Source organism: Nicotiana sylvestris, chromosome 4 (assembly GCF_000393655.2).
Source record: "Nicotiana sylvestris chromosome 4, ASM39365v2, whole genome shotgun sequence".
NCBI lineage: Eukaryota > Viridiplantae > Streptophyta > Magnoliopsida > Solanales > Solanaceae > Nicotiana > Nicotiana sylvestris.
Genome location: NC_091060.1, coordinates 132,708,750 through 132,997,107, shown reverse-complemented (window position 1 = coordinate 132,997,107; position 288,358 = coordinate 132,708,750). Strand labels below are relative to the sequence as shown.

Genomic DNA, 288,358 nt, shown 5'->3' with positions numbered 1-288,358 from the left:
ATGCAGTCAGCATTAGGGTTTTAAACCCTAAACTGAATTTTTCCTTTAGTCAGCATTAGGGTTTTAAACCCTAAACTGAACTTTTTTCCATTCAGCCAGCATTAGGGTTTTAAACCCTAAACTGAGCTTTTTCATGCAATCAGCATTAGGGTTTTAAACCCTAAACTGAACTTTTTTCCATTCAGCCAACATTAGGGTTTTAAACCCTAAACTGAGCTTTTCCATTCAGCCAGCATTAGGGTTTTAAACCCTAAACTGAGCTTTTCCATGCAGTCAGCATTAGGGTTTTAAACCCTAAACTGAATTTTTCCTTTAATCAGCATTAGGGTTTTAAACCCTAAACTGAACTTTTTCCATTCAGCCAGCATTAGGGTTTTAAACCCTAAACTGAGCTTTTCCATGCAGTCAGCATTAGGGTTTTAAACCCTAAACTGAATTTTTCCTTTAGTCAGCATTAGGGTTTTAAACCCTAAACTGAACTTTTTCCATTCAGCCAGCATTAGGGTTTTAAACCCTTAACTGAGCTTTTCCATGCAGTCAGCATTAGGGTTTTAAACCCTAAACTGAATTTTTCCTTTAATCAATATTAGGGTTTTAAACCCTATACTGAACTCTTTTCATTCAGCCAGCATTAGGGTTTTAAACCCTAAACTGAATTTTTCCATTTAGTTAGCATTAGGGTTTTAAACCCTAAACTGAATTTTTTCCATTCAGCCAGCATTAGGGTTTCAAACCCTAAACTGAGTTTTTCCATGCAATCAGTATTAGGGTTTTAAACCCTAAACTGAATTTTTTCTTTGGTTAGCATTGGGGTTTTAAACCCTAAACTGAACTTTTCCCCAGTTGGTCAGTATTAGAGTTTCAAACTCTAAAACTGAACTTCTCCCCAGCTAGTCGGTATTAGGGCTCCAATCCTGAACTGAGCATTTTTATCTTCCTTCATCAATTTTATGAACTTCCTGGCGAATAATTAACGAAATTTTCCTAGTGAAACTGGGGCAGAAAATTTCGTTCGTTTGTTTGTTTTCTCCCGCAGGTCTAACCTCGAGCCACACGGATCGAAATGACCCACGAGATGAGTCTCAACTCAGAATCAAAGAAGAAAAAAAAAAAGATGTCCCGAGATATCGGAGTAAATGGAAGGCAGATTGACTCCAACATTTGATTAAGGTCCTGAACCCTGCCAATCGCGTCTCACTCAGTATCCCAGAGATTAAACAAGTCGCCGCAACTCGCAAGCATCAAGATTCGGATCGAAGTCTCCAAGCACAATCAGCTAAGACCCAAGATCAAGTCACAAAAGAATCATAGATAGGGATCTTGTAACTAGCAGGTGACATGCATATAAGTATTTAGTTCAGTTTCAATTTTTTCTCTGGTTGTAATAAGGCGGTCAGTAAAGCAACGGTGACAACAGCAACAGCAGTAACAACAAGCATTGCAATCCTATGGTAGCCCCAGCTGCCGAAACTTCCCCAACTACATTGACCTGATTCCTGTTTAGCCCAGGATATGTAGGAAATCTTCGAAGCAAAGATTCGGTCAAATCTTTCAAAAACATGCTTCACACGGAGTAGTTCATAGGCAAAAATCGCTCATATCTGCTCACTTTATCTTTGCACGAAAACTCTTCGTATTTCCGAACAAAGAGGGGCAGCTGTGAGCACGTGATTTTTGTTTTACGCAACAATCGCTCCAAAAGAATTAAAACAAAATAACAAATGGTCCTGCTGTACAAATTTTGGATTTTACATGGCACTTTGTTAATTATTTTATGATTTTTGCCCATTTTTATTAAAACAAAATACGAAAATGTATGTGTCATGCGTAATGTGAACCGTAATCCGATTGTTAAATGAAAAATCACAAAATACGCATTTTTTGTCCCGATTTGTTGCCTTGTTTAATTTTACCTACTTTTAACATTTTATATGCGTGAAATAAATATGTTAATTAATGATGTTTGGTTTTATTTAATTAGGTTGTGTATTTAGGAAATTAGAAATAAAAAAAAAGGGGTAAAAATTTGTTTTAAATAAATTTGGGCCGTTCCCATTTCAAAACCTGAAGCCCAAATGAACGACCCAAGCCACCGGTCCGAACAACCCACCCCTAAGCCACAAAACGACGTAGCTTAACACCAAGACTACGTCGTTTCAATACTAATCCATCACGACCGTTCAAACCAAGCTGATCCAACGGTCTGGATCTCTCACCCATAACTCCATTACCCGACCCGTTACCCGAACCAATTCTGACCCTTACTAAGCCAAACGACAACGTTTCTTTTAAGCCTGTAGATCCAAGCCATCCATCTCGCCTCATCCAACGGTTGAAATCAATCCACCCATCCCATATAAAAGGTCTCTATCATACCGTGCCCCCCCTATCCAAGACCCCAGCCTTTCGTCCTCATCCCCTTCCCCTCCAAACCCTAGCCGCCCCTGTATTCTTCACCATGAAAGCCGGCGGCATGGACGCCGGTGACCCCACCCTTAACACCATAGAACCCCCTTGCCATCCTGAACATGGATCTGTTAACCACTTAGCTCAAATCCCCTCCCACCGTCTCGAATCTTCATTTGAAGATTCGAGTCGGAACCTGACTTACACCAATCGACCTCAACTTCACACCATATAATCCCCAGACACCCCTCGTGACCAAACCATGCTTGGTTTGGTCCGAATATAACCAGGGAAACACGAATCCCAGATCTAATTTTTTGAACCCTAGGTTTCTCCGTGCCTGTTCCGTATCTGTTCAAGCCGAAGAGATTAAGGTCTAATGGACCTTAATCGAAGTGTTTCTCATCTGAGAAACACTTCGATTAAAGTACGTTCAGCCTTAAGAAAGGTCTGTTCGAATCCAAGCTAAGGCTTTTGATTTTTCGGATTTAAGGTGAGTTTTTGTTTTCCTTTTTCTTTATTTTTAGTCCATGTGTTGTTTAAGGGGCTGTTCATGTTTTGTGAAATTTGTGTTTTGAATTTTATCAACTGTGTCCTGTCCACTTTGCCTGAACCTACGTGTTTGATTAAGTCCCTCTTCTGTTCACTGATAATGTGTATGTGTAAGCTGTACAATCAAATGAATTTGAATTGGTTCGTTCATTTAGTTCCTAGGGCCATTCTGTATTAACATTGCAATCTGAACCCCTTGTGTGATACTGTTAAATGTCTGATTTTGGCTACGATTGTGCATGTTATGATTAATATAGTCGAGTCGACATGTGTCGTCAATTAGTTTTAACTGCCTGAACAATAACAAATCGATTTGCTTCTGTTAAGCATTGCCTGAATCAATTAGGAACTGAGTTTAGTGCTTATAATTGTTAATTTGAATCAGAAATGTAAAATCAATGTTTTGTTTAGTTACAGTTCTGAAATTAGAGGGCATGTGCACTTGTGCACAACATGTGCATTTGTGCACCACATGTGCATTTGTGCACAGCCTGTTGTTCCTGCATAAGGGCTTTTGAATTAAATAGTTTGACAGCATATGCTGTCAGACTACATTCTGCTGCCCATACTCTACTTTAGTTTCAGAAATAATAAACATTACTCAAAGTAAGTTTGCCAGGGAATATCATGGGGTTTGTTTATACTTAATTAGTTAAGTGGAATCTGAAAGTAGGAGAGCACATGGGAGGGGTGTTAGAGGATCTAAACAGGTTGTAAAAGGTTTGATTTTAGGTGGATAAAAGGAGGAACTTCCATCAGTTTTAAGGAGGGAGATTTTTGATATACACACAGAGGGACAGACATTGAGAAGAGAGAGTAAATTGAGAGGATAACAACAGGGAGGAGATCAGGAGATCAGATATAAGGGGGGGGGGGGGCTGAAGATATACACACATAGACATAGAGACACACACATATTAACACACACAGACAGAAATAGATAGAGAGAGGCATAACACAGAAAAGATGGACTGCATCTTCATCTTTGTCTTGATTCTCATTGGTCTGGATTTCCTTGTTCCATATTGATTTCTTCTGAGTCCTGTTTGAGATTACTAGTTGTGTGTAGCATCAGTTCATTTCTGGATCTATTCTGCCCAAATTCTGATTCACTCTGCTGGGAATTTGCTACATTCTGCCATTTTTCATTGGTTCTAAACTGCACCTTGCACTGGGAATTTGTCCTGCTGTTTGTTCATCTGTTACTGCTGTTTCGCTTGCACTGTTGCTCAATTGACTCTCTCGCTTTCTTCATTGTAAGCATCTCCTCAGGTACACACTTCGAATCTGTCTGATGTAACTGATGTCGCAATGAAAGTTGGATCGAAAGATCCGAAGAATTTTTAATCATCTGTTGCCTTACTTATAGCTTTGCGAATATTGTTAAAGATGTATAAATCCTTTAACTTTTAGCCTGAGAGAGAATACATTAGTAAGCTTGTACTTAATTAATGTTTATGTTGATTTGAAACTGTGGTGTTTGATTCGTTTAGTAGCATACAGGATTTAAATGTAACACATGGAATGTGAAACTATTTAGTGCGATTGTTAAAGTTAAATTCACTCTTTCAGCATGTTTTGAGTAAGTAGGGGCAAATGGCTATTAAACCTAAACAAATATAATACAGTTTTTGAATCGTCCAGTTTTCGATTTCTTTAGGCAGTTTATAGGACTAGTTTTGAATATCATCAGTAGTATTCTTTAATAAGGAATTCTATTAACCCTGTTTAAGCAAGTTAATCTAAATTCGACCTAAAGATGTTTGTTCGGATTAAGTGTTGTATTTCGTTAGAATAAACGGATTTCTTTTGTCAAATTAAAGCATTTTTTCCATTGAAGTATAATGTTTTCTCAACTTTGTAAATAATTAACCATAAGAATCCGGATTAGGCCAAAGCATATAATTAAATTAGCATGTACCTTTCTCTTCTAGTTTTAGAGACAAAAGCATTATAAATGTAGCCACTTTAGGATATCCTTTCTAAAAATAGAGCCTCGCCTCGCCAAATAAAACGCAAAATTGCGGGGTCCTCAATAAATAACCATAATAATTTTTTTAGAATTCGGGATAGACCGTTTATTGAATTTCATGGCCTTCTACAAAAATAATAACGCGCTAGACTCTTTAGGCGCGGCTTAATAATTTGACCTTCTTAAACACGGGTGCACATTGATGTGACCCAAATCCGAATCTCAACGGAGTCAAAATGTGTCGACGACCACGGGTGCATTGATTGTGACGTGGTTCGAGATGCATTTTCACGACGTTGCAATTCTATAAAAATAAATGATAATAATAAAAGCGGTTTAAACTTAATAAAAGCACATAAGTCACAACATGTATTTAAATCAGATATTTAGCCATTATAACAATTTAAGCGACCGTGCTAGAACCACGGGATTCGAGGGTGCCTAACACCTTCCCTCGGGTCAACAGAATTCCTTACTTAGAATTTCTGGTTCGCAGACTTCATTTGGAAAAGTCGAATATTTTTCCTCGATTTGGGATTCAAGATAAACCGGTGACTTGGGACACCAAAAGCCAAACCTTTCCCAAGTGGAGACTCTGAATTAAATAAATAATCCTATTTCGAATATTGTCACTTAAATTGGAAAAACTCCCTCGCGCATTTAACCCTTCGGGGCGGGCGCGCAAAAAGGAGGTGTGACAATATATACACGGGTTTTATCGAGGCTAACGGGTTCCGGTGAGCCGTCTGTTTGACCAAAAGATATTGAGATTAAATCAATTAAAAAAAATTGAAGAGGTAAATATTAGTCAAACATAGTAAATTCCAGATCTATAAGCAAACCAGAAAATGATATATAAAATAAAGTAGAAGCGGCAAATTATCGGACCCTTTCATTTCTTCTTTCACCAATCGGTGAAGATGACCGTTGTAGATATTCATTGGAAGATTGTTTTTCTTCCTTTTCACTAAGGAGATTACAGAGGAGAAGGAGAGAAAAAAGCCCCCCTTTCCAGGAAGGTCTCATCCCTATATATAGTCGTGGAATCCTTATCATGTATTTGGGCCATAGCCCCCTCACACCGCGTCCATTTTTGTCGTTCGGTGAATATGTGGTTTGGAGTAAATGATGCCGTCTTTCCTTATCCCATTGTTTGGACGTGGTCCTAATTGGGTCGACCACAATGGTAAGATTTTGACCAATACAGTTAGTCCCTCCGTATGTCGTGGTCGTCCCTTGTCGGGCCCGACAGTCGGATGATGATTTTCGCTTATCTAGGAGAAATCTGAATGTCTACCCCTTGGGTATGATTTTCAGAATCAAGTAGCGTATTGGCACCCCATTCGATATCTTTGAACCATTGCGTCCGTTTCGGAACCGAAACATCGTTTAGTCTTGAAACGTTGTTTGTGGTTGCCGCCATTATGACATACGTTCCCAGGGGATTGAACTGTTTCGTGCCCCATCAAATTCGATTGGCGACTCTTGGGTTTCGAGCTTGGAGAATTGATGTTTCCTATAAATAGGAGGAATGCATCATTCGAGCGACACCCTTCTTTACCTTTACTTGAAAGAACTTTGTGAATTCTCCTTTCTCTTGACACTTCAGATTTTTGATTTTCTTCAGTTAACCAAGAACTTTCACCTTTTTCTTCTCTTTGTCTTTTTCCTTCAACAAACTAATAAAAATGGTTAGTGATTCTTCTCGTGTTGATCTTCCCGCCACAATTCCGGTGCCAGAAGATAATGTTCCGACCACTGGAGGGGTAGAAACTGCAGACGATAAGGAAGTTTCTGTCGGTGGCTGAGTTCTTACCTCGCCCTGGGAAGGCATGGACTGATTTCCAAAGTCCCACTAGAGAAGAACCGAAACCTTCTCCCTCCGTCATAAATGAGGATGGGATTGCAGATTTGAGGGCTAAGTGTGGAATTCCTCCCTATGTCAAAATACTGTCGACGGTGGGGGACGATATAGTCCATTTTGACCGCCCAGGGTATTGTGCATTCTACGCCTACCCCTTTATTGTTGGGTACACACTCCCTCTCCCTCTCTTGGTAGTGGATTTCTGCCGCTTTTATGAGGTATGCCCGGCTCAACTTACGTCGTACCTGTATAAATTGTTCCTTATGCTGCTCAAATTTGCGGAGCTTGCCAGTCGTGAGATCATTTTGAGATACATGCTTAATATCTTTCCCCCTCAACTCATTCGTGGCACGATGATTCATATGCGCCATCGAGGGTCGAAGAGCTTGGTGGTAAAGATGGATGACAGAGCCAATCGTCGCTTCTACGAGAACTACTTTTATGTGCAGACCAAGCATCTCATGGAGGATCCTACGGGATTCCCTAAAAAATGAAATTTTGCACGTAAGTTCCTATACTTTGGGTCGTAAAGACACCCAACTGCTTTTCCTTCGAGTAGTACTAAAACTGTTTATGTTTTTTACCGCTGCGAAACTGCCTCCTACACTTGCTGATGGTATCCGTGAGTGGGTGAATGCCATACTTCCTCATAAGGCGGGGGTCCGCACATGGTCGTCCTTCTATGAGAGATATGGGTGCAAGCCCCTTATTGGTGAGTAATATCATTTTCGTTCATTGCTCATCTTCCTTCCTCCTTTCCTCTTTTTTTTTTTAATTTCTTATATGTTGTTCGTTGATGCCAGGGAGAGTACAGAGAGCAAGGGCTCCCCCATTAGCCTTTCGTCAGCCTTCATTGTCTGCGTGCCCTATTTCAGCGTCTACTGTCCGACCTTCGTCGAGGGCTGCCTCAGTTGAATCTACGACTGCGGTTGTTCGCACAGCGACTGCCCCTCGAGCTAGGACTCCGACTCCGGTCATTCACTCAGCGGAGGGACCTTCCCATGTTGCAGAAGGGGAGGGGCCGTCAAAGAGGCGGCGAGTGGAGACTGAAGTGGCTCATGTGGCTGTGATAAATCTGGAGGAAGATCTTCCTTTGACAGGTTATGAGGTGAGGGTTGGTACCATTCCACCTGTGAAGATAGAGCCAACCGTTGCATCTCCCCCACCGGTGGAGATTTCAGCTGCTATGATTGACCAGCAACTTGTCGCGATGGGGGGTCAGACTCCTGAGACCATTGTTGCCGCTTTGGACGGGCCTTCATCTTTGGTGTCCGGTCGTCCTTCCTCATCGGTAGCAGAAAGGGAGAAGGGTGTCGTGGTTGACGACTATGAATCTGAGTCTGATCTTGATCCTAACGATGTTAGGATGGTTGAAGAGGGTCTTATTCGGTAGTTCATGCGGGAGGTCCGTCTCGTATTCTTGAAATCTCATCGGATATCAATCTCCTGGGGGATACGGAGGACTGGTGCCGCAATTTGACATCTTGTGTTCTGCTGCTGAGAATGCGGCTCTTTGGGACATTCCCGATATTGATTTGATGCATGAAGTGGCCGCTATGGGCTTGAGAGTATGTTATATTTTTCTCTCGTGTTTCTCTCGTTTTCCTTGGTGATATGGTTTTAACCCATCTTTTCATTTTTCAGACGTACATGGTGGAAATAGAGAGTGCTCGTAGGGATGACATTCGGGCCAAGATTTTCTTGAAGATATTGAAGAAGTACTGGCGTTATCGCAACAAGTGCCGCGAGATGCACGAGCAGCTGAAGGCGAACCCTAGCGATCGGTCTCTCGGTGAGGAATTGGAGAGGAGGGATAAGGAGTTGATGCAAGCTATTCGCAGTAAGAGTGTACTCGAGGAGCAACTTCGTGCAAAGGACGAAGAGCTTGAGTTGGGCAAATGGGTTGCTGCAGAATGCGATTATCTTCAAGGGAAGCTGAGGTCGATGCAATCTGAGATGGATCAGAATCTTTTCAGGGTCGAGGTGATGAGCGTAGAGTGGATGGGAAAATTGGCCGAGTTGGAGAGAAAGGTCGCTGGGTTGGAGAACATCAAGAGCACCTGGTCGACGGCTTTGGCGAGGGCGGCGGCTCTAGAGAATACTATCTGCATTCTCCGGTCCGAGCAAGAGTCGGAGAGGGCGACAACCACGCTAATGGAAGCAAGGCTTGAGGAGCGTATTGGCGAACTCGACCGTGAGGCGTCGTCCTTAGGAGACCCGGTCGCTGCCCTTGAGGCCGAAAAGGAGCAACTGTTGGCTCAAATTGAATCTCCTTCTTTGTTCCCCCTTATTTGCACGTGTTTTGGGTTCATGCTGAAGCCCAGCGGGACATATATAAGAAATTGTGAGAGGCGGGCAACATTACCAAAGCCGCATATGAAGGAGCTCGGGCAAAGGCACGAGAGGCTCGTGTCAACTGTGGATATGACTCTACGACGCCGGAGGCTGATGATGGCGCGGATGATGAGGGAGGACTTCCTGGAGATGGTGGTGATGATGGCGGCGGTGATGACGCCGAGTGAAAGAATGTTGTCTTTTTCTATTTTCTGTCTTTTTTTATTCGTTGTTGGTTGTCGTTGTTTCCTCCCCCTTCTTTTTTTAGACTGTTGGTTCAGGCCGTATGTAATCTGCGACTGTTTGCGTAGTGACTTTGTATAAAGAGGAATTTTACATTGTTATATGCCCTATGCATTTTGTTTTCCTGTTTTGCTCTTCATAATTTTGGTGCGAAGTAGATTCCCGCATGACGAGTTCCCTACTCTTTGGGAATTTAGTGTCACGCGGGTTGAATAGGACCATGATGGTGGCTTTAGCTAGTGAGACAGTGTTTTTGAATTTGTTTCGAGATGCTGTCTTTATCATAGTCCGAACGGTATCGAACTATTTTTCTAATAGCGACCTTAGCCGTAAGGATATTACTTTCGGGCTTATATCGAAGCATTATCGCGTCGTGAGTCCCAGTCTTTCTTTCCTTTTCCTTTTTCCGATAAAGTATTGCCTTGTTGTCATTCGATCAAGGTCAAACTTTTCTTTTTGGCGAAGGCCCTTGGCCTTAAGGGCGTTATTTTGAATTTTCGTCGAAGTATTAACCCGTTGTTGTTCGATCGAGGTCGAACCCTTTTCTTTGGCAAAGGCCCTTGGCCTTAAGGGTATTATTTCGAACTTTCGTTGAAATATTAACTCGCCGTTGTTCGATCGAGGTCGAACTCATCTCTTTAGCGGAGGCCCTTGGCCTTAAGGGTGTTATTTCGAACTTTCGTCGAAATAATAACCCGTTGTTGTTCGATCGAAGTCGAACTCTTTTCTTTGGCGAAGGACCTTGGACTTAAGGGTGTTATTTCGAACTTTCGTCGAAATATTAACCCGTCATTGTTCGAACGAAGTCTAACTCTTTTGTTTGGCGAAGGCCCTTGGCCTTAAGGGTGTTATTTCGAACTTTTATCGAAATATTTACCCGTCGTTGTTCGATCGAGGTCGAACTCATCTCTTTAGCGAAGGCCCTTGGCCTTAAGGGTGTTATTTCAAACTTTCGTCAAAATATTAACCCTTTGTTTTTCGATCGAAGTCGAACTCTTTTCTTTGGCGAAGGCCCTTGGCCTTAAGGGTGCTATTTTGAATTTTAGTTGAAATATTAACCCGTCGTTGTTCGATCGAGGTCGAACTCATCTCTTTAGCGGTGGCCCTTGGCTTTAAAGGTGTTATTTTGAACTTTTGTCGAAATATTAACCCGTCGTTGTTCGATCGAAGTCGAACTCTTTTCTTTGGCAAAGGCCATTGGCCTTAAGGGTGTTATTTCGAACTTTTGTCGAAATATTAACCCGTCGTTGTTCGATCGAAGTCGAACTCTTTTGTTTGGCGAAGAGCCTTGACCTTAATGGTGTTATTTCGAACTTTCGTCGAAATATTAACACGTCGTTGTTCGATCGAGGTCGAACTCATCTCTTTAGCGGAGGTCCTTTGGCTCAAGGGTGTTATTTTGAACTTTCGTTGAAATATTAACCCGTCGTTGTTTGATCGAAGTCGAACTCTATTCTTTGGCGAAGGCCCTTGGCCTTAAGGGTGTTATTTCGGACTTTCATCGAAATATTAACCCGTCATTGTTCGATCGAGGTCGAACTCATCACTTTAGCAGAGGCCCTTAGCCTCAAGGGTGTTATTTCGAACTTTCGTCGAAGTATTAACCCGCCGTTGTTTGATCGAAGTCAAACTCTTTTCTTTGGCGAAGGCCCTTGCCCTTAAGGGTGTTATTTCGAACTTTTGTCGAAATATTAACCCGTCGTTGGTCGATCGAGGTCGAATTCATCTCTTTAGCGGAGGCCCTTGGCCTTAAGGGTGTTATTTTGAACTTTCGTCGAAATATTAACCCATCGTGAGTCCCGATTTTTCGGAGAGTTGGGTATCTTCTGGGGGAGTCCCAATTCGCTTGATTTTATTTGCATCGGGAGTGTGATGTCGGGGAGCAGGGAACGCTGTTGCTTTGCTCGCACTCATTTCATGCGCAAATTAGAGTTTCCCTGTCTAACTTTTTTTTTACTTTCCGGTCTGGAAATGTTATTGTTGGGCGGGACGATGAATTATACTTTGACTTAGGGGATCTCCCCCTCTTCGACCCAACTTTTAGGTCCCCAGGAGGGCTCTTTTGGGACGCCTTCTTGGCGAGGGCGAGGGAGTACCACTCAGGGGGTATCATTTCCTAGGAGTTGGGTTTGTTTTGTGGATGATGTTTCAGTTGTTTTGTAGTAATTTCCCGTTCTTCAGTTAAGTTGTTTCCTTGCTCGCTCGCCTGCGTGGCGCCCGCGTTATTGTTCGAGCAATCGGCAGAAGGTGGGCAAGGATGACCTTCTCCTTATTTCGATTCAATGAGTTAGAGAATGAAGGTGGATCTGTAGCGTTGCTCATTTTTGCTTGACGCTTTAATGGTTGATGGGGGTGATGTTTTCTGAATTCGGTAACCGGATTCAGCTCTCTTTCCCCCATTTGGTCACGGGGTGCTTAATTCTCATTTCCGTCTCCTCTATTTTCTTTGAAACAGTTGCAAGTGTATCCTTACCGTTCTCCTTGGTGAGCGACCATGTTTCCGATTTTTGATATGGAGAAGATTAGGAAGTTTTCACTAAGAAATCCTCATAGACGGCGCCAAATTATTTGACCAAAAGATATTGAGGCCTTTTTGATTAAATCAATTAAAAAAGTTGAAGAGGTAAATCTTAGTCAAACATAGTAAATTCCAGATCTATAAGCAAACTAGAAAATGATTATAAAATGAAGTAGAAGCGGTAAATTATCGGAGCCTTTCATTTATTCTTTCACCAATCGGTGAAGATGGCCGTTTTAGACATTCATTGGAAGATTGTTTTTCTTCCTTTTCACTAAGGAGATTACAGAGGAGAAGGAGAGAAAAAAGCCTTCCTTTCCAGGAAGGTCTCATCCCTATATATAGTCGTGGAATCCTTGTCATGTATTTGGGCCATAGCCCCCTCACACCGCGTCCGTTTTCGTCGTTCGGTGAATACGTGATTTGGAGTAAATGATGTCGTCTTTCCTTATCTCATTATTTGGACGTGGTCCTAATTGGATCGACCACAACGATCAGATTTTGACCAATACACTCTCTACTCTCGCCTCTGTTTGTGGTCCAGACCTGCCCAATTGTTCAAACTCCAATATATGATAATTTACTCTGCATAACAGGTGAGCTGATTTGTGACTTCACGCTTCACGAAAATAAGAAATTTTTTAAAAGTAATGAGCAAAATATAATGTAAAAGTAGTAACCAAATATTTTATTTATTTATTTAGTAGTCATTCCCAAGTTCTGAAAAGTACAGCGCTTCATATATCGTAGCAAAAATTATAACACAAGAGTGAAGGAGCTAAGTTCAGCTTTTACAATGCGGGAATGGAGAAAAGAGTAAGAGCTTTAAGTGAGCAGAGTTGTTGAGTTAGTCTGATTTCTTAATGTTGGATATTTGTTGATGGTGATCTTGATCTTTATTTATAAAATGTTGCATGTGGTTTGGAAGTGGGCAAAACTACGCCCCTAGATTTTAGGAGTCCGTTGCAGTCGTGACACGTAATAACCATTGTCATTTTACTTGGCTAATATACGACGTTGTTAATGGATTGGTGAGTCAATGATAAAGTGTTCGTGCCTGCTCTACAATATTTCAAGAAATCTAGTCTCTAATTTAGGCCATTTGTTTGTCAATAATGCTAGCGTTTCCCAAAAATAGACGTATACCTATGTCTACCATAGGTTTGTGCATTCGAATCGGTTTATCGATAAATCAAATCGATTATTTGTTATCGGTTTATCGATATCGATTTCGATTTCGAAATTTTCCTTATCGAGATAGATTTCGATTTCGATTTTGTCCTCTTCGATTATCGGTTTATCGATAAACCGATAAGATATACTAAATTTTTCCCCCCCTTATTCTATAATACCCTTTCCTTTACCCTAAGTTTCTAACCCTATTATTTCATTTACCACATTTAAGGAATGATCATATTTAAAGCTCAAGGAAATGAAGTTCAAATTAATGGAAAATAGAATTAGTCGTGATGATGTATTTACCGTTGGAGTGTTGACATACATTTGATCCCTTACTTTAGTTTCGTTGCATGTGCCTGTTGACACAATTTTTATGTTATAAACGGTGTTCGTCTTATTTTAGCTTCTTTTTGTCCATATTAGTTAGGCGTGTTTATAGCGATATACTTTCCGTGGAATCCTGCAAATTTTCTTATTGGTGTAATCGATAACCGAATCGATAAGCCCCAAAAATCGATAAATCGAAATCGAAACCTTATTGAAACGATAACGATAAGCATATATACAAATTGATAAGTAATTATCGATAAGGGTCAAAATCGAATCGATAAATCGAATGCACACCCCTAGTCTACCATTTTTGGGGAAGTGGCCATAACATTGCAACGCGTTGTACAATTCAATTCCTGCCAAGTAGTGGGGTTGTCCTCATTGCACGCCGTTAGTAATATGACATTATATGATGTTGTAGCAAAATGCCATTGCAGATGTGGACAAAATCAAAAGTAAGGCCATTATGTCATAGTGCTAAAATTAAGATTTAATGTAAATTAGGACGGACTATAAAGATGTTGCCTCTTTTTATATCGTCTATAAATATATGCATCCTCATCCTCTAGCCAAAGTCATACCAATCTTTGGTATTTCTGTTTGAAAGAAACACAACCCAATAAGGAAACGAAAGAATGTGTTCCAGTAGTGCTAAAGATTTAGACAAGCTTCATGCAGTTTGCATACCATATCCTGCTCAAGGCCATATTAGCCCAATATTAAAATTAGCCAAAATTCTGCATTACAAAGGCTTTCATATTACCTTTGTGAACACCGAACACAATCATAGGCGTCTTCTTAAGTCCAGAGGCCCTGATACGCTCAAGGGATTGCCATCCTTTCATTTCGAGACCATTCCTGATGGCCTCCCGCCATGTGATCCTGATTCTACACAAGATATTTCTTCTCTTAGTAAATCCACTACCACCACTTGTTTGGGTCCTTTCAGGGAGTTGCTTGCCAAGCTTAACGATACTTCCACCTCAAACGTGCCACCCGTCTCGTGTGTCGTTTCTGATGGTGCTATGAGCTTCACTCGGGATGCTTCTCATGATTTGGGAATCCCTGAAGTTCTCTTTTGGACACCAAGTGCTTGTGGTTTATTAGGTTACATGCATTACCGGGATCTTGTTGAGAAAGGATACACTCCATTTAAAGGTATACATTTTCTCCCTTTTAAAATGGCCTTGCCTATTAGTATCTTTGGGCCTTAACTTTTGTTATTATTATCTTTAATTTGGTTCTTATCTTTGGTTCGTTAATCTTCTTGTGGACTGCAGATGAAAGTTACTTAACAAATGGGTATTTGGAGACAACTTTGGATTGGATACCAGGCATGAAAGACATACGATTTGAAGGATCTTCCAAGTTTCGTTAGGACAACAAATCCAGACGAATACATGATTAAATTCCTTATCCAAGAAACTGAGAGAAGCAAAACGGCTTCGGCTATTGTAGTCAATACATTTGAGAGATTAGAGAGAAAAGCTCTTGAATCACTTCAGAGCCTTCTTCCTCCGGTCTATGCCATTGGGTCGTTGCACCTTCTTATGAAACATGTCGATGACAAGAACTTGGAGGACTTAGGATCAAATCTTTGGAAAGAAGAAAACATGCCTCTAGAGTGGCTTGATTCCCAGAAACTGAATTCTGTTGTTTATGTCAATTTTGGAAGCATCACTCCTATGACTCTGGACCAACTTATTGAATTCGCTTGGGGACTTGCCAATAGCCAGTTGGATTTTTTGTGGATAATTAGGCCTGATATTATATCAGGCGAAAGAGCAGTTCATCCACCTGAATTCCTGGAAGAAATTAAAGAAAGAGGGATGTTAGCAAGTTGGTGCCCACAAGAGCAAGTCCTTAGCCACCCTGCAATCGGAGGTTTCTTGACTCAAAGTGGATGGAATTCGACACTCGAAAGTATTGCTAGTGGGATGTCAATGATTTGCTGGCCGTTCTTCGCGGAGCAGCAAACAAATTGTTGGTTTTGTTGGAGTAGATGGGGAATAGGAATGGAGATTGATAATAATGTGAAGAGGGATGAAGTTGAAAGCCTTGTGAGAGAGTTGATGACAGGGGAGAAAGGCAAAGAGATGAAGAAAAGGGCATTGGAATGGCAGAAATTGGCTGAAGAAGCTGCTCAAAAACCAGCAGGATCATCTTATGCGAACATAGACAAAATGGTCAACGAAATTCTCCTCTCCTCCAAACACTAGGCTGTAATAATCAATAATGATTTTCATCTTCTTTTCCTTTGTTGAGATCCTATCAGATTTTCTAATACTTGTTTTCCCTTCTTCAAGGCATGATTGATAAATATTCTCTGGCATCCACAAAGTGTTTTGATCTCCGCAGGCCATTGTGCCTTGCAAATTTTCTAACCGTATCCTGAATGTGCTAACTGCATTTGTTTGTAAAATATATATAGAAGTATCCCCCATACTTCTCATAAGAAGGAGAGTGGAGAAGAGTATTTGTAAACTTGATATATGAGACAGTATACACTGAACAACCTCTCTGCCTTCTTAAAGGTAGCTGTAAGGTTTGCGTACACACTACAAAAAAAAGGCTTATCTGCGACCAACATTTAGGGACGAGTTAATAATTCCGTCTCTAAAAGTATATGTATTGCGACGAAATTATATTGTGGTTCTTAATTCTGCATTTTATTGCGAAGGTACTAAATCTGATCCCTAAAGAAATTAGTAACTGGTCCCAAACTATAATTGAGGGGCTATGAGCGAGAGAGAATGGAGCCAAATATAATACTAAAATATTTAAAAATGTTAAAAAATAGGCGCCACAACTAATTTACGAAAATTAAAAATTCCAAAAACTAAAGAAACTTCTCTCTTTTTTTCCCAAAACAAACTCATCGATCTGCCCTAGTCTCAAAACGCAATAGCGCACGCAGCTGCTCTGCCTCCCTCTATCAATCTCTCAAATTTTTTGTTTTTTTCAAAGCAAAGGTTATGAATTTGTTGATTTGTGAATCGAAGGTCTACCCTAGTTTTCAACCTCCGTTTGTGAATCCAGGTATGCCTCATCTTTTGAGTTGCTCCTTTTCTTCCTTTTTCAACCTTGCTCTTCTGAGTTACTCGTTTGGAATTTCCTTTACTGCTTTGCTATATTCTACTTCTTCTTCTTCTCTAATATTAAATTGGTAAAAGGTTTCACAATTTTGTTCTGAGTTTTTACTGCATATGTTGAAGTATTCAAGAATGAGATCCATAAATTTGCAAACTTTTGAGCAAATACACTCACTAAGTAGTGGTGTGTATTCGATGATAGTGAAAGAGCGATATTGAAATATATATGAGTGCCTGCTTATTGTTGAATTATATGTCAAATTTTCATCTCACATCGGTGGGTTAAGGAGTTGGTGGGAAACTTTTTCCTATAAAAGGAGGCTTAATGTTTAGGATTTAGACACACCTCTCATTTGCCTTCTCATCTGTTTAAGGCATTTGTATCTTCTCTCTTTAGTATTATTTCACTTGTATTTTTGGAGTGGAATAAAATATTGGTTGTGTCCGAGGAGTAGGCAAAATTAGCCGAACCTCGTAAATTCTGGTGTTCCCTTTATTGTTGCTTTATTGTCTTATTTATTATTTGGTGGCTGTCATAATTTTTGGTATAGTAGTTGTGACTTATTCACACTATATACATTTGGCTTCCGCAACAATTGGTATCAGAGCCAAGGTACTGTCTAAGTATGCTCTGTGGTTGCAGCATAGTCTGATCTTCCACATCAGAAAAGATTTATCTTGGTAACTGAGTCAAGGTTCTGTCTGAGTATGCTCTGTAGTTGCAGCTTAGTCTGATCTTCTACATCAGAAAGGAAATAATCTTGATTTGTGTCGTCAGCTATTAAATAATATTTGTGTCAAATATGGGAGACAATAAACAAGAAGAATCTACATCAAGTGTCAACAATACGTCATCATTGGCATCTTCGCTTATGACAAGAATTGTGTCAAATGCGAAATTTGCGGTAGAAATTTTTGACGGGTCCGGACATTTTGGGATGTGGCAAGGCGAGGTTCTAGATGTCCTTTTTCAACAAGGGCTAGATCTGGCCATTGAAGAAAAGAAACCAGATGTTATTGGAGAAGAAGATTGGAGAATTATCAACCGTGTTGCTTGCGGTACCATTCGATCCTACCTTGCTAGAGAGCAGAAATATCCATACACAAAGGAAACTTCTGCAAGTAAATTATGGAAAGCACTGGAGGATAAATTTTTGAAGAAAAACAGTCAAAATAAATTGTACATGAAGAAGAGACTGTTTCACTTCACCTATGTTCCTGGTACCACGATGAATGAACATATCACCAGTTTCAATAAGTTGGTCACAGATTTGCAAAATATGGATACAACTTATGATGATGGTGACTTGGCCTTGATGTTGTTGGCGTCACTTCCTGATGAGTACGAGCACCTTGAAACTACTCTACTCCATGGAAATGACGAAGTTTCTCTCAGAGAAGTTTGCTCGGCTTTGTACAGTTATGAACAAAGAAAGCGAGAAAAACAGAAGGGCGGAGAAGGAGAAACACTGTTTGTGAGGGGTCGTCCTCAAAATCAAACGAGGACAAAGAAGGGAAGATCCAAGTCAAGATCCAGACCCAGCAAAGATGAATGTGCCTTTTGTCGAGAAAAAGGGCACTGGAAGAAAGACTGTCCGAAGTTGAAGAATAAGGCCAAATATAATAATGGAAAGGCCATTATGGATTCAAATGTAGCTGATTGTGATGATTCAGACTTCTCATTAGTTACAACAGAGTCATCAACATCATCAGACATATGGTTGATGGACTCGGCTTGTAGCTATCATATGTGTCCCAACAGGGACTGGTTCGTGGAATTTCAAGAAGGAGAATATGGAGTCGTCCACACAGCGGATAACAGCCCTCTTACCTCATATGGCATTGGTTCAATACGATTAAGGAACCATGATGGAATGATCAGAACATTAACAGATGTTCGATATGTACCGGATTTGAAGAAGAATCTCATCTCTGTGGGAGCCCTAGAATCAAAAGGGTTCAAAATCATTGCAGAAAATGGAGTGATGAGAGTATGCTCCGGTGCACTAGTGGTAATGAAGGCTAATCGGAAGAATAATAATATGTACCGCTATCGTGGCAGTACAGTTATTGGGACAGCGACAGTGACATCCAGTGACGACAAAGAGGCAGAAGCAACCAAGCTATGGCACATGCGCTTGGGACATGCTGGAGGAAAATCCTTGAAAACTCTATCAGATCAAGGATTGTTAAAAGGAGTAAAGGCTTGCAACTTGGAGTTTTGTGAGCATTGTGTTAAAGGGAAACAGACAAGGGTTAAATTTGGTACAGCGATCCATAATACTAAAGGCATTTTGGATTATGTACACTCTGATGTTTGGGGTCCTTCCAAAACACCTTCATTGGGTGGGAAGCACTATTTTGTAACCTTTGTTGATGATTTTTCCCGAAGAGTATGGGTGTATACAATGAAGAGCAAAGATGAAGTGTTGGGAATTTTTCTCAAATGGAAGACGATGGTGGAGAATCAAACAGGCAAGAGGATCAAGTGTATTCGCACAGACAATGGAGGTGAATACAAAAATGATCATTTTAATAAGGTCTGTCAAAATGATGGCATCGTCCGACACTTCACTGTCAGACATACACCACAACAGAATGGAGTGGCAGAACGTATGAACCGGACCTTGCTGGAGAAGGTACGGTGTATGTTGTCCAATGCTGGCTTGGGCAAAGAATTTTGGGCTGAGGCAGTTACATATGCATGCCACCTCATTAATCGCTTACCATCTGCTGCTATTGATGGCAAGACACCATTTGAAAAATGGTATAGAAAGCCTGCTGTAGATTATGACTCTTTGCACGTGTTTGGCTCAACTGCATATTATCATGTGACAGAGTCAAAATTGGATCCAAGGGCAAAGAAGGCTATTTTTATGGGAATTACTTCTGGAGTCAAAGGATATCGCTTATGGTGTCCTATGACAAAGAAAGTAATATTCAGCAGGGATGTTACCTTTGATGAATCTGCTATGGTAAATAAGGTAACAGAAGATACCAAACAAAATAAAGGTGCTTCTAAGCAGGTGGAGTTTGAGGGAAAATTTATTTTTCCTACACAAGAAGCAGAGGAGGAAACAAATGAAGATTACCCTCTGGAAGGAGAGCCAGTAGAGGAGATTCCAACTCAGGAACCTCAACAACAACTTGAATCAATAGCAACCAGCAGGCCAAAAAGAACAATAACGAAACCTGTTCGTCTCATAGAGACGGTTGCTTGTGCAACCTCAATTGTAGCTGATGATGTTCCTACTACTTATAAAGACGCTGTCCAAAGTTCAGAAGAAGATAAGTGGAGGATTGCCATGAATGATGAAATACAGTCCCTTCATCAGAATCATACATGGAGATTGGCCAATCTCCCGAAGGGAAAGAAAGCAATTGGGTGCAAATGGGTATTTGCAAAGAAAGAAGGATTTCCTAACCAAGTAGATGTTCGCTACAAAGCAAGATTGGTGGCCAAAGGATATGCTCAAAAGGAGGGAATTGATTACAATGAAGTGTTTTCTCCAGTTGTAAAACATTCCTCCATTAGAATTATGTTGGCTTTGGTAGCACAATTGGATTTGGAACTAGTTCAGATGGATGTAAAAACTGCATTTTTACATGGAAACTTGGAGGAGGAAATCTACATGACTCAGCCAGAAGGATTCAAAGTTGCTGGAAAAGAAAATATGGTGTGCAAACTTGAAAAATCGTTGTACGGATTGAAACAATATTCTAGACAATGGTACAAGCGATTTGACGAGTTTATGTTGCGGCAAGGGTACAAGAGAAGCAAATACGATCATTGTGTGTATTTGCACAAGCTTAAAGATGGTTCCTTTGTATATCTTCTCCTATATGTTGATGATATGTTGATAGCTTCCAAGAATTCGGAAGAAATTGATAAGTTGAAGATTCAACTGAAGAAGGAGTTCGAGATGAAGGATTTGGGTGAGGCAAAGAAAATTCTTGGCATGGAGATAATTAGAGATAGACGTTCAAAGAAACTCTGTTTATCTCAAAAGGAATATTTGAAGAGAGTACTTCAACGTTTTGGCATAGATGACAAGACTAAGCCAGTTAGTACTCCACTTGCTTCCCATTTTAAGCTAAGTACTACTATGTCGCCAATGGATGAAGCTGAACGAGAGTATATGTCAAAGGTACCATACGCAAATGCTGTTGGTAGCTTGATGTATGCAATGGTTTGCACAAGGCCTGACATTTCACAAGCTGTTGGAGTTATTAGCAGATATATGCACAATCCAGGGAAGGAGCATTGGCAAGCTGTGAAGTGGATTCTACGGTATATTCATAATACTGTAGATGTCGGGTTAGTTTTTGAGCAGGAAGACAATCAGTCTGTAGTTGGATATTGTGACTCAGATTTTGCGGGTGATCTGGACAAACGAAGATCAACTACTGGTTATGTGTTTACTTTTGCAAAGGCACCAGTTAGTTGGAAGTCTACTTTGCCGTCAACAGTTGCTTTGTCTACAACAGAGGCAAAGTACATGGCTATTACAAAGGCTGTGAAAAAGAGGCAATTTGGCTTCAAGGATTGCTAAAAGAGCTTGGTGTTGAACAAAAAGGTATCACAATTTTTTGTGATAGTCAAAGTGCTATTCAGTTAGCGAAGAACCAAGTTTATCATGCAAGGACGAAGCACATTGATTTTCGATATCATTTTGTACGAGAAATCATAGAAGAAGGTGGAGTCACGGTGAAAAAAATTCATACTACAGAGAATCCTGCTGATATGCTGACAAAGATGGTGACTACGATCAAGTTTCAACATTGTTTGGATTTGATCAACATTGTTGAACACTGAAGATTGAAGATGAAGACACAACCAAAATTTGTTACCGAGAGAAAATTGAAGATGTGGAATTTTGCCAAGGTGGAGATTTGTTGAATTATGTCAAATTTCCATCCCACATCGGTGGGTTAAGGAGTTGGTGGGGAACTTTTTCCTATAAAAGGAGGCTTAATGTTTAGGATTTAGACACACCTCTCATTTGCCTTCTCATCTGTTTAAGGCATTTGTATCTTCTCTCTTTAGTATTATTTCACTTGTATTTTTGGAGTGGAATAAAATATTGGTTGTGTCCGAGGAGTAGGCAAAATTAGCCGAACCTCGTAAATTTTGGTGTTTCCTTTAATGTTGCTTTATTGTCTTATTTGGTGGCTGTCATAATTTTTGGTATAGTAGTTGTGACTTATTCACACTATATACATTTGGCTTCCGCAACACTTATTAGCTCTCTGCTTTCGTAGTTCCAATTCTTACCTTCCAGCTATTTCTTGATATGTGCTTGTGATAATGAAATCTGCTGAATTCATTGCAACCGAATCAGCTGTGAATTGGAAAGAGAAGTGGTATTTTGGATCGAGTTCTTTCAATTTGATGTCAGAGTCTTCATATTTTGTCTTTTCCATAACATGAGCAATAGTTCAGAGAAATTCACGATCTCACACCAATTACTAACAAACAGTATTTTTAGTTGCTATCGATATTTTTGATGATCTTGTGTCGCAAATTATATTGTTTGCATTTTTTTGGGTTTAAGTACTTACTTCGATCTTGGGGCAGGCCAGAAGGAACCATGTATACATGTTTCAGGAGCTAGCATCTTAATGACAAGTTGATTTATAATATTTTATTTATCTTAGTTCCATTTGATTGTACAATACAAAGCATTAACTGAAAAAAAAGAGCCTAATCACCTATTGCGACCTTAGAGTTCAACACAACTGTGCATCTAATCGTTATAAGTTGTGTTCATCTTAGTATTTTCCTTGTCATTTATCTTTTTTTAATCTAATTTTTATCTACTCTCCAACGTTATGGCACCTAGTAAGCAATGGATGCAACTTGTTGACAATCGGCTTGATGAAGCCTACTTAATCGTGGAATGATATTAAGCAATATATGTCATTTGGGAGTATCATCGTGGAATGATATTAAACAAGAAAAGTTGAATCACATGTAGGTAGCTATTGAGGTAACAAATGTAGTTAAGAGTATGCCTGTGCATTTTAAGCGTGATGAAACTGGAAAGTATATTACTGTGAAATGTGGCTATGTTGTGATAGATGTCAAATTACTAATTTAGTTGATTAGTTATGTTTGTTGCAGGTATTTTGTTATATCAGTCAATTATATGTGTGAGTCTAACTGCTATTTTACATATGAAATTACTACTGCATATGCTATTGTTCTGAACCTGAGTAAAATGAGCCTCAGGATATGATTTGTCTACTGCATATGCCATTTTTCCCTTCTTGTTGCTAGAATTCTTTGGTCAATTTGTAGTTTATCATCTGGCAGAACTTATGCTTACAAATTTCGTGTGTGGCCACTCATTATTTGTGGGGAGCATCTCCAATAGACCTCCAAATTCAGTGGTTAAAACAACTTAAATGTGGTCAAAGACAGTTAACATTTACTTCCTTCTAGTTGCAATGTCATGCATTCTGTCGTATAAGCAAGCAATTTTTAGTAGATGGACAGAAAATTAAATAAATAAAACAATTAATTATTATTCACCCAATAGAAGATATTATATCCTCTGATCTGATGAACATTATATTACTAAATATTATATATTCGAAGTAATATTAAGTTCAAGAGATTTTCCTTTTCCAATACTGTGGAAGCAAATAATTTTTATATCAACCATGAGATGATTGTATTTGGAAATTAAGAAAAACAACTTTGCAGTAGTGACAACCTTAAATTTTAGTGCTAAATTAACCTTATTTGATATCCTGATTTTTTTCTCCAGATTTCCGAGTAGAAAAAGAAATTAGATGCCATAATCTCATTACAAAGTCGATGTTTTATTATTTCTGCGTGGTGATTATGTAAGCATTGCTAGGACAACTTAAGGAAAAATATCAAGTTTTTTTTATTTTCAAATATTTTTAGGAGGCAGAGAAAATTATCAAATTCTCTATAATAATAATAATAATAATAAAAGTTATCAAATTCTTTTGATATCCTATAAATTTACTAAGTAGCTAGTTCCTCAAGTGTAATATGTATATGTTATCTCCAGAAACTGATGAAGTACTAAAACTTTCTCTGATTCTTTTAGATCTTTTTTCTTGTCCTTTATTTGGGGATTTTCTTGAGTTTTATTTTATCTATTAGGGACAGGTTAGGAGATGGTGCAAAAAATGATTGATAAATGGTTGTATCAGGTGGCGAAATTTTAAGGAATTGGAATATAAGAACTACTCAGATTACTCTTACTGTGTCTTCTTTCTTGCTATGGTAATCAATGTCATTGAATAGCTATTGGAAGTGTACAAACTTTCTTTTATTTCTCTGTTTAGGTACATCTATCTTTTACTTCAACTAAGTATCATAAACTTGAAGCAGTAATGTTAAAATTTCCTCTAGAAGTGGGCATGCCTGCATCAATATTTTTATTTTTTGTAGCAGTGGTCTCGGGACCAGCTTGTGCACTTGCACACAATACTACTATTCTACCGAGCATCATTCTCGCCATCTTCTTGTTCAATGACCAAAGCATCAAAAGAATTAGTACACCTAATATTTTGCTGCTGCAAATTCCTGCTTTTTATGATCTGTAGCAGCCCTTTTGCAAGGTGATACAACTGACCAAACCTTATCGACATTCTTTAGTCCACCAGCATTCCCTATAGCTTCACAATTACTCCTGGAAATCGTGTAGTACTTCACGATCATCTCCCTTGTCATGAAATCCAGTATCACCTTTAGTAGCACAATTAGTAGCACCAAACCTAGAAGCAGCACGATCCGTAGGTGCATTCAAACGAGCTGCTTGAATACCAGCAGTAGTCTGATTCTCAACCAAATTTGTAGGCAGCTTAGTATCCTTGGTCCCTGCCTTATCACCTGTAGCAACTGTAACATTCACTCCTGTTCCATTCACAGTACTAGTAGTCTCCAAACTTGCATTCACAACCTGTGAAACACCATTCATAGGCTGCACAATCTTGTTTGAAGTAACAACTAGATCAGTAGCAACATTCAATGAACCAGTAGTAGCTGTATAATAGATCCCTGGCATCTCCTTGTAACCTTTCCACCTTGGTCATCTTAGTAGTAGGTAATAATAGATCATTATCACCATTCCTTCCGACCAAACTTTCATGTTGTTCCTTTCCATAATAGATCATTATCACTATCTCAGCAGTAGTGTTCTGATCTTTCTCCTTATATTTGTAATTGTTCTTAGATTTAATTAGTCAACATGTTATCACTTGATTTATGTGAATGAAGTTCGACTCTCTTAGTTCCTGACAAGTATAAATTTACTCCCAAAGTTTGTGTTTCAAGTATACAATCTAAGGCTTGTTCCTTGAGTGGAGTGGTGACTTTGGCTCTGAATCTGACAGATATGTTTGATAATTTGTGAATGATAAGAGAGAAAAAAAGGACTATGTATAGACAGTGGTCAATCTGACCGAAGTTTGATTTATCGTTCCAAATTTTTTCTAATTAACTTTCTATATTCATGTAGCCTTGTTGATATTGCTGGATAACACCTGATGAATTTTGACTCCTTTTGGGGTAAGCGGCTTAACCATTACTATTGTAAATTAACATATACATTGTTTTACCAATAATTATTCATCGTCTTTTCAAAATTTTGTATTTATAGGTTTTGAAGATTGAAGCTACAAGTCAAGATGCAAGTTTGGAAGATACACAAGCTCATTATTATTTTGCTAAGAATGTTATGTAAAACTTGATATCATAGTCTAGCTCGGGATGTTAGTTAAGTTTTTTTGTTAAGGTGTCGAGCAAATATTGAAACTAACATAACTGGATATTAACCTTGCAATTAATAACTTTATTACCTTTTTATATCTAGATTTTTCAATAGCAATTTTATATTTATTGATAAACATATCTTTTTTGTGATATCTAGCTTTAGGAATACTTGTGGTCAATAAGATCGATATTGGAAATACGGTCATTAAAGTTACTGCAAATATTTTAAATAGGGACCAGTGTTGCTCGTCTCTAAAAGGTAAGTTATGACCAGTTAAAGACTGATCGCTAAAATGAGTTAACGATCGAAAAATATATATTTTTCATAATATATTTATCGTCTAATAGGGAGGAGAAAGGTGGTCACTAAAACTCTTTTACGACGAGAAAATATATAATTTTAATAATATATTAATTGGCTACTGGGATGAGATATGTAGTCTCTAAAGGTATTTAACGACTAGATTTTTTATCCGTCTCTAAAAACATTTAACGACCAGTTTTTTGGACCCGTCGCTATTGGCCTTTAGCGGCGGAAACTATTGTGACCGGTGGCGAGCAGCTTTTTCCCGTCGCAATTTGTTTATTAGGACTAGATTTGGATCTTTAGGGACCATATTTCCCTTCCTTAAAGGCTATTTTTCTTGTAGTAACACTACCTTCCCCAGACTTTATTCGTGAAATTACACTGGGTTTGTTATACCATTTTAACATAAAATATTCTAAAGACCACGATCTACACGCCGACTATGTACCACGTCACCAAAATCTAAATCATGATTCTCACTTTCAGTACTACTAACATGAAATTAACATCTAGTTGCCGTATTTCTTTTGAACTATCCTTCGGTTTTTTTTTTTCATTTTTCATTGACAAGCAACTTACTGCATATAGCTGTCATAAATAGCAACATCGTGCTTATTTTTAGCAGTTTCGCACTATGAGTCAGCTTATGGAAGTTGAGTCAGCAATTTGACTTCATTTGAGTGGTACACTACAATATGCTTTGGTCATTAGCTGCGGAAAAAGTTTCTGACTTTCAAAAACATCCAAATTTTGCTGAAACTATCAAGATAAGCAGGAGATAATGCCCGTGGGATAGATCAGCAGTTTAAATCATCAAAATAACAATTAATTAATTTTGAAAAGAAAAATGTGAGACTGTATGAGGTGTTTCCTCCAATATCTTTTTTTATGTGTGAGCTTTAATTAAACATAGAGATCAACCTTATAGTAGAACAAGATTTTCTCATTAGTGATTAGTGTTTGACCTGATTTCACTTAAATTTTTATTTCTTATACAGGGGTATCTTTCTTTTTATAAGGTTGATCTCTATGTTTATTCTTTTAGGTGACCAAGTTAGACCTTGACGCATGTATATATGTGCATATTGCTCTCTGTAACTCATTTGCTTTATACATTTTTGCTCATTTGTTAGATGTATTTGTAGAAAAAAAAATTAACTCCACCTTCCAACAAATTTGTCTAGTTGCATGAATCGCCTCAGGAAGTGACATATGACTTGTGAGATGAGATAAACTTGTTAGATCTAATTTTACTGATGCAAATAATATATGTGTGTAGGAAATCAATTACAGAAGAACAAGGAATCAAGGAACTACTAGAAGATTGTTGAAGTCAATCTGGATGCTTAAGGAAAGAAATCAATCAGCAAAGATTACGAATCAGTCAGCAAATCTGGATGCTTAAGGAAAGAAATCAATCAGCAAAGATTACGGACAATTGCGATGGAAAGAATCAAGCAAGCCTAAACTTAAGGCATTAATCAAGGCCAGCACATTCAAATCCGGAAGATTGAAGCAGTCAAAAAGTATCAAAGATTCTGTGAGAAGAGTAGCTGAGCGGCTAATTTCGGAAGGACCAACAACCAAGGAGTAAACCCTCTTCATTAACAACTGTAGAAGGAAAGCTGTTAATTTCCTCTCATCAAGGAAGAGCAATGGCAGACAATCTTATTCTTGGAAAGAATCAATCTCTTTCCAAGGATCAAATCTCTTGGGTTGTCAAGTCTCGTCAACAAACGTCTTCACCAAAGTATTTATACTCAGCATCAAGCCTTAGACAATTATACTTTGATCGAACCAAAAATTCTCTCTTTGTTCTACTGCATACAAATATTGTAGTTTTCTAAGATCTGCTGTGTAATAAGTTAGAGAAAAAAGAAGAGTACAATACTGATGAGGCATTGTATCAAAAGAGACGAGTGTTATAGGAACTGAGCTATCACGTCATTTCCATTAAACTCAGAGTAACACATTTACTAAAGAGAACTCTCTTACAACCTAAGGGGACTGGACTAGGATTCACATTGAATCCGAACCAGTATAAAATTCCGGTATCTTTAATTCCTGCACTTACTTTCTATGTTTTACATTCTGCTATTATAACTGTTAGGTTATTGCATCTAATCGACTAATTGACAAACTAGTCAACTAATAGAGATTAAGTTTAAAAATATACAATTCACCCCTTCTTATACTTTCAATTGTTAACAGAGCAAGGCTCACATTCTACTTTTTGCTTAACAGCTTGTGAGAAAAGATCATGGAAAATCAAGTTATCATAGGAGCTCTCGTTCAGGAAGGAACTTCACAAGTTAGACCACCATACTTTAATTGACAACATATTTTCCATTGGAAAGTGCGTATGGAGATCTTTGCCAAGGCTTATAACGTTAAAGTTTGGAGAGTCATCAAAAAAGGAAACTATCCCTTACCAGTTGCTACTCCACCACTTGCTGATCTTGAAGATATAGATTCATATACAAAAGAGCAAATGGAAGTGGTACAAGTTAACAATAAAGCAAGAAATCTGCTTCACAATGCTATAAGTGGTGAAGAATATGAGAAAATCTCTAGCTGTGACACAACCAAAGAAATGTGGGACAAGCTTGAGGTTACATACGAAGGAACCAGCAAAGTAAAGGAAACACATATTAACATGTTGGTTCATGATTAAGAACTCTTCTCAATGAAAGAAGGATAATCTATTGAAGAGATGTTTGGCAGGTTTAGCAAAATAATTAGCAATCTAAAGGCATTTGGCAAGCCATATACTAGTGGTGATCAAGTTAGAAAAATTCTCATAAGCCTGCCAACCACTTGGCAGACCAAAGTAGTCACACTGGAATCTCAGGATCTAAACAAATTATCATATGATGAACTACGAGGAGAACTCATAGCCTTTGAAAAGACGCATCTCAAGAAGACTAGTCAAGAAGAAAAAAATAAAATAGTTGCATTCAAGGCTTCAACTGAAATAGCTGAAAATGAAATTGATGATGATCCTGAAGCTCTACAAGAAGAGATTGCTATGCTATCGAGAAACATGGATGGCTTAATGAGAAGATTCAGAAATACAAAGAAAGAAAGAATTCTACCAAGACGATCCAGGCAATACAACGAACAAGACAAGAATGATAGAAAATGCTATAAGTGTGGAAGATTTAGACACATTCAAGCTGAGTGCCCAGAACTAAAAAGAAAAATTTCTAGAGGCTTTAACAAGAACAAATCTTTTGGAAGCTGGAGTGATGAGGACAGTTCAGACCACGAAGAGATAGCTAATCTTTGCTTCATGACGATTCTGAAAAACGAAATGAACAAATCCTTAGGATGCTGGACAGATGAGGACACTTCAGATGACGAAAATGAAAACTGTTTTATGGCACGAGGTGAAATAAGTGTGGTAAGATCTTATGACTATGAAAGACGCAATGAATTGTAGGATATTCTTGATTTAACTTTGAAAGAATCTCAAAAAATGATGATGAGCTTAAGAGACTAAATAAAGAGGTTAAAGACTGGAAAATCAAACATGAAGTATGTGAAATTAAAAAAGAAGAACTTCAAGAAGAGTTTGAGGAATTGCAAGTGCAACTTAATGGCATGCGCAAATCCACCAGTCACAGTTCTGTCAGGTCAAACCAGATAACTTACAAGTCAACTGGAAAAGGACCAGCCAGAACAAAGTCCACTAGTACTAACACTAATGAAAGACCTAAAGGTGGGTCAGAAGTTACGTGTCACTACTGTAACAAAAGTGGACACAAATATTCTTTTTGTCGCTTTCGTAAGTGTTTCAGGATGGTTTTTGAAACCAAAAAATAATTCTGAATCTAGCAATACTAACCCTCCAGGACCCAAGCAACTTGGGTACCTAAAAGAAAGTAATCACTTTGTTTTGAAGGAACACCACAGAATAAGCCGCAAAGGAAAATGGTATCTAGACAGTGCGTGTTCCAGTCATATGACAGGCGACAAAAACCTGTTCAAATAAGTTACAAAAATTGATGGAGGAAGCGTTAAGTTTGGGGATGACTCAAAAGGTAAAATAATTGGTACTGGAACAATTCCCTTCAATAACAACTGTGACATCACTGAAGTTTATCTCGTTGATGGACTCAACTACAACCTTCTGAGCATTAGTCAACTATGCGACTCAGGATATGAGGTAAATTTTAAGAAAACAGGTTGTGTTATTGAAGACGAATCAGATAAAATAGTCCTTCCTGGAAAAAGATATGGAAATGTTTATATCCTTGATGGTTTTGAAAAAATAGATGGTCATATTTGCTTAACGTCTATGTCTGATGATACATGCTTATGGCATAGGAAACTTGGTCATGCTAGCATGCATTTGATAGAAAAATTGTCCAAACATGAGTTAGTTGTTGGCCTACCCAAACTGAATTTTTCTAGAACTCATATCTGTGATGCATGTCAAATTGGTAAGCAGACCAGAAACTCTTTCAAAAATAAAGATATTGTATCTACTTCTAAACCTTTGCAATTGCTTCATATGGATTTATTTGGGCCTACTAGAACTGCTAGTATAGGAGGAAAGAGGTATGCCTTTGTTATTGTTGATGATTATTCACGTTTCACTTGGGTAATTTTCTTATCTCATAAGGATGAAGCATTAAGAAAATTTGAAGTTTTCTGCAAAAAGGTTGAAGAGAAAAGGGATATCCGATCTCTACAATTCAGAGTGATCATGGAGGAGAATTTGAAAGTAGAGCATTTGAAGATTTCTGATGTGATCAGGGATACACTCATAATTTCTCTGCACCACGATCACCACAACAGAATGGGGTTGTAGAAAGAAAGAACAGAATCCTCCAAGATATGGCAAGAACCATGTTACTAGATCATTCACTGCCAAATCATTTTTGGGCAGAAGGTGTAAGTACAACATGTCACATTCTCAACCGATGTCTCATAAGGCCCATTCTGAAGAAGACTCCCTATGAATTATGGAAAGGTAAATGTTCCAATATCAGTTACTTTCATCCCTTCGGAAGTAAGTGTTTTATTCACAATAACGGTAAGGACAACCTTGGTAAATTCGATCTAAGAAGTGATGAAGGTATTTTTCTAGGCTACTCATTAAATAGTAGATCTTTTAGAGTCTATAATAAATGCACATTATGTGTGAAAGAATTTGTACATGTTATATTCGATGAAAATAATCCCTTGGTAGAGAAAGGAATTACTGTAGGCGATGAAGATCAAGCTCAAGAAATTCAGGAGACAAGCAAATCTCAAGAGTCGACTGATATATCTGCTATGATAGAGTCAACTAATGAAATCAGCAGCAGTGTACCAGATCATCCAATCGAATCGACTACTAATGTAGTGCGTCCAAATGAATGGAGAAGCGAGCCTGAATATCCTCAAAAATTCATCATAGGGGATCCAAATGAAGGAATGAAAACCAGAGGAGCACTCAAAAAGAAAGTAAATGTTACATTAATCTCTCAGGTTGAACCAAAGAAGATACAATAAGCTCTAAAAGATTCAAGTTGGGTTCAAGCAATGCAGGAAGAGTTAGATCAGTTCGGTAAAAATCAGGTGTGGAATCTGATACCCAAACCTGAAAATGTTTCTGTAATCGGAACAAAGTGGGTCTTCAGAAACAAATTGAACGAGGATGGAAAGGTCGTAAGGAATAAAGCCAGACTAGTTGCTCAGGGATACTCACAATAGGAAGGAGTCGACTATGACGAAACCTTCGCTCCAGTAGCTTGCTTGGAATCCATACGAATTCTTCTGGCATACGCATCATTTAAATGATTTAGGTTGTTTCAGATGGATGTCAAAAGTGCCTTTTTGAATGGATTTATTGAGGAAGAAGTATACGTGAAACAACCACCTGGATTTGTAGATTCAAAGTTTCCCTACCATGTATACAAGCTCAGTAAGGCACTATATGGACTAAAGCAAGCTCCACGTGCTTGGTATGATAGACTTAGTTCTTTTCTTATTGATCATGGCTTCACAAGAGGTAAAGTAGACACTACCTTGTTTATTAAAAGATCATCAAAAGGTAATCTCATTATTCAGATTTATGTTGATGATATTATATTTGGTAGTGCTAACCCTCTTTTGTGCAATGAATTTTCAAATCTTATACAAAGCGATTCTTCCCTGGACTCCAAATTCAAAAATCTGAAGAAGGAACCTTTATATGTTAGACCAAATACACAAAGGAACTGATTCAAAAATTTGGCATGAGCAATGCAAAATCTATTGGCACACCAATGAGTCCTTCAACAAATCTAGACAAAGATGAATAGGGAATCCCTGTTGATGAAACTAAATATCGTGGAGTGATTGGATCATTACTATATCTGACGGTAAGTCGACTGGATATTATGTTTAGTATATGTAAATGTGCCAGGTTTCAGTGAGCTCCTAAGGAATCTCATCTGACTACAGTGAACAGAATCATTTGATATCTCATTGGGACTGTATCTAATGGACTATGGTATCCTCGCTCTAACTCTTTTAAAATTAGAAGGTTTTTCAGATGTTGATCTTGCAGGTGATAAGGAAGATAGAAAAAACACAAGTGGTACATGTCAATTACTTGGAAAGGCATTGATATCCTGGAATAGTAAAAAACAAGAATTAGTTGCATTATCTACTACTGAAGCTGAATACATTGCCATTGGACAATGCTGCGCACAATTACTGTGGATATCCCATCAACTAGGTGACTATGAACTTTCTTTTAAACCTATACAATTTTTTTGTGATAATTTAAGTGTTATTTGTCTTTCAAAAAATCTTGTGCATCATTCTAGAGCAAAGCATATAGATATCAAGCATCACTTTATTAGAGATCATGTTCTTAAGGGAGACATAAAAATATCTTTTGTTGGAACTACTGATTAGTTAGCAGATATTTTTACTAAGCCATTATTAGAGGATAGATTTTGTGCTTTAAGAAAATTACTTGGCATTACTTGCTTAACTAATAACCTATAGGACCTATGTGTATTGCAGATACTTTTACAGGTGTAATGATTGTCCTTTACTCATGCATTAATTATGCCTCCATTTTTCCCTCTCTTTTTTTCTTTCATATCAGTTTGTCGTTTAAAGTTGGAAATCCAATCATCGCATCCCTTCAACTGACGCCTTTTCCTTTTCTGTACTCAACCGTTAGAAGTTTCTCTTCTTAAGTCAGAGAACCCCTTTTCAGTCACTTTCATCTCTATCATCTAGAAAACCTTTCTCCAAAGCTCCGATCAAACCATTTTCCTTCAATGGCCAAACAACCCAGAAATCCCTCTGCTTCCACCAGAAAAAGTACCCGCTCCAAAGCAAAACCCCCTTCTATGCCCCCAGAAAAAGTAGACCTAGGGCCCGACCACTCTGAGGGTTTCGTCTCTTCACAGGGAGATTTCTCTAATCACTCTCAAAACTTAGGAGAAAAAGCCCTAGGAAAACGACCCATGGAAGACCCCCCTTGTTCCCTCCACCCCAAAGAAATCCAAGATTGATCTTTCTGGCTCTCTAGAATCTGACCTAAATTTCTGGGATTCTCCAAATAGGGATTTCTTTGTTGCTTTGAAGGACAAACCCGTTGCTCATGGAAGGGTAGTCGACCTTGATGACATGGAAGCCCTAAATTGTAAGGTCAAAACCTCTTTGTTCATCAAGGGTGGGCTAAGTTCCTCTCTATTCCTCTGCATAGGTCTATTAGCCCCTGGTAAAGATGTTTTATGCTAATCTCCATTCTAGTAAACATGACAGGTTGGAATCCTTAGTGTTAGGTAAGCACATTATTCTTGATTGTGCCATGTTTGATTCCCTCTTTCAGTGTCGATGTTCTGGTTTTCCTATGCTTTTCAAGAACACCTGGCCCGATGATTTTGAAATTTCTTTTGACCAAGCCAAACAGTGTATTGCTGAGTGTCCCTCTGATTCCCTTCCCAACCAGTTAGGTCCCAGTGATGTCATTTTCGAAACTCGAATTTTGGCCCACATTGTAGCAACTACTCTACTTCCCCCGCATTGGTTTCGAGTTTTGGCCCACATTGTAGCAACTACTCTACTTCCCCCGCATTGGTTCCTTTTCAACCTTCTCTCAAAGAGACACTTCTTAGTATACTGCCTTGTAACCAAACTCAAAATCAAGTTATCCTCCTGGGTTATTAATTTCATGATTGAAAGTGCTGAAGATCCCACCAGTCTACCCTATGGCATGACCATCACTCACATTCTGGAAGCTCATCAAATTTTCCTGTCCAATTATCCCTTCATTACTATTTCAAAGTCTTGCAACTCTAGAGCCTTTGCAAGTATGGGATATGTGAATGTGAAGGGCTCCTAGGTTATGAAGCACGAAGGTGAAGCAAAACATGCTCCTATAGAGCCCAAATCTAAACCCTCTTCCTCTCATCCTAGCCCTGGTGATCCTGACCTTGGTGAAAATCTTCGTGCCATTGACACTCAATTCTCTGAAATCAAAAATCTTCTCATAGCCACTCAGTCTACTGTTGGTGACATTCATGCCATCTCCAAGGAAACAGGGTCTGATATGTCAAAGATTAGAGTTGTTGTTCTCAGAGTTAGGGAGAATGCTGTCAAAGCTTTTAGGGAGATTCATGACAGGTTGGATGGAGTGAGCATCTCAACCAATGCTAGCTTTGAACAATTGAAGGAGGCCATCTGCAACACTCTTACTTATTTTCTGCATCGTTAATGTGGTTGCTTAAGATAAATTTTTTTTGTTGTGCTGTTTTTGGGCTGTTATCTTAGCCATTGGATAATTTCTGTTTTTCTCTTATTTTTTTGGATTATAACTCTGTTGTTTAATGCTATATATTCTGTTTAGTTTTTGGTTTGTTCCCTCTTTGCTGATGCCAAAAAGGGGAAGAAAAGTATATGTTGTATCTGTACAGGTATAGTTGACTGTGTGGCAAAAGTAGCATCCTCTATGGCAGGAGTCGACTCCAACCATGGACTAGTCAACTGCATGAACTGAGGGGGAGTACCATGAACCTGTCAACTGCATACATTGAGGGGGAGTAAAACACAGGGAAGTCAACTGTTGTTTAAACATATATATTATTTTGACATCATCAAAAAATGGGGGATTGTTAGATCTAATTTTAATGATGCAAATAATATATCTGTGTAGGAAATCAATTACAGAAGAACAAGGAATCAAGGAGATACTACAAGATTGCTGAAGTCAATCTAGATGTTTAAGGAAAGAAATCAATCAGCAAAAATTATGAATCAGTCAGCAAATCTGGATGTTTAAGGAAAAAAATCAATCAGCAAAGATTACGAATCAATCAGCAAAGATTACGGACAGCTGTGATGGAAAGAATCAAGTAAGCCTAAACTGAAGGCATTAATCAAGGCCAACACATTCAAATCCGGAAGATTAAAGCATTCAAAAAGCATCGAAGATTCTGTGAGAAGAGTAGCTAAGAGGCTAATTTCGGAAGGACCAACAATCAAGGAGTAAACCCTCTTCATTAACAACTGTAGAAGGAAAGCTGTTAATTTCCTCTCATCAAGGAAAAGCAACGAGAAGCAATCTTATTCTTGGAAAGAATCAATCTCTTTCCAAGAATCAAATCTCTTGGGTTGTCAAGTATCGTCAGCAAACGGTCTTCACCAAAGTATTTATACTCAGCATAAAGTCTTAGACAATTATACTTTGATCAAACCAAAAATCCTCTCTTTGTTCTACTGCATACAAACATTGTAGTTCTCTAAGATCTACTGTGTAACAAGTCAGAGAAAACAGAAGAGTACAACACTGGTTATGCATTGTATCAAAAGAGACGAGTGTTATAGGAATTAAGCTATCACGTCATTTCCATTGTACTCGGAGAAATGCATTTACTAAAGAGAACTCCCTTGCAACCCAAGGGGACTGGACTAGGATTTATATTGAATCCGAACCAATATAAAATTCTGGTATCTTTAATTCCTGCACTTACTTTCTGTGTTTTACATTCTGCTATTATAACTATTAGGTTATTGCATCTAGTCGACTAATTGACAAACCAATTAACTAATAGAGATTAAGTTTAAAAATATATAATTCACCCCTCCCCTCCTCCCGCCTCTTGGACTTTCAAAACTAATCAGGCCGTGGAAATAAAACAAACTGTCGCATTCCATTTTCAAGCTTTCTTGTCCTTGCTTCTGAATTCTTACGTCCTTGCTTCTCAACTTAAATATATAATGTTCGAACTCATGACGTGTGCCTAACTAACACAATGCCTTTCAATATATCTCATAACAACATGAATCGGTGATGACCAACCCAAGATATGGTAAATGTTATAACTAGTTTCATGTTAGTAGCAATGAGAGATCTAATTTTCTTCATAAGCAAAAAAGCTACCTTTTCTGAAAAAAATTAAAAAAGAAAAGAAAATATGAGATCTTCCTTATGTGTTTTATTGATCTTATGTGGAAAAGCTCATATAACTAAAAGGATATTTATCTTTTATGTACCATCTCATGTGTTATATTTAAAGGATATTGTATTAAAAAGCGCGTATAACTAAAAGTACATATCGTGCTGAACTTGATAAGCATCATGTGGTTTGCGTACCATATCCTTGCCAAGGTCACATTAACTCTATGTTAAAGTTAGCCAAAATCCTCCATCACAGAGGCTTTCATATAACATTTGTCAACACTGAATACAACCATAGATGACTTCTTAAGTCTCGAGGCCCCGATGGCCTCGAGAACTTGCCATCTTTCCGTTTCGAGACCATTCCCGATGGCCTCCCACCATGTGATGTTGATACTACTCAAGATATTGTTGCTCTGTGTGAATCCACAACCACCACTTGCTTGGGTCCTTTGCAGTAGTTACTTGCCAAGCTCAATAATACTTCCTCTGTTTCGCCAGTCTCGTACATCATTTCAGATGGTGTCACAAGCTTCACACTAGCTATAGCTCAAGAATTGAGCATCCCTTAAGTTTTCTTCTGGACTTTCGCTGCTTGTGGTACTTCAGGTTATATGCATTACTGCAACCTTGTTGAAAAAGGATACACTCTATTTAAAGGGGTGTGTATATATATATATATATATATATATATATATATATATATATATATACATGCTTTAATTTCCCCTGTTTTAAAATGTTTTCTTCCCCTCTTTTGAATTATCGTTTTTGTTAAATTATCTTCTTCTTCTTGGAGAATTCTAGATGAAAGTTACTTGACAAATGGATACTTGGAGATGACTTTGGAAAGGATTCCATGCCTGAAAGACATTTGAGGGATCTTCCTAATTTCATAAGAACTACAAATCCAGATGATTACATGATTAAGTGTGTCCTGCAAGAAAGAGAGAGATCAAAAAATGCTTCAGCTATTATTATCAATACATTTGAGCCATCAGAGAAGGAAGTTCTTGAATCACTTCAAACATTTCTTCCTCCTGTGTATGCCATTGGACTATTGCATTTGCTTGTGAAACATGTTGACCACAAGAATTTGGAGGACTTAGGATCAAATCTTTGGAAAGAGGATGAAAAGTGTCTTGAATGGTTAGATTCCAAGAAACCGAATTATGTTGCCTATGTCAATTTGGGAAGCCTCATTGTAATGAGTTTGAACCAACTTATCAAATTTGCTTGGGTACTTGCCAATAGCCAGCTGGAATTTTTGTGGACCATAAGGCATATGCTAGCAAGTTGGTGTCCACAAGAACAAGTCCTTGTGGATATTCGTTGAGGGTGATCTTAATCTTTATTTACCTCGAAAATACGAGTAACAATTAATCTTGATTAGTGATTTTAAAGATATGTGATTTAGTTCAATACCAATTGATAATTATGAAATATGAAGTAGAAATGAAAGAAATAAGTGAATCAAACCTACTCACCAGTAGTGACCTCGAAGTGGGTTTAGAACAATAAGAACAATTAAGCAAGAAAAGTAACAGTAGACCTAAAGGACAATTCTAATGAACAGTAGGAAAAAACGTAGAGAGTATATTCTTTGCTCAATGATTAGATGATCTTTACAAAAGATTGGGGTCACCTTTATATAATAGGGGAACCCTAAATAAGGTATATTTCTATTTACAGTAAGGAATATTCTTGATACAGCTGTCTAACCGCATAGTACATCGTACAATCCTATTCCGGGATTTGCACCATGATTTTAGTGACGTGGAAGGAATCTAGCTAATTCGATTACAAATCCACAATGGTACAATTTCGGGGTCAATCATACTTAAATTCGGTGTTCCTCGCACTCCTATCTTCGGGCATTGCATTCCGTCCTCGAGCTCGGGTCTAGTCTGTCGACCTCGAACTTGAGCTTACTTGAACTCGGGCATAAGGCGATCCCTCGAGCCTGGAAAATCGGGCGTGCCTGATTTCGACCGTATACAGATAGTCTCCGCGTTTCGTAGAGTATGTCGATAAGAAACGATTTGATCTTCACTACTCTGATGCCTCGGTCCCAATGCCACTCTCGTGATGTCAGCGGTTGAAGTGACTGAAAGGTCACTTTCGCACAGTTCTCAAAGTCATTAATTATTTGGCTTCCCTAATACGCTTGAGTAACCTCTATAAATAGGCCAACTTCACCATTTCACAAACTTTACTTCTCTAATCGTTTTCAAAATTTCATTAGCTCCTTGAACTTCTAGAGTTCATCCTTCTCTTTAGTTTGCTTTTACTTTATCACCAACCTTTTCTCTTTGAATTTCTACACCATAATGTCTAAAACATCTAAATCTGTTCCCCAAAAAGAAAAAGCCTCTTCATCATCGCGGCCGGCCAAAAGTAAAATGGTGGTGCCACCTCTCATCGAGGAATGCATTCCCCCGCCATGTGAAACAACATTTGATTTCAAAGTTGAAAAACTTGTATCGAAACCAGCCGATGTGAGCCTATGTCCTGATACATCTGTTTAATAATCGAGGATGAGCTCGAGCAGGTGAAGAAGGACTGCAACTGGGTTAAAAAAGAAGTAGTGATCCCTTACCCTGAAGAGGATATCACTATACACAAACCGAGGTACTTAAGCGTGTATACCTACCCATTCACGTTGGGCCCCGTAGATCTAACTATGGGTCCCATAGATCCAGTGATTCTTGATTTTTGCCAACAATACCAAGTGACGCTCGGCCAAATCTACTCTTCGTTCTGGCGAATCGTCCACCTAATCAGATACTTCTCGAACCAGGTCAAGGGGATGCCTTTTACCCTCGATCATCTGATCAGGCTGTATAGCCCTCGCTTTTATCGAGGTAGCCTGATAAAGCTGCAACACCGATCCTTGAAATCTCTCTTCTCCAGCATCGATGAGGACAAAGACCGGGGATGGATGAGCCGGTTTGTCTGAGTCAGGAGCTCCGACCTAATTCCTGCTGAGAGGATGACGTTCCCCAAGGAATGAAACATGAAACGTTATGACATGCTTACTGATAATAACTTTGTACCCCGCTTCCCCTTCTTTTTGTCAATTCGCCTTTTTTTCGATCTAACCCCTTTTCGATGGTATAGCTGTCGCTTGGTTTCCTGGAGCAGTCCCGAACCTTGAAGGTTGGGTCCGAAAACTGGCCTCTACTTCCTTATACGCGGAGCGTTGTTGGCGCGACCTGGCCAAAGGCCGATGGAAGGCTAAAAACCATGGTGAGTTCCCTTGTGTATTTGCTGGTGTTTTTCAGTAAAGTAATTACATTATGTTTATGCAAGCCTCGGAGACGCTATCGCTATGCAGCCGCCCCTAGCCGGTGAAGAAGAAATCCCAAATCCTCCTAAATAAAAGAAAAGAAAAGAAAGATGGGGTCTCCTGCAAATACACCAAAGCCGAAGAAGAGCATGGTTTGAAAGCCCAAGGCCGATACTGTGGCCTTATCTCGAGGAACGACCCAACGCCTTCGGGACCAGGAAGAAGATGATGACTGCCTATTGGTAGCTCGTAAAAGAGGAAGCACTTGTGCTTCCAAGTCTGCCGAACCGGTGGTGGCAGACGTGGTTCATCCTAGAACCGAAGAAATCTTTGAGGGGAGTTCGAACAAAGTCCCTGAGCCATCGGGCAGCAAAAAAGCACCTCGTCTTAGAGATCGTTTAGAGGCTGAGACCGAGGGGCGTGGCCCCAAGGACCTTCAAATAGAAGAAACTCCCTAAGTGGATCCCTTGGGTTAATCAATGTGGATGATTTGCCGCCTAATCCTGAATTCTCTGAGGGGAAATTCCGAGATGCTTGGGGCATGGGAACTCCTGATGTGGGGACAAGCCATGAAGGGCATGATATCTTTCGAGAATGTCTTGCAGGGATCGAAGATGGCCCCAACCCAGATGCTTCTTTTATTTTCGACAAGGCCCGTCGGCTCTTCAAACAAGTAAGTTTCTGTCCTTTAGGATTACACTTGCACTTTATTCTTGGTGTTCTGAGTCTAACCTCTACCCTTTTATGAAGGTCGTTGTGCTCTATAAAGAAGAATTCTCCAAGTCTCGAGCTGAGCTTACTCGATGTGAGGCCGAGCTTAAGAAAACCTCGAGAGAGAGGGACGGTCTTAAAACCCTCTATGTCAAGAAAGAGGAGGAGATCAGCGATCTTCGAGCGAGCTTGCAAAGGCTCTTCAAGAAAAAACCGATCTTACCGAAAAGGTAATATACCCTCTGAAGTTTTGTTATGGACTTGTCCGATCGGTCTGCTAACACTTTTACTTTGTAGTTTAAACAAAAGGGCAAGTTGGTGGAGCAGCTCCGAGAGGAGCTCAAGATGAAGGAGGCCGAGACTTGGGGTGGAGGCAAGGTATGGATAGTCTTTCCTTAGAGAAAGATACTCTTTGGGAGCAGTTGGCTTCAATCGAACGCCAGCTTCAAAGTGTGAAGGAGGAGAGCCTGGCTCGAGGCCGCAAGATTGAGGAGCTTAAAGCTAAATCCGTTGCTAAGCTTGCCAAGGCCAAATCCGACACTGAGGCATTTATATCTTCATACCGAGCTGACGCTGAAGCAGCTAACATTGGGGCAAAGGAGATCTCTATTGCAGCTGAAGTTAAGTTATCATGTGTACTTGACCACGCCAGGCAACAGTTTCGAAGAGAAACCCTCAAAGAGGTGCATGCTCGCGGCTTCAACCTCTCCGCCAATATTGAAAGGGCAAAGACTTTGGAAGAAGAGGCTGCTACTTTGCTTTCTGATGAGGATGGTTCAGCCAATGGCTCTGATAGTGGGGGAGGCGAAGATGAAGTCCTCATGGAGGAGACTCCCGGAGGTGCGACTCCCGAAGATGCAGCTGCCGAAGATGTGGCCCCGAAGTAACTTTAGGTTTCTTTACTTTGTTTTTGTGTTTTTTGTGCAAGGATCCCTAATGGGTTTTGTTAATATCTTCTGCAAACATTTCTTGGAAATATAAAAGAACCCCTTTGTTTCAACTTTGACTTGTGTTGAATTTTATTTTGTCCCTATTTGTGGAAAATTCGACTGTACAATTCGAATGATCGGTTCGAGTATTAGTTTGGACTCAGAACATAAGAAACCCTTAGGTTCTTATTGATCAATATAATATCTCTTAAGGTTTTGTTATTCCTCGAGCTAAGTTTGAATTGATTCGATGCGAGCTCGGGATGTCGGGACTCTTTAGTCCGAGTTGAGTGAGAGCAAGGTCTCGAATTCTATATATTTTGGACCTTAGGCTCTTTTAGATCGACCTTTAGGCTTTTATAGTTTGGCCCTCTGGCTCTTTAAGTTGGGCCAATTCGGCCTCTAGAGTGGCTGCATAATTTTTCCCTCTTTCGGCTAAAGGACTTAGTGAAAATTTAGTTATGCCTTCGCATGTGTTTTTCGTACCCATTTGTTTTTTCGAAGGTTCGATGAATCGGAACATTATTAGTAATTTATTTGTGTAACATAATCGAATACCTCTTGAGATTTTTGAAGGCTGATGTTATCGAAGCCTTTAAATTATTTTAACCGGTTTAACCGGTTAAAATTCTAAAGGTAGCCTGATTTAACCGATTTTTTCAAAGTGTTTGAAGGCCTTTAATTTATGGTGGAAGTCGGATGTCTTCGAGCCGCATTATTATGGCCGTAGCCTTTTTACATGACCGTAGTCTTTAATATAGTCGTAGACTTCAGGTATGTCACTTGGACTTGTTTCCCAATAACCTTTCAAAATTGTTCACATAGTTAGTCTCCGAGTATATTGGCCTTGGCCTTTGTTTCGAGGGGATGCCTCTTTGATGTCTTATGAGTCTGCGTTTTTGATGACTCGAATGTGCTGACTCTCGATGAAAGTCCCCGAATATTTTGGGGTTGCATTCGTGCTTTGGCTCATGAGCCATTTCCCGTAGAATTATAAGTATAGGGCTCTCATAATAATAGACTTCTTTGAGACAAAGTGTTTTTGATATAAGCAGAATGCTTCTTCAAATAATTGATACATGCATACATATTTTGCCGTTGGGGCTCGACTATTCTATACGGACACGGTTCATCTGACCGTTTGGCCCATTATAAGGTTCTCTTATCGAGGCCCTCTTTGGCATGAAGTAAAGTGTTTTCCTAAAAAAATAACCTCCGAGGGTGATGCCCCCCAGTATTCAAGGTTGATTGAAAAGGAGCCTTGGATACTGTTGATTCTTCTTAGGTAGCAAATAGTTGTTGCCTCGTTAAAAATCTTGCCCGTAAAACCTGTTTGGGACAAAATCTGATCTAAGGGAAAAAGAGTGCAACACATGCTTTAAAACCTAAGGCCTTCGTGTAAAAAAAGGTGTCTTCGATAGCTTCGATTGAACACCTACAATGAGTTAGTTTCAAATTCAAGAAAGATACATTCATACCTTAGCAATAGTATCGTTTGAGTAACGATATATTCCAATTGTTCAGTAGTTGTTCACCTTCCATTGTGCTTAATTTGTACGATCTCTTACCGACAACTCCGAGGACTCGGCACGGTCCTTCCCAATTTGGTCCTAGTTTCCCTTCATTCATATCCTCATTATTCGGATCTCAAGTATTGAGGGTGACCTTTCGTAGAACTAAGTCCCCGACTCCAAATTGTCGAAGGTTGGTCCTTCTATTGTAGTATCTCTCGATTCTTTGCTTTTCCGCAGCCATCCGACCAATTTTTGCCTCTCATTTTTCATCTAATAGCTCGAGGCTAGTGTTCATAGCCTCGTGATTTGATTCCTCCGATGCATGTCGAAACCTGGCGCTGGGTTCTCCGACCTCGACAAGGATTAGGGCCTCGGAGCCATATACTAAAGAGAACAGAGTAGCCCCCATGCTAGACTTCGATATTGTTCGATATGCACAAAGGACCTCGGGTAGAACTTCTCTCCATTTTCCCTTCGCATCGTCTAACCTTTTCTTCAGGTTTTGAATGATAGTTTTGTTTGTTGACTCAGCTTGTCCATTTCCAGTTGGGTGATATGGTATTGATAATATCCTCTTTATTTTATGTGTCTCGAGGAACTCCTTCACCTTGCTGCCGATGAATTGTTTTCCATTGTCACATACAATCTCGGCAGGTACCCTGAACCGGCATATGATGTGGTCCCAGATGAAGTCAATAACTTTTTTTTCTCTGACCTTTTCGAAGGCCTGTGCTTCCACCCGCTTATAAAAATAATCAGTCATAAACAAAATAAATTTAGCTTTACCTGGGGCCGTTGGTGAGGACCGACTATGTCCATTCCCCATTTCATGAAAGGCCATAGGGATAGGACCGAATGGAGTTGTTCTCTATGCTGATGGATCATCGGTGCAAAACTTTGACATTTATCACATTTTTTGACAAACTCCTTTTTGTGTCTTTTTCCATGCTATCCTAGTAATACACTGCTCTAATAATCTTGCGAATCAAAGACTTAGCACCGGAGTGATTTCCATAAGCACCTTTGTGGACTTCTCAAAGAACATAATCGGTGTCCCCCGGATCTAGACATACCGCTAATGGTCCATCGAACGTTCGCTTGTATAATGTTCCATCCCCATCTAGTGTGAATCTAGCAGCTTGGTTCGTAGGGCCCTCGATTCTTTGTGGTCCGGTGGGAGTTTTCCATTTTTCAAATAGTCGATATACTTATTCCTCCGGTCCTAAGTCAAACTTATTAAATTTATCTCAGCATTACCCTCTTCAACCACAAATCTTGATAACTGAATGACAGTCCCCGGGATGATATCATCCTCTTCAACCGAGGATCCCAGATTTGCGAGCGCATCGACCTCGCTAGTTTGCTCTCGAGGCACGTGCTCCAGGGTCCATTCCTCTAAACAATGCAATGTCCCCTGTAGTTTTTTTAAGTATCTCTGCATTCTATCCTCTCAAACCTAGAAGCTCTTGTTTACTTGGTTCACCAACAATAGGGAATCACATTTGGCTTTGATGACTTTTTCCCCGAACTTCTTAGCTAGCTTGAGACCTACAATCATGGCCTCGTACTCGGCCTCTTTGTTAGTCAATCTTGAAGTTTTGATAGATTGTATAATAGGACTACCTGTTGGTGGCTTTAAAACAATGCCGAATCCGGACCCTTTCACATTTGAAGAACTATCCGTGAAAAGGGTCCATACCCCCGATGTTGTACCCGATCCCAGCAGAAGTTCATTTTTTCTACTTCAGGTACGGGGGTCATCATAAAATCAGCCACGAAGTTAGCCAAGATTTGGGGCTTGATGGCCGTTCGGGGTTGATATTCGATATCGTACCCGCTTAGTTCGATTGCCCACTTGGCCAATCGACCCGACAATTCGGGCTTATGCAAGACATTTCAGAGAGGATAAATGGTTAATACACATATGGGATGACATTGAAATATGGCTTCAATTTTCTAGATGCGCTGATTAATGCAAGTGCCAATTTTTCCAAGTGAGAGTATCTTGTTTCAGCATCTTTTAGAGTTTGACTTACATAATAAATAGGGAATTGCGTACCTTGTTCTTCTCGGACCAGTACTCCACTTACTGCTATCTCGGAAAAGCTTTTCATCTACCTTCGGGGTGTGAAGAAAAGGTAGGTTCAATAGGTACCACTTCAATTTCTCTAAGGCTTGCTGACATTCTGGGGTCCATGCGTAGTTCTTTTTCTTTTTGAGCAAGGAAAAGAACCTATGACTTCGATCCGACGACCTAGAAATAAATCGACCCAAGGTGGCTATTTGTCCTGTCAGCCTTTTCACGACTTTCACACTATCCACGTTGGTGATATATTCGATGGCCTTGATCTTATCGGGGTTGATCTCGATTCCTCGATTAGATATCATGAAGCCGAAAAACTTTCCCAAGCCAACTCCGAAGGCACATTTTCTGGGTTAAGCTTCATGTTGTACTCCCTCAAAATTTTGAATGTTTCCTGCAAATGAGTCAAATGGTCCTCTGCGCAGGGGCTTAACTAACATATCATCAATGTAAACTTCCACTGTTTTGCCTATCTGTTATTCGAACATCTTGTTAACTAGGCGTTGGTACGCGGCTCCAGCATTTTTTAACCCAAAGGGCATTGCATTGTAACAGTAAGTTCCAAACTTAGTAATAAACGAAGTCTTTTCCTGGTCCTTCGGGTTCATCTGAATTTGATTGTACCTGGAGAAGGCATCGAGAAAAGTTAAGATCTCGTGGCCGGCCGTGGCATCGATCATACGATCGATGTTGGACAGTGGGAAAGAATCTTTCGGACATGCTTTGTTCAAGTCCTTATAGTCTACACATATTCTAAGTTTGTTTCCTTTTTTAGGAACTACAACTACATTGGCTAACCATTCGTGGTACTTCACCTCCCAGATAGACCCTATTTTAAGAAGTTTGGTTACCTCGCCCTTTATGAACGCATGTTTCACCTCGGACTGGGGCCTCCTTTTTTGCTTCACCAGTTTGAACCTGGGGTCGGTGCTTAGCTGGTGTGTTATTATTTCTGATGGAATTCCTATCATATCTAAATGGGACCAAGCAAAGCAATCCATATTATCTATAAGAAATTGAATGAGCTTTTTCCTAAGTTCGGGGGTTAACCCCGTTCCCAGGTATACCTTTTTCTCAGACATGTGCTCGATTAGTATGGCCTATTCCAGTTTCTCGACCATTGATTTGGTTGCATCCAACACTTCGGGAACAATGAAAGTACGAGGAGTAAGGAAATCCTTTTCGTCCTCTTCGATTACCTGTTCCTCTGGCTCGATTGGGACTGGCATCAATGGTTTATATTTGGTCGCTGGTTTATCTTTAATCCCCGATTTTTTCGAGGTCGATGGCATTGGCGTCAGAGTCACTTCCTCGACTGCAAACATCTCCTTTGCGTTGTTTTCCATAGACCGTTTTCACCGCATCCTCTATTGAGAATTTCATCATCTAGTGAAGGGTCGAAGGTACTGCTCTCATATTGTGGATCCATGGTCTCCCAAAAAATGCATTGTACCTCATGTTGCCTTCGATGACATGGAATTTTGTATCATGTATGGCCCAGCTACGTTCACTGGCAAGATTATCTCCCCCTTTGTTGTTTCACTCACCATATTGAAGCCATTTAGGACCCGGGATGCAAGTATAATCCGATCCTATAGGCCGAGCTACTCTAGACCCTCAATCTGATTATGTTTGTTGAGCTACCTGGATCCACTAGCACACGTTAAACTTGAGTTTTATTTAAAAGAATAGAAATTACCAGGGCGTCGTCATATGGCTGAGATATGCCTTCCACTTCCTCATCATAGAATGAAGGGCGTCCTTGGGCACATAGGTCTGGGTCCGTTTCTCTCTGGTGATCGACACCTTGGTGAATTTGAATATAGGTCTTTGTGGGACATCGACACCTCCACAATTATGTGGATCACATGTTGTGGTTCTTCCTGCTCGTTTTGCTTGCATCTCTCTTCCTGAAGTGATTCTTAGCTCGATCACTGAGAAATTCTCGAAGGTGATCTTCGTTGAACAACCGAGCTACCTCCTCCCTTAGTTGCTTGTGGTCTTAGGTTCTATGGTCGTGTGTGCCATGATACTTGCACATTAAATTTGGATTCCTTTGAGAGGGATCGGTTTGTATAGGCCTGAATCACTTGGTATCCTTGATCCTTCCAATAGCTGACACAATCCCTGATGCATCTATACTAAAATTATACTCTGACAATCGAGGTGCCTCCACGGGGTCTGTATGCTTATCGAACCCATTCTTACTCATGAGTCCCCAAGAACTTTGACCTCAATCATTTCTCCAATCATTTCGAGAGGCGTTACGACTCGAGCCGTTGTTTCTTCGATCAACGTATGGCTGATACCGTTCCTTGCTCGATCTTGATTCCCTGTATCCCTTGGGGGCTTAGCCGCCAGTCTGTTAGGATGAACTGAGCCCGAGGGGGCTCCCAACTGGTCATCCTCGACCCTAATCTTAGATTGGTAACGGTTATGCACATCTGACCATGTCATAGCTGGATACTCGATCAAGTTCTGCTTTAATTGTTGAGATGCTATCGAACTCCTTTCGTTCAAACCCTGGTAAAGGCCTGCATTGCCCAGTCATCGGAGACCAATGGTAATTCCATTCTTTCCATCTGAAACCTGGACACGAACTCCCTTAACATCTCGTTGTTCCTTTGTTTTATTTTGAAGACGTCTGATTTCCTCGTTGCCACCTTTATGGCCCCCACATGTGCTTTTACGAAGGCGTCTGCTAACATAGCAAACAAATCAATAGAGTTAATGTAACGATCCGACCGGTTGTTTTGAGCACTTGCACTTTGCTAGCCAGTTCTCAGGCATGACTAGCCTCGTATGATGTATTATGGCTTATATAAATCGTCGGTTTTGGTTTTTAGGTTAATCGGAACAGATATGGAAGAAAGATTCTCACCTTGAGGCTTTAAATTTGAAAGGTTTGACCAAATTTGACTTTTTAGTATTTGACCTCAGATTTGAATTTTGATGACTCTGTTAGCTCCGTTAGGTGATTTTGGACTTAGGAGCGTGTCCGGTTTGTGATTTAGAGGTCCGTAGTGGAATTAGGCTTGAATTGGCGAAATTGAAAATTTGGCAATTTTAGATCGGCAGTGGAAAATTTGATATCGGAGTTGGAATAGAATTCTAGGATTTGGAGTAGGTTCGTAATGTCATTTGTGGTGTGTGTGTGTAAAATTGGATGTTATTCGGATGAGCTTTGATAGGTTTCGTCATCGGTTGTGGAAGTTTGAGGTTTCAAGTTCATTAAGCTTGAATTGGTGTGCGATTCATGTTTTTGTTATTGTTTGAGGTGATTCGAGAGCTCGATTGAGTTTGTATGGTATTTTACGACTTGATGGTACATTTGGTTGAGGTTCCGGAGGCCTCGGGTGTATTTCGGGTGAGGTTTGAGCGAGTCCGGGCATTACCCGAACTCAGGCATCGTTCTGGTACTTAATTTTCGTTGAGAGAGAAGGAACTTTCGCTGAGGACGGAATAATTTCGTTGAGGGCAGAATTTGGGGCGCTAACAACAAAAATTTGGTCACGGAGGCGCTCCAGGGAAGAATTCGTAGGTTCGTTGGTACGACTTCGGAAGCCTATAGCTTTTGATCTACAAGGAATTTTTAGATGATTCAAAAACAAAAGTTGTAGCCACCAGAAGCGCGGTCAGTAGAGGAATTCCACGGTCAACGGTAGAAATTCACTGGGGCGGTGATTTTTGGCTGTCAGTGGAAATGAAAATCCGAGAGGTGCACTATAAATACAAGATTTTGGGTTTTATTTCATATTTTGACCTAGAGAGCTCGGGCTTTGACGATTTTTCAAGGGATTTTCAAGAAAACCATCGAGGTAAGTGATTCTAACTAAATTTTGGCTAAAATACATTATTATGACGTTGGATTCATCATTTAAGTAGTGATTTGGGGTGAAAATTTGTGGAACTTCATAAAATGAACTTTTGGAATTTGAAAGTTGATTCGAAGTCGGAATTGAGTGAAACTAGTATGGTTAGTCCCGTAATCGAGTGGGTTGTCGGATTTTGAGACTTTGGTCGGATTTTAGGACGTGGTCCAAGGACTCGACTTTTGAGTTGACTTTTTGACTTTTTGTCTTAAGCTTAGTATTTTCCTATGTGATTGGTCCTGTTTGCTCGTGTTGATTGTATCGAATTGTTTGTGGCTAGATTTGAGGCATTTGGAGGCCGGTTCAAGAGGCAAGGGCATTGCGAAGTAGAGGATTAACCAGGTTAAGGTAAGTAATGAATGTAAATCTTGTTCTGAGGGTATGAAGCCCCAGATTTCACATCGTTTCACTATTGTGAGGTGACACACATGCTAGACGACGGGCGTGTTGGCGTGCACCATTGTGGATTGTGACTCGGTCTGTCCCGTAGCAACTATAAGTTGCATATTTGGTTGAAACTATATGATACTTATGTGTTTTAGAAAGAATTTATATAAATTGGGTTGAATGCCATGTTTGGGCCTTGTGCCAAAGTTGTTTGGAAACTGATGGGCCTTTTTCTTACTATCCTCTTACAGATTTCAATTGAAACTCTATATTCAGTCATGTTATACTCATTGATTTCATAACTTAGTTTTTACTATACTATTTTGATGCATATAAAAATACTGTTTTGGGCTGAATACCTTGTTTTAATGATAGACCGAGTGACTTGAGAGGTTTCTGACTGAGTGAGGTCGAGGGCCTATTTTGTGAGGATATTATGGGATCGGGCTGCACGCCGCAACAGGTTGTTACTAATTCATGATATTGTGAGGCCAAGGGCCTGATTGATTTATGCCACGAGGTGGCTTGTTTTTGTTATGAGGCCGATGGCCTGATTGATTTATGCCACGAGATGGCTTGTTATAGCGCTTGGGCTGTAGGAGCCCCTCCGGAGTTTGTACACCCCTAGTGAGCGTGGGTACCCTAAGTGAGTGATATGATGTTAGCCCGAGGGGCTATTTGTGATTTAATGTTTTGCCCGAGGGGCTGATTATGAGTGACTGTGAGGTTTGTCCGAAGGCGGTTTATGATTCATATTTGCCCGAGAGGCGGTTCACGAGTGAAGTTTTTCCCTAGGGACTACTTATATTTTCATCAGCTTTACTCACTGTTTTTATCACTTGTTCGAACACTATTGAAAGATGATTTAAAAGGTTTTACTGAAACCAGATTTTAAACGAGATGATTTGACTCATATACTGATTTAGAGGCATGTTGTCCTTACTGAGTTTTCATGATGTGGATTTTATGTGTTTCCTACTGCTCAGTCTTTATTTACTTTTATTACTTACTGAGTTGGCGTACTCACATTACTCCCGGTACCTTGTGTGCAGATTCAGGGATTGTTGGACATGCTAGTGAGTGTTGATCTTCATCCGCCGTAGATATTTCGGAGTTGGCAAGGTAGCTTGCATGTTGATCGCAGCCTTGTCCTCCTCCCTCTTATCTCCCTCTAGATATTAATAGTTGATTTCCAGACTATCTTAGTTTTGTTGTATTTCGGAACAGTGGTAGTTTGCTCATGACTTAGTGACACCCGAGGTCGAGCTTTTATTTTTCGCTTTTGGTTTTTGAACTTATCTCTTTATGGGAACTTCTGTGTGAAAAAGGCTATTATCTAAATCTTAATAAAGTGTCATATTAGTTTGGGAACATGTCGGCTGGCCTAGTTCCATGATAGGCGCCATCACGGCCGGGCTGGTATTGGGGTCGTGACAGTTAGGAGGCAAGTTGTGGTACCAAATCATAGCTCCTTTCGACAGCATTTCTCCAAACTTTTTAAACAAAACTAATTCAATCACATCATCATTCAAGTCATTTCCTTTTATCCCGCAAGTGTATAAAGTAATATGCTCGTTACGGTCAGTTGTCCTATTGTATTTGGGTATATCGGGCATGCGAAACTTCTTGGGAATGGGATCGGAGCCGCACTCGGGAGGAATGGTTTTTGTATGAACTTTTTAGCATCTAAGCCTTTCAAGATCGGAGGTGTCCCCGATATTTGATCAACACAGGATTTATAAGTCTCCACCTTTTTGTCATTGTCTTCAATCTTCTTTCCCCGGACTCGATCCTCTTGGTGAGCTCTTCGAGCATTCTCATAATGGTGGGGTCAGTCCCCGAGTAATTTTCGTTCGACCTCTCTTGCACTGGTTCAACGCGCCAAGTATTTTTTGGTTCAGCTATACTCGGAGTTTTATTTTGACTTTGAAGTTGAGCGATGGCGATCTGTTGAGCCTGCACCATCTCGAATATCACTTGGAGGTTGATTCCCCCATCTCCCATTCCTTGTGCTCCTTGGCCACCAGATCGAGCCTCCCTACGTACATTCCCTCCGAGGTCTGCGCCTAAATCTGTGTGCAGAGCATTGTGTGAACTAACATCAACTGGTTCCATATTTGGCACTTCGTCAAGGTTTATTGGTGGTACACCGACCCCTATGCTGCTATTTTCTCCAAGACCTTCGTTGTCATGAACAAGTGCGTTTTGTGAGCTAGACATGTTTCAGCCTTAGAATAAAAAATTCTTGACAAGAAAAAGTATAAAAATAACGTGTGTAATGAGAATCAGTGTGATGACCCAAAAGGTCATCTCTTGTTTTAGAAGTCGGATGCGTGTTTCGAGGCCGTAAAATCTCATTTTTATTTTCCTCAATTTGCGTGCGCAGTCCGGACGAGTTTCCTGGCTTTTGTGTGAAATGTTTAAAAAAATGATGAATTTTGGCTTAAAAGATGATTTTTGTTTGCTTTGGTCAATGTTTTGGGTAAACAGACCCGTGTTCCGACGTCCTGGAGGGTCTGTAGTAAAATATGGGACCTGGGCGTATGCCCAGAATCAAATTCCGAGGTTCCTAGACTGAGAAATGAATTTTTAAAGAAAATTATTAACTGAAAAATATAATATTTTTTGGAAATTGAATAGTGTTGGAACTTGATGGTATCGGGCCCGTATTTTAGTTCTGGAGCCCGATACAGGTCCGTTATAATATTTAAGCCTTATCTGTAAAATTTGGTGAGGAACGGAAGCAATCTGACGTGATTCAAACCTTTGGTTGAGAAAATAGGAAGTTTGAACTATCTTAAAAATCTCATGAGTTTTGGTGTTAAATTCGTTGTTGAAGATGTTATTTTGGCGATTTGATCGCACCAGCAAGTTTGTATGATGTTTTTAGTATCTAGCATTTGTGAGGGATGTCGGAGTTTAGATTCCCAGTATTGATTCCGTTCCAGTTGTGAGGGACTTTCCCGACGTGTTTCCTGCAGGCCTACCGGGCAAGCCTCCAGATAGGGATATTGATTTTGGTATTGACCTGGTGCCGGGTACTAACCCCATTTCTATTACGTCGTATCATATGGCACCAATGGAGTTGAAAGAATTAAAAGAACAGCTTCAGGAACTCCTTGATAAAGGGTTCATTCGGCCTAGTGTGTCACCTTGGGGTGCGCCGGTTCTATTTGTGAAGAAAAAGGATGGCACTATGAGAATGTGAATTGATTATAGGCAATTGAACAAAGTAACAATTAAGAACAAGTATCCTTTGCCTTGCATTGATGATTTATTCGACCAGCTTCAGGGAGCGAGGGTGTTCTCCAAGATTGATCTCCATTCAGGTTATCACTAGTTGAAGATCAGGGATTCGGATATCCATAAGACAACTTTCAGGACGCGATACGATCAATATGAGTTCTTGGTGATGTCTTTTGGGCTGACCAATGCCCCAGCAACGTTCATGCATTTGATGAATAGCGTGTTCCGGCCTTATCTTGATTCGTTTGTCATAGTCTTCATTGACGATATTCTAGTGTATTTGATTAAACAGAAGGAGGAGCACGCACAACAATTGAGAGTTGAATTACAGAGATTGAGGGAGGAGAAACTTTATGCAAAATTCTCCAAGTGTGAGTTTTGGCTTAGTTCAGTGGCTTCCTTGGGGCACGTGGTGTCCAGCGAGGGTATTCAGGTTGATCCGAAGAAGATAGAGGCGGTTCAGAGTTGGCCTAGACCGTCCTCAGCCATAGAGATTCGTAGCTTTCTTGGTTTGGTGGGTTATTATCGCCGTTTTGTTCAGGGATTCTCATCTATCGCATCGCCCTTGACCAAGTTGACTCAGAATGGTGCTTCATTTGTATGGTCGGACGAGTGTGAGGAGAGCTTTCAGAAGCTCAAGACAGCTTTGACCACATCTCCAGTGTTGGTCTTGCCATCAGCTTCAGGTTCATATACCGTGTATTGTGATGCTTTGAGAGTTGAAATTGGTTGTGTGTTGATTCAGGAGGGTATAGTTATTGCTTATACTTGTCGTCAGTTGAAGCCCCATGAGAAGAACTACCTCGTTCATGATTTGGAGTTGGCTGCCATAGTTTACGCATTGAAGATTTGGAGGCATTACTTGTATGGCGAATCTTGTGAGGTGTTCACTGATCATCGCAGCCTCCAGCACTTGTTCAAATAGAATGATCTCAATTTGAGGCAGCGAAGGTGGTTGGAGTTGCTTAAGGATTATGATATCACTATATTGTACCATCCGGGAAAGGCTAATGAGGTGACCGATGCTTTGAGCCGAAAGGCAGTGAGTATGGGGAGTTTGGCATATGTTCTAGTTGGGGAGAGACCTCTTGCAGTTGATGTTCAGGCCTTGGCCAATCAGTTCGTGAGATTAGATATTTTGGAGCCCAGTCGGGTATTGGCTTGTGCGGTTTCTCGGTCTTCCTTATATGATCGCATCAGAGAGCGCCAGTATGATGATCCGCACTTGCTAGTCCTTAAGGATAGAGTTCAGCATGATGATGTTAGATATGTGACCATTGGTGATGATGGGGTGTTGAGGATGTAGAGTTCAATTTGTGTGCCCAATGTGGATGGGCTTCGGGAGTTGATTCTGGAGGAAGCCAATAGCTCGCGGTATTCCGTTCATCCGGGTGCCGTGAAGACGTATCAGGATCTGAGACAGTACTATTGGTGGCGGAGAATGAAGAAAGACATTGTGGTATTTGTAGCTTGTTGTCTCAATTGTCAGCAGGTGAAATATGAGCATCAGAGACCGGGTGGCTTGCTTCAGCAAATGGATATTCCTGAGTGGAAGTGGGAGAGGATCACTATGGACTTTGTTGTTGGGCTTCCACGGACTTTGAGGAAGTTCGATGCTATTTGGGTGATTGTGGATCCACTGACCAAGTTCGCGCATTTCATTCCAGTATGTACTACTTATTCTTCAGAGCGGTTGGTAGAGATCTATATTCGAGAGATTGTTCGGTTGCTTGGTGTCCCAATTTCCATCATTTCAGATAGGGGCACTCAGTTTACATCGCAGTTTTGAAGGTCTGTGCAGCAAGAGTTGGGTACTCAGGTTGAGTTAAGCATAGCTTTTCACCCTCAGACGGACGGGCAATTCCGAACGCACTATTCAGATATTGGAGGACATGTTCCGTGCTTGTGTCATTGATTTTGGAGGGTCATGGGATCAGTTTCTACTACTTGTAGAGTTTGCTTATAACAACAACTACTAGTCGAGTATTCAGATGGCTCCATATGAGGCTTTGTATGGGAGGCAGTGTAGATCTCTAGTTGGTTGGTTCGAGCCTGGTGAGGCTAGACCGTTGGGGACAGGCTTGGTGTAGGATACTTTAGAAAAGGTGAAGGTGATTTAGGAGAGGCTTCGTACAGCGCAGTCGAGACAAAAGAGTTATGCTGACAGGAAGGTTCGAGATATGTCCTACATGGTTGGTGAGAAGGTTCTGTTGAAGGTTTCGCCCATGAAGGGTATTATGAGATTTGGGAAGAAAGGGAAATTGAGTCCTCGGTTCATTGGGCCTTTTGTTGTGCTTCGGAGGATTTGGGAGGTGGCTTATGAACTTGCTTTACCACCCAGCTTGTCGAGTGTGCATCTGGTATTTCATGTTTCTATGCTCTGGAAGTATATTGGAGATCCATCTCATGTTTTGGATTTCAGCACGGTTCAACTGGATGATGAGTTGACTTATGATGTGGAGCCAGTAATTATTTTGGGCCGTCAGGTTCGAAAGTTGAGGTCAAAGGATATAGGTTCGGTGAAAGTGCAGTGGAAAGGTCAGCCCGTGGAGGAGGCAACCTGAGAGACCGAGCGGGAGATGTGGAGCAGATATCCTCACCTGTTTGAGGCTTCAGTTATGTTTCTTGATTCGTTCACGGACGAACGTTTGTTTAAGTTGGGGAGGATGTGACGACCTGGCCAGTCGTCTCATGAATTACCGCTCCGTTTCCCCATTTCTGCTTCTTTATGCCTTGTTATTCATGTTATGTGGTATCGAGTTGGTCGGATCGAATCCGGAATGATTTTGGGTAAGGTTTGAGACACATAGTCTCTTTTGAGGAAACTTAAGTTGGAAACGTCAACCGGATGTTGACTTATGTGTTAGAGGGCTTGAATTTGAGTTCCGATGGTTAGGTTAGCTTTGGGAGGTGATTTGTAACTTAAGAGCGTGATCGGAATGAGTTTCGGAGGTTCGGAGTAGATTTAGGCTTGAATTGGTGAAGTTGATATTTTGGCGATTTTCGGTTGGTAGGCGAGATTTTGATATAGTGATCGGAATGGAATTCCAAAAGCTACAGTAGTTCCATTGTGTCATTTGGGATGTGTGTGCAAAATTTTAGGTCATTCGGACGTGTTTTGGTTGGGTTTTTGATCAAAAGCGAAATTCGGAAGATTTTAGAAAGTTAGGCTTGAATCCGACGTGTATTGGTTGATTTGATGTTGTTTGAGGTTTTTTGAAGATTGGAACAAGTTTGGATAAGCTATTGGGATATGTTTGTGGCTTTGGTTGAGGTCCCGGGGGCCTCGGGTGAGTTTCGAGGGGTTGAATGGATCAATTTGAAGTTAAGAAAGTTGCATATTTTGAGTTCCAGTAGTTGCAAGTATTTTGGTCTTCGCGTTCGCGAAGGGTCAGGAAGGGAGGCGTTAGGTTTGCCCTTCACGTTCGCGAAGGAGAGTCCCACATTCGTAAAGGGCCGAGTTAGTATGCATCGCGTTCGCGAGAGGCATTGTCGCATTCGCGTAGGTCTTAGAGGCTGAAGCATCGCTTTCGCGATGGTAGGGTCGCGTTCGCGGAGGAGAGTTTTGATCAGCAGAATTTTTGTGCTTCGCGAACGCGAGGCTTTAACCGCGCTCGAGAATAAGGAATTAAAGCTGGGCAAAAGGTTTTTAAGCTCGTCTTGTCCGCGATTTTGGGGCTTATTTCCTCCATAATTGGTCGTTTTTGGAGATTTTTGAAGGAGATTGAAGAGGGATTCAAGGGGAAACATTTGGAGGTAAGAATTGTGGACTTAAAACTCGATTCTAATGCCTGGGCAAAAGGATTTTAAGCTCGTATTGTCCGCGATTTTGGGGCTTATTTCCATCATAGTTGGTCGTTTTTGGAGCTTTTTGAAGGAGATTGAAGAGGGATTCAAGGGGAAACATTTGGAGGTAAGAATTTTGGGCTTAAAATATCAAAATTTTGGACCTAAATAATCATGGAAATTTAGCCAAAAATTGAAGAACTAGGGCTTGAAATTGGAGATCTAAAATTTGGGATTTGAAGGGCCATTTGTGTATGGATTTTGATGTTTTTGATATGTATGAACTCGCAAGGAGATAAGGAATCCATTGATGTGAAAATATTTGAATTTCGAGACGTGGGCCTGGGGGTCGGGTTTTGATAATTTCGGGATTGTGTCGTATTTTGATTGTTTTCGCTTGGGCTTCGTTCCCTTAGCATATTTTGACGTCTTCGTTCTAATTTTGGATAGATTCGACACGAGTGGAGGCCGATTCTAGGGGAAAAGGCGTCGCGAGCTAGAGATTTAGCCGGTTCGAGGTGAGTAATGATTGTAAATTATGTTCTGAGGGTTTGAAACACCGGATTGCACATCGTAGTGCTATATTGAGGTGAGACACACGCTTGATGACGAGTGTGGGGTCGTGCACTATTGGGGACTGTAACTTGGTCCGTCCTGACTGATGATTTTACCGCATATTTGACTGAAATCTACTTGTGTTCATCATTATTTGGGCTGGATGCCATATTTGAGCCTTGAGCCAACTATTTGAACCCTTCGAGGATTTCTACTGGTATTTCCTCTCTGTTTTGACTTTATACTTGAACTCAGTCATGTTATATTTCACTGTTTTCGTACTCAACCATGTTTACTCTGTTTTAACACTTACATGATCTTTTAAATGATATTTTGGGCTGAGAAACATGTGTTACTACTACCCAAGTGGCTTGTGAGGATTTTTGACTGAGTAAGGCCGGGGGCCTATGTTGTGAGGAAACATTTGATACTGATTTTGAGGCCGAGGGCCTGAGATATGTACGCCACGAGATGGCTTGTTGGTATGAGGTCGAGGTCCTAATGATGATGCCACGAGGTGGCTTGATATTGCGTTTGGGCCATAAGGGGGCCCTCCAGGAGTCTGTACACCCCCAGTGAGTGCGGGTACCCATTGTGATGTGAGATTGAGCCCGAGGGCTGGTATTGTTCTGAGATGTTGCTCGAGGGGCGGATTTGTTGATACTATGCCCGAGGGGTGAACTTCTATGTGTTTATTTTTTTCCTTAATTGCTTGTCAATTACCTGCTTACTTGTTGAAAAAGGATTTACTTATCTTTTCACTGGTTTACTGTTTTTAAAGAGTTTTACTGCTTCATTATAGAATGCCTTGTGCCTTACGTGATTTCTTGCTTTTAGTCTTTATTTACATTTGTTACTCATTGAGTTGGAGTACTCACTTTACTCCCTGCACCCCGTGTGCAGATTCAGGCATTGCTGATCCTGCCAGTGCGAGTTGAGAGCTCCTGGCGGACATTCAGAATTCACGAGGTAGCTGCTTGACGTCCGCAGTCCCGTGTTTCTCCTTCTTTATCATTTCTATCTCTTATCAAACATTTGTAATAGTTGTAGACATCTTCAGACTTGTATTAGGTTTTATAGATGCTCATGACTAGTGACACCCCGGTATCGGGCTATGTTGGGTTGTTCTTCCGCGTATTTATGACATTATCTGCTACTTTGGATTATTTTATCATGTTTCGACTATTTCTTAATGCTTAACTGTTAATAATTGAAAAAAGGAAAAGTGTCGGCTGACTTTGTCTTCATGAGAGGGGCCATCACGACCGGGTCTGGGTTTGGGTCGTGACATAAACTTTCTCATATTATGTGTATAATTTAAAACGTTTTCAAAAGTAGTAATATTAATAACTATATAAAATTATATTTTTCAAACCTTTTTTTTTCTAACAAAAATGTTCCACTCAAAATACCACATCATATATATATATATATATATATATAACGGTATCAAAGTTGTTAAACTTACGGGGTGTAACAGAGAATAAGAAAGAAAAGCTGGAAATTGTGACAAGGTCGCCACCTCCGTTTCCACAACGACTGCAAAAGCAAAATGAAGATGCTATGTACAAGAAATTCTTAGATATTTTGAGCCAAGTGCGTGTGAATTTGCCTTTGGTGGAAATTTTGCAGGAAGTGCCTAAGCATGCAAGGTATCTCAGAGATATTGTGACAAACAAGTAAAGGCATACAGAGTTTGAAACAGTTGCACTTACTGAAGAGTGTAGTGCTAGAGTTCAGCGTAAACTCCCTCCTAAGTTAAAGGATCCTGGACGTTTCACAATTCCTCTGTCTCTTGGAAAACAAGAAGTTGGTAGAGCCCTGTGTGATTTAGAAGCTAGTGTAAATTTGATGCCATCCTCGTTGTTCAAGCAACTCGGATTGGGGGAGTGCTTAGACCTACTACAATCACTTTGCAGTTTGTTGATAGATCACTAGTTATGCCAGAAGGAATTATTGAGGATGTGTTAGTTCAAGTGGAAATTTTAATTCTTCCTGCTGATTTTATTGTCCTTGATTACGAGGCAGATGAGGAAGTACCCATTATTTTGGGGCGACCGTTCTTAGCTACCAGTAGAGCGATTATTGATGTTAGGGAAGGAAAGTTGAAGATGAGAGTTGGCGATGAGGAAATCACTTTTAATGGGTACAAGGCACTTAAGATCCCTAAGCATTATGAGGACTTGTGCATGATTACTGCGGTAGAATTGAAGGGGATAGAGCAGAGTCCTGATGTGAATTGTAGTGATTCAGATAAGACAACTGAGTTGGAGGAGGTGGTGTTGCAATTTGAGTGTGTAAGGATGATTGAGAAAAGAGCTAGAGATGAAAGAGGAGACCTTCTGAGAGCGTGTAAAAAGGCTAGACTTAATGGCAGAAAGAAGAAGAGAAAGCGCCCAGCCTGACCAGAGTAGCAGTGTCGTACCGCGACGTTAAATCGGGCGCTTATTGGAAGGCAACCTATCTTTACTGATTTCTTTTATTTTTATTTTTTTCTTATTATTGTTGTAGTTTATGTTTTTGTTTTGTAGGATTGTAAGAATTGAAAGCAAAGCCATTGGAAAAATGCAAAAGCAAGCTGGAAGGTGAGAACTAAGTGTTAGGTGTCCACACAAAGGATCATGTCTGGGGGGAGTCTGAGTACCCGTGAGCCGCTATTGCTTCGGCCTTTGGCCTTTCAAGGAGTTTCTTGTCCACCCTCGGTATTGTTTAGATTTATTTGTGCATTGGGGACACTGCACTCTTTTAAGTGTGGGGTGGAAGAATTCTCTAGATAATTAGTAGTAGGATGTTAGAAAAATATTAACTTCTTATTTTTGTTTTTATAGTTGTGTAGTATGTTAGTAGCAAAACAAAATGAAAATAAAGTAGAAATACTGGACTTTTCTCGATGATGGATATCCTAGACAGTTTTCTTGAGGGATTTAAGTCTAAAGAAAAAGGACAAAAAGATTTTCTTTGTAGGTAGTGTAGTAATTCCCCCTTGGTTTTTCTTTGTGCCGCGGTTCTTTTTCAAGGATTTTGTTTGAACCAGGTGCAGCTAGTATTATTTTTTTAGGAGTAGGAGCCACTGTGAGAAAAATTGAATTGAAGTAATATTTCTTGACTTTGTTATGCCTTGAGAATAGTGAGTATATTGGTTGTGACGCTTAGGCTCAATTTTTGACTCTTGTATAAGTACCATAAATCTTATGATCTTTACTTTACTTAACTGCTTGACTAGAGTGTCTTGATGATCCCAATCCTGAGTGAACTATGTGCCATGCGCGTGTGAGGTTTGTGTGTTATTCTATGCATTGCATTTGATGTCTAGAACTTGCCTCGAGTGTTTGCAAAGCGAAATAGTAGTTTTGTTCTATCTTGGAAGTGATATAGGCATTTCTTTGTTGAGCCAGTTATATGCTTTTCTTTTACCCACCTAATTGTTATGTATCGTAGTATCACAACTCGGATTTCCCACCCTCAGGAGTCATGATGTCGCCTACTAATGGGAGCTACGCAAGCCGACTATTTGAACAAATTACCTTTTTACCCATTTTATATTCTTTAACAATTATAAAGCAATAGCGTGTAGACATCGGAAATTATAATAAGCGGAAGAAATACAGTAAACTGTCTGAAATATGTATCTAATACAACTGTTTGAGCCTTGACCACCCAAAACTGGTGTTACAGTTTCACAGACAATCTAAGAATACTACATACAAAGTCTGAAAGATAAAGATACACTGTTTCTGAACTAAGTAAATAAAACAGGAGTAAAGGGATAGAGGGAGACGATACGGTTTGCAGATGCCTGCAGGACTACCTTGGATCCCGCGTGGACTGAAGGCGGCCACCCAATCTACGATCCAAAAGCTGCTGCTCTGTGATCTGCACACAGTGCAGAGCGTAGTATCAGTACAACTAACCCCATGTGCTGGTAAGTGTCTAGCCTAACCTCGGTGAAGTAGTGACGAAGCTTGGACCAGACTATCCAATAAACCTGTGCAATTTTATATACAGCGGAAAAGAAGAACTGTAATATACAGTTAAGTATATGAGGGGTAACATGCTGCGGGGAACTATTAATTTAGAATAGAAAGACAACAGGTAATTGAAAGAAACAACATATCTCAGACATCAACAAAGAATCAAAAATCAATAAGTGCACGACATCACCCTTCGTGCTTTTACTCTTGTCCTCACCAAAACAATCAAGTAATAAAAACATACACGACATAACCCTTCGTGCTTTTACTCTCGTCCTTACCATATAATCAACATAATCGACACAGAATTGTACATCATGCCGCACGACATCACCCTTCGTACTTTACACTCTTTCCTCACAAATCATACACGACATCACACTTCGTGATTTAATACTCTCTCACCCTTCGTGCTTTAACACTCTTTCTCACCCCAAACAACAATCACAAACAATAGGGCAAGGGAATAAATGAAATTACAATAAGAATCCCAGCAAAGGAACAACATCATAAGAAGTATCAACATCCCGGCTAGGGAGATAACATTAAAAGCAACAAATTCCCGGCAATGGAGATAATATAATGATTCTCTTCTCTTTTTCACTTTTACTTCTCAACTCACTTCACAACTTGAGCCAATGCTCTAAAAGGTTCAATTACCACTTATACTTTCGCATTTCATTATACAACTTGAGTCAACGCTCCTCAATGTTCAAATGTCACAATTACTTCCACAAATTTTGCCCAACAATAGAAATCATCACCAAAGCATGAATAATACAACGAAGTCATAATAATCACAATATAAGACTCACGGGCATGCTTGACACCAAAGTATAGATACTCGTCACCATACATATACGTTGTACTCAACATATACCACATAGCAAATAGGACTCGACTCATAATCCCTCAAGTTAAAGTTAGACCAAACACTTACCTCAATGCCACAAACACAATTCAAGTCTCTACTATCGCTTTACCTCTTGATTCCATCACCAATTCGCTCGTATCTAGCCACAAGTTACTTAATTACATCAATAAACGTTAAATGAATCAATTCTAATGCATGAAAATAAGTTTTCCAAAGTTTTACCCAAAAAGTCAAAAATCGTCCCTGGGCCCACAGGTCAAAACCTGAGGTTCGAACCAAAACCCGACTACCCATTCCCCCATGAAATAAAATATATAATTTGTTTTGAAATCGGACCTCAAATCGAGGTCCAAATCCCCAATTTTTGAAAAACCTAGGTTCTTCCCAAACCACCCAATTTCTCCCACGAAAATCATTGATTTTGAGTTGAAATCATGTGAAAAGATGTTAATGATTGAAGAAAACGAGTTAAAATTGACTTACAATCGATTTGGAAGACGAGTTACCTTTGAAAAATCACCCAAGAGTGTTTTGGTTTTGAAAGAGTGAAAAATGAAAGATTTTCGGCTATGTTATAAAATTGCAGGTTGTAGATGTTGCAATTGCAACTAGGGTTCACAATTGCGAACCCAGAAGTCTGTTACCTTCGCATTTGCGAACCCTGAGGAAAACCAGGCCTCTTCGCATTTGTGATGTCACATTTGCGACCATTTCTTCGCATTTGCGAATAAGGCAGTCGAGGCCACTCTCGCATTTGCGATACAATGCTCGCATATGCGAGCTCGCATTTGCATGCGAAACCTGCAGGCCTGCAACATACCAGCAAATTTCTAAGTGAAATATTTACTCCGTGGCCTATCCAAAACTCACCCGAGCCCTCGGGGCTACAAACCAAACATGCACACCAACCTAAAAAAAACCTACGGACTTGCTCGTGCATCAAAATCATGAAATTTCTTAAGATCTTCAAATTTTTTAATTTTCTCAAATACGATCCAATTCACGTCATCTCAAGTCCGTTTATTACCAAATTTTACAGACTTATCTTAAATGACATATATGACCTGTACCGGGCGCCGGAACCAAAATACGGGCCCGATACCATCAAGTTTCAAACACATTTCACTTTCAAAAACTCATAAATATTCCAGAAAATAATTTTCTTTAAAAATTCATTTCTCGGGCTTGGGACCTCGGAATTCGATTCCGGACATACGCCCAAGTTCCATACTTTCCTACGGATCCTCCGGGAGCGTACAATCACGGGTCCAGGTCCGTTTACCCAAAATGTTGACCGAAGTCAACTTAATTTATTTTAAAGTCAAAATTTATCATTTTTCACAGATTTTCACATATTGGTTTTCCGGCTACACACCCGGACTGCGCACGTAAATCGAGGTGAGACAAAAAGATGTTTTTTGAGGCCTCGGAACGCAGAATTTACTTTTAAAAAAGTGATGACCCAAACACACGTAGTTAACCCCTTTGAGCCTGTAATCATGTTTCTTTGGTAACCACATTACAAGCCTTACCCATTCGTTTGAATTAACTATCTATTTGAACCTTTTCACCTCTCATGAGCACTTGAATAATTATGAACTTTGTAAAAGTTAAAGTGTGAGGTGGTTGGTTTGGCTTTTGAGTGGAACTAAAGAATTAAGGAGAAAGGTGTACTGTTTTGAATTAAGGAGCTGCGTGAATTGAAAAAGAAAAAAAATAGTTGTATGGCTGTGAAAAATATTCGTCGATAGTGGTGACTCTTGATTTAAGTGTGCTTAAAGAAAGATGGAGTTAATATATATTAATGTGAAGGTGGAGTTATAGTTTGACATGAGTATGGTTTTGAATCTTAAAGTATATGTATTAAAGTGCTTAGGGAGGTGTAGTCACTCTTATATCCAAATGTATCTTACCCGACCCGCAGCCAACATTGCAACCAATTAAAGTCCTACTTGATCCTAGACTGAATGAGCTCGACTAGTAGAGTAGTACACTACGGGCAAGCCTATGGTGCATTTTTTGTAGCATATGAATGTTACTTCTGAGAGTGAGTGAATTCTTTCTATTTTGAGTTATTAATTGTTCTTAAAATTTTATTGTGTGTGGAACTACTTTTTTTGTTGCGTGAGGGCACTTGATTCATGAAGCAAAGGTAATGTCATTGGCCTAAGGGTGTCTAACGGCCCAGTTTTAACCGTAACCGGACCGGGCCAGACCTATAAAAACCGGAACCAGCCCAGCCCGGTAAGGGGGGGATGGGTGGGGCTAGGTTAAAGGGGTTGCGTGGGTTGGTCTGTTTACTTAACTTCTACCGATTAACCGGACCGGTCAAACTCGGTCAATAGTTTTTACTGTTCATCCGGTTAAATGGCCCGGACCGGACCGGCCCAGACCAGTATAACGGCTAGTTAATTTTTTTTAATTGTGGGCCTTATTTTTGACCGTTGGAAACGGTCTTCTGCCCTTATGGCCGTTGCCCAACGGCATATTTTCACAAATAGCCCATTTTTTTAAAAAAAAAATTAACACCCCTTTGTAAAACTATAAATACACCCTCCCCCTCTTCTTCATTTCTTCACTCATCTCTCGTTTCTCAATCTCAATTATCATATTCTCTGTTCTTCAATCTTTACCTAAAGTACAATCAACTATTTGGCTCTTTTTTTTGGAATTTAATTTATCGTCATATTTATTATTTGAAGTTTGAACAATTGAACTTCAAAATTGGAACAATTGAACTTCAAAATTGGAACAACTGACGTTTCTTCGTGGTAACATTGGAGTTGCGAGGCCACATCAAGTGCTCAATTTATTGCCGAATTTGGTGCACTCCCTCCAACTTTTTCTCTTATTTACTATTTTATTTGCATATTTAATTTTTGCTAGTAGTTAAATTTTTACAATATGTTTAATGCTGCAAAAATAGTTTGTAATAAGGTTACTAATCGGGGAAATAAAAAAAGTGGTAGTACTTCTACTTCAGCATCTGGTAGTAATTTAAATGACTTTACACATATTCCTGAAACATTACCTGATAATAATATAGATTATGAACAATTACAGGAAAATATCGATATAGAAGATAATGAATTAGAAATGGAAGATGAGATACCACTTACACCTAATAGTGTTGGAGTTGGTAGCAGGGGTGGTGGTCGTGGTGCTAGTAGTAGACCACTTGTGGCCCCGACTACTAATCGAAGAAAAAGAAGTAAGGTTTGGAAAATTTTTGACGATATAGAAGGTACTGATAAAGTTAATTGCTGACTTTGTAATGATACTTTTAAATATAAAACTGGAGGACAATTAGGGAGGACTGGGACACTTAGTAGACATATGAGAATTGAGCATCCTATAGAATGGGGCTCTGATGGAGATGAAAATCAAGCAACTCTAAACCTTACTACTGGAGGACTTATGAAATATAATAAAATGAAGGATCGTGAGGAGTTAGCAAAAATGATTGCTTTGGGTTGTCTACCTTTTTCTTTTGCTTCTTCATCATATCTTATTATATATATTCAAAGGATTTAAAATTCTTTTTTTAAAGGTATCCCTAGAAGTACTTGTAGATCTGATATCTTTAGACTTCATGGACAATATCAAACATACATAAGTTATTTGTTTAGCCACCTTCCTTGTAGAGTTTCTCTAACTTCTGATGTTGGCCATGCTGTTAATGGAAATGATTTTTTTGACAATACATGTCATTGGATAGATGATAATTATTGTATGCAAAAATGTATTATCGCTTTTAAATATAATGAAGATTAGAGTCATACTGTTGTGTTTATAAGTACTACTATTTGTGAAGTTGTTGAATTTTATAATATCAAGCAAAAAGTAATGTGTATGTCTTTAGATAATGCTTCTAACAATAATGCCACAATTTCAATATTAAAACTGCATTGCAACCACCGCTTGTCGAAATTTTTCATGTTAGATGTGCATGTCATGTTTATAATTTAATTGTTAAAAGTGGCCTTGATTTATTTTCAACTGAGATTACTCATGTTAGCAGAGCAGTTCACGTTATTCAAGAAAATAATAGACAATCTAGAATAAGAGAATTTAAGAATAAGTATACCGATTATAACCTTAAACCCAGATTCATGCCAGACGAAATTGTTACTAGATGGAATTATACATATATATTTTTAAAATGTTGCTACAAATATAGATTCCCAATAACTGAAGTTGCTAATGCGCATTGTACTGATCCAAACCGTATGTTAACAACTACTACTTGGGAGGTCATTAATGATGTTGTTAAATTTTTACATAAATTTTATACAGCTACTGTTGAGTTTTCTGGAGCATATTACCCTACTGTTACTATGGCTTTAGTACATATAGCTGAAAATTCTTTTCTACTCTTTGAATTTAAGAAGAAAGAAAAATATAGGGATGTTGTTGAACAAATGCATGCAAAATTCAAAAAATATTTCTTTTCAATTCCTCCGATTTACTTAATTGGTGTTGTTTTAAATCCTTCTATTAATATGTCTGATTGTCACCAATTAATGAATGCTTTATATACTTATATAGAGATTGGACCAACTAAAACCCCATATATATATATGCTTGTATGAACAAGCTAAATGAATCTTTACAATAATTATATAATTATTATGCAAATGTAATTAATGATGATGCTCTTAATGTAGGCAATGTTAATCCCACTATGCACTGTACCACTTCCACTACTATGGGTGATGATGAGGGCCTTGATAGTTTTAATATTTTTTCTACATTTTCTCACAATCAAACCATTAGCAGGAACATTGATGAACTTCAATTCTACTTGCAGAAGCAAAAAAAGCTCGCACAAAGGAATTTTCACCGTTGGGATGGTGGCATGAGAATGGAAAGCAATTTCCTGTTCTTTCCGCTATGACTCGGGACGTGCTGAATGTGTCAATTTCAACTGTTGCATCAGAGAGTGCGTTTAGCCAAGCAAGACAACAACTTGGAGACACCCGTCACTCATTGGGAAACAATGCTTTGGAAGTTTTAGTATGTTTCAGAGATTGGATTAGATCGGAACAAAGAAATCAAGGACGTGAAGATGTTGATAGCCCAGAAGACGAGGAACTTGGAGATATATTAACACATGGTAACCCATCCGAATTTAACACTCCAGAAGAAGGCCATTCAGTTCATATTGAGTATAACAAAATTACTAAGGCAATGCAAAACTTTTGAATTTACTCTTTTTTGGTTAATTTACTTGTTGTTAAATGTAAGCCTTTCAATTTGTAAGTTTGAATTTTGAAATAAATGTAACACTTAAAATTTATAAGTGCAATTTTTTCCCATCTCCATTGTATTCTTTATATTTTTACTTTATATTAATATAACTTACAATAGTTATACAAAATACAAAAAAAAAAAAATTAAAATTACACTAACTCGGCCCGGTCCCTTGTACCCGTAACCCTTACGGTTCATTTTTTACCCGGATGAACCCAAACCCGTTAAACCCGGTAAGCCCCAACCCGCAACCGGCCCGGACCCCAACCCGTACGTTTACTAATTTTTCCTACACAGCCCGTCCTGGCTCACTCGTTAGACACCCTTACATTGACCTGAATGTTAGAGTAAGTGAGTGAGTTGTGAATAATGCATGGTACGTGTGAGTCAAATCTTGAGGTGAAGATGTTACACTCTTGTGCTTAGTCTATTTTAAAGATTCTTAGTGTGATGAGTTAGGAGAATTGTTTAAAAAGATCGTGTCTATATAAAGTGTAGTTTGATTGCTCGAGGACGAGCAACGTTTAAGTGTGGGGTAGTGATGTTTGGCTATAATTTCATATTTTAATGCATTACTCACCTTATATTTTGGGGCTTTAATGCTAAACTATACTATATTTGTGCTTAATTGAGTTTATTTTATGTGTAGGTACGTTAAAGACGAAATTGGGAGCAAAATAGAGATTTTATATGTATTTTATATATTACAAGAATAAAGTTGTGATTATTTTAATTAGGGGTATTTAACTTTGTGTGGGAAGTTAAAAGAGACAAATCAAAAAGAAGACAAAAAGAAAGAGACAATGCAAAGAATTGAAAAGAAAGGAAATGGAAAAAAGAGACAAACGTGAAAAGCAAATGTTTGGCAACAAAATGAGAGCTGAAGCAGAAGTTAGGCAACGAATTGAAGCAAAGCAGCATCAGGTGACGCGAGAGATTAAGCTCGCGTTAGAGCTGGCTTCGCGAAGGATTTTGCGCGCGACAGAGCTCGCGCCGCGAGGCTTTTAGCGAGGATCAGCGGGTGACAGAGCTCGCGAGGCACGGTTTATAGCGAGCGTGTTTCGGGTTTTAAAGCCTATTTTATCTCCTATTTGATTTTGGACTTGATTATTTCGTTTGGGTCTTTTTCCTATACATATAAATAGTCATTAAATACCATTTTTAGGGGGTTTTGTGACTGGAGGCAAGGAAATCACATGGACAACTTTTGAAGGACAAAAACATAGAGTTCTTCATCCCTTATTTTTTTCTTTGTAATTTGTTTATGCAAAATACTTGGAAAATTGTTACTACGAACGTGAGAGGCTAAGCACTCTAGTTCTATGGTTGTAGTTGACATGATTATTAACGTTTATTAATTACATTTTCGTTAATTCGGATTATCATCTTGTGGTTGTTTCTTTAATTCTAGTTTTGTCACGACTCAAATTCCATATTAGGCCGTGATGGCGCCAAATACCGTTGTTAGGCAAGCTAACACTAGTCTACTAGTAAATCCTCTGTTAAATAATTAGTGCGTGAAAACTTTCATTAGGGGTTTGAAACTTAAGCATAATCAAATGAAAGTAATAGATACGAACTTAAATTCATAATAGTAACCAAAAAATCACATGTCTACCAATGTGTGTGCCAAGACCTGGTATCACAAGTGTGTGGGCAGTCTAGTAGAATATACAAAAAGGGAAACCATCCTATCCTACTGTTTGGAAAGGGAATAGACAGGAAAAGTAAAGACATAGAAGGACTCCAGCTGCAGCTACCTCAAAGCCTGCACAATCAAGTGCAGAAGCATAGTATGAGTACATAAACAATATGTACCCAGTCTAACCTAAGGGTGTCTAACGGGCCGGGTTTAACCGTAACCGGACCAGCCGAGACCGATTAAAACCGGAATTGGCCCTGACCGGTAAGAGGGTGCCGGGTTAAAGGGGTAGGGTGGGTTGGTCCGTTTACTTAACTTCTATCATTAACCGGACCAGTCAAACCCGATCAACGGTTTTTATTGTTCATCCGATTAACCGGCCCGGCCCGAACCGGCCCAGATCGGTATAACGACTAGTTAATTTTTTAATTTTTTAAATTGTGGGCCTTATTTCTGACAGTTAGCAACGGTTTTCTGCCCTTATGGCCGTTGCCCAAAGGCAGATTTTCACAAATAACCCATTTTTGGGCTTTTTTTAAATTAACACTCATTTGTAAAACTATAAATACACCCCCCCTCCCCTTCTTCTTCATTTCTTCACTCATATTTCATTTCTCAATCTCAATTCTCATATTCTCTCATTCTTCAATCTTCACCTAAAGTGCAATCAACTATTTGGCTCGTCTTTTTTTTTGGAATTTAATTTATCGTAGTATTTATTATTTGAAGTTTGAACAATTGAACTTCAAAATTGGAACAATTGACGTTTCTTCGTGGTAACATTGGAGTTGCGAAGCCTCATCAAGTACTCAATTTATTACCGAATTCGGTGCACTCCCTCCAACGTTTTCTCTTTTTTACTATTTTATTTATATATTTAATTTTTGTTAGTAGTTAAATTTTTACAATATGTTTAATGCTGCAAAAAAAGTTTGTAATAAGGTTACTAATCGGGAAAATAAAAAAAGAGGTAGTACTTCTGCTTCAGCATCTGGTAGTAATTTAAATGACCCTATTCATATTCCTGAAATATTACCTGATAATAATATAGATTATGAACAATTACAGGAAAATATCGGTATAGAAGATAATGAATTAGAAATGGAAGATGAGATACCACTTACACCTAGTAGTGTTGGAGCTGGTAGCAGGGGTGGTGGTCTTGGTGCTAGTAGTAGACCACATGTGGCCCCGATTACTAATCGGAGAAAAAGAAGTAAGGTTTAAATTTTTTTTTGACAATATAGAAGGTACTGATAGAGTTAAATGCAGACTTTGTAATGATACTTTTAAACATAAGACTAGAGGACAATTAGGGGTTCTAGAACACTTAGTAGACATACGAGAGGCTATGCAACTGTTCGGAAAATTCCACTTAATTTGACTTCCTTGTCGTGCGAGATTTTTGATATCACAATTCTAAACCTTTGTCTTCCATTCTCTCACAGATGGTGAGGACACGCACTACCGGAGATGACCAGGCACCCGCGCTCCCTGCTAGAGCCGTCAGAGGTTAGGGCCGGAGTAGAGGCCGAGGACGCACACATGGTGCAGCTAGAGCACCCGCGCGAGCTGCCACTAAGGAGCCACCAGTAGCTCCATCCGGAGCCCAGGCACCTGATATGCCTACTACTACTACTCCAGCACTTCAGGGGACCTTAGCACAATTCCTGAGCATGTTTGGTACAATGGTTCAGGTAGGGTTGATTTAGGTTGTACCAACTACTTCACAGATTGGGAAAGGGACCCAGACTCCCGCCGCCCGCACTCCAGCACAGCGAGTTCACATTGGTCAGGTTCCAGGTGTCATGGCAACATAACCTATGGTCCTATTTTAGCAGGTGGAAAGGGTCGCTCATCGGGTAGAGGACAGGGGATTCGGGAGAGAGAGGACAGATGAGGTTAGGAGAGAGAGAGAGTACAAGGAGGCGAGGAGACCTCGTAGACTGGAGAGATCCACTGGTCCTTATTTTGGAGGCAGGGTATAGCATGGTAGAGGTTTTGTGGGTCATTCAGTTCATTTTGCGTTTCAAACTTCGCATAGTGTTTCAGGTATTTAGGGGTCTTAGAGTACCTGTACCGCACAATTCCCATAACCACGTCGGCAGCAAGGTTGTTTTGAGTATGGAGACATGCGGCATATTGTGATAGATTGCCCTAGACTAGGGAGGGGTGCACCTCCACAGACTTCTCAGCCATAGTGTGCTCTGCAGAATTCCCAGGTTATGATTTCAGCACCAGTTGCTAACCCACCTGCCCAGCTAGTTGGAGGTGGAGGTTGGGGAGGTAGAGGCCGCCCTAGAGGGGAGGCCAGGCCAGATATTTTGCAATTCCTGCCCGTACTAAGGCTGTTGCCTCGGATTCTATCATCACAGGTATTGTCCTAGTCTATCATAGAGATGCATCAGTTTTATTCGATTCAGGTTCCACTTATTCCTATGTGTCCTTTTATTTTGCCTCGCATTTGGGCACATCTCGGGATTATTTAAGTTCCCCTATTTATTTTTCAACTCCTGTGGGAGATTCTCTTATTGTGGACCGCATTTATCGGTTGTGTTTGATTGCTCATAGTGGTTTTGACATCAGAGCCGATTTATTATTGCTCAGCATGGTAGATTTCGATGTTATCTTGGGCATGGACTGGTTGTTTCCCAATTATCCTATTCTTGATTGTCACGCCAAAATCATGACGCTAGCTATGCCAGGTGTACCGCGAGTAGAGTTGATGGGTACTTTAGATCACATTCCCAGTAGGGATATTTATTTCCTTAAAGCTCAACGAATGGTTGACAAGGGGTGTGACACGTATCTAGCCTATGTGAAAGATGTTAGTGTTGATACCCCTACAGTTGATTCAGTCCCAGTAGTACGGGACTTCCTTGATGTGTTTCCAGATGATCTTCCGGGTATGCCACCCGACAAAGATATTGATTTTGGCATTGATCTATTGCCAGGCACTTAACCCATTTCTATTCCTCCATATTATATGGCCCCTCCTGAGTTGAAGGAGTTGAAGGATCAGTTACAGAAATTGCTTGACAAGGGTTTATTCGGCCTAGTGTATCACCATGGGGTGCTCCTATCTTGTTTGTTAAGAAGAAGGATGGTTTTATGTGTATGCGCATTGATTATCGCCAGTTGAACAAAGTTACAGTGAAGAACAGGTACCCTTTGATTCATATTGTTGATTTTTTTTACCAGCTACAGGGTGCACGAGTGTTTTCTAAGATTGACTTGCGTTCAGGTTACTATCAGTTGAAGATTCGGGAGCCAGACATCCCAAAAACTGCTTTTAGGACTCGGTATGGTCATTATGAGTTCCTTGTTATGTCACTTGGGCTGACCAATGCCCCAGCAACCTTCATGCATTTGATGCACAGTGTGTTCCAGCAATATCTTGACTCGTTCATCATTGGCTTTATTGATGAGATTCTGGTATACTCCCGGAGTCGGGAAGATCATGAGCAGCACCTGAGGACAGTGTTTCAGACTTTGAGAGAAAAGAAGTTGTATGCAAAGTTCTCGAAATATGAATTTTGGTTGAATTTCGTGGCATTCTTGGGACACGTGGTATCGAGTGAAGGGATACAAGTGGATCCGAAGAAAGTGGAAGCAGTGCAGAGTTGGCCCAGGCCATCCCCAGCTATAGAGATCCACAGTTTTCTTGGCTTGGGGGGTTATTACCGTCGATTTGTAGAGGGGTTTCATCTATTGCAGCACCTATGACCAGGTTGACCCAAAAGGGTGCTCCGTTCCAGTGGACGGAAGAGTGTGAGACGAGCTTCCAGAAGCTCAAGACAACTTTGACAACAGCCCCAGTATTGATATTGCCTACAGGTTTGGGGTCTTATACTATCTATTGTGATGCCTCGATGATTGGCCTTGGAGCGGTATTGATGCAGGACGGTAGGGTGATTGCCTACGCGTCCAGATAATTGAAGGTATATGAGAAGAATTATCCTGTCCATGATTTCAAGTTAGCTGCTATTGTTCATGCCTTGAAGATCTGGCGTTATTATTTGTACGACGTTCCTTGTGAAATCTATACTGATCACCGGAGTTTGCAGCATCTGTTCAAGCAAAAGGATCTTAATATAGGCCAGATGAGATTGTTAGAGATGCTAAAGGACTATGATATCACTATCTTGTATCACACGGGCAACGCCAATGTGGTGACCGATGCTTTGAGTCGCCAGACGGAGAGTTTGGGGAGTTTGGCTTACCTACCAACAGCGGAGAGGCCCATGGCGATGGATGTTCAGGCCTTAGCCAGCCAGTTTATGAGATTGGATCTTTTAGAGCCCAGTCAGGTTCTAGCTTGCGTGGTCTCTCGGTCTTCCTTATTTGATTGTATCAGGGAGCGTCAGTATGATGACCCTCATTTGCTCGTCCTCAAGGACAAGGTTCTGTGTAGATCCCCCTGTTGCTATTTTTGTGTACTAAGTTATATTCTTTCCGTATATTTAATTCTTTATCGACTGTTAGTACTTTAATCATATTGCTTCATTTCATACTGCTTACCCTATTATATATATATATTGTTTCTTTCCTTATATATTATTGTTCATGACCGGTAGGGCCCTGACCTTCTTCGTCACTACTCGATCGAGGTTAGGCTTGGCACTTACTAGGTACGGCTGTGGTGTACTCATGCCCTTTCCTGTACATGTTTTTCTTGTGCAGATCGAGGTTCTGCTGCTCAGCCGTTCTACCAGTGAGACAGTCTATATCAGAGACTTCGAGGTATATCTTTCGTGTCCGCAGATCCAGGAGTCCCTCTCTATTCTTCCCTTTAGCTTTAGACTTCCTGTATTTACTTTTGACTAGACATTCTAGAGTTAGAACACTATGTAGTTTCCATAGCTTGTGATTTTATGAGGTTCCGGGTTTTAGGAGTTGATTCAGTTTGAGTGTGTATATTTGTATATGCCGAGCGACATCTTAAACGTTTTATTTATGTTTTATCCGCAGTTTTTGGCTAGTTTTATCTTTCGTTTCTTTTTCTACAAATTGTTAGGCTTACCTAGTCGTAGAGACTAGGTACCGTCACGATAGTTTACGTAGGGCGAACTTGGGTCGTGACACGTACTCATGCTACACTTCTACACTAATGTGCAGGTACTAAGCCAGGTACTACCAGTTGTCATGCGGGCGCATAGCCGATCATCTACGGAGACTTAGTGGTGAGCTGCTTGCCTTGCTACTATCTACAACACATGAGTGTCCCTCTACCTTATTCATTATTTCTGTCTATCACTTTCACACAATAGTTGTAGTAGTTTTGAATATTCTATAGATTTCTCATGTACTTCTGGGCATTGCTTTTGGGGGACTTTTAGCATTTACTGTACCCGCTGTACTTATCATTTCTAGCACTACAGTGGGTGTACTTATTATGATGGTATTTTGTTAAAAAAAAGAGTAGTTACGGATGCATGAGATCTTTCTTATATTGTTCTTTTCAAAGGAAAAAGTTTGTTTTAAATATTATAAAGGGGTAAATTATTAGTAGTTTCACGTGTGGGCATAGCGACGTTAGGTGTCATCGCGGTCCATAGGTTTTGGGTCGTGACATATATATATGCATCTTCATCCTCTTGCCAAAGTCACAGAAATCTTTCATATTTTTGTTTGAAGGGAACATAACCCAATAAGGAAACTAGAGAATGAGTTCCATTGGTGCTGAAGATTTAAACATTCCTCATGCAGTTTGCACACCATACCCCGCCCAAGGCCACATTAACCCTATGTTTAAGTTAGCCAAAATCCTGCATCACAATGGGCTTTCATATTACCTTTGTCAATACTGAATTCAACCATAGGCGCCTTATTGAGTCTCGAGGCCCTGATAACGGCTTCCCATCCTTTCGTTTCGAGACCTTCCCCGACGGCCTCCCGCCATCCTTTGCTGATTCAACCCAAGATATTGCTTCCCTATCTAAATCCCTTACCACTACTGGTTTAGTTTCTTTCAAAGATTTACTTTCCAAGCTCAATAATACTTCCTCATCAACGTGCCACCTGTCTCATGTATCATTTCCGATGGTGTAATGAGCTTCACTCTATCTGCTGCTCAAGATTTGGGCATCCCTCAAATTTTCTTCTATAGCTTCGCTGCTTGTTGTTTTTTAGGTTTTATGCATTACCATAACCTTGTTGAAAAAGGATACACTCCACTTAAAGGTATATATACATGCCTTAACTTTTCCTTTTTTCGATTTTTTTTCTTTTGAAGTATCCCATCGGTTAAAGTTTCTTCTTGTTTTTGAGGAGCTGTAGATAAAAGTTACTTGACAAATGGATACATGGAGACAACTCTGGATTGGATACCAGGCATGAAAGACATACGTTTGAGGGATCTTCTGGATTTCATAAGAACTACAAATCCAAATGATTACATGATTAAGACAGTTGTTGACATGGGAGAAAGGCAAGGAGATGAAGAAAAAGGCATTGAAATGGAAGAAATTGGCCGAAGAAGTGTGATGACCTTTTGTCATCACTTGTTTTTAAACTGAATTATGCGTTCCGAGGCCTTAAAAACCTCTTTCAGCATCACTTCGATTTGCGTGCGCAATTCGGGTGCGTAGACGGAAAGCTATTATGTGAAAATCTGTGAAAATGTTGAAATGTTGACTTAAAATGCATTTAAGTTGACTTCGATCAACGTTTTGGGTAAATGGACCCGGACCCGTGATTTGACGGTCCCGAAGCAGCTCTTGGACCATAGCATTTGGGTGGCTGCCTTCAGTCTGTGTGGAGATCCAAGGTAGATCTGCAGACGTCTGTAAGCCCTGTCATCTCCTCTATCCTTTATTTCCTATTTCATTTCTTTGGTTCAGAAATAATGTATTATTTACTTTCTGACCTTGTATTTAGCACTCTTAGATCGTCTGTGGTACTGTGACACCAGTTCTGGGTGATTAAGGCTTAAACAGTTGTAATAGATTCATATTTCAGATATTTTGCTACATTTCTTCCGCTTATTGAAATTTTCCCTGTTTTCGCGTTATTGCTTTTTAAATGCTAAGAAGGTGTAAAAAAATGGATAAAGGTAATTTGTTCAATGATTGGCTTGCCTAGCTCACATTAGTTGGCGCTATCACGACTCCTGAGGGTGGAAAATCCGGGTTGTGACAAGTTGGTATCAGAGCTCTAGGTTACATAGGTCTCACAGTTCATAGACAAGCTTAGTAGAGTCTGAGGGATCGGTACAGAGACGTCTGTATTTATCCCCAAAGGCTACAGAGTTAGGAAAAACTTCACATTTATTCTTTCCTGTCGTGTGGTTTGGTTTCTCAATGCTAATTGAATTTCTACTATGTTCTTTCGCAGATGGCGAGAACACGCACTTCCTCATCTACCGATCAACAACCCGAGCCCCTAGCAGTAGCTCCCACGAGGGGAAGAGGGCGAGGCCGAGGCCGTGCTAGAGGCCGAGGTAGGGGCAGAGCTCAGCCCAGAGCAGCAGCACCAGCGGCGGAGCCTCAGGTTGACTTTGATGATGAGGTTCCGGCCCAAGCAGTTCTGGTGGGCCCAACTCAGGTCCTAGAGGGGTTTATTGCTACCCCAGTACTCCAGGATGCTCTGGTCCATCTAGTGGGCCTTATGGAGAGTGTCACCCGGGCAAGTTTGCTTCCTGTAGCCCCAGCCATCTCTCAGGCTGGAGGAGGATCCCAGACTCCTGCTACTCGCACTCCGGAGTAGATGGCTCCCCAGTTTCAAACTCTAGCAGTTCAGTCAGTTGGAGCAGTTCAGCTGGGTGTGGTAGCTTAGACCGGTGATGGAGCAACTATGTCTACCGATGCTTTATGGAGATTGGACAGGTTCACCAAGCTCTTCACTACTACTTTCAGCGGTGCATCTTCTGAGGAATCCCAGGATTATCTAGACAACTGTTATGAGGTTCTCAGGAACATGGGGATAGTTGAGACCAATGGGGTCGATTTTGCTACTTTTCGTTTGTCTGGATCCGCCAAGACTTGGTGGAGGAATTACTGTTTGGCTAGACCAGCTGGATCACTAGCTTTGACTTGGGAGTAGTTTAATCAGCTATTTCTGGAGAAGTTTCTCCCCATCACTCAAAGAGAGGCCTATCGGAGGCAGTTTGAGCGTCTCCAGCAGGGTTCTATGACTGTTACCCAGTGTGAGACCAGATTCATCGACTTGGCTCGTCATGCTCTTATCATACTTCCTACTGAGAGAGAGAGAGAGAGAGGGTGAGGAGGTTCATTGACAGACTTATTCAGCCGATTCATCTTCAGATGGCTAGGGAGACTGGGAGTGAGATATCTTTCTAGGAGGCAGCCAATGTGGCTCGGAGAGTCGAGATGGTTCTGTCGTAGGGAGGTGGTCATGGGTCGAACAAGAGGCCTTATCACTCAAGCCGATTCAGTGGTACCTTGTTTGGAGGTAGGGATTCGTATGGTAGAGGCCATCCTCCTAGGCCTTTTCAGTCAGCACTTCAGGTTTCTCATGGTGCTTCAAGTGGTCGTAGCCCTCAGATGCAGTATTCTGATCAGTAGTCCTACAGTGCACCGCCACTTCAGAGTTTTTGGGGTGGTCATTCAGGTCGTCAGGGCCAATAGTCTTAGCAGGCGAGGGCTTGTTACACTTGTGGTGATATGGGTCACATTGCTAGGTTTTTCCCTCGAGCACCGAGTAGCTCTCAGCATCAGGGTTCCTATGCCATGGTTCAAGCGTCGAGTGTTCCACAGCCCGCCCAGCTAGCTAGAGGTGGGGGTAAAGGTGCTAGAGGTGGAGGTAGAGGTATTAGAGGTGGAGCTCAGGCCACTATAGGTGGAGGCCAACCAACAGCAGGCCGTCCCAGAGATGTAGTCCAGGGTGGTGGGGCCCAACCCCGATGTTATGCTCTTCCAGCCAGGCCCGAGGCTGAGGCTTCCGATGCAGTTATCACAGGTACGGTTCTGGTTTGTGGTAGGGATGCTTCAGTGTTATTTGATCCAGGGTCTACATACTCCTATGTGTCATCTTAGTTTGCACCATATCTGGTCATGCCTAATGATTCTTTGAGTGCTCATGTTTATGTGTCTACACCGGTAGGTGATTCTATTATGGTAGATCGAGTCCATCGTTCTTGTATAGTTGTGATTGGAGGTCTTGGGACTCGTGTAGATTTACTTCTTCTAGACTTGGTCGATTTCGATGTCATATTGGGGATGGACTGGTTATCACCTTATCACGCTATCTTGGATTGTCATGCCAAGATGGTGACCTTAGCCTTGCTAGGTTTACCTCGTTTGGAGTGGAGAGGGACTTCTGGTCATTCTGCCCGCAGTGTTATCTCATATGTGAAGGTCATGGTCGAGAAGGGGTGTTTGGCCTATTTGGCATATGTTTGTGATTCTAGTGCTGAGGTTCCTTCTATTGATTATTTGCCTATTGTTCGTGAGTTCCCTGAGGTATTTCCTTCAGACCTGCCGAGTATGCCACCCGATAGAGATATTGACTTCTGCATAGATTTGGCTCCGGGCACTTAGCCCATTTCTATCCCGTCGTATCATATGGCCCCACCTGAGTTGAAAAAGTTGAAGGAGCAGTTGCAAGACTTTCTTGAGAAGGGTTTCATTAGACCTAGTGTTTCGCCTTGGGGTGCGCCGATGTTGTTTGTTAAGAAGAAGGATGGATCGATGAGAATGTGTATTGATTACCGGCAGTTAAACAAGGTTACAATCAAGAATAAGTGTCCATTGCCGAGGATTGATGATTTGTTTGATCAACTTCAGGGTGCCAAAATATTTTTGAAGATTGACTTGAGATCTGGCTACCATCAGTTGAGGATTAGGGCATCCGATGTCCCTAAGACAGCTTTCCGCACTTAGTACGGGCATTATGAGTTCTTGGTGATGTCATTCAGGTTGACAAATGCCCCAGCAGCTTTTATGGATTTGATGAACCGAGTGTTCAGGCCTTATTTGGATTCGTTCGTGATAGTCTTCATTGATGATATTTTGATTTATTCCCGTAGCCGGGAGGAGCAGAAGCAACATCTTAGAGTGGTTCTTTAGACCTTAAGGGATAGTCAGTTGTATGCTAGATTTTCTAAGTGTGAGTTCTGGTTAAGCTCAATTGCATTCCTGGGTCATGTTGTGTCAACAGAGGGTATTCACGTGGATCCGAAAAAGATTGAGGCAGTCAAGAACTGGCCTAGACCAGTATCAGCTACAGAGATCCGGAGTTTCTTGGGATTGGCAGGATACTTTCATCGGTTCGTAGAGGGGTGTTCATCCATCGCAACCCCGATGACCAGGTTAACCCAGAAGGGTGACCAGTTCAGATGGTCGGATGAGTGTGAGGCGATCTTTCAAAAGCTCAAGATAGCTCTGACTACGACGTCAGTGTTGGTTTTGCCCACAGGTTCAGGGGCTTATACAGTTTATTGTGATGCGTCTCGTATTGGACTTGGTGCGGTGTTGATGCAGGATGGCAAGGTCATTGCCTATGCTTCGTGGCAGTTGAAGATTCATGAGAAGAACTATCCAGTTCATGATTTGGAGTTGGCAGCCATTGTTCACGCGTTGAAGATTTGGAGGCATTATCTGTATGACGTGGCATGTGAGGTGTTTACGGATCACAAGAGTATGCAGTATTTGTTCCAGCAAAAGGAGTTGAATTTGAGGCAGAGAAGGTGGTTGGAGTTGTTGAAAGACTATGATATCACTATCTTATATCATCCGAAAAAGGCCAATGTGGTGGCCGATGCATTAAGTAGGAAGTCAGCCAGTATGAGCAGTCTTGCTTACGGTTGGTGAGTGGCCGCTTGCTTTGGATGTTCAAGCTTTGGCCAATCAGTTCGTGAGGTTGGATATTTTTGAGCCCAGTCGTGTGTTAGCTTGTACGGTAGCTCGTTCTTTTTTATTGGAGCGTATCCGTGATCGGTAGGATGATGATACCCATTTTTGTGTCCTTAGAGACACGGTGCAACACAGAGGTGCCAAGCAGGTTACCTTAGGTGATGATGGAGTTTTGAGATTGCAGGGTCGAGTTTGTGTGCCTAATGTGGATGGTCTTCGAGAATTGATTCTAGAGGAGACCCATAGCTCCCGTTACTCTATTCATCCGGCGCCGCGAAGATGTATCAGGATTTGCGCCAGCATTATTGGTGGCGGAGAATAAAGAAGGATATCGTTGCATATGTGGCTCGTTGTTTGAATTGTTAGCAGGTTAAGTATGAGCATCAGAGGCCTGGTAGTTTGTTCCAGAAGATTGAGATTCCTGAGTGAAAGTGGGAGTGGATCACTATGGTCTTCATTGTTGGACACCCTCGACTCAGAGGAAGTTCGATGCAGTATGGGTTATTGTTGATAGGCTGACCAAGTCAGCGCATTTCATTGCTGTGACAGTCTCCTATTCCTCCGAGAGGTTAACTGAGATCTACATCCGAGAGATTGTTCGTCTTTAAGGTGTGCCCGAGTCTATTATTTCGGATCAAGGTACGCAGTTTACCTCGCATTTCTGGAGAGCAGTTCAGCGAGAGTTGGGCACACGAGTTAAGTTGAGCACAACATTTCATCCTCAGATGAACGGGCAGTCCGAGCGGACCATTCAGATTTTGGAGGATATGCTCCGAGCTTGTGTCATTGACTTTGGAGGCTCGTGGGATCAGTTTTTGCCTTTAGCGGAGTTTGCCTACAACAACAGCTACCAGTCGAGTATTCAGATGGCTCCTTATGAGTCTTTATATGGTAGGCAGTGTCGGTCTTCGGTTGGATGGTTTGAGCCGGGAGAGGCTCGGTTGTTGGGTACGGATCTGGTTCAGGATGTCTTGGACAAGGTCAGGATTATTCAGGATAGGCTTCTTACAGCTCAGTCCAGGCAAAAGAGCTATGTCGACCGCAGGGTTTGAGATTTGGCTTTCATGGTCGGTGAGCGGGTATTGCTTCGAGTGTCGCCTATGAAGGGTGTGATGAGATTTGGGAAGAAGGGCAATCTTAGCCCTAGGTTCATTGGCCCGTTTGAGATTCTTGATCGAGTGGGAGAGGTGGCTTATAGAATTGCATTGCCGCCGAGCTTATCAACCGTACATCCAGTGTTTCATATGTCTATGCTTCGGAAATATCACGGCGATCCATCCCACGTGTTAGATTTCAGCACTGTCCAATTGGACAAGGACTTGTCTTATGAGGAGGAGCTAGTAGCTATTCTAGACCGGCAGGTTCGTCAGTTGAGATCGAAGAGTTTTCCTTCTATTCGTGTTCAGTGGAGAGGTCAGCCTACTGAGGCATCGACCTGGGAGTCCGAGTTCGATATGCGGAGCCGTTATCCCCATCTCTTCCCCGACTCAGGTACTTCCTTCTTATGTCCATTCGAGGACAAACGGTTGTTTTAGAGGTGGAGAATGTGATGACCTTTTTCCCAAAAGGTCATCACTTATTTTTAAAATGAATTCTGCGTTCCGGGACCTTAAAAACCTCTTTCAGCATCACCTCAATTTGTGTGTGTAGTCCGGGCGCGTAGCCAGAAAGCTATTATGTGAAAATCTGTGAAATATTAAAATTTTGACTTAAAATGCATTTAAGTTGACTTCGGTCAATGTTTTCGGTAAACGGACCCGGACCCGTGATTTGACGGTCCCAGAGCAGCTCTTGGACCATAGCATTTGGGTGGCTGCCTTCAGTCCACGCGGAGATCCAATGTAGACCTGCAGACGTCCGCAGGCCCTGACGTCTCCTCTATGCTTTATTTCCTGTTTCATTTCTTTGGTTCAGAAACAGTGTATTATTTACTTTCTGACCTTGTATTTAGCACTCTTAGATCGTTTGTAGTACTGTGCACCAGTTCTGGGTGATTAAGGCTTAATAGATTCATATTTCAGATATTTTACTATATTTCTTCCGCTTATTGAAATTTTCGTTGTTTTCACGTTATTGCCTTTTAAATGCTAAGAAGGTGTAAAAAAATGGATAAAGGTAATTTGTTCAATGATTGACTTGCCTAGCTCACATTAGTAGGCGTCATCACAACTCCCGAGGATGGGAAATTCGGATCGTGACAAGAAGCTATCCAAAAGCCAGCAGGATCCTCTTATGTGAACATAAACAAACTTATCAATGAAATTCTCCTCTCCCCTAAACACGAGGCATAGTTGCTAATCAATAGGTCGATTTGCATATGTCCTGAGATATCAGATAATGCTTGTTTTTATTCTTTCATTATATTGTACTCTTGCACTGTTCTAACAATAAAGAAAATTTTCTCTTGCTTCCTCCGGGTCTTTGGTCACTGGTTCCATACTTTTCGAAATTGAGAGACAGAGAGGAACCAGAAGAGAAAATAGTCATAAATTTGACACATGTTTTACTTAGTTAACGTAACATTACACTCAGCAATTTACACCTATAATTGGTTTATTTTCAAGTCACTTTCACAAAACAGTGCTACATCTGAGATGGACTATTGTTCTGAAATGACTAGAAGTATGTGTGCTACAAAGAGACGGGTTATGGAAGCTGATTAGCTGAAATCAGAAAATAACTTCATTTGGGACATATACACTATACAACAAATGCTTTATCATTAGTAACCCTAAAAATGTCCTTACTTTCTCAAACTTCCAATTTTAATTTGATCAAAATATCAAGACAAACATAAAGACATAATATCTTGGAGTCTCGCAGATGAACAACAGTCAAACTCATAAAAAATACTTAAAACATAAGAAATGAATTTAATTATCCAATTTTCTTGTTTTAACAACATTTGAATAATGAGAAAATTTGCTATCCATGACCTACAGAATTATTCAAGAACACAATAAAGAGAGATGAAACACCTAGTTTTTTTTATCCTTCTCCGAGCGTTTATTATGATCTTTCAAATAATATCTGTGAGTTTGGTAAGAGCAATGAATAGCAACATATGAAACATTAAGCCTGTATTGTAGATGAAAGTTACTTGACAAATGGATACAGCTTAGAGACGACTTTGGATTGGATACCAAGCATGAAAGACATATGTTTAAAGGATCTTCTAGATTTCATAAGAACTACAAATCCAGATGATCGCATGATTAATTTATCCTGCAATAAACAGAGAGATAAAAAAATGTTTCCACTATTATTATTAACACATTTTGAGACTTTATAGAAGGAAGTTCTTGAATCACTTCAAACACTTCTTCCACCGGTGCATGCCTTTGGACCATTGCATTTGCTTGTGAAACGTGTTGGCGACAAGAATTTGGAGGACTTGCGGTGTGTTTGGTACGAAGAAAATTTGTTTTCATGTAAAATATTTTTCTGAAAAATGAGTGATTTTAACACTTATTTTCTCTTGTTTGGTTGGTGAGTGAAAACCTTTTTACGAAAAATATTTTCTAGTGTTTGGTTAGAGAGTAGAAAATATTTTTTAGGAAAATAATTTTTTATTCTGCTTTCCTCACCCCCTTCTCCCAAATGTCCACGTTTCATGCGCTCCCCCCCCCCCCGAAATACCCAATGTTTTCAGGATTTTATTTTCTTCAATAATTTAATTATTTTAAAAAAAAAATTAAGCAAACCAAAAGGAACTAATGTGATGTTTTATTTTTTCACGCAAAAATAACATTGAAATTGGTGCATCGTAACTAAAACGAAAATATTTTTTTTGGTGGAAAAAGAAAGTACTTTTTCTACAATATGAGAATTGTTGAAATAAAAGAAAATACTTTTTATACATCATGAAAATAAATTACTTTTTTGTTGAAATGAAAGAAAATACTTTTACTACATCATTTTATTGAAATAAAAAAAATATTTTTTATACATCATGAAAAGAAAGTACTTTTTTTGTTGAAATAAAAGAAAATACTTTTTTTACATCATGAAAAGTAAATACTCATTTTGTTGAAATGAAAGAAAATTCTTACATCATGAAAAGAAAGTTCTTTTTTCGTTGAAATGAATAAAACACTTTTTTACATCATGAAAAGAAAATACTCATTTTGTTGAAATTTAAAAGAAAATACTTTATTTACAAATAAAAGAAAGTAATCTTAATAATACTTATATTTAGGGCGGGTGGGGTGATGGGGGTAAGGGGTGAGAGCAGGGTGGGTAGGGTGTGGGTGTGGGTAAGGGTAGGGTAGTGGTGGGGTTTGTGGGGATGGGTTGGTTGTAACGGGGAATAAGGTGAGGGAGGTTGAAAAAGAGATTTGGAAAATGTTTCCTCTTTTCTTGATAGAGAAAATATTTTCCTCCAATTAGTGAAAAATGAGTTCATGAGAAAAATATTTTTCAAAATATTAAGCCAATCAAACATAAAAAAATTGGAAAACATTTTTCTTCGGATCAAACACACCCTTAGGATCAAATCATTAGAAAGAAGAAAGTTCTTGAATCACTTCAAACACTTCTTCCTCCGGTGTGTGCCATTGGAGCACTGCATTTGCTTGTGAAACGTGGTGACCACAAGAATTTGGAGGACTTAGGATCAAATCTTTGGAAAGAAGATGAAAAGTGTCTTGAATGTTTAGATTCCAAGAAATCGAATTCTATTGTCTATGTCAATTTCAGAAGCATCGCTGTAATGATTTTGAACCAACTTATCAAATTTGGTTGGGTTACTTGCCAATAGCCAGCTGGAATATTTGTGGATCATAAGGCCTGATAATGTCTTAGAAGAACAATCAATTCTTCCACCTGAATTTGTGGAAGAAACAAATAACAACCCGATCAATCGTTTTACTTTCTAGATCCTTGTTCCCCTAAATAAGACTTTCCATATGTGTTTTAATTGTTTTATTACTTGCGGGGATGGTTAGTTCGAGATTTGGAAGAGTTTGTGTTGAAAACAGAACACTTAGTTCCTTAATATTGGCTTTAAATAGTTAAGTTTGACTTGGGTCAATATTTCTAGTAAACGACTTTGGAATCGGGATTTTACGATCCCAATAGGCTCGTTTGATAATTTTGGACTTGGGCATATGTTCGGATCGGGTTTTGGATGACCCAGGAGCGTTTCGGCGCATAAAGTTGAAAGTTGGTGCATTGAAAGTTTTAAAAAATTTTAAATTTGGTTTGGAGTAGGTTTTGGAGTTATCGAGGTCCGTTTGGAATTCCGAGACCGAGAATAGTTTCGAATGGTGAATTAAGACTTGCACGCAAAATTTGATATCTTTCCGAGTAGTATAAGTATGATTCGGCGCGTTCGGAGCAAATTGGAAACTTGAAGTTCATATTTTGATTCAATTTGGTTTTGGGGTGTGATTCTTAGTTTTATTGTTATTTTACGCGTTTCAAGAGTTCGAACAGGTCTATATTATGTTTATGGACTTGTTGGTACATTTGGACGAGGTACCGAGTGGCTCAGGTCTGTTTCGGACCTCCCGGAGTTAAGTTGAAAACACCAAATTTTTCGTTCTGGTTTCCTTCTTCGCAAACGCGGAAGGACCCTCGCATTCGCAATGAAGGATTTGGGGGAACTGGACTTTTTGCTCTTCGCATTCGGGAAGATGAAGCCGTACTCTCGAAGCTTTAAGACATGCGGTTTTTGAGTTCGCGATGGCCTTGTCGCGTCCACGTAGAAAGATTTTGGGTCAGAGGGTCTATGAGTCATTGCTCTTTGCGTTCGCGAAGGGTTGTTCGCGTTTGCGATACTTGGGTTGGTCTAGCCTTCGTGAACGCATGGACCTTGTCGCTTTCACGAAGAGGAGCTCATTTGGGCATGGGCAGGTTTTGCCTTCGCGATCACGAGCGCGAAGAAGGGGCAGTTGGGCAGAGACTTTATTAAAGTCGAGATTTTGGCTATTTTGTTCATTTCTCTCTTTTGTTGGGCGATTTTAGAGCTTCTTGGAGAGGGGTTTTCACCTAGCTTTTGAAGATAAGTAATTCCTACCCAATGTGAGTTTAATACATAGATTATGAGTAGATTTTAACATGTAAATTTTGAAAAATTAAGGGTTTAGTTGAAAAACCTAGGTTTTGATAAAAATGGAATTTACCCATGAAAATGATTATGGAATTGGGTAAAAATTATATATTTGAGTTCGTGAGGTTATGGGAAACTATTATCTTTGAAAATTTTCAGAATCCGGGCATGTGAGCCCGGGGGTGTATTTTAGAAATCTTCCAATTTGGGTTGAGTAATTAATCTAATAGTTAAATTATGAACTTTTGAATATGTATTGATTAATTTATATAATATTTGACTAGCTTCGGATTGTTTGGCACCGAGTTGAGGCTTTAGAACGAATTTGTGAGCCGAAAAGTGAGCTTTGAGATGAGGTAAGTCTCTTGCCTAACCTTGTAAGAGGGAATAGGTGATTTAAATTACTATTTGCTTCTAATTGTGGGGGTTATGTGCGCACAATGTGACGAGAGTCTGTGCGTAGCTACTAAATATTCTTATGTCTGGGTAGTTTAAGACCCAAATCATGAAATACTTGTAATGTTTGCACCCTACTTGTTAATTAAAGTGCTTGAATTATATTGGAACTTGATAAAGAAATTGTAAAAAATCGAATTTCATTTGCTTGAGTTTTGACGAGTTACTTGTCTATTAATAGAAATTGTGCTTCTTTGTGTATTAGCCATGTAACAGCTTTAAAAATTGGATGTTCATAAAGTATCCTCTCTTCTTGTGGAGCGGGCCGAATGCTTCAGCAGTAGAATAAATGCATCTATGGTTCGTGCCGGTCGACTCTCGGCAGTGTACACATTATTCTGGATCTGGCCGTATGACCTCAGCATAAATCGTGCTTAATAATACTCGGAGCCTAATTACACTTGATATTATTTTATGGCTTGTGAGGTTGTAATTATTAAATGAAAGAAATTGACTTGAAATTTACTATTTGTGAAAGAATTATTTATTCACTGCTTGTTATTTAGTTATTATTATTATTTACATAACCCAATGCTTATTTAAATTTTTTGTATTTTATTGTTAGCCCATAGTGAGTGTCCATGTGGACCCCTCGTCACTACTTCTTCAAGGTTAGACTAGATACATACTGGGTACATATTGTTTATTTACTCACACTACACTTCTGCACTAACCGTACAGGATCTAGGGCAGGTGCACCTGGTAGTCATACCGGCATGCACCCCCGTTTCCCAGAGGCCTAGTGATGAGCTACTTCCTGAGCCATTCTGCAACACCTTTAGTCTCTCTTTTATATTTATATTCTGTCTACTTTATCTCAGACAGTAGCTAGAGTTTTGTATATTCTATTAGTTGCTCATACACTTGTGACACCAGGTTTTGGCACACATACGAATAGACTTTATGGTTTTGGAGTATTTATGTCACTATATTTGCCCACTCAGTTGCCTTCATTTTATTTTATTAAATTCTCTACTCCTTAATTTTTTAATAAATGAAATTTAATTACTTGAAAACTTATTAAAAAGAGAAAGTACATGGTCAGTGAAGCGACAATGAACATCATCACAGTCTATAAGAAAAATTGGGTCTGACAAAACTAAAGACAAAATGATGCTAGCAAGTTGGTGTCCACAAGGGATATTCCTTTTGGGTGATCTTGATCTTTTTTATTTATAAATGTTGGATGTGGTTTAGAAGTGGGCAAAACTACGCCCCTAGATCATGTTGGTACAACCAGATTTTTGCTCGTGAATTATTACATCCTTATTCTATCAATAGATTTTGTGACATATCTAATATAACAAATTATATGAAATATCTCAGCCCCACTACAAAAGTTATCGTGTAACTAAAAAATGAACTCGAGTTGCCGATGAGGAGACAGATTAATTGTGATGACCCGATAGGTCATTTACAGTTTTTAATCTTAAATTTTATGTTTCGAAAACTCGATTAGCTTCGCTTAGCCTTTCGTTATTTGCATGTGCAGTCCGTGTCTTCTTTCGTAAGGCTTTTTTGTGAAAATTTGATAAAAATGTGAAATCTTGCCTTAAAACTTATTTTGGTTGACATCGGTCAACATTTTGAGAAAACAGACTTGGATCAGTATTTTAATGATCTCGGTGGGTCCGTATCGTGATTTGGGACTTGGGCGGGCGTATGTCCGGAATCGAATTCGGAATTCCCTAGCTCTAATTATTACAATTTATTGAAAACTAAAGGCTTAAAGGTTTAAAAAATTAATAAGTTTGACTGAAGTTTGACATTGTTGTTACCGGGTCCATATTTTGATTTCGGAACTTGGTATAGGTTCATTACTGTATTTATGACTTGTCTGTAAAATGTGGTGCACAACGAAAGTGATTTGACGTGATTCGAACGTCTGGTCTAAATATTGAAAGTTCTTTCATTCGTTTTGTTGTCTGATTTGTAGTTCTAGGTGTTATTTTGGTATTTTGATCGCGCGAGCAAGTTCGCGTGATATTTTTGGACTTGTGTGCATATTTGGTTTGGAGCTTCTAGGGCTCGAGTGAGTTTCGGATAGGCTTCGGAGTGGTTTTGGACATAGGAAAAATAGCTGGTGCATCTGGTTTTGGTGAAAGTATCTGATGCGAACATTCAAATTCCTGTCAGGATCGCATTTGCGAACCATTCCTTTGCATTTGCGAAGAGGGGCTAGGTCAGCAATAGATCGTATTTGCGATCAAAAGGTCGTTTTTACGGATTCCTAGTGTTCGCATTTGCGAACAAATCACCGCAAATGCGATGATAGAAGAGATGTGGGCTTCTTCGCATTTGCGAAGCTTTTCTCACATTTGTGGGGTTCGTAATTGCGACATCTGCGCCTGGACAAAAGCTAAGAAAACGAAATTTTAGCTCATTCTTTCAAATTCTCAACCCTAAACACCTTAGAGGCGATTTTCCTAAGGGTTTTCTTCCCCAATTCATTGATAAGTGACTCTAATCTACTCTCTTTCAATTACCCATTATATTCCATAAGATTTCAAACTTAAATCTAGGATTTTCATGGTAGAAATTAGGGATTTGAGTAGAATTAGGGATTTTTGTAAAATTAGAATTTAGACCTTGAATGAAGGTCGGATTTCGAATTGAATTGCATAACCGGGCTCGGGGTGAATGGGTGATCGGATTTTGGTTCGAACCTCGGGTTTTGACCCAGCGAGCCCGGGGTTGACTTTCTTTGACTTTTTCAATAATGATTTAGATTGAACCTCTTTTATTCATGGGTAGTTTCTAAGGCTTATTTTGAATTGTTTGGTTGATAATTTGCTAGATTTGGTTGGTTTGGAGGCTTGTTCATAAGGCAAGGCCATAGTTGAACTTTGAATTGGTTGCGGAGATAGTTAAGTGTCGTGGTTAACCATGACTTGAGAGATTAGGACTTGTTTGCCTATTTGCTACATGTTTAATGTGTGGGTACAATGTATATGTGAGGTGACGAGTACTTATGCGATGTTGTAGGGTTAAAGCATGCGAGTAGTACTTGTTTCCTTGTGATTTATTGCCTCTTTAATTATGATATCCATGCTTAAATCATATTATTATTTATTTGATCGTTCCTTCCTTATTTATGGATTAATTATGATGGTTGAGTATTTTGGAAGTTGAGGTTTGGTATCTTGGAGTCAGTATTGACGTAAAGTACATCCTTTGCATTATTTATCTCCCAAATTTTCATATCCATTACTACGTGGTAAAGGAGAGCGTTAAAGCACGAAGGGTGATGTCGTGCCATTTCATTTCCTTATTTACTTATAATATATGGTGAGGAAGTGAATTAAAGCACAAAGGTTGATGTCGTGCTAATCTATATCAGTTATTCACTGTTACATGGTGAGATAGAGATTAAAAGCACGAAGGGTGATGCCGTGCCATTTAATTTCTCTTATGATATCATTTCATGGTAAGGATGAGAATAAAATCACGAAGGGTGATGCACTACCTCGTCGAGGTTAGGTGTAACGGCCCGGCCGATCATTTTGAGAGTTGTAGCCCCGCTCCCCCATTTACTGCTCCTTTTGTGTTCTACAACTGTTATATGACTTACCGGGTTAGTTGGTTCGGGTCCGGAGAGATTTTAAAGTGAATTGAGACACTTAGTCTCCTAATTGAAAACTTAAGTTGGAAAAGTTAACTGGATGTTGACTTATGTGTAGATGACCTCAGATTTGAGTTTTGATGGTTTCGTTAGCTCTGTTAGGTGATTTTGGACCTAGGAGCATGCCCGAATTGTAATTTGGAGGTCCGTAGTAGAATTAGGCTTGAATTCGCGAAAGTTAGAATTTTGGAAAGTTTGACCAAGGGTGGACTTTTTAATATCGGGGTCGGATTGGATTGGATTGGATTTTCGGAAGTTAGAGTAGGTTCGTGGTGTCATTTATGACTTGTGTGCAAAATTTGAGGTAAATCGGACGCGATTTGATAGGTTTCGATATCGTTTGTAATATTTCGAAATTTCAAAGTTCATTAGGCTTGAATCCGTGTGTAATTCGTATTTTTGATGTTGTTTGAGGTGATTTGAGGGTTAGACTAAGTTCGTACGATATTTTAGGAATTGATGGTTTGTTGATTTCGGATGGTTAACGGATCATTTTTGGACCTAGATTGTTGCCTGATAACTACTAGTGTGTTCTTTTGGTTTCCTATTATGCGTTCACGAGGGGGGGTCTCGCATTTGCGATGTGTACTTGGAGGCTAATGGAAGTTTGCTCTTCGCATTCACGAAGAGGAGACCATGTTCGCGAAGGTGTGGTCAGAGGAGGCATCGCGAATGCAAGAAGTGTAATGCGTTCGCGAAAAGGAGAGAGGCAGATGGGGACCCTAGCCATTTAGTCTATGCATTCGCGCAAAGGGAGTCGCATTCGCGAAGAGTGAAGTTGGCAAAGCTTCGCATTCGCGAAGCTGAGGTCGCATTCGCGAAGTGTTAAATCAAGAGACAGCCAGATTGGCCGATGCGAACGAGAGTGGAAGGTCACGTTCGCAATGAAGGAATATCTGGGCAGCAGTGTTAAATTTCAAAAACGAGGGTTTGAACACATTTTTATATTTTGATCGAGAGACCATGGATTTGGGCGATTCTTGAAGAGATTTTCAAGGAGTTGATTGGTGTAAGTGATTCTTACTTGGTTTTAGCTAAATTCCATGATTATGCCTTTAATTCAATCATCTAATTTGGGTTGGAAAATTTGGGAAAAAAGGAAGAGTTATGGTTAGACTCGTGAGTAAATAGGCTTTCAGGTTTTGTAACTTTTGACGGATTTCGAGACGTGGGCCCGGTGGGCCGGGTTTGAGCCAATTTCAGATTTTGGCTATAATTTAGTGTTTTCATATTGAATTGATCCCTTTAGTGCATATTAATTGTATTGCACTGCTTGTGGCTAGATTCGGGACATTTGGAAACCGATTTGAGAGGCAATGGCATTTTGGAGTAAAATATTTGCCCCGATTGAGGTAAGTAACACTTTCAAACTTGGTTCTGAGGGCTCGAAACTCCGAATTATATGTTATGTGATTGGTAATGAGGTGACGCACATGCCAAGTGACGGGCGTGCACCGTGAAAATTATGACCTGGTTGATACCAAGGCAATATATAGTGATTTTATCTTGTTGATATCCGTGTTTAAATCCTTCTAGATATCATGTTTAGGCTTTATGTCGGTACTGTTGGGACTCATAGTGGTCATTTCTTGCTGTCACCTTACTGATTTTATTGATATTTCGTACTCAGTCATATTCATTCATTTCATATCATATCTCAGTCTCAGTTGTTATTTATTGATACATAATATCATTGTTTCGGGCTAGTTTTCATGACATTGTGAGCCCGTGAGTGTGACTGGAGAGATTGATGACTGAGTGAGGCCTAGAGCCTAATTATGAGTGACAGTTATGGGATCGGGCTGTACGCCGCAACGGTTATACTGATTTTATGATAGCGCTTGGGCTGTAGGAGCCCCTCCGGAGTCTGTACACACCCCCAGTGAGAGTGGTTGATATTATTGAGGGATGGATCTTTCTTGGACCTAGATCTTGTCCGAAGCACTTGATACTTGGAGATGGATCTTCTCCGTGGGGTTGGATTTGCCTTCCTCAACATTGGGTGACTGATGATCTGTGATGTATATATTCCGGGATGGATCTTCCCTTGGCCGTATGGGCCATATACAGTGCCGAGTGATTGAGTAATTGAGAGTGTGAGAACATGAGGCTGTCAGCATGGTGCATTACATAGAGCATGTGCATTGGCATGTAAAGATAGAAGAGTTATATTCTTCACATTGTTCAGATCTGATCTATTTCACTATTTTGAGCTATATATTTAACTTGAGAGCATGCCTATGCTTCTACATTATTATTTCTATTTTTAACTGTACATGTTGAGTTCGTCACTACCTTTCAGTCCAAAGGTTGGACCTGTTATTTACTGAGTTGGTTGTACTCACATTACTCCCTGTACCTGGTGTGTAGATCCAGGCACTTTTGGTCATGGCGGCTGCTGATTGAGGAGTCAGATCCCGGAGACTATCGAGGTAGCCGCATGACATTCGCAGGCCTTTACTCTCATTTACTATCTCTAACTGTATTTCAGTTTTATTCCCTAGACACTGTAATAGATTATATTCTGGTATAGACGGTTATGTACTCTGTGACACCCAGGTTTTGGGATGGATTGTATCATATTTTGGATTATTTATGTTTTCAAAAAGATTTTTCTTAACTATTAATTGCTTCCGTCTTTTTATTCAAAGTTTTACTGTATTGATATGTTGAGTTGTGGCTAGCCTAGTTCCACGATAGGCGTCATCCCGCCAGTTGATTTTGGGTTGTGACAAGTTGGTATCAGAGTGTAGGTTACATATCTTGGAGAGTCATGCGCAGGTTTAGTAAAGTCTTGCGAATTGGTACGGAGACGTCTGTACTTATCTTCGAAAGGCTGTCGAACCCTTAGTAAACTTTGCATTCTTGAATCCTTCTCGTGCGAATCTGTTGATTGTAGTAACTAAACTTATGTTATTCTATTCTCCCACAGATGGTAAGGACACGTACTATTGGGCAGGATGGACAACTACTACTACCACTAGCCAGGGCCGGGGGAGGCCGAGGTCCAGTAGAGGCTGCGGCAGGGGCAGAGGTGTAGCTCGCACAACAGCCAGGGCAGCACCTGCAGATCCACTAATTGCCCCAATTCAGGAATAGGTCCTAGTTGTGGGTACGCCAATAGGGACAGCTCAGGCGCCGCCTGTGCCCATTGTGATTCTAAGCCTTCAGGAGGCCTTAGTTCAGATTCTGACCGTGTGCACTAGTCTTGCTCAGGCGGTTTCTGTTCCGGCTGTAGCAGCCACTATTCAGCTGGGGGGAGGTACATAGACTCTTGCTGTCCGCACTACAGCTCGGGATGGAGCTCGATTAGCTAGTGGCCGCCTTAGAGGGGGAGGCCAATCAGGTGGCAATCAGGTCTGTTTCTATGCAGTCCCTGCCAGACCAGATGCTATTGCTTCAGACACAGTGATCACAGGTACTGTCTCAGTATGTCACCGAGATGCTTCTGTATTATTTAATCCTAGTTCCACCTTTTCATATGTATCATCTTATTTTTCTTATTATCTGGATATGCCCCGCGAGTCCTTAGTTTTATCTATTCATGTATCTATGCCGGTGGGCGATACTATTATTATGGACCATGTGTATCGGTCGTGTGTAGTAACTATTTGGAGATTGAAGACTACAGTTGATATTTTGCTGCTTAGTATGGTTGATTTTGACGTGATATTGGGTATGGATTAGTTGTCTTCATTTCATGCTCTTTTAAATTGCCACACTAAGACTGTGACGTTGGCGATGCCGGGGTTGCCACGGATTGAGTAGCGAGGTTCTTTAGACTATGTTCCCAGTAGAGTGATTTCATACTTGAAGGCCTAACGGATGGTTGATAAGGGTTGTTTATCTTATTTGGCCTTTGTAAGGGATGTTAGTGTTGAGACCCCTAATATTGATTTTGTCCTGGTGGTGCGAGATTTTTTGGATGTGTTTCTTGCAGACCTGACGGGCATGCCACCCGACAGAGATATTGACTTTGGTATTGACTTGGGTGCCGGGAACTCAGCCTATTTCTATTCCTTTGTACCATATGGCACCGATTGAGTTGAAGGAGCAGCTTCAGGAACTCCTTGAGAAGGGGTTTATTAGGCCTAGTGTGTCACCTTGGGGTGCACCGGATCTATTCGTGAAGAAGAAGGATGGCTCTATGAGAATATGCATTGATTATAGGTAGCTGAACAAAGTCACAATCAAGAACAGGTATCCTTTGCCACGTATTGATGATCTATTTAACCAGCTTCAGGGAGCTAGGGTGTTCTCCAAGATTGATTTGAGGTCAGGGTATCACTAGTTGAAGATATGGGACTCGGATATTCTAAAGACAACTTTCAAGACCCGTTATGGTCATTATGAGTTCCTCATGATGTCTTTTGGGCTGACCAACGCCCCAGCAGCGTTCATGCATCTGATGAATAGTGTGTTTCGACTTATCTTGACTCGTTTGTTATTATGTTCATTGATGATATCCTGGTGTACTCTCATAGCCAAGAGGATCACGCCCAACACTTGAGGGTTGTATTGCAATGGTTAACGGAGGAGAAACTTTAAGCCAAGTTCTCCAAGTGTGAGTTTTGGCTCAGTTTAGTGGCGTTCTTGGGGCACGTGGTGTCTAGTGAGGGTATTCAAGTAGATCCAAATAAGATAGAGGCGGTTCAGAGTTGGCCCAAACCGTCCTCAGCTACAGAGATTCAGAGCTTTCTTGGTTTGGCTGGTTATTACAGTCGCTTCGTACAGGTTTTCTAATCTATTAATCGCCTTTGACCAAATTGACCCAAAAGGATGCTCCTTTCAGGTGGTCGGATGAGTGTAAGGAGAACTTTCAGAAGCTCAAGATTTCCTTGACCACAACTCCAGTTCTATTCCTACCATCAACTTTTGGTTCTTATACGGTATATTGTGATGCTTCTCGGATCGGTTGTGGGTTTGTTTTGATGCAGGAGGGTAGAGTGATTGCTTATGCTTCACGCCAGTTGAAGCCTCATGAGAAGAACTACTTGTGAGATGATTTGGAGTTGGCTGCCATCGTTTATGCATTGAAGATTTGGAGGCACTATCTCTATGGTGTGTCTTGTGAGGTATTCACTAATCATGACAACCTCCAGCACTTATTCAAATATAAGGATCTCAATTTGAGGCAGCAAAAATGGTTGGAGCTGCTAAAGGACTATAATATCACTATTCTGTATCACCCGAAAAAGGCCAATATGTTAGCCGATGCCTTGAGTAGGAAGGTAGTGAGTATGGGTAGTCTTGCATTGATTCCTGTTTGTGAGATACCTCTTGCAGTTGATGTTTAGGCCTTGGCCAACCGGTTATGAGATTAGATGTCTCGGAGCCCAGTCGGGTTCTAGCTTGCGTGGTTTCTCAGTCTTCCTTATCTGATCGCATCGGAGAGCGCCAGTATGATGATCCTCATTTGCTTGTCCTCAAGGATAGGGTTCACCACGGTGATGCCAGAGATGTGACTATTGGTGATGATGGGGTGTTGAGGATGCAGGGCCGGATATGTATGCCCAATGTAGATGGGTTATAGGAGTTGATTCTTGAAGAGGCCCACAGCTCGTAGTATTCCATCCATCTGTGTGCCACAAAGATGTATCGGTATTTGAGGCAACACTATTGGTGAAGGAGAATGAAGAAGGATATAGTTGAGTTTGTAGCTTGGTGTCTCAACTGTCAACAGGTAAAATATGAGCATTAGAGATGGGGTGGATTGCTTCAGAGGATAGAGATTCCAGAGTGGAAGTGGTAGCAGATCACCATCGATTTTGTAGTTGGGCTCCCTCAAACTTTGAGGAAGTTCGATGCTATTTGGGTGATTGTGGATTGGTTGACAAGTCTGCGCACTTCATTCCAGTTGGTACTATATCAGAGAGATTGTTCACCTTCACGGTGTGTTAGTTTCCACCATTTCAGATAGAGGCACGCAGTTTACATCGCAGTTTTGGAGGTCTGTGCAGCGAGAGTTGGGCACTCAGGTGGAGTTGAGTACAACATTTCATGCTCAGACGGATGGACAGTCCGAGCGCACTATTCAGATATTGGAGAACATGCTACGCACTTGTGTCATTGATTTTGGGGGTTCATGGGACCGGTTTCTGCTGCTCGTGGAGTTTTCTTACAACAACAGTTATTAGTCGAGCATTCAGATGGCTCCATATGAGACTTTATATGGTAGGCAGTGTAGATCTTCGGTGGGTTGGTTTGAGCCGGGTGAGGCTAGGCTTTTGGGTGTAGACTTGGTTCAGGATGCACTGGACAAGGTGAAATTGATTCAGGAGCGGCTTCGCACGGCGCAGTCGAGATAGAAGAATTATGCTGACAGGAAGGTCTGTGATGTGTCTTACATGGTTGTGGAGAAGGTTTTGCTGAAGGTTTCACCCATCAAGGGTATTATGAGATTTGGGAAGAAGGGCAAGTTGAACCCTCGATTTGTTGGGCCGTTTGAGGTGCTTTAGAGGATTGGAGAGGCGACCTACGAGCTTGCGTTGCCACCTAGTTTGTTGAGTGTGCATCCAGTATTTCATGTTTCTATGCTCTGAAAGTACGTCGGCTATCCGTCTCAGTTAGATGGTGATTAGACTTATGATGTGGAGCTGATGGCCATTTTGGATCGGCAGGTTCGAAAGTTGAGGTCAAAGGATATAGCTTCAATGAAGATGTAGTGGAGAGGTCAGCCCGTGGAGAAGGCTATTTGGGAGACCGAACGGGAGATGCGAAGAAGATATCCACACCTATTTGAGACTTCAGGTATGTTTCTAGACTCATTCGAGGATGGACATTTGTTTAAGAGGGGGAGGATGTAATAATCCGGCCAGTCATTTTGAGAGTTGTAGCCCCATTTCCCATTTACTGCTCCTTTTGTGTTCCACAACTATTATATGAATTACCGAGTTAGTTGGTTCGGGTCCAGAGAGATTTGAGTGAATTGAGACACTTAGTCTCCTAATTGAAAGCTTAAGTTGGAAAAGTTGACCGGATGTCGACTTATGTTTAAACGACCTCATATTGGAGTTATGATGGTTCCGTTACCTCCGTTAGGTAATTTTGGACTTAGAAGCATATCCGGATTGTGATTTGGAGGTTCGCAGTAGAATTAGGCTTGAATTGGCGAAAGTTGGAATTTTGAAAAGTTTGAACAATGGTGGACTTTTTGATATCAGGGTTGGATTGGATTTCTGGAAGTTAGAGTAGGTTCATGGAGTCATTTATGACTTGTGTGCAAAATTTGAGGTCAATCGAACATGATTTGATAGGTTTCGACGTCGTTTGTAGAATTTGGAAATTTCAAAGTTCATTAGGCTTAAATCCGTGTGTAATTCATTTTTTATGTTGTTTGAGGTGATTTCATGGTTTGACTAAGTTCGTATAATGTTTTGGAATTGATGGTATGTTGGGTTGAGGTCTCGAGGGCCTCGAGTTGATTTCAGATGGTTAACGGATCAATTTTGGACTTAGGCTGTTGGTTGATAACTGTTGGTGTGTTCTTCTAGTTTTCTTTTATGCGTTTCTGAGGGAGGTCTCGTGTTCGCGAAGTGTACTTGGAGGCTGATGGAAATTTGCTCTTCACATTCGCGAAGAGGAGCCTGCTTTCGCGAAAGTGTGGTCAGAGGAGGCATCACGAACGCGAGAAATATAACGCATTCGTGAAGAGGAGGCAGCTGGGGACCCCAGCCATTTGGTCTATGCGTTCGCGGAAGTCACGTAGCAAAGAGTGCAGTTGGCAAAGCTTCACGTTAGTGAAGTGTTAAATCGAGAGGCAGGCAGATTCGCCTATGCGAACGCGAGTGGAAGGTCGCGCTCGCGATGAAGGAATATCTAGACAGCAGTGTTAAATTTCAAAAAATGAGGGTTTGGACCCATTTTTCATATTTTCAGCTAGAGACTACGGATTTGGGCGATTCTTGAAGGGATTTTCAAGGAGCTGATTGGGGTAAGTAATTCTGTGAAGGCCCGACCCGTCGTCTCATGAGTTACCGCTCCGTTTCCCCCATTTTCAGCTTCCTTATGCTTCATTATCCGTGTCTTATGTGATTGAGTTGGTTTGGAGAGGTTTTGGTAGGAAATGAGACACTTAGTTTCTTTAAGGAAGGTTTGGTTTGGAAAAGTCAACCGGATGTTGACTTATGGGTTAGAGGGCTCGTATGTGATTTTCAGTGTTTCAGTTAGCTTCGGGGGATGATTTGTGACTTAGGAGCGTGATCGGGAGTGGTTTTGGAGGTCCGGTGTAGAAATTAGCTTGTTTTGGCGAAGTTAGTATTTTGACAATTTCCAGTTGGTAGGTGAGATTTCGAACCAAGGGTCGGAATGAAATTCCAAGAGTTGCAGTAGCTTCGCTAGGTGATTTGGGATGTGTGTGCAAAATTTCAAGTCATTCGGAGGCGATTTGGTTGGGTTTTTGATCAAAAGCATATTTCGGAAGTTTTTAGAAAACTTAGGCTTGAATTCGATGAGAATTGATGGTTTTGGTGTTGTTTGAGGTGTTTTGATGATTGGAACAAGTTTGAATGAGGTTTTAGGACGTGTTGGTGCTCTTGGTTGAGGTCCCGGGGGCCTCGGATGAGTTTCGGGTGGTCAATCAGACCATTTTCTAAGTTGAAAAGTTGCAGATTTTGGGAGTTCAGGTGTTGCAGAAAATAACCCTTCGTGTTCGCGAGGGGTATGTCGCGTTCGCGTAAAAGTATTTGAGGAAGACAAGAATTAAGCCTTCACGTTCGCGAGAGGTGCCTCGCGTTCACGAAAGGATGGGAAGTAGTGCATCACGTTCGCAAGAAGGCACTCGCGATCGCGTAGAGCAAATTGGGGTCCAAGGCATTTTGTTCATCACGTTCGCGAAGGTGTAGGAGGCAGAAGCATCGCGTTCGCGATTGGTGCTTCGCGAACGCGAGACGTTGACCGCGTTCGCGAAGAAGGAATATCAGAACTGGGCAGAAAGCCTATAAGACATTTCCTCCGCGATTTTGAGCCATTTTTCCACCATAGTTGATCATTTTGAGAGCTCTTTGAGGGAGATTGAAGAGGGATTCAAGGAGAATTGATTGGAGGTAAGTTTTAAGAACCAAAAACGTGATTCTATAGTAAAATTAACCTAAAAATTCATGAAATTTAAGCTAAAAAGGAGAAGAACTAGGGCTTGGAAATGGGAAATTTAAATTGGGATTTGATGGTCCATTTGAGCTCGGATTTTAGAGTTCTTGATATGTATAGACTCGGGGCAAGATAAGGAACCCGTTGATGTGAAAATTTGTGAGTTTCGAGAAGTGGGCCCGGGGCTCAGGTTTTGCCAATTTCGGAATTTTTGATATTTTTCGATTGTTTTCGATTGGATATTGTTCCCTTAGCCTATTGTGACGTATTCGTTGTGGTTTTGGTCAGATTCGACGCGCAAGGAGGCCGATTTGAGAGGCAAGGGCATAGCGAGCTAGAGTTTTGGCCGGCTTGAGGTGAGTAATGATTGTAAATGGTGCCCTGAGGGTTTGTAACCCCGAATTGCACATCGTAGTGCTATATTGAGGTAAGATACGCGCTGGATGATGAGCGTGGGGTATTTTACTACTGTTTTACTAATGCCCAAGGGGCTTGTGATGATTTTTGCACTGAGTGAGGCCGAGGGCCATATGTGAGGATATGCTGAGTGATATGAGGCTGAGGGCCTGAGATACTTTATATGTCACGAGGTGGCTTGAGTGATGTGAGGCCGAGTGCCGAGTGATGTGAGGCCGAGTGCCGAGTGATGATGCCACGAGGTGGCTTGATATAGCGCTTGGTCCATAAGGGGCCCCTCTGGAGTCTGCACACCCACAGTGAGCGGGGGTACCCATCATGATCTGAGAGTGAGTCCGAGGGGCTGATACTGTACTGAGAGTGAGCCTGAGGGGCTGATACTGTTCTGAGTGATTGCGAGGACTCGTGCTACCGGATGAGGCGGACGACTACCAGTACCACCCACTGAGGCCACCAAAGGTCGTGGACGCGGTCGTGGTCATGGTAGAGGCAGAGCAGCGAGGGAAGAACCTGTTGATCCACCAGCTGCCCCAGCTCACGACCAGGCTCCAGCTATGGATGCTCCAGCAGCACCAGTTCAGGCACCAGCTGTGCCCATCGTGATTCCGGGTCTTCATGAGGCCTTGGCCCAGATCTTATTGGTTTGCACTTGCCTGGCTCAGGCAGTTTCAGTACCACAGCATCAGCTACTTCACAGGCCGGGAGAGGAAATCAGACCCCCGCTGCTCGCACACCTGAGTAGGTAGTGTAGGGATTGCAGACACCGGGAGCACCTCCAGCTCAGCCGGTTGCACCAGTTCAGGACTTCGTGGTTCCAGCTATGCCAAACGATGAGCAACGTCATCTTGAGAGGTTTGGTAGGCTCCGGCCTCCTTCATTCAGTGGTGCTAAGAGAGAGGATGCCCAGGGTTTTCTCGACAAGTGTCAGCGGATGCTCCGTACGGCAGGGATTCTTGAGTCTAGTGGTGTGGCATTTACCACCTTTCAGTTCACTGGGGCTGCCTTCACTTGGTGGGAGGCGTATGAGAGGCATAGGCCAGCAGGTGCAGCGCCTTTGACTTGGCAGAAGTTCTCCACTCTCTTCTTGGAGAAGTATGTACCGCAGTCTTGTAAGGAGGAGCTGCGTAGGTAGTTTGAGTTGCTTAAGCAGGGAGATATGACTGTATCTCAGTATGAGGCGAGGTTTTCTAAGTTGGATCGTCATGCCGCCTGGATGGTCCCAACAGATCGTGAGTGGATCAAGAGGTTTGTGGATGGCCTTAACTATCATCTCTGCATTCTGATGACTAGAGAGAGAGTTTTGGGTATTTCATTTAAGGAGGTGGTTGATATTGCTCGTGAGATTGAGACGGCTCGCCGACAGGATAGAGAGGAGAGGGAGGCCAAGAGGCCCCGAGGTTCTGGCAGTTTCAGTGGTGCTCCGTCTAGGGGTCAGTTCCAGCATGGTAGAGGTCGTTCTTTCAGGCCCGTTCAATCGGACCATCCCGTGTATCGTGGGGCATCTTCAGGTCGTGGTTATCATGGTTCTCAGCAGGGTCAGCCTTCGCTCAACACCCTTCCATCTTAGAGTTCATCTCGTGCCCCGTCTGTTCAGGGTTCTTCTATGCCGAGTGCATCAGCAAGTCACTCCGGTGCAGGGGTTCCCTTCAGTCCCATTCTCCAGCACCTGGGAGTTGTTTTGAGTGTCGGGAGTTTGGACATGTGTGGAGGCAGTGTCCCCATCGTATTGCTAGTTTATCTCAGGAGAGGGGTCAGCCCTCGTCTTCTGCTCCAGTTACTTCACCACCCGCCCAGCCAGCTATGGGTGGAGGTCAGGTAGCCAGGGGTCGCCCCAGAGGTGGAGGTCGATCAGGCGGTGGCCAGGCTTGTTTTTATGCTATTCCAGGTAGGTCAGATGACATTGCTTCAGATGCTGTCATTACAGGTATTGTTTCAGTCTACCACAGAGATGCCTCCGTCTTATTTGATCCCGGTTGCACCTATTCTTATGTGTCCTCATATTTTGTTTATCATTTGGGTACGTCCCGAGGGTGTCTTGCCTTACCTGTCCACGTATCTACCCCGGTGGGCGATACTATTGTTGTAGACCATGTGTACCGGTCATGTGTTGTGACTATTAGGGGTCTGGAGACCTGAGTTGATCTATTTCTATTAAGCATGGTGGACTTTGATGTTATTTTGGGCATGGATTGGTTATCTCTGTGTCATGCTATTCTAGACTGTCATGCTAAGACAGTCACTTTGGCTATGACGGGTGTACCGAGGATCGAGTGGCGTGGCGTGACTGATTATGTCCCTAGTAGAGTGATTTCTTTCTTAAAGGCCCAGCGTATGGTTGGGAAGGGTTGTCTGTCATATTTGGCATTTTTGAGGGATGTTGGAGTTGAGACTCCTAGCATTGATTCTGTCCTAGTTGTGAGGGAGTTTCCCGATGTATTTCTTGCGGACCTGCCGGGCATGCCACCGAACAGGGATATTGATTTTGGTATTGACCTGGTGCCGGGTACTCAGCCCATTTCCATTCCGCCATATCGTATGGCACTAGCAGAGTTGAAAGAGTTGAAGGATGAGCTTCAGGAACTCCTAGATAAGGGGTTCATTCGGCCTAGTGTGTCACCGTGGGGTGCACCGGTTCTGTTTGTGAAGAAAAAGGATGGAACAATAAGAATGTGATTGATTACAGGCAGTTGAACAAGGTAACAGTGAAGAACAAGTATCCCCTGCCTCGTATTGATGATTTATTCGACCAACTTCACGGAGCGAGGGTGTTCTCCAAGATTGATCTCCGTTCGGGCTATCACCAGTTGAAGATCAGGGATTCAGATATTCTTAAGACTACTTTCAGGACTAGATATGGTCCCTATGAGTTTCTTGTTATGTCTTCCGGGCTGACCTATGCCCCAGCAGCGTTCATGCATTTGATGAACAGTGTATTTCGGCCTTATCTGGATTCGTTCGTTATCGTATTCATTGACGATATTCTGGTGTACTCGCGTAGCCAAGAGGAGCACGCTGAGCATTTGCGAGTTGTATTGCAGAGATTGAGGGAGGAGAAACTTTATGCAAAATTCTCCAAGTGTGAGTTTTGGCTCGGTTCAATGGCTTTCTTGGGACACGTGGTGTCCAACGAGGGTATTCAGGTTGATCCGAAGAAGATAGAGGCAGTTCAGAGTTGGCCCAGACCGTCCTCAGCCACGGAGATTCGTAACTTTCTTGGGTTGGCAGGCTATTATCACCGGTTTATTCAGGTATTCTCATCTATCGCATCGTCTTTGACCAAATTAACTTAGAAGGGTGTTTCATTTGTATGGTCGGGCGAGTGTGAAGAGAGCTATCAGAAGCTCAAGACAGCTTTGACCACAGCTCCAGTATTGGTTTTGCCATCAGCTTCTGGTTCGTATACCGTATATTGTGATGCCTCGAGAGTTGGAATTGGTTGTGTATTGATGCAGGAGGGTAGAGTTATTGCTTATGCTTCTCGTCAGTTGAAGCCCCATGAGAAAAACTACCTTGTTCATGATTTGGAGTTGGCTGCCATAGTTCATGCATTGAAGATTTGGAGGCATTATTTGTATGGTGTATCTTGCGAGGTATTTACCGATCATTGCAGTTTTCAGCATTTATTCAAGCAAAAGGATCTTAATTTGAGGCAGCGGAGATGGTTGAAATTGCTTAAGAATTATGATATCACTATTCTATATCATCCAGGAAAGGCCAATGTAGTGGCCGATGCTTTGAGCCGAAAGGCAGCGAGTATGGGGAGTTTGGCGTATATTCCAGTTGGGGAGAGGCCCCTTGCAGTGGATGTTCAGGCCTTGGTCAATCGGTTCGTAAGATTGGACATTTTGGAGCCCAGTAGGGTGTTGGCATGTGTGATTTCTCGGTCTTCCTTATATGATCGCATCAGAGAGCACCATTATGATGATCCGCATTGGCTTGTCCTTAAGGATAGAGTTCAGCATGATGATGCCAGAGATGTGACCATCGGTGATGATGGTGTGTTGAGGATTCAGGGCCGGATCTGTGTGCCCAATGTGGATGGGCTTCAGGAGTTGATTCTGGAGGAGGACCATAGCTCACGGTATTCTATTCATCCGGGTGCCGCGAAGATGTATCAGGATTTGAGGGAGCACTATTGGTGGAGAAGAATGAAGAAAGATATTGTGGGATTTATAGCTCGGTGTCGCAATTGTCAGCAGGTGAAATATGAGCATCAGAGACTGGGTGGCTTACATCAGCAGATGGTTATTCCGAGTGGAAGTGGGAGAGGGTCACTATGGACTTTGTTGTTGGACTTCCACGGACTTTGAAGAAGTTTGATGCTATTTGGGTGATTGTGGATCGGCTGACCAAGTCCGCGCACTTCATTATTGTGTCTACTACCTATTCTTCAGAGCGGTTGGTAGGGATTTATATCCGGGAGATTGTTCGGCTGCATGGTATTCCGGTTTCCATCATCTCAGATAGAGGTACTCAGTTTACTTCGCAGTTTTGGAGAGCCGTGCAGAGGGAGTTGGGTACTCAGGTGGAGTTGAGCACATCGTTTTATCCTTAGACGGACGGACAGTCCGAGCGTACTATTCAGATATTGGAGGACATGTTGCGTGCTTGTGTCATTGATTTTGGAGGTTCATGGGATGAGTTTTTGCCGCTTGTAGAGTTTGCCTACAACAACAGCTACCAGTCGAGTATTCAGATGGCTCCGTATGAGGCTTTGTATGGGAGACGGTGTAGATCTCCAGTTGGTTGGTTCAAGCCCGGCGAGGCTAGGCTATTGGGGACAGATTTGGTTCAAGATGCCTTAAAGAAGGTGAAGGTGATTCAGGAGAGGCTTCGTACAGCGCAGTCGCGTCAGAAGAGTTATGCGAACCGGAAGGTTTGAGATGTGTCCTATCTAGTTGGTGAGAAGGTCTTGCTGAAGGTTTCACCAATAAAGGGTGTTATGAGATTTGGAAAGAAAGGGAAGTTGAGTCCGCGGTTCATTGGGCCTTTTGAGGTGCTTCGGAGGATTGGGGAGGTGGCTTATATGCTTGCCTTGCCACTCAGCTTGTCGGGCGTGCATCCGGTATTTCAAGTTTCTATGCTCTGGAAGTATGTTGGGGACCCGTCCCATGTTTTGGATTTCAGCTCGGTTCAGTTGGATGATGATTTGACCTATTATGTAGAGCCAGTGGCTATTTTCGGTTGCCAGGTTCGGAAATTTAGATCAAAGGATATAGCTTCGGTGAAAGTGCAGTGGAGAGGTCGGCCCGTGGAGGAGGCTACCTGGGAGACCGAGCGGGAGATCCGAAATAGATATCCTCACCTGTTTGAGGCTTCATGTATGTTTCTTGGCTCGCTCGAGGACGAACGTTTGTTTAAGTTGGGGAGGATGTGACGACCCGACCCGTCTTCTCATGAGTTACCACTCTGTTTCCCCCATTTTCAGCTTCCTTATGCTTCATTATCCGTGTCTTATGTGATCGAGTTGGTTTGGAGAGGTTTTGGTAGGAAATGAGACACTTAGTCTCTTTAAGGAAGGTTTGGTTTGGAAAAGTCAACCGGATGTTGACTTATGGGTTAGAGGGCTGGGATGCGATTTTCGGTGTTTTGTTTAGCTTCGGGGGATGATTTGTGACTTAGGAGCGTGATCGGGAGTGGTTTTGGAGGTTCGGTGTAGAAATTAGCTTGTTTTGGCGAAGTTAGTATTTCGGCAATTTCCGGTTGGTAGGTGAGGTTTCGATCCGAGGGTCGGAATGGAATTCCAAGAGTTGCAGTATCTTCGTTAGGTGATTTGGGATGTGTGTGAAAAGTTTCAGGTCATTCGGAGGCGATTTGGTTGGGTTTTTGATCGAAAGCGTATTTCGGAAGTTTTTAGAAAACTTAGGCTTGAATTCGATGAGAATTGATGGTTTTGGTGTTGTATGAGTTGTTTTGATAATTGGAACAAGTTTAAATGAGGTTTTAGGACGTGTTGGTGCTCTTGGTTGAGGTCCCGGGGGCCTCGAATGAGTTTCGGGTGGTCAATCAGACCATTTTCTAATTTGAAAAGTTGCAGATTTTGGGAGTTTAGGTGTTGCAGAAAATAACCCTTCGCGTTCGCGAGGGGTATGTCGCGTTCGCGTAGAAGGATTTGAGGAAGACCAGAATTAAGCCTTCGCGTTCGCGAGAGGCGCCTCGCATTCGCGAAAGGATGGGAAGCAGTGCATCGCGTTCTCGAGAAGGCACTCGCGATCATGTAGAGCAAATTGGGGTCCAAGGCATTTTGTTCATCGCGTTCGCGTAAGGTTGTCGCGTTCGCGAAGGTGTAGGAGGCAGAAGCATCACGTTCGTGATTGGTGTGACGCGTTCGCGTATGGCAAAAATTGGTCAACGTAAGTTTATGCTTCGCGAACACGAGACGTTGACCGCGTTCGCGAAGAAGGAATATCAGAACTAGGCAGAAAGCCTATAAGACATTTCCTCCGCGATTTTGAGCCATTTTCCACCATAGTTGATTATTTTGAGAGCTCTTTGAGGGAGATTGAAGAGGGATTTAAGGAGAATTGATTGGAGGTAAGTTTATGAACCAAAAACGTGATTCTATTGTGAAATTAACCTAGAAATTCATGAAATTTAAGCAAAAAAAGGAGAAGAACTAGGGCTTGGAAATTGGAAATTTTAAATTGGGATTTGATGGGCCATTTGAGCTCGGATTTTAGAGTTCTTGATATGTATAGACTCGGGGCGAGATAAGAAACCCATTGATGTGAAAATTTCTGAGTTTCGAGAAGTAGGCCCGGGGCTCGGGTTTTCCCAATTTCGGGATTTTTGATATTTTTCGATTGTTTTCGATTGGGTATTGTTCCCTTAGCCTATTGTGACGTATTCGTTGTGGTTTTGGTTAGATTCAACATGCGAGGAGGCCAATTTGAGAGGCAAGGGCATAGCGAGCTAGAGTTTTGGCCGGCTTGAGGTGAGTAATGATTGTAAATGATGCCCTGAGGGTTTGAAACCCCGGATTGCACATCGTAGTGCTATATTGAGGCAAGATATGCGCTGGATGATGAGCGTGGGGTTTTTTACTACTAGGGATTGTGACTTGGTCCGTCCCGATTGATGATTTTACCGCGTATTTGACTGAAATTCATTTGTTATCATCATGATTTGGGCTGATTGCCATATTTGGGCTTCGTGCCAACTATTTGAACTCTTCGGGGATTTTTATCACTGTTTCCTCACTGCTTGACTTATTATTTGAACTCAGTCCTGTTGATATCTACTATTTTACAAACTCAACCACTTTTACTCATATTTGAAACTTAACTGATATTTCTACATCATGTTTTGGGTTGAGAACTACTATTTTACTAATGCCCAAGGGGCTTGTGATAGTTTTTGGATTGAGTGAGGCCGAGGGCCATATGTGAGGATATGCTGAGTGATATGAGGCTGAGGGCCTAAGATACTTTATATGCCACGAGGTGGCTTGAGTGATGTGAGGCCGAGTGCCGAGTGATGATGCCACGAGGTGGCTTGATATAGCGCTTGGGCCGTAAGGGGCCCCTCCAGAGTCTGCACACCCACAGTGAGAGGGGGTACCCATCATGATCTGGGAGTGAGCCCGAGGGGCTGATACTATACTGAGAGTGAGGCCGAGGGGCTGATACTGTTCTGAGTGATTGATATTGTGCCCGAGGGGCAGATTTCTACTTGTTATTTACCTGTTAAATTACCTGTTTTACTTATTTTTAAAAAGGAATATCATTTGATTTCTTCACTAATTTACTGATTTAAGTGATTTTACTACTTGATATAGAATTGCTTTGTGCCTTTACGTGATTTCATACTTTCAGCCATTATTTATAATTATTACTCACTGAGTCGGAGTACTTACATTACTCCCTGCACCATGTGTGCTGATTCAGGCATCGCAAAGTCCGCTCCTGAGTGTTGATTCTCCCAGTTCAGGCAGTGATTCGGAGACTACGAGGTAGCTATTGGCGTTCGTAGCCCCGTGCCTCCCTTATCTTGTCATTTTCATGTTTGTAGAACTATTGTATCGGATTTAGTGTTCAGTAGATTTGTATCTGGATTTCTTAGTTGCTCATGACTTGTGACACCCCGGTTTGGCTGTGTCTGGATGGTTTCTACTGTTGTTATCGTTAATTCCGCAATTTATGGATATTATATCATGCTTTAGAACTATTTATGATATTTAACTGTTTAAAGAGGTGTTCTGTTTGGTCTGGCTGGCCTTGTCTTTACGAGAGGCGCCATTACGATCGGGTTCGGGAATTGGGTCGTGACAGATTCTTACTTTGTTTTAGCTAAATTCCATGATTATGCCTTTAATTTCATCATCTAATTTGTGATTTGAGGTGGAAAATTGAGGGAAAAAAGGAAGAGTTCTTGAGTTAGATTATTGAGATTTTGAATAGGATTTTGTTATCGGATTTGGATAAATTTAGTATGGTTAGACTCGCGAGTGAATGGGCTTTCGGGTTTTGTAACCTTTATTGGATTTCGAGACGTGGGCCCGGAGGGGCGGTTTTGAGCCGATTTCGGATTTTTGGCTATAATTTAATTTTTTTCTTGTGGAGTTGATCACTTTAGCCTATATTAATTGTATTGCCCCGCTTGTGGCTAGATTCGGGATGTTTGGAGACCGATTTGAGAGGCAAAGTAGAATTTTACCCGGATTGAGGTAAGTAACACTTTCAAACTTGGTTCTGAGAGTTCGAAACCCCAAATTATGTGTTATGTGATTGGTAATGGAGTGAGGCACATGCCAAGTGACGGGCATGCAGGCGTGCACCGTGAAAATTGTGACCGGTTGATTCTATGGTATTGTACAGTGATTCTATCTTGTTGATATCTGTATTTTCATCATGTGATAAAGTAATTGAGTTGTCAATCATGCTAGATATCATGTTTGGGCTTTATGCCAGTATAATTGGGACCCATAGTAGTCGTTTTCTTGTTGTCACCTTAATGATTTCATTGATATTTCGTACTTAGTCACATTTATTCATTTCATATTATATCTCAGTCTCAGTTATTTTTGATTAATACATTATATCATTGTTTCGGACTAGTTTTATGACATTCTGAGCCTTTGAGTGAGACTGGAGAGATTGATTACTGAGTGAGGTTGAGAGCCTGATTATGAGTGACAGTTATGGGATTGGGCTGCACGCGCAGTGGTTATACTGATTTTATGATAGTGCTTGGGCTGTAGGAGCCCCTCTGGAGTCTGTACACATCCCCAGGTTGATATTATTAAGGGATGGATCTTCCCTAGACCTGGTCAGTGTCCGAACCACTTGATACTTGGAGATAAATCTTCTCCATGGGGTTGGATTAGCCTTCCTCAGCACTGGGTGATTGATGGTCAGTGATGTATGTATTCCGGAATTGATCTTCCATGGATCGTATGTGACATATACAGTGCCGAGTGGTTGAGTAATTGAGAGTGTGAGCACATGAGGTTGTCAGCATGGTGCATTACATACAGCATGTGCATTGGAATGTAGAGATACAAGAGTTATATTCTTCACATTGTTCAGATCTGATGTATTTCACTATTTTGAATTATCTACTTAACTTGAGAGCATGCCTACGCTTCTGCACTATTATTTCTATTTTAACTGTACCGGTTGAGTTCGTCACTAACTTTCAGTCCAAAGGTTGGACCTATTACTTGTTGAGTTGGTTGTACTCACGTTACTACCTGCACCTCGTGAGTAGATCCAGGCGCTTCTGGTCACTACGGCTGCTGATTGAGGAGTTAGATCTCAAAGACTATCGAGGTAGCTGTATGGGGTTTGCAGGCCTTGACTCTCCTTCACTATCTCTATCTGTATTTCAGTTATATTCCCTAGACTCTATAGTAGACTGTTCTGGTATAAATGCTCATGTACTCTGTGACAACTAGGTTTTGGGATGGATTGTATCATATTTTGGATTATTTCTGTTTTCAAAAAGGCTTTTTCTTAAATATTAATTGCTTCCGTCTTTATGTTCAAAGTTTTTAATGTATTGAGATGTTGAGTTGTGGCTGGCCTAGTTCCACGATAGGCGCCATCATGACGATTTATTTTGGGTCGTGACATTAGGCTCGACACTTACGGAGTATATTGGGTCGGTTATACTCATACTACACTGTGCACTTCTTGTGCAGATTTTGGTACTGGTCCCAACTACATTAAGTGCGCTAGCTAGGACTATCATTCAGAGACTTGATGTAGATATGCTGACGTCCGCAGACCTTGAAGAGCCCTTCCTCTTTCCTTTATTACTGTTCATTTCATTCGAGATAATTATATTTATTTCAGACACAAATTGTAGAACTTCTAGTAGCTCGTGTACTTGTAACACCAGATGCAGGGCTGTATGAGATATTTCAGTCGTTATGGTTTTTCGCACTTTACTTCAGATTTCAGCTATTTCAGTTTCTTCATAATTTTTTTATTTGAGCTATAAAAAATGGATAAACTATTTTAACGTTAGCTTGTATGGCAAGTGAAATGTTAGGTGTCATCGTGGTCCCGAGGGTGAAATTTCCAGGTCGTGACATTAATATCCGCTGGAAATAAAAATATATATTAATAAGACAAATAATATTTGGATATTCCGATGACAGAATTATTATCTTATTTTGGATCTCATCAACTCTTTAAATTCTTTCATTTTTCAAAGAGTTAATATTTTTAGATAACAGAAACCAATGACATTTTCAAACTCGGTTCATCAACCTTTAATCTCTGCATGGTTCAAACTCTCTCAATAACAGAAAAAACATAAAAGGAATAGAAAGGAAATAACATGATTACAAGAAGGTATTGCTACCAATATTGACAATCTAAGTTCTTCAATATTGATTTTGTTCTTCAATCATTTTACAACACTCAGAAGTAGGGTGTGCATTCAAGAACTAGTTGCCATAGAAATAAATTATTTTAGGAAGACAGAATAGGAGCTATATACTTTTTACTGTTGTTATTAATAAGAAAATATGCCTTTTGAGGTAAAGGCAATAACGTTTAAATTCACATACAAAAAGTTCGTTACTATTTTAAAGGAACACAACCTTTAAGAGAAGATACTTTAATTAATTTTTTTGTTTGTTTGCTTAAAAGAAATCCAAAAGTAGAAGAAAATGCATAAAATTGGATGTGATTTAAAAGTGGGCAAAACTACGCCCCTATATCATGACACGTAACAACTGTTGTGATTTTACTTGGCTAATATGCGGCATTGAAATGTGTCGTGCCTGCTCTATAATATTCAAGAAATCTAGTCACTAATTTAGGCCATATGTTTGTCAATATGCTAGCGTATCTGAAAAATAGACGCATACCTAGCAGATTGAGCTTAGCTGCTATGTCTATCATTTTGGAAGGAATGGCCAAAATTTTGCAACACGGTAGACAATTTAATTCCTTCCAAGTAGTTTGCAACACGGGGTTGTACTTGTTGCATGCCGTTAGTAATATGTTATTATGATGTTGTGGCAAAATGTTATTGCATATGTGGACAATATCAAAAGTAAGGCCATTATGTAAAGTACCATAAGGCTATATATTACCATAAGGCTATATATATATGTATATGCATCTTCATCCTCTTGCCAAAGTCATAGCAATCTTTCGTATATCTATTTGAAAGGAACGTAACCCAATAAGTAAACCAAAAAATGTGTTCCATTAGTGCTAATGTAACGATCTGACCGGTCGTTCTAAGAGTTGTAGTCCCGTTCCCCCATTTATTGCTCATTTTTGTGCTTTATAGTTGTTATGTGACATAACAGGGTAGTCGGTTCTGGTCTGGAGGGATTACAGAATGAATTAAGACACATAGTCTAGGTTGGAAGCTTAAGTTGAAAAGGTTGAACGGATGTTGCCTCATATGTAAATGACTCCGAAATGGAGTTTTGATGGTTCCGCAAGCTCCGTCGGGTGATTTTGGACTTAGGCGCGTGTCCGAATAGTGATTTGGAGGTCTGTAGTGGAATTAGGCTTGAAATGACGGAAGTTGAAAATTTAAACATTTGACCAAGAGTGGACTTTGTGGATGTCGGGCTCGGATTGGGGTTTCGGGAGTTTAAGCAGGTCCGTGGTGTGGTTTGTGACACGTGTGCAAAATTTGAGGTCAATCGAACATGATTTGATAGGTTTCGGCATCGTTTGAAGCAGTTGGATTTCCTTAGTTTCAATAGGCTTGAATTGGGGTGCAATTCGGGTTTTTGATATTGTTTGATGTGATTTAAAGGCTAGACTAAGTCCATATCGTGTTTTAAGACTGGTTGGTATAATTGGTTGAGGTCCCTGGGGCCACAGGTGGAGTTCGGTTGGTTAACAGATCGAATTAGGAGTTTGAAAGACTGCTGAAGCTGGGAGTCTTCTAGTGCAATTGCACCTGCGAAGATTTGGTCGTAGGTGCGAGCTGAGGAGCGCAGATGTGGCTAGGAGTAGGGAAGATTGTGGTCGCAGGTGTGGAGGATTTTCCAGACCTGCGTGATCGTAGATGCGGTGTGATGGGCACAGAAGCGGAGTTGGCCAGTGGGGGAGTTTGCGCAGGTGCGATGGGAATTCCGCACCTGCGATTGCGCAGATGAGAGGGTAGGATCGCAGAAGCGGAGGCCCAGCTCCAGTGGTTCACCACAAAAGCGAGAGGATTTTCGCTTCAACGATGCAGATGCGGTTAAGTTTTTGCAGAAGAGAAAAGGTTGGATAGAACCTTAAATGCAAGGGTTTCCGATTTTTTCTTCATTTTGAATATTTCAAGCTCGGGATTGGGCGACTTTTGAGAGGATTGTGGAGGGGTTTCTTGAGGTAAGTCAATTGTGCTCATTTTTGTTTGATAATCTTGTTTCTCCATTGAATTTCCTACCTAGTTTGTATGTATTTAAGGTGGAATTTGGGAGTTTGAGGCTAGGGATTTGGAGAGCTTAATTTGGGATTTGGGTGACGATTTAGTGTCAGAATTTGGAAAATTTTGTATGGTTAGACTCGTGGATGAATGGGCTTTTGGATTTTGTGACTTTTATCGAATTCCGAGATGTAAAATGGGGGCGGCTTTGGAGTCGACTTTTGACTTTGATTAATAACTTAGTACTTTCTTTTGGAATTGATTCTTTTAGCTCGTGTTGATTGTACCGAACTGTCTGTGGCTAGATTCGGGGCATTGGAGGCTGATTTGTAAGGCAAGGGTATGTTGGAGTAGAGATTTGCACGAGTTGAGGTAAGTAACAATTCTAAATTTGGTTCTGAGGGCATGAAACCCCGTATTACGTATCATGTGATTGGTGTTGAGGTGACGCACATGCTAGGTGACGGGCATGTGGGCGTGCACAGTAGGAATTGAGACTTGGTCAATTCCATGGAATTGTATAGTTGAATACTCTATTGTTATTCGTATATTCTTCATGTGTTATAGAAATTGAACTGCAAATCATGTTTAGGAAATGTTTTGGTACTGTAGGGGCCCATAAAGGTCATGTCACATGTTGAATTATTTGATAAATTGTTGTTTTATATTCAATCGTTGTTTTACTTGCATATTATATTTCAGTTTCTATTGTTCTTTATTGATACATTATATCATCGATGTTTGGGCTTATTATCATGATTATTGAGAGCCCGAGAGGCTAGAGAGATTGATGACTGAGTGAGACCGAGGGCCTTATTGTGAGGATATTTATGAGAGTGGTGCGCACGCATCATGTTTTATCGATTTATACCATGATTGGCATGTTATAGCTACTTGGGCTGAAGGAGCCCCTTCGGAGTTTGTACACACCCCTAGTGAGCGCAGGTACCTACTGAGTACGAGTACCATGTGCCAAGCGACTGAGAAGAATGAGAGATTGTGAGGAATGAGTGACTGTGAGGTTGGTGTGCATGGGAGGACTGAGTCACTATTGCTTTGAGATTTTGCACTTGATTTCATTACTATTGTACTTCAGCTGTCATATATCACTATCATATAATTTCTGAAAAATATTATATCCTGTTTCAAGTGAACTTGACGTGAATTAACTCTTTTGGCCTTAATTGTCGAACTCGAAAGCATGCCTATTTTCCCATGTTGTAATTTCTGTAATTGAACTATATTCGTGAAGCTCGTCACTACTTTCAGTCTATTATTTTTTCTTGTTACATACTGAGTTGGTTGTACTCACGCTACACCCTGCACTTCGTGTGCAGATCCAGGTGTGTCTGGACACGGTGGGTTTCGAATTCTCTTTGTAGCTTGATCTTTTGGAGATTCCAAGGTAGCTGCCCGGCATTTGCAGACCTTGTCTCTCCTTTCCTATCTTTCAACCTTAAGTATTTAGTTTTAGTCTTTCATGGACAGTATTTGCAGACTTGTGTTGTATACACGCTCATGTACTTAGTGATACCCTGATGTTGGGAATTTCCGTATTGGGTCTTGACTTTCTATCCAGTCTTTGAGAGTTTTGATGATTTAAACCTGTGTTATTTTATTTTTCATTTAAAAGTGTTTGGAAAAGTTTTGAGGTGTCGGCTTGCCTAATACCACATTAGGCGCCATCACGACAAGCTAAGTTTTGGGTTGTGACAAGTTGGTATCAGAGCCTAGATTACATAACCTTAGGAAACTTAACCTTAGATTTGGGTTGTGGCTGCCGAACCCTTAGGAAACTTCAAATTCTTGTATTCTTATCATGTAGATTTGTTGATTCCGGTAACTAAACTTCTGTATTCTACTCTCTTAGATGGTGAGGACACATTCTACCGGACAGGACGGACAACCACCAGTGCCACCATCTAGGGCCCTGAGAGGCCGAGGCCGTGGTAGGGGTAGAGGTGCAGCTCGTTCAACAGCTAGAGCAGCACCTGCAGATCCACTAGTCGCTCTAGCTCAGGAGCAGGTACCAAATACGGTGGAGCTAGTGGGACAAGATCAGGCACCAGCTGTGCCCATTGTGATTCCAGGCCGTCAGGAAGTTTTGGCTCAGATTTTGACGGTGTGCACCAGCCTTGCTCAAGCGGTCTCTGTTCCAGCCCTAGAAGCCACTTCTCAGGACGGGGGAGGTGCTAAAACTCCCGCCGCCCGTACTCTAGAGCAGGTGATTGTCACAACCCAAAATCTTACTAGTCGTAATGACACCTAACCCAACCCGCTAGGTAAGCCAAATAACAACCAACCAAATCTATGAGATTTTTCGAGAAAGAAATGATAATAAAATTGCTTTTATACAAGAATTCCCGAGGACTAGTAGTACAAATCATGAGCTTCTAAGAATTAGAATTACAAAGCTAGTGTAAAAATAAACAAATCATTTGTCTGAATTATACATAAATAGATTTTCATAAGTCTAGAGCTACCATGAACAAGAGCCAGCTATAACCGGAATGCATGTACAATTTCAATGCTAGCTCTCATCACACTATCACGACCCTAAACCCGAACCCGTTCGTGATGATGCCTCTCATGAAGACAACGCCAGCCAATTATTCCCAATTCGATGTTAAACAGTTAAACAACAAGAAAACAGTCTAAAATATGATTTAATAGTATTAAGTAGCAGATAATATCATAAATATACGGAAGGATAACCCAACATAGCCCGATACTGGGGTGTCACTAGTCATGAGCATCTATAAGTCATAATACAAGTCTGCTAAGTCTATAAGCTAGTACAAATGTCCGAAAAGAGATAGAAATGATAAAGGAGGAGAAACACGGGACTGCAGACGTCAAGCAGCTAGCTCGTGGACTCCGATATCAGCCGGGAACTCTCAACTCGCACTAGCAGGATTCACAATGCCCGAATCTGCACACAGGGGTGCAGGGAGTAAAGTGAGTACTCCAACTCAGTGAGTAACAAATATAAATAAAGAATGAAAGCAAGAAATCACGTAAGGCACAAAGTATTCTATAATGAAGCAGTAAAACAATTAAAAACAGTAAACCAGTGAAAGATAGGTAAAATTCTTTAACTCAAACATAGTTTCATGAAAAGCCTTTTTTCAATAATTAAGCAGGTAATTGACAGTCAATTATGAAAAGTAAACATATAAAGGTTCGCCCCTCAGGCACAGTATCAATAAATCCGCCGCTCGGGCAACATCCCAGAACGGTACCAGCCCCTCGGGCAATCACATAGAACAATACCAGCCCCTTGGGCTCAATGTCACATCACAATGAATACCCACGCTCACGGGGGTATACAGACTCTTGGAGGGGCCCCTTACGGCCCAAGCGCAATATCAAGCCACCTCGTAGCATCATCACTAGGCCCTCATCCTCATATCAATCAAGCCACCTCGTGGCATACATATCTTAGGCCCTCGGCCTCATAATCAGTATCAAATATTTCCTCACAACATAGGCCCTCAGCCTTACTCAGTCAAAATCCTCACAAGCCACTCAGGCAATAGTAAATCATGATTCAAAGCCCAAAAATATCATTTAAAAGATCATGTAAGTGTTAAAATAGAGTAAACATGGCTGAGTACGAAAACAGTAAAATATAACATGACTGAGTTCAAGTATAAATCCCCGAATGGTTCAAATAGTTGGCACAAGACCCAAATATGACATTCAGTCCAAATCATGATGATAGCAAATAGATTTCAATCAAATACGCGGTAAAATAGTTATTTGGGATGGACTAAGTCACAATCCCCAATAGTGCACGACCCCATGCTCGTCATCAAGCGTGTGTGTCACCTCAATAAAGCGTAACGATGTGCAAGTCCGGGGTTTCATACCCTCAGAACATCATTTACAATCATTACTCACCTCGAATCGGTCAAATCTCTAGCTCGCGATGCCTTTGCCCCTCGAATCGGCCTCCACTCGCGTCGAATATATCCAAAATCTGAACGAGGATGTCAAAATATGCTAAGGGAACGAAGCCCAAGCGAAAATAATCAAAATACGACACAAATCCCGAAATTACCAAAACCCGACCCCGGGCCCACATCTCGAAATTCGATAATTTTTACATCAATAGATTCCTTATCTCTCCACGAGTTCATACATATCAAAAGTTCTGAAATCCGACCTCAAATAGTCCTTCAAATCCTCAATCAAATGTCTAAATTTCCAAGCCCTAGTTCTTCAATTGTTGGCTTAATTTCCATGATTATTTAGCTGGAATTCACATTAGAATCGAGTTTTAAGTCCAAAATTTTTACCTCCAATTGTTCCCCCTTGAATCCCTCTTCAATCTCCTTCAAAAAGATCCAAAAACGACCAACTATGGAGGAAAAAAACCCCACAGTCGCGCACAAGACGACCTTAAAAACTTTCTGCCCAGGCATTTAGTTCCTTCTTCGCAAACACGGTCAATGCCTCGCGTTCGCGAAACACAAAAATGACTTTGACCAAAATCCTCTTACGCGAACGCGACAAGGCCATCGCGAATGTGATGGTTCCTAAGACTTACTCTTCGCGAACGCACTCCCTCTCTCGCGAACGCGATGAACAACTCGACCACAAACCCAGCTGATCCAATTCCTCTACGGGAACGTGCTACCCTTCTCGCGAACGCGATGCATCACTTCCCAGCCCTTCGTGAACATGAAACCTTTCTTGCGAACGCGAAGGCCAAAATCCAGCCTTGACCATCTAACCCTTCGTGATCACGGCTCCCCTTTTGCGAATGCGAAGGTCTCTATTGTCTGCAACACTGAACATCAGATTTCTGCAATTCCAAACTTCACGAAATGGTCCGATTGACCACTCGAGGCCCCTGGGACCTCAACCAAAGGCACCAACATATCCCAAAACCTTACTCAAACTTGTACCAATCTTCAAAACACCTTAAACAACATCAAATCAACCAAAACACCTCGGATTCAAGCCTAAGTTTCCAAAATCTTCCAAATTCTGCTTTTGATCAAAAACCCAACCAAACTACGTTCGAATGACCTGAAATTTTGCACACACATCCCAAATGACACAACAGAACTACTGCAACTCTCGGAATTCCATTCTGATCCCTATATCAAAATCTCGCCTACCAACCGAAAATCGCCAAAATATCAACTTCGCCAATTCAAGCCTAAATCTACTCTGAACCTATAAAACTCATTCTGATCCCGCTCCTAAGTCCCAAATCACCTCCCGAAGCTAACTGAACCATCAGAACTCGCATCCGAGCCCTCTAACACATAAGTCAACGTCCGATTAACTTTTCCAACTTAAGCTTCCTTAATAGAGACTAAGTGTCTCAAACCTTACCAAAATCATTTTGAATTCGATCCATCCAACCCGATACCACATAACACGGATACACAAAGCATAAAGAAGCAGAAATGGGGAAAACAAAGCGGTAACTCATGAGATGAATGGCCCAGTCGGCACACATACACAACAACGTCAGCATCCAAATCTATACACAAGGTGCAGAAGTGTAGTATGAGTACAACCGACCCCATGTACTCAATAAGTAATAAACCTAAACTTAGGTTGAAAGTAGTGATGAGTTGGAACATAGGTCGGTGTCCAACTCCAATATCCAACAATAGTTCATAACAACATAATGCAAGTAGTAAAAGAAGTAACTCAGATATAAAATGTTCAGCTCGATCACAATTCCAGAAAATAGGCATGCTTTTCAAGTATAACAGTAAAAACCCAAATCTCTTACCAAAATTGCCAGAAATATGAGTAAGTTTGAAAACTGTGAATTTTTCCCAAAAAAAAAAATCAAAAATAAATAAGATATTTCAACTTCAGATAGCATGAGGAAAGTACCTCTCTATGCCTACATGTAAATATATAGGTGAAATTATGAGTGTCACCTAAACCGGATAGTAGAATGAAATGAATCTCTATGTATGTATCTCAAGTACGCATGTCAAATGCAATGCATCTCAATGATGAATTCATGTAGTCACACTCTCAGAGTACTCAATCTCACTGTCTCGCATTCTTTCTCACCATGCTCAATACTCAGCACACTCAGTCACTCAGCATTGTACACTACTTGCTGCGATATGCAGCCCGATTCACATATAGTCATAATGCCCGTTGTGGCGTTCAACTTGATTCACATATATATAGCCATAAGTCTCGTTGCGGTGTGCAACCCAATTAACATATACATAGCCATAAAGCTCGTTGCGACATGCAACCCAATCCATATATATTATTACGGCGTGCAACCCGATCCATATATATCGTTGCGGCGTGCAACCTGATCCCCCATGCTGCCTGATCCACACACACACATGCGTATATATATATATATATAATCAACTGCGCTCACTAGGGTGTGTACAAACTCCAGAGGGGCTCCTTCAGCCCAAGCACTATAATCCGCACTGATAACTCACGTGCTGCATGAACAACTCACATGTTGTAGTGTCAATATCCTCACAATCAGACCCTCAACCTTACTCAGTCATCAATCTCTTCAGTCTCTCAACTCACAACACTCATGATGGGCAGTCCAAAATAATGATATGAGATGTGACAATAAACAATAACAGAGACTTAGATATGATATATAATGATGAATGCAACTGAGTACATAACTGAAATAAAGAAAATAACTCAACAACAAAGAACGACCACTATGGGTCCCACTAGTAACGGCGTATAGCCTAAACATGATTTCTAGCATCAATTACAGCGCAGATGCTCTAACACATAGAGTACAGTAGAAATGTTCAGATAAGATAGCTGCATAGTTCCATGAGATCGACTAAATCACAATCTACACGGTGCACGCCCACACGCCCGTCACCTAGCATGCGCGTCACCTCAACACTAATCACATAACACGTAATTCAGGGGTTCATACCCTCAACACCAAGTTTAGAAGTGTTACTTACCTCGAACAAGCCAAATCTAATACCGAGCAAGACAAACGATGCTCCAAAATGCCATTCGTGCATACTGGCCACTGAACGGCTCGAAACCAATTCATATGGTGAAAATCGCCTCAAACATTGCCCACATCCGAGCTCCCCAACTCAAAATATGACCAAATGAACAAACCCTTGGTATTAAATATTTTTGCTCAGTTTTTCTTCCTTGTTTTATGTGCCAAACAATCTCAAAACTCATTCTCGATGCCTCAAATGGCTTCCTTGTGAAAGTTCAGTCAAGTTAGACTTTTGAATCACCCAATTTGACCTAAAAATGAAGGAGATATGATGTTTTAAAGTTTTAAATGAAGTCTAAAAATTTAAGGTATAAAAATTGATATTTTCGTAATTATTTTATATCAGAAAATCAGAAACGAAAGAATGTTCATTTTAGCATCCAAAAATCATTTGGAACCGCCCGGACACAAACCATATATGCGTTTCAATCATTGTGACGACTCGGCCGGTCGTCTTAAGAATTTACGCCTCGATCCCCTCTTAACTACTTTCCCCGTGGTTATCTCTGCTATTTTTATTTGTTGGGATGCTCGGTTTTGAGTTTCGGAGGGTTTGGGGACACTTAGTCCCTAAATGAGAGCATAAGTATTGGAAAGTTGACCAAAGTCAGAACATTATGAAGACGGCCTCGGAATGGAATTTTGATGGCTTCGTTAACTCCATTGGGTGATTTCGGGCTTAGGGGCGTGATCAGATTGTGTTTTGGAGGTCCGTAGCTAATTTAGGCTTGAAATGCCGAAAGTCGAATTTTGAAGTTTCCTGTTCGATAGTGAGATTTTGATCCAAGGTTCTGAATAGAATTCTGGAAGTTGGAGTAGCTTTGTAGTGTTGAATGTGATGTGTGTGCAAAATTTCAGGTCATTCGGACGAGGCTTGATGGACTTTTTTATCTAAAGCGTATTTTTAGAAATTTGGAATTTTTAGCCTTGAATCCGTGATTGATTCGTCGTTTCGATGTTGTTTTAGGTGTTTTAAGGATTGGTATAAGTTTGGACAGTGGTATTAAACTTGTTGGTGCCTTTGGTTAAGGTCCCGGGGGCCTCAGGATGATTTCAGATGGTTGATGGAAGGATTTTGGAGTTTGGATTTGCAACTTCAGCTGCTAGTTTTCTGTCATAACTGCACCTACGAGTGTGGGACCATAGGTGCGGAGCTGCAGAAGCAAGATTGGCCCAGAGCTCCTGGATCCGCAGGTGCGGCTAGATTTTCGCAAATGCGGTACCGCATATGCGGTCAAGCGACCGCAGATGCAGACCCATCCCGTTAAGTGACTTTTCGCACCTGCGATGCATTCTTCCGCAGGTGCGGGATCGCAGGTGAGCTCCCTTGACCGCAAATGTGGTAATCGCTGGGCAGAAACATATAAATACTTGCCTTCGCGAAATTTAGTCATTTTTCATCTCTTTTCAAACGGGAAGAAGCTTGGGGAGCATTTTTCAAGAGGAATTTTCAGAGGAGTTCATTGGGGTAAGGTCTTTGGTCCCTAAGTCGTTGTTGGAATAATTTTTATCAATTTAAGCATAAAAAATTAAGGAAAATCAGTGGTAAATTAGGGGTTAGGACTTGACTAATTAGAGACTTTTGAGTGATGATTTGAGGGACCCTTTGAGGTCCGATTTTGGTACTTTTGGTATGACTGAACTCGTGAGAATGTGGGAATTCTAGAAATGTAAAGTTTACCCGATTCCGAGACGTGGGCCCGAGGGGCGTTTTGATCATTTTACCTAATTTCGCGTATTAACTTAGAATTTCTTTGTAGAATCAGTTACTTGAAGTGTTATTTACATTATGAAATTGAATTGAATAGATTTGGGCCATTTGGAGTCGAATACTCGTGGCAAGAGCGTGGTTTCGGATTTGAGCTGGTTCGAGGTAAGTGGCTTGCCTAACCTTGTGTGGGGGACCTTCCCCTTAGGATTTGGTATATTGATAATTGAAATGCCCTGTACGTGAGGTGAGGAGTGCGTACTTGAGCTAATTATTGAAAATCCGATTTTTCTTTAAGTAATTTCAATTGTATTCCATTTTCCTGTTTCATTTTACTTGCAATTTAAACCTGCTGTTAGCTTAGAAAAAGCATGTCTAATTGACTTGAATGTTTATTTTCTTAAACTTCCTTAATTGAATTATGTGATGCATGTAAATTAGAATTACCTATTTTACTTGGTACGAAATTGAGCTTAATTGAGTATTCTTGTGTTGCTGCTATGTGTTTTACCTACGGGACGACATCCCGGGAGATTCCCTGTACGTATTTATGATTTGAACTGAGGTGCGGGATACCAAGAGATCCCTGGAACGTATATTGAGGATACCAAGAGATCCCTAGCATATATTGAGAATACCAAGAGATCCTCGGGATACCAAGAGATCCCTTGTATATATTGAGGATACCAAGAGATCCCAGACATATATATTGAGGATACTGAGAGATCCCCGGTTATCATCCTTGTTATGAGTGGTATTTCCTTGTGATTGTCTCTATCTCTGTTTCAGTTATTGTATTCCTTATTATCCTGTATTAAATTCTTACTGTAGATTCTCAATTGTACTGCCTATCTTATTCTGCCATCTCTATATTTATTTAATCTCAGTAGGGCCCTGACCTTCGTTGTCACTACCCGACCGACATTAGACTTGGCACTTACTGAGTACCGCTGTGATGTACTCATTCCCTTTCTGCGCATGTTTTTCATGTGCAAATCTAGGTACTTCGACTCAGTCCTATAACTCTTGAGGTGAGGAAACTGCTCTAGAGACTTCGAGGTACATCTGCCGCATCCGCCCTTTCCATTCTATCTTGTAGTGATAGCCCTTCTATCTTTTCCGTTGATGTAGACATTCTGGAGTTAGAGCATTTTTATTATATTCGTAGCTTGTGATTCATGGGATTTCGAGTTTTGGGAAAATGTATTAGTTTATGAAAGTTGGTACTGTGTATGCCGAGTGGCACTTTCAAATGCTGTTTTATTACACTATTTATGTTTTAAATTGTGTTTCCTTTTTTTCTGCAAATTTGGTTTATCTTCCGCATTTTAGGCTTACCTAGTCGTAGAGACTAGATGCCATCACGATGGTTCATGGAGGGCGAACCAGGGTTGTGACAATCATAAAATATGCTACGAACCTGCTCGCGCACTCAAAATACCGAAAAGATGTCATCTTGACCCTATATTGACCATAGTCAAACTCCAAATCCTTAACTAGTTTCTCAACCAATGATCCAAAACACACCCGAACCTCTCGAGACCCCATTCAATCATATCAACAAGTCTTAAATCACACGATACGAACTTATTCGAAGCTTCAAATCACATCAAACAACATAAAAATTACAAATCACACCTCAAATCAAAAATCATTGAACTTTGAACTTTTAACTTCCAAAACGCGCAGTAACATACCAAATCAACCCGGAATGAACCTAAATTTTGTACACAAGTCCCAATTGACATAAGGAAGCTATTCCAATTCCCAAAACCACAGTCCAAATCCGATATCCTCAAAGTCAACTCTCAATCAACTTATGAACTTTCTAAACCTTCAAATTTTCAACTTTCGCCAATTTATGCCGAAATCTTCTAGAAACATCCAAATGCAAATCCGGGTATACGTCCGAGTTTGAAATAACCATCCGGACCTAACAGAATCATCAAAACTCCATTCCGAGATCAAATTAACAAAAGTCAAACCTGGTCAACTCTTCTAACTTAAAGCTTCCTAGTTGAGAATCGTTCTTCTAAATCAATTTCGAATAACCTGAAAACCAAAACCGATGATTCACACAAGTTATAATACAATATACGGAGCTACTCATGCCCTCAAACTACCGAGTGAAGTGCTTGGACTTCAGACACCATGGGTACTACCAGCCCAGCCGGTTGTAGCTGCTCAGGCCCAAGTGAGTCCCGTTATGATTGATGATGAGCAGAGGAGGATAGAGAGATTTGGGAGGCTTCAGCTTCCATCATTTAGCGGCGCAGAGTCTGAAAATGCTCAGGGCTTTGGATAAGTGCCAGCGGATTCTTCGCAAGGCCGGTATTCTGGAGACCTGTGGGGTCTCCTTCACTACTTTTCACTTTACGAGATGAGTTTTTAGAGTTGGTTCGTCATGAAGTTTGGTTGGTTCCCACTTATAGGGAGAGGATTAGGAGGTTCATTGATGGCCTCACATATCAGCTGCGGTTGCTTATGACTCGGGAAAGGATATGTGGTGCTATTTTCGATGATGTGGTTGATATTTCTCAGCAGATAAAAATGGTCCGTAGTCAGCATCATGAGAAGAGGGAGGCCAAGAGGCCTCGAGGTTCGGGTGGTTTCAGTGGTGTTCTTTATGGGGAAATCTTACCATAGTAGGGGTCGCCCTTATAGGCCTGCACAGATGGCTCGTCCAGTTCACCTTTGTGCATCATCAAGTTTTGGTTCATACAGTGCTCGCCATGGTCAACGATCTCTCAGTGCCCTTCCATATCAGAGTTCGTCCCATGCTCTATCGGTTCAGAGTTCATCTATGCCAGATCCTTCTAGCAGTTACCCAAGTGCTCAGGGGCCCCTTCGGTCCCCACCACCATCACCGGGTTGTTGCTTCGAGTGCGGGGAGTTTGGTCACATTTGGAGGCAGTGTCCCCGTAGCCTAGGAGGTCCAGTACAGCAGAGGAGTTAGGATGCAACTTCCGCACAAGTTACTTTACCACCCGCCCAGCCAGCTCGGGGTAGGGCCCAGATAGCTAAGGGTCACCCTAGAGGGGAAGGCCGACCAGGTGGCGGTCAGGCCCGATTCCATGTTATCCCTGCCAAACCAGATGATGTTGTTTCAGATGCAGTGATCAGAGGTATTGTCTCAGTATGCCACATGGATGCTTCTGTATTATTTGACCCTGGTTCCACTTATTCGTATGTATCATCGTACTTTCCTCATTATCTGGATATGCCCCGTGGGTCTTTAGTTTCATCTGTTCATGTAGCTACGCTGGTGGGTGACACTATTGTTGTGGACCGTGTATATCAGTCATGTGTAGTGACTATTGGGGGATTGGAGACCAGGGTTGATCCCTTACTGCTCAGTATGGTTGATTTCGACGTGATCTTGGAGATGGATTGGTTTTCTCCATGTCATGCTGTTCTAGATTGTCACGCTAAGACCGTGATGTTGGCGATGCTGGGTTTACCATGGATCGAGTGCAGAAAAGATAGTTTCTTCTGTCAACTTCTTCCACTTCAATGCATTTTCTTTCATCTCTATATCTTTTTCTCCAATCATCAGCTCTTTAACAAGTTCTTCTGTCACTTCCCTCTCCACATTGCTATCAATTTCCATCCCTACACCCAAACGATTACAAACAAACCAACAGTTTGTTTGTTGATCCGCAAAGAAAGGCCAACACAACTTTGGCACACCAAATGATATACTTTCAAATGTCTAATTCCATTCAGAGTGTTAAAAATCCTCCAATTGACGGGTGACTTAAAACTTGTTGTTGAGGACACCAGCCACCTAATAAACCTCTTTCCTTAGTCTTCACGAGAAATTCATATGGCAAAATGACAGAATCACCCTTGACTATATCCAATCTAATAATCCACAAGAAATTCAATTTGGTATTAGCAAGTTCCCATGCAAATTCAACTAGCTGCTCGGGGGTCAATACAGTAATACTTCCAAAATTCACATATACAACTGAATTTGGTTTTTCAGTGTTGAGCTATTTGAGACAGTGAGTATCTTCTTTCCGTAGATTTGATCCAATTGATTTCAAATCTTCGTATTGAGTTAGATTATTCAAGAAAGAGTGAAAGGGTCCAATAGTATAAACCGTTGGGAACAGGGTTGAAATTGGCTTCAGAACATCAGCGCATCGAAAGTATTTAAACTGAGTGCTGAAGCTTTGGGAATTTTGTCCAAGATTTCTTCCATTATAAATTTGATTACCATATAGCTAGGTTCATTGACTGCGTATCCGATGAAGCTTGGCAGATTTTTAAGACAGATTCCTTCCATGCCTGATATCCAATCTATAATGGTGTCTAAATGGCCGTTCGTCAAATAACTATGATCTGAAATTAAACCAATAAAAAGAACTGTAACTAATTTCCAGATTGAAAAAAAAAAAACTACAATTATCTTCCAGATATTTATAGCTGGACAGCTAAGGAATAAAGTTCCCTTTCAAAAAAAAAAAAAAAAAAACTGGAAAAGACTATTAGACTAACGTAATTTAGTAAGTACAAAAAGTTCAAGTGCTGTGACTAATTGCCATTGAATTGTACTCCAATTAAGCTCGTATTTCCACAAATTATTGAAAATATGATACATAGCCCTCGTAAACAAAAGGAAGATATCCATATGGGTTCTCCAAATCCCTCGTAAACAAAAGGAAGATATCCATATGGGTTCTCCAAATTGTTGAAGAAATTAGAACGGAAAAAAAATAAAAGAAAGAGAAGTTGTACAAGGGATGATATGAAGTACTAATATTTCAGAGTAGTTAGCTTTTATGCACTGGTCAGTAGAAAAATATTCTATCGTATTAGATAAGGGTGTACATAGGTTGGGTTGGTTCAGATTTTTTAATTACCAAACTAAACCAATAGTGTCAGAGTTTTAAATCTATTAACCAACCAAACCAACAAAGTCGGACTTTTCATTCTCAGATTTTTCAATTTTTTCGGATTTTCGGGTTTGACTCGAATTATAGGTTTGGTGCAATTTATTAATTTTCTTTGTACGGGGTACTATCACATATCTAAAAGAAAATTACATGTAAATATCCATAAAAAATTGAAACCAGGTAAAGCATTCTAATTTTGCTTAAGAACTACAAATTTTGCTTAAGGGATCTTCCAGATTTCATAAGAACTACAGAAGCAGATGACTGCATGATTAAGTTTGTCCTACAATAAACAGAGAGATCAAAAAATGCTTCAGCTATTATTATCAATACATTTGAGCCTTAATAGAAGGAAGTTTTTGAATCACTTCAAACACTTCTTCCTCCAGTAGATGCCACTTGACCATTGCATGCGTTTGCTTGTGAAACGTGTTGACGACAAGAATTTGGAGGACTTGGGGTGTGTTTGGTACAAAGGAAAATGTTTTTCATAAAAAATGTTTTCCTGGAAAATGAGTGGTTTTATCACTTATTTTTCTTGTATGGTTGGTGAGTGAAAAACTTTATCCGAAAAATATTTTCTAATATTTGGATAGAGAGTACAATTTTTTTTTTAGGAAAATAAATTTTTATTATGTTCTCCTCATCCCCTTCTCTAAAATCTTCATGTTTCTGTGCTCTCCTCCCCTCCCCACCCCCCCTCCCCCAAATACCAAATATTTTCAAGATTTTATTTTCTTCAAGAATTGTGATGACCTGATAGGTCATCTAGAGTCTTAAACCTAGACTTGGGAGTAGCTTCTTTGAGCCTTCCTCGATTTGCAAGAATAGTCCAGGTATTTTTCCAGAAGGTTTTTATGTTAAAAATTGATAAAATATGAAATTTTGCCTTAAATCTAAGTTAACTTCGGTCAACGTTTTGAGCAAACGGACCCGGATCCGTATTTTGACAGTCCCGATGGGTCGGTATCGTGATTTGGGACTTGAGCGTATGCCCGGAATCGAATTCGGAGGTCCTTAGCTCGAGTTATCGCTTTTTGTCAAAATTTGAAAGTTTAAAGGTTTAATGACTTTAAAGATTTGACTAATATTTGACGATATTGATATCGGGTTCGTATTTTGGTTCCGGAACCCGGTATAGACCCATTACTATATTTATGACTTGTCTATCAAAATTGATGATCAACTGAGCAAGTTTGACGTGATTCGGATGTCTGGTTGTTAAAATAGCATTTGATGTTTTTGGACTTATGTGCATGTTTGGTTTTGAGCCCCCAGGGCTCGAGTGAGTTTCAGATAGGCTACGAAGTGAGTTTGGACTTAGAAAAAATGCTGGTGTGCTTCAGTTCTAGTGCAGGTCTCTGACCTCGTAATTGCGAGATTAGTGTTCACAATTGCGAGGAACTCAGGTTCCTGTCTTGGTCGCAATTGCGAAGATGGCTGGCTCAGCAAGGGATCGCAATTGCGATCAAAATGTCGAATTTGCGGATGGACCAGAGTTCGCATTTGCGAACATTTCATCACAAATTCGATGGCAGCAGAGATGCGAAGGCTTCACAATTGCGATGTATTTTTTGCATTTGCGGGGTTCGCAATTCGCAATTGCGACATCTGGAACTGGTCAAAAGCAGAGTTAGACAGGATTTCTCTTATTCTTTCAAATTTTCAAACCTAGAGAACCCTAGAGGTGATTCTCCCAAGAGCCTTCTTCCCTAATTCATTGGTAAATGATTCTAATGTATTTTCTTTCAATCTTCCATAACATTTCACAAGATTTCAACCTAAAATCTAGGATTTTCATGGTAGAAATTGGAGGTTTGGGTAGAATTAGGAACTTTTGTAAAATTAAAATTTAGACCTCAAATTAAGGTCGAATTTCAAAACAAATTGCATAACCGGGCTCGGGGGTGAATGGGCAATCGGGTTTTGGTCCGAATTTTGGGTTTGGACCAAGCGGGCCCGGGAGCTGACTTTTGTTGACTTTTTCAATAATGACCTAAATTGAACTTCTTTCATTCGTGGATAGTTTCTAAGGCTTATTTTGAATTGTTTGGTTGGTAATTTGCTAGATTTTGTTGTTTCCAAGGCTTTTTTGAAAGGCAAAGCCGTGGTTGAGCTTTGAGTTGATCTTTGGAGTGAGGTAAGTGTCGTGGTTAACCTTGACTTGAGGGATTAGGACTTGTTTGCCTATTTGCTACTTGTTTAAATATTGGGTACAACGTATTTGTGAGGTGAGGAGTACTTATGCCTTGATGTTGGGCTAAAGCATGCGGTTAGGGCTTGGTCCTTGTAGTTTATTGCTTTCTTTGATCATGTATCCATGTTTAGACTAGTTAATTATTAAATTGATCGTTCTTTCCGTGTTTTATGGTCTATCTGTGATAATTGAGTATTTTTTCCGAAGTTGAGGTTGGTATTGTGGAACCATTATTGACGTAAGGCTTATTCTTGTTTGTTCTATCTCCCTATTGTTATATGTCATTGTTATATCGTAAGAGAGAGTGTTAATGCACGAAGGGTGATGCCATGCCATATTTGAGTGTTAATACACGAAGGGTGATGTCGTGCCATATTTGAGTGTTAATGCAAGAAGAGTGATGTCGTGCCGTATTTGAGAGTTAATGCACGAAGGGTTATTTCGTGTCGTATCTAGTGATTCATGATGAAATTTAGAGTAAAAGCACGAAGGGTGATGTCATGCCGTTATTACTGTTTCATAGTGAGGTTGAGAGTAAATGCACGAAGGGTGATGCCGTGCAGCTTTATTCATTATGTATATTCGTTTTACTGGTTAAGGGCTTATTGACTGTTTCTTATTATCATTCCCTATTATAGTTATCGTATCTTGTACCCCTTTCGCATGCCCCCTCCCCAATAGTACATGTTTACCCTTTATCTGTTGTTATGTTGTATGTGTATTGTTATCTGCACAGGTTTATTTACATGGGTGTCCTGGCATAGCCTCGTCAGTACCTCATCGAGGTTAGGCTGGACACTTACGGAGTACATTGGGTCGGTTGAAGTCATACTACACTCTGCACTTCTTATACAGATTTTAGTACTGGTCCAAGCTGTTCGTAAGATGATTCAGCTCATATTAGCTTTTTGAGAGTCGAGGTAGATCTTCTAGCGTCCGCAGACCTTGAAGTCCCCTTCCACTTTCCTCCTACTTATTGTTCTTTTCATTCGAGACAGCTGTACTTATTTCAGACTCTATTTGTAAAAATCTAGAAGCTCGTGAACTCATGACACCATATTTGGGTTGTACTTAGATATTATCGGTTTTTATGTCATTCCGCATTTCGTATTGGTTTCATTTTAGTTTAATTAGTTTTACTTATTTTAATTGTTTAAAATTAGCTTAAAGATTCTCTAACATCTGCTTGCCTAGCAAGTGCAATGTTAGGTGACATCACAGTCCCGAAGGTGGAAATTCCGGATCGTGACAAGTTGGTATCAGAGCACTAGGTTGCCTAGGTCTCACAAGTGACGAGCAGATGGCGAGAACACGTACTACATCTTCAGCTGGACAGCAGTCGGAGCCCCCAGTGGTAGAACTTGCTAGGCACAAAGGACGAGGACGAGGCCGAGGTCGCGCCAAAGGCCGAGGTTGAGGCAGAGTTCAGCCTAGAGCTTGAGCAGCACCACCAGCACTCGAGCCTCAAGTGGATTTTGATGAGGAGGTTCCAGCTCAGACTATACCTGTTGGACCAGCTCAGGTCCCGGAGGGGTTCATTGCTACCCTAGTGCTTCAGGACGCTCTAGTCTGTTTGGTGAGACTTATGGAAATTTTGGCCCATATCGGTACCTTCCCGGTGGCACAAGCCATCTCTCAGGCTGGGGGAGGAGCACAGACTTCCGCTACTCACACTCCGCAGCAGATGGCTCCCCAGTATCAGACTCTAGTAACCCTACTAGTTGGGGTAGTTCAACCGGTTATTGCGGCATAGGCCGGTGACAGGCCCGCCATGTCTTCTGAGGGCTTATTGAGATTGGACAAGTTCACCAAGCTCTTCCCAATTCACTTCCGTGGTGCACCTTCTGAGGACCCACAAGATTATCTTGACCGCTGCCATGAGGTACTGCGTAACATGGGGATAGTTGAGACCAATGGGGTCGATTTTGCTGTGTTTCAGATGACAAGTTCTGCCAAGAGATGGTGGAAGGATTTTGTATCGGCCAGACCAGCTGGATCGCCTGCTCTTACTTGGGACTAGTTCTTTCAGCTATTCTTAGAGAAGTTCCTGCCTATCACACTGAGAGAGAATTACCGCAAGCAGTTCGAGCGTCTCCAGTAGGACACTATGATTGTGACTAAGTATGAGACCCGTTTTATGGATCTAGCCCTTCATGCTCTTCTTTTGCTTCCTACTGTGAGGGAGAGGATGACGAGGTTTATTGATGGACTCGCTCACTCTACCAGGATTCAGATGGCCAAGGAGACCGGAGGTGAGCTTTCTTTTCAAGCAGTTGCTAACGTCGCCAAGTGGATCGATGTGGTTCTTGCACAGGAGAGAGGGCAAGGTTCTGATAAGAGGCCACATCATTTCAGTGGGTTCAGTGGTGCCTCGTATGGAGGCAGGGTTACTTTTGGTAGAGGCCATCCTCCCAAGCTATTTCATTCAGCGCTTGCGGCATTCCACAATGCTCCAGGTGCTCGCGACCCTCATATGTCTCATTCCGACCAATAAGCCTATAGTGTACCATCAACTCCTATTAGTGCACCTCCGCTCCAGAGTTTTTAGAGTGGTTACTCAGGTCAACATGGTTAGTTTCAGGGTCAGCAGTCACAACAGTCGAGGTCCAGTTATACTTGTAGTGATTTGAGGCACATTGCTAGATTTTGCCCTCGGGCACCGAGTAGCTCACAACATTAGGGTTCTTGTGTCATGGTCCCCGCAACGGGTGCTTCACTGCTCGCTCAGCTAGCTAGAGGTAGGAGTGAGGCAGCTAGAGGTGAGGTCAGGCCATTAGAGGTGGAGGTCAGACTACTAAAGATAGAGGCCAACCAGCTAGGGCCCGTCCTAGAGATGTAGTTCAGAGTGGTGGGGCCCAGCCCCGATGTTATGCTTTCCCAGCCAGGCCTGAGGCTGAGTCATCTGACGTTGTTATCACAGGTATTGTTCTAGTTTTCCATAGAGATGCTTCAGTTCTATTTGATCTGGGCTCTACTTATTCCTACGCATCATCCTATTTTGCTACATATCTGGTTGTGCTCGTGATTCTTTGAGTGCTCATGTGTATGTGTTCACACCTATGGGAGATTCTATTATTGTAGATCATATATATCATTCGTGTGTGGTTACTATCGGGAGCCTTGAGACTAGAGTAGATCTTCTACTTCTTGATATGGTAGATTTTGATGTTATCTAGAGTATGGATTGGCTGTCACCTTATCATGCTATATTGGATTGTCACACCAAGATGGTAACCTTAGCCTTGTCGGGGTTGCCTCGATTAGAGTGAAGAGGGACCCTTGGCCATTCTACAAGCAGGGTTATCTCTTGTATGAAGGCTCAGCATATGGTTGAGAAGGGGTGTCTAGCTTATTTGGCCTATGTCCGCTATTCTAGTGCGGAAGTTCCTTCCATGGATTCAGTACCAGTTGTTCGTGAGTTTCCAGAGGTGTTTCCTGTAGATCTGCCGGGGATGCCACCCAATAGAGATATTAACTTCTCCATTGATTTGGCTTCGGGCACTCAGCCTATTTATATTCGGCCATACCGTATGGCCCCGCCAAAGTTGAAAGATTTGAAGGAGCAGCTGCAAGATTTACTTGATAAGGGCTTCATAAGACCTAGTGTCTCGCCCTGGGGTGCGCCTGTGTTGTTTGTGAAGAAGAATGATGGATTGATGAGGATATGCATAGATTACCGGCAGTTGAATAAAGTCACCATCAAGAACAAGTATCCATTGCCGAAGATTAATGATTTATTTGATTAGCTTTAGGGTGCCAAGGTGTTTTCAAAGATTGACCTGAGGTCTGGCTACCATCAGTTGAGGATTAGGGCATCCAATGTCCCTAAGACGGCTTTTCGGGCTTGGTATGGCATTATGAGTTTCTAATGATGTCATTTGGGCTGACAAATGCCCCAACGGCATTTATGGATTTGATTAACCGGGTGTTCAAGCCCTATTTGGATTCCTTTATGATTGTGTTTATTGATGATATCTTGATCTTCTCCCTTAGCCAAGGGGAGCATGAGCAACATCTTCGGATTGTACTTCAGACTCTGAGAATAGCCAATTATATGCCAAGTTTTTAAAGTGCGAGTTTTGGTTGGACTCGGTCGCTTTGTTGGGGCACGTAGTATCGGTAGAGGGCATTTAGGTGGATTCTAAGAATATTGAGGTAGTTTAGAACTGGCCTAGACCCACCTCAGCTACGAAAATCTGGAGTTTCTTGGGTTTGGCAGGATATTACCATCAATTTGTGGAGGGGTTTTCATCTATAGTAGCCCCATTGACCAGGTTGACCTATAAGGGTTCCCTGTTCAAATGGTCAGACGAGTGTGAGGCGAGCTTTTAGAAGCTCAAGATTGCTTTGACTACGGCACCGGTATTAGTGTTGCCTACAGGTTCAGGATCTTACACGATGTATTATGATGCATCTGGTATTGGGATTGGTGCAGTATTGATGCAGAATGGCAGGATGACTGCATATGCATCGCGAAAGTTGAAGGTTCATGAGAAGAATTACCATATTCATGACTTAGAGTTGGCAGCCATTGTTCATGCGCTAGAGATTTGGAGGCACTACCTTTACAATGTGTCATGTGAGGTATTCACGGATCATCGGAGCTTGCAGTATTTATTCAAACGGAAGGATCTTAATTTGAGGCAGAGGAGGTGGTTGGAGCTGTTGAAAGACTATGATATCACCATCTTATATCATCCCAGAAAGGCCAATATGGTGGGCGATGCCTTGAGTAGAAAGGCAGTGAGTATGGGAGGCCTTGCATACATTCTAGTCGGTGAGAGACCGCTTGCATTAGATGTTCAGGCTTTGGCCAATCAGTTCGTAAAGTTGGATGTTTTAGAGCCCAGTCGTATTCTAGCTTGTATAGTCGCACGGTCTTCCTTGTTTGAGGGCATCAGGGAGCGGCAGAATGATGACCCTCATTTTCTTGTCCTTAGGGACACAGTGCATCACGGTGGTGCCAAGGAGGTTACTGTTGGAGATGACAGAGTTTTGAGGATGCAGGGTCGTATTTGTGTGCCTAATGTAGATGGACTTCGTGAGTTGATTCTTGAGGAGGTCCACAGTTCTAGGTATTCTATTTATCCGAGTGCTGCCAAGATATATCAGGACTTGCGGCAACATTATTGGTAGAGGAAGATGAAGTAGGATAAAGTTACATATGTAGCTCGGTGTCTAAATTGTCAGCGCGTAAAGTTTGAGCATCAGAGACCTGATGGTTTGCTTCAGAAGTTAGAGATTCCTGAGTGGAAGTGGGAGCGTATCACTATGGATTTTGTTGTTGGACTCTCGTGGACTCAAAAGAAGTTTGATGTAGTTTGGGTCATTGTGGACAGGCTGACCAAGTCAGCGCATTTCATTCATGTGGTAGTTAGCTATTATTCAGAGCGGTTAGCTGAGATTTACATCTGCGAGATCGTTCGTCTTCACGGTGTACCCTAATCAGCTCCGACCCTACACCACTACAGAGTGGCAAGAGCGGTCGATGCAGCTTTTACCCGAGAAGGTCGGGATCGAATCCATAGGGAGCTAGATGAATTTGGAGTTGGATTCCTATCTAAGCTAGTAGTGCGTGGTGCTTTTAATTGCACTTCCAATCATGCTTATTGGTTTGCTACTTCTAATTTTATACTAATGATGTGCGAAATTAAGCTAAGTGTATATGTTTGTAGGGTTTTCTAAATGGGTAAAAAGGCACTAGGGAAGTGACTTTACCCTAGGTGACTACTTGACGGGTTCTAAAGCCTAAGGCAAAGTTGTTATGTTTGGGATTGCGATATAGTCAATGCACGAAACTACTCATAGACCTCTCGGTAGCTTGAGTGACTTTGCTCTAATTGGCTTTCTCAAGACCAATTGAGTGTCAAAATTGTGCAAGCAATATAGGCTCAAGTCGGGTATTACTATCTCTAAGTTTAACCATTTAATTGGGGCTATCAATATCTTGAATATGCCCCAATTCCTTGTTGACCAAATTTTTCTAGACTCAAGCTCTCTTTCTCAAGAAGAGCCCAAGTCAAAAAGGCACAAATTAGTGTTTGCAACCACTAGTTCAATATGGAAAACACAAATCAGGTCAAATATCAACCACTCATAAACATCTAAGCCCTAAAAGAGACCCATCAAATACCCACACTAGGGTTGAGCCACAACCCTAGCTAATAGGTCTAGCTACTCATAATAATGGAAGAAATCGGATATTGAGATGAAGAATAACCCATTTTACAAGCTAAGATTTGAAGATTCAATGTTAAGCTAGCTACAAAGTTACTCAAAATAGACTAAAAATGTCGTTAGCGTGCTTTGCTAAGACCAGATGACCTAAAAAATATGAAAAAGAAGTATTTATACAAGGCCAAATTTTCTAGACAAAAATGCCGCTGATGGAGGTATCGTGAATCGCAGTAAATGAACCGCTGCAGCTGTCAGGCTACCGCGGACCGCGGTCTTCAGCTTTTGGTAAAACTTCAGGCTCTCTAAACTCTTCCACCGCAGACCGTAGTAAACTGACCGCTGTCGTAGTGGAGGCACCGCAGTAGCATAAAATCGCGGACCGCGGTAGCTTGAATTCCCAAAATGCCAACTTTCTGAATCCTTGCCACCGCGGACCGCAATAAAAGGACCGCGGTCGCGGTGAGTATTGTGCGGCCGCGGTGGATTTTATGCTGCAGCACTGCTTTGATGTGGTTTTGAACTTGTGCAGGTTTCACTCAACTCATCAAGTATCAATTGGGACTAACAATTACCCTCAACTCAAATGCATTATCAACAATAGTGCGACACAAAAACATCAAGGGTTGACTCAACTCATCAAGGAAACTCTTTTTGTTACATTGGTCGCTGTAGAACCCAAACTCATACTCCTCAACCCTCCATAAGCAAACCTCACTTTTAGATTGTAGCACTCAGAATGAGGATTGTGGGAAACACACTCATCTCTCTCAAAGGAAAGTCACAAGTCTAGCTCTAAGTACCATAAGCTTGCCCCTTATATGAGTCACCTCTAATGTAAGCTCACTCAACTCAAGATCATATAGGGCTTTTGTGGGAATGTAATGAAGGTTTTTGGTTCAGGATAGGATATATTGGTCTAAGAAAGTTTCATCATCCATTAAGAACTTCATTTGCTTCATTTTGGCACACATTTTCTTGACTCTTTGAGTCATTTACTTCTTCTTTAGGGGCTAGAGAGACACACTGTCACTCTTTCTTGTTCATTTCAATTCATTTTCTCCTTTCTAATCTTTCCATTCCTTTCATCTTTTACTTTCGTTGAATCCCTTCATTTTTTTCTACTTTGTTCATTTTCTTTTTGAACCTTTGGATTTTCTTTATTTTTCATTTGCCTTTCCTTTTCTTCATTTTGTACCTTTTATCACTTTTGCATTCCTCGTCTCTCCCTCCAAACTTATGCTTTTGCCTTGTTCTAAGGAAAGATAGGGTGCCAAGAGAGGATCATTTTAGAACTGATAAAGGTTTTTATCATGGTTATTGAAAGAATAAGGGCTAAGGCTCAATGAGGCTGACTAACGATAGGCTATGGATGTTTTCAAGTTTCAAGTGGGATCAAAGAGAGCCTATAATCACTTCTCAAGCTGAGCTACACTTAGGATTTCGCCTAGACAAACATTCAGGGAAAGTTCTAGACTCATTGGCACGGGACTTGGACTTGCAAGTCAATACCTCACCACACAAGCTATAGGATTGGTAAAGAAACAGAGTCGGGGGCCCATAACAACCTTAGCTAGGATTTTAGCAACACAAATGGTTCCGACAAACCACTCGATGATTGTTTAGCCAACACAAGAGTCTCAAGGTCACAACTATCACCATCCTATACACAACAATTTGTTTTTAACCATAAGGTCAAAGGTAAATATGTTAGGCCCAAGTGAAGCTTTGCATAAGGCACCATTGTTTACTAATTACTATTTACACCAAAACAAAAACAAAAACAGACTCAAACCCTTAAGAAGGTTGTCATGCCATCCATCATCCGGGATGAGCCACCCGATTCACACAAACTTTACCTTTGGAAAGAACCGTGACATTAATAAAACCAAAGGCTTATTGATCACGCAAAATTGTAAAATAAGAAGCTACGAACCGAAAAAGCTATTAAATGAAATAAGAAGCTAATACTATTAAGGAAAGTGCAAAAGAAGCTAAGAAGTAAAATATGGAAAGTAAATTGAATATGTACAAAAGGGGGGGGGGGGTTTAGATGAATATCCATAAGAAGGGATGAATATATACATGAGAGTAACTTTATATACAAACCAAGATTGCAAAATACGAAGAGTGAAATAAATTGGTAAAATTATATACATACCAAAAGTGAAAAAGCATAACAAAAAAAAATAAAATAGTATCATAATTACAGTCCAATATCATCCAAATAGGGCTACCCCCTCAAATGAAAGCTAGCTAGCCAAAAATAAGCTCAAAACGAAGATAGAGAGTAAAGAAAACTCCCTATGGATCCTCCGTCTGCATGGGGTCCTGTGGTAGCATGGGCTCCTGCAATTGAGTGGGGTCCTGCAACTGCTCGGGAACCTGTGGCTAGATCCCTATAACCTATGTCTGCTCTGGGACCTGAGGCTAGCTAGAGGAACCTCCCTGCAGGTCCTCCAACTCAATCATTGCATCATCTGCCTGGGGGATCACTCTCCTCCTCTTTGGGGCCCTCTCCAACTCCGGCTCCTGCTCCGGCTCAGTCTGAGCTGCTCGAGGCTGGTCATGCAACAATAGCTCCAATGGTAGATGATCAACAACCTTCATCTTCTCCACTTCTCCCCTCAACTCCTTCACAGACTCATTTGAGGCCTGAGTATGCTTCAGCTTCTTTGTCTGCTTGGTCAGCTCATTCAGTGACTTTCCATGAGCATCTATAGCATCCATAATCAACTTATGGTTCTCCAGGAGCTTCTTCTGGTTGTCCAGAAGATCCTTGAGGGTCTTCTCCACTGACGCTGGAACTTGTGGCTGTGGGGGTACGAACTGGGTTGCCACCGAGCTAGAAAGTACAGACAACTTAGAAGTTGATAGAGCATTAATTGTTGATACTGCAGAGTATTCGGTTCAAACCTTGGGTCAATGTGTAGGCTGGGGATGATGAAATATCTGGAGTGGAGGTAGATGGTCCAGAGGCAATATCTGGTGTGGCTGTGGGAGGCTGAGAAGAAAGGACTACTACTACTGGCTCTTCAGACTGACTAGTAGAAGTACTGGCTTTGCCTTTAGGTTCTTTGCCTTTGGGGTTGTCATCGGCTTGAGGTTGTATCACGAAAAAGACATCTTGGGCTTTACCTTCACGTCAAAGTTCCTTTTCTCCACCTCCTGGTCTTCCAAATACATTGTAAGGAAGTGCGGAAAGGGGTATGATCTGTCACCCCCATTGACCATCCTAGTGATCACCCTAAACATAACATTCCCGACATTGATCAGGTACCCCGCCATAATAGATGCCACCAATATCGCCCGAGAGACCAGCATAGAGTTTTCATGGGTAGTGGGATCTAGCCTGCTGCATACAAAAGTCTCCCCCCCCCCGTCACCTCAAAATTTAGAGTTTTCCTCAAGATTGCAACTCCTGATGTCAACCATGCTGGGGTGGTGCCCGGGAGAGCCAGATATGATACTAACCATGGACGGGCTGCCTCATCAAGTGCCGACTTCTCCAAGTACAATGATTCATCTTCCTCAGGGAAACCCAGGTACTCATTGATTGTCTTTCCATCGAATTTCACTTTAGCGTCCCGCATTTTAGTCACTTTGGTATTCTTCTTGATGTGGGAAGCATTGGCGTAAAACTCTTTGACTAAGTGCTCGTTTGCCTCTAACACCCCGCTAGTGAAGTAATCCACCCCACTTGTTCATTGAATTGCTATTTCACATTGGGGTTATGCGGCAAGAGATCCCTTACTATGAACTGGCACTCAGGAATAAGCGACCTTAGAGGCCACCACTCCCAGAACTTGTGATAAGCCAGCTCACTAACGAGCCACTTTTGCCACACCTCGGGGTTTCTAGTTCTTTCCACACCCCCAGTTTGAGGCACACCCCCTCCCTCTTCATCAGGTACCCCAGCATTTACATCTTGCCCAGGTGACGGAGGTGTAGGTGAGGATGAAGCTGCACTATCACTGCTCTCAGATGAGCCCTCAGACGACTCATAAGAAATCTGAACTAAAGAGCAGTAGGAGAGACTGAAGGTGTGGGTAAATCTCTCAAGCGAAACCTCTCTGGGAAATTAGGCACATACTCCGGCACTGAATTAGACTCAGATGCCTCCTAGGAGAGTAAGTACTCACTTCCCTTAGAATGGGAAGCAACTCTATCTGCAACTTTGATTTTCTTTCTGGTTTCCCCAATTGCTTTCCGAACCTGTGGGGTCAATTTTACCATTCCTCGTCCCCTACTCCGGGAGGACTCCCCTCTTCCTTTCTTTTTGTCACCACCTCCTCTTTGTTTAACCATTGTTTGCAAGAAGAATTCAGTTAATGTTTGTTAGTATCAATACCAGAAGAAGTAGTGAAGATTATGATTGGAAACAGTTGACAGTGTAAAATAGAACTGCAGACTGCGGTCCGCGAAAAATGCATTGCGACCGCGAAGGCTGCACCGCAGACCAAAAAAAATCAACTGCGGAATGCGGAGAGGTGGGATTCAGACTACCCAGTCTCTGATTAAATGGCACCGCGGACCATGAAAAATGGAGCGCTGCTGCGGTAATCAAAACTTGAACATCTTTCAAAAGATAGATGACCACGAGCCGCGGAAAAACAACTGCAGATCGTGATGGTCAAATCTGGGCTCAACACCTAGGGTTTCTAATTTTTCATGCAATTTGGCGTTAATCAACATATCATCAATCCCACTAGGTAGTTAATAACAATTTCTAATTAAAACCTAATCTAATTAACACTTATGGAACCCTAAATTAAAATTGAAAGAAAGAGGAGGAAGAAGAAGTAATAACTATCAATGTAAAAGAAAAATAAGAACAAAATTAAAGACTAAAGATAGGTTTGAATTACCAGGGGTGAGATGCAATAGAGATGATGCTCAGTTCTTGTGTTGTGCAATTTGGTGCGTGAGTGAACAGTAGTGTATAGTGGTTGAGAATGCAAAGGGCGAAAAGTATAAAAGGGGTACTGAGGTCCTATTTATAGAAAAATACCTGGGACCCACACTACTTACCCACCGCGGACCGCGGTTATGAAACTCAAAAGGGCATTGGCATGGACTTCACCGCGGACCACAAAGAATGCACCGCAGCCGCGGTAAGACACTGTGGATCGCGAAAACTGCATTGCAGCCGTGGTTGAAACTTCAAAGAACTATCACTTTGGCACATTTAGCACCGCTGACTACAAACAATTTTTGCCCCGCCGAAAAGGCCACCGCGAACCGCAAAAAATGGAGCGCGGTCGCGGTCCAAAGTTCAGAGAGTGACACATTTTTGCCAGCTTAGTCCTGCACTGCATCAAATATTCCTATACACATATCACAACTAGTTAGTCCAAAAACAAATCCTATACTAAGAGAAAAATCAAAGAAAAGCAAGAAGAAAAACGCATGGGTTGCCTCCCAAGAAGCAGCTGATTTAACGTCATGGCACGACGCAAGTTACCATCAATCACTTGAGATGGATCATCACCCCCACGTGGCTGTCATCAAATTTACCAAGATAGTGCTTGACTCTGTGCCCATTAACTCTAAAGATCTCACCATTTTTTGTTTTTCAAATCAAGAGCACCAAATGGAGTCACAAGCACCACCTCAAAAGTTCCACTCCATTTTGATTTAAGCTTTCCCGGAAACAGTCGTAACCGAGAATTGAACCAGAGAACCAAATCACCTACTTTGAACTCCTTGCCACGAGCATATTTGTCATGTAAGTACTTCATCTTATCCTTATACAAGGACGAGCTGGAATAGGAATGGAACCAGAACTCATCAAGCTCATTAAGTTGCTCCACCCGAAGATTTGCTGGCACATCCCATTCAAGATTTAACTTCCTCAAAGCCCATATGGCCTTGTGCTCTAACTCGATCGGTAGATGGAAAGCTTTCCCAAATACCAACCCATATGGAGACATACCAATCAGAGTCTTGTAAGCAGTCCTATAAGCCCAAAGAGCATCATCCATTTTATTTGACCAATCGGTCCTATTTGCATTGACCGTCTTTGACAATATATTCTTGATCTCCTGGTTGGAGACTTCAACTTGCCCACTAGCTTGAGGATGGTAAGGGGTAGAAACCTTGTGATTGACACCATACTTTGCAAGTAAAGTGTCAAATACCTTATTGCAAAAATGAGACCCTCCATCATTAATGATTGCTCTAGGAGTGCCAAACCGAGTAAAGATACTCTTCTTGAGAAAGGCCACAACACTCCGGGCCTCGTTGTTGGGTAAATCCACGGCCTCAACCCACTTTGAAACATAATCAACGGCCACAAGAATGTACGTGTTGCCACATGAACTTACAAAAGGTCCCATGAAGTCGATGACCTACACATCAAATATGTCAACCTCAGGAATAATGTTGAGAGGCATTTCATCCTTCTTTGAAATTCTTCCAGCTCTCTGGCACTCATCACATCTCTTCACAAGATTACCCCGCATCCTTGTACAATGTTGGCCAATAGAATCCACAACTAAGAACCTTTGAAGCTGTCCTCGCCCCCACCATGATGACCACCGTAGAGAGAGGAATGACAAGCCTCTAAAATACTCAATTGCTCCTCCTCCGGGACACATCATCAGATCACACCGTCGGTGTAGATTTTGAACAAGTAAGGCTCATCCCAATAGTTGTACAAACTATACCGTTTGAGCTTCTTCCTTTGGTTAGAAGAGAGCTCATACTATTCACAGACACAGAGAGGAGTTGCTCATCGGGAAATGAATCATTAATCTCGAGGCCATCACGGGGCCTTCCCTTTTCCTCCAAGCGGGACAAGTGGTCCGCCACTTGGTTTTCACACCCTTTCCGGTCCACAATCTCCAAATCAAACTCTTGAAGCAATAAGACCCACCTCATCAACCGAGCTTTGGAATCCTTTTTCGCCATCAAGTAGTGGAGTGCGGCATTGTCGGTATGAACTATCACCTTAGCACCTATGAGATAAGGCCTAAACGTCTCTATTGCAAACATAATAGCCAACAACTCTTTTTCCGTCACCGTGTAGTTCACTTGAGCATCATTCATTATTTTTCTTGCATAATACACCGGGTGAAACATCTTGTTTACTCTTTGACCCAAGACCACTCCAACCGCAATGTCACTTGCATCACACATGAGCTCGAAAGGTAAGCTCTAATTGGGTGCAGTAATAATGGGAGTGGTTGTCAATTTGAACTTGAGGAGATCAAAAGCTTTCATACATTCCTCATTGAACATGAAAGTGGCATGGGATTGGTCTTATGGCCGAGGACAATGCCTTCCTCGACCATAAAGTGGCATCTTCTCAGTTAAGCACAAGATTGGTCTCTTCACACCTGGCTAACACCTTGTCAAGATTTTTCAAATATTCATCAAACGAGTCACCCACAACACTGAAGTCGTCCATGAACACCTCCAAAATTTCCTCTACCATGTCGGTAAATATGGCCATCATACATCGCTATAATGTAGCCGGTGCATTACACAAACCAAATGGCATCCTAGAAAAGACAAAGGTGCCATACGGACAAGTGAAGGTTGTTTTCTCCTGATCTTTAGGAGCAATCAAAATCTGGTTGTACCCGGAGTACCCATCCAAGAAACAGTAAAACGTCTGCCCAGCAAGTCTGTCTAGTATCTGGTCAAGAAAAGGCAATGGAAAGTGGTCCTTGCGGGTCACTTTATTCAGCTTGCGGTAGTCCATGCACACCCTCCATCCGGTGACAGTCCTAGTGGGAATCAACTCATTTTGCACATTGGTAACCACGGTCATACCACCCTTCTTCAGCACACATTGCACCGGCAAAGTCCAAGTATTGTCCGAGATGGGGTACACAACCCCTGCATCCAACCACTTGATCACCTCCTTTTTGACAACCTCTTGCATAACTTCATTCAACCTCCTTTGATGTTCTATGGAGGGGTTGGCATCCTCTTCAAGTATAATCTTGTGCATACAAAAGGTGGGGCTTATTCCCAGATATCAGCTAGAGTCCATCCGATTTCCTTCTTTTGTTTTTGGAGCACCACCAATGTGGCATCTACCTGCATGTTAGTAAGACAAAAGGAAAGAATAATTGGCAAAGTTGAACTAGGGCCTAAGAATTCATAACTGAGGTGTGGAGGCAACAACTTCAACTCCAACACGGGAGGTTCCTCAATTGAGGGCTTTGTGGTGGAGTCTTTCTATTCTCAAGATCCAAAGAGAGTTTCCGAGGCTCATAAGAGTAAGAGCTCATTCCATGTAAAGCATTGACACACTCCACCCGGCCTTCATCCTCATTGACATCAAGATTCAATAACACTACTTCTAGAGGGTCCTCCATATTGATCATTGCACTAGTATCATCAACTATCACTGCCGTAACAAGATCCACAAAAGAGCACACTTCAATATTGTTGGATGCTTCATTGACTTGCACACATGAAAGACCACTTTTTCATCACCCACCCGGAAGGTGAGTTCCCCTGCTTCCACATCAACTAAGGCCTTCCCAGTTGCAAGTAAAGTTCTTCCCAATATGATCGGAACCTCATAATCAACCTCGCAGTCCAGAGATCACAAAGTCAGCAGGCAAAATGAACTTGTCCACCCGAACAAGAACATCATCAATAATACCAAGAGGCCTCTTCATTGTTCTATCCGCCATTTGTAACCTCATTGAAGTAGGTCGTGGTTGATTATTACCCAAAGTTTTGAAAATGGAGTAAGGCATCAAATTGATGCTCGCTCCCAAGTCACACAATGCATTTGCAAAATCTGCACTCCCAATGGTGCATGGAATAGTGAAAGCGTCGGGATCTTCAAGCTTTGGAACCATCAAGTACACAATTGCACTTACTTGGTAAGTCATTTTGATGGTCTCACAATCCATGGATCTCTTTTTAGTCATCAAGTCTTTCATGAACTTGGCATAACCCGGCATTTGTTCAAGAGCTTCCACTAATGGAACATTGATTGACAAGCTTTTCATCATCTCTATGAACTTCTTAAATTGGTTCTCATTTTTTTGCTTCGCAAGCCTTTAAGGGTAAGTTGGAGGAGGCCTTGGCAAGGGAGCCTTAGAGGGGGCACTACCATTTCCAGTATGTCTATTACGTGTTCCCTAGATGGGTTCACATCATCTTGGGTCTCCACCTCATCATCATGAACATCAATCCTCACTTCCGCATTCACATTCTCTTTTCTCACTTGCTCATCAACTAAAGGAACATCATCATCATCTTGTACTTGAATCTCATCACTCACAATTTCCTTTTGCTTGGAGGTATTCACATCACCACCTCGACCACTTCTAGTAATCACCGCCATTGATTGCCCGATGTTGTTCCCACCCTTCGGGTTTACTACCGTATCACTTGGTAGAGCCCCCTTAGGACGAGTATTCAAAGACTGTGAAATCTGGCCAAGTTGAACCTCCAAATTCCGGAATGAAGTATTGTGGGATGCCACCTGGGCATCAGAGTCGGCGTTCTTCTTCATCATATGTTAAAACATCATCTCGATCCTTCACATATCATTGTTTGACGAGCTAGGACCTTGGGACAGAAATGGAGGTGGGTTATTTGGTTGTTGATACATCGGAGGCCTTTGAAAGCCTTGCCCCTGATTCCCTTGATTGCCATTGTTCCAACCCCCTTGGTTGTTGTTTCCTCCCCAATTGTTGTTGTTGCCACACCAGTTGCCCTGATTGTTCTGGTTGCCCCAATTTTGATTGTTGTTCCCCCGGTTGCTATTGCCTTGTTGGTTTTGATTCCCCCAATTTCCTTAGGATCTCCATTGTTGTTATTGGTTAGGAGCATTGCCCCTTTGTCCTTGGAATTGTTCACATACTGCACTTCTTCATTCTACTCATCATAACCCTCATCTTGATTGAAACCACCACTACCTTGGTCATATTGATCCGGACTACTTTGACCTTGTTCTCCTCTTTATCGCCTCTTGTTGACCAACATGTTGACACCTTCCATAGCATTAACTTGTCTAGGGGCTTGAACTTGTTGTAACTGAGCTTTAGCCAACTGGTTCATTGTTGCAGTCAACTCTGCTATTGCTTGCCCATGGTCATGGAGCTCTTTGTGTAAGTGAAGGACAGTGGGGTCACCCCGTGGCACATTAGCTCGACTCTACCAAGCTGAAGAAGTATCAGCCATCTCATCAAGAATATCACAAGCCTCAGCATAAGGTAGCTTCATGAAATTACCCTCTGCTAACTGGTTCACCACACACTGATTGGTCGTGTTTATACCCCGGTAAAATATCCGTTGAATCATTGCCTCAGTCATATCATTGTTGGGGCATCACTTGCCCATAGTTCTATATCGATCCCAGATTTCGTGAAGGGGCTCATTTGGTTCCTGTTTGAATGCTAAGATTTCGTCCCTCAATGTCACCATATGTCCCGATGAGAAAAACCTGGCTATGAACTTATCGGCACTCTCATCCCATGTAGTGATAGAATGGTTGGGAAGCTTCTTGAGCTAGTCCAAAGCTTTACCTCTAAGTGAGAAAGGAAATAATCTCAACCACAACGCATCCTCTGACACATTTGTTTGCTTGCTTCCCCAACACGTATCCACAAAACCCTTGAGATGTTTATATGCATTCTGATGGGAAGCTCCTGTGAAATACCCTCGATGCTCCAACAAAAGTCAGCATCACATTTGTAATTTGGAAATTGCGTGCCCGGATCCGGGGTTGGACAATTGCAGTAGCATATCCTTTGTTTGGAAGCACTCGAGGAGCGACTCTTGGAGGAGGCGGGGGATGGTCTGGAACATTATCATTGGCTTGGCAGCCTCTCATTTGAGCTTGAGGCACTATAGGTGCCTCATCATCAATATTGTCATCAACCTCCTCCCCCGAAATAGCATTTTCAAGATTATCAACTCTGAACCGCCTCTATCTTCTTTGGATCAACCTGAATACCCTCGCTGGACACCACGTGCCCCAAGAAAGCCATTGAACTGAGCCAAAACTCACACTTGGAGAACTTTGCATAAAGGTTTTCCTCCCTCAATCTCTGCAACACAACTCTCAAATGCTCTGCGTGCTCCTCCTTACTACGCGAATACACAAGAATATCATCAATGAAAACTATGACAAACGAGTCGAGATACGGCCGGAACACGCTGTTCATCAAATGCATGAATGTTGTTGGGGCATTGGTCCGCCCAAAAGACATCACAAGGAACTCATAATGACCACAATGGGTCCTGAAAGCTGTCTTAAGAATATTTGAGTCCCTGATCTTTAACTGGTGATACCCTGAACGAAGATCAATCTTGGAGAACACTCTCGCTCCCTGAAGTTGGTCAAATAAATCATTAATGCGAGGCAAATGATACTTGTTATTAATTGTAACCTTGTTCAACTACCTGTAATCAATGCACATCCTCATCGTGCCATCCCTTTTTCTTCACAAATAGCACAGGAGCACCCCACAGTGAAACAGTAGGCCGAATAAAGCCCTTATCAAGGAATTCCTGAAGCTGCTCTTTCAACTCCTTCAACTCCGCTAGTGCCATATCGTACAGTGGAATAGAAATAGGCTGAGTTCTCGGCACCAAATCAATACCAAAGTCAATATCCCTGTTCGGTGGCATGCCTGGCAGGTCTGCAGGAAACACATCAAGAAAATCCCTCACAACAAGAACAAAATCAATTCTGGGAGTCTCTGCATTGACATCCCTCACAAATTCTAAGTATGACAGACAAACCTTCCCAACCATCCGCTGGGCCTTCAAAAATTAAATCACCCTAGTGAGAACAAAATCAGTCGAACCTCGCCACTCAATCCGTAGCACACCAGGCATAGCCAATGTCATTGTCATAGCATGATAGTCCAATATAGCACGACACAGAGATAACCAATCCATGCCCAATATTACATCAAAGTCCACCATACTAAGCAGCAATAGATCCACTTGGGTCTCCAGACCCCAATAGTCACCACACACGACTGGTATACACGGTCCACAACTATAGTATCGCCCACTGGAGTAGATACACAAACAAATGAAACAAGACACTCACGGGGCGTATCCAAATAACAAGCAAAGTATGAGGACATATATGAAAAAGTGGAACCAGGATCAAATAATACAGAGGCATGTCTATGGCAGACTGAGACAATACCTGTAATCACAGCATCTGAAGCAACAACATCTGGTCTGGCGAGGAGTGCATAGAAATGGGCCTGACCACCGCTTGATCGACCTCCCCCTCTGGGGAGTGACCCCTAGTTGACTGATCTCCACCCCTGGCTACCTGAGGGGGTGGTGAAGTAACTAGGGCTGAAGTCGAGGGCTGACCCCTTTGTTGAGACGGACCCTCAAGAAGATGAGGACACTGCTTTATTATATGCCCAAACTCTCCACACTCGTAACAACTCCCTAGTGCAGGAAACGGGGACTGAAGGGAACCCATGGCACCGGAATGACCAGTAGAAGGACTTGGCATGGAAGAACCCTAGACCGATGGAGCACGAGATGAACTCTGGGCTATTAGGGCACTGAGTGATGAATGGCCCTGATGTGAGCTGTGAGACCCATGACCCGATGACGCCCCACGATGAACATAGCGAGCTAACTGAGCATGCCTGAATGGATAGCCTCTGCCGTGTTGAAGCTGACCTCTCGAAGGAGCACCACCAAAACTACCAGATCCACGAGGCATCTTGGCCTCTCTCTCATCTCGCTCCTAGCGACAAACTGACTCAATCTCATGAGCGATATCAACGACCTCCTCAAAAGTAGAACTTGACACCCTCTCCCTGGTTATGAGAATCCGAAGCTGATATGTGAGGCCATCAATGAACCTCTGAATCCTCTCTCTATTCGTAGGAACCAACCAAACAACATGACGAGCTAACTCCGTGAACCTCATCTCATACTGCATCACAATCATATCCCCCTGATATAACTGCTCGAACTACCTGTGCAGCTCCTCTCTGCGAGACTGTGGCACATACTTTTCCAAGAAGAGAACGGAGAACTGCTGTCAGGTATGGGGCGCTGCATCAATAGGCCTACGCCTCTCATAAGCCTCCTACCAAGTAAAGGCAGCTCCCGAAAACTGAAAGGTAGTAAATGCGACCCCACTGGTCTTCAGAATACCCGCTGTGCGAAGAATGCTCTAACACATGTCCAAGAAACCCTGGGCATCCTTGCCCTCTGTGCTACTGAAAGTCGGAGGCTGAAGTCTACCAAACCTCTCCAATCGATGTAGCTCATCGTCAAGCATAACTGGTACCACGTACTCCCGAGCTTGTGCAACCAGCTGGGCTAGAGGTGACCCAGATGTCTGAAGTCCCTACACAACTTGCTCAGGTGTGCGAGTAACGGGAGTCTGAGTGCCTCCCCCGGCCTGAGAAGTAGCTGCGGTCGTAGTAACTAAGACTACCTTAGCCAAACCATTGCACACTGATAGAATCTAAGCTAGAGCCTCTTAAAGGCCTGGAATCACAATAGGCACAGCCGGTGCCTGGGCTGGTGCTGCTGGAGCGTCCACAACTAGGACCTGATCCTGAACTGGGCAGCTGGTGGATCTGTAGGTGCTGCCCTAGCTGTTGTGCGGGGTACACTCTTGCCCCTACCATGGACTCGACCGCGAACTCAGCCTCTAGTGGCCCCAACTGGTGGTACTAGTGGTCGTCCGTTCTGACCGGTAGCACATGTCCTCATCATCTGTGAGAGAATAGAATAACAGAAGTTTAGTACTAGATAAACATATTCGCACGACAGGAATTTCATGAATGTGAAGTTTTTCTTAAAGGTTTTGCAGCCTCCCGAGGATAAGTACAGACGTCTCCATATCGATCCGCGACACTCTACTAAACTGGCTCATGACTCGCGAGACCTATGTAACATAGGCTCTGATACCAACGTGTCACGACCCCAAATACTCTGGTCATGATGGCACCTATCACATTACTAGGCAAGCCAACCAAATATTTACCATAACGAAACCTTTTATAAAAATTATTTTCTAGCATCGAATAAGTATCATATGAAATAGATGAATAAAATAGAATATGCGGAAAACCTGTACAAAATGCCAACACAGCCCAACAATCCGGTGTCACTAGTAAAGAGCCACTAAATACAACTCAAACTGACTGAATAATACATTATAAGTCTGAAATAACAGAATACTAAGATAGGAAGGAGGAAAGTAGGGCTGCGAACGCCGTGCAGCTACCTTGTAGTCTCCGATAAAGCTCTGAGAGTGTTGGAATCCCTCAGTCTGATGTTTGGGCACTTGGATCTGCACACAAGGTGTAGGGAGTAACGTGAGTATGCCAACTCAGTATGTAACTAAAGTAAATAAGGTCTGAGTGCAGTGACGAGCAGTTGAAAATCATATAAGAGTGTTCAAGAGAATATCAAGTCAAACTCATCAATTTAATAGCTAGTTATTTCGTAAAAACTTCAGTTTCGATTGAAATACTTTGAAATCATTTATTCAACATATTTCCACAGAGGCTCAGTATAAAAGAAGAGTGAAAACAGCAAAATGTCATAAACGGACCCCTTGGGCAAGGTATCACTCACAATATAGCCTCTCAGACAAGCCTCTAAGTCACTCGTGACTCAGCTCTCGTCACATATTACTCACACTCAGCACTCCGGCTCAATAATATCTCATAATAATAGTAATCATAATAACCACTGCAGCGTGTAGCCCGATCCATAGTTTATAGTCGACTACGCTCACTAGGGTGTACAGACTCCGGAAAGGCTCCTACAGCCCAACGTCATATTGCTGCGGCGCGCAGCCCGATCCAATATATATCACTACAATGTGCAGCCCGATCCATATGTATATCGTTGCTGCAGGCAGCCTGATCCATAATTCATAATATCGCTGCGACGTGCAGCCCGATCCATAATAGATATATAATCCTCATCATCTGGTCCTAAAACTCTCTCAGTCATTAACCTCACGGCCACTCGGGCATATCAGTAAAAATCAGGGAACTCAGCCCAAACAGTTTCCATATTTTAAGAAACAGTGTGATGAAACCGGTTTTAAACAAATAACAGGCAAAACATGACTAAGGATATGCTTTCAAATCAAACAGAGTTAGGAAAGTAGTAAAAATACACATAAGGGTCTAAACAAGTCGGCAAAAGACCCCAAACACGGCGTACAACCCAACATATAGTATCAATCTCTAAAATACGGGATGTCATAAGATTTCAAATCAAATAAGCGGCTTAATAGTTATTACTGGACGGACAAAGTCACAATTCCTACTGGTGCACGCCCACACGCTCGTCACCTAGCATGTGCGTCACCTCATTTATCAAAACAATGCGAAATACCGGGGTTTCATACCCTCAAGTCCAAATTTACAATGGTTATTTACCTCCAACCGGATGAAATACTACTCCGCGACGCCCTTGCCTCTCGACTCGGCCTCAACTCGCATTGAATCTACCCAAAATCAGAATCATAATATTAGAATATGCTAAGGGAACGAAGCCCATGTGATCACATTACAACACAAATCCAGAAATTGGCCAAACCTGACCCCTGGGCCCACGTCTCGGAATTAGATAAAAATTACATCAATAAACTCCTTATCCTCCCACGAGTTCATACATACCAAGAGTACCAAAATCAGACCACAAATGACCCTTCAAATCCCTAGATTAAGGTCTCCAATTTCCAAGCCCTAAACCCCCAATTATAGCTACTAATTTTCATAGATTTCAAGCTTAATTAGTCAAAACCCATCATAGAAACAAGTTTAGGATCCAAAAATCTTACCTCCACGAAACCCTGTTGAAATCTCTCTTCAAATTGCTCCCCCAAGCTCAAACCCGCATGAAAATAGTGAAAAATCGTGAAGGGTCAAATTTATATGTTCTGCCCCAGCTAAACCGCTTCTGCGGTACAAAATCTCGCACCTGCAATCCCAGGTGTGCATCTATGGAATTCACTTAACCCCTCACAACCGCACCTGCGATCAAGATTCCGCACCTACGCTATCGCAGGTGCGCTCAAACATCCACATCTGCAGTTCCAGCTCCTCTTGCCCATTTCCTTATCTGCGACCCTCATTGTGCTTCTGCGGACCCGCACTTGCGGTCCCCAAGCCGCAGGTGCGGTTATGACCAAAACTTCAGAAATGTCTAACTCTAAACTTCCTATCCTTCAGCTTCAACTGCAAATTTCCAGCTTCAGCTGCAACCACCCGAAATCACCCCGAAACCTCAACCCAAAGTATTAACAAGCCATATACCACCATCCAAACTTATACCAATCTTCGAAACACCTAAAATAACATCGAAGCAACAGTTCAACCACGGATTCAAGCATAAGAACTCCAAAAACCGAAGTCCGCTTTCGATCAAAAGGTCTATCAAACCTCGTTCGAATGACCTGAAATTTTGCACACACATCACAAATGACTCAACAGACCTACTCTAACTTCCGAAATTCCATTCCGACCCCTATATCAAAATCCCCGCTATCAACCAGAAAACGCCAAAAATCCATTTTCGCCAATTGAAGCCTAAATCTATTCCGGACCTCCAAAACACATTCCGATCACGCTCCTAAGTCCTTAATCACCTCCCGAAGCTATTCAAATCATAAAAACCAAATTCCGAGATCGAGACTTTTTTCAAATAAAAGGCCAACTTAAAAGACTAAGTGTGTCAAACCTCACCAAAATCATTTCGAACTCGAACTAACCAACTTGATACCATACAATACGACTGAACAAGACATAAAGAAGCAGAAATAGGAAAAACAGAGGGGTAACTCATGAAACGACCGGCCGGGTCATTACACGTGTATATCATGCACTTGGTGTTTTTTAATCTCTCCTGAGAATTGAACTATAATACTTCATAAAAAACAAGGAATCTACATAAATAGCCGGCCATATTCACTATTTTCTTTTAGCCATATATATAGATTATATTAATTATACACGATTATACACATATAATACGTGAAATATGCATATATTATATCTCCACCAACTATTTTTAGTTTAAATGATTGGGTGAGCGGCTATTTGAATTAATTCATCTATTTAATATTACACTTTATTGACACTAAATCATACTATTGGGTGTAGGTGCACATCTCATTTCAGACACACCTAGCAGCCTAGTTGAACGTGGAAAATTGGAGCAGGCAAAACAATCTCTAGCAAAAGTTCGTGGAACCAATAACAACATTGAAATCGAAGCTGAGCTAGCTGATCTTATTAAATCTAGTGAAATTGCAAGAGCTTCAAAGGAAGAGCCTTTTGTAACAATCTTTAAGAGACAACATCGGCCTCATTTGATCATTTCCATTGTCATACCATTTTTCCAGCAAATGACTGGGATTAATATCATTGCATTCTATGCCGCTGTCATTGGTCGTCTATTGAGGCAGGGCTTTACCTTCTAGTTGTACTATACCAGCCATCTATTTCGTATTTTCGTATTTTCGTATTTAGTATCCTATATTTCATATTTCATATCTCTTATATATTGTTGTTATTTTTATTACGCATTTTTATGGTACTAATATATCATCTCCTATTGTTTTTTGAGCCGAGGGTCTCCTGGAAACAGTCTCCCTACCCTTCGGGGTAGGGATAAGGTCTGCGTACATATTACCCTCCCCAGACCCCACTTGTGGGATTATACTGGGTTGTTGTTGTTGTTGTTGTTCTATGCCGCTGTCCTTTTTCGGTCAGTTGGTTTTGGGAATAACTCGGCTCTACTTGATGCTGTTATACTTGGATTAGTCAATCTTGGTTCAATCCTTGTGTCTACTGGTATTGTTGATCGGTTTGGTCGGAGATTTCTCTTCATAATGGGTGGAGTACAAATGGTCTTTTGCCAGGTGTGTGCTTAACCAATAGCCAACCGAGACAACTCGTTATGCACCCAAATATCCAAGGTAAAACTCAAGGAATAATTAGTTTAAGAGTTAAATATGTTTTGTGCGTAGATAGTGTATAAGTTGTATTAATCATCAGGTTAAATTGGCTTACAACAATATGTAACTTTTCATAACAAGCCAGATAAGGTAACAAGAAAAATAGAGTAATAACTTGTTATAACCAGTTAAATTGTAATAATAGCGTAAAATTTCTTAGTATTATCAGTGTATATAAGTTAAATTCTTAGAGAGTCTTAACTTCTTTAAGCTGATGATGTATTGTTTTGTTGCACTATCAAGTTAAGTTGACATGTAATGACATATAAATGCGAGCTTTTAACAAATTCGATGTAGTAACCGATCAAGAAAATAGAGTAAATATTAAATTATACTTGTAATAGAAAAATATTTATACTGTCCGTGTGTAAAACTTAGATGATCCTTATGTTAATTACATGATTGGCTTAATGTTAGTGAATGTAGCTATAGCTTCTACACTCGCAGCTTCAATAGGTGAAAATGGAAGCAAGCACATTACCAAGCAATATGCTGACTTAGTACTTACCCTGATGTGCATCTATGCTGCTGGTTTTGGTTGGTCATGGGGTGTCCTCTAAGTTGGCTCGTTCCAAGCGAAATATTTTCGATGAATATTCGATCAACGGGGCAGAGCATAAGTGTGGCCGCGAACTTTGCCACTACATTTGTTCTGTCTCAGACATTTTTGACAATGCTTTGTCACTTCAAGTATGGGGCTTTCTTGTTCTTTTCCGGTTGGATTGCTGTTATGATGGTTAGTATTCTGTATTCAAAACCGGAAAATCAGAAGATGTTAGTTAAAGATAACAAAAAACAGAAAATTCCGAGCCCACAAGTGTCTTGTGTGTTCTTAAGGAATTCAATCCCCTCACAATTGTCCAAGGTTTCGGATTAATTCCTTCCAGGATAGAACAGAATAACTATTTTGTGATAGCGGCACTTCAAATCATAGAACTTCAGCGAACTCAAATGGCAGAGCAAATCACACAAAAAATGCTTACATTTTTGTTTTGAATACAATGCAGAATGCAGAAGATAGAGGGGATAGATTTTCAAATTTCTTTGGTGGAAAATGAGGCTAAGGCTCTCTATTTATATCCAACGAAGTTTAGTCCCAACTGGTGTAAAGGTGCCTGTTTGTTGATAAGGTGTCTATTTCGCAGAAATTATTTAAATTTCTGTTAAGTGGAACGTTTGGTCGCGAACTCGATTGTTGGAAAATATTTCTTTCAAATTCATATTTCTCTCGCGAAAAAATATTAGAAAAGAAAATATTAAATGATGGAAAAGGAAAATAAATTTGGTCCAAAAAATTATCAATCAATCATATCAATTGACCGAATTCGAAGCGGAAGCGGAAGCAGAAGCCGAAATCGAAGCCGAAGTCGAGCCGAGCGAGCGACGACGACGACGACGACGGTGCGAGGCTTACTCTCTTCTCAACTCTTTAAGAGCTAGAAGAAGTGTTTCCATATATAAGCACAAGAATTTTCCTCTTCCTATACAATGAGGGGCAAATTTTCTTTGTAAAATGAATTAATTCAAAATTTCATTTCCCTCCATTTCTTTTCCCACCATTTTCCGTTCACACCTCTTTTGTTTTTATTAACAAAACCCAACAATCCCCCACATGAATGGAGAATGACTATCTAAAATAAATATGCATGAAAAACTGAGTGATTCGCAAGTAAGGATTAAACGTATATGGATAAGTAGGTTTCCCTTTGAACTTTCGGTAGTGAACATATGTCGGATATACTCGATCAGTCGGTAGATTTGATATCTTTGAACCGTCGAACTTTGATGTATACCTAGAAAGTCATACGTCACACAATCAACCCTTAACCATTTTTGGTTCTCATTGTTGTATTCGTTTCAATCATGAACACCGCCTGGTTTCATAAGTGCGTAGAGAACTGTGCATGGCCTTATGATGTTTGGCTAAAAATTCATATTTTTGCTTGTAATTTACCTTGCATTATACCTCAATTTTGTTAATTTGTGTGTGACTATTTGTGACTCGAGCTTAATAATAGTATTTATATGTGTAGGGGTCAATTGGAAGTGATTTGGAAAGTTTTCGTGCAAAGTGAAGTAAAATAAGGAAGAATATGGAAAAAATATAAGTTTGGTGCCCATGTCCCGGATAGCGAAGCGAGGCTCGCTTAAAGAGATCGAGACTGGAGCATAAGAGACTGGAAAAGTCCCGGACAGCAAAGCGAGGGTCACTTCGCGAGACCGGGACCGAAGTAGAAAATTTCAGCTTCTCCCATCCGAATTAGGAGAAGCTCAATTCACCCCAACAAACCCTAGCCGCTTTAAATACATCAAGAAAACATGCTTTTAGGGGGGAGACACTACTTTGAAAGGAGAGAACACTTTAGGAACATTATTTGGAGGTAAGAACATCACGTAGAATAATTTTTGGAAGAGAAAATCATCGAGTTCTTCTTCCTTAATTTTTTTTTTGTAATTTATTTATGCAAAATACTTGGAAAATTGTTACGACGAACATGAGTGGCTAAGAACTCTAGTTTCTAGGGTGTAGGTTAACATGATTATTAACGTTTATTAATCACATCTTCGTTAATTCGGATTATTATCTTGTGATTATTTCTTTAATTCTAGTTTTAACTTGTGAATTTTTGTAGCTACCAGTTCACCCTAGTATCTATGCTATATTTGGGAAAGCCATGTTTAGATTAGAGTAGAATTAGAGAGAGATTATTTCTGAACCCGTGGCTCGGGGGAAGACTTCGTGGTTAGGATAGGAATATACCTAATATCTTGCTTAGTCAAATACCGTATTATATTCGTTCATAATAGACTCAATACTATAGGAATATATGATTGATATATTGTGGACATGCGAGTAGTATTGTCGGAATATGCTATTCATATAAATGATTCAGTTAACTAGCAACCATAGATAATCTGGATTAACAAGTGCGATTATTGAACTTAATAGGATTGATAAACCAACCACAACCCTGGAATCTTCATCTCTTCTGAATTACAATCCTATCATACACATTTGCATTCTTGATAAATTAGTTGTTACTTGTTTTATTTCCGCAATAGTAGATTAATAGAAAAACATCACTCTTGATTATCTTGGACAATTGGCTGATTTTAGTTTGCTTAGTACAATTGATCTAAGTCTCTATGAGTTCGATATCTGACTTTTGAGTCATTTTATTACTTGTCGGCCACGTATACTTACGTGTACTTGGGAAACCAATAAGTTTTTGGCACCGTTGTCGGGGACTTAGTTATTGATTGTTTATTTAAGTTAAGCTTTTATTTGTTATTTGTTCGAGTTTTGATATTTAGTTTGCTTTATTTGTGATAAAGCAGGCTCTTCTATTGAATGCAGAGGAGTAGAAGCGCAAACAATCTCCTTCCTCTTGATCCTGAAATCGAATGAACACTTCACAGAGTGAGGAGGGAAGTCGATATTGGAACTAGAATTGAAAGAGAGTTGGACATCATAGTTCAACCACATCCAATAGAGATGGGAGGTAATGAAGAGCGTCCGGTGATAGAAACTGCAAGGCCCAATCTTGCTAATATGACTCGGGCTATTGTGAAGCCTGACATCATGGGTCACATTGAACTCAAACAGTATATGGTACAGCTGATTTAGTCAACAGGGCAGTATGTGGGTCTGTCTCATGAAGATCCACTATCACGACCCAAAATCCCAACCCGGTCGTGATGGCGCCTCTCATGAGGATAAGGCCAGCCAATCAACAAAACAGTACATCTCTTTATAATTACTTAGCAGGAATAAGTCTACATCATGGGCAATATAATCTTAAATGCGAAATAAACGTGATAGAACAAGGAAAACTCTCCCAACTCAGCCCGAAATCGGGGTGTCACAAGTCATGAGCTACTACAGAGTTTACTAATATTTTACAAAGTCTGGAATTATCATAAATAACAAAGATAAGGGAGAAAACGGGGCTGCGGACGTCAACAACTACCTCGTTACTCCTAAGTCACCGCCTGGTCTGGAAAGAATCAGCGCTCAGGAGCGAACTCAGCTCTGCCTGTATCTGCACACATGGTGCAGGGAGTAATGTGAGTACTCCGACCCAGTGAGTAATAAAAATAAATAACGACTGAAAACATGAAATCTCATAACGGCACAATATAGCGCTATCCCAAGCAGTAAAATCAGTTATACAGTAAAATAGTGAGTATCAGATAATTCTTCTTTTAAAACAGTAAAGACAAATAATTTCCACAGTAAGGATAAATCAAAAGCTTGCCCCTCGGGCTCAATATGTAAATCTCAGTATAGTATCAGCCCCTCGGGCTCACTCCCAACTCACCAGCACACAACATCAGCCCCTCGGGCTCACTCCCAACTCACCACACACAAGCAACGGCCTCTCGGGCCCACTCCCAACTCACCTGGGTACCCTGCGCTCACTGGGGGTGTGTACAGACTCCGGAGGGGCTCCTACAGCCCAAGCGCAATATCAATAGGCCTGAAAGCCTTCACACATCACACACGAGGCCTGAAAGCCTCCTCATATAACACTCGAGGCCTGAAAGCCTCCTCACATCACTCAACATATCCTCACGTATGGCCCTCGGCCTCAATCAGTCCAGAAAATAATCATAAGCCTCTTGGGCATCAGTAAAACAATAGTGCTCAGCTCAACAACATTATAAATATCATTAAATCTCGAGTTGAGTATAAATGTAGCTGAGTTCACAAAATAATATAATTCAATTGGACTGAGTTCAAATAATATTTCAATTCGTGAGGAAAATAGTGATGTAAATTCACAAAAGATTTCAGATAATTGGCACGAAGCCCAAATATGGCAATAAGCCCAATCATAGTGAAAAACAATAAATCTTTATCAATTACGCGGTAAAAATATCAACTGGGATGGACCAAGTCACAATCCCCAATAGTAAATGACCCCGCGCTCGTCATACAACGCGTGTCTCATCTCAACATAGCAGTATGTTGTGCAATCCGGGGTTTCAAACCCTCAGTGCATTATTTAAAATCATTACTCACCTCAAGATGGTCCAATGTCTACTCCGCTATGCCCTTGCATCTCGAATTTACCCCTTCGTGCGTCAAATCTGGTCAAAACCACAACGAATACATTACAATAGGCTAAGGGAATATAACCCAATCGAAAAGACTCAAAAAATATCGAAAATCACGAAATTTGCAAAACCCGAGCCCCGGGCCCACTTCTCGAAAAATTACGAAAGTCACATCACCGGATTCCTCGTCTCGCCACGAGTCCGTACATATAAAATTTACCAAAATCGGAGTTCAAATGACCCCTCAAATCTTCAAATCTTATTTTCAAATCCCTAGGCCTAAATCTTCAATTTACTCCTCAAAAATATGTAATCTAGTTGGATTATTCGATGATAATTCAATATTATGGAGTAGAAATAATCACAAGTGACTTACCTCAAGATTTCCCAAGATTTCTTGCTAAAAATAGCCCAAAATCCGAGCTTGGAAGTCAAAAAAATGACCAAACTCGGACTGCTGGACATTAAATCTGTCCAGAAATTTACGGTACTGTTCACGCGGGGGAACTATTCATACGCGTGAGGTCACTGTTCGCTGTTCACCGGCGCGGTTACTGTTCACGCACGGGTACTGTTCAATGCTGCAGAAAATACAGTAGCTTTTAAGAAATTTGCAGCACAACCATTTTTCACTAAAATGGCTCTAACTCCATCATACGAACTCGGAATTAGACGATTCTTGTTCCTATGAGTCAAAAATAATAATACGAACACAACCCTTCAATCGAAACTCAATTCGGAGCTCGTTTGCCCAGTTCAATACCCATTTCGCTCGTTAAACAATTAACTCACATTTTACGTCAAAAACCCAAATGCGACTTGATGAAATTAAACCAAAATTTCCAGATCAGTCCTATAATTCATGATTTAAATTCTGGAAGTCTGAAAATCAAATTTGGATCTCTAGAACTAAAATTAAACCTTTAGATCATTACATTTATGCTCAAAACGGCAAAAATCTTCCAAAAATGACCCGTTGGGCATCCGAAACACTCCCGAGGCCCCCGGGACCCCGACCAATAATACCAACCAGTCCCAAAATACATTACAGACTTGCTCGAGGCCTCAAATCACATCAAACAACGCTAAAATCATGAATCAACCTCCAATCCAAGTTTTATGAACTTTAGAATTTCCAACTTCTATTTCCGATGCCGAAACCTATCAAATCACGTCCGATTGACTTCAAATTTTGCACACAAGTCCAAAATGACATAACGAAGCTGCAGAAATTCTCGGAATTCCATTCCAACTGTCGGATCAAAATTTCACCTATCAATCGGAAATCGCCAAAATACTAACTTCGCCAAAATGAGCTAATTTCTTCACCGGACCTCCAAAATTAATTCTGATTGCGCTCCTAGGCCTTAAATCATCCCCTGAAACTAACCGAATCATCAAAATTCAATTCTGAGCCCTCTAACTCACAAGTCAACGTCTGGTTGACTTTTTCAAACTAATTCTTCCTTAAAGAGACTAATTAAACCATTTCATACCAAACTCGATCCGAATTGACTCAAATTCACCAAGTACACATATTGAAACATGAATAAGCATTTAACGGGGAATACGAGACGAAAATACAGGAAACAAAGGTTCGGGTCGTTACGTTCTCCCCAACTAAAACAAACGCTCGTCCTCGAGCGAGTTAAGAAACATACCTGGAGTTTCAAATAGGTGTGGGTACCTGCTCCGCATCTCCTGCTCGATCTCCCAAGTAGCCTCCTCCACGGGCCGACCTCTCCACTGTACTTTCACTGATGTTATATCTTTTGATCTCAATTTTTGAACCTGTCGACTCAAAATAGCCACTGGCTCCACATTATAAGTCAAATTTTCATCTAACTGTACTGTACTAAAATCTAAAATATGAGATGGGTCCCCATTGTACTTTCGGAGCATGGACACATGGAATACCGGATGAACACCTGACAATCTAGGCGGCAAAGCAAGCTCGTAAGCCACCTCTCCAATCCTCTTAAGTACCTCAAATGGTCCAATAAACCGCAGACTCAACTTCCCTTTCTTCTCGAACCTCATAACACCCTTCATCGGCGAAACCTTCAGCAAAACCTTCTCGCCCTCCGTAAATGACACATCTCGGACCTTCCGGTCCGCATAACTCTTCTGACGCGACTGAGCTGTGCGAAGTCTTTCCTGAATAACCTTCACCTTTTCTAAGGCATCCTGGACCAAATCTGTCCCCAACAACCTAGCCTCATCGGGCTCAAACCAACCCACTGGGGTTCTACACCGCCTCCCATATAAGGCTTCATACGGTGCCATCTGAATACTGGACTAATAGCTGTTGTTGTAGGCAAACTCTGCAAGTGGTAAAAATTCAACCCAAGAACCTCCAAAATCAATCACGCAGGCACGCATCATATCCTCCAATATCTGAATAGTACGCTAGGACTGTCCGTCCGTCTGAGGATGAAATGCTGAACTCAATTCCACCTGAGTGCCCAACTCGTGCTGAAAAGTCCTCCAAAACTGAGAAGTGAACTGAGTACCTCTATCCGAAATAATAGTAACTGGAACACCATGCAACCGCACAATCTCCTGAATAAAGATCCTAGCCAGCCGCTCCGCAGAATATGTGGTACACACCGGAATGAAATGCGCTGACTTGGTCAGCCTATCCACAACGACCCAAATCGAATCAAAATTCTTCAAAGTCCGAGGAAGGCCACTCACAAAATCCATAGTAACTCGCTCCCATTTCCACTCAATAATAATCATCTGCTGAAGCAAACCGCTCGGTCTCTGATGCTCATATTTCACCTGCTGAAAGTTGAGACACCGAGCCACATATCCCACAATGTCTTTCCTCATTCTCCTCCACCAGTAATGCTATCTCAAGTCCTGATACATCTTCTCAACACCCGGATGGATGGAATACCGCGAACTGTGGGCCTCCTCAAGAATCAAATCTCTAAGCCCATCAACATCGGGCACACAAATACGGCCCTGCATCCTCAATACGCCATCATCACCTATAGTCACATCTTTGGCATTATCATGCTGAACTCTGTCCTTAAGGACAAGCAAATGCGGATCATCATACTGGTGCTCTCTGATGCGATCATATAAGGAAGATCGAGAAACCACACTAGCCAATACCCGGCTAGGCTCAGAAATATCTAACCGCACCAACTGATTGGCCAAGGTCTGAACATCAACTGCAAGAGGCCTCTCCCCAACTGGGATGTAAGCCAAACTCCCCATACTGACTGCCTTTCGGCTCAACGCATCGGCCACTACATTGGCCTTTCCCGGATGATATAGAATGGTAATATCATAGTCTTTAAGTAACTCAAGCCATCTCCGCTGCCTCAAATTAAGATCTTTTTGTTTAAATAAATGCTGAAGACTGCGATGATCAGTGAATACCTCACAAGATACGCCATATAAATAGTGCCTCCAAATTTTTAAGGCATGAACTATAGCAGCCAACTCCAAATCATGAACAGGGTAGTTCTTCTCATGGGGCTTCAACTGACGAGAAGCATAAGCAATAACTCTACCCTCCTGCATTAGCACACAACCAATCCCAACTGTAGAAGCATCACAATATACCGTGTATGAACCTGTAGCTGATGGTAACACCAACACTGGAGTTGTGGTCAGAAGTGCCTTGAGCTTCTGAAAGCTCTCCTCACACTCGCCGGACCATACAAATGGGGAACCTTTATGAGTCAACTTGGTCAAAGGCGATGCAATAGAAGAAAACCCCTGAACAAATCGGCGATAATAGCCTGCTAGCCTAAGAAAACTCCGAATCTCTGTGACTGAGGACGGTCTAGACCAACTCTGCACTGCTTCTATCTTCCTTAGATCAACCTGTATACCCTCGCTGGACACTATGTGTCCCAAAAATGCCACAGAACTTAGCCAAAATTCACATTTGGAGAATTTTGCATAAACCTTCTCCTCTCCCAATCTCTGCAACACTACACGCAAATGCTGGGCATGCTCCTCCTGGCTACGCGAGTACACCAGGATATCATCAATGAATACAATAACGAATGCATCCAGATAAGGCTGTCATACACTGTTCATCAAATGCATGAATGCTGTTGGGGCATTGGCCAACCCGAAAGACATAACAAAAAATTCATAGTGACCATATCTAGTCCTGAAGGCAGTCTTGGGAATATCCGACTCCCTGATTTTCAACTGGTGATAGCCCGAACGGAGATCAATCTTAGAAAATACCCTCGCTCCCTAAAGCTGATCAAATAAGTCATCAATGCGAGGCAAATGATACTTGTTCTTCACTGTTACTTTATTCAACTGCCTATAATCAATGCACATTCTCATTGTGCCATCTTTCTTCTTCACAAATAAAACAGGTGCACCCCACGGGGACACGCTAGGCCAAATGAACCCCTTATCTAGGAGTTCCTGAAGTTGCTCCTTCAATTCTTTCAGCTCTGCTGGTGCCATACGATATGGCGGAATAGAAATGGGCTGAGTGCCCGGCACTAAGTCAATGCCAAAATCAATATCCCGTCCGGCGGCATGCCCGGTAGGTCTGCAGAAAATACATCAGGAAAGTCCCTCACAACTGGGACAAAATCAATACTAGGAGTCTCAGCTCCAACATCCCGCATAAAAGTCAGATATGATAGATAACCCTTCCCAACCATACGTTGGGCTTTCAAGAAAGAAATTACTCTGCTAGAGACATAATCAGTCATGCCACGCTACTCGATCCTCGGAACACCCGGAATAGCCAAAGTAACTGTCTTAGCATGACAGTCTAGAATAACATGACACAGAAATAACCAATCCATGCCCAATATAACATCAAAGTCCACCATGCTCAATAGCAATAGATCAACTCGGGTCTCCAGACCCTCAATAATCACAACACATGACCGATACACATGGTCCACAACAACAGTATCGCCCACTGGGGTAGATACATGAACAGGTAAAGAAGGAAACTCTCGGGGCATACCCAAATAATGAGCAAAATATGAGGACACATAAGAATAGGTGGAACCAGGATCGAATAATACAGAGGCATCTCTGTGGCAGACTGGACAATTCCTGTAATGACAGCTTTTGAAGCAATAACATAAAAAAATAGGCCCATCCACCGCTTGATCGACCTTAATCCCCGTAAGCAATAACCGACTCACCAACACGTCTCAAACTGGAACCAATATAGCACAAAATCGTGCAATCAACTTATTTAATAGCAAACTCCCCAACTTGGCTCAAATACATAGATCAAAACGCACTCAATAAATCATAACGCACATACTCTATTATTATTGTAATACCATAGTGAGATTGAACTCACTCCTTCATAAGCTTGTGGAAACACAAATCATCTAGAATTTTAACTCTTCTGCAATTCTTGCATTCACTCACATAACAGTTAAGCCCACTCTCTAGGCGACCAAATTTAGATTTCAATGCATATTCTTTACTTGTAAATGAGATCTTCTAATAGACAGTATAAGAATCGCACCACCTTAGAACACTCCGAAGGAGATAACCCAGATGTTTCACTTCTAATTAATATTTTTGTATACCTTCCACCGTCATTCACATTACACAATCACTTAGTCTTCCTGAGTCTAAACTCATACCGTAACATGAAATTTACTTCACTCCAAACAGGAGACATGAAAAGATTCTTCACGCGCCCATAACTCGGGGCTACACATCAGATCACAATGAAAATCAAACACTTAATAGTTCATCTATTATCCTGACGCCCTTCCTCATCACTTCCAAGTCATATAGATATATCTCGTAGTACTAACATACTCCTCACGTGGCTATCCAACCATCATTCCCACTAATAGGGACAATACCAGACATATAATTTCAAAACTCTTGCTCGCACAATCAGCACTTCGATTCTCAAGCCATAGGCAAGGATCTATCCTCAAGTCCTCCAGACTGGCCTAACATCAAACTCATAGCGATTACATCTCTTCCTTCGTCCGGGGAATTACAAGCCATCAAGGCACATCTAATACTGAGCGCTCGTTGGCGCATACGAACACGTGGATGGAATTGTAAGAGTTACTTTTTTTTCCAGGTGAATCAAGGACGCACGATAAGAATTCAAGAATATGAAATTTTCCTAAAGGTACTGCAGCCTCTCGAGGATAAATACAGACGTCTCCGTACCGATCCGCGAGACTCTACTAAACCAGCTCATGACTCGCGAGACCTAGTAACCTAGGCTCTGATACCAACTTGTCACGACCCAAAATCCCAACCCGGTCGTGATGGCGCCTCTCGTGAGGACAAGGCCAGCCAATCAACAAAACATTACATCTCTTTATAATTACTTAGCAGGAATAAGTCTAAATCATGGGCAATATAATCTTAAATGCGAAATAAACGTGATAGAACAAGGAAAACCCTCCCAACTCAGCCCGAAATCGGGGTGTCACAAGTCATGAGCTACTACAGAGTTTACTAATATTTTACAAAGTCTGGAATTATCATAAATAACAAAGATAAGGGAGAAAACGGGGTTGCGGACGTCAACAGCTACCTCGTTACTCCAAGTCACCGCCTGGTCTGGAAAGAATCAGCGCTCAGGAGGGAACTCAGCTCTGCCTGTATCTGCACACATGGTGCAGGGAGTAATGTGAGTACTCCGACCCAGTGAGTAATAAAAATAAATAACGACTGAAAACATGAAATCTCATAACGGCACAATATAGCGCTATCCCAAGCAGTAAAATCAGTTATACAGTAAAATAGTGAGTATCAGATAATTCTTCTTTTAAAACAGTAAAGACAAATAATTTCCACAGTAAGGATAAATCAAAAGCTTGCCCCTCGGGCTCAATATGTAAATCTCAGTATAGTATCAGCCCCTCGGGCTCACTCCCAACTCACCAGCACACAACATCAGCCCCTCGGGCTCACTCCCAACTCACCACACACAAGCAACGGCCTCTCGGGCCCACTCCCAACTCACCTGGGTACCCTGCGCTCACTGGGGGTGTGTACAGACTCCGGAGGGGCTCCTACAGCCCAAGCGCAATATCAATAGGCCTGAAAGCCTTCACACATCACACACGAGGCCTGAAAGCCTCCTCATATAACACTCAAGGCCTGAAAGCCTCCTCACATCACTCAACATATCCTCACGTATGGCCCTCGGCCTCAATCAGTCCAGAAAATAATCATAAGCCTCTTGGGCATCAGTAAAACAATAGTGCTCAGCTCAACAGCATTATAAATATCATTAAATCTCGAGTTGAGTATAAATGTAGCTGAGTTCACAAAATAATATAATTCAATTGGACTGAGTTCAAATAATATTTCAATTCGTGAGGAAAATAGTGATGTAAATTCACAAAAGATTTCAGATAATTGGCACGAAGCCCAAATATGGCAATAAGCCCAATCATAGTGAAAAACAATAAATCTTTATCAATTACGCGGTAAAAATATCAACTGGGATGGACCAAGTCACAATCCCCAATAGTAAATGACCCCGCGCTCGTCATACAACGCGTGTCTCATCTCAACATAGCAGTATGTTGTGCAATCCGGGGTTTCAAACCCTCAGTGCATCATTTAAAATCATTACTCACCTCAAGACGGTCCAACGTCTACTCCGCTATGCCCTTGCCTCTCGAATTTACCTCTTCGCGCGTCGAATCTGGTCAAAACCACAACGAATACATTACAATAGGCTAAGGGAATATAACCCAATCGAAAAGACTCGAAAAATATCGAAATTCACGAAATTCGCAAAACCCAAGCCCCGAGCCCACTTCTTGAAAAATTACGAAAGTCATATCACCGGATTCCTCGTCTCGCCACGAGTCCGTACATATAAAATTTACCAAAATCGGAGTTCAAATGACCCCTCAAATCTTCAAATCTTATTTTCAAATCCCTAGGCCTAAATCTTCAATTTACTCCTCAAAAACATGTAATCTAGTCGGATTATTCGATGATAATTCAATATTATGGAGTAGAAATAATCACAAGTGACTTACCTCAAGATTTCCCAAGATTTCTTGCTAAAAATCGCCCAAAATCCGAGCATGGAAGTCAAAAAAATGACCAAACTCGGACTGCTGGACATTAAATTTGTCCAGAAATTTACGGTACTATTCACGTGGGGGCACTGATCATGCGCGTGAGGTCACTGTTCGCTGTTCACCCGCGCAGTTACTGTTCACGCGCGGGTATTGTTCACTACTGCAGAAAATACAGCAGCTTTTAAGAAATTTGCAGCACAACTATTTTTCACTAACATGGCTCTAACTCCATCATACGAACTTGGAATTAGACGATTCTTGTTCCTATGAGTCACAAATAATAATACGAACACAAGCGTTCAATTGAAACTCAATTCGGAGCTCGTTTACCCAGTTCAATACCCATTTCGCTCGTTAAACAATTAACTCACATTTTACGTCAAAAACCCAATCGCGACTTGATGAAATAAAACCAAAATTTCCAGATCAGTCCTATAATTCATGATTTAAATTCGGGAAGTCTGGAAATCAAATTTGGATCTCTAGAACTAAAAATGAACCTTTAGATCATTACATTTATGTTCAAAACGACAAAAATCTTCCAAAAATGACCCGTTGGGCATCCGAAACACACCCGAGGCCCCCGGGACCCCAACCAATAATACCAACCAGTCCCAAAATACATTACGGGCTTGCTCGAGGCCTCAAATCACATCAAACAACACTAAAATCATGAATCAACCTCCAATCCAAGTTTTATGAACTTTAGAATTTCCAACTTCTATTTCCGATGCCGAAACCTATCAAATCACGTCCGATTGACTTCAAATTTTGCACAAAATTCCAAAATTACATAACGAAGGTACATAAATTCTCGAAATTCTATTCCGACCGTCGGATCAAAATTTCACCTATCAACCGGAAATCGCCAAAAAACTAACTTCGCCAAAATGAGCTAATTTCTTCACCGTACCTCCAAAATTAATTCCGATTGCGCTATTAGGTCTTAAATCATCCCCCGAAACTAACCGAATCATCGGAATTCAATTCCGAGCCCTCTAACTCACAAGTCAACGTCTGATTGATTTTTCCAAACTAATTCTTCCTTAAAGAGACTAATTGTCCCATTTCATACCAAACTCGATCTGAATTGACTCAAAAATTCACCAAGTACACATATTGAAACATGAATAAGCTTTTAACGGGGAATACGGGACGAAAATACAAGAAACGATGGTTCGGGTCGTTACATCCACAGAGGCACATTCAGAACTTCCTAGAAATTACGGATACTTACAATTATCCGAATGTTTCTAAGGATTATGTTAGGCTGACATTATTCCCTTTTCATTGTTGGGGAAAGCTAAGGAATGGTTGCAAAAGGAGTCTGCAAACTCAATCAACACTTGAGATAATCTAGCAAGGAAATTCTTAATCAAGTTTTTCCCACTATGAAGACAAAGTTGCTAAGGAGCCAGATTCTTGGGTTTCAACAACGAGATGCAGAGACTCTTTTCAATCTTGGGGAAGATACAAGAAGCTACTCAGAGATTTCCTACATCATTATCAGACTGATACGGTGTTGGGCCACACTTTCGTTGATGGGTTGGATGAGGGTTCGAAGATGAATCTTCACTCAGTATGTGGGGGTAGTTGAATGGAAAGACCATATAGTGAGATCCAGATCCTGCTAAACAATTTCACTGCTAATGATAATAATTGGCAAGGAGATGGGGAACCACGAAGAGCACTTAAACAAAAGGCAGCAGGTGTGTTCGAGCTTGATGATTTCTCAGCCATGAGGGCGAATATAATGAGATTAGCAAATCAGATGAATAAAATGAAAATACACCAAGCATAACAGATGCAGCCAACAGATGTCTACTCGCTGCGAGTTATGTGGTGAAGGTCACACAAGTGACATATGCCCCATGAATCCTAAATCCATCTAAAATGTGACAACAAGCTAGAGGCCCGATGAATCAAAATGCTCAATATGGTAACACATATAACCCGAACTGGAGGAATCACTTTAACTTATCTTGGGGTGGAAATCGGAATAACAAGCTTTAAGCGAATTACAATCATCAACCTCAACCTCCACAGCAAGCAGAGGAGAGTTTGACAGACATGATGAAAAAACTATTGATGGACAATTAGAAAGTTATGGATGACAATCAATAATTGTGCATGGAGTTCAGAAATCTAGAGAAGCAGTTTGGGCAAATGGTTAACAATCAGAATATTGGACCTGCTGGAGCTCTCCCGAGTGATACTGAGCCTAATCCTAAGGCTCAAGTCAATGCGGTTACCTTGAGAAATGGAATAGTATTAGAAGAAGTTCCAAAGAAAAAGAAATATACAAGTAGTCCTGAAGGAGAATTAGTTCCTAAGCCAATTGAGGGGAATGAGAAAGAGAACAAAGGATTAGAGCTAGTAATTGTGACAAGGTCGCCACCTCCGTTTCCACAAAGACTGCAAAAGCAAAAAGATGACGCTAAGTACAAGAAATTCTTAGATATTTTGAGCCAAGTACGTGTGAATGTCACGACCCAAACTGGAGGGCCATGACTAGCACCCGACCATACTTGCCGAGCACCAACGTACATTTTATCTAACCCTTTTTTATATCTTTTAGGGTTGGCGAGATTGTCACGACCCAAACTGAAGGGCCATGACTAGCACCCGACCACACTTGCCGAGCACCAACGTACATTTCATCTAACCTTCATTATTATCTTTTAGGGCCGACGAGACCAATATAAATGGTAGACCTAGATCATGGACAACCAGCAATAAAATATGACGACATGAACATACATAGCAGGGGATGACCAGATAATCAAGAAACTACATATAAGGTATGAGCTACCACGCTACTATGAAAGACTATACAACAAAAACTAGCCGACAAGGCATACCAAACTATACATGAGCCGACACCTGTCTATGAGCCTCTAAAAGAACATAAGTGTTGCAACATAGCCGGAACAGGGCCCCGACATACCCATAATGTCTATAACAAAAATTGCATACCAAGACCAAGGCAAGTCCGGAGAAGGGATCTCGCCAATCACCGCTGAACTGGACAGTCTACTGTGGTGGGGGAGCTGCACCTGCCTGTCTATCAGGACCTGCAGCACGACATGCAGCGTCCACAAATAAAAGGACGTCAGTACGAATAAAGTACTGAGTATGTAAGGCAAGGAACCATAAATACGATCAGTAATGTAAGCAAGGATAAAGAATATACAACCTGTAACATCTTAGTACCTCTGAGGGCTACTTACATGAAATGCATGATACATATGTATAAATACATAAACCTTTAAAGCATTCGCCTCTATGGGCATCATCATCATCATATCGTACCCGGCCATAATAGGCTCGGTAGAATCGTACCCGGCCACGTGGAGCTCGGTAAAACCCAACTGATCAGTGGTTGCACAATAGGTGCCGTACCCGGCCAACTATAGCGTGGCTCGGTAGAGTAAAATAGATACATATATATAATGCATGCTCGACTCATGGAATCACATTCTAAACCTTTCGGAGTGACGTAAGGTCGGTATCCTCTGTACACGTTATTAGGACTAACTCTTCACTATGAACCTTATAAGAATCAGGAAGTACCAACAACATTGATAACATAAGACTAAGAGAAGCAACATTAACATCAATCGTTCCATAAGAGGGAAAACAATGTAAGTACTGCTAGCTTCTAAGAGTAGAGTATCTTGGAAGCTCGTTCATTACATTATGTACAATCGGAGTCGTGCAAAAGAAGGAAAGGGATAGCCTCACATACCTTGTATATACTGCCCCAATCTCAAGCTATGCAATTGTCAAAACTCCTTAGTCTACAATAAGAGAAACGATACTATCGTTATCATTTAAGCGTCATAACTATTATGTATCGACCACAACCTATTTTACGATGAAACGGACAGCACCTCCCCTATATATATGACCTCACACCATTCAAAATAGTCACCAAACAGCCCAAACAACATCAATAATAAACATATTGAGCCTCCCAATATAGTCCACACACAGCCTAATCACTCCATACATACGACGACCACCGTAGTCGTGTCAAACAATCTGGAAATGTTACGAATAACTATCAGCCCATAACCCTACATATATATGGTGTTTCCCCACACCCTTCCTCCTCCAAAACTCCACAAGATAGTAGTAAAATACGCAGCCCAACAACAACGCAAAACAGTCCACAAAACAATAACATTACTACCAAACCTTTCGATATATATCTCACAAGTTCTAGCTTCAATGGCTTAGCCGCAACTTGGATAATCTTAAATACATATAGAGTAAGAGGTTCCTTACCTTTATACAGAAAGAACAACTCCAATTTGACCTTAAATTTCCATGAAATATCCCTCCAATGCTGCCACAACAACAAAAAAATGAAACTAGCGATCAATTAGTGTTTTTCGGCACTAGAATCACTTTAGAAGGCTTGAAATCACCTAGGATTGATATTAAGAACATGAGGGAGTATTTACAGAACATAAACCCTTTAAAACAACCTCCCACACGAGCTGGAACGACACAAAAATGAGCAACAACAAGAAGAACAAGAGACTTACTAGCGCCACGGAATTCCCGACACTTGATTTGTGTTGTTTGCCCTTTTTTGGGTCTTGAATCTTGAGAGAACCTTGAGAGGATGTTCCTAGGGTTCTAAGGTCTGAAAATAGTGAAAAGAAATGACTTAAAACGGGTTGGAGGCATCCTATATAGGTCCAAATATCTTAAACCGACTTAGTGGGCCCCATAGAGAGGTGCTTGGCGCAGTCTCGCGAAAACGCGAATATCTCTCTACTCCAAGATCGTATCGATGAACGGTTTAATGCGTTGGAAACTAGACTCATAGATCTTTAATTTGGTTGGTAGATCACCCCGTAATTCCTTGTAAATTATGAGAAAAGATTAGAAACATTTGACCTAATGTTTAAGTAAAATTATGAACCTAAGTTGCGACAACTTTTGTCGACTTTTGTTTCATAACTCGTTTGACTTCAAGACTTATGATACGGATATTATATGATTAAAATACCTTAATAAATGACCTCTTGAGTGTATTAAGAACCGCTAGATTACCTGAAAATACGAGTTACAACATCCTTGATTCGTTTAACTTCTAATACTGGTTAATCACCCTTATACACTCTTGTATCACTTAAGACCAATAGGATTGACTTCTTATCATCTCAAAGATAATTCCTTTTTGGATTTATGTTAACTAATATATGGCATGAACTAACACATGTGGATATGGGTTGTAACACCCCCCCCTTAGGAACATTCGTCCTCGAATGTAAGGGTTTATGGGGAGTTTAAATCATCGTGGATTCCAATGGAAATTTCCGATCAATTTTCCCCTATAAAATGGTCACTAGCAAAACTTGCAAGTAATTAAGCCCAACATATGGTTTCACAAGTCTACACAAAGCATTATGCGTATTTACATTATCTACATATCACCATTTTGTATTAAGGAGGAGTATTCTCAAATTATTGCTTACCTCATAGAGCCGTTTCTTCTTCCAATGTATCCTGTCTTCCACCAGCATCCTTGTTATCTTCATTCTGGAATAAGTAAGGGTATTTTGACTTCATCTCCTTTTCTGCTTCCCATGTCATTTCTTCCATATTTTTGTTCCTCCACAATACTTTGACAGAAGCTACATCTTTTGTTCTCAGCTTGCGGACTTGCCGATCTAATATCGCCACTGGCACTTCTTCATATGATAGGTCCTCTGTAACTTGTACATCTTTGATAGGGACGACTCGAGAAGGGTCTCCAATACATTTTCTCAACATAGATACATGGAATACCGGGTGGACAAATTCCAATTCGGATGGCAATTCTAACTCATAAGCAACCTGTCCAATCCGTCGAAGAATTTTATACGGCCCGATATACCTTGGACTCAGCTTACCTTTCTTCCCAAAATGCATAATACCCTTCATTGGTGAGATCCTCAGGAAAACCCAATCACCAACCTCAAACTCTAGATCACGACGTCGGACATCAGAATAAGATTTTTGCCTGCTTTGTGCCGTCCTCAATCGCTCCTGTATCACTTTCACCTTCTCAATAGCTTGGTGAATCAAATCTGGCCCATATAATTCTGTTTCACCGACTTCGAACCATCCAACTGGTGATCTACATCTCCTCCCGTATAGTGCCTCGTATGGGGCCATTTTAATACTGGAATGGTAGCTATTGTTATAGGCGAATTCTATGAGTGGAAGATGATCATCCCAATTCCCCTTAAAATCTAGAACACATGCTCGTAGCATATCTTCCAGTGTCTGAATGGTACGTTCAGCCTGTCCGTCAGTCTGCGGATGAAATGCAGTGCTGAGATTTACTTGTGTGCCTAAACCCTTCTGAAAAGACCTCCAAAAGTTAGCTGTAAATTGAGCTCCTCGGTCTGATATAATAGATACCGGCACACCATGAAGCCTAACAATCTCCTTGATATACAACTTCGCATAATCTTCAGCCGTGTAAGTTGTCTTAACTGGCAGAAAATGGGCACATTTTGTAAGTCGATCAATTATCACCCAGATGGAGTCAAACTTATGATAAGAGCGAGGTAATCCAATAATGAAGTCCATATTAATCACCTCCCATTTCCAGGTCGGAATCTCTATATTCTGAAGCAATCCACCGGGTTTCTGATGTTCTATCTTTACTTGTTGACAATTGGGACACTGGGCTACAAATTCTGCAATAGACTTCTTCATGTTATCCCACCAATACTGCTCCTTGACATCATGATACATCTTTGTCGAGCCGGGATGGATGGAATATCGGGATTGATGAATCTCATTCATAATCTTCTCTCGCAACCCTGCCACATTAGGCACACATAATCGGCCCTGGTATCTCAGTGCCCCATCTCTTCCGATCTCAAAAGCCATACTTTTACACTGCTGAATGCTCTCTCTTAATCGTACTAAGATAGGATCTTCATATTGCCGTGCTTTTACCTCGGCTACCAAAGATGATTCTGATGTATTCTGTACAATAACACCTCCGTCATCAGAGTCTAACAATCTGATTCTCATATTGGCTAGCTGATGAAGCTCTTTAGTCAACCCTCATCTACCTACCTCAATATGTACTAAGCTTCCCATTGATTTACGGCTGAGAGCGTCTGCCACAACATTGGCTTTACCGGGATAATACAATATCTCGACATCGTAGTCTTTCAATAATTCAAGCCACCTACGCTGCCTCAAATTCAACTCTTTCTGCTTGAAGATGTATTGTAAACTCTTGTAATCTGTGTAGATGTCAACATGGACGCCGTATAAGTAGTGCCGCCATATCTTCAAAGCATATATTACTACAGCCAATTCCAAATCATGGGTTGGATAATTCTTTTCATGCTTCTTCAATTGTCTTGATGCATAAGCAATCACCTTCCCACGCTGCATCAATACGCACCCCAAACCTATACCTGAGGCATCACAATATACCACATAACCTTCTGTTCCTTCAGGAAGAGTGAGCACTGGTGCGGATGTCAATCGATTCTTCAGCTCCTGAAAACTACGTTCACAAGTGTCAGACCACTGGAACTTGGTAGCTTTCTGTGTTAACTTAGTCAATGGTGATGATATAGAGGAAAACCCTTCCACAAACCGCCTATAATATCCTGCTAGCCCTAGGAAGCTGCGGACTTCTGATGGTGTTGTAGGTCTCGGCCAATTCTTTACTGCATCGATCTTCTGAGTGTCGACACTAATACCCTCGTCAGATATCACATGGCCAAGGAACGCTACTGAGTTCAGCCAAAATTCACATTTGGAGAGCTTAGCATATAACTTACGATCCTGAAGCGTCTGTAATACTATCCGCAAGTGGCCCGCATGTTCTGCCTCCGAACGAGAATATACTAGAATGTCATCAATGAATACAATCATGAACACATCAAGATAGGGCCTAAATATAGTATTCATGAGATCCATAAAAGCTGCTGGGGCATTTGTTAGCCCGAACGACATCACCAAGAACTCAAAGTGCCCGTATCTTGTCCGGAAGGCCGTCTTTGGAATATCCTTCTCCTTAACCCTCACCTGATGATACCCTGAACGTAAATCAATCTTGGAGAAATACTTGGCACCCTGGAGTTGGTCAAATAGGTCATCAATTCTTGGAAGTGGATACTTGTTCTTTATAGTAGACTTATTCAACTGTCGATAGTCGATACACATCCGTAACGACCCGTCTTTCTTCCGCACGAATAGGACTGGTGCACCCCAAGGTGAAGTGCTAGGCCTAATAAAGCCCTTATCCAGCAAGTCCTTCAACTGCACCTTCAACTCTCGCAACTCTGTCGGGGCCATTCTGTATGGAGGAATAGAAATCGGTTAAGTGTCAGGCAACACATCAATGCTAAACTCAATCTCCCTTTCAGGAGGAAGGCCTGGGAGTTCATCTGGGAATTCGTTGACTACAGGGATTGATTGTAAAGTAGGCAGTTTCGCCTCTGCATCCCTAATGCAAACGAAATTATAAATGTAACCTTTTGAGATCATTTTCCTTACCTTAAGATAGGAAATAAACCTATCTTTTGGTGTAGCAATATTCCCTTTCCATTCAATGATGGGTTTACCAGGAAATTGAAACCTAACCATCTTCGTACGGCAGTCAACATTTGCATAGCATGAGGCCAACCAGTCCATTCCCATTATCACATCAAAATCAACCATTTCTAACTCAAATAAATTTGCCGAGGTTTGACGACTACAAATCATCACAGTGCAACCTCTATATACCCTTCTAGCAATCACAGAATCTCCTATCGGAGTAGATACCGCAAGGGGTTTACTTATCAATTCAGGTTCAATGCCAAACTTATTAGCCACAAAGGGTGTAACATATGATAATGTAGATCCCGGATCAATCAGCGCATATACATCATAAGAAAACACAGATAATATACCTGTAACAACATCTGGAGACGACTCGAGATCCTGTCGAGCTACTAGAGCATAGGTTTGATTTTGACCACCCCTCAAACTCGGCACTGCACCTCTACCTCTACCACGACCTGTCGACTGCTGAAAACCCTGTGCTGGAGGTCGAACTGATGAGGAAGAAGCAGACACAGATCCAGTCGGCTGAGCCATACCATCACCGCCCCTGTTAGGACAATCCCGCATCATATGGCCAGGCTGTCCGCAAGAATAACATGTATCAGAACCTCGACGGCACAGTCCAAAGTGGGCCTTGCCGCACTGATCACAACGTGGTGTTGTGGGTCTCGTCTGACTAGTATCCCTGTGATGTTGCGAGCCTGATGACTGCGAACTCTGACCTGGACCAGAATGGGTAAATCGATCATATTGAGGCCTCTAAAACTGTGGGGGAGCACTAGCTACAGGTGGCACCGAACTCCTTGAAGACTGGGGCCTGACGCCGCCTCTGAAGTCATAAGAATACCTTGCAAATCTCGCCATCTTATGATGGCCCCTATCCTGCTCCCTATCTGCACTATGCTGGCGCTTACGATCCTCTAGGGTCTGGGCATAAGCCTGAATACGGGAAATATCCATGCCCTCAACCAAGGAGACTGTCGTGCACTCATTTATCAGATGTGGTCCCAATCCGTTCACGAACAAATGCACCCTATCACTCATCTCGGCCACCATATGGGGAGCATACCTTGCTAAAGAATCGAACTACATACTGTACTCTCGCACACTCATATTACCTTGTATAAGGTTCAAGAACTTATCAGCTCTAGCTCGTCGTATCTCAACTGGCAAGTAGTGACGAAGAATGGCCTCAGAAAATTCCTTCCACACAGCTGGAGGAGCGTTCGAACCCCTGGATCTCTCCCAACTATCATACTAGAGAACCGCTAAATCTCGTAGTCGATAAGAAGCCAACTCTACTGCCTCTATATCACTAACATGCATAACCCGAAGTAAACGATGAACCTGGTCAATAAAAGTCTACGAGTCCTCCTTGGGGTCTGATCCGGTAAACACTGGAGGGTCTAAATTAATAAAATCACGAACTCTCGTACTAACTGGTTTCTCAACAGCACCTGTATTCTGCCTCTGAGCCTGAGCAGCTACCAAACTAGTCAATAACTACAAAGCACTCCGCATATCCTGGTCTATAGTGCCAGACGAAGGAACTGGAGGTGCTGGGTGCCTCCTAATATCCTCTGGAGGAGACGGGGTAGATGAGGTATGAGACGACATCTCACTCTGAGCCTCACTTTGGCCTGCTCTGGCTTGGGGCACCTGACTGGTACCCTCTCCCGCAGCTGTATCAAGCCGTCTACTAATTGTTTTCTTCCTAGTCGAAGGCATCGCTGAAAGAAAACAAGGTGAATATTAGAGACAAACACTTATGACTCAACTCTACGCACGATCTAGATTCAGGAGGAAGGTAACAACCCTACATGTCATGTAGCCTCCTGATTATAAATGTGGCGCGCTACACATCCATAATCAAGACTCTACTAGACACGGCTCATAGACAATCCCTAGGATAGACTTGCTCTGATACCAAGTTTGTCACGACCCAAACTGGAGGGCCATGACTAGCACCGGACCATACTTGCCGAGCACCAACGTACATTTTATCTAACCCTTTTTTTATTATCTTTTAGGGTTGACGAGATCAATATAAATGGTAGACCTGGATCATGGACAACCAGTAATAAAATATGCTGGCATGAACATACATAGCAGGGGATGACCAGACAATCAAGAAACTCCATATAAGGTACGAGCTACAACGCTACCATGAAAGACTATACAACAAAAACTAGCCGACAAGGCATACCAAACTATATATGAGTCGACACTTGTCTATGAGCCTCTAAATGAACATAAGTGCTGCAACATAGCCAGAACAGGGTTCCGACATACCCCTAATGTCTATAACAAAAATGCATAACAAGACCACGGCAAGTCTGGAGAAGGGATCTCGCCAATCACTGCTGAACTGGACAACCTACTGTGGTGGGGGAGCTGCACCTGCCTGTCTATTAGGGCCTGCAGCACGACATGCAACGTCCACAAACAAAAGGACGTTAGTACGAATAAAGTACTGAGTATGTAAGGTAGGGAACCATAAATATGAACAGTAATGTAAGTAGGGATGGAGAATATACAACCTGGAACATTTGAGTACCTCTGAGGGCTACTGACATGAAATGCATGATACATATGTATGTATACATAAACTTTTAAAACATATGCCTCTGTGGGCATCATCATTATCATATCGTACCCAGCCATAATAGGCTTGGTAAAAACGTACCCGGCCGTCATAAGGCTCGGTAGAATCATACCCGGCCACGTGGAGCTCGGTAAAACCCAACTGATTAGTGGTTGCACAATATGTGCCATACCTGGCCGATTATAGCGCGACTCGGTAGAGTAAAATAGATACATATATATAATGCATGCTCGACTCATGGAATCACATTCTAAACCTTTCGGAGTGACGTAAGGTCTGTATCCTCTGTACACGTTATTAGGACCAACTCTTCATTACGAACCTTATAAGAATCAGGAAGTACCAACAACATTGATAACATAAGAATAAGAGAAGCAACATTAACATCAATCGTTCCATAAGAGGGAAAGCAATGTAAGTACTGCTAGCTTCTAAGAGTAGAGTATCTTTGGAAGCTCGTTCATTACATTATGTACAATCGGAGTCGTGCAAAAGAAGAAAAGGGATAGCCTCACATACCTTGTATATACTGCCCCAATCACAAGCTATGCAATTGTCACAACTCCTTAGTCTACAATAAGAGAAACGATACTATCGTTATCATTTAAGCGTCATAACTATTATGTATCGACCACAACCTATTTTACGTTGAAACGGACAGCACCTCCCCTATATATATGACTTCACACCATTCCAAACAATCACCAAACAGCCCAAAAAACATCAATAATAAGCATATTGATCCTCCCAAAATAGTCCACGCACAACCTAATTACATCATACATACGACGACCACCGTAGTCATGTCAAACGACCCGGAAAGGTTACGAATCACTATCAGCCCACAACCCTACATATATATGGTGTTCCTACACACCCTTCCACCTCCAAAATTCCACAAAATAGTAGTAAAACACGCAGCCCAATAGCAACACAAAACAGTCCACAAAACAGTCCGCTACAAGTGAATAACTCGAACTCACGGCTTCCGATCACCGTCCCGTGAGTTCTTACATGTATAGAACGAATTACCATGAATTCACAGCAGAGAAAAATGTATGAAAGATGGCAGTAACTTACCTTACTTGTTGGATAACTCAGCCCTTCCCTTGGTTCTTCAAACTCTAGGTTTTACCTTCAAATAGAACTTGAAAGAGAGGGAAAATCGATTAGGGTTTGTGTGGGATTTTTGGGGAGGAGTTGCAGGGGTTAACTTTGGTTTTGAGGGTCTGAAATATGGATGAAATAACTGAGTTCATAACCCCTTAAAAGTCCTCTCTTGGCCGACTTAGGTCTTTTAATTTTGTCCTATCATTTTGGCAAGTAGGTGATGCACCTACTTGTCATCTACCAATCTGCGCAGGCTTGCGAAAATATGAATATCTCTATACTCCGAGATCGTATTGACAAATGGTTTAATGCGTTGGAAACTAGAATAGTAGATCTTTAATTTGGTGGGTAGATAACCCCGTAATTCCTTGTAAATTAGGAGAAAAGCTTAGAAACATTTAACCTAATGTTTAAGTAAAATTATGAACCTAAGTTGCGACAACGTTTGTCGACTTTTGTTTCATAACTCGTTTGACTTCAAGACTTATGATACGGATATTATATGATTCAAACACTTTAATACATGACCTTGAGTGTATTAAGAACCTCTAGGTTTACCTGAAAATACGAGTTACAATATCCTTGATTCGTTTAACTTCTAATACTTGTTAATCACCCTTATAAACCCTTGTATCACTTAAGACCAATAGGATTAACTTCTTATCATCTCAAAGGTAATTCCTTCTTGAATTTATGTTAACTAATATATGGAATGAACTAACGCGTGTGGATATGGGTTGTAACAGTGAATTTGCCTTCTGTGGAAATTTTGCAGGAAGTGCCTAAGTATGCAAGGTATCTTAGAGATATTACGGCAAACAAGCAAAGACATACAGAGTTTGCAACAGTTGCACTTACAGAAGAGTGCAGTGCTAGAGTTTAGAGTAAAATTCCTCCTAATTTGAAGGATCCTGGGTGTTTCACAATTCCTCTGTCTCTTAGAAAACAAGAAGTTGGTATAGCCCTTTGCGATTTATGGGCTAGTATAAATTTGATGCCATCCTCTTTGTTCAAGCAACTCGGATTGGGGATGCTTAGACCTACTACAATCACTTTACAGTTGGAAGATAGGTCAATAGTTATTCCTGAAGGAATTATTGAGAATGTGTTAGTTCGAGTGAGAAAGTTTATTCTTCCTGCTGATTTTATTGTTCTTGAGTACGAGGCAGAAGAGGAAGTACCCATTATTTTGGGGAGACCATTCTTTGCTACTGGTGGAGCGATTATTGATGTTAGGGAAGGGAAGTTGAAAATGAGAGTTGACGATGAGGAACTCACTTTTAATGAGTACAGGGCACTTAAGCTCCCTAATCATTATGAGGACTTGTACATGATTTCTATGGTAAAACTGAAGGGGATAAAGCAGAGTCCTTATGTGAATTGTAGTGATTCGGATAAGACAACTGAGTTAGAGGAGGTGGTGTTGCAAGCTGAGTGTGTAAGGATGATTGAGAAGAGACCCAGAGATGAAAGAGGAGACCTTCTGAGAGCGTGTAAAAGGCTAGACTTCATGGGAGAAAGAAAAAGATAAAAGTGCCCAGCCTGAGCAGAGTAGCAGAGTTGTACCACGACGTTAAATCGGGCACTTGTTGGGAGGCAGCCTAGCTTTACTATTTTCTTTTATTTTCATTTTTATTATATTTTTTTTGTAGTGTTTTTTTATTTTGTAGGATTTTGAGCATAGGAAGAAAGACATTAGAAGAGTGCAAAAGAAAGCGAGATGGTGAGGACTAAGTGTCGGGCGCCCACACAAAGAACCATACCTGGGGAAGTTTGAGTACTCGTTAGCCGCTATTACTTCGGTCTTTGCCCTTTCAGGGAGTTTCCTGTTCACCCTCATTATTGTTTTGCTTTATTTGTATATTGGGGACAGTGCACTCCTTTTAGTGAGGGGTGGGAGAATTACTTTAGATCATTAGTAGTTTTATATTAGTATGTTAATTCCTTTTTCTTTTTTAAGTTTCATATTTATTTTTTATAGTTGTGTAGTATTTTAGTAGCTCCTAAGAAAAAAGAAAAAGGGGTAGAAAAATTGGAGTTTTCCGACGATAGATCTCCTAGGCAGTTTCCTTGAGGGATTTAAGTCTAAAGAAAAAGGGAAAAAGTATTTTCTTTGAAGGTAGTGAGTAATTCCCCCTTGATTTTTTTGTGTCGTTGTTCTTTTCCAAGGGTTTTGTTTGAACCGGGTGTAGTTAGTTTTTTTTTGGAGTAGGAGCCATTGTGCTATGAATTGAATTGAAGAAATATCTCTTGACTTTGTTATGCCTTGAGAATAGTGAGTACTTTGGTTGTGACGCTTAGGCTCAGTTTTTGACTCTTGTATAAGTATCTTAAATTATATGATCTTAACTTTGCTTAACTGCTTTGACTAGAGTGTCTTGATGAGTCCAATCTTGAGTGAGTCTTGTGCCATGTGTGTGTGAGGTTTGTGTGTTATTCTGTGCATTACATTTTATGTCTAGAACTTGCCCCGTGTATTTGCAAAGCGAAATAGTAGTTTTGTTTAGTCTTGGAAGTGATATAAGCATTTCTTTGTTGAGCCAGATATATATAGTTTACCCGCCTAATTGTTATGTAATGTAGTCAACCCTTTGAGTCTGTAATCATGTTTCTTTGGCAACCACATTACAAGCCTTACCCATTTGTTTGGATTAACTATCTATTTTAATCTTTTCACCTCTCATGAGCACTTGAATTGTTATGAACTTTGTAAAATTTAAAGTGTGGGGTGGTTGGTTTGGTATTTGAGTGGAACTAATGAAATAAGGAGAAATGTACATTGTTTTGAAAATGTAAGAGCCATTTGAATTGAAAAAGAAAGAAAAATAGTTGTATTTTTGTGAACAATATTCCTTGATAGTGGTGACTCTTGATATAATTGTACTTAAAGACGTATGAAGTTAATATACATTCATGTGAAGGTGTAGTTATGGTTTGACATAGGTATGGGGTTTCAATGTTGTAGTGTATATATTAAAGTGCTTAGGGAGGTGTAGTCAGTATTATATCCAAATGTATCTTACCCGTCCCGCAGCCTACATTACAACCAACTAAAGTCCTACTTGATCCTAGACTAAATGAGCTCGATTAGTAAAGTAGTACACTACGTGCAACCCTATGGTGCATCTATTGTGGGATATGAATGCTATTTCTGAGAGTGAGTGAATTCTTTCTATCTTGGATTCCTAATTGTGCTTAAAATTTACTTTGTGAGGAACTACTCTATTTTGTTGTGTGAGGGCACTTGATTCATGAAGGAAAGGTAATGTCATTAACCTATATGTTAGAGTAAGTGGGTGTGTTTTGAATAATGTGGGGTACTTATGAGTCAAATCTTGAGGTGAAGATGTTACACTCTTGTGCTTAGTATGTTTTAAATATTCTTGTTGTGATGAGTTATAAGAATTGTTTAATAAGGTCATGTCTATATAGAGTGTAGTGTGGTTGCTCGAGGACGAACAAGAGCTTAAGGGTGGGGTGGTGATGTTTGGCTAAAAATCTCTATTTTTGCATGTAATTTACCTTGCATTATACCTCTATTTTGTTAGTTTGTGTGTGAATATTTGTGACTCGAGCTTAATAATGTTATTTATATTTGTAAGAGTCAATTGGAAGTGATTTGGAAAGTTTTCATGCAAAGTGAAGTAAAACAAGGAAGAATCTGGAGAAAGTATAAGTTTGGTGCCCAGGTCCCAGATAGCGAAGTGAGGGTCAATCGCGAGATCGGGATCTAAGCAGAAGATACCAAAAAAGTCCCGGACAACGAAATGAGCGTCACTTCGTGAGACCGGGACCAAAGTAGAAAATTTTAGCTTCTCCCATCCGATTTAGGAGAAGCTTAATTCGGCCCAACAAACCCTAGCCACTATAAATACAACAAACAAACGTGCTTTTAGGAGGGAGACACTACTTTTGAAGGAGAGAATACTTTGGGAACATTATTTGAAGGCAAGAACATCACGTGAAATAAATTTTAGTGGAGAAAATCATTGAGTTCTTCATTCCTTCATCTTTTCTTTATAATTTGTTTATGAAAAATACTTGGAAGATTATTACTACTAACATGAGTGGCTAAGCACTTTAGTTTCTAGGGTTGTGGTTGACATGATTATTAATGTTTATTAATCACATCTTCGTTAATTTGGATTATCATCTTGTGGTTGTTTCTTTAATTCTACTGTTAACTTGTGAACTGTTGTAGCTACCAATTTACCCTACTATATATGCTATGCTTGGGAAAGCCGTACTTAGATTAGAGTAGAATTAGAGAGAGCTTGTTTCTGAATCCGTGGCTCGGGAAAAGATTTCACAGTTAGGAATGATAGACCTACCAGTCTTGCTTAGTTAAATATAATATTATATTCATTCATGATAGACTCAATACCATAGGAATATAGGATTGATATATTGTTGATATGTGAGTAGTATTGTGGGAACATGCTATTCACATAAATGATCTGGTTAACTAGCAACCATAGATAATCTGGATTAACGAGTGTGATTATTGAACTTAATAGGATTGATAAACCAACCACAAACCTGGAATCTTCATCTCCTCTGAATTACAATCTCATCATACACATTTGCATTCTTTATAAATTAGTGGTTACTTATTTAATTTCCACAATAGTAGATTAATAGAAAAAATCACTCTTGATTATCTTGGACAATTAGCAGATTTTAGTTTGCTTAGTTAATAATTGATCTAAGTCTCTGTGGGTTCGGCGTCTAACTTTCAAGTCACTTTATTACTTGACGGCCACGTATGCTTGTGTGTCCTTGGGGAACCAACACCTAACAACATTCTCCTTGAAGCGGCTTACACTTCACACTTACATCGGTGATTCCTAAATATATTATCCCGTAGATACACTATTTGATATACCCCGTATCAAACTTAGAAACCATTAAAAAGTGTTAATGTTTTATCCTTGGCACTGAACATTGTCTTCATCAAGAGAATGGACCAAAATTTTATTTGACAATGTTGAACCGACACTAATGACTTTGTTTGATCTTCTTGAACCTAGATCTTGAGATCTCCAGTATTTTTGTAGAGTTACCATCACAGTGACTTGTCCTCGGCCATAGTGCCATTCCCTTTGATGACTTCTCAACCGCCTTTCTTGGTAGGCCTTTCATAAGCGGATCAGATGCATTATCTTTTGACTTTACATAGTTAATTGTGATAATTTCAGTAGAGAGTAGTTGTCTAACAGTATTATTCCTTGGTCGTACGTGACGAGATTTCCCGTTATACATAACCCTCCCAGCCCTTCCTATTGTCGCTTGATTGTCGCAATGTATGCATATAGGTGCCAAAGGTTTGGGCCAAAATAGAATATCTTCTAAGAAATTCTGGAGCCATTCAGCTTCTTCACCCGCCTTGTCTAAAGCTATAAACTCAGACTTTATTGTAGAGCAGGCGATGCATGTCTGTTTGGATGACTTCCAAGATACTACTCCTCCACCAATGATAAAAACGTATCCAATTGTGGATTTTGATTCCGTTGATCCGGTGATCCAATTTGCATCACTATATCCCTCAATAACTGCAAGATAATTATTGTAATGCAATGCATACTCTTGGGTATAATTCAAATATCCCAAAACTCGTTTCATTGCTATCCAATGAGCTTGGTCGGGATTACTTATGTATCGACTAAGCTTACTTATCGCACAAGCTATATCAGGTTGTGTACAATTCATAATTTACATCAAACTTCCCAACACTCGAGAATATTCTAATTGAGACTTGCTTTGACCTTTATTCTTTACAAAAGTATGGTTTAAATCAATTGACGTTTTTACAACTTTAAAGTCCAAATATTTGAACTTTTCAAGTACCATTTTAATATAATGAGAATGAGACAAAGCTAGACCTTGACAAGCCTGAAGTATCTTAATTCCCAAAATTAAATCACGAACTCCTAAGTCTTTCATATCAAACTTATTAATAAGCATGCACTTAGTAGCATTTATGTTAGCAATGTCGTTACTCATTGTCAATATATCATCCACATATAAACAATCAATGACTATTTGATTTGGAATATTCTTAATGTAAACACATTTGTCATACTCATTGATCTTGAAACCATTTGACAACATTGTGTGGTAAGATTTCGTATGCGATTGTTTTGGTGCTTATTTTAGTCCGTAAAGTGACTTAACAAGTCGACACACCTTCTTTTTTTTCCGGGAACTACAAACCCTTCAGGTTATTCTATATAAACTTCTTCCTCCATATCTCTATTTAAGAAAGTTGTCTTTATATCCCTCTGATGGATTTGAAGGCCATACATGACGGCCAACGCTATTATCATCCAAATAGATGTAACCCTTGTTACCGGCGAGTATGTGTCAAATTATTCAATACCTTCTCATTGTCTAAACCCTTTAACAACTAATCTTGCGTTATATTTGTCAAAAGTACCATCAGCTTTCATTGTCCTTTTTAAAATCCACTTAGAACTCAAAGGTTTATTTTCCGGAGGAAGATCAACCAATTCCCAAGTATGATTACTTAATTCTATCTCATTATGGACTACCTCTTTCCAATATTGTGCTTCAGAGGAAGAAATGCTTCTTTGAACATTTGAGGTGCATTTTCGATTAAGAATGCCAGAAAATCTGGTCCAAAGGAAGTAGTTGTCCTTTGATATTTACTACGTCTTGGATTTTCCTCATCAAAAGTACTTTCCATTGTTTCTTCCCGAGGTCACTTAGATTTTTCACTAGATGACTCACATTTCATTTTATACGGATAAATATTCTCAAAGAATTTAGCATTATCTGATTCAATTGCTGTATTAATATGAATGTCGAGATTTTCTGATTTATGAATCAGAAAATTATATGCCTTACTTTTTGGTCCAATCTTTACCGTTTTGGGTTTAGGGACTTGCACTTTAGCCAAACACCCCCACACATTAAAATATTTTATGTTGGGTTTCCTTCCTTTCCATTTTTAATATGGAATGGATTGCATTTTGCTATGGGAACTCTAATGAGTATTCGGTTAGCTGTAGGAATAGCTTCCCCCCCAGTTCTAAGGTAAACCAGAACTTATTAACAAGGCATTCATCATCTCTTTTAACATTCTATTCTTTCTTTCCACAATTCCATTAGATTGCGATGAGTAAGGGGCAATTGTTTGGTGAATAATGCCATATTCCAAACATATTTCTTCAAAAGGAGATTCATATTCACCGCCCCTACCTGTGATGACCCAAAAGGTCATCACTTGTTTTAGAAATAAATTCTATGTTCCGAGGCCTTGAAAACCTCTTTCTACCTTACCTCAATTTGCGTGCGCAGTCCGGTCGCATAGCCGAAAAGCCATTATGTGAAAATCTGTGAAAAATAATAAATTTTGCCTTTAAAATAAATTTAAGTTGACTTCGGTCAACATTTTGGGTAAACAGACCAGGACCCGTGATATGACGGTCATGGAGGGTCCGTATGAAAATATGGGACTTGGGCGTATGCCCAGAATCGAATTCCGAGGTCCCAAGCTCGAGAAATGAATTTCAAAAGAAAATTGTTTTCTGGAATATATATAATTTTTGGAAATAAAATGTGTTTGGAATTTTATGGTATCGGGCCCATATTTTAGTTTCGGGGCCTGGTACAGGTATTATATGTGATTTAAGTCGAGCCTGTAGAATTTGATAAGAAACGGAGGTCATATGACGTGATTCAGAACCTTAGTTGTAAAATTTGAAACTTTGAAACTTCTTGAGATTTTCTTTGATTTTGATACTATATTCATAGTTGTTGATGTTATTTTGGTGTTTTGACTTCACGACCAAGTCCGTATGATATTTTTGGGTTAGTATGCATGTTTGGTTTGGAGCACCGAGGGCTCAGGTGAGTTTTGGATAGGCCACAGAATGAAATTTGGACTTAGGAAGTTGCAGGTTTTAGCTGGTATGTTGCAGGTCTGCAGACTTCACAAATGCGAAGCCTGGCTCGCAAATGCGAGAAAGCATCGCAAATGCGATAATCGACCTGGGCTGCCTTGGTCACAAATGCGACTATTCTATCGCAAATGCGATATCGCATTTGCGAACGGTCCCTCGCAAATGCGAAGGTGACCGGATTATATTGGGTCGCAAATGTGACATTATCTTCTCAATTGCGAAGAGGTCAGTTTTCTGGGGGGGTTGCAATTGCGAACCCTGGTCGAAATTGCGATATCTACAACCTACAAATTCATAACTTAGCCGAAAATCTTTCAATTTTCAAACCCTTTCAAAACCAAAACACCTTTGGGCGATTTTTCAAAGACAAGTACTCTTCCAAATCGATTGTATGTCATTTCTAACTCGTTTTCTTCAATCTTTAACATCTTTTCTTATGATTTCAACTCAAATCAAAGGTTTTCATGGGGGAAAATTGGGTGTTTTGGGTAGAACCTAGATTTTTCAAATTTTGGGGATTTGGACCTCGATTTGAGGTCTGATTTCAAAAAAATATATATATTTGGGTTCTTGGGCGAATGGGTAATCAGGTTTTGGTTCGAACCTCGGGTTTTGACCATGTGGGCCCGGGGCCGATATTTGACTTTTCGGGAAAAACTTTAGAAAGCCTATTTTCATGCATTGGAATTGATTCATTTAGCATTTATTGATATAGTTAAGTAACTTATGGCTAGATACGAGCGAATTGGTGGTGGAATCAAGAGGTAAAGCGATAGTTGAGACTTGAATTATGTTCGTGGCATCGAGGTAAGTGTTTGGTCTAACCTTAGCTTGAGGGATTATGAGTTGTATCCTATTTTCTATGTGTTATTGTTTGAGTACGACGTATACGCATGGTGACAAGTATCTATACATTGGCGTCAAGCATGCCCGTGAGTCTTATTCTATGATTAATGTGACTCCGTTTGTATTTTTCATTCCTTATGTGATGATTCTATTGTTGAGCAAAGCTTGTGGAAGTAATTGTGGTATTTGAATATTGAAGAGCGTTGGCTCAAATTGTATAATGAATTGTGAAAGTATAATTGACAATTGAACCTTATAGAGCATTGGCTCAATTTGTAAAGTAAGTTGGAAGTAAATGTCAAAAGAGAAGAGGATTATATTATATTGTCTCCCTTGTCGGGATGTTGTTGATTTTAATGCTATCTCCTTTACCGGGATGTTAATGCCTTTGGTATTATTCCCTTGCCGGGATTTGATTGTTGAACTATTGTTCCCTTGCTGGGATTTTATTGTGAATTTATTTATTTCCTTGCCCTTATTGTTTGAGTTTGTTGTTTGGGTGAGGAAGAGTATTAAATCACGAAAGGTGATGCCGTGCATTGTTTTGGTGAGAGAGTGTTAAAGCACGAAGGGTGATGCCGTGTATAATTTCATGAGGAAGAGTGTAAAAGCACGAAGTGTGATGCCGTGCAGATTATATTGATTTTTATGGTGAGGACGAGAGTAAAAGCACGAAGGGTGATGCCGTGCACTTGTTTGATTTCTAATTCTTGTTGATAATTGAGTTATGGTGTTGCTTTTAATTACCTGTTGTCCTTCTATTATCATTTGATGTTTTTCCCCGCAGCATGTTTCTCCCTCCCATTCTTAACTATACATTCCTACTTCTATTTTCCGTTATATATGATTTAACTATACAGGTTTATTTGGTAGTCTGGTCCTAGCCTCGTCACTACTTTGCCGAGGTTAGGCTAGGCACTTACCAGCATATGGGGTCGGTTGTGCTGATACTACACTCTACACTGTGTGCATATCCCAGTACTGCACCATAGAGACCATAGCTTTGGGTTGCTACCTTCAGTCCATTTGGAGGTCCAAAGTAGTCCTGCAGGCATCCGCAGGCCCTGGCGTCTCCCTCTATCCTTTCATCCTGTTTCATTTATGTATTTAAGAAACAGTGTTGCATTTATTTTTCGGACCTTGTTTGTAGTTTCCTAGACCGTCTGTGAAGTTGTGACACCAGTTCTGGGTAGTCTTTGTTTAAAAAATTATATTGGAAGTATTTAAAAAGTTTTATTAGTTTCTTCCGCTTGTTTAAATTCCGTTGTTTCTAAACTGTTGGTTCGTAACTGTTAAAGGATTAAAATTGGGAAAATGGTAAATTGTTGGCTTGCCTAGCTTTCACTAGTAGGCGCCATGACTACTCCTGAGGGTAGGAAATCCGGGTCATGACAAGTTGGTATCAGAGCTCTAGGTTACATAGGTCTTACAATTCACAGACAACCTTAGTAGAGTCTGAGGTATCGGTACAGAGATGTCTGTATTTTTCCCCTGAGGCTACAGAGTTAGGAAAAACTTCACATCTATTCTTTCCTGTCGTGCGGTTTGGTTTCTCAATGCTAATTAAATTTCTACTCTGTTCTTTCGTAGATGGCGAGAACACGTGCTTCCTCATCCACCGATCAGCAGCCCGAGCCCCCAGCAGCAGCTCCCACGAGGGGCAGAGGCGAGGGAGAGTCCGTGCTAGAGGCCGAGGTAGGGGCAGAGCTCAGCCCAGAGCAGCAGCACCAGTGGTGGAGCCTCAGGTTTAGTTTGATGATGAGGTTCCGGCCCATGCAGTTCCGGTGGGCCCAACTCAGGTCCCACAGGGGTTCATTGCTACCCAGTACTCCAGGATGATCTGGTCCATCTATTGGGCCTTATGGAAAGTGTCACCCGGGCAGGCTTGCTTCTTCTAGCACCAGCTGTCTCTCAGGCTGGAGGAGGAGCCTAGACTCCTGCTATTCGCATTCCGGAGCAGATGGCTCCCCAGTTTCAGACTCTAGCAGCTCAGCTAGTTGGAGCAGTTCAGACGGGATGGAGCAGCTATCTCTGCCGATGCCTTGTGGAGATTGGATAGGTTCACCAAGCTCTTCACCACCACTTTCAGCGGTCCATCTTCTAAGGTCCCTAGGATTATTTAGACAACTGTCATGAGGTTCTTAGGAACATGGGGATAGTGGAAACCAATGGGGTCAACTTTGCTACTTTTCGCTTATTTGGATCCTCCAAGACTTGGTGGAGGGATTATTGTTTGGCTAGACCAGTTGGGTCACCAGCTTTGACTTGGGATCAGTTTTCTCTGCTATTTCTGGAGAAGTTTCTTCCTGTCACTTAGAGAGAGATCTATCGGAGGCAGTTTGAGTGTCTCCAGCAAGGTTCTATGACTGTTACTTAGTATGAGACCAGATTTATTAATTTGGCCCGTCATGCTCTACTTATACTCCCCACTGAGAGAGAGAGAGAGGGAGAGGAGATTCATTGAGGGGCTCATTTAGCCTATTCGACTTCAGATGGCTAATTAGATGGGGCGTGAGATTTCTTTTCAGGAGGCGGCCAATGTGTCCAAGAGAGTTGAGATGGTTCTATCGTAGGGAGGTGGTCAGGGGTCTGACAAGAGGCCTCGTCATTCAAGCAGATTCAGTGGTACCTCGTTTGGAGGCAGGGATTCGTATGGTAGAGGCCATCCTCCTAGGCCTTTTTAGTCAGCACTTTAGGTTTCTCACGGTGCTTCAGGTGGTCGTGGTTCTCATATGTAGTATTCTGATCCACAGTCCAACAATGCACCACCAGCTCCTATTAGTGCACCGCAGCTCCAGAGTTTTTGAGGTGGTCATTTGGGTCGTCAGGGTCAGTAGTCTCAGCAGCTGAGGGCTTTTTATAATTGTGGTGATATGGGTCACGTTGCTAGATTTTGCCCTCGAGCCTCGAGTAGCTCTCAGCATCAAGGTTCTCGTGCCATGGTTCAGGCACCGAGTGTTCCACAGCCCTCTCAGCTAGCTACAAGTGGAGGTAGAGGTGCTAGAGATAGAGGTAGAGGTGGAGGTAGAGGTGCTAGAGGTGGAGGTAGATGTGTTAGAGGTGGAGTTTAGGCCGCTAGAGGTGGAGGCTAGCCAATATTAGGCCATCCCAGAGATGTAGTTCAGAGTGGTGGGGCCTAGCCCCGATGCTATGCTCTTCCAGCTAGGCATGAGACTGAGGCTTCCGATGCAATTATCACATGTACTGTTCTGGTTTGTAGTAAAGATGCTTCAATTCTATTTGATCCAGGATCTACGTACTCCTATGTGTTATCTTATTTTGCACCGTATCTGGTCATGCCTAGTAATTCTTTGAGTGCTCCTATATATGTGTCTACAGTAGTGGGTGATTTTATTGTGGTAGATCATGTCCATTTTTTGTGTATAGTTGTGATTGAGGGTCTTGAGACTCGTGTAGATTTGTTACTTCTGGACATGGTTGAATTTGATGTCATATTGGTAATGGACTGGTTATTACCTTACCACGCTATCTTGGACTGTCATGCCAAAACTGTAACCTTAGCCTTGCCGGGTTTACCTCGTTTAGAGTGGAGAGGGACTCCCGGTCATTCTACCCATATTGTTATCTCATATATGAAGGCTCGGCGTATGGTCGAGAAGGGTTGTTTGACCTATTTGGCATATGTTCGTGATTCTAGTGCCGAGGTTATTTCTATTGACTCTATGCTTGTTGTTCGTGAGTTTGTTGAGGTATTTCCTTCAGACCTACAAGGTAAACCACCCGATAGGGATATTGACTTCTGCATTGATTTGGTTTCGTGCACTCAGCCCATTTCTATTTCACCGTATCCTATGGCTCCGCCTGAGTTGAAAGAGTTGAAGGAGCAGTTGCAAGACTTGCTTGAAAAAGGTTTCATTAAACCTAGTGTCTCACCTTGGGGTGCGCCGGTGGTGTTCGTTAAGAAGAAGGACGGATCGATGAGAATGTGTATAGATTATCGACAATTGAACAAGGTTATAATCAAGAATAAGTATCCATTGCCTAGGATTGATGATTTATATGATCAGCTTCAGGGTGACAAGGTATTTTTGAAGATTGACTTGAGATCTGGCTACCATCAGTTGAGGATTAGGGCATCTGATGTCCCTAAGACAGCTTTCCACACTCGGTACGGGCATTATGAGTTCTTGGTGATGTCATTCGGGTTGACAAATGCCCCAGCACCTTGTATGGATTTGATGAATCGAGTCTTTAGGCCTTACTTGTACTCATTCGTGATAGTCTTCATTTATGGTATCTTGATCTATTCCCGTAGCTGGGAGGAGCATGAGCAGCATCTGAGAGTGGTCCTCCAGACTTTGAGAGATAGTCAGTTGTATGCTAAGTTTTCGAAGTGCAAGTTTTGGTTGGGGTCAATTACTTTCTTGGGTCATGTTGTATTAGTAGAGGGTATCCAGGTTGATTCGAAGAAGAAAGAGGCAGTCAAGAATTGGCCTAGACCAGCATCAGCTACAGAGATCCGGAGTTTCTTGGGTTTGGTAGGCTATTATCGTCGGTTTGTGAAGGGGTTTTCGTCTATTGCAGCCCCGATAACCAAGTTGACCCAGAATGGTGCCCAGTTCAGGTGGTCGGACGACTATGACACTAGTGTTGGCTTTGCCCACAGGTTCAGGGCCATATACAGTTTATTGTGATGCATCTCATATTGGACTTGGTGAGGTGTTGATGCAAGATGTCAAAGTTATTGCATATGCTTCGTGTCAATTGAAAATTCATGAGAAGAACTATCTGGTTCATGATTCGGAGTTAGCAGCCATTGTTCACGTGTTGAAGATTTGGAGGCATTATCTCATAGACAATCCCTAGGACAGACTTGCTCTGATACCAAGTTTGTCACGACCCAAACTGGAGGGCCATGACTAGCACCCGACCATACTTGCCGAGCACCAACGTACATTTCATCTAACCTTCATTATTATCTTTTAGGGCTGACGAGATCAATATAAATGGTAGACCTGGATCATGGACAACCAGCAATAAAATATGACGGCATGAACATACATAGCAGGGGATGACCAGACAATCAAGAAACTACATATAAGGTATGAGCTACCACGCTACTATGAAAGACTATACAACAAAAACTAGCCGACAAGGCATACCAAACTATACATGAGTCGACACCTGTCTATGAGCCTCTAAAGGAACATAAGTGCTGCAACATAGCCGGAACAGGGCCCCGACATACCCATAATGTCTATAACAAAAATGCATACCAAGACCAAGGCAAGTCCGGAGAAGGGATCTCGCCAATCACCGCTGAACTGGACAACCTACTGTGGTGGGGGAGCTGCACCTGCCTGTCTATCAGGACCTGCAGCACGACATGCAGCGTCCACTAACAAAAGGACGTCAGTACGAATAAAGTACTGAGTATGTAAGGGAGGGAACCATAAATACGAACAGTAATGTAAGCAAGGATAGAGAATATACAACCTGTAACATCTTATTACCTCTGAGGGATACTGACATGAAATGCATGATACATATGTATAAATACATAAACCTTTAAAACATTCGCCTCTGTGGGCACCATCATCATCATATCGTACCCGTCCATAATAGGCTCGGTAAAAAATGTACCCGACTATCATAAGGCTCGGTAGAATCGTACCCGGCCATGTGGAGCTCGGTAAAACCCAACTGATCGGTGGTTGCACAATAGGTGCCGTACCCAGCCAACTATAGTGTGGCTCGGTAGAGTAAAATAGATACATATATATAATGCATGCTCGACTCATGGAATCACATTCTAAACCTTTCGGAGTGACGTAAGGTCGGTATCCTCTGTACACGTTATTAGGACTAACTCTTCACTATGAACCTTATAAGAATCAGGAAGTACCAACAACATTGATAACATAAGAATAAGAGAAGCAACATTAACATCAATCGTTCCATAAGAGGGAAAACAATGTAAGTACTGCTAGCTTCTAAGAGTAGAGTATCTTTGGAAGCTCGTTCATTACATTATGTACAATCGGAGTCGTGCAAAAGAAGGAAAGGGATAGCCTCACATACCTTGTATATACTGCCCCAATCTCAAGCTATGCAATTGTCAAAACTCCTTAGTCTACAATAAGAGAAACGATACTATCGTTATCATTTAAGCGTCATAACTATTATGTATCGACCACAACCTATTTTACGATGAAACGGACAGCACCTCCCCTATATATATGACTTCACACCATTCAAAACAATCACCAAACAGCCCAAACAACATCAATAATAAACATATTGAGCCTCCCAAAATAGTTCACGCACAGCCTAATTACTCCATACATACGACGACCACCGTAGTCGTGTCAAACAACCCGGAAATGTTACGAATAACTATCATCCCACAACCCTACATATATATGATATTTCTCCACACCCTTCCTCATCCAAAACTCCACAAAACAGTTGTAAAATACGCAGCCCAACAGCAACGCAAAGCAGTCCACAAAACAATAACATTACTACCAAACCTTTCGATATATATTTCACAAGTTCTAGCTTCAATGGCTTAGCCGCAACTTGGATAATCTTAAATACATATAGAGTAAGAGGTTCCTTACCTTTATACAGAAAGAATAACTCCAATTTGACCTTAAATTTCCATGAAATATCCCTCCAATGCTGCCACAACAACAAAAAAGCGAAACTAGCGATCAATTAGTGTTTTTCGGCACTAGAATCACTTTAGAAGGCTTGAAATCACCTAAGATTGATATTAAGAACATGAGGGAGTATTTATAGAACATAAACCCTTTAAAACAACGTCCCACAGGAGCTGGAACAACACAAAAATGAGCAACAACAAGAAGAACAAGAGACTTACTAGCGTCACAGAATTCCCGACACTTGATTTGTGTTGTTTGCCTTTTTTTGGGTCTTGAATCTTGAGAGAACCTTGAGAGGATATTCCTAGGGTTCTAAGGTCTGCAAAATAGTGAGAATAAATGACTTAAAATGGGTTGGAGGCATCCTATATAGGTCCAAATATCTTAAACCGCCTTAGTGGGCCCCATAGAGAGGTGCTTGGCGCAGTCTCGCGAAAATGCGAATATCTCTCTACTCCGAGATCGTATTGATGAACAGTTTAATGAGTTGAAAACTAGACTCATAGATATTTAATTTGGTTGGTATATCACCCCATAATTCCTTGTAAATTAGGAGAAAAGATTAGAAACATTTGACCTAATGTTTAAGTAAAATTATGAACCTAAGTTGCGACAACTTTTGTCGACTTTTCTTTCATAACTCGTTTGACTTCAAGACTTATGATACGGATATTATATGATTGAAATATCTTAATACATGACCTCTTGAGTGTATTAAGCACCGCTAGATTTACCTGAAAATACGAGTTACAACATCCTTGATTCATTTAACTTCTAATACTTGTTAATCACCCTTATATACTCTTGTATCACTTAAGACCAATAGTATTGACTTCTTATCATCTCAAAGATAATTCCTTCTTGGATTTATGTTAACTAATATATGGAATGAACTAACACATGTGGATATGGGTTGTAACATCTGCAGTACTTGTTCAAGCAGAAGGAGCTAAATTTGAGGCAGAGAAGGTGGTTGGAGCTATTAAAGGACTATGATATCACCATCTTATATCATCTGGGAAGGCCAATGTGGTGGCCGATGCTTTGAGTAGGAAGTCAGCTAGTATGGGCAGTATTGCATATATTCTGTTAAGTTAGAGACCGCTTGCTTTGGATGTTCAGGCTTTGTCCAATCAGTTGATGAGGTTGAATATTTTTGAGCCCAGCCGTGTGTTAGCTTGCACAGTCGCTCGTTCTTTGTTATTTGAGCGTATCCGAGATCGGCCGTATGATGATCTTCATTTGTGTGTTTTTAGAGACATGATGCAGCACGGAGGTGCCAAGCAGGTTACCTTGGGAGATGATGGAGTTTTGAGGCAACAGGGTCGAGTTTGTCTGCCTAATGTGGACGGGCTCCAGGAGTTTATTTTAGGGGAGGCCCACAGTTCCCGGTACTCTATTCATCCGGGTCCCACTAAGATGTATCAAGATTTGCGGCAACATTATTGATGGAGGAGAATGAAGAAGGATATTGTTGCATATGTGGCTCGGTGTTTGAATTGTCAGTAGGTAAAGTACGAGCATCAAAGACCTGGTGGTCTGTTCCAGAAGATTGAGATTCCTGAGTGGAAGTGAGAGCGTATCACTATGGACTTCGTTGTTGGACTCCTACGGACTTAGAGGAAGTTTGATGCAGTGTGGGAGTTGGGCACACAAGTTGAGTTGAGCACATCATTTGATCCTCAGATGGACAGGCAGTCCGAGCGGACTATTCAGATTTTGGAGGATATGCTCCGAACTTGGGTCATTGACTTTGGAGGCTCGTAGGATCCGTTTTTTCCTTTAGCAGAGTTTGCCTATAACAACAGCTACCAGTCGAGTATCCAGATGACTCCTTATAAGGCTTTATATGGTAGGCAGTATTGATCGTTGGTTGGATGGTTTGAGCTGGGAGAGGCTCGGTTGTTGGGTACGGATCTAGTACAGGATGCCTTGGACAAGGTAAGGATTATTCAGGATAGGCTTTGTACAGCTCAGTCCAGGCAAAAGAGTTATGATGACCGTAAGGTTCGTGATTTGGCATTCATGATCGGGGAGCGGGTGTTGCTTCAGGTGTCGCCTATGAAGGGCGTGATGAGATTTGGGAAAAGGGGCAAGCTTAGCCCTCGATTCATTGGCCCGTTTGAGATTCTTGATCGAGTGGGAGAGGTGGCTTACAGACTTGTATTGCCTCCGAGCTTATCAGCCGTGCATCCAGTGTTTCATGTGTCCATGCTTAGGAAGTATCACGGCGATCCATCCCACGTGTTAGATTTCAGCACTGTCTAGCTGGACAAGGACTTGTCCTATGAGGAGGAGCCGATAGCTATGCTATACCAGTAGGTTTGTCAGTTGAGATCGAAGAGTTTTCCTTCAGTTCGTGTTTAGTGGAGAGGTTAGCCTGCTGAGGTATCGACCTGGGAGTCCGAGTCCGATATGCAGAGCCGTTATCCCCATCTTTTCCCCGATTCAGGCACTTCCTTCTTATGTCTGTTCGAGGATGAACGATTGTTTTAGAGGTGGATTTAGAAATAAATCTTTGTTCTAAGGAATTTAAAACCTCTTTTGCCTCACCTCGATTTGTGTGCGCAGTCCGGGCACGTAGCTGGAAAGTCATTATGTGAAAATCTGTGAAAATGTTAAATTTTGCTTTTAAAATGAATTTAAGTTGACTTCGATCAACATTTTGGGTAAACGGACCCGTACCCATGATTTGACAGTCCCAGACGAAATCGAATTCCAAGGTCCCCAAGCCCGAGAAATGAATTTTTAAAGAAAATTATTTTTTGGAATATATATAAGTTTTTAGAAATGAAATGTGTTTTGAATTTTATGGTATCGGGCCCGTATTTTGGTTCCGGAACCCGGTATAGGTCTTATATGTGATTTAAGTCGAGCCTGTAAAATTTGGTAAGAAACGGAGGTCATATGACGTGATTCGGAACCTTAGCTGTAAAATTTGAAACTCTGAAAGTTCTTGAGATTCGGAACCTTAGCTGTAAAATTTGAAACTCTGAAAGTTCTTGAGATTTTCTTTGATTTTGATGTTAAATTCATAGTTGTTGATGTTATTTTGTTGATTTGATTGGACGAGCAAGATCGTATGATTTTTTTGGGTTAGTGTGCATGTTTGGTTTGGAGCCCCGAGGGCTCGAGTGAGTTTTGGATAGGCCACAGAGTGAAATTTGGACTTAGGAAGTTGCAAGTTTTAGTTGGTATGCTGCAGGTCTGCAGGCTTCGCAAATGCGAAGCCTGGCTCGCAAATGCGAGAAAGCATCGCAAATGCGAATTGACCTGTGCTGCCTTGGTCGCAAATGCGACTGTTCCATCGCCAATGCAATATCGTATTTGTGAAAGGTCCCTCGCAAATGCGAAGGTGACCAAAAATTAATCTGGGTCGCAAATGCGACATTATCTTCGCAATTGCGAAGAGGTCAGTTTTCTGGGGGGTTCGCAATTGCGACATCTGCAACCTGCAAATTCATAACTTAGCAGAAAATCTTTCATTATTCAAACCCTTTCAAAACCAAAACAACTTTGCGTGATTTTTCAAAGACAAGTACTCTTCCAAATCGATTGTAAGTCATTTCTAACTAGTTTTCTTCAATCTTTAACATCTTTTCTTATGATTTTAACTCAAATCAAAGGTTTTCATGAGGGAAAATTGGGTATTTTGGGTAGAACTTATGTTTTTCAAATTTTAGGGATTTGGACCTCGATTTGAGGTCTAATTTCAAAACAAATTATATAATTAAGTTTGTGGGTGAATGGGTGATCGGGTTTTGGTTCGAACCTCAGGTTTTGACCATGCGGGCCCGGGCTCGATTTTTGTCTTTTGGGAAAAATACTAGAAAACCTATTTTCATGCATTAGATATGGTTTGTTTAGCATTTATTAATGTTATTAAGTAAATTGTGGCTAGATACAAGCGAGTTGGTGGTGGAATCAAGAGGTAAAGCGGTAGTTGAGGCTTGATTGTGTTTGTGGCTTTGAGGTAAGTGTTTGGTCTAACCTTAGCTTGAGGGATTAGGAGTTGTGTCTTAATTGCTATGTGTTAAATGTCGAGTACGACGTATAGGTGTGGTGACGAGAATCTATACGTCGGTGTCAAGCATGGCCGTGAGTCTTATATTATGATTGATGTGACTCCGTTTTGTATTAATCATGCTTAATATGATGAGTTCCTATGTTGAACAAAGTTTATGGAATTATTCTTGGTAATTGAACATTGTGGAGCATTGGCTCGAGTTGAGAATTGAGTTGTGAAGAGTTTGTGTAAAAGAGAATAGGTTTATGATATTGTCTCCCTTGCCGGGATGTTATTGCTTTATGATATTGTCTCCCTTGCCGGGATGTTATTGCTTTTGATATTGTCTCCCTTGCCGGGATATTATTACTCATGATATTGTTTCCTTGTCGGGATATTATTGATATGCTATTGTTCCCTTACCGGGATCCTATTTTAATATTATTGACTCCCTTTCCCAAATTGCTTTGTGATTGTTACTTGGGTGAGGAAGAGTGTAAAGCACGAAGGGTGATGTTGTGCATGATTTTGAGAGTGTTAATGCACGAAGCGTGATACCGTGCTGCACGATGTAAAATGTTGTGGCATAATATGAATGATAATGCACGAAGGATAATTCCATGCCATGATTATGTGAGGTAAAAGCACGAATGGTGATGCCGTGCCGATTATATTGATTATTATGGTGAGGACGAGAGTAAAAGCACGAAGGGTGATGTCGTGCACTTGTCTTTGATTTTCCTGATTCTTGCTGATAATTGAACTTTGGTGTTCTTTACATTTATCTATTGGTTTTCTATTGTTACTTGATATTCCCTGCAACATGTTTCCCCCTCCTATCTGTGACTGCAAATTTCTGCCTTTACTTTTCTGCTGTATATGATTTAACTGCACAGATTTATTTAGTAGTCTTGTCCTAGCCTCCTCACTACTTTGCCGAGGTTAGGCTACACACTTACCACCATATGGGGTCGGTTGTGCTGATACTACACTCTACACTGTGTGCAGATCCCGATGCTGCAGCTTTTGGACCACAGTGAGGTTGCTGCCTTCAGTCCATCAGGCAACCCGAGGTAGTCCTGCAGGCGTCTGCAGGCCTTGGTGTCTCCTTCTATCTTTCCATACTGTTTCTTTTATGTATTTCAGAAACAACTTTGTATTTATCTTTTGGACCTCTATTTGTAGTATTCCTAGACAGTCTGTGAGATTGTTACACTACTTCTGGATAGCTTATGTTTATGGATTGGTATCGGTATTATTATTAAATTGTTACATTTCATTTTTCGCTTTATTATTTCCGTTGTATATATAACGTTAATTCACAACCGTTAAAGGATTAAAAATGGAAAAGGTAAAATATTTGGAATGATTGTCTTGTCTAGATTTCACTAGTAGGCGCCATCACGACTCCCGGGGTGGGAAATTCGGATCGTAACAATAACATTCAAGCAAAGGAGGACCAGCAAATGACAGAAGAGGAAATGGACCAGTTGGATTGCAGCACTCGTAAACCAAAGTTTACACAACCAATAACCAACCAGTCCTCAGTTAAACAAGTAAGTTTTAGTGATAAGTTCTTTCCACAACCATCCCCTATGCTTATTGATTTTAACACGGAACTCCTTAACAAACTTTCATAAGAGGATGAAACAGAAAACCAAACAAACCACCCCATTTTATTCCTATAATGCAAAGTGATAAATCACAACTCTACGTAGAACCAAGCCCTTATTATAAAATTACTTGGCAAAAAACTCTATACCATCTTCTAAAACACAAAATAGGACAACTTTGGAAACTAAATGAACCTCTTATCCCCATTGATTTAGGTTATGACTAGTACTTATTAAAAATAGCAAACCATATTAACTACAACAACATCCTTCACGATGGACCATAGTTTATTGGATCCCAATACCTTACTTTTCGACAATGAGAACTAAAGTTTAATCCGGCTACTGCTAATCTTAGCGTATCTACTATATGGATTCGTTTACAAGAATTACCCACCGAATATTATGACTTAGAAATTCTCAAAAAAATAGTAGCTCACATTGGAACTCTGTTAAAAATAGACACATGTACAGTTCACACCACTAGGGGTCGTTATGCATGTCTTTGCATCCTAGCACCACTAGATATGCGCCATTACCAAAAAATTTGTTATTAGGATTACACCTTCAGCAAATTTACTATGAAGATGCTTCTTCCATTTGCACTGCTTGTGGATGCTTAGGGCATACTAATTGCCATTGTCCCAATATCACAACTACCACAACAACTACTAATCAAAATACATTACCAAATTCTTCTAACCCTATAACACCACCACCTACAAATAATGAATGGAAAAGAGTTTCCTATACCAAACCTTCACGTAATCCTTCTAATAATAATTACAGCTCCCAAAATAAAATCACTTTTCCAAAACAAACCACTAAACCTAGCCCACCAAATACCATTTTCCTATCCTATAGATTTGCTTATACCACTCCCACTGAAAAACCCTGAACTCTATAAACAACCTACCACTATAGATAACCCCCCTTCAGTTAAAATGTCATTACCTGATACAACCCCTGCCATACCACCCACCGAAATCAAACATCCCAATCATTACCCTCACATGCACACATCGCCTGTTATTCCTAATGATCCTACCCCACCATCAAATGCCTCTCTAAATACTACCCTTTTATATTCACATGCATTACTACCTGATACCCAACCCACTCACCCTCTAATATGCCGTCAAAAACAAAAAAATAATGCTCTCCTTAACAACTCTCCAAAACACATAAATAAATTAACAAAGAAGGCCTTCACAATTGATCCTCCAATTACACTGCCTATTTCACTTACCAATTACACTCATTCATCATCATCAAACCCTATAGAACCTACACTACCCCCACCCTACACTCACAGCATATTCAAAGCCGATGCATGCAACAACTACACACTGCACCGCCACATGCCATCCTTACCAATACTACACCACATCCTAACATGTAAACCACCATTTCCAATGACACCTTTCTTCCTTTTCTAAACATAAACAACACTACTCACACTTCAATTATACCAAACACTGAAAAACATCATGAACCTATAATACCTTCCCCTATGCCTACTTCTTCAACTCCTCCCATACCATACACTTTCGATGGTACAGACAATAATTACACCCCTTCTCCACTGCCACAAGCAACTACTACCACTTCTAATCCGAATCACTACGTGCCACTCTTCATTCAATTGATGAATCCTCAAACCTACACCTTCCACTCCATCAACCCCATGTTAACCCTACAACCCTCATAGTCGGCATTTCAAACAATTACACTCACAGTGCTCCGGTCCTTTCAACCATTACACCACCACTGAACCCACCACCTCTTCAACCAACAATCAGTGATTACCCACAACATACATTTACTCAACCCTCCTCCTCAAATATCACTACATCAACTACTAATATTAACTCTACAATACACACTACACTTTCACATGTTGATCTTCCTACAAACACCAATGTATCCTCGTCAACACCCACATCCTCATCGCTGCTCACACAGGCATCAACGATACTACCACAACCATATGCACAATACACCCTACCACCTCCACTTCTTCTTCCATCACTTGTACCACTACCACTAGTTCCCATGTTTCACCCACCAAATAACTTTCAACAATCCTACAAATACCTTCCTGCTCAACAAAGATTCATCCCTCAACCACACATCACTCTCCCTCCACCCCTGCCAGATATCCCCTTAATGCAACAACAAGCAACGATCCTCTTGGACAACATAGAAGCACTTACCAATATCATTCATCAAGGCATCTTAATGCCATGAACTATGAAGCTGCCATGCAAATACTATAACAATAGGAGATCACTACTCAGGAGTTCCAAACACAACTCCTCAACATTTATCAATAGAATGCTCATCTCCAACAACACTACTACTGTTGGACTACACACAAACCTAATAACTGCTTGCCATGGTTTGTGCCTCACCAAAACCAAGTGGAAGAACCACTACATCAACGTCCTCCACACCAGGAGCAAGTACCAGTGATGTACCCACCAACACCACCAGCATCACCACAATTAGAGGAATATCATCATCAACAAGCTCAAGAAGAAGAGGCAGATACTCCGCAGACGTTAATGGAATTATTGACACTAAACGAATCCCTCACGATCTCCATGCCAGAAAATCTAGAAAGAAATTTTTTTATCTACATTCCACCACGTTTGGAAAAGACATCATTGAATATCCGCCTTGACACTTACTCCTTGGAGGACAAATATATGGTCCTCATGATACCCACCCTGAGAGACACGATGCTGCCCTAGGATCTGTATCAACCTCCACATCTTCTCATGCACCTAGAGCTCTCATTACCACAGGAGGGAACACAACACAACGACCATCTTATGAAGATCATGCTATGGAACTGTAGGGAAGCAAATGGCTTGGAATTCCGTAGGAACCTACGATTTCTACTATAATGGAATAACCCATCTATATTGTGCCTCATAGAGATGAAGATGCAAGACCATACATCACTACTTCAACAATTTGATTTTACTGATCTTATACAAGTTGCTGCACATGGACACTCAGGAGGAATAGTTATTCTCTGGCGAGCACATGAGCTAACTGTGGATCCAGTGGCCGTTACAAGTCCTAAAACCTCTCTTTAATAATGGCCCTCCTTTGGCGTTATTACCAAAATGCTAACGCTCCTTGGTAAACTACTCTATATTATAAATACTAATCTCATCTCAATCAACCTCACCCTCATTTCCCTCTGTGATGATCCGACATGTTGTCTTAAGAATTTATGCCCTGATCTCCTATTAACTACTTTTTCCGTATTTGTTTCTGCTATTGTGAGTTGCCGGTGGGAAATAATTGGAGTTTCGGAGAGTTTTGGGACACTTAGTCCCTAAATGAGAGCTTAAATTTTGGAAATTTTACCATAGCCGGAACAGTGTGAAGACGGCCTCGGAATGGAATTTCGATGATTTTGTTAGCTCCATTGGGTGATTTCAGGTGTAGGAGCGTGATCGGATTGTGTTTTGGAGGTCCGTAGCTAATTTAGGCTTGAAATGCCGAAAGTCAAATTTTTGAAGTTTCTGGTTCAATAGTGAGATTTTGATCCGAGGGTCGGAATGGAGTTCTTGAAGTTGGAGTAGCTCAGTAGTGTTGAATGTGATGTGTGTGAAAAATTTCAGGTCATTCGGACGAAGTTTGATAGACGTTATTGATCGATAGTGTAATTTGTGAGTTTTTGAAGTTCTTAGGCTTGAATCTGAGGTTAAATTGGTGTTTTGATATCGTTTTGAGAGTTCCGGAGGTTGCAACAAGTTTGAATGATGTTTTAGGATTGGTTGGTATTTTTGGTTGAAGTCCCGGGGGGCCTCGGGTGAGTTTCGGGTGCTTGACGGATGTTGAATTTGGACTTAGGGAGATTTTGCATTGCTGAACCTGTCATAACCGCACCTGCGTGTGTGAGACCGCAGGTGCAGCGCCGCAGAAGCGACTAGTGGACCGCAGAAGCGGAAATTTAGTCCAGCTCCAGGAGCTGCAGGTGGGAGAAGGGTAATGCACCTATGACACCGCAGGTGTGGAAGGTCTGTCGCGGAAGCGAGACCGTAGATCCCACCGCATAAGCGGATTAGCTGGGCAGAAACATATAAATTCTTGCCTTCGCGAATTTGAGCTATTTTCACCTCTTTTCAAACGGGAAGAAGCCTTGGGGAGCATTTTTCAAGAGAGATTTTCGGAGAAATTCATTGGGGTAAGGTCTTTGGTCCCTAAACTCATTATTGGGGTGATTTTTATCATTATAAACATGAAAATTTAAGGAAAATCAGTGGTAATTTAGGGGTTAGGTCTTGACTAATTAGAGACTTTTGAGTGATGATTTGAGGGACCATTTGAGGTTCGATTTTGGTACTTTTGGTATGACTGAACTCGTGAGAGTGTGAGGATTCTGGAAATATAAATTTTACCCAATTCCGAGACGTGGGCTCGAGGGGCATTTTGGTCATTTTACCTAATTTTGCGCATTAGCTTAGAAATTCTTTGGGCCATTTGGAGTCGAGTTCTCGTGGCAAAAACATAGTTTCGGGTTGATTTTGAACTGGTTCGAGGTAATTGGCTTGCCTAACCTTGTGTGGGGGACTTTCCCCTTAGGATTGTTATTGTGATAACTAAAATGCCTTGTACGTAAGGTCACGAGTGGGTTCTTTTTCTAATTGTTGAAACTCCGATTTTTATTAAGTAACTTTAATTGTGTTTTTTCCCTTTCTATTTATTCTACTTGCACTTTTAAACCTGCTGTTAGTTTAGAGAAGCATGTCTAATTGACTTAATTGCTTTATTTGCATTAACTACCTTATTTGTATTACGTGAAGCATGCTAGTTAGAGTTGCTTGTGTTACCTTGTTATGAAGTTGAGTTTATTTGAGTATTCCTTGTGCCATTGTTGTGTGTTTACTTCGGGACTACGGGACGACATCCCGGGAGATCCCTTGTACGTATTTACGATTTGAGCTGAAGTGCAGGATACCGAGAGATCCCCAGCACGTATATTGAGGATATCGAGAGATCCTCAGGATACCAAGAGTTCCCTAGCATACATTGAGGATACTAAGAGATCCTCGGGATGCCAAGAGTTCCCTATCATACATTGAGGATACCAAGAGATCCTCGGGATACCAAGAGACCCTAGCATACATTGAGGATACTAAGAGATCCTCGGGATACCAAGAGATCCCTAGCATACATTGAGGATACCAAGAGATCCCTGGCCTATATCGAGGGTACTAAGGGATCCTCAGGATACTGAGAGATCCCCGATTATTATCTTTGTGAAGAGTGGTATTTCCTTGTAATTGTTTTGTCTCTGTTTCAGTTGTTGTTATCCTTATTATCTTGTATTAATTCTTATTGTTAGTTTTAACAGAACTGCTTATCTTATTCTTTTATACCTGATATTTCATTTAATCTCAGTAGGGCCCTGACCTTCCTCGTCACTACCCGACCGAGGTTAGACTTGGCACTTACTGAGTACCGTTGTGGTGTACTCATTCCCTTTCTGCGCATGTTTTTCATGTGCAGATCCAGGTACTTCGACTCAGTCCTATCACCCTTGAGGCGAGGCGACTGCTCCAGAGACTTCGAGGTATATCTATCGCATCCGCAGACTGAGGAGTCCCTTTCCATTCTATCTTGTAGTGATAGCCCTTCTATTTTTCTGTTGATGTAGACATCCCGGAGTTAGAGTATTTTTATTATATTCGTAGCTTGTGAATCATGGGTTTCCGGGTTTTGGGAAAAATATATTAGTTTATGAGAGTTGATATTGTTTATGCCGAGTGGCACTTTCAAATGCTGTTTTATTACACTATTTCTGTTTTAAATTGTTTTCTTTTCTTCCACTAATTGATTTATTTTTCCGCATTAATAGGCTTACCTAGTCGTAGGATGAGGTCCCGTCACGATGGTTCACGGAGGGCGAACCGGGGTCGTGAAAAGTTGGTATCAGAGCTCTAGGTTCATAGGAGTCATGAATCCCAAGCCGGTAGAGGCCGAGGACGAAGACGTCTGTACTTATCTACGGGAGGCTATGTAACCATTAGGAAAATTCCACTTCATTTGATTTCCCTGTCGCTCGAGATTTTTGACATAACAATCCTAAATCTCTGTCTTCCATTCTCTCACAGATGGTGAGGACACGTGCTACCAGAGATGATCAGACACTTGTGCCCCCTACGAGAGCCGTCAAAAGTCGGGGACGGGGTAGAGGCCGAGAACGCGCCCGTGGTGCAGCCAGAACACCTGCGCGAGCTGCCACCGAGGAGCCAACAGTAGTTCCAGCCAGAGCCCAGGCACCGGATACGCCTACTGCTACTACTACTCCAGCACTCAGGTGACTTTAGCACAGTTCTTGAGCATGTTTGGTATATTAGTTCAGGTGGGGTTGATTCAGGTTGTACCAACTACTTCACAGATCGGGGAAGGGACCCAGACTTCCGCAACCCCCACTCCAGAGCAACGAGTTCTCATTGGTCGGGTTTCAGGTGTCATAGTGACACAGCCTGTGGTCCCAGTTCAGTGGGTGGTGAGGACCTCTCGCTGAGTAGAGGGCAGGTGAGTCCAGGAGAGAAAGGACAGACGAGGTCTAGAGAGAGAGTATAGGGAAGTGAGGAGACCTCGTAGACTGAAGAGACCTACTGGCCCTTATTTTGGAGGAAGAGTACGGCATGGTAGAGGTTTTGTGGGTCAGCCAGCTCAGTTTGCATCTCAGATTTCACATAGTATTTCAGGTGTTCAGGGGTCTTGAAGTACCTGTACCGCACAATTTCCCACTGCCATGTCCCCTCAGAGCTTGTTTTGAGTGTGGTAACATACGCCATGTGGTGAGGGATTGCCCTAGACTTAGGAGGAGTGCACCTCCAAAGACTTCTCAGCCATAGCGCGCTCCGCAAAGTTCTCAGGCTATAGTTACAGCTCTAGTTTCTACCCCCACCTGCTCAGCCAGCTAGAGGTAGAGGTCGGGGAGGTAGAGGTCGCCCTAGAGGGGGAGGCCAGGCCTGATACTATGCCCTTTTTGCCCGTACCGAGGCTGTTGCCTCTGATTTTGTCATCACGGGTATTATACCGGTTTGTCACGGAGATGCATCGGTTCTATTTCATCCAGGCTCCACTTACTCTTATGTGTCTTCTTATTTTGCTCTGCATTTGGGTGTACCTCGGGATTTGTTGAGTTCCTATATTTATGTTTCTACTCCTGTGGGAGATTCTCTTGTTGTGGACCGCATTTATCGGTCGTGTTTTGTTGCTCTTAGTGGTTGACTAGAGCCGATTTATTGTTGCTCAACATGGTAGATTTTGATATTATCTTGGGCATGAACTAGTTATCGCCCTATTATACTATTCTTGATTGTCACGCCAAAACCGTGACGCTGGCTATGCCAGGTATACCACGTGTTGAGTGGAGGGGTACTTTAGATCACACTCCCAGTAGAATTATTTCTTTCCTTAAGGCTTAGCGAATGGTTGCGAAGGGGTGCGACGCATATTTAACTTATGTGAGAGATGCCAGTATTGATACCCCTTCAGTTGATTCAGTCCTAGTAGTATGGGATTTTCCCTGATGTGTTTCCAGTTGATCTTCCAGGCATGCCGCCTGATAAAGATATTGATTTTGGCATTGATCTGTTGCCGGGCACTCAGTCCATTTCTATTCCTCTGTATCGTATGGCCCCACCTGAGTTGAAGGATCAGTTACATGAATTGCTTGATAAGGGTTTTATTAGGCCCAATGTATCACCTTGCGGTGCTCCTCTCTTGTTTTTGAAGAAAAAGGATGGTTCTATGCGTATGTGTATTGATTATCGCCAAGTGAACAAAGTTACAATGAAAAACCGTTACCCTTTGCCTCGTATTGATGATCTGTTTGACCAGCTTCAGGGCGCACAAGTGTTGTCTAAGATTGACTTGCGCTTAGGTTACCATCAGTTGAAGATTCGGGAGCCAGATATCCCGAAGACTGCTTTCAAGACTCGTTATGGACATTACGAGTTTCTTGTTATGTCATTTGGGCTGACCAATGCCCCAGCAGCCTTTATGCATTTGATGCACAGTGTGTTCCAACCGTATCTTGACTCGTTCTTCATTGTCCTTATTGATGGTATTCTAGTGTATCCCTGGAGTTGGGAAGATCATGAGCATTACTTGAGGACAGTGCTTTAGACCTTGAGAGAAAAGATGTTATATGCTAATTTCTCAAAACGTGAGTTTTGGTTGGATTCTGTGGCATTCTTAGGCCACATGGTGTCAAGTGAGGGTATTCAGGTAGATCCGAAGAAAGTAGAGGCCGTGCAGAGTTGGCCCAGACCATCATCAGCTACAGAAATCCGTAGTTTTCTTGGATTGGCGGGTTATTACCGTCATTTTGTTGAGGGGTTTTCATCGATTGTAGCCCCTATGACCAGACTGACCCATAAGGATGCTCCGTTCCAGTGGACGGAAGAGTGTGAGGCGAGCTTTCAGAAGCTCAAGATAGCTTTGACTACGGCCCCAGTTTTGATATTGCCTACAGGTTCGGGGTTTTATACTGTCTATTGTGATTCCTCGAGGATTGGCCTTGGACCGGTATTGATGCAGGACGGTAGGGTGATTGCCTACAGGTCCAGATCGTTTAAGGTGCATGCGAAGAATTATCCTGTCCACGACCTTGAGTTTGCCGCCATGGTTCATGCCTTGAACATATGGGGGTCATTATTTGTACGGTGTTCCTTGTGAGATTTATACCGATTATCGGATCTTGCAACACCTTTTCAAGCAAAATTATCTAAACTTGCACCAGGGGAGGTGGTTAGAGTTGCTGAAGGATTATGATATCACTATTCTGTATCACCCGGGGAAGGCCAATATGGTGGCCGATGCCTTGAGTCACCGGGCAGAGAGTTTGGGGAGTTTGGCTTATTTACCCACATCGGAGAGGCCTATGGCGATGGATGCTCAGGCCTTAGCCAGTCAGTTTGTGAGATTGGATCTTTTGGAGCCCAATTGGGTTCTAGCTTGTGTGGTTTCTCGGTCTTTCTTAGTTGATCGTATCAAGGAGCGTTAGTATGATGTCCCTCATTTGCTTGTCCTCAAGGACAAGATTCAGCATGGTGATACCAGAGATGTGACTATTGGTGATGACGGGGTATTGAGGATGTAGGGTCAAATTTGTGTACCCAATGTTGATGGGCTTCAGGAGTTGATTCTGGAGGAGGCCCATAGTTCGCGGTATTCCATTCATCCGAGTGCCGCGAAGATGTATCCGGATTTGAGGCAACACTATTGGTGGAGGCGAATAAAGAAAGATATAGTTGGGTTTGTAGCTCGGTGTCTCAACTGTCAGCAGATGAAGTATGAGCACCAGAGACTTAGTGGGTTGCTTCAGTAGATAGAGATTCCGGAGTGGAAGTGGGAGCAGATCACCATGGACTTCATAGTTGGGCTCCCATGGACTTTGAGAAAGTTCGATGCTATTTGGGTGATTGTGCATCGGCTGACCAAGTCCGCTCACTTCATCCCTGTGTGTACTACCTATTTTTCGGAGTGTCTAGCAGAGATTTATATCCGGGAGATTGTTCGTTTGCATGGTATTCCAGTTTCCATCACTTCAGATAGAGGTACTCAGTTCACATCACGGTTCTAGAGGGCCGTTCAGCATGAGTTGGTTACTCGGGTGGAGTTGAGCACAACATTTCACCCTCAGACGGACGGACAGTCCGAGTGCACTATTCAAACTCTTGAGGATATGCTCCGTGCATGTGTGATTGAGTTTGGAGGGTCTTGGGATCAGTTCTTGCCATTGGCAGAGTTTGCCTACAATAACAGCTATTAGTCCAGCATTCAGATAGCACCGTATGAGGCTTTATATGGTATGCGGTGTAGATCCCCGGTGGGTTGGTTTGAGCTGGGTGAGGCTAGATTGTTGGGAACAGACTTGGTTCAGGATGCTATAGAAAAGGTTAACGTGATTCAGGATAGACTCCATACAACCCAGTCCAAACAAAAGAGCTACGCGGGCCGGAAGGTTCGTGATGTTTCCTATATAGTTGGAGAGCGGGTTCTGCTTCGAGTTTCACCTATGAAGGGCGTTATGAGATCTGGGAAGAAGGGGAAGTTGAGTCCGAGGTTTATTGGTCCTTTTGGGATATTGAGGCGTGTTGGGGAGGTTTCTTATGAGCTTGCCTTACCTCCCAGCTTGGCAGGAATTCATCTGGTATTTCATATTTCGATGCTCCGGAGGTATCATGGTGATCCGTCGCACGTGTTAGATTTCAATTCAGTCCAGTTGGACAAGGATCTATCTTATGTTGAGGAGCCAGTGGCAATATTGGATAGGCAAGTTAGAAAGCTGAGGTCAAAGAACATTGCATCAATAAAGGTTCAGTGGCGGGATCAGCCGGTCGAGGAGGCGACAAGGTCGTCTTAAGTACGCCCTGATCCCCTATTAATTGCTTTTCCCGTGTTTGTTTCTGCTGTTGTGAGTTGCCGGGGGGAAATAATTGGAGTTTCGGAGAGTTTTGGGACACTTAGTCCCTAAATGAGGGCTTAAGTTTTGGAAATTTGACCGTAGTCAGAACAATGTGAAGACGGCCTCGGAATGGAATTCTGATGGTTCTGTTACTTCTGTTGGGTGATTTTAGGTTTAGGAGCATGATCAGATTGTGTTTTGGAGGTCGGTAGCTAATTTAGGCTTGAAATGCCGAAAGTTGAATTTTTGAAGTTTTCGGTTCGATAGTGAGATTTTGATCTGAGGGTCGGAATAGAATTCTGGAAGTTGGAGTAGCTCCTTAGTGTTAAATGTGACATGTGTGCAAAATTTTAGGTCATTCGGACGAGGTTTGATAGACTTTTTGATCGAAAGCATAATTTGTGAGTTCCGGAGGTTCGAACAAGCTTGAATGATGTTTTAGGATTGGTTGGCATTTTTGGTTGAGGTCTTGGGGGGCCTCGGGTGAGTTTCAGGTGCTTGATGGAAGTTGAATTTTGACTTAGGGAGATTTTGCATTGCTGAACCTGTCATAACCGCACCTGTGTGTATGGGACCGTAGGTGCGGCGCCGCAGAAGCGGCTAGTGGACTGTAGAAGCGGAAATTTGGTCCAGCTCCAGGAGCCGCAGGTGCGAAAAGGGTAATGCACCTGTGAGAACGCAGGTGCGGAAGGTCTGTCGCAGAAGCGGAAATCCTCCTTTAAGTGAAATGTCGCAGATGTGACCATGTCCTCGCAGAAGCGGGACCGCAGATGAGGTCCCAGAGCCGCAGAAGCAGATTAGTTGGGCAGAAACATATAAATTCTTTCCTTCGTGAATTTGAGCTATTTTGACCTCTTTTCAAACGGGAAGAAGCCTTGGGGAGCATTTTTCAAGAGAGATTTTCGGAGGAATTCATTAGAGTAAGGTCTTTGATCCCTAAACTCGTTATTGGGGTGATTTTTATCATTATAAACATGAAAATTTAAGGAAAATCAGTGGTAATTTGGGGGTTAGAGTTTGACTAATTAGAGACCTTTGAGTGATGATTTGAGGGAGCATTTGAGGTTCGATTTTGGTACTTTTGGTATGACTGAACTCGTGAGAGTGTAAGAATTCTGGAAATGTAAATTTTACCCGATTTCGAGATGTGGGCCCGACGGGCATTTTGGTCATTTTACCTAATTTCGCGCATTAACTTTGAATTTCTTTGTAGAATCAGATACTTGAAGTTTTATTTATATTATGCAATTGAATTGAATAGATTTGGGCCATTTGGAGTCGAGTACACGTGGAAAAGACGTGATTTCGGGTTGATTTTTAGCTGGTTCGAGGTAAGTGGCTTGTCTAACCTTGTGCGGAGGACTTTACCCTTAGGATTGGTATTGTGATAATTGAAATGCTTTGTACGTGAGGTGACGAGTGTGTACTTGTGCTAATTGTTGAAACTCCGATTTTCATTATGTAACTTTAATTATATTTTTCCCTTTCTATTTATTCTACTTGTACTTTTAAACCTACTGTTAGCTTAGAGAAGCATGTCTAATTGACTTAATTGCTTTATTTGCTTTAACTGCCTTATTTGTATTACATGAAGCATGCTAGGTTAGAGTTGCCTGTGTTACCTTGTTATGAAGTTGTATTTATTTGAGGATTCCTTGTGCCATTGTTGTGTGTTTACATTGGGACTACGGGACGACATCCCGGGAAATCCCTTGTACGCATTTATGATTTGAGCTGAAGTGCGGGATACCGAGAGATTCTCAGCACGTATATTGAGGATACCGAGGGATCCTCGGGATACCAAGAGATCCCTAGCATACATTGAGGATACCAAGAGATCCCTAGCATATATTGAGGATACCGAGAGATCCTCGGGATACCAAGAGATCCCTATCATACATTGAGGATACCAAGAGATCCTCGGGATACCAAGCTCCCTAGCATACATTGAGGATACTAAGAGATTCTCAGGATACCAAGAGATCCCTAGTATACATTGAGGATACCAAAGATCCTCGGGATACCAAGAGATCCCTGGCCTATATCGAGAGTATTAAGGGATCCTCAGGATATTGAGAGATCCTTGGTTATTATCTTTGTGAAGAGTGGTATTTCCTTGTGATTGTTTTGTCTCTATTTCAGTTGTTGTTATCCTTATTATCCTGTATTAATTCTTATTATCAGTTTCAACTGAACTGCATATCTTATTCTGCTATACCTGATATTTCATTTAATCGCAGTAGGGCCCTGACTTTCCTCGTCACTACCCGACCGAGGTTAGGCTTGGCACTTACTGAGTACCGTTGTGGTGTACTCATGCCCTTTCTGCGCATGTTTTTCATGTGCAGATCCAGATATTTCTTCTCAGTCCTATCACCCTTGAGGCTAGGCGACTGCTCCAGAAAATTCGAGGTATATCTGCCGCGTCCGCAGACCGAGGAATCCCTTTCTATTCTATCTTATAATGATAGCCCTTCTATCCTTTCTGTTGATGTAGACATCCTGGAGTTAGAGCATTTTTATTATATTCGTAGCTTGTGATTCATGGGTTTCCTGGTTTTGGGAAAAATTTATTAGTTTATAAGAGTTGATATTGTGTATGTCGAGTGGCACTTTCAAATGCTGTTTTATTACACTATTTCTGTTTTAAATTATTTTCTTTTCTTTCACAAATTGGTTTATTTTTCCGCATTAATAGGCTTACTTAGTCCTAGGGATGAGGTGCCGTCACGATGGTTCACGGAGGGCGAACCAAGGTCGTGACACCCTCACCCTAAAATAAACTCTGCTTTCTACATTTTGGAAAAGCATGGTAAAAACTTACCCTTACTTCAAACAAGGACTAGGATGGAATATCGCCACTAGTAACCAAATTCAACTATGGTCTGACTATTGGTTACCTACGCACCAAACTTTTTCGCCATCTCATACATGATTCACTTAATCACAATGGGGAAAACCTTCCACTAAGCTCAATTATTCCATATTGCTAGTGGAATCTCCAAATATTATCCTTTGAACTACCACACCATCTACTCTCACTCATTCATCATATTTCACTGAACCTAACAGCCACAGATACTGACCAATACTTTTGGCACCCCTCATCCACTGAGAATTTCTCCACTTCCACTACTTATGCCTTCATAACTCCTACCCCACCTAAGGAACATCCTCAAAACCTTATAACTTGGATATGGAAAATACATAGTACCAACAAAATTAAACATTTTCTATGGCTCATGCTATAACACAAATTACCAACCCTTACATTTTTATTTAATCAAACTCTTGCTAATGATCTCACCTGTCCAGTATGTCGACAAGCGCCTGAAGATATTCTTCATATATTTTTCAACTGCACCATAGTATACAACATATGGCATTATCTAAATCTCCCTCTCCCCCCACAAATCACTCTCAATTGTATCAAACATATCTGCCTTCCAACCACCACTCCTACTAATACAATTCCATCCTATATTCTAGTTCTCATTACTTTTTGGCATATTTGGACCAATCGTAATAATAACATCTTCAATCACTCAACTGCCAACGTTAGTTCCCTTAATGTATACAACCAGGCAACCCAATATTACTACCTAACTACTTCAGTGAATCCAAAACAAAAGGTAAATACTATTATTCCAATAAAATGGCAACCCTCACCCCAAGGCTTCTATAAGTTAAATATTATGGGGCTTTTGATAAACATAACCACGTGGGGGAGGGGGGTTGATGGAGTCTTTCGTAATGCCTCTAGTGCTTGGGTGTATGGTTTCACTAAACCACTGAATCACACAGATATTCTTTAAGCTGAACTGCTTGCCTTATACCATGGGCTACAACTAGCACATGATCGCAAATTACGACCCTTACAAGTGGAGGTCGAACACTCACATATCATTTTTAAATGTAGGTCGATGCTTCAGGATCTCCAGGTGATCCAGCTCCAACACATATTTAGGGAAGGCAATACTGTGGCAGATGCACTAGCCAAGCATGGAAAGACACTCAAGAATTTCCAAACTACTAATGTTCTCCTTTTTGACAATCTACCTTCTTTTGCTTTAATGTTGTTAGCTAATGATGTATCAGGAACTATAACTCTACGTTTAGCCCCAACCCTTGTAATGCAGTAGTTATGTTTTTAATATAAAAGCCTTATTAGCAACAAAAAAAAGCTAAGTGCTATATCTAACATTTTTTAAGGAATGGGCATAATTTTTCAACACGAGGTTGTACTTGTTGCCGTTAGTAAATGTTATTATGATGTTGTGGCAAAATGTTATTGCAGGTGTGGACAATATAAAAAATAAGGACATTACGTCATAGTAATAAAATTATAAGATTTAATGTAAATGAAAACGGAGAAAGTATATATAATGTTGCCTCTTTCTGTGTTGGCTATATATAGAAAGAGACAGGTGAATCCTGGATTTAAACTCTATGAGTTCAATATCTGAGTTTTTTAGTATTGAATCCATTATATTTTTAAAGTTATGGGTTCATAGCTATTATTTTTTGCAATATTAATGAATTTCTATACATAAATTATGCTCCGCATCAAAAGTACTTTATCTGAACCCGGCACCATAAGGCTAGATATGCCCAATATATATATATATATATATATATATATATATGCATCTTCATCCTCTTGCCAAAGTCATAGCAATCTTTCGTATTTCTGTTTGAAGGGAACGTAACCCAATAAGGAAACTAAAACATGTGTTCCATTATATTGGTGCTGAATATTTAAACAATCCTATGCAGTTTGCATAGCATACCTTGCCCAAGGCCACATTAGCCCTATGTTAAAGTTAGCCAAAATCCTGCATCACAAAGGCTTCATATTACCTTTGTCAACACTGAACACAACCATAGACGTCTTCATAAGTCTGGTGGCCCTTATTCCCTCAAGGGCTTGCCATCCTTTCGTTTCGAGACCATCCCCAACGGCCTGCCACCATCTGATGCTGATTCAACCCAAGATATTGCTTCCCTATCTAAATCCCTTACCTCTACTGGTTTAGTTCCTTTCAAAGAGTTACTTGCCAAGCTTAAAAATACTTCTTCGTCCAATATTGATACCCCTCACGTGTATCATTTCTGATGGTGTTATGAGCTTCACTCTATCTGCTGATCAAGATTTGGGCATCCCTCAAGTTTTCTTTTGGACTCCACTTAAGGGTATATATGCCTTAATTTCCCCTTTTTTGAAATGTTCATCTTCAAATTTATTTTTTTATTCGAAGTATCCTTTTGGTTAAAGTTTCTTCTTTTTCTTGAGGAGTTGTAGATGAAAGTTACTTGACAAATGGATACTTGGAGATGACTTTGGATTGGATACCAGGCATGAATGACATACGTTTGAGGGATCTTCCAGATTTCATAAGAACTACAAATTCAGATGAATACATGATTAAGTTTATCCTGCAAGAAACAGAGAGATCGAAAAATGCTTCAGCTATTATTATCAATACATTTGAGCCATTAGAGAAGGAAGTTCTTGAATCACTTCAAATACTTCTTACTCCGGTGTATGTGATTGGACTATTGCATTTTCTTGTGAAACATGTTGACGACAAGAATTTGGAGGGCTTAGGATCAAATCTTTGGAAAGAAGATGAAAAGTGTATTGAATGGTTAGATTCCAAGAAACCAAATTCTGTTATTTATGTTAATTTTGGAAACATCGCCGTAATGACTTCGAACCAACTTATCGAATTTGCTTGGGGACTTGCCAATAGCCGGCTGGAATTTTTGTGGATTATGAGGCTTGATATTATATTAGGAGAACAAGCTATTTTTCCCCCCGAATTCGTGAAAGAAACTAAAGACGAAGGGATGCTAGCAAGTTGGTGCCCATAAGAACAAGTTCTTAGCCACCATGCAATCGGAGGGTTCTTAACTCATAGTGGATAGAATTCGACCATTGAAAGTATTAGCAACGGAGTGCCAATAATTTGCTGGCCGTTCTTTGCAGAGCAGCCGACTTACTGTTCATTTTGCTGCACCAAATTGGGCATTAGAATGGAGATTGACAATAATGTGAAGAGGGAAGAAGTTGAAAGGCTTGTAAGATAGTTGTTGACATGGGAGAAAGGCAAGGAGATGAAGAAAAATGCATTGGAATGGAAGAAATTGGCGACTAAGGCTGCCTAGGTCCATTTCGCATTTGCGAGGCTTTGTCGCATTTGCGAGCCATGCGAAGCCTGCATGCCTAACCATACCAGCTGAAAAACCTGCAATTTCCTAAGTTGAATTCCACTCCGTGGCCTATCCAAAACTTACCCGAGCCCTCGCGGCTCCAAACCAAACATGTACACCAACCTAAAAATATCATACGGGCTTGCTCGTGCATTCAAATCACCAAAATAACATCAACAACTATGAATTTAGCATCAAAATCATGAAATTACTTAAGAACATCAAATTTTCAAATTTTTCTCAAATAAGGTCTGATTCACGTCATTTCAAGTTCGTTTCTTACCAAATTCCACAGACTCAACTTAAATCACATATAAGACCTGTACCGGGCTCCAAAACCAGAATACGGGCCTGATACCATCAAATTTCAAACACATTTCATTTCCAAAACTCATAAATAATTCCAGAAAATAATTTTCTTTAAAAATTTATTTCTCGGGCCTGGGACATCGGAATTCGATTCTAGGCATATGCCCAAGTCCCTTATTTTCCTGCGGACCCCTCCGGGACCGTCAAATCAGGGTCCAGGTTGGGTTTACCTAAAATATTGACCGAAGTCAACTTAAATTCATTTTAAAGGCAAAATTCATCATTTTTCACAGATTTTCACATAATGGCTTTCTGGCTACGCGCCCGGACAGCGCATGCAAATTGAGGTGACACAGAAAGAGGTTTTTAAGGCCTCGGAACGCAGAATTGGTCATCACATTCTCTACCTCTAAAACAATTGTTGGTCCTCGAACGGACATAAGAAGGAAGTACCTAAGTCGGGGAAAAGATGGGGATGACGGCTCCGCATATTGGACTCGGACTCCTAGGTCGATGCCTCAGTAGGCTGACCTCTCCACTAAACACGAAAAGGAGGAAAACTCTTCGATCTCAACTGACGAACCTGCCAGTCTAGATTAGCTACCGGCTCCTCCTCATAGGATAAGTCCTTGTCCAACTGGACAATGCTGAAATCTAACACGTGGGATGGATCGCCGTGATACTTCCGAAGCATGGACACATGAAACATTAGATGTATGACTGATAAGCTTGGTGGCAATGCAAGTCTGTAAGCCACCTCGCCCACTCAATCAAGAATCTTAAACGGGCCAATGAACCTAAGGCTAAGCTTTCCCTTCTCTCCAAATCTCATCACGCCCTTCATAGGCGACACTCGAAGCAATACTCGCTCACTGACCATGAAAGCCCAATCACGAACCTTATGGTCGGCATAACTCTTTTGCCTGGACTGAGCTGTACGAAGCCTATCCTGAATGATCCTAACCTTGTCCAAGGCATCCTGCACTAGATCCGTACCCAATAACCAAGCCTCTCCCGGCTCAAACTATCCAACCGGCGACTGACACCACCTACCATACAAAGCCTTAAAATGAGCCATCTGGATACTCGACTGGTAGCTGTTGTTGTAGGCAAACTCTCGCTAAAGGCAAAAACTGATCCCACGAGCCTCCAAATTCAATGACACAAGCTCGGAGCATATCCTCCAAAATCTAAATAGTCCGCTCGGACTGACCATCCATCTGAGGATGAAATGATGTGATTAACTCAACCCGTGTGCCCAACTCTCGCTGAACTACTCTCCAGAAATGCGAGGTAAACTACGTACCTTGGTCCGAAATGATAGACACGGGCACACCATGAAGACAGAAAATCTCCAGGATATAGATCTTAGCTAACCTCTCAGAAGAATAGGAGACTGCCACCGGAATGAAATGCGCTGACTTGGTCAGCCTATCAACAATAACCCACACTGCGTCGAACCTCCTCTGAGTCCATGGGAGTCCAACAATGAAGTCCATAGTAATACGGTCCCATTTCCACTCAGGAATCTCAATCTTCTGGAACAAACCACCAGGCCTCTGATGCTCATATTTAACCTGCTGACAATTCAAACACCGAGCCACATATGCAACAATGTCCTTCTTCATTCTCCTCCACCAATATTGCTGCCGCAAATCCTGATACATCTTAGTGGCGCCTGGATGAATAGAGTACCAGGAACTATGGGCCTCCTCTAAAATCAACTCCTAGAGCCCATCCATATTTGGCACACAAACTCGACCCTGCAGCCTCAAAACTCCATCATCTCCAAATGCAACCTGCTTGGCACCTCCGTGCTGCACCGTGTCCCTAAGGACACACACAAATGAGGATCATCAAACTGCCAATCTTAGACACGCTCCAATAATGAAGAACGAGCAACTGTGCAAGCTAACACCCTACTGGGCTCAGAAACATCCAACCTCACGAACTGATTGGCCAAAGCCTGAACATCCAAAGCAAGCAGTCTCTCACCGACCGAAATATAAGCAAGACCGCTCATACTGGATGACTTCCTACTCAAAGCATCGGCCACCACATTGGTCTTTCCCGGATGATATAAGACTGTGATATCATAGTCTTTCAACAGCTCCAACTACCTTCTCTGCCTCAAAATTAGCTCCTTTTGTTTGAACAAGTACTGCAGACTCTTGTGATCCGTGAACACCTCACATGTCGCGCGATACAAATAATGCCTCCAAATCTTCAATGTGTGAACAATGGCTGCTAACTCCAAATCATTGACTGGATAGTTCTTCTCATGAATCTTCAACTGATGTGAAGCATAGGCAATGACCTTGCCATCCTGCATCAACACTACACCAAGTCCAATACGAGATGCATCATAATAAATTGTGTAAGGCCCTGAACCTGTGGGCAAAACCAACACCGGTGTCGTAGTCAAAGCTGTCTTGAGCTTCTGAAAGCTTGCCTCACACTCATCTGACCATCTGAACTGGGCACCCTTCTGGGTCAACCTGGTTATCGGGCTGCAATAGACGAAAACCCATCCACAAACAGACGATAATAGCCTGCCAAACCCAAGAAGCTCTGGATCTCTGTAGCTGATGCTAGTCTAGGCCAGTTCTTGACTGCCTCAATATTCTTCGGATCGACCTGAATACCCCCTGCTCATACAACATGACCCAGGAATGTAACTGAACTCAACCAGAACTCACACTTCGAAAACTTAACATACAACTGACTATCTCTCAAAGTCTGAAGAACCACTCTAAGATGCTGCTCATGCTCTTCCCGGCTGCGGGAATAGATCAAAATATCATCAATGAAGACTATCACGAACGAATCCAAGTGAGGTCTGAACACTCGGTTCATCAAATCCATAAAAGTTGCTGGGGCATTTGTCAACCCGAATGATGTTACCAAGAACTCATAATGCCCGTACCGAGTGTGAAAGGTTGTCTTAGGGACATCGGATGCCCTAACCCTCAACTGATGGTAGCCAAATCTCAAATGAGTCTTCAAAAATACCTTGGCACCCTAAAGTTGATCAAACAAATCATCAATCATCGGCTTGTTCAACTACGGGTAATCAATACACATTCACATCGATCTGTTTTCTTCTTAACAAACAATACCGACGCACCCCAAGGCGAAACACTAGGTCTAATGAAACCTTTTTCAAGCAAGTCTTGCAACTGCTCCTTCAACTCTTTCAACTCAGGCGGGGCCATACGATACAGCGGGATAGAAATGGGCTGAGTGCTCAGAGCCAAATCAATGCAGAAGTCAATATCCCTATCGGGTGGCATACCTGGCAGGTCTAACAGAAATACCTCAGGAAACTCATGAACAACAGGCACAGAATCAATAGAAGGAACTTCGGCACTAGAATCACGAACATATGTCAAATAGGCCAAACACCCCTTCTCGACCATACACCGAGCCTTCATATATGAGATAACACTACGGGTAGAATGACCAGGAGTCCCTCTCCACTCTAAACGAGGTAAACCCAGCAAGGCTAATGTCACATTCTTGGCATGACAGTCCAAGATAGCATGGTAAGGTGATAACAAGTCCATCCCCAATATGACATCAAAATCAACCATGTCCAGAAGTAACAAATCTACATGAGTCTCAAGACCCCCAATCACAAATATACACATATGATGGACTCGATCTACTACAATAGAATCACCCATCGGTGTAGACACATATATAGGAGCACTCAAAGAATCAGTAGACATGGATAGATATGCTGCAAAATAAGATGACACATAGGAGTATGTAGATCCTTGATCAAATAAAACTTAAGCATATCTGCTACAAACCAGAACAGTACTTGTACCTTCACCTCTAATACATCTACCTCCACCTCTAGCACCTCTACCTCCACCTCTAATACCTCTACCTCCACCTCTAGCTGGCTGAGCGGGCTGAACGAGTCCCTCAATGAACCTCCTCTCTCTCTCTCTTTCTTTCTCTTAGTGGAAAGTATGATAAGAGAATGACGGGCCAAGTCAATGAATCTGATCCCATACTGAGTAACAGTAATAGAACTCTACTGGAGATGCTCAAACTGCCTCCGGTAGATCTCTCTCTGAGTGACAGGAAGAAACTTCTCCAGAAATAGCTGAGAAAAGTAATCCCAAGTTAAAGCTGATGACCCAACTGGTCTAGCCAAACAATAATCTCTACAACAAGTATTGGCGGATCCAAACAAGCGAAAAGTAGCAAAGTCGACTCCATTGGTCTCCATTATTCCCATGTTCCTGAGAACCTCGTGACAGCTGTCTAAATAATCCTAGGGATCCTCAGAAGATGCACCGCTGAAAGTGGTAGTGAAGAGCTTGATAAAACTTATCCAACCTCCATAAAGCCTCCGAAGACATAACTGATCTGTCACCGGTCTGTGCTGCTGCTCGGTTGAAGAACGGTACGTGACCTCACCATTAACAAAAGGACAAGAGTAGTGGTTTCAATTTAGCATTGAGAGAACAAAATCGCACGATAGAGAGGAATAGAAGTGAAACTTTTCCTAACTTTGTAGTCTCTGGGGGATAAATACAGACGTCTCTGTACCGATCCCTCAGACTCTACTAAACTTGTTTGTAAATTGTGAGACCCATGTAACCTTGAGCTCTGATACCAACTTGTCACGACCTGGATTTTCTGCCCTCGGGAGTTGTGATGGCACCTACTAGTAAAAGCTAGGCAAGCCAACCATTTGTACAAATTACTTCTTTTCCATTTTTAATCATTTAACAAATATGAAACAACGGTTTATAAACAACGGAATTTAAGCAAGCGGAGGAAAGGCAAAACATTTGAATAAATATCCAATACAACATCTTAAGCAAAATCTACCCAGAACTGATGTCACGCTTAACAAACAGTCTAGAATTACTACAAACAAGGTCTGAAAAATAAATAATACACTATTTCTGAAATATGTAAATGAAACAGGATGAAGGGATAGAGGGAGACGCCAGGGCCTGTGGACGCCTGCAGGACTACATCGGTATCTTGACTAGACTGATGGTAGCCACCCAAGCTAAGGTTTTAATATTGCTGCTTCGGGAATTTGCACACAGTGTAGAGTGTAGTATCAGCACAACCGACCCCATGTGCTGGTAAGTTGTCACGACCCAAACCTATGGGCCGCAACGGGCACCCAGTACCTTACTCAACCGAGTACCTACATAACGTATTTTTCGTATCATACAATCATAGGTAAATGAGCCAGAGAGGTTGTCATGAGATAGGTACAGTAAAACATGGAGAAATACTCGACATTGGACAATCCAACATGTAATCCAAACTTATACATATGACGTACGAGCCTATAAGGCCAAAATAACCACTAATATACTGAACATAGGCTGACAAGGCCATAAAATCCTTTACGTACATGACATCTGTATACAAGCCTCTAAGGAAACATAATTGTCATAAAGGTCGGGATAGAGCCCCGCCATACCAAATAATACACATCTAAATCATACTGACCAAACAAGCAACTTCGGAGCAAATGGAGTGCACCAACATCTTCCGTTGAGATGATCACCTACTTAGAGGACTCTCGACCTATCTATCGAGATCTGCGGGCATGAAATGCAGCGTCCCCAAGCAAAAGGGAAGTCAGTACGAATAATGTACCGAGTATGTAAGGCATATAAATAAGTACATAACAGACATGGAAGGAATATAGAGTAAATGACTAAACCTGTAAGTCTTGATAACTCCGTAAATCATGAAATAATTATAGTGTCATGCATATGCATATGAATGTCATGTCATGCATAGGTACATGTTTCATAACATCATTAGGCCTCTGAGGGCATACCATCATAGCATTTCGGCCACCGTGGGCAAATCATCAACGTATACCAGCTGATCAGGTGGTGGTGCGTATATAAACCTTTTCCCATATCCCATATATGTATAATAAACATATATACGCGTATATAACGCCATCTAGTCATAGGTCAATGTACATAAATGCAATGAATAAAAAGTACGTTACTAAAATCTTTCGAAATGTCATAAGACCATTATATTTTTGAGTAATATCATGAAATAAACTTTACCAACTTATGTATTTTTTAGACCCATGAACAGATGATAGAACACATGGGAGAATAAGAATATACACATCTCTATCATTTCTACGAATTGAGTAATTTATGGAAGTTGTGCATTTGCTCGTTTCGCTAGTGTCGTATAGATCATGCCAAAATAAAGAAGGGATAGCCTTAACATACCTCTGGAGTAGGGAAAAATCCGTTTAACATTCTTGGAAAAGATTGCACCGCACTTCTTTAGAACCGCAGAATTTTTATGTTGCTATGGTAACATCAAGAGTATTTATCGGATTGTTGTTTCAGCACTATCCGTACAGTGCAACATCAAGTTTCAAAAATAGAATGCTATACATACAACTATAGCATGGAAACAATGTAAGAGGATTTTCTGAATCTAGAATTGTGAGAAAGACAAAACTAGCATCTAATATGAAAGGAGAAATTTTCCATTTTCTTGAAAATACTTACACGACACACATAAAAATGGTGGTCTTATATAGGAACTTGAATTGTAGTAATTTGTTTTAATCTTTCGTTGGTAAATAGCAAATCTCTCATTAGATCCTTGTATTTAATAAATAGGAATGAATGGTTTTGTACTTACCACATTACTTACAATCCTTATAATCTCCAAATAATCTTTTTCTTGGGCTGATGTCAATTACCTTACGACAAATTCAACGTAAAATACTAGAGGGTGCAACACTATCATAACATATTACTATAGAGCATAACATCATCGTAATATAATACTGTGGGACGTAATATTCACGTAATATTGCGGGGCGTAACATTGCACCACTACCTGATCAGTTGGTATACGTTGATGATTTGCCCACAGTGGTCGAGATGATATGATGGGATGCCCTCAGAGGCCTGATAATATTATGAAACATGTACCTATGCATGACATGACATTCATACGCATATGCATACACTATAATTATTTCATGATTTACGGAGTTATCAAGACTTACAGGTTTAGTCATTTACTCTATATTCCTTCCATGTCTGTTATGTACTTATTTATGTGCCTTACATACTCGATACATTATTCGTACCGACGTCCCTTTTTCCTGGGGATGCTGCGTTTCATGCCCGCAGATCTCGATAGACAGGTTGAGAGTCCTCTAAGTAGGCGATCGGGTCAACGAAAAATGTTGGTGCACTCCATTTGCTCCGGAGTTACTTGTTTGGTCAGTATGATTTAGACGTGTATTATTTTTTGATGGGGCTCTGTCCCGACCTTTATGAAAATTATGTTTCCTTAGAGGCTTGTAGACAGATGTTATGTACGTAAAAGATTGTATAGCCTTGTCGGCCTATGTTCACTATACGAGTGGATATTTGGTTTTATAGGCCCGTATGTGTTATATATAAGTTGGTATCTTACGTTTTATTCTACTTATATCACGGCAGCCTTCTAGCTCAGTTATCTACGAGAGTATGACACGCTATGTTGGTACTCGGTTGAGTAAGGTACCGGGTATCCATCGCGGCCCATCGGTTTGGGTCGTGACAAGGCCTTATAGGCCTGTACGTCATATGTATAAGTTTGGATTACATGTTGGATCGTCCAATATCAAGTGTTTCTCCATGTTTTATTGTACCTATCTCATGACAGCCTCTCTGGCTCATTTACTTATGATAGTATGATACGAAAGATACGTTACGTAGGTACTCAGTTGAGTAAGGTATTGGGTGCCCGTTGCAGTATAGGTTTGGGTCGTGACATAAGTGCCTAGCCTAACCCCGACGAAGTAGTGACGAGGCTCGGACCAGACTACTAAATAAACCTGTACAGTTGTATCATATAAGACAGAAAATAAAACAAAAATATACAATTAAGGATGGGAGGGGGACATGTTGTGGGGGAATATCATTTACCAACAGTAACTTAGGAGAAAAGCATAAAGAACAATTTAAAACTTTCGGCAGAAAGAATAAGGATACCGTAACCAATTAATAACCACTTTTATCATTTATTATTGCGGCGTGCAACCCGATCCAAATCGTAAAAATACTGTTGCAGCGTGCAACCCGATCATATCATTTATCATTGTTACGGCATGCATCCCGATCCAATCATAATATGGTTGCGGCGTGCAACCCAATCCAAATATAATATTGTTACGGCGTGCAACCCGATCCCAATATACAATTCAACACCAAATCACAAAGGAGCCCCGACAAGAGAACAATAAGGCAACAACAATATCCCGGCAAGGGAATCAATAACATCATAATAAGATCAAGTAACAACAGAAAATCAGTAAATAAACGTAAAGGACAACATAACTCAATTATCAGCAAGATTCAGGAAAATCAGGGACAAGTGCACGACATGATCCTCCATGCTTTAACACTCTCTTATCAAAACAATAATCACAAGAAATAAGGGCACGGAAATAAATAAAATCACAATAAAATCCCGGCAAGGAAACAATATCAGAACATCAACATCCCGGCAAGGGAGATAGCATTCAAAAGCAACAACGTCCCGACACGGGATACAATATAATAATCCTCTTCTTTTTTCCTCTTCACATTTACTTCACAACTCACTTCACAACTTGAGCCAATGCTCTATAAGGTTCAATTGTCAACTTTACTTCCACAATTCATTTTACAACTTGAGCCAACACTCCTCAATATTCAAATACCAATATTATTTCCACAAGCCTTGCTCAACAATAGAAATCATCACAAAAGGGCATGCAATACAAACAGAGTCACATTAATCATAGTATAAGACTCACGGGCATGCTTGACACCAACGCATAGATACTTGTCACTATGCTTATACGTCGTACTCAACAAATAACACATAGCAAATAGGACACGACTCATAATCCCTCAAGCTAAGGTTAGACCAAACACTTACCTCGATGCCACGAACACAATTCAAGTTTCAACTATCGCTTTACCTCTTGATTCCACCACCAGTTCACTCGTATCTAGTCACAAGTTACTTAATTACATCAATAAATGCTAAATGAATCAGTTCTAATGCATGAAAATAAGTTTTCTAAAGCTTTTCCCAAAAAGTCAAAAAATTGCCCCCAGGCCCACATGGTCAAACCCGAGATTCGAACCAAAACACAATTACCCATTCCCCCATGAACCCAAATATATAATTTGTTTTGAAATCGGACCTCAAATCAAGGTCCAAATCCCCAAAATTTAAAAAACCTAAGTTCTACCGAAAACACCCAATTTCCCCCATGAAAATCATTGATTTTGAGTTGAAATCATGTGAAAAGAAGTTAAAGATTAAAGAAAGCAAGTTAGAAATGGCTTACAATCGATTTGGAAGAGAAGTTGTCTTTGAAAAATCGCCCAAGTGTGTTTTGGTTTCAAAGAGTGTGAAAAATGGTTGAAATGCATCTAAGTTATGAATTTACAGGTTGTAGGTATAGCAATTGCGACCAGGGTTCGCAATTGTGAACCCCTCAGAAAACTGACTTGTTCGCATTTGCAAAGATAATGTCGCATTTACGACCAAGTCAAATTTCCGGTCAGCTTCGCATTTGAGAGGGACCTTTCACAAATGCGGTATCGCATTTGTGATAGAACAGTCGCATTTGCGACTAAGGCTACCCATGTCCATTTTCGCATTTGCGAGGCTTTGTCACATTTGCGAGCCAGGCTTCGCATTTCATGACCATACCAGCTGAAAAAAATGCAATTTACTAAGTTAAATTTCACTCCGTGGCCTATCAAAAACTCAACCGAGCCCTCGGGGCTCCAAACCAAACATGCACACCAACCTAAAAACATCACACGGGCTTGCTCGTGCATTGCAATCACCAAAATAATATCAACAATTATGAATTTAGCATCAGAATCATGAAATTACTTAAGAACATCAAATTTTCCAATTTTTCTCAAATAAGGTCCGATTCACGTCATTTCAAGTCCATTTCATACCAAATAACACAGACTCAACTTAAATCACATATAAGACCTGTACCGTGCTCCAGAACCAGAATACGGGCCCGATACCATCAAATTTCAAACACATTTCATTTCCAAAACTCATAAATAATTCCAGAAAGTAATTTTCTTTAAAAAATTATTTCTCGGGATGGGACCTCGGATGTCGATTCCGGGCATACGCCCAAGCCCCATATTTTCCTACGGACCCCTCCGGGACCGTCAAATCACGGGTCCTGGTCCGTTTACCCAAAATATTCACTGAAGTCAACTTAAATTCATTTTAAAGGCAAAATTCATCATTTTTCACAGATTTTCACATAATGGCTTTCCGACTATGCACCCGGACTGCACATGCAAATCTAGGCGAGATAGAAAGAGGTTTTTAAGGCCTCAGTATGCAGAATTTATTTCTAAAACAAGTGATGACAAGGTCATCACATTATCCACCTCTAAAACAACCGTTCATCCTCGAACAGACATAAGAAAGAAGTACCTAAGTCGGGAAAAAGATGGGGATAACGGCTCCACATATCGGACTCGGACTCCCAGGTCAATGCCTCAGCAGGCTGACCTCTCCACTAAATACGAACAGAAGGAAAACTCTTCGATATCAACTGACGAACCTCCCGGTCTAGAATAGCTACCGGCTCCTCCTCATAGGACAAGTTCTTGTCCAACTGGACAGTGCTGAAATCTAACACGTGGGATGGATCACCGTGATACTTCCGAAGCATGGACACATGAAATACTGGATGCACAGCGGATAAGCTCGGCGGCAATGCAAGTCTGTAAGCCACCTCTCCCACTCGATCAAAAATCTCAAACGGGCCAATGAACCTAGGGCTAAACTTGCCCTTCTCTCCAAATCTCATCACACCATTCATAGGCGACACTCAAAGCAATACTCGCTCACCGACCATGAAAGCCAAATCACGAACCTTACGGTCGGCATAACTCTTTTGCCTGGACTGGGCTATACGAAGCCTACCTTGAATGATCATGACCTTGTCCAAGGCATCCTGCACTAGATCCGTACCCAACAACCGAGCCTCTCCAGGCTCAAACCATCCAACCGGCGACCGACACTGCCTACCGTACAAAGCCTCACAAGGAGCCATGTGGATACTCTACTGGTAGTTGTTGTTGTAGGCAAACCCTGCTAAAGGCAAAAACTGATCCCACGAGCCTCCAAAGTCAATGACACAAGCTTAGAGCATATCCTCCAAAATTTGAATAGTCGCTAGGACTGCCCGTCCGTCTGAGGATGAAACGCTATGCTCAACTCAACCCATGCGCCCAACTCTCGATGAACTGCTCTCCAGAAATGCGAGGTAAATTGCGTTCCTCGATCCGAAATGATACACACAGGCACACCATGAAGATGAACAATCTCCCGGATATAGATCTCAGCTAACCTCTCGGAAGAATAGGAGAACACCACCAGAATGAAATGCGCTGACTTGGTCAACCTATCAACAATAACACACACTGCATCGAACCTTTTGGGTCATCACAATTTTAGTTTGTTAGTTAACGATCAATTTAATTCTCTGTGGGTCTGACATCCGACTTCCGGCAGCTCACCGTGAAGTCTAGGGATTGAGGATCAAATCTGTACACCGGACTGGTAACCAGATGCACCTGCCGCAGATCCTGTATAATTAAGTATTGAAGTGTAGCATGAGTACATAAATAATATGTACCCAGTAAGTATCTAGTCTAATCTCGAAGAAGTAGTGACGAGGGGTCGACTCCGACACTTACTAGGGACAACGATATAATAATATGAAGTTCTATTTAAGCATGATAAGTAGAGATAAAAATAACACTCAGAATAAGAAATAACTGAACAATGCTTCACTACATTTAAGAACTCAAATTACTTCCCTCATTTAAAACAAATGATCTCTCAAACAATGAAGCTATACAAATTATAAAAAGGGACTTTCAGTTCTATTATCAAACATAAAACTCCGCCGAGGACGTTCGGCCCAATCCAACATAAATGTAAATTGTGCACTGCCGAGGGTCGAACGGCGCAAACTATAGATGCATCTATTAACCTGCCTAGGTGATCGGTCCGCTCCCATGAGAGTAGTAGAAGGAATTAACCAGCTCGCGAATCATACTTGTGACACGGTCAAATATAAATTTATCAATAAATCATAACCCTTTTCTTGATTCTTTTCAAAATAAAGAAAATTCAACTTGAAGCTTTTAAATCCTTTAAAATCCTCAACTTAGTTACATTTGATACAATTAACAAATATAATTAAATAACGGTGTCCACAAAGCATGTTATAAACCTAAAATTATCCGGACAGAAACATGAATAGTAGCTACGTACGAACTCTTGTCACCTCGTGCGTATGTAGCCCCCCACAAATAACAATACATATTAATTAAGTTCACCTATGGGGTTAATTCCCTCTTACAAGGTTAGAAAAGAGACTTACCTCGTCTCAAAGCCTACTTCTCAATTCAAGAATGCTCTCAAACCTCCAAATTTGATGCCAAACGACTCGAAACAAGTCAAACATTATATAAATCAATCAATCTATGCTCAAAAGTTCATATCTCCACTATTAAAGTGATTACCCAACCCAAATTGTAAGATTCCTAAAATTCACCCCCTCGGTCCCACGTGCCTGGATTCCAAAAATTTTTGAAGAAAGTTATTACCCATACCTTAAGAAACATAAATATATGATTTTTACTAAGTTCCATAACAATTTTCGTGGTAAAATCCCATTTTTGATAAACCCTAGGTTTTTCATCTAAACCCATGATTTATACCAATTTTCATATTACAGTCTACCCACAATCTATGTATTAAACTCACATTAAGTAGGAATTACTTACCTCACAAAGCTAGGTTGAAATCCCTTCCTTAAAAACTCTCCAATCGCTCAAGTGTGGAAGAAAATATGATAAAAATGGCCTAAGTCCGTATTAAATGAACCCCCACTACCCAGCGACTTTCGCACCTATGGTGGATTGGCTGCATCTGCGGTCTCGCACCTACGGGAAGACCTTCGTAGGTGCGCCTTTTCCACTCCTGGCCGGGCTCCAAATCTTCCACAATGAGCCGCATCTACGAGCCCTTTCCGCTCCTACGACCACAGTGCTTGCACCTGCGGTTTCGCTGGTGTGTAAATTCCTCCGCACCTGCGGTCCCTGGGCTCCCTTCGCATTTCCAATTCTGCGGCTCATAGTTCACACCAGCGAGCTCGCACCTGCGACTGGCCAAGCGCATGTCCGGTTATGATAGAACTGGAGCTTCAGCAGCTGCTCCCATCTTCTAACTTAGTTCGAGCCTCGTCCGATCGGCACTCGGGGACCCTTGGGCCCTGCTCGAACATACCCACTAGTTTGATATCATAAAACGTACTCGCTTGAACTCTCTGAACGCCCGAAACAACATTAAAACTAAAAATCGCACCATAAAACTAATTGATTCAAACTTATGAACTTCAAGTTCTTCTATTTACTTCCAATGCACCGAACTTAAACTACTCGGAATGACACCAAATTTTGCATGCAAGTCTTAAATGACATTATGGAGCTATTCCCAATCTCGGAATTTTGTTTGGATTGCGATATCACCAAAATCTGCTCCAAACCAAATTTAAAGAATTTCTAAAACCGTCAAGAACCAACTTTCACTATTAGATGCCAAAATGCTCCCAGGTCATCTAAAACCCTATCCGAACATACGCCCAAGACCGAAATCATAATACAAACCTATTGGAACTGTCAAATCCCGATTATGAGGTTGTTTACTCAAAATGTTGATCGAAGTCAAACTTGGCCTTTTAAGCCAACCTTAAGGAACCAAGTGTTCCGATTTCAACCCGAACTCTTTCAAATCCTGAACTAACCATCCCCACAAGTCATAAATTAGTAAAATTAAGTACGGGAAGTCTCATTTAGGGTAACGGGGTTCTAGAAAGCAAACCGACTGGTCGGGTCATTACATTCTCCACCTATTAAACAAACTTTTGTCCTCGAACGGGTCTAGATTCATACCTAAAGTGTTGAATAAGTGTGGATATCTGCTCCGCATATCCTCCTCAGACTCCCAGGTCGCCTCTTCGACTGGTTGACCCCTCCACTGAACCTTTACCGTGGAAATCCTCTTGGATCTCAACTAGCGACTTGTCTAGCAACAATGGCAAATAGCTCCTCCTCATAACCCAAGCTCTCATCTAGCTGAATAGTGCTAAAGTCTAACACATGTGACAATTCGGCGTGATACCTCCGGAGCATAGACACATGAAAAACTGAATGAACCCCTGATAGACTGGGAGGTAAAGCAAGCTCATAAGCAACCTCCCCAGCCCGCCTCAACACCTCAAATAGGCCTATAAACCTTGGGCTTAGCTTTCCCTTCTTCCCGAATATCATAATACCCTTCATCGGTGAGTCTTTCAAGAGAACCTTCTCGTCTACCATAAATGATTACGCATTTTCTAATCCGCATAACTCTTTTGCCTAGACTGTGCTATGCGAAGTTGCTCCTGAATCAATTTTGCATTTTCCAAGGAATCCTTTACCAAATCAATACCATATAACTTAGACTCGCCGGGCTCAAACCACCCGATGGGAGAATGACATCGCCGATCATATAAAGCCTCAAATGGGGCCATCTCAATGCTGGATTGATAACTGTTGTTGTAAGTAAACTTGGCCAAAGGCAAGAACTAATCCCACTATCCCCCAAAGTCAATCACAGATGCTTTGAGCATGTCCTCCAATATATGAATTGCCCGCTCTGACTGCATGTCAGTCTGTGGATGAAATGATGTGCTGAGCTCTTCACGGGTTCCCAACTCGCTCTGTACGGCTCTCTAGAAATGCAAAGTGAATTGAGGGCCTCTATCTGATATGATGGAAACAGGCACACCGTGCAACCGAACTATCTCCCATATATAAATCTGGGCCAACCTCCCTAAAGTTTAAGTAGTCACAACCGGAATGAAGTGTGCCGACTTGGTCAACCTGTCTACAATGATCCCAACTGCATCAAACTTCCGCAAGGTATGCGGCAACCCAAATACGAAGTCCATAGTAATGCGCTCCCATTTCCACTCTGGTATAGTCATCTGCTGGAGTAGGTCACCTGGCCTCTGGTGCTTATACTTAACCTGATGGCAATTTAGGCACCTAGCTACATACTCAACTATGTCTTTCTTCATCCGCCATCACCAATAATGCTATCTCAGGTCACGATACATCTTTGTAGCACCTGGATGAATGGAATACCAAGAACTGTGTGCCTCTTCTAGAATATTTTCTCTCAAGACATCGACATTAGGAACACATAGACGACCCTGGAGTCGTAGAACACCATCTTCGCCAATAGAAACCTTCTTTGCACCACCCTGCAGTACCGTCTCTCTAAGAACTACCAAGTGCGGATCATCAAACTGTCGCGCATTGATCTGCTCCAATAGTGAAGACTAGGCAACAACACATGCATGAACTCGACTGGGCTCTGAAATATCCAACCTCACAAGTCTGTTAGCCAAGGACTGAATGTCCAAGGCTTGTGGGACTCTGCTGAAATGAATGCCAAGCTACCCATACTCTCTACCTTTCTGCTAAAGGCATCCTCGACTACATTCGCCTTGCTCGGATAATAAAGAATAGTTATGTCATAATCCTTCAGTAACTCAAGCCATCTGCTCTGCCTCAAATTGAGATCCCTTTGCTTGAACAAATGTTGTAAGCTGCGATGATCGGTTTAAACCTCACATGACACCCCATAAAGATAATGCCTCTAGATCTTAAGAGCATGAACAATCGCGACTAACTCTAGATCGTGCACAGGGTAATTCTTGTCATGAATCTTGAGCTGGCGTGAAACATATGCGATAACTCGCCCCTCCTGCATCAATACACAACCCAAGCCAACGCGTTAAGTGTCGCAATACACCGTATACATCCTCAAACCGGAAGGCAACACTAGAACTGATGTTGTAGTCAAAGTTGTCTTGAGCGTGTGAAAGCTCGCCTCGCAATCATCGGACCAATGGAAGGAGCTCCCTTTTGGGTCAATCTAGTCAGAAGTGCTGCAATGGATAAAAAACCTGCATAAACCGGCGATAAGAACCTGCTAACCCCAGGAAACTTCTGATCTCAGCCGCAGAAGTCGGACGAGGCCAACTCTAAACTGCCTCAATCTTCTTGGGTTCCACCTTAAATACCCTCGCCTGATACAACATGCCCCAAGAATGCCACAGACTCTAGCCAAACCTCACACTTGGAGAACTTAGCATACATCTTCTGTTCTCGCAATGTTCGAAGCACCACTCTCAAATGCTGCTCGTGCTCCCCCAGACTACATGAGTAGATCAAAATGTTATCAATGAAGACAATGACAAACAAAGAAATATAAAGCCTGAACACCATGTTTATCAAATCCATAAATGTCGTTGGGGCATTAGTCAAGCCGAAGGACATCACCAGAAACTCATAATGGCCATATCTAGTACGGAAAATAGTTTTCAGAACATCCGAGTCCCGAATCTTTAATTGATGGTACCCTAATCTCAAGTCGATCTTAGAGAACACCCTAGCACCCAGCAACTAGTCAAAAAAATCATCAATACGCGGCAACGAGTACTTATTCTTGATGATAACTTTGTTCAACCGGCGGTAATCAATGCACATCTGCATAGTCCCATCTTTTTTCTTTACAAATAACACTAGTGCACTCCAAGGCGATACACTTGGTCTGACAAACCCTTTTGCTAACAACTCCTCAAGCTACTCCTTCAACTCTTTCGGAGCCATACGGTACGGTGTGATAGATATAGGTTGGGTACCTGGAGCCAAATCAATATAGAAATTAATATCATGATCTGGTGGCATGCCTGGAAGGTCAGAAGGAAAGAGATAAGCCGGACAACCCTTCTCGACCATTTGTCGAGCCTTTAGAAAATAGATAACCCGACTAGATGTACTGATAGACAAACCCTTCCAATCCAATCTAGTAATCTCAGGCATCGCTAAGGTAACAGTCTTGGCATGGCAATCAATAATGGCGTGATATAGGGATAACCAGTCCTAGCCCAGGATGACCTCAAAGTCGGTCATATCTAGTAGCAGAAGGTCTGATCTAGTCTCGTAACCATAGAATGTGACCACACAGGACCATTAGGTCTGATCCATAACCATAGAATCGCCCACTGGAGTGGACACATAAATAAGAGTACCCAAGGACTCACGAGGAATATCGAAGAAATGAGCAAACGGAGATGGTACATATGAATAGGTAGACCCTAGATCAAATAATACCAAAGCATCCCTACACAGACAAAAATAATACCTGTGATCACGGCATTTGAGGCCATTACATCTGGTTTGGCCGGAAAAGCATATAGTCTAGCTGGAGCGCCGACTGGCGGGCCTCCACCTGGCTAAACAATAGCTGGCTAACGCCCCCCCCCCCCCCCCCGCTTACTTGGCCTCCACCTCTAGGACGGCCAGTACCCGTATGTCCCCCACCTTTAGGCAATCGGACGGTTGGTACTACAATCTTGGGTTGCTGACCCTGCTATACTGCTTTGCCCCGAAGTTTGGGACAGGTTCTCTTTATGTGACTCAGATCTCTACACTCATAATAACCTCTGGGTGCAATAGACTGATGCCTCAAAGTCTGACCCTAATGGCCTAAACACACACTAAAAGAACCTCAATTACTGGTGGGCGGTATGAACTCTCTAGCATTTCACTAAAATAGGCACTGAAAGAACCTCGATGAGCTGGTGGGCGATAAGAACTCTCTAGCATAGTACTAAAATAGGGTCGCGTCGGAGCACCCCGAGGAGGTGGTGGTGCTGGATATATGGGCCTGCTAGGCTGATCCCTCCCAAACTAACCTTTGCCCCTGGACGGGGCACCTCTAAACTCTGCAGAGAATCGGGTCCTTTTGTCCTGCTGCATCTGCTCTCTACCCCTCTGGCGGTGGCCCAAGATCCTCCATGCAATCTCTACCACTAGCTGATAATCAGTACCCATCTCAACCTCCCGTGCCATACTAGCCTAAATACTAGGGTGCAACATGTAACAAATCTCTACACTCTCTCTGCGTTTGTAGGAAGTATCATGGCGAGACAACTAAGAGAATCTCACCTTTTAATCGACCACTAACATTTGACCTTGCTCGAGCTGCTCAAACTGACCTCGCAATTTTTCTCTCTGAGAGGGTGGAATATACCTATCCAAGAAAAACTGTGTAAACTGGTCCTAAGTCATGGAAGGAGAACCCGCTGGTCTGCCAAAAAGATAAGATTTCCACCGTCTACGCACCCTGCCCTCCAGCTGGAAAGTAGTGAAATCCACCCCACGAGACTCCAATATCCTCATGTTGTGCAGTTTGTCCCTGCACCGATCAATGAAGTCTTGGGATCCACATGTCGTTGGCCGCCAAAGATAGGAGGGTGTAGCCTAGTCCATCTATCTAATAGCTTCTACAGATCATCGTCCGCAGTTGGTCTAGGCTCAGGTGTAGCCACTGCAACTGGCTGGACTTCGCCCATGGGTAGTGTACCCAGAGTCTAATATACTGCAGCTGCATGCCTACGAGCCTAAGCAGTAGGGGTATGTGCTCCGCCTCCCACCTAGGATGTGGCTGCGTCTGTTGGAAATAAACCAGCCTGAGTCATGGTGTCCATGAACCACAGCATACGGCCCATGACCTCCTAAACACTCGTTGCTGACATGAAATTTACCGGGACTGGTTCTACGGTGGGCACCTCGCCCTGTTCCTCAATGATGTGATCCTTCACTAGGTCCGCTTGTGGTACTACTAGGGCAGGTCTGGGACGCCTTCGTACCCTACCTCGGGTTGGTGCCCTCCCCCAGCCTCTACCTTGTCCTTTAGAAATAAAGGGATCAGCTCCTCCCGGGTTTGGAACGTCCGCCGCACGCATCCTCACCATCTGTGAGAGAATGATAGAAAGGAACTTAGGATAACATCAACTGCACGATAGGAGATGAATAAAGAATAGTTTCCTAACACCCTGTAGCCTCTCAAAGAAAAGTAGGACGTCTTCCCATGACTCTACTAGGTCAGCCCATAACTTCTGAGACCTACGTGAACATAGTACTCTGATACCATGTTGTCACGACCCAATTTTTATTACCGTCTGTGATGGCACCCAACATTGTTGTTAGGTAAGCCAACACTGATCAAACTAGTGGTTTCCCGTTTAAATAAATTACTAAGTGGATATTACTTTCTCATTTATTAAAAAGATTTAGAAATTTTCAAATGGAACACAATTAAATGGAAGAAAATGAGTATGAATCTTAATCATGTAAACAAATCCAAAATCATGAGTCTACTAGTGTATGTGCCAAGACCTGGTGTCACAAGTATGTGGGCAATATAGTAGAATATACAGAAGAATGCTAGCCTACTGTCTGAAAGGAAATAGACAGAAAAATAAAGCATGAGAGAAACTCCAGCTGCTGTAGAACGTCTTAGAAGTAGCTCACCGTGAGATGGGGATCAAATCTGCGCACCAGACTGGTAACTAGATGCACCTGCCTCAGATCCTGTACAATTAAGTATAGAAGTGTAGCGTGAGTACATATGTCACGACCCTAGTTTGCCCTCCATGAACTGTCGTGACGGCACCTAGTCTCTACGACTAGGTAAGCCTAACAAATAGGGAACATAAACAAAACTTGCGGAAGAAATAATAAAAAGCCAAAATAACCGAATGAAAACAATAGTTAAAATGTCGCTCGACATTTACAACACAACATTCTTAGAATCAAGTACACTATCCCAAAACCGGGAAACTCACGGAACCACAAGCCTTTGGATATCTACAATATCTAACTCCAGAATATCTAACAAGGAAAAGAAATACAGAAGGGAAAATGTTTAAAAGCTAGAATAGAAAGGGACTCCTCGGTCTGCGGACGAGGTAGATGTACCTTGAAGTCTCTAGAGCAGTCGTCTCGCCTCACGGGTGGTAGGACTGAGTTGCAGTACCTAGATCTGCATATGAAAAACATGCACAGAAGGGGCATGAGTACACCACAGCGGTACTCAGTAAGTGCCAAACCTAATCTCGGTCGGGTAGTGACAAGGAAGGTCAGGGCCCCACTGAGGTTAAATAAAATATAAAGTTTGATAGTGTAGAACAGAACAGTATAAATAAATACAGCGGTAAAAGTAACACAAGACATAAAAGGGCAACAACAACATTATAGAGACAAGGCAAAACACGGAAAGAGATGCGAGTTAGCACCAAAATAACAACCGGGGATCTCCTAGGAAGTAACTGTCTTGTAGTCCTATATATACATATCCAATGGATCTCCCGGGATCCCGTTCCGTAGTCCAGCTCATAGTGCGCGGGGATCTACCGAACTCCCGTACTGTAGTCCAAAATGTAAATATCCAGTACTGGGGGAATCTACTGGGTGCATTCCCGTAGTTCCATATAACTGTGCATGGGGATCTACCGGAATCCCACATGCGTAGTCCCAAAATAAACAGACAAGGGGGAGCTACCGGAATCCTACATCTGTAGTCCCAAAATAAACAGACAAGGGGCGGCTACTGGAACCCCACATCCATAGTCGCAAAATAAATACACAGCAAAAATAGGAAAATATACAAAAATGGCAAAATTTCATATTAAGGCAACAAGTAATTCTAGTAGGGGTGGGCATCAGTCGGTTCGGTTCGGTTATGAATATTATCGATTTAGCATATCGGTTATTGGTTTACAAATTTAATAAACCGATAACCGAACTGATAAGATATCGGTTATCGGGTATCGGTTAATCGGTTATCGATCATTATCGGTTCGGTTATCGGTTTATCCAATAAGATAACTCAATCTAGAGTTAAGCAAAAAAGAAAAGACAATTCACCGGAGTTAAGAAAAAAAGAGAAGAATTCACATATAGCATACTAAAGACTTATGCTAGGAGTAACTAGTAAGGTCTATGAAGAACGAAGAAGAAGCAACTGAAGAGTGGGTTGAGAAAGAATAAGAAAGAATGAACTGAAGCCCTAGCATTTGTATATACTTAAGGATAAAGTCATAATTTTATTAATTCTTATTGGGTTATCGGTTAAGCCATTAACAAAATTGGTAAAACGAAGCTTGAACCGATAACCCAATAATAAAAAAATTCTAAACCATTAACCAATAACCCGATACCGATAACCCAATAAAAAATTAACGGTTCGGGTTATCGGTTTTACCCAATATATGCCCAGCCCTAAATTCTAGCCTAGCATGCTGCACAGAATTCAGGTAAGGCAAGTTGAGCAAATAAAGTAATTAAGTCACTTAGACATGCTTTCCTAAGCTAACAACAGGCTTAATAGTGCAAGTAATAAAAACAGGAAAGGAAACATACTAGTGATTACTTAATGAAAAAGGGATTTCCAATAATTAGCACAAGTACGCACTCGTCACCTCATGTACAAGGCATTTCAATTACCAAATATATCAATCCTAAGGGGAAGGTCCCCCACACAAGGTTAGACAAGCCACTTACCTCGAACCGACACAAAATCAACCCGAAACCACGCTCTTGCAATGAGTACTTGACTCCAAATGGCCCAAATCTATTCAATTCAATTGCATAATGTAAATAACACTTCAAATAACTAATTCTACAAAGACATTCTAAGCTAATACGCGAAATTAGGTAAAATGACCAAAACGCCCCTTAGGTCCACGTCTCGAAATTGGGTAAAATTTATATTTTCAGAATCCTCATGCTCTCACGAGTTCATGCATACCAAAATTATCCAAATCCAAGGTCAAAGTCCCAATCAAAAGTCGAATTCTAGGTCTAAGAACTTTCTTCCAACTTTTCCCCAATTTTCATCTCCAATCCGAAATTAAATGATGAATTCATGTTTGGATTAAGGGGTTATAAGCAAAAAGGAGTTAAGAATCATTACCCAATCGATATCTCTAAAAATCCCTCAAAATCTCGCTCAAATCCGAGCTCCCAAGCTTAAGTTTTGATAAATATGGCTAAACCCTCGATTTTGAACTTAAACATTCTGCCCAGGCGCGTTCTTCTTCGCGAACGCGAGGACACGGTCACGAACGCGATGCACTAAAGTTCCACTGTCCAGTCTCCCTCTTCGCGAATGTGATGCCTGATCTGCGAATGTGATGATCATTTCTCTTCTCCTACGCGAACGCGAGACTGCCTTCGCGAACATGTAGGCTTAAAGTCCCACAACCTCGCGAACACGTAAGCTCCTTCACAAACGCGAAGCGTTAATTCCTCACCAGCCCCAGCTCCTCTTCGCAAACGCGAGACCCCATTCGCGAACGCGAAGAAGGAAACCAGAACTGACTGCTGCAACATTCTACAATTCTCTAAGTCCAAAAATTGACCCGTTGAGCATCCAAAACACACCCGAGGCCCCCGGGACCTCAACCAAACATGCCAACCAATCCTAAAATATCATTCAAACTTGTTCCAACCTTCGAAACGGTCAAAACAACATCAAACACCTATTTTTCATTGGATTCAAGCCTAAGAATTCCAAAAACTATAAAAATACGCTTTCGATCAAAACGTCTATCAAACCTTGTCCGAATGACCTGAAATTTTGCACACACGTCACATTAAACACTACGGAGCTACTCCAACTTCCAAAATTCCATTCCGACCCTCGGATCAAAATCTCACTATCGAACCGGAAACTTCAAAAATTCCACTTTCGGCATTTTAAGCCTAAATTAGCTACGGACCTCCAAAACACAATCCGAACACGCCCCTAAGCCCAAAATCACCCAACGGAGCTAACGGAACCATCGGATTTCCATTCTGAGGCCGTCTTCACACTGTTCCGACTACGGTCAACTTTCCAACACTTAAGCTCTCATTTAGGGACTAAGTGTTCCAAAACTCTCCGAAACTCAAAACCGAACATCCCAGCAAATCAAAATAGCATAAATAAATTCTGGGAAAGCAGTCAATCGGGGATTGGGGCGTTAATTCTCAAGACGACCGGCCGGGTCGTCACATCCTCCTACACTTAAACATCCATTCGTCCTCAAACGAGCATAGAGACATACCTAAAGTAGTGAAAAGATGAGGGTAATGGCTGCACATATCCTGCTCGGTCTCCTAGGTCGCCTCCTCGACCAGATGGCCCCGCCATTGAACCTTTACTAATGCAATGTTCTTTGACCTCAGCTTTCTAACCTGCCTCTCCAATATTGCCACTGGATCCTCAACATAAGATAGATCGTTGTCCAACTGGACTGGACTGAAATCCAACACGTGCGACGTATCACCGTGATACCTCCGGAGCATCGAAACATGAAAGACCGGATGAACTCCGGCCATGCTGGGAGGTAAGGCAAGCTCATAAGCACCCTCCCCAACACGCCTCAATATCTCAAAAGGGGCAATAAACCTCGGACTCAACTTCCCCTTCTTCCCAAATCTCATAACGCCCTTCATAGGCGAAACCCGAAGCAGAACCCGCTCTCCAACCATATCGGAAACATCACGAACCTTCCGGTCCGCGTAACTCTTCTATCTAGACTGGGCTGTGCAGGGTATATCTTGAATCACCTTAACCTTCCCCAAAGCATTCTAAACTAAGTTTGTGCCCAATAATCTGGCCTCACCCGGCTCAAAACAACCCACCAGGGATCTACACCGTCTACCATATAAAGCTTCATACGGTGCCATCTGAATGCTGGACTAATAGCTGTTGTTGTAAGAAAACTCCGCCAATGGCAAGAACTGATCCCAAGACCCTCCAAACTCAATCACACATGCACGGAGCATATCCTCAAGAATCTGAATAGTGCGCTCGGACTATCCGTCCGTCATGCTGAACGGCCCTCCAGAACCGTGATGTGAACTGGGTACCTCTATTTGAAATGATGGATGCTGGAATACCATGTAGACGAACGATCTCCCGGATATAGATCTCCGCCAACCCTCCGAGGAATAAGTAGTACACACAAGAATAAAGTGAGCGAACTTGGTCAGTCAATCCACAATCCCCCAAATAGCATCGATCTTTCTCAAAGTCTGAGGGAGCCCAACTACAAAGTCCATGGTGGTCCACTCCCACTTCCACTCCGGAATCTCTATCTACTGAAGTAACCCACTCGGTCTCTGGTTCTCATACTTCACCTGCTGATAGTTGAGGCACCAAGCTATAAATCGAACTATATCCTTCTTCATCTGCCTCCACCAGTAGTGCTGTCTTAAATCCTGATACATTTTTGCGGCACCCGGATGGATGGAATACCGCGAACTATGGGCCTCCTCTAGAATCAACTCTCGAAGCACATCAACATTGGGTACACAAACCCGACCCTGCATCCTCAATACCTCATCATCACCAATAGTCACATCCCTGGCATCACTGTGCTAAACCTTGTCCTTGAGGACAAGCAAATGAGGGTCATCATACTGCCACTCCCTGATACGATCAAATAAGGAAGACCGAGAAACCACACAACTAGAACTCGACTGGCTCCGAAAGATCCAATCTCACAAACTGTCTAGCTAAGGCCTGAACATCCATCGCCATAGGCCTCTCAGATGTTGGTAAATAAGCCAAACTCTCTGCCCGACGACTCAAGGCATCGGCCACCACATTGGCCTTGCCCGGGTGATACAAAATAGTGATATCATAGCCCTTCAGTAACTCTAACCACCTCCTCTAGCGCAAATTTAGATCATTTTGCTTGAACAGGTGTTGCAAACTCCGATGGTCAGTATAAATCTCACAGGGAACCCCGTATAAATAATGGTGCCAAATCTTCAGGGTGTGAACAATAGCAGCTAACTCAAGGTCGTGAACATGGTAGTTCTTGTCATATATCTTCAATTGTCTGGACCGTAGGCAATCACCCTACCGTCCTACATCAACACTGCTCCGAGGCCAATCCTCGAGGCATCACAATAGACCGTATCAGACCCGAACCTGTAGGAAATATCAAAACTGGGGTTGTAGTCAAAGCTGTCTTGAGCTTCTGAAAGCTCGCCTCACACTCCTCCGTCCACTGGAACATAGTGCCCTTCTAGGTCAACCTGGTCATAGGGGCAACAATCGATGAAAACACCTCCAAAACACGATGGTAGTAGCCCGCCAAGCCAAGAAAACTGCGGATCTCAGCAGCTGAGGATGGTCTGGGCCACCTCTACACGACCTCTATCTTCTTCGGATCCACCTGAATACCCTCACTCGATACCATTTGGCCTAAAAATGCCACTGAATACATTTCTAGAACTTAGCATATAACTTCTTCTCTCTCAGACTCAGGTGTTGCTTATGATCTTCCCGACTCCGGGAATATACCAGAATATCATCAATAAAGACAATGACGAACGAGTCAAGATACAGCCGAAACACACTATGCATCAAATGCATAAAGGTTGTTGGGGCATTGGTCAGCCCAAATGGCATAACAAGGAACTCGTAATGACCATACCGAGTCCTGAAAGCAGTCTTCGGGATATCTGGCTCCCGAATCGTCTACTGATGGTAACCTGAGCACAAATCAATCTTAGAAAACACCCGTGCACCCTGAAGCTGGTCAAACAGATCATCAATATAAGGCAAAGGATAACAGTTCTTCACTATAACCTTGTTTAACTAGCAATAATCAGTACACATACACATAGAACCATCATTTTTCTTCACAAATAAGACAGGAGCACCCCAAGGTGATACACCAGGCCAAATAAAACCCTTGTCAAGCAATTCCTGTAACTGATCCTTCAACTCAGGAGGAGCCATACGATACGGAGGAATAGAAATGGCTGAGTGCCCGACAACAGATCAATGTCAAAATCAATATTTCTATTAGGTGGCATGCTTGGAAGGTCAGTTGGAAACACATCGGGAAAATCTCGTACTACTGGAACTGAATCAACTAAAGGTGTCAATACTAACATCTCTCACATAAGCTAAATACGCGTCACATCCCTTCTCAACCATACGCCGAGCTTTAAGAAAAGAAATAACTCTATTGGGAGTGTGATCTAAAGTACCCCTCCACTCAACACACGGTACACCTGGCATAGCCAGCGTCACGGCTTTGGCGTGACAATCAAGAATAGCATAATGGGGTGATAACCATCCCATGCCCAAGATAATGTCAAAATATACCATGTTGAGCAACAATAGGTTGCTCTGGTCTCAAAACCACTAAGAGCAACCAAACACGACCGATAAACGAGGTCCACAATAAGAGAATCTCCCACAGGAGTAGAAACTTAAATAGGGGAACTCAAAGAATCTCGAGATACACCCAAATGTGGAGCAAAATAAGAAGACACATAAGAATAAGTGGAGCCTGGATCGAATAGAACCGATGCATCTCTGTGACATTAACCTGTGATGACAGAATCAGAGGCAACAACCTCGGTACGGGCAGGAAGGGCATAGTATCGGGCCTAGCCTCCCCCTCTAGGGCGACCTCTACCTCCCCGACCTCCACCTCTAGCTGGCTGAGCAGGTGGGGTAGCAACTAGAGCTGTAACCATAGCCTGAGAACTCCACGGGGCACGCTGTGGCTGAGAAGTCTGTGAAGGTGCACCCCTCCCAAGTCTGGGGCAATCCCTCACCATATGGAGTGTGTCACCATACACAAAACAAGCTCTGGGAGGACATGGTGGCTGTGACTGGCTCGGTCCAGGTCTGCTGGACTGACCTATGAAAGCAACCCGTGCAAGAGGCGCGCTAGATATCGGTGGTGCATAATAATACTCCTGAGGTCTAGGAGGAGCAGGAATACCACTGGCTACTGAAAGAGCTGAATGAATAGGGCGACTCATATAACCCCTACCATGACGACCGGCTGCTGGGGCACGGGCACTAGAGAAATGGCCCGACTTTTAAGACCTCTTGGCCTCCCTCTCCGTCTCTCCCTAGCATGCATACCCTCAATCCTCCTAGCAATGCTCACCACCTGCTGATAATAAATATCCATCTCCAACTCACGAGCCATGATAAACCAAATGCTGGGAATAAGGCCCTCAATAAACCAGCGAACCCTCTCACGAACAGTAGAAACCAAGGCTGGTGCATGCCTAGCCAAACTGGTGTAACTGACAGCAAACTCTGAGACAGTCATAGTACCCTGGCACAAATGCTCAAACTTTGCACGCCATGCGTCTCTAAGGCTTTGAGGAACATACTCTACAGGAATAGATCTGAAAACTGAGTCCAAGTCAGCGAAGCAGCCTCATTCGGACTTTCTATCTCATAGGTGCGCCACCACTCATAAGCGGCTCCTCAAAGCTGGAAGGTAGTGAAGGAAACCTCGCTCGATCCTGATATACCCATGGTATAGAGAATGTGGTAACTCTCATCTAGAAAACCCAGAGCATCCTCCGATGCTAGACTGCTAAATATAGGAGCCTTGTACCTCTTGAACCTCTCAAGCCTCAACTACTCCTCCTCAGAAGTCGCTGCCCTGCCCTCGGGCTGAAATGGCACTACAGGTAGTACAGGAATAATCTCAGGGACCTGCTCAACATGAACTCGCTGCTCACGAGTGCGGGCGGCGGGAGTCTGTGCTCCTCCCTCAGCCTGAGATGTAGCTGCATCAAGGGGAAACAACCCTGCCTGATCCAGAGTGGTGTACATGCTCATGAACTGTGCCAGAGTTTCCTGAAGAGCTGGAGTAGTAGTGGCAGTAGGCATTTCAGGTGCCTGGACTCCGGCTGGAACTACTGGTGGTACCTCGGCGGTAGCTCACGCAGGTGCTCTGGCTGCACCACGTGCGCGTCCTTGGCCTCTACTCTGGACCCGACCCCAGCCTCTAACGGCTGCAGTAGGGGGCGCAGGTGCCTGATCATCTCGGGTATCACGTGTCCTCACCATCTATGAGAGAATAGAAGATAGAAGTTTAGAATTGTGATGTCAAAATATCGCACGACAAGGAAATCAAATAAAGCAGAATTTTCCTAACAGTTATATAGCCTCTCATAGATAAGTACATACTTCTCTGTACCGATCACCGAGACTCTAATAAACAGGCTTGTGATCCATGACTCCTATGAACCTAGAGCTCTTATACCAACTTGCCACGACCCCAGTTCGCCCTCCTTGAACTGTCGCGACGGCACTTAATCTCTACGACTAGGTAAGCCTAACAAATGCGGAACATAAACGAAACTTGCGGAAGATTAATCAAAAGCCAAAATAACCGAATAAAAGCAATAGTTAAAATGCCGCTTGACATATAAAAAACAACACTCTCAGAGTCAAGTACACTATCCCAAAACCCGAAAACTCACGGAACCACAAGCCGTTGGATATCTACTATGTCTAACCCCAGAATATCTAACAAGGTGAAAGAAATACAGAATGGCAAATGTTTAAAAGCTAGAATAGAAATGGACTCCTCAATCTGCGGACGTGGCAAATGTACCTCGAAGTCTCTAGAGCAGTCACCTCGCCTCACGGGTGGTAGGAGTACCTGGATCTACACATGAAAAACATGCGTAGAAGGGGAATGAGTACACCACAGTGGTACTCAGTAAGTGCCAAGCCTAACCTTGATCGGGTAGTAACGAGGAAGGTCAGGGCCCTACTGAGGTTAAATAAAATAAAAAGTTTGATAGTGTAGAAAAGAACAATATAAATAAATACAGCGGTAAAAGTAACACAGGATATAAAAGGGCAACAACAACTATTACAAAGACAAGGCAAAACACGGAAAGAGATGTGACTTAGCACCAAAATAACAACTGGGGATCTCCTATGATACATTTAAGAACCCAAATTACTTCCCTCATTTAAAACAAATGATCTCTCAAACAATGAAGTTATACAAATTATAAAAAGGGACTTTCAGTTTTATTATCAAACACAAAACTCCGCCGAGGACGTTCAGCCCGAACCATAGATGCATCTATTAACCTGATGAGGCGATCAGACCGCTCCTATGAGAGTAGTAGAATGATTACCCCGCTTGCGAATCATACTTGCGACACAATCAAATATAAATTTATCAATAAATCATAACCTTTTCTTGATTCTTTTCAAAATAAAGACAATTCAACTTGAAGCTTTTAATTCCTTAAAAATCCTCAACTTAGTTCCATTTGATACAATTAACAAATATAATTAAATAACGGTGTCCACAAAGCATGGTGTAAACTAAAAACTACCAGGACAGAAACAGGAATAGTAACTACGTACAGACTCTCATCACCTCGCGCATACGTAGCCCCCACAAATAACAACACACATTAATTAAGTTCACCTATGGGATAGATTTCCTCTTACAAGGTTAGAAAAGAGACTTACCTCATCTCAAAGCTTACTTCCCAATTCAAGAATGCGCTTAAGCCTCCAAATTTGATGCCAAACAACTCGGAACAAGTAAAACATTACATAAATCAATCAATCTATGCTCAAAAGTTCATATCTTCACTATTAAAGTGATTACCCAACCCAAATTACAAGATTCCTAAAATTCACCCCTCGGGCCCACGTGCCCGAATTCCAGAAATTTTCGAAGAAAGTTGTTACCCATACCCTAAGGAACATAAATATTTAATTTTAACTAAGTTCCATAACAATTTTCGTGGTAAAATCCTATTTTTGTTAAACCCTAGGTTGTTCATCTAAACCCATGATTTCTACCAATTTTCATATTAAATCTACTCACAATCTATGTATTAAACTCACATTAAGTAGGAATTACTTACCTCACAAAGGTAGGTCAAAATCCCTCCTTAAAAGCTCTCCAATCGTCCAAGTGTTGAAGAAAATGTGATGAAAGTGGCCTAAGTCCATATTAAATGAACCCCCATTGCCCTGCGACTTTCGCACCTGCGGTGCATTTGCTGCATCTGCGATCCCGCACCTGCGGCAAGACATTCTCATGTGTGCCTTTTCCTCACCTGGTCGAGTTCCACATCTGCGGACACAAGGAGAGGCATCTGTGAGCCCTTTCCGCTTCTACGACCACAGTGCTCGCACCTGCGGTCTTACAGGTGCTTAAATTCCTCCGCATCTGTGGTGCCTATGCTCTCTTCGCATTTCCTCTTCTGCAGCTCATGGCTCGCACTTGCGGCTAGCCAACTGAAGTGTGGTTATGACAGGACTAGAGCTTCAGCAGTTTCTCCCAACTTCTAACTTAGTCTGAGCCTCGTCCAATCGATACTCGGGGCCTCGCCCGAACATACCTACTAGTTTGAAATCATAAAACGGAATCACTCAAACTCTCAGAATGCCCGAAACAACATTAAAACTAAGAATCGCACCCCAAAACTAATTGATTCAAACTTATGAACTTCAAGTTCTTCTATTTACTTCAAATGCGCCGAAACGTACTTAAACTACTCGGAACGACAACAAATTTTGCAGGCACGTCTTAAATGACATTACGAAACTATTCCCGGTCTCGAAATTCCATTTGGACCTCGATATCACCAAACCCCGCTCCAAACCAAATTTAAAGAACTTCTAAAACCTTCAAGAACCAACTTTCACTATTAGGCACCAAAATGCTCTCGGGTCATCCAAAACCCGATCCGAACATAAGCCCAAGTCCAAAATCATCATACAAACCTATTGGAACCATCAAATCTAGATTCTGAGGTCGTTTACTCAAAATATTAACCAAAGTCAAACATGGCCTTTTAAGCCAACCTTACGGAACCAAGTGTTCCGATTTCAACCCGAACTCTTCCAAATCCCGAACTAACCATCCCCGCAAGTCATAAATTAGTAAAAAAAGGTAAGGGAAGTCTCATTTAGAGGAACGGAGTTCTAGAAATCAAAACAATCGGTCGGGTCGTTAGAGTGAGGAGGGAAATTGAACCTAGAACTAGAATTGAAAGAGAGTTGGACATCGTAGTTCAACCAAAACCAATAGAGATGGTGGGAAATGAAGAGCGTCCGGTGATAGAGGCTGCAAGGCTTAATCTGGCTAATATGACTCAGATACTTGTGAAGCATGATATCACGGATCACTTTAAACTCAAACAGTACATGGTACAACTTATTCAATCCATAGGGCAATATGTGGATCTATCTAATGAAGACCTCCAAAGACACATTCAGAACTTCCTGGAAATTACACACTTACAATTATCTGAACGTTTCCAAGGACTATGTCAGGCTGACACTGTTTCCCTTTTCACTGATAAGGGAAGCTAAAAAATGGTTTCAAAAGGAGTCCGCGAACTCAATCAACAATTGGGATGATCTAGAAAGGAAATTCTTAATCAAGTTTTTTCCCATGAAGAAGACAAAGTCGCTAAGGAGCCAGATTCTTAGGTTTCAACAACGAGATGGTGATACTGTTCGACAAGCTTGGGAAAGATACAAGAAGCTACTCAGAGACTGCTGATAACAACACGATAGGGTATTTAAGAATTACTAAAGAAAAATAAGAAAATCAAGAAACATGAGGAAGCTAAAACAAAATAAAGAAACGAAAAAAGACGGAAAATTAAAGATAGATTGAATTCAAGAAAGGGTTTCTTGAATTCAAGAAGTCTATTCTTGAAATTGAATCCTAACAACAACAATTAGCTAACAAAGAACTAATCGCCTTTGGTAGAGAATTAAAAAACAAGAGATAGATTGTGAAACCCGACCCTTTTAGAATAACAAGAACAACAATAAGCCTTAACTTATCACCTTTCTTGAATACCTAGAAGTGATCTAATATTTCGAAAGAGTTTAATCTTACCACCTTAAGTTGAGTCTTAAAGGTTGAAGAATAAATCCAAGAGTAGTCACACACAAGAGTGCAAGAAAAATCTCACAATTTTTGTTGATAATAATCTGAATAATTTGAGTCTAAAAATAAAGAAGATACCCCTTATATAGGTAGGAGGGGGTGACGAAATTAAGGCTAAAAACAAGGAAATAAAGTCCTAAAACAAGTCCAACTACCTTAGAAAAGAAAAATACTAGGAAGCAAAAACCAAGTCATTCTTGCAAAGTGATTCCAAAAATGTTAGGAAAAGGAAACATAACCTTAACTAACTAGGAAACCAATAAATATAGTCCTAAAATATATGGGAATAAGTCTCAAATCAATCTTGGATAGAATCTTGGAAATTTTGAAAGAAATTTGCAAGCAACTTGGCACCAACTTGCACTCAACATGTAGCACGCCTATTTTACCCTTCTTGGACATCAAGTCCGTCCTTTTTATGCTATTAAAAATGTGATTTTATGTAGGACTTCATGGGCTGCAAGTTTGGACACATTTTAGATGTCAAAATTGTCTAACAGTGGCCTGATTTGGACTTTCTTTAGAGAATGTTTCTTGGGATCTAATCCACCTCTTCTTGGACATGAACTTGGGCCATAAAATAATTATAACACCTAGATAACTCATATACTTTATCCTTGAGCTCTTCCTCTCAACTAACAACTTCTTTGATCGCTCCTGAAGTCCAATGACCTTGTTTTGCAGCTTTTTAGCTTGAGATCTTGTTAAAGGCCCTCTTTGACCTTCCGCACTGTCTGCTATCAAATCATAGATGAAGATTTGGAATCTCAAAGAGGGTCTTTAACAATATCTCAAGCTAAAAAGCTGCAAAACAAGGTCACTGGACTTTAGGAGCGATCAAAGAAGTTGTTAGTTGAGAGGGAGTGCTTAAGGATAAAGTATATGCGTTATCTAGGTGTTATAATTATTTTATGGCCCAAGTTCATGTCCAAGAAGAGGTAGATTATATCCCAAGAAACATTCTCTGAAGAAAGTCCAAATCAGGCCACTGTTGGACAATTTTGACATCTAAAATATGTCCAAACTTGCAACTCATGAAGTTCTACATAAAACCACATTTTTAATAGCATAAAAAGGACTTACTTGATGTCCAAGAAGGGTAAAATAGGCGTGCTACATGTTGAGTGCAAGTTGGTGCCAAGTTGCTTGAAAAATTTCCTTCAAGATTTTCAAGATTTCCAAGATTCTATCCAAGATTGGTTTGAGACTTATTCCCATATATTTTAGGACTATATGTATTGCTTTCCTAGTTAGTTAAGGTTATGTTTCTTTTTCCTAAGATTTTTGGAATCACTTTCCAAGAATGACTTTGTTTTTGCTTCCTAGTATTTTTCTTTTCCTAAGGTAGTTGGACTTGTTTTAGGACTTTATTTCCTTGTTTTTTTAGCCTTAATTTTGTGACCCCCTCCTACATATATAAGGGGTATCTTCTTTATTTTTAGACTCAGATTATTCAGGTTTTTATCAACAAAAATTGTGAGATTTTTCTTGCACTCTTATGTGTGGCTACTCTTGGATTTATTCTTCAACCTGTAAGACTCAACTTAAGGTGGTAAGATTAAACTCTTTCGAAATCTTAGATCACTTCTAGGTATTCAAGAAAGGTGATAAGTTTAGGCTTATTGTTGTTCTTGTTATTCTAAAGGGTCGGGTTTCACAATCTATCTTTTGTTTTTTAATTTTCTACCAAAGGCGATTAGTTCTTTGTTAGTTAATTATTGTTGTTAGGATTCAATTTCAAGAATAGACTTCTTGAATTCAAGAAGGGGTTTCTTGAATTCAATCTATCTTTAATTTTCCATCTTTTTCGTTTCTTTATTTTCTTTTAGCTTCCGCACATTTCTTGATTTTCTTATTTTTCTTTAGTAATTCTTGAATCCCCTGTCGTATTGTTGTCAAGTGGTATCAGAGCATAGAGTAATCAAGATTTCAATCTTGATAATCGTGGGAGGTTCTTGAGCAACAAAAAAAGCCCAAAAAAACGAAATTCAGCCCAAAAAGGTGTTATTGCTCATTATTATTTTTAGAATTCAAGTATTATTTGGTTTCCAAGTCAAGAAAGGAAACAAGAAGAGGGGGATCCTTGTTCTTGAAGATTAAGGAAACTTCTTTCCTTATTCTTGTGGGTTTTGGGTTTCCTAAAATTCTTTCCTTTTTTTTCTACTAACCAATTCCTATTCTTCCTAGGTTTGGTCATTCACTTTTCTTTCTTTTTGTAACTCCATATTCTTATCACTAAGGGTTGTGACTAGGTCGGTTTATTAATAAATCTAAAGATTAACGACTAAGAGTTGCATTGAGTAGAAAAAGGCAAGAGAGGTGAGAATATTAGAAGGAAAAAGCAATATTTGAGAGAGACATAATTCTTCTAATCTTTGTTCAACATGTTTCAAACAGGTAGTTATTGTGAAAGGAGGTGAGCTATGACTCAACAACTTGACAAGTCGAACTTACAGTATACCGAACAGAAGGAAGATAATGGTAAAGTTATTTTTCAAACAAGAGTTAAAGTGATGTCTGCAATTTGTGCCCTTAGAATTGACAAAGAGTTTGACTATAACTCAATTAGCACTTATATGGTTGAGAAATTGAACTTGCCTTATGTTGAGCATGTTGAACCCTACATGTTTGGAGGAGTAAAGGTAGATAAAAGAGTGTTATTATTATTCTCTATTGGAAGGTATGAGGATGCAATCTGGTGTGATGTGATTCCCATGAATAATTATCATGTCTTGTTGGGAAAGCCATGGTATGTTTACAGAAGAGCTTCATATAACATGGGAAAAAATAGATACACTTTTGAGATTAACGGGAAGAAACTCATTCTTGGACCTTTGACTCCCTCACAAATTTTTGAAGATGAAAAGACCGTTAAAGAGAATATGGGAAAATATGAGAGAGAAAAGAATGAGAGGAGTAAGGGAGTGCATGTCGACATCCCAAGAGAGGAAAAAGGAGAGGTTGTGTTGAGTGAAGAGAATGGGATGTCAAGTAAGAAAAAGAGTGAGCTTGAGGGAAAGGAAAAGAGAAAAGACAATGAGATAACAAAAGTATGTGAGGTAGAGAGAGAAAAATATGAGGGTTTGAGTGAAGAAAAAGGAGAAAACTTTAGTGAGACAAAAGAGGCTAAGGGTGAGGAAAAAGTTAGTCTTGAGATAAAACCCAAAGAGAGTGTAAGTAAAAAAATATGTTCTTTACTTCCTAACCCATTAACTCTTTATTGTTTTAGTTTTTGTGTTTTTGTGAAGCCACATGTTGAAAGACCTTCTAAAAGGGTAGGTGAGGCGCGAGAGATAGTGGTAAAGGATCCCATTGGATTCCAACATGAATTAGGCGAAATTAATTCTTGTTGGATGGTGGAAGATAAATGCTTGATTAATTTATTTGTTGTTGAACCTTTTGACTATTTTGATCCTTATTTACAGGTTTATGACATGGAGTTGCCTAAATGCATTGCTAAGTTGGAGCCATTGCATAAAAGAATACAAGGTAAAGATATTCTATTGGTAAATAAGTCCAAGTATGGTATGTATAATTGGTTTATTCGAATTATTGGCCTTTCTAGGACACCTAAGGTATTTTTGGAGGTAATGAACTATACTCTAATTTCTTATGTTAGTGACTTTATAATTTTTGTGGATGATGATATTTTGATGCATATCAAGTCATTAACAATAATATCTAAGTTCAAGTGCAAGAGTAATTTGCTTCCTTTTGAAATTGAGTATGACATAGATGATTATCTAAGTATGACATGGAGGACAAGATGCGGGAAGTAAAACTCAGATGGTTCGGGCACATTCAGAGGAGGAGCACTGATGCACCGGTGAGGAGGTGTGAGCGACTGGCTGTAGTAGGCACGCGGAGAGGTAGAGGAAGACCTAAGAAGTATTGGGGAGAGGTGATCAGATAGGACATGGCGCGACTTAAGATTACTGAGCACATGACCCTTGATAGGGAATTATGGAGGTCGAGCATTAAGGTTGTAGGTTAGGGGAGAGTGTGAATATTTCTACAGCACAATAGAGTGAGACTATCCAGTTAGGAGTTAGACTAGGAATGTCATTGGTAGTCTATTGATGCAGGGCTTTACCTTCTAGTTGTACTATACAAGCCATCTATTTCGTATTTCGTATTTCGTATTCAGTATTTCATATTTCATATCTCTTATATATTGTTGTTATTTTTATTACGCATTTTTATGGTATTAATATATCATCTCCTATTGCTTTTTTGAGCCGAGGGTCTCCTAGAAACAGCCTCTCTACCCTTCGGGGTAGAGGTAAGGTCTGCGTACATTATTACCCTCCCCAGACCCCACTTTTGGGATTATACTGGGTTGTTGTTGTTGTTGTTGTTGTTGTTGAAATTGAGTATGACATAGATGATTATGCATTCCAACTTGGTGGAAAGAGGCATGAAATTTATGAGAAGAGACTTGCTAATGAGTTAAATATTCTTTATTCTCTTATTCAAGTGCTAATGAGTTTTCATGTTATAAATTGCTAGAATGTAAGTTTTGTTATTTGATGGGAAATCATTCCTCTAATCATGTTGATTGTGAGCCTGTAAAAGTGCTTGCTTCTAGTAAAGAGGATATGCATGATTATTGTGACATTAGTCATCAAATACTCTTTCATGAACCTATCTATGACTCTTTCTGTGACGGTTTGAGCAATTATGTAGAATCCATTGATATTGCGAATATTATTGGGGAAAGTTATAATCATGAGCTTGAATATATTGAAATTTTTATTTTGGAATTTATGGGTTCTTCTAACCTTCTTGTGAATTTATGTCCTTCTTTGAATAGCTTATATGTAGAAGAATCCATGAAATTCGTAATTGATACTTGGCTATATCATAAAAGTGTCTTATTTGAAACATGAGGTAGAGATACTTGTTTTAAATGGATGCGTGATCAATCTTTTGTAATTTCATTGTCATGCACATTTTTTGACTACCTTAAGAGAGGTTTTTATGGGACAAATCTAAGTAGGCATAAATTTTATTGGGATGATGATGTCTATACGCTTTATAAAGGAGTATTTATACCTATTAGGCTTAATTGGGTTAAGTGGATACATGGTCACAATCTTGTTTTATTTTTACTATTTTTTCAGATTAGTGGATGTCATTTACTAGTGCCTGTCTTCGTTTTCTTTTAAGGTCAAAATTCGAGGACAAAGTTTATTCAAGAAGAGGGGAATGATAGCATCCTAGGAAGCTCAAATCTATTCAAGGACAAGGATGAAGCTTTGGAATCTCAAAGAGGACCTTTAACAAGATCTCAATCTAAAAAGCTGCAAAACAAGGTCATTGGACTTTAGGAGCGATCAAAGAAGTAGTTAATTGATAGGAAGAGCTTAAGGATAAAGTATATGAGTTATCTAGATGTTATAATTATTGTATGGCCCAAGTTCATGTCCAAGAAGAGGTGGATTAGATCCCAAGAAACATTCTCTGAAAAAAGTCCAAATCAGGCCACTATTGGACAATTTTGACATCTAAAATGTGTCCAAACTTACAACCCATGAAGTCCTACATAAAACTACATTTTTAATAGCATAAAAAGGACTTACTTGATGTCCAAGAAGGGTAAAATAGGCGTGCTATATGTTGAGTGCAAGTTGGTGCTAAGTTGCTTGGAAATTTCCTTCAAGATTTCCAAGATTCTATCCAAGATTGGTTTGAGACTTATTCCCATATATTTTAGGACTATATTTATTGCTTTCCTAGTTAGTTAAGGTTATGTTTCCTTTTCCTAAGATTTTTGGAATCACTTTCCAAGAATGACTTGGTTTTTGCTTCCTAGTATTTTTCTTTTCCTAAGGTAGTTGGACTTATTTTAGGACTTTATTTCCTTGTTTTTTTAGCCTTAATTTCGTGACCCCCTCCTACCTATATAAGAGGTATCTTCTTTATTTTTAGACTCAGATTATTCAGATTATTATCAACAAAAATTGTGAGATTTTTCTTGCACTCTTGTGTGTGGCTACTCTTGGATTTATTCTTCAGCCTTTAAGACTCAACTTAAGGTGGTAAGATTAAACTCTTTCGAAATCTTAGATCACTTCTAGGTATTCAAGAAAGGTGATAAGTTTAGGCTTATTGTTGTTCTTGTTATTCTAAAGGGTCGGGTTTCACAATCTATCTCTTGTTTTTTAATTCTCTACCAAAGGCGATTAGTTCTTTGTTGGCTAATTGTTGTTGTTAGGATTCAATTTCAAGAATAGGCTTCTTGAATTCAAGAAACTCTTTTTTGAATTCAGTCTATCTTTAATTATCCGTCTTTTTTCGTTTCTTTATTTTCTTTTAGCTGCCGCACGTTTCTTGATTTTTTTATTTTTCTTTAGCAATTCTTGAATCCCCTATCGTGTTGTTATCACTATCTAATACTCGATCAGTACCCATTTCCAAAAACCCGAACCAACCTTTTTTCAAATCCTGGCCGTTGATCTCTAAGGTCAACGGTCCACATCTAATCCGCCCCTTTAACTAACCAACCCCTCCCCCAAACCCTAACCATTCCCTCTAAACCTACCGCCTCAGAATCCTCTCTATTCTCATCTCCTCTAACCCTAGCCGCGTCACCCAGACTTTCTCCAAATCTGTCTCAATCATGGATTTCATCCATGATTTTCTTACCTTTTATGTGATTCCTCAGTATTCCTTGCAAGATTATTATGTTATATGGTACTTACCCCAAATTTGGCAAGTATCAGTACCCAAGCAGGATTTCACCACCTTCACTCTCTAAAATTTAGACGATATTTCGTCTATATGCATTCTATATGGTCCAATTCAGTGAGATCTTCGACTATCCATGCGTCCTTTTGAACTAGGGTTTGAAATGTTCCATCATCTCTTACTAGTTCTTAATTGATAATTTTCCTTTTCCTTGTTTGACTATTCTTTTCTGTATCTCTATTTAATTTGCCATGTTTCCCTATTTTCTACTTTATTTTTTACCCTAAATCTGACTCAAAATAATTTTTGGTATGATTTTTTCTCATTCTCTATTTAATCTTCTGTATTCCTTTATTTTTAGTATTATTTGTGTAACAATTGTTATTCCTTGCTGATTTACTGAACCCCCTTTGTTTATGCCCTAAACAACTGATTCTAGTTGTTTCAAGTATATCTTTTCTTATTTGTGTTTGAATAATTTGTTTCTAATTTTACTTGTTTGATTTCTACTATATAAACCCCTCTCAAAAGAGATTTTGGGGACCCCGGACTCTGACTACTATTTTTCACTACTCTCTCATTCACTCACTGTTACTTTCAAACTCGCTGAAACTATTGAGTAACCTCCTCCGGTGAAAGCACTGCTCGGAGCCCATTCTCGAGGCTCTTGTGAAATCTGGAGCATCAGGGATTTGGAGTTTTTGCTTCTACACTCTGCTCTCTTTTAATACTTCTACTAGTTAGTGTTTAAACCTTCATAATGTTTAATTTATTTCCTGCACATGTATCTGAACTTTGATTCAATTGTGATGGTGTTCAACTTTGATATCATTCTGTGACACATGAGAATAGTCTATTTTTCATGCCATGCTTCACTATAATTTGCATTCTGTGATCTCTTATCTCCTAAGATGAGCTCTAGACCCTGTAGCATCTTAACATGTTAATTTTGGGCTTCAATATTGTGGTTGTATGATGTTTTTGCATATTGTGATTAGCTAATGCCCTAGCTCTCTGGAAACCACTTTATTTGAATGAATTTTTACTGGGGCCTGTGTATATTGGAGTGCTTTGTAATGCTACTCTCAGACTTGTTTAAACCTGTTTCATGCTATCATGATTCTCTAAAGGCAAACACTTTATTCTCTATGACTCTTGTGATAGCATGTTTTCTAGTATCACTTGGTTCATTTGATGTTCTCTCCTTTCCATGGTTATCAATATGTGTATCCTTCCATTGTGTTCAAGTATAGATTAATATGGCATTAGATTAGACTTAACCTAATTTGAATCTTTAATTGTCAGCCTATGTTTTTCAAACCTGCTTCTTCTCCTAATTCCTATGATGACTGATTTCGTGGTACTTTGATTATGTGAACCTAGCTTAAATTTGCTGGTCTAGTTGAGCAGTTGTGTTGTATGATCCTTCTATGGATTTCTGTCCATCCTCCTCACCTATTAACTTTGGTATTCTGAATCCCTATTCTTAGCCGGCTGAAAGCCAAAGCTTCCTAGGTTCTTTGTTGGCATCCCTAGTGTGAGAACTGCTCGGGGTCCATCTGAGGCCCTTGTTAACTCTAACACACTAGGGATTTGGCCTTAGTCATTCCTCTAACCCAAGCCTTTCTTGTTGCTCTATTCCCATATCATGTGTTGTATTTTTGTGCTGGTTGTCGCAAGTGATGCATTACTTGGTGTTGTGGCTCATTGGAAGGGGGGCTGAACTCCCCTATGGACCCATGATCGTATGGTATGCTATGTTGAAGGCCTAGTAAGGCTGGGTATTTAGTTGTTTACTTGGGCCCGCTATAGGCCTGTCTATTGCCATGTAATATTACTATGTTTATTTGTTCATTTGGAGCTGTAATAATACCATTGTATAAACGATTGGGTGCTAGTAAAAGGGAAAATGGGTAGAATGTAATATTTGCATGCAAAAATGGGTAGATAATGTGCCTATAGGACTTCATAATTATGTGCTAGATGTGTTGTTCAATTACTATGTGCGCTACATAAACCATGCCATTAGAAGAAGCACGCACACACACACATACTGTCTGCTAGCAAACACACGTAGAAAATGCTGAAATTATATTTATTGCTATGTGTTATTAGAAATTCTGCCTATAGGAATAAATGTCAATGGACTATCTTTCAATTCACTTCAGCATACTCACTAGCAATCATGCATATAGGACTCTTGCTATTATCTTGCAATATATACTAGAAATCATGCCAATAGGATTCTTGATCACATTTTTGCTATTATCTCGCACCGTTCACTAGAAATCATGCTTATAGGACCAAGTATAACCATAAAATCAGTCCCAGGCACTAATCATTAGAGACCACGTCTATAGGATATCATTATAACCATTAATGATGCACCTGTCAACTCTGTTCATTTAGACCACTATCAAAAGCATGCATAATTCTAGACTTCATTATCACTTAGTGCATAAATCACTTAGGCACAACATCTACATGATTAATGACTAGAAATCTATGATTCGTCTTGATAATCAGTATGCAACATTCGTATATCTTGTCAATGAATAACGCGGGTTCTTCAAATTGCTTGCATGTCTGGATGCCTATCGCTTAGAAATCATGTCTGTAGGTTTTATAACACGATAATCTGTAAATCAGTTAATCTAGAACAGCAGCACCGCATATACGATACTGGAATCCAGAATCACCTAGAAATCATGTCTATAGGGCTTAATGGCTTTAATTTGGCCCAATTCTGAAATTGTCTAACGCTTAATGTGAGAATTAGTTCGCGTGCATTTGTTGTCTAAGTGTGGAGGCTAACTTGAGCCCTTAACTGCTTTTACATGAAGTCCAACTTGTTTTGTATGTCGCCTGGTTTTATCATTTTTGAGCAACCTAAGTTAAGTCTAGAACTATCCAAAATAGAGGCCCAAACGCCTCTTAGACCATAGGCATAGGATTGGTAGTGCACGCATAAGGCACGGTTTAAAATCAACTAGTGCGCTTTATGTAACAACTTAAAGATAGTAATCGGGTAGCAGGAGATGATAATCTGTGCCCGCTGAATAATACGAGTAACACCCCATCTTGAGGGAGTTAGGAAGTATTATTTATATTGCACAGGGTGATCCTTTCGGCTAAAAAATTTAGGACCCCCCCCCCCATCTTGTCTTTAATTAAATTATCTGTGTTTAATAAAACTTCCCAGACTTCTTACTTTCATTGTCTTTTGTTTGTCTAACTAATTCATATAATTCAATTTCAGCTAGGACCCATAGTTGTGGACCTCGAAGAGTGCCTAACACCTTCTTTTCGAGGTAATTTGAGCCCTTACACGATCTTTGGTGGCGCAAACTGGATAAACCAAAGTTATTTGCAAATAGGTGCCCTAACGCACCTCAAACCCGTTAGGTAGAGACTCTCTCTTTTAACACCTTCCTTAAAAGAGTTGTCACGTGTCGAAACCCGATTTTGCGAGAAAAAGGGGCGCGACAGCATGGCGACTCTGCTGGGGATATTTTTAGGCTTTTACCATAAACGAACTTGGTCTATATGAATTAGTTTTCTCTGATAAATGTGTCTTTATTATTTTTGTTGTTACATGAATATCCCGCTCCCATTTCCCTTTTATTGCAACATGTACACCATTTTCCCCGTTTTCCCTTTATTTGAATTCGCATGCAAATCTCTACTCAATTAGGTCATAACATGTGTTTTCCTTTTACACATTTTTAAGAATTGCTACATCATGTCTCTCCCCACCCTCACTCCCTTATCTACTTTATTACAATTTCCACATTACGCGAACTAACTTCTTCCTTGTTTTCCTTTCTTTTTATGTCTTTACGTTTTGTTCAATACTGCATTTACTGTTTTCATCATGCAAAATATTTGACAGCGTATTGTTTTTTCTTTGCATAAAGCATGCTCCGCATCATATTACACTCGTGCATAATTAATACCATAGCGGCGCTTGATGAGTGTCCGCGCTCTTCCTAAATCACCCTTTAAATTTGGAAAGGCTTATTTGCAGTAAAACTAGTCGATCAGCGGTGCAGTCGACGGTTCCATGCCTTTCCCTCTTAAGTTGTCCGCTTGAGGGTACTGGTCTAAACTCTTCTAGAAACCCTCACTCTCATATTAACTGTGCATGCATCATGTCCAAACCTAGTATGGGTTAGAACGCTGTCCGCGTAATAACTTGCTAAGGCAAGCCTTGTCTAAAGTCTATCGGGATATCCATAATCCCAATGAACACAATCACAATTTGTGCATTATTTGGAGAAAATGTGTCAATATGTTGATCATTAAAGTGCAAATAGCCAAATATGGAGAGGGAAAGGGCTAACTCTATTTGTTTTGCAGAAATGAGGCACGAAGTCCCTAGGTTCGGCATGGTTCAAAATCTTCCACCTTTGCTACTGGATTGGTGAGAAATCACCCACCAAGTGACAAAAATCATGTGAAAAGAGTCTTCGAAAATTAACCCTCCTTGTTAGACCTTCAGCCAAATAATGCATTAATTGAGGCAGCCACCATGTTTTGGGATGAGAAGAGAGATGTCTTCCATTTTGGCGACATAGAAATGACTCCCCCTTTAGAAGAAATAGGAGGCTTCGCTGGGCTCCAATGGGATAGCCCTGGTTTGTTGGTACCGGAAAACCGCACTTCTCGAGGTTTCTTGAAAATGATGGGTTTTAGGAAAAATGATGAGTTACTCTTTTTGAAGAAGTCTTACATACCATTGGATTTCCATTATGAGCGTTATGGGCACATCAAGTCATATCGCCTTTATCATGATGAGTTTGCCATCACTTCTTTGGGTTGGACCGACCGCCGAGTTTTTGTATTCATTGTCTGCTTTCTAAGGATGCTGGTATTTCTGATAAAGGGAGAAAGGTTCCACACTTGCCTAGATATGGTCACTAAGACTTTAATAGAGGCGATTTTGGATGATATGTACCGGGCTTTAGACCATTGCAAAAAGGGTATAGGCACTTCGAGGGTTGAAATCTATTGATGCGAGTATGGTTGTTGGAACACCTTTAGATAGGAGAATACTGTCAAGAAATTCTGCGACCACCATGGAATGACCACATAGCCTATCATCATCCGAAGAGAATGACTTTTATCCCAAACAGGTTTGCGCAACCAGAAAACATTGTGAGCTGGGTACATTTCTTCAGCAATCTGACTGATGACAATGTACAATGGATGTTCGAGTGGTTCCCTAGCAGCGAATTCATCATCGGGTCGAGAGACACTCCTCATCTAATGCTAATCGGACTTAGGTGAATTTTATCCTTATGCTCCTATCAGGGATATGAGGCAAGCTGGGAGAAAACATTTTATACCACAAGTTTCTAAAATGGTTCTGTACAAAGTAGACTTCTAGGGGAACACCATTCCATTTAGGTTTGAGGCACAACACATGTGGCATCAAAAGATCATTGTGAAGAAAGATACCATCGAACCAGATCGGTATCGTGACGACCATGTGGACTTCTATCCATCATGGTTGGTAGATGATATAGTGGGGGATGTCAAGCCAGGGATTAATCTAAAGAATAGGATTGTAGACGACGCTGCTGAAGCACAAGTCAACTATAGGATGTTGCGCAAAAGGGTTTTCGAGTCTGAAGCCTGGCATGTGGAACAACATAAAGTGGACATGGAAGCAATCAACGAGTGGAAAGAAATCGCTACTAAATCAATAGAGAGGTTGGATCTAGCAAGGGCGTATCTGCTGCTGAACATGCACGACCTGGGGAATCTGATCGATGGAGCAAAGAAGGACAAACATGGAGAAGGTCCGGGACCAAATAGATTAGGAATAATGTTTTATTTGCTTTCTAGACTCGTTTTAGACTTTGGTTGTAATAAGGCAAATGACATTAGTGACTCCTTATAATTATTATCGTTTTAGTAGAGATTTGGTTCATTTATCATATGAATGAAATGACGCAGTTATTGGCATCGATTTTCTCCAAAATCTATATGTCGCTTAGGCCTACCTCGGGCACAATGAGGTCGCCAAATTAGGACGCGAATTTATAATTCTGCAATATGTGTTTAAATACCACAAACATCCTTCTAATACTCCTTACTGACTTGTTTACCTTTTTGTTTTCTTTTTTTCTTTATTTGTTATTCCCATCCCCTTAGGTTGGTTTGTGCAAACTAGCATCATCAGCATATCATACCAGATCTAGAGGTCCTCCACCTCCTCCTCCTCCAGTCAGTCCTAAAAGCAAGGGAAAATTCAGAATGGATGATATGAGCGGTATCAGGAAAGACAACGCTACGCATGCAGAGAATGTCGAGACTTCGGATGGTCGGAGTACTCCGGCACAGAATGACATGGTTTTACGATTGGAACAGAAGATACTGGAGCTACAAAGGGAACTTGAGCAGGTCCGGAACTTGGCAAACCTTTCCCTTACCCTGAACATCCCCGGCGCCAACCAACAAAACACCCAAAACCCCGCACCTCCCCAGAACGCACAAAACCAATAAAATCCTCCCGCACCTCATCACTATGCCACACCTCCTCAAAATCCTAATTCTCCGCCAGTACCAAACCCTCCACAACATCATCACCATACAACCCAGTATCCACAAACCGCTACCTACCACACTACTCAGAACGCACCACAACCTCCCCTGATACTCAAAACTCAACCAACGACCACCACTACGCCTAAATTACTGGAGTTCATCAAAGCAACTCCATATACGTGGAAACCTTACCCCACACTCCACAACAAACCCTATACATAACTGAATCCACCGAGAAGGACCTGCTCTTCAAGAACATGGTAGAAGAACTCAAGAAACTTACTTGTCGAGTCCAAGGTGTTGAAGGCAGTTAAAGGCATCGAAGGTTTGAATTATGAAGATTTGTGTATTTAGCCGGATGTAGAACTACCAGAGGGTTACAAACCTCCTAAGTTCGAAATGTTCAACGAGATAGGTGATCCAAAGGTACACTTGAGAGCATATTGTGACAAGCTCTTAGGGGTTGGTAAAGATAAAAGAATCCGCATGAAGCTATTCATGAGGAGCCTCACTGGAGACGCCCTATCTTGGTACATCAGTCAAAACCGAAAGAAATGGGTTAACTAGGTAAGCATGGCGTCAGATTTTATGGGTCAGTTTAGGTTCAATACAAAAAATGTGCCAGACGTCTTCTACATTCAGAATCTTAAAAAGAAGCCAATAGAAACTTTCCGCGATTATGCTACTCGATGGAGATCAGAAGCTATGAAAGTAAGGCTAGCACTGGAAGAAGAACAGATGAATAAGTTCTTTGTCCAAGCTCAGGATATGCAATATTACGAGAGGTTGATGGTTATTGAAAACCATAAATTTTCCGATATTATCAAATTGGGAGAAAGAATAGAATAGGGAATTAAAAGTGGAATGGTAACAAATTTTGAGGCAATACAGGCTACAAACAAATCCTTGCAATCGGGCAGTATTTCTAAAAAGAAGGAAGTATAGGGGCAGTGATGGTAGCCTAAGGTCCAAAGTCTCCCCTCACATACCAAACACCACTACCCACATACAGCCTTCACCTCCCAGATACCAATAACCCGCCGCCACTTACCATACTTATAACACCCAGCCAACATACGGTACTCCCCACCACCCCGCCAAAACTACCAAAAACCCAAACCAAATTTCAACTCTAGACCGCCCAGAAAATACAATCCTATTGTTGAACCCATCGATCAGTTGTACGAGGGACTGAAGGCTGCCGGTTATGTCACTCCCATTCCCGCCATTGCCATAAAAAATTCCTTTCAGTGGGTCAATCCAAACAAGACATGTGCCTACCACTCGGGCATGAAGGGTCTTACAATCGATGAATGTTGCACTTTGAAGGATAACATCCATAGCTGATTGACACCAAGGTTATACAAGAAAAAAAGGATGAAGCTAATGTTCGCAACAATCCCCTCCCAGATCACAGGGGCGAGGGGGTAAATGTGATCGAAACTAATGAAGAGTGGGATTCGGAAGGATCAATCGGGCTCATTTGTGAAGGGGATGAACCTAAAATACCCCCAGTCATTCTCACTCCTATTGTGGTGCAAATTCAGTCACCAATTGAGGTTGAAGTAACCGCACTGACCCCATTTGAGGTTGAAGTAACAACGCCCTCAGCTACGCCAACTCCGTTTGAGATGGAAGTGACCCCACTCTTCACCGTGATTGTAGCACCCACACCGTCCTTGAAGTCCAATGCCATACCTTGGGACTATGCTACAGAGGCGAGAAGGAAAGGAAAGGGGTAAAATGGAAGAAACCTATGCAGCACAAGGTATGACTAGGACTGATGGGTTTACACGCCCAAGCATTTGGGAGGAACAAGTAAAGTAGGCGCTCCCAAGCAGCCAAGCTTATGTACCCAATAATATCACTACTGGAGAAATGGCCAACATGGTGGGACAAGTGTTGGAAAGCCACAAGATCACTTTTCACAAAGGCGAGCTACCACCGGAAGGACTGAGTCATAATAGGGCACTACATATCACAATGCAATTTGAGAACAAATTCATCGCCAGGGTCCTGATAGATGGGGGTTCAAGCCTCAACATTTGTCCATTGACTAATTTGAAGATATTGTGTAAAGGTTTGCATGAAATACGAGCAGGAATTATGAATGTGAAAGTATTCGATGGGTCCCAAAGGGCCACGATTGGGGAAATCAACCTATGTTTGCTGATGGGCCCAACTTGGTTTGATGTTGAATTTCAAGTATTAGACATATCCGCCACATACAATCTGTTGTTAGGACGACCATGGATACATGCTGCTGGGGCCGTAGCCTCTACGCTACACCAGGCCGTGAAGTTCGAATGGAATCTTCAGGAAGTAATCATCCACGGAGACGAAAGCAATCCCATTTATACCAATCAGACTATTTCGTTCGTCGAGAATAGAAGGAAGTTGGGTAGAGAAATGTACCATCGCATCGAGCGCGTCAATGCAATTGAGAAAGATAAATAGTGGAGTAACAAGATTGAAAGCATTTTGTTATGGACAAGGTATGAACCCGGCAAGGGTCTCAGCAAGAATCTCCAAGGGATCACCAAACCGATACAGCTAAAACATCATGACACAACCTTTGGGATTGGGTATGAATACACCTGGCACGAGTATCAGAATTGGTCACCACCATGGCATTGTCCTTATTACCCTCTTGAACAGCCAATACCGCATTTGCACCAGACATTTCGAACGTGATATGGGGATCTGAAAAAGATGAGGCTATAGATGGCCTGAGGAATCTATTTCTGGATGGTGAAGACATGGATTGCAATGCAATAGTTGAGCGAGAGGAGGATGAGGAAGACCATACAATTCAGACCGTGGGAAAAGGAGTTGTTCTCAAGAACTGAACTGTTGCACCGTCATGAGCACGTCGAGTTCCTGGATAGCCTGACAATTAGCATGATCTATTTTTAAAAGCAATTTTAAGCATTTAAAACATTTTCAGTATTTTGTTTTGAACGTATTTTGTTCCGAAATAATTGCTCGAGTCATCGAGTCGTACTTGTTTTAATGTTTTCAAGATTTATCTAATGCATTGACTATTTTAGTATTCATTATTATCCTTTACATTTCTCTACAACATTATCATTACTTATCCTGATGAACCAACAAGTGTGATATGTAATGAGACAACGCAACATAATGATAGTGATTCAGAGGAAATAGAAGAAAAAGATATAATACCTGAGGAAATTGTTAGATAAGTGGAAAATTTTGAGAACAAGCCTAAGTCCAATTTGGACGAAACCGAGATAATCAATTTGGGAGATTCTGAAACAGTCAAAGAAACTTGCATAAGCATTCACCTGTCACCATCAGAGAAAGAAGAATACATTTGTTTCCTAAAAGAGTATGAATATATTTTTGCATGGTCTTATGATGATATAATTGGTTTGACCACGTCATAAACTACCTACCTGTTACACTCCGTGTTTTCGTACGTGATAATATGCCATAAGTGAATTAATGAAAACTCGGGAAGGAGATGTTACATCCCGAATTTTTGTATTCTAAAGTTTCGACGTAAGTTAATCGATGTAAGTCCAGGAATGAGATTATTTTGGGATTATAAGCATTATGATATTTAAACACGTGATGAGTAAATTCGTTAAGGATAGAAGGTAAGCAAATAGAAGAAAATGAATTTCGTCAAAATTTGGCAATTTGGGATAAAATACGGTCCAAGTTACAATATCCCGCATTTATGGACTAGTGTCATACAAGGTACCATATGGCCATAATAGTATGATGTATAAGGGTATATTAAAAATAAGTAATATTTTAAGTAATTTGAGATAATTCTTAATTATGTAGGTAAATGGTTAATTACCGGGTAACGACATATTACTTAATTAATTAATTAATTATTGGATAAGATTAAAAATCCATCCCCACCCCATGTGGCAACCAGTTAGGATAGTAGTCTTGAAATTTAAAAAGTAGTCATAATCTTTAGAAAATTGAAGGATTCATTTTATCTAACACTTGATGATATAGAAGGAGCTCTTAAAGAGATAATCTGAAGCAACCAAGGAATGCAATCTGAAGCCCAAAAAAAATGCAAATTCAAGTTAACAAAGAAGGATGCGGATCTTTAATAGATTGAACAGAGGCTTTGTAATTTTAAGGGAGTACGGTGTAAACCTTTTCCAAGAATATCATACGAATTTTTTCCCTACTCCAGGTATGTTAAGGTTATCCCTTCTTTCTTTTTGGCATGATCCAAATAATACAAATATAACGAGAAAAATATGCAACTTTCATAAATAACTCTATTCATAGAAATACTAGGGGTGTCTATATTCTTGATTCTCCATGTGGATTATTATTATATCTTCTGCTCATGGGTCGCAGAAAAATACATATTTGATAAAGTTTATCCGTAAGGCATATGGATTTTTATGGCATTCCGAGATAATGTATTAACGTATTTCTTATGCATTTCATGTATTTATACATGTACATTGACCCATGACCAGATGGCGTAATATACGCGTATATATGTATGTTATATTTATATGGGATATGGAAAAAGGTTACAGCGTTATATACGTACCACCACCTGATCAGCTGGTATACATTGATGATTTGCACATAGTGGCCGAGATGATATGATGGGATGCCCTCAGAGGCTTGATGATGTTATGAACACATGTACCTATGCACGACATGACATCCATATGCATTTGCATCACACTATAAGTATTTCATGATTTACAGAGTTATCCAGACTTATAGGTTGAGTCATTTACTCTATATTTCTTCCATGTCTGTTATGCACTTATTTATGTGCCTTACATACTCGGTACATTATTCGTACTGACATCCCTTTTGCTTGGGGATGCAGCATTTCATGCCTGCAGGTCCCGATAGACAGGTCGAGAGCCCTCCAAGTAGGCTATCAGCTCAGCAGAAGATGTTGGTACGTTCCATTTGCTTCGGAGTTGCTTGTTTGGTTAGTATAATATAGACATGTATTGTTTGGTATGGCGGAACTCTATCCCGACCTTTATAAAAATTTATGTATTCTTAGAGGCTTTTAGATGGATGTCTTGTGCGTAAAAGATTGTATGACCTTGTCGACCTATGTTCAGTATACAAGTGGCTATTTTGGCCTTATAGGCCCGTACGTCATACGTATAAGTTTGGGTTACATGTTGAGCGTCCAATGTTAAGTATTTCTCCAGGTTTTATTGTAGTTATCTCACGACAGCCTCTCTGGCTCATTTACCTATGATAGTATGATATGAAAGATACATTACGTAGGTACTCGTTTGAGTAAGGTACCGGGTGCCCATTGCGGCCCATCGATTTGGGTCGTGACAAAAGTGGTATCAGAGCAGTTCTGTCCTAGGGAGTCAATAAGCCGTGTCTAGTAGAGTCTTGATTATGGGTGTGTCGTGCACTACACTTATAAGCAGGAGGCTACAAGGCATTTAGGACTATCACTCTTTCTTCTTACTCTAGATCGTGTGGTAGAGCTCACTTGTAAGAATTCATATTCCTAAATTCTATTATAGTCTTAATACAATGATACTTTCATCTAGAAAGATGGTTGGTAGGGGATTGAATATGGTTGTGGATGAATTGAGTTAGAGGAACTCAATTTTGCATCATGCTTATGATGAGTAAATATAAGGTCTCCAGCAGAACATGTGGATACTAAGATGTGTAAGCTTCTTGATAAGGATCCCTAAGGTAGGAATATCTATCCACTCTTATAGTAAAAAGGAATAAGAGAGTCGAAAAGTAGACATAAGTTGCAGTAAGTAAAATAAGCAAGATGAAAAAGGGTACGAGGTACCCAGTTAATTAAAATTATCGGTATTTCCAACTTAGACAGAGAGATATAACCATTTTGAGTTACCTTCAATAGTAATAAAGGTATATACAATTGGTCACACCCATTCCAGTTATGCCACATGGGGGTCAACAAAAGTAGTATAAAAAGGACGGCATATCAGGATCTGGCTGGGGTTAGAGTAACCCAAAATGTGGATGAATTGGTTGCGTTAGTTGATATTTCCAAAGAATATTACAAAGGTGCTAATAGATCACCTCGTGAGACACCCAGATAGTGCACTGTAAAATAGTATAGCTTGATATGAATACTACAAAGATAGGCACGGGAAGCCTGGAAGGGATAAATATTATCTTAATGTGAATCTCGTCCCTAGTAAAGAGAGAATATTAGGCAGCCCGAAGAGCCAATAGATGGAGCAAGGGGAGGAAAAAGTGAAAGAATGTCTTGTTAAAGTTTTCAGAATAAAGTGATAGGTAGATATATTAGCAAGGAAATACGAAGAGGGATAATGAAGCATTATGAGTGAGATGTGATACATCGATGGCAACGGTAGAGTGTTATAGATCTATAGTCAAATGAAGAAAGAGACGAGAGGTGATGGGCCTTAAGACAAGAAAAGAGTATAGGCCATACAGTCACATCCTCATTTCGAGAAATAAGTTCGCAAATCTAACATGGTTAACAGAAGGAAAAGTTAGACCTCGGAGTAATAGAAATCAGTATGGACTGGTGAATAAGATAAATTAAACATGAATTAGGGACTGAATGATTTGATAATGGTCAACATCATGAGAATTTCATATTTCGTTTCAGCGATAATATAATGGACAATAGAAGAAGATTCATGAGAAATTCAGAGAATGGTCATTCAGGGATACGCTTCCCTAAAGCAAGCAATATGAGCAGAGTTAAGCTTAAGGGACTGTATGTGCCAGTTACACTAAGTGTCTCCATCGCAAGTGAGGAACTTTGTTACCTTGGTACAGAAGGATTATCACAAGGCGAGTAAAGGTCATTGATGATGTGAAAGGATGCCAAAGATGAAGAGGAAACATATCTATAGGCAGGTCGTCATAGCTCCAAATCTTAGTACTCCCATAAAGAGGGAATATGGAATGATAAAGGAAGAATGAGATAAAAATAAGAAAGGAATGATATTGCACTTATCCAAATCCTACAGATATACTATGATTCTAGAACATTATGCAAGCATGACATCAAGGAAAGGAAGTAAGGGTTCCAACCCGGGATGTTTTTGATAAGTGAGGAGCCAATGCGAGAGGTAAGTTAAGACAAATGGAATAACCCAATAAAGATTACGCAGAATATCGATATGAAAATGGGCCAATGAGTAGTTAGTAGTTGATTCAGGAAGAGCCCAGTTATGGCTAGACAAGAGGATAAAGACAAATCAGCAGATCATGTAAGATAAATGTAGTAAACCTCAACATAGAGAATTCAGCCTCACAGTAATGTCATTATAATACTTGAGATATATTCAAATAGGAGTCGGGGTAGTTAAAGGTACTGTATGAGTATTACGGGGATAAAAGAAAGTGCCACTAGGAAGGCAGTCAAAATATCAGTTCAGAAGCAACCCTACAAGGACAAGGGCACGGAGGTGAGCAACCATGGAGGATTATAGGCAAGGAAGGACATCAAAAGGTCCGTAATAAGCTCACAACTTTACAAAAGTCAAGGTTTCTCCCTAAGTACTACAACGAAAGACTAACTAAGGAAATAAGGAAGGAGGCTTCAACCTAAGCACAATGATCTAAAGAGGAAATGGTCATGTAACAACAGTCTCACAATAACATTGTAAGCACTCCAAAGGAAAGTGGCACCTACCGTGGCTAATGAACGGGAAGTAAAATTAAAAGTAATATTCAAGATCATATGAGTCGTACGGAATTCCAATATATGTGGCCACTAAGATAAGCTAAGTATGCACGCAACAAGGAGGCAAAAAGATCGGGAAAAGTAATAGCTTACATTTAAAGAAAGTTGAGAAGGAACGAAAGGAATTCTTCGATCAATAATCTAGAGTTAGTTATGTTATGAACGCACTTGCGATTTCGGAGTATACATATATGTTGATAATCAAACAGCCGTAGAAGACTTCGGTATAAGTTAAAAGAAAGAATTGAGTCCAGTCATAGACAAAGGATTGAATTGCTAGAATATTGTATCATGTATATTCTACAGCGCCCATGAAAGACTAAAGTAATAACTAATACCATGAGTTGCAGATTGAAAGATAGCTTAAGCCTACACAAAGGTTGACCAGAGGGAAGAGGACACTAAAGAGTTATATCAACAAAGTAAATCAGGAATCCGATTATTGGACCCAAAGGTTATAGGAATCATAATTAAGAACATAGCAGAACTCTTAAAATTAGAGGTGCAAGAGGGATAGCACAACAACCATATTCTATAACGGTTCTACGATAAAGCCAGTTAGAAAAATACCAGCCTCGTAAGAATTCAGTATGGAGCTACCATTGGATTGTATAGGTACCAGAGGTGCAAGTACTATAATCGAGCTTCAAATGGTGGATATGAATTATACCTATGTGGGAGGGAGGTTATGAAAGAGATATAGAAGAATGTGAGGTGATATTTTAAAGTAAGTAAGGTAAAGATGAACAGCGTACGAAATACTCAAGTATAGAAGGATTAGAGTGGTCCACATTTCAAGTAAAAGACTAGAAGCGCTGGGATTCAGTATCCAGGAAGGATAGCAGCGTCGTCAGTGGAATATCTTCCAGCCTATAGTTTCTAGGTACCAAGAGGTCTATTTAAAAGAATAAAGAAGAGATAGAGACGGTGTGATGTCTCGCTTGCTGTTCCGGAATAGCACAAGGAAATCTATGGTGCAAACAAGTTGAAGGAAGGTTGCGAATAGTATAAATAGATATGTGTAAATCCCGAGCTAAAGTATAGTAAAGCGACAGAGTTCTAGGAAGGCAGGAGTAAGGATAAGAAAGGACGAATGAGAAGGTGACGAGAATATATAAGTCATCGGGATTAAGCCCATGAGAACAAGAGAGCTAATGGTTTCTCTATGTTATAAAAAGTTTAGTATAGCCTGAATGAACTCAAAGGAGTCTAAGATTAATAATATTTAGAAAGAAATAAAATGTTGCCTTGATAATGGAAAATACCCACGTAAGGTGAATCATATTAGGATGCTATGAAATATGATTATGGAAGCATGGTATCGCCCAAGTGGATCAGCCTAGTTACTTCAGATATCCTCTGAAGAGACGTGAGCCCTAACGGCAGTGTTACATAAGAGGTCAAGTTATCAGTGGTAGATGATGGATCAACTTTAGGGTGGATCAATAATAGATGGATAAAATTTCAACAGTATGAGATGAGATCAGGCTGTCATTCTTAGGATGAACAGTAATGAGGAAGCATTAAATGAATTAGACTTATACATATGGGATGAGCAACGGGAGTATCCTGGAGTGGAAGCAAACCTCGGTAATGATAAATTGAAGTAAGAGTTCTGGTACAATATGACCTATCTAGATGCAGTAAAATCATGGGATGGATAACCAAGTCTATGAAACAAGATATGGCAACATTTGTAAGTTCAACAAAGTGTCAAGCGAAGAACTTCAGTAATGGCTAAAAAGGAGGAAAAAGGAAAGAAGAGTCGCATAGCTGCACTTACAAGATCAAAGTCGTATAGACTGCATGATAGAAGGTAGCAACGGTTACGAGATTAGAAGGATTCCGACCACAAGTCGCAGTATGGGAAAGAGGCCTAAAGGGGAGAATCTCTTTCCCATTGGAGTTATTCACAGAACAGTTGCCTAGATGGCAAAGAGAGTACTAAAGTATTCCGAAGACATAGGTTATGATAAGCATAAGTGCATCAGTCAACATTCGAGGACGAATGTTCCAAAGAGGGGAATAATGTTACACCCCATGTTTTCGTACGTGAAAATATGCCATAAGTGAATTAATGAAAAATCGGGAATGAGATGTTGCATACCGCATTTTCGTATTCTAAAATTTTGACATAAGTTAATCGACGTAAGTCCGGGAATGAGATTATTTTGGGATTATAAGTATTATGCTATGTAAACACGTGATGAGTAAATTCGTGAAGGATAGAAGGTAAACAAATAGAAGAAAATAAGTTTCGTCGAAATTTGGTAATTTGGGATAAAATACGGTCCAAGTTATAATACCCCGTATTTATGGACTAGTACCATACAAGGTACCATATGACCATAATAGTATGATGTATAAGAGTGTATTAAAAATAAGTAATATTTTAAGTAATTTGAGATAATTCTTAATTATGTAGGTAATTGGTTAATTACCGGGTAACGGAATATTACCTAATTAATTAATTAATTATTGGATAAGATTAAAAATCCATCCCCACCCCATGTGGCAACCAGTTAGGATAGTAGTCTTGAAATTTAAAAAGTAGTCATAATCTTTAGAAAATTGAAGGATTCATTTTATCTAACACTCAATGATATAGAAGGAGCTCTTAAAGAGATAATCTGAAGCAACCAAGGAATGCAATCTGAAGCCCAAAAAAATGCAAATTCAAGTTAACAAAGAAGGATGCGGATCTTTAATAGATCGAACAGAGGCTTTGCAATTTTAAGGGAGTACGGTGTAAACCTTTTCCAAGAATATCATACGAATTTTTTCCCTACTCCAGGTATGTTAAGGTTATCCCTTCTTTCTTTTTTTGCATGATCCAAATAATACAAATATAACGAGAAAAATATGCAACTTTCATAAATAACTCTATTCATAGAAATACTAGGGGTGTCTATATTCTTGATTCTCCATGTGGATTATTATTATATCTTCTGTTCATGGGTCGCAGAAAAATACATATTTGATAAAGTTTATCCGTAAGGCATATTTATTTTTATGGCATTCCGAGATAATCTATTAAAGAAAGAAGCCATAAGCTTTTTATGGCATTCCCCACCCCATGTGGCAGCAAACCACCACCCAAACCAAATGACTCATTAGTCATGTTGGTTTGGGTGGCCACTAGTTAAGATAGTAATCTTGAAATTCAAAAAGTAGTCATGAACTTTAGAAAATTGTAGGATTCATTTTATCTAACACTTAATGATATAGAAAGGAGCTCTTAAAGAGACAATCTGAAGCAACCAAGAAACGCAATCTAAAGCCCAAAAAAAATGCAAATTCAAGTTAACAAAGAAGGGTGCGGATCTTTAATAGATCGAACAGAGGTTTTGCAATTTTAAGGGAGTACGGTGTAAACCTTTTCCAAGAATATCATACGGATTTTTTTCCTACTCCAGGTATGTTAAGGTTATTCCTTCTTTCTTTTCGGCATGATCCAAATAATACAAATGAAACGAGCAAAATATGCAACTTTCATAAATGACTCTATTTATAGAAATACTAGGGGCCTTTATTCTTGATTCCCCATGTGGATTTGTATGCGGCGAAATCATGAGACTCGATTTCTCGCTATCGAGCCACTTCGGAAGAATGCCTCGAGACCCCAAGGATGTGAAGCCACGACCGAGTTCCCTCCCTCGGGGCTCGTTGGGGCCCGACTCAAAGAAGAAGAAGGGCAAGTCCAGAGTAAAAGGGAAAATTCCCTAGGCACACGGCTAAGTCTGATAGGGACGGCCTACCTAGAGCCTACGCTAAAGTATCGCATCTAACTGTCACATCTCCATACTTTACACTTAATGCCCATGTACTATAGCCGGGTTCCCCTCCTATATAAAGGGAACCCGTACCACCTTGTAAAGGGCTGATGTTACTCCAACTATTTCTCCACAAGTGCAATAATATCTCTCTCTCTTTCTTCTCTCTAACTTGCTCGCTCTCACTGGTTCGAGGTCACTTTAATATTTATCGCTTTCTTACTTGTTCTTTATTCTATCGCTTGGTATTGGCCATAAAGAGCCTTGTTTAATTATATCTCAATTGTTATCCCATTCCCGACTGCCCCCGATAGCTCGAGCTCGATCCAGACATCGGCCCTGAGGTACCCCATCAACCAGTCCTACACCTGCGCATCCAACCTATCGGTTCGATCACTGTCTTGTTTAAGCTTGCATTTCATCATTGAACTTCATCTTCTTAGCATCATCTTCTCTAACAACTAACATAAAAATAGATCACGTATTTTTATAATCCCATTTACAAATTCAATTTTTTTACCATTTTCACGGTAAACAGTTTGGCGCTTACTGTGGGGCTAAAAATAATAGTGATTATTTTCTTGCTGGTATCATTGCTCAAACGCAAGTTATCTTTCACACTTTTTCCTGTCGGAGATCTCTTGATTCCAGGTCAAAATGTCTGGCTCGGCAAACAGGATTGAGAACAACTACCTCGAAAATCACGGTGAAAACAGTGTGGCTGCTCCAGTCGTTGGCGCGACGCCGCGGAATCCCGATAACGCATCTGGGTTGATCCCAGTGGACGCGGGCTCAGCAAATCACAAGTGAAAACTAGAATTAAAGAAACAACCACCAGATGATAATCCGAATTAACAAAGATGTAATTAATAAACGTTAATAATCATGTCAACCACAACCCTAGAACTAGAGTGCTTAGCCACTCATGTTCGTAGTAATAATTTTTCAAGTATTTTACATAAACAAATTACAAAAAAAAAAAGGGATGAAGAATCCTATGATTTTTTCCTCCAAAAGTTGTCCACGTGATGTCCTTGCCTACGGTCGCAAAAACGCCTCTAAAAATGGTATTTAATGACTATTTATATGTGTAGGAAAAAGACCCAAATGAAATAACCAAGTCCAAAATCAAATAGGAGGCGAAATAGGTTTTTAAAATCCGGAAAGCCCGAGACCGTGCCTAACTTTGCTTTCCAGTCTTTGCTTTTCAAATATTAATCATCACTCCATCATCAAATAATCACGACAAATAATTACGAGGCAATCATGACATCAAAATTATTCCCATCATCAAATAATCATGAGCCATTCTTGTAGTGCATAAAATACACATAAAATCTCTACTTTGCTTCCAATTTCGTCTTCAACGTACCAACGCATAAAATAAGCTCAATTAAGTACAAATAGAGTATATTTTAGCATTAAAATCCCAACATGTAAGATAAGTAATACACTAAAAATATGAAATTATAGCCAAACATCAATGTTTATGTCTAAAGAAAAATAAAATCAGTCTTTGAGAGACATGTAACTAAGAGATGATTAACTCAGGCAATATTACTGAAGTTCGTCCATTCAGCAAGTTCCATGCCTAAAACTTGGGCTTTATTGATCTAATTTGTACATGTTGATGGACATATCTCTTGACAGTGGAGTGGTTGAGGTGCTTTCAGATTTTAAGAAATAAGGATTCAGCTTATTGGGCAAAAATCAATGGATCTATACAAATAGGCAAGTCCAACAGTTTTTTATTCAATAAAGCTATGTCAATCTCTTGGGTTCCAAGTAAAGATGTTCAATAAAACACTAAAACTCGTTTTGAAGGAGAATCAATAGTTAATGTCCGCAAAAAGGCCTAGCTAAAAGTAGTATGAAGTTCAAGTAATTGAACAGTGGTAGAAACAATTTGAATCAACTCTGCAAAACTTCAAGTTAAAGAAACAAAAATTGATCAAAATCATTAAAGAATAGTGTTGGCCTAAGTGAAGTTTGTTTTGATGATTGACAAAGGAACTCAAGCATGAACCAGGTCCATACACTATGAACACAGACACAGGCAAATTTAAGCACAAGGCATGCACGTAAAGGAGATAAGCTTAAGTGGTTATATATGACATCTCCTGAACGAAAAGATTGCATAAGTGATAAGGAGAAGGACTCCTTACTTGAACAGAACTCTATCCTAGATAAGGGAGGAGTTAGAAGTTGAAAATAACTAGAGAGCTTCCACCAAGGAAGAGTATAGCAACAGAACTCTAGTTATTTCCTATTCTACTAACTCTATATACTGCATGATGTTCTCATTTTACTGGCACGCACAAACGGTGAAGTTAAACGTGAGTTGAGAGCAAAATAGCAAAGCATTTTGCAAGCAATTCTTGTGTGATTCAAGTGTGTGAATCTGAAGCTACATAAACCAGATAGAAGAACCAGTTCCTAGTGTCCATCTTTTATTTTAATTTTGTTGTAGTAGGTCTTTTGAATTGTACCTTTCAGCTTTATCTAGAAGCAATTGTACTAGGTACTCTGTGAGTTGTATTCAAGTTAGAATTAACTTGAAGTTGTCGCAACAGCTAGAGGCTGGTTGCCACAAAGGGTTAGAGGTACTCCTTAGGTTTACAAAGAGTTTTGTAAATGTTGTTTTTAGCTCAGTGATTTTGTGAAGTGCTGGAAAACAATTCTACTAGGTAGTAGGTCATGGTTTTATCACCTTTGAGGTGGGTGTTTTTCACATAAAAATATTTGTGTTCTTTACTTTTTGTATTTATTTTTCTGCAACAGTAGTATAAGGAACATATAGAAGAACCAAGTTCTTCTATAGTTTGTGCAAGCGGAAATTGGATACCACACAAATTACCCCTTCCTCCCCCTCCCCTCCCCTCCCCTCCCGTGTGGTACTAAAGTACAAAACATCAATTGGTATCAGAGTAGGTTAACCTTGAAGAGGCTAACACCTTAGGAGAAGATCAAGATGAGTGCACCACCTGAAAACTAGGAAGGGCAAGCGCTGCTAGGACACCACTATTTAATGGTCAGTACTACTCTTGGTGAAAGAACAGAATGAGAAATCACATTCAAGGACAAGACTATGAGCTATGGGACATTGTCACTAATGGTCAACTGGCTACCTTGAAAAAAAATGTTGAAGGAGAAAATGTGCCAAAGACAAGAGTGCATTACATTGCTGAGGACATGAAGAGGTGGGAGAAGAATTCTAAAGACAAGAAATGGCTTGTTTGTGGACTTGGTTCAGATGAGTACAACAGAATCCAAGGTTGTGTGAAAAATTTGACTACTAATCCAAGGGGGTTAGGACTTGACTACTATACACTTAGTATGAAAAATTTGATATTAAGGATGTAGAAACCATTCAAGATACGTACACAAGGTTCACTACACTGACAAATGAACTAAAATCTCTTGGAAGGATTATTCCTGAAGAAGAGAGGGTTGAGAAGATACTTACTAGGGTCTTGCCAATCACTTGGGAAAGTAAGATCACTGTCATCCAGGAGTCAAAGAACATTGTCACTCTCCCACTAGACGAACTGATTGGGAACCTAAGAAGGAAAGGAGCTTGGCAATCAGAATCACTGAAGGTTCTAATCTGGAAGATGATGAAATGGCTATGATCACCAAAGATTTCATGAAGTACCTGAGGAGAGGAAAGGGTTCTTCAAGAAGTAGAAGCTACAGCAAGGCAAAATCTCCTGAGAAGCAAACCAATGATGGCTGCTATAAGTGTGGAAAGCCTTATCACCATATCAAAATTGTCCCTTGTGGAAAATTGAATAGAAGAAGGAAAGAGCTCAACGAAGGAGTAGGAAGAAGGAACAGGTTCAACCCAAGAAAAGCAACAACAAAGGACCAACCAAAGCTATGGTCGCTGCTTGGGGAGAAAACTCATATGAAACCTCAAATGATGATGATGATGATGATGAACGGGCACTTACGGCCATTAGAGAATCTGATGAAGAAACTGAGATAAGTGTTTTTCGTCTCAAAGACAAGATTAAATTTTTGTCTAAAGAAAGGTTATCTGAGTTACTACTAGAGCTAATTAATGAATATAAATATGTGAAGGAACAACTGTCCAAGGAATGTGTAATTTTGAAAGCTAAGTGCAAAAATATGGAACTTAGGGCTTGTGAAATTGAAAGTGAAAATATTGTGTTGAAGAACTAGGTTCATGCACTTGACAACACTTTCTTAGAACTTAGAGATAAAAATCTGAAATTGAAAGTAGAACAGGCAAAAAGACATCTGATCACACAGAACTCACATTAGAAGAAAATGTAGGAAAAATAAAAGATCATTTGTACCAGAGGGATGAACAGGTAAGAGTCCTAAAGGAGGATCTAAACAAGTTCAAGCATGAGCTAGACAGAACTTGTAAATGGAACACATCCTCTGATACACTTTCATGACTAAAAGAACATCATAGTAGCAACTAAAGAGGACTTGGCTTTAGGAACTCTGCACCTAAGTGGGATACCAAAAGCAAGTACCTCACACTCCCTGAGAACACGATTTGCACGCACTGTGGAAACAATGGTCGATCACTATAAGAGTGAATGCATTGCAAAAGAAAAGGAAGATCAGAAGAACAAATATTTTGTTCTAAGGAAAAATAGGCTGCCAAGTTAGGCTAAAAAGAGTTTGATTTATCTTTTTACCTGCAGAAGGGGACCCAAACTAGTTGGGGTTCCTAAGACTAACCCCTGATTTCCTTTTGCAAGTCCAAGTAAAGGGGAGCAGTCAAATATGGTACATGGATAGTGGTTGTTCAAAGCACATGACAGAAATCAAGAACCAGTTCCATTCACTTGAGGATCTTAGGGGGAGGTAATGTCTCCTTTTAAAATAGAAAGAAAGGTGAGATCATTCGGGTTGGAAAGTTAGGTAAATTTGATTCTCACTCTATTAAGAATGTCTACTTGATAAAGGGACTGAAGTACAGTCTAATAAGTGTATCACAATTGTGTGACAGAGGTAACATGGTAGGCTTCACCTCTACAAAATACTTTGTGATAAATCTTACCACTGACAAGATTGTTTTGCAGGTAAAAAGAGTGAATAACATATATGTGGTAGATCTGTCCACACTTTCAGATAATGAACTCACTTGCTTAAGTGTGTTGGATAATGATCCCCTCCTTTGGCACAAGAGACTTGGACATGCCAGTCTAAGCCAACTCAAGGAAGACAAGTCTGTGAGGCTTGTGCAAGGGGGAAGCAGGTAAGATCCTCTTTTAAAAGCAAGAAAATAGTAAGTACCATGTTGATGGAACTAGTCCGGATGGATCTTTAATTTGTGGTCCAATGAGAACACTGAGCAGGGGTGATAAGAGATATGTTATGGTGCTTGTTGATAATTAATCTATGTTTACTTGGACATTATTTTTAACATCTAAAGATGAAGCATTTGACATGTTCACTTCTTTTGTTAGAAAAACTCAGAAACAACTAGGTAATTAACTTGCATCAGTTAGGTATAATCATGGTACTGAATTTGAGAATGCTAAATTTGCTTAATTTTGTGATGAGCATGGCATAAATCATAAATTTTTTGCTCCTAGGACTCCACAACAAAATAAAATAATTGAAAGAAAGAATAGGACATTGGAAGAAATGGCTAGAACTATGCTTCTTCTAGTAAAATGCCCCATAGTTTCTGGGCAGAAGCTGTGAACACTGCATGCTACATCATAAATTGGTGTATGACCAGACCTCTTATTGAGAAGACTCCCAATGAGTAACTTAAAGGGAGAAAACCAAATAAATCCTATCTTAGGACATTTGGATGCAAGTAATTTGTTCACAATACTATTAAAGACTCCCTAGGTAAGTTTGATCCCTGAAGTGATGAGAGAGTATTCTTGGTCTATTCTTCACGTATTAAAGCTTATAAGATTTATAACAAAAGAACTATGTGTGTAAAAGAAAGTGTACATGTGGTTTTTGACGAAACTAACATTCTTTCTGAGAGGTAGGAACATGATGATGAAGCAATTGGGCTGGTAAGAAACTCAAATAAAACCACAGCCCAGACTGAAGCTGCACCAGAGGAAGGCAACTGATAGAACAGGTCCTTCCACCCAGGGGAAACTGACAGGGGGAACTAAACAAAGAGGAATCTTCAAACCTTTAGGGAACCTATCCATGAACATGTTCCTCAACAACAAAACATAGAAGGAACATATAGGGAAAACAAGTTGGTTGTGAAACCTTACAAGTATCAAAGTTCTCATCCCATTGAGAACATAATTATTGGTCCAACCTCTGGAATCAAAACCATATCTTCTTTGAAGAATCTTTGTGCTTTTGATGTTTTTTATCTCTTATTGAACCTAAAAATGTTGTTGAGGCTTTGCAAGATGTAGACTGGGTGAATGCAATGCAAGATGAACTCAATCAAATTGAGAGAAGTCAAGTTTGACATCTGGTACCAAGACCCAAGGACATATCAGTAATTGGCACAAATGGGTTTTCAGAAATAAACTTGACGAAGATGGAATAGTTACAAGGAACAAGGCAAGATTGGTGGTTCAAGGATATAGTCAAGAGGAAGGCATAGACTATGATGAGATCTTTGATCAAGTTGCAAGATTGGAAACAATTAGACTTTTTATAGCCTTTGTTGCTGACATGGAATTCACTCTCGATCAGATGGATGTCAAGAGTGCATTCCTCAATGGCTATCTAAAGGAAGAAGTGTTTGTCAAGCAACCTCCGGGCTTTGAAAGCAAAGAATGTCCTGATCATGTGTACAAGCTTGACAAGGCACTTTATGGGCTCAAGCAAGCTCCATGAGCATGGTATGAAAGATTGCCAAAGTTCTTGCCTCAGCATGGCTACAAGAGAGGTATAATTGACAATACCTTGTTCTTGAAAGAAAAAGGTAAAGATCTCTTGGTAGTTCAAAAATATGCTGATGATATAATCTTTGGAGCAACTATTGATAAGTTAAGTAAAAAATTTGCTAAACTAATGGGAAATGAATTTGAAATGAGTATGATGGGTGAGCATAACATCTTATTAGGCTTACAAATTAAACAAATTCAAATGGAACCATTATCCATCAGCAGAAGTATGTGAAAGAGTTGCTTAAAAGGTTTAAAATTAGATATAGATGAACCTGGTTCATCTTGATAACAACACGATAGGGGATTCAAGAATTACTAAAGAAAAAACAAGAAAGTCAAGAAATGTGCAGAAGCTAAAAGAAAATAAAGAAACAAAAAAGGACGGAAAATTAAAGATATATTGAATTCAAGAAAGGGTTTCTTGAATTCAAGAAGTCTATTCTTGAAATTGAATCCTAACAGCAACAATTAGCTAACAAAAAACTAATCGCCTTTGGTAGAGAATTAAAAACAATAGATAGATTGTGAAACCCAACCCTTTAGAATAACAAGAACAACAATAAGCCTAAAATTATCACCTTTCTTGAATACCTAGAAGTGATCTAAGATTTCGAAAGAGTTTAATCTTACCACCTTAAGTTGAGTCTTGAAGGTTGAAGAATAAATCCAAGAGTAGCCACACACAAGAGTGCAAGAAAAATCTCACAATTTTTATTGATAATAATCTGAATAATCTAAGTCTAAAAACAAAGAAGACACCCCTTTATATAGAGAGGGGGTCACGAAATTGTACCTAAAAATTAGGAAATAAAGTCCTAAACTACTTTGGACAACAAGTCCAACTACCTTAGGAAAAGGAAAATACTAGGAAGCAAAAACCAAGTCATTCTTGGAAAATAATTCCAAAAGTCTTAGAAAAAGGAAAAATAACCTTATCTAACTAGGAAAGCAATTTATATAGTCCTATAATATATGGAAATAAGTCCCAAACCAATCTTGGATAGAATCTTGGAAATCTTGAAGGAAATTTGCAAGCAACTTGGCACCAACTTGCACTCAACATCTAGCACGACTATTGTATCATATTCTTGAACATCAAGTAATTCCTTTTTATGCTATAAAAATGTGGCTTTATGTAGGACTTCATGGGCTGCAAGTTTGGACACATTTTAGGTGCCAAATTAGCCCAATAGTGGCCTGATTTGGACCTTCTTCAGAAGATGTAAAAATAGCACGGTATAGCCAGTTTTCGGACTGGTCATTCAAAAATAGCAAGCATTTACGAAGTCAATGAAAAATAGCCACTATTTTGCTGCAACAGAGACCGGTCCAGCATAATATACTGTATTCGGTGCACCTGTGTATGAACTCCAGCATATTGTGCTGGACCGGTATACTTTCCTGACTCCAGTATATTATACTGGACAATTATACTTGCTGGAACTCCAGTATATTATGCTGGAGTTCTAGTGTACTTATAATGGAACTCCATCATATTATGCTGGAGTTCCATCATACTTATCCTGGAACTCCAATATAATATGTTGGAGTTCAAGCATACTTATGCTGGAACTCTAGTATAATATACTGGCGTATTTTTCGGGTTTTGAACAGTGTTTTCACTTAGATTTATCTTTACAAGAAAAGTGGCTAAATTTTGATTACTTTTGAAACTGGGCTATTTTTGAATGATCAGTTGTAAATCTTGCTATTTTTGAATTTCTCCCTCAGAAGATGTTTGTTGGGATCTAATCCACCTCTTCTTGGACATGAATTTGGGCCATAAAATAATTATAACACATAGATAACTCATATCCTCTATCCTTAAGCTCTTCCTCCCAACTAACAACTTCTTTAAGTTCCTGAAGTCCAATGACCTTGTTTTGCAACTTTTAAGCTTGAGATCTTGTTAACCCTCTTTGATATTTCAAAGGGGGAATTTCTTGGCCTAAGTGAACTTTGTTTTGATGATTGACAAAGGAACTCAAGCATGAACCAGGTCCATACACCACGTACACAGACACTGGCAAATTTAAGCACAAGGCATGCACGTGAAGGAGATAAGCGTAAGTAGTTATATCTGATATCTCCTGAACGAAAAGGTTGCATAAGTGATAAGAAGTATGACTCCTTACTCGAAGAGAACTCTATCTTAGATAAGGGAGGAGTTAGAAGTTGAAGATAACTAGAACTCTTCCACCAAGGAAGAGTATAGCATCAGAACTCTAGCTATTTCTTATTCTACTAACTCTATATATTGCAGGATGTTCTCATTTTACTGGCACGCATAAACACCCGAAGTTAAACGTGAGTTGAGAGTAGAATAGCAAGGCATTTTGCAAGCAATTCTTGTGTGATTCAAGTGTGCGAACCTGAAGCTACATGAATCAGATATAAGAACCAATTCCAAGTGTCTGTCTTTTATTCTAGTTTATTTGTAGTAGGGCTTTTGAGTTGTACCTTTCAACTTTATCTAGAAGCAATTGTACTAGATACTCTGAGTGTTGTGTTCAAGTTAGAGTTAACTTAAAGTTGTCGCAACAGCTAGAGGCTGCTTGGCATAAAGAGTTTGTGATGACCCGGCCGATCGTTATAAGAATTTACATCTCGATCCCTTATTAACTGCTTTCCCCGTGTTTATTTCTGCTTTTTTTATTTGTCGGGATGTTCATTTTTGAGTTTCGGAGAGTTTTAGGATACTTAGTCCGTAAATGAGAGCTTAAGTGTTGGAAAGTTGACCGTAGTCGGAATAGTGTGAAGACGGCCTCAGAATGGAATTCCAATGGTTCCGTTATCTCCGTTCGGTGATTTCGGGCTTAGGGGAGTGTTCGGATTGTGTTTTGGAGGTCCGTAGTTAATTTAGGTTTCAAATGCCGAAAGGTCGAATTTTGAAGTTTTTGGTGCGATTGTTAGATTTTGTCCCATGGTCGGAATGGAATTTCGGAAGTTGGAGTAGCTCCGTAGTGTTGAATGTGACGTGTGTCCAAAATTGTCGGTCATTCGGATGAGGTTTAATAGACTTTTTGATCGAAAGCGTATTTTTAGAGTTTTGGAATTTTTAGGCTTGAATCCGTGGTTGATTCGTCATTTCGAAGTTTTTTTAGATGTTTTAAGGATTGGTATAAGTTTTGACAGTGGTATTAGACTTTTTGGTGCCTTTGGTTGAGGTCCCGGGGGCGTTGGGATGATTTCGGATGGTTGACAGAAGGATTTGGAAGTTTGGAGTTGCAGCTTCAGTTGCTGGTTTTCTGTTATAACCGCACCTGCAAGTGTGGGACCATAGGTGTGGCGCCGCAGAAGTGGCTATGTGGCCGTAGAAGCAAGATTAGCCCAGAGCTCCAGGATCCGTAGATGCGGCTGGGTTTTCGCAAATGCGGTGCCGCAGATACGGCCAATCGACCGCAGATGCGGACCCAGCCCGTTAAGTGACTTTTCCACTTACGGTGCATTCTTCTGTAGGTGCGGGACCGCAGGTGCGCTCCCTTGACCGCAGATGCGGTAATTGCTGGGCAGAAACATATAAATACTAGCCTTCACGAAATAGCAATTTTCACCTCTTTTCAAACGGGAAGAAGCTTGGGGATCACTTTTCAAGAGGAATTTTCAGAGGAGTTCATTGGGGTAAGGTCTTTGGTCCCTAAACTCGTTATTGGAATGATTTTTATCAATTTAAGCATGAAAAATAAAGGAAAATTAGTGGTAAATTGGGGGTTAGGACTTGACTAATTAGAGACCCTTGAGTGATGATTTGAGGGACCATTTGAGGTCCGATTTTGGTACTACTGTATGACTGAACTCGTGAGAGTGTGAGGATTCTGGAAAAGTAAATTTTACCAGATTCCGAGACGTGGGCTCGAGGGGCGTTTTGGTCATTTTACCTAATTTCGTGACTTAGCTTAGAATTTCTTTGTAGAATCAGTTACTTGAAGTGTTATTTACATTATGAAATTGAATTGAATAGATTAGGGCCATTTGGAGTCGAGTACTAGTAACAAGAGCATGGTTTCGGATTGATTTGAGCTAGTTCGAGGTAAGTGGCTTGCCTAACCTTGTGTGGGGGACTTCTCCTTAGGATTTGGTATGTTGATAATTGAAATGCCCTGTACGTGAGGTGACAAGTGCGTACTTGAGCTAATTATTGAAAATCTGGTTTTCTTTAAGTAATTTCAATTGTGTTCCTTTTTCCTGTTTCATTATACTTGCAATTTAAACCTGCTGTTAGCTTAGAAAAAGCATGTCTAATTGACTTAACTGTTTATTTGCTTAAACTGCCTTAACTGAATTATGTGAAACATGTTAAATTAGAAATTCCTATTTTACTTGGTAGGAAATTGAGCTTAATTGAGGATTCTTGTGTTGTTGTTGTGTGTTTTACTTTGGGACTACGGGATGGCATCCCGGGAGATCCCCTGTTCGTATTTATGATTTGAACTGAGGTGCGGGATACAAGAGATCTCTGGCACGTATATTAAGGATACCAAGAGATCCCTAGCATATATTGAGGATACCAAGAGATCTTCGGGATACCAAGAGATCCTCGGGATACCAAGAGATCCCCGGCATATATATTGAGGATACTGAGAGATCCCTAGTTATCATCCTTGTTATGAGTGGTATTTCCTTGTGATTATCTTTATCTCTATTTCAGTATTGTATTCCTTATTATCCTGTATTAAATTCTTATTGTAGATTCTCAATTGTACTGTTTATCTTATTATGTCATCTCTATATTTATTTAATCTTGGTAGGGCCCTGACCTTCCTCGTCACTACCCGACCGAGGTTAGGCTTGGCACTTACTGAGTACTGTTGTGGTGTACTCATGCCCTTTCTGCGCATGTTTTTCATGTGCAGATCCAGGTACTTCGACTCAGACTTACCATCCTTCAGGTGAGGCGACCCTCCAGAAACTTCGAGGTATATCTGACGCGTCCGCAGACCGAGGAGTCTCTCTCCATTCTCTCTTGTAGCTACAGCCCTTTTGTATTTACTTTATTTTAGACTATTCTGGAGTTAGAGCACCATGTAGTCTCCTTAGCTTGTGATTCATGGGTTTTCGGGTTTTGGGAATATGTATTAGTTTTTGAGAGTTAAATATTGTGTATGCCGAGTGGCACTCTTAAATGCTATTTTATTACTCTATTTATGTTTTAAATTGTTTTCTTCCGTAAATTGGTTTATCTTCCCCATTTTAGGCTTACCTAGTCGTAGAGACTAGGTGCCGTCATGATGGTTCATGGAGGGCGAACTGGGGTCGTGAAAAGTTGGTATCAGAGCTCTAGGTTTATAGGAGTCATGAATCACAAGCTGGTTTATTAAAGACTCGTTGATCGGTACGGAGACATCTGTACTTATCTACGAGAGGCTATGTAGCTGTTAGGAAAATTCCAGTTCATTTGATTTCCTTGTCGTGCGAGATTTTGATATCACAATTCTAAACTTCTATCTTCTATTCTCTCAAAGATGGTGAGGACATGCGCTACCCGAGATGATCAGTCACTCGCGTCCCCTACTGCAGCCGTCAGAGGCCGGGGTCGGGGTAGAGGCCGAAGATGTGCACATGGTGCAGCCAGAGCACCTGCGTGAGCTACCACTAAGGTACCACCAGCAGTTCCAGCCAGAGTCCAAGCACCTGATACGCCCACTGCTACTACCACTCCGGTACTTTAGGAGACTCTGGCACAGTTCATGAGCATGTACACCACTTTAGCTCAGGTAAGGTTGCTTCCCCTTGCCGCAGCTACATCTCAGGCCGGGGGAGGAGCACATACTCGCTCCACCCGCACTCCTGAGTTCATGTTGAGCAAGTCCTTGAGATTATTCCTGTACAGCCTGCAGTCTGAGATCAGCCCGAGGACAGGGCAGCGGCTTCCAAGGATGAGCAGCTGAGGCTTGAAAGGTTCAAGAAGTACAAGCCTCTTGTATTCATGGGTCTAGCATCGGATGATGCCTTGGGATTTTTGGGTGAATGTTACCGTATTCTTCATACCATGGGTATATCAGGATCGAGCGGGGTTTCCTTCATTACTTTCCAGCTTTGAGGAGCCGCCTATGAGTGGTGGTGCACCTATGAGTTAGATAGTCCGGATGAGGCTGCTTCACTGACTTAGACTCAGTTTTCAGATCTGTTCTTGAGGGAGTATGTTCCTTAGAGCCTCAGGGACGCATGGTGCGCAGAGTTTGAGCATTTGCGCCAGGGTGCTATGACTGTCTTAGAGTATGATGTCTGTTACACTAGTTTGGCTAGACATGCACCAGCCTTGGTTTCTACTGTTCGCGAGAGGGTTCGCCGGTTTATTGAGGGCCTTATTCCCAGCATCACATCTAGTATGGCTCATGAGTTGGAGATGGATATTTCTTATCAGAGGTGGTGAGCATTGCTAGGAGGATTGAGGGTATGCATGCTAGGGAGAGAGAGGAGAGGGAGGCCAAGAGGTCTCGAGAGTCGGGCCATTATTCTGGTTCCCGCGCCCTAGCTGCAGGTCGTCATGGTAGGGGTTATATGAGTCGTCCTCCCAGAGCATGTTTTGAGTGTGGTTACACATGCCATGTGGTGAGGGATTGCCCTAGACTTGGGAGGAGTGCGCCTCCATAGACTTCTCAGCCACAGCGCACCCCGCAGAGTTCTCAGGCTATGGTTACAGCTCCAGTTGCTACCCCACCTGCTCAGCCAGCCAAAGGTGGAGGTCGGGGAGGTAGAGGTCGCCCTAGAGGGGGAGGCCAGGCCCGATACTATGCCCTTCCTGCCCATACCGAGTTTGTTGCCTCTGATTCTGTCATCACAGGTATTATACTGGTTTGTCTTAGATATGCATCAGTTCTATTCGATCCAGGCTCCACTTACTCTTATGTGTCTTCTTATTTTGCTCCACATTTGGGTGTACCTCGGGATTCTTTGAGTTCCTATGTTTATGTTTCTACTCATGTGGAGATTCTCTTGCTGTGGACCGCATTTATCGGTTGTGTTTGGTTGCTTTTAGTGGTTTTGAGACCATAGCCGATTTATTGTTGCTCAGCATAGTAGATTTTGATATTATCTTGGGCATGGATTGGTTGTCGCCCCATTTTGCTATTCTTGATTGTCACGCCAAAACTGTGACGCTGGCTATGCCAGGTATACCGCGTGTTGAGTAGGGGGTACTTTAGATCACACTCCTAGTAGAGTTATTTCTTTTCTTAAAGCTCAGGGTATGGTTGATAAGGGGTGTGACGTGTATTTAGCTTATGTGAGAGATGTCAGTATTGATTCCCCTTCAGTTGATTCATGTCACGCCCCGAACCTGGGGGCGAGACCGGCACCCAGTGCCTCACCTATCCTTGCGTACCAACTTGCAACTAAGGGGCTCTGAACATATGATGTCATACTTTGTCCATGGTCCACATTGTAAGACGACTGCGAATGTTGACTAAATGTCAATATAAAACTGGGCCGACAAGGCCGTCATAATTACTACAGCTAACAAACCAACCAGATATACATACAAGGCCTAGAAGCCCAACATACTACACTAACTGACAAGATATGTCTACAAGCCTCTACTAATAGATATACTATGATAGAAATGGCTCTCTGACCTACTCATGACATACATACCGTTACACAACGCCTTCCTGATGATCTTTGGAAGGGCAACGTAAGGCTAAGCAACCGATGTCAGTGCGGTTGCTGTCCGCCAATGAGGTCCTCGCCGCACGCTAGACTAGATTGTCAGTGCCGTGCGGGAAAACCAATGTCGTGAGCAATTGCGGAAGCTGAGAGAGAATTGGGTTTTGAATGCTGATGATGATTTTATTGATGACTGAAAATGATGATTACAATGATGTGGTGTCGAGGGGGAGAGACACCAGAAAATGCTGATTGAAATGTTTGATTGTTTGGTCCCCCTTAATAATGCTTAAAAAAAATAAACCAACATTACAAGACTAGTCCTAATAAAGCTGTAGAAGCACACTGAAATGAAAATGATGAAAACTAGTCTATGATTACAATGAAAAGGACTTAGATTATTACAAGGAAAAACTAAGTCCGATGGCAGCATCTTTGTCTTGCGGGTCTGCGCGCGCGTTGCTGTGGGCGCGCGCGACACTTGATGTGCTGGCCTGAGGCTGGGCACTGGTGCTTGGCATCAGGGTCTGTGCGCGAGGCGCTGCTGGAATGGGCCTGCAGCTGGGCGCTGGCGAGGCATCAGGATCTGCGCGCGCGGCATTGTCAGGGCGCGCGGCGCTGTTGTCATTGGCCAGCCCTTGGGCGCTGGCGAGAGGCATCGGTGGGGCGACAGAGGCACATGCGCGCTTGTCACTTGGCGCAGCCAAGACCACGGGGCCGACCATGGCGCTAGGCATTGTGAGGCTTGCTAGGCCGCCATGGGGCGCGGCCAAGGGGTCATGGGGCATGTCTGGAAAGCAGCCCATGACATTCTCCCCCACCTGAGTTGGCGCCGTCCTCGGAGCCTTATGATGATGATGATGATGATGATGATGATTCTGATGGTTGTTGGATGGGAGGTCTGCGCCCCTCTGTTGTTTGAGCTTGCTGTTGTAGCGAAGCAATGATTTCATGCGGCTGACATGGAAGACTGGATGGATCTTCCACCAGGATGGAGTTTTTACCTGGTATGTGGACTTCCCAATGCGTTTTTCAATGGGCAGGGGCCCGATGTATTTTTGTTGCAGGCGAGGGTCATGGGTCCTTTCTGCAAACAAGTACCGCTTTGGGATGCATAGCATTACTTTGTCCCCTGGTTGATGTTGGGCAAAGCAAAGATTTTGTTCGGTGAACCTTTTTGCCCGCTCTTGGGCCCTGATGAGATAGCTCCGCACTATCTCCATGTTGCGCTCCCATTCGCTCGAGAAGTTGGCAGCTCGAGGAGATTTCGGCATGGTTGATGCATTCACCGTTTGCGGGAGAAGCGGTTGCTGTCCGGTAACAATTTCAAAAGGGCTCTTGTTTGTATGATGGCTCTTTTGAGAATTGAAACACAGTTGAGCAGCATCCAGGAGCTTCACCCAATGCTTCTGTGATCCGGTTGCGAAGTTGCGGAGATATTCCTCCAGCATGTCATCGAACCGGTCTGTCTGGCCATCCGATGGTGGATGGATGTCTGTGTTGTGACTCAATGTTGACCCAAAGCACCTGAAGAGATGGGTCCAAAAGTTGCTAGTGAAGCGTGAGTCGCGCCTACTAACAATGTTTTTGGGCAGGCCCCAATGTTTGACAATGTGCGAGAAGAAGAGTCGAGCTGTATCTTCTGCTGAGATGTTTTGCGGGGCTGCTATGAAAGTTGCATAGTCTGAGAACTGATCTATGACAACCATGATGGATGCAAGATTGCCGACTTGGGGCAATCCCGTGATGAATCTGAGGGAAACACTTTCCCATGGTCTCTGAGGGACATGTAATGGCTGCGAGGGTCCCGGCTGTGATGAGTGATCCGACTTGTCCTTGTGGCATGGCTGACAAGTCTTCACACGATGATGAGCGTCACCAGTCTTTTGAGGCCGATGACATGATGACTGATTGTTGCTGCGAAGGGTAGCCTGAACCTGGGGTTCATGTCTGTTGACTACCTTCTCCAACTGCATGGCCGAGATGTTTTCAGCGGCCATCTTTATGGGAAAGCATGGTATGGTGCAGGGCTTGGCCCCTTTTTCTCCCATCATCAGGAGCATGTTGGCAAATGGTACCGGAATGGTGTTGGTTTGCCTCATGAACTCTAAACCCACTATGATGTCGAAGTCATCTATGATTGCGATGCGCAGGTCGATGCTTCCTTTGTATGGGCCAAGTTTCACTGGGACATTTGTAGCTGTTCCACCCAATGTCTGAGGTGGTGAGTTGATAGCCTTGACGCGGCCTTTGCTCTTTTGTACCACAAGACCTAGGCGCTCTACTTGCGTTGATGACAAGTAGTTATGGGTGGCACCCGTGTCTATCAATGCGTGAAGGGGCTTGCCGTTCACTTTCAATTCGACGAACATTAGGGTCCTCGCTTGCTTAGGAGGTCCTTCGTCCATCTTTTCTTTCCCTTTCCTGGTGATCGGGACTGATGTTTTCTTAGGAGGACATGCACTGGTCCCCGCTAAGGCATGAGGGATAGAGCCAACAATTGCATTGAAGGCGCCTACCTGGTTGTCTTCAGATGTGTCTGATGCATCTGTCTCATCCTCGACAGTCTGATGAGCATTGACCTTGATGTTTGGGCATTCATTGTTCCAATGTGCCCCGCCGCAATGACGGCATTCTGAGGAGGCTTTCTCCCCTGATTGTTGTTGATGGATGCAGCACTGTTGCTGTTGGAGGGAGGAGTCTTAGTTTTGGATGCACTCCGATCTCCCCCACTTTTGCTTGGG

At 41.1% G+C, this 288,358-nt stretch overlaps 1 protein-coding gene and 4 pseudogenes across 1 annotated transcript; 4 read left to right on the top strand and 1 right to left on the bottom strand.

Moving 5' to 3' along the window:
• The first annotated feature begins 13,961 nt into the window (after positions 1-13,961).
• Positions 13,962-15,718, top strand: LOC104246246 (7-deoxyloganetin glucosyltransferase-like; annotated as a pseudogene).
• A 24,607-nt stretch (positions 15,719-40,325) lies between these two features.
• On the top strand, positions 40,326-40,832 carry LOC138890189 (uncharacterized). The gene has a single exon (XM_070173554.1). It carries the CDS (start codon positions 40,326-40,328, stop codon positions 40,830-40,832), a length of 507 nt encoding a protein of 168 aa, XP_070029655.1.
• Positions 40,833-73,723: 32,891 nt separating this feature from the next.
• On the top strand, positions 73,724-214,235 carry LOC104233829 (7-deoxyloganetin glucosyltransferase-like; annotated as a pseudogene).
• On the bottom strand, positions 123,502-124,680 carry LOC104233838 (7-deoxyloganetin glucosyltransferase-like; annotated as a pseudogene).
• LOC104233845 (sugar transport protein 5-like) lies at positions 142,872-154,903 on the top strand (annotated as a pseudogene).
• Positions 214,236-288,358: the final 74,123 nt, after the last annotated feature.

Bases quoted from the DNA above. Each gene is read 5' to 3' on its own strand.
- LOC138890189 (XM_070173554.1), top strand. From the start codon at position 40,326: ATGGATAGTCTTTCCTTAGAGAAAGATACTCTTTGGGAGCAGTTGGCT.